The sequence below is a fragment of the Abrus precatorius genome, unplaced genomic scaffold (genome assembly GCF_003935025.1).
Source record: "Abrus precatorius isolate BTA unplaced genomic scaffold, Abrus_2018 Scaffold10, whole genome shotgun sequence".
Lineage (NCBI taxonomy): Eukaryota > Viridiplantae > Streptophyta > Magnoliopsida > Fabales > Fabaceae > Abrus > Abrus precatorius.
In genome coordinates, this window is record NW_020874292.1 from 35,030,188 (window position 1) to 35,296,226 (window position 266,039).

At 31.6% G+C, this 266,039-nt stretch overlaps 34 protein-coding genes and 3 pseudogenes across 48 annotated transcripts; 23 read left to right on the forward strand and 14 right to left on the reverse strand.

The window, feature by feature from the left end:
- Nucleotides 1–4,744: 4,744 nt before the first annotated feature.
- On the reverse strand, nt 4,745–6,120 carry LOC113852880 (probable E3 ubiquitin-protein ligase RHY1A). 3 transcript variants are annotated; one of them, XM_027483273.1, is made up of 3 exons: nt 5,846–6,120; nt 5,605–5,720; nt 4,745–5,231 (listed from the first exon to the last, which is right to left on the reverse strand). In XM_027483273.1, exons 1-3 carry the CDS (start codon nt 6,002–6,004, stop codon nt 4,946–4,948), a joined length of 561 nt encoding a protein of 186 aa, XP_027339074.1. In that variant the 5' UTR covers nt 6,005–6,120; the 3' UTR covers nt 4,745–4,945. The 3 variants fall into 3 exon arrangements, with proteins under 3 accessions (XP_027339074.1, XP_027339075.1, XP_027339076.1); XM_027483274.1 differs by having other exon boundaries at nt 4,881–5,222; XM_027483275.1 differs by having other exon boundaries at nt 4,947–5,226.
- A 4,642-nt stretch (nt 6,121–10,762) lies between these two features.
- On the forward strand, nt 10,763–18,657 carry LOC113853239. Of its 2 annotated transcripts, XM_027483756.1 has the most exons (11): nt 10,763–11,234; nt 11,335–14,611; nt 14,724–14,893; nt 15,413–15,481; nt 15,580–15,732; nt 15,831–15,994; nt 16,136–16,283; nt 16,605–16,727; nt 16,831–16,918; nt 17,003–17,262; nt 18,140–18,657. In XM_027483756.1, exons 2-10 carry the CDS (start codon nt 11,470–11,472, stop codon nt 17,218–17,220), a joined length of 4,275 nt encoding a protein of 1,424 aa, XP_027339557.1. In that variant the 5' UTR covers nt 10,763–11,234; nt 11,335–11,469; the 3' UTR covers nt 17,221–17,262; nt 18,140–18,657. The 2 variants fall into 2 exon arrangements, with proteins under 2 accessions (XP_027339557.1, XP_027339556.1); XM_027483755.1 differs by lacking the exon at nt 18,140–18,657 and having other exon boundaries at nt 14,715–14,893; nt 17,003–17,884.
- LOC113869728 lies at nt 18,086–18,546 on the forward strand. The gene has a single exon (XM_027506190.1). It carries the CDS (start codon nt 18,120–18,122, stop codon nt 18,540–18,542), a length of 423 nt encoding a protein of 140 aa, XP_027361991.1. The 5' UTR covers nt 18,086–18,119; the 3' UTR covers nt 18,543–18,546.
- Nucleotides 18,658–22,003: 3,346 nt separating the features above from the next.
- Nucleotides 22,004–26,344, reverse strand: LOC113870489 (homeobox protein knotted-1-like 13). 3 transcript variants are annotated; one of them, XM_027507087.1, is made up of 6 exons: nt 25,578–26,344; nt 24,099–24,219; nt 23,163–23,356; nt 22,917–23,048; nt 22,163–22,299; nt 22,004–22,065 (listed from the first exon to the last, which is right to left on the reverse strand). In XM_027507087.1, the coding sequence occupies exons 1-6, from the start codon at nt 26,076–26,078 to the stop codon at nt 22,026–22,028; spliced, it is 1,125 nt and encodes a 374-aa protein (XP_027362888.1). In that variant the 5' UTR covers nt 26,079–26,344; the 3' UTR covers nt 22,004–22,025. The 3 variants fall into 3 exon arrangements, with proteins under 3 accessions (XP_027362888.1, XP_027362880.1, XP_027362889.1); XM_027507079.1 differs by having other exon boundaries at nt 22,917–23,051; nt 25,578–26,333; XM_027507088.1 differs by having other exon boundaries at nt 22,004–22,062; nt 25,578–26,332.
- Nucleotides 26,345–31,609: 5,265 nt separating this feature from the next.
- On the forward strand, nt 31,610–33,898 carry LOC113852608 (peptidyl-prolyl cis-trans isomerase CYP28, chloroplastic). Of its 2 annotated transcripts, XM_027482922.1 has the most exons (3): nt 31,619–32,086; nt 32,192–32,323; nt 33,335–33,697. In XM_027482922.1, the coding sequence occupies exons 1-3, from the start codon at nt 31,660–31,662 to the stop codon at nt 33,541–33,543; spliced, it is 768 nt and encodes a 255-aa protein (XP_027338723.1). In that variant the 5' UTR covers nt 31,619–31,659; the 3' UTR covers nt 33,544–33,697. The 2 variants fall into 2 exon arrangements, with proteins under 2 accessions (XP_027338722.1, XP_027338723.1); XM_027482921.1 differs by having other exon boundaries at nt 31,610–32,323; nt 33,335–33,898.
- Nucleotides 33,899–43,493: 9,595 nt separating this feature from the next.
- On the forward strand, nt 43,494–50,610 carry LOC113849383 (pentatricopeptide repeat-containing protein At5g55840). The gene is made up of 5 exons (XM_027479270.1): nt 43,494–43,767; nt 43,858–47,234; nt 47,711–47,948; nt 48,432–48,713; nt 48,893–50,610. The coding sequence occupies exon 2, from the start codon at nt 43,879–43,881 to the stop codon at nt 47,137–47,139; it is 3,261 nt and encodes a 1,086-aa protein (XP_027335071.1). The 5' UTR covers nt 43,494–43,767; nt 43,858–43,878; the 3' UTR covers nt 47,140–47,234; nt 47,711–47,948; nt 48,432–48,713; nt 48,893–50,610.
- Nucleotides 50,127–51,862, reverse strand: LOC113849391 (50S ribosomal protein L18-like). Its single transcript, XM_027479282.1, has 2 exons — nt 51,712–51,862; nt 50,127–50,505 (listed from the first exon to the last, which is right to left on the reverse strand). Exon 2 carries the CDS (start codon nt 50,501–50,503, stop codon nt 50,159–50,161), a length of 345 nt encoding a protein of 114 aa, XP_027335083.1. The 5' UTR covers nt 50,504–50,505; nt 51,712–51,862; the 3' UTR covers nt 50,127–50,158.
- A 2,954-nt stretch (nt 51,863–54,816) lies between these two features.
- Nucleotides 54,817–57,277, forward strand: LOC113849439 (transmembrane 9 superfamily member 11-like). The gene is made up of 2 exons (XM_027479353.1): nt 54,817–54,972; nt 55,206–57,277. Exon 2 carries the CDS (start codon nt 55,239–55,241, stop codon nt 57,219–57,221), a length of 1,983 nt encoding a protein of 660 aa, XP_027335154.1. The 5' UTR covers nt 54,817–54,972; nt 55,206–55,238; the 3' UTR covers nt 57,222–57,277.
- A 1,761-nt stretch (nt 57,278–59,038) lies between these two features.
- Nucleotides 59,039–67,624, forward strand: LOC113862998 (adenylate kinase 5, chloroplastic). Of its 4 annotated transcripts, XM_027496356.1 has the most exons (19): nt 59,039–59,349; nt 59,426–59,527; nt 59,829–59,957; nt 60,060–60,194; nt 60,767–60,913; nt 61,618–61,692; nt 61,795–61,891; nt 63,057–63,100; nt 63,220–63,348; nt 63,712–63,747; nt 63,817–63,897; nt 64,025–64,163; nt 64,871–64,950; nt 65,108–65,173; nt 65,970–65,999; nt 66,081–66,190; nt 66,723–66,860; nt 66,955–66,984; nt 67,090–67,624. In XM_027496356.1, the coding sequence occupies exons 1-19, from the start codon at nt 59,161–59,163 to the stop codon at nt 67,112–67,114; spliced, it is 1,782 nt and encodes a 593-aa protein (XP_027352157.1). In that variant the 5' UTR covers nt 59,039–59,160; the 3' UTR covers nt 67,115–67,624. The 4 variants fall into 4 exon arrangements, 3 of the variants coding, with proteins under 3 accessions (XP_027352157.1, XP_027352165.1, XP_027352174.1); XM_027496364.1 differs by lacking the exon at nt 63,817–63,897 and having other exon boundaries at nt 61,618–61,695; nt 67,090–67,564; XR_003504512.1 differs by having other exon boundaries at nt 59,079–59,527; nt 63,210–63,348; nt 65,970–66,190.
- Nucleotides 67,625–70,671: 3,047 nt separating this feature from the next.
- LOC113846344 (sugar transport protein 7) lies at nt 70,672–74,836 on the forward strand. Of its 2 annotated transcripts, none has more exons than XM_027474483.1 (4): nt 70,672–71,238; nt 72,468–72,787; nt 73,145–73,771; nt 74,158–74,836. In XM_027474483.1, the coding sequence occupies exons 1-4, from the start codon at nt 71,094–71,096 to the stop codon at nt 74,569–74,571; spliced, it is 1,506 nt and encodes a 501-aa protein (XP_027330284.1). In that variant the 5' UTR covers nt 70,672–71,093; the 3' UTR covers nt 74,572–74,836. The 2 variants fall into 2 exon arrangements, with proteins under 2 accessions (XP_027330284.1, XP_027330292.1); XM_027474491.1 differs by having other exon boundaries at nt 70,870–71,238; nt 74,155–74,758.
- A 914-nt stretch (nt 74,837–75,750) lies between these two features.
- Nucleotides 75,751–76,768, reverse strand: LOC113852727. The gene has a single exon (XM_027483081.1). The coding sequence runs from the start codon at nt 76,700–76,702 to the stop codon at nt 76,265–76,267; it is 438 nt and encodes a 145-aa protein (XP_027338882.1). The 5' UTR covers nt 76,703–76,768; the 3' UTR covers nt 75,751–76,264.
- Nucleotides 76,769–82,906: 6,138 nt separating this feature from the next.
- Nucleotides 82,907–86,191, forward strand: LOC113852961 (auxin efflux carrier component 2-like). Its single transcript, XM_027483385.1, has 6 exons — nt 82,907–83,723; nt 84,161–84,428; nt 84,739–84,824; nt 85,075–85,232; nt 85,940–86,016; nt 86,125–86,191. The coding sequence occupies exons 1-6, from the start codon at nt 82,907–82,909 to the stop codon at nt 86,189–86,191; spliced, it is 1,473 nt and encodes a 490-aa protein (XP_027339186.1).
- A 5,305-nt stretch (nt 86,192–91,496) lies between these two features.
- Nucleotides 91,497–94,658, forward strand: LOC113849431 (annotated as a pseudogene).
- A 1,233-nt stretch (nt 94,659–95,891) lies between these two features.
- On the forward strand, nt 95,892–99,051 carry LOC113849422 (auxin efflux carrier component 2-like). The gene is made up of 6 exons (XM_027479331.1): nt 95,892–96,708; nt 97,321–97,591; nt 97,895–97,980; nt 98,213–98,370; nt 98,800–98,876; nt 98,985–99,051. Exons 1-6 carry the CDS (start codon nt 95,892–95,894, stop codon nt 99,049–99,051), a joined length of 1,476 nt encoding a protein of 491 aa, XP_027335132.1.
- A 1,456-nt stretch (nt 99,052–100,507) lies between these two features.
- Nucleotides 100,508–118,722, forward strand: LOC113852365 (protein ENHANCED DISEASE RESISTANCE 2-like). The gene is made up of 22 exons (XM_027482592.1): nt 100,508–100,696; nt 101,386–101,460; nt 101,644–101,697; nt 102,304–102,369; nt 102,639–102,697; nt 103,122–103,198; nt 103,473–103,589; nt 104,442–104,476; nt 105,860–105,960; nt 106,040–106,135; nt 107,333–107,397; nt 107,717–107,788; nt 109,606–109,776; nt 110,798–110,994; nt 111,134–111,164; nt 111,796–111,971; nt 113,246–113,347; nt 114,190–114,237; nt 116,560–116,703; nt 116,787–116,882; nt 117,658–117,759; nt 118,630–118,722. The coding sequence occupies exons 1-22, from the start codon at nt 100,508–100,510 to the stop codon at nt 118,720–118,722; spliced, it is 2,166 nt and encodes a 721-aa protein (XP_027338393.1).
- Nucleotides 118,723–124,731: 6,009 nt separating this feature from the next.
- On the forward strand, nt 124,732–128,357 carry LOC113852384 (leucine-rich repeat receptor-like protein kinase TDR). Its single transcript, XM_027482608.1, has 2 exons — nt 124,732–127,421; nt 127,617–128,357. Exons 1-2 carry the CDS (start codon nt 124,769–124,771, stop codon nt 127,940–127,942), a joined length of 2,979 nt encoding a protein of 992 aa, XP_027338409.1. The 5' UTR covers nt 124,732–124,768; the 3' UTR covers nt 127,943–128,357.
- Nucleotides 128,358–128,617: 260 nt separating this feature from the next.
- LOC113852366 lies at nt 128,618–129,466 on the reverse strand. Its single transcript, XM_027482593.1, has one exon. It carries the CDS (start codon nt 129,464–129,466, stop codon nt 128,618–128,620), a length of 849 nt encoding a protein of 282 aa, XP_027338394.1.
- A 1,234-nt stretch (nt 129,467–130,700) lies between these two features.
- Nucleotides 130,701–142,137, reverse strand: LOC113852367 (annotated as a pseudogene).
- LOC113850292 lies at nt 133,097–134,479 on the forward strand. The gene is made up of 2 exons (XM_027480771.1): nt 133,097–133,332; nt 133,662–134,479. Exons 1-2 carry the CDS (start codon nt 133,250–133,252, stop codon nt 134,119–134,121), a joined length of 543 nt encoding a protein of 180 aa, XP_027336572.1. The 5' UTR covers nt 133,097–133,249; the 3' UTR covers nt 134,122–134,479.
- Nucleotides 142,138–144,242: 2,105 nt separating the features above from the next.
- Nucleotides 144,243–144,804, reverse strand: LOC113852919 (60S ribosomal protein L39). The gene is made up of 2 exons (XM_027483319.1): nt 144,704–144,804; nt 144,243–144,614 (listed from the first exon to the last, which is right to left on the reverse strand). Exons 1-2 carry the CDS (start codon nt 144,704–144,706, stop codon nt 144,462–144,464), a joined length of 156 nt encoding a protein of 51 aa, XP_027339120.1. The 5' UTR covers nt 144,707–144,804; the 3' UTR covers nt 144,243–144,461.
- Nucleotides 144,805–146,085: 1,281 nt separating this feature from the next.
- Nucleotides 146,086–150,918, forward strand: LOC113852368 (DCN1-like protein 5). The gene is made up of 9 exons (XM_027482594.1): nt 146,086–146,143; nt 146,291–146,375; nt 148,218–148,292; nt 148,366–148,402; nt 149,120–149,203; nt 149,342–149,402; nt 149,510–149,616; nt 150,190–150,255; nt 150,826–150,918. The coding sequence occupies exons 1-9, from the start codon at nt 146,086–146,088 to the stop codon at nt 150,916–150,918; spliced, it is 666 nt and encodes a 221-aa protein (XP_027338395.1).
- Nucleotides 150,919–151,939: 1,021 nt separating this feature from the next.
- LOC113852823 (phosphatidylinositol-glycan biosynthesis class F protein) lies at nt 151,940–154,442 on the reverse strand. Its single transcript, XM_027483196.1, has 8 exons — nt 154,242–154,442; nt 154,092–154,157; nt 153,950–153,992; nt 153,760–153,814; nt 153,457–153,505; nt 152,932–152,999; nt 152,673–152,781; nt 151,940–152,086 (listed from the first exon to the last, which is right to left on the reverse strand). Exons 1-8 carry the CDS (start codon nt 154,440–154,442, stop codon nt 151,973–151,975), a joined length of 705 nt encoding a protein of 234 aa, XP_027338997.1. The 3' UTR covers nt 151,940–151,972.
- A 1,175-nt stretch (nt 154,443–155,617) lies between these two features.
- On the reverse strand, nt 155,618–158,353 carry LOC113852369 (NAD(P)H-dependent 6'-deoxychalcone synthase-like). The gene is made up of 4 exons (XM_027482595.1): nt 158,007–158,353; nt 157,550–157,793; nt 157,294–157,473; nt 155,618–155,821 (listed from the first exon to the last, which is right to left on the reverse strand). Exons 1-4 carry the CDS (start codon nt 158,327–158,329, stop codon nt 155,618–155,620), a joined length of 951 nt encoding a protein of 316 aa, XP_027338396.1. The 5' UTR covers nt 158,330–158,353.
- A 3,530-nt stretch (nt 158,354–161,883) lies between these two features.
- LOC113852723 (NAD(P)H-dependent 6'-deoxychalcone synthase-like) lies at nt 161,884–165,000 on the reverse strand. The gene is made up of 4 exons (XM_027483074.1): nt 164,610–165,000; nt 163,225–163,468; nt 162,777–162,956; nt 161,884–162,195 (listed from the first exon to the last, which is right to left on the reverse strand). Exons 1-4 carry the CDS (start codon nt 164,930–164,932, stop codon nt 161,992–161,994), a joined length of 951 nt encoding a protein of 316 aa, XP_027338875.1. The 5' UTR covers nt 164,933–165,000; the 3' UTR covers nt 161,884–161,991.
- Nucleotides 165,001–169,818: 4,818 nt separating this feature from the next.
- Nucleotides 169,819–171,715, forward strand: LOC113849585 (tetraspanin-7-like). 2 transcript variants are annotated; one of them, XM_027479599.1, is made up of 3 exons: nt 169,819–170,458; nt 170,588–170,761; nt 171,091–171,599. In XM_027479599.1, the coding sequence occupies exons 1-2, from the start codon at nt 169,952–169,954 to the stop codon at nt 170,750–170,752; spliced, it is 672 nt and encodes a 223-aa protein (XP_027335400.1). In that variant the 5' UTR covers nt 169,819–169,951; the 3' UTR covers nt 170,753–170,761; nt 171,091–171,599. The 2 variants fall into 2 exon arrangements, with proteins under 2 accessions (XP_027335400.1, XP_027335391.1); XM_027479590.1 differs by lacking the exon at nt 170,588–170,761 and having other exon boundaries at nt 171,091–171,715.
- Nucleotides 171,716–172,921: 1,206 nt separating this feature from the next.
- LOC113852370 (G-type lectin S-receptor-like serine/threonine-protein kinase At4g03230) lies at nt 172,922–177,205 on the reverse strand. Its single transcript, XM_027482596.1, has 7 exons — nt 176,116–177,205; nt 175,545–175,676; nt 175,260–175,429; nt 174,422–174,632; nt 173,578–173,815; nt 173,328–173,478; nt 172,922–173,218 (listed from the first exon to the last, which is right to left on the reverse strand). The coding sequence occupies exons 1-7, from the start codon at nt 177,203–177,205 to the stop codon at nt 172,922–172,924; spliced, it is 2,289 nt and encodes a 762-aa protein (XP_027338397.1).
- A 2,417-nt stretch (nt 177,206–179,622) lies between these two features.
- On the forward strand, nt 179,623–182,240 carry LOC113852769 (alpha/beta hydrolase domain-containing protein 17C-like). Its single transcript, XM_027483139.1, has 5 exons — nt 179,623–179,921; nt 180,624–180,660; nt 181,257–181,493; nt 181,587–181,634; nt 181,977–182,240. Exons 1-5 carry the CDS (start codon nt 179,623–179,625, stop codon nt 182,238–182,240), a joined length of 885 nt encoding a protein of 294 aa, XP_027338940.1.
- Nucleotides 182,241–187,548: 5,308 nt separating this feature from the next.
- Nucleotides 187,549–192,977, forward strand: LOC113873335 (two-component response regulator ARR12). The gene is made up of 7 exons (XM_027511412.1): nt 187,549–187,583; nt 187,682–187,951; nt 188,349–188,501; nt 188,779–189,180; nt 189,302–189,378; nt 189,882–191,117; nt 192,629–192,977. Exons 2-7 carry the CDS (start codon nt 187,804–187,806, stop codon nt 192,698–192,700), a joined length of 2,088 nt encoding a protein of 695 aa, XP_027367213.1. The 5' UTR covers nt 187,549–187,583; nt 187,682–187,803; the 3' UTR covers nt 192,701–192,977.
- Nucleotides 192,978–194,386: 1,409 nt separating this feature from the next.
- Nucleotides 194,387–198,953, reverse strand: LOC113864473 (calmodulin-binding protein 60 E-like). Of its 2 annotated transcripts, XM_027498232.1 has the most exons (8): nt 198,533–198,883; nt 197,861–197,936; nt 197,391–197,449; nt 196,677–197,170; nt 196,004–196,164; nt 195,691–195,894; nt 195,304–195,553; nt 194,446–195,228 (listed from the first exon to the last, which is right to left on the reverse strand). In XM_027498232.1, the coding sequence occupies exons 1-8, from the start codon at nt 198,649–198,651 to the stop codon at nt 194,825–194,827; spliced, it is 1,767 nt and encodes a 588-aa protein (XP_027354033.1). In that variant the 5' UTR covers nt 198,652–198,883; the 3' UTR covers nt 194,446–194,824. The 2 variants fall into 2 exon arrangements, with proteins under 2 accessions (XP_027354024.1, XP_027354033.1); XM_027498223.1 differs by having other exon boundaries at nt 194,387–195,553; nt 198,533–198,953.
- A 1,011-nt stretch (nt 198,954–199,964) lies between these two features.
- LOC113852461 lies at nt 199,965–201,707 on the reverse strand. Its single transcript, XM_027482741.1, has 3 exons — nt 201,344–201,707; nt 201,239–201,262; nt 199,965–200,533 (listed from the first exon to the last, which is right to left on the reverse strand). The coding sequence occupies exons 1-3, from the start codon at nt 201,555–201,557 to the stop codon at nt 200,232–200,234; spliced, it is 540 nt and encodes a 179-aa protein (XP_027338542.1). The 5' UTR covers nt 201,558–201,707; the 3' UTR covers nt 199,965–200,231.
- A 4,382-nt stretch (nt 201,708–206,089) lies between these two features.
- On the forward strand, nt 206,090–207,725 carry LOC113864442 (temperature-induced lipocalin-1-like). The gene is made up of 2 exons (XM_027498152.1): nt 206,090–206,609; nt 207,327–207,725. Exons 1-2 carry the CDS (start codon nt 206,238–206,240, stop codon nt 207,510–207,512), a joined length of 558 nt encoding a protein of 185 aa, XP_027353953.1. The 5' UTR covers nt 206,090–206,237; the 3' UTR covers nt 207,513–207,725.
- Nucleotides 207,726–208,798: 1,073 nt separating this feature from the next.
- LOC113864434 (VAMP-like protein YKT61) lies at nt 208,799–212,956 on the reverse strand. Of its 2 annotated transcripts, none has more exons than XM_027498138.1 (6): nt 212,637–212,956; nt 212,357–212,454; nt 211,015–211,119; nt 210,806–210,871; nt 210,179–210,265; nt 208,799–209,192 (listed from the first exon to the last, which is right to left on the reverse strand). In XM_027498138.1, exons 1-6 carry the CDS (start codon nt 212,833–212,835, stop codon nt 209,142–209,144), a joined length of 606 nt encoding a protein of 201 aa, XP_027353939.1. In that variant the 5' UTR covers nt 212,836–212,956; the 3' UTR covers nt 208,799–209,141. The 2 variants fall into 2 exon arrangements, with proteins under 2 accessions (XP_027353939.1, XP_027353929.1); XM_027498128.1 differs by having other exon boundaries at nt 209,001–209,192; nt 212,357–212,452; nt 212,566–212,937.
- A 3,086-nt stretch (nt 212,957–216,042) lies between these two features.
- Nucleotides 216,043–220,405, forward strand: LOC113852371 (glycerophosphodiester phosphodiesterase GDPDL7-like). Its single transcript, XM_027482597.1, has 10 exons — nt 216,043–216,060; nt 216,521–216,662; nt 216,758–217,039; nt 217,678–217,790; nt 217,966–218,464; nt 218,579–218,614; nt 218,713–218,994; nt 219,089–219,225; nt 219,313–219,796; nt 220,125–220,405. The coding sequence occupies exons 1-10, from the start codon at nt 216,043–216,045 to the stop codon at nt 220,403–220,405; spliced, it is 2,274 nt and encodes a 757-aa protein (XP_027338398.1).
- Nucleotides 220,406–221,949: 1,544 nt separating this feature from the next.
- LOC113852646 (FIP1[V]-like protein) lies at nt 221,950–234,328 on the forward strand. 2 transcript variants are annotated; one of them, XM_027482974.1, is made up of 9 exons: nt 221,950–222,933; nt 224,862–225,109; nt 225,959–226,085; nt 226,160–226,228; nt 226,336–226,482; nt 226,702–226,803; nt 226,906–227,252; nt 228,272–229,898; nt 233,047–234,328. In XM_027482974.1, exons 1-9 carry the CDS (start codon nt 222,094–222,096, stop codon nt 233,602–233,604), a joined length of 4,065 nt encoding a protein of 1,354 aa, XP_027338775.1. In that variant the 5' UTR covers nt 221,950–222,093; the 3' UTR covers nt 233,605–234,328. The 2 variants fall into 2 exon arrangements, with proteins under 2 accessions (XP_027338775.1, XP_027338776.1); XM_027482975.1 differs by lacking the exon at nt 233,047–234,328 and adding an exon at nt 231,837–232,131.
- A 1,858-nt stretch (nt 234,329–236,186) lies between these two features.
- Nucleotides 236,187–240,788, forward strand: LOC113852648. Its single transcript, XM_027482977.1, has 10 exons — nt 236,187–236,191; nt 236,437–236,645; nt 237,246–237,329; nt 237,665–237,699; nt 237,826–237,952; nt 239,507–239,595; nt 239,764–239,875; nt 239,989–240,119; nt 240,211–240,259; nt 240,509–240,788. Exons 2-10 carry the CDS (start codon nt 236,445–236,447, stop codon nt 240,584–240,586), a joined length of 906 nt encoding a protein of 301 aa, XP_027338778.1. The 5' UTR covers nt 236,187–236,191; nt 236,437–236,444; the 3' UTR covers nt 240,587–240,788.
- Nucleotides 240,789–245,157: 4,369 nt separating this feature from the next.
- Nucleotides 245,158–247,140, forward strand: LOC113852372 (annotated as a pseudogene).
- Nucleotides 247,141–250,700: 3,560 nt separating this feature from the next.
- On the forward strand, nt 250,701–254,186 carry LOC113852647 (transcription factor bHLH66-like). The gene is made up of 7 exons (XM_027482976.1): nt 250,701–251,396; nt 251,477–251,581; nt 251,673–251,834; nt 252,152–252,217; nt 252,760–252,825; nt 253,033–253,101; nt 253,697–254,186. Exons 1-7 carry the CDS (start codon nt 250,923–250,925, stop codon nt 254,135–254,137), a joined length of 1,383 nt encoding a protein of 460 aa, XP_027338777.1. The 5' UTR covers nt 250,701–250,922; the 3' UTR covers nt 254,138–254,186.
- Nucleotides 254,187–266,039: the final 11,853 nt, after the last annotated feature.

Below are 266,039 nucleotides of genomic sequence, written 5' to 3' on the forward strand. Positions count from 1 at the left end.
GCATTTCAATTTAAATCAAGTGATGCCAACAATAGAATTTATTAAATATATTCTATTCTATTCCACTCCATATTATCCTTTTTTATCAATTAAAGTACTAGGACATTTATTAGAGAGAGAAAAAAATGTATTTGTGAAAAAAAAAAGTATTTTTTTTAATAAAAAACTACAAGAAATATTTACATACTACTCTTAAATCGTTCATTGGTAGACCGATCCTTCATTTTATTAATGTAGTCCCTCTAGGTAACAGAATCTTAAACATTTGAACCAATGCCAATCGAACTACAACGTTGGCAAAACCAAAAGATTCTTCTTAGTTCTAATTAAACAACATATAAATGGCACCAAGAAAAGTTGTGACACTTACTAACCTGTAAGAACACGAGCTTATCATTGATAATAATGAGATGATCATGCTGTGGAGGGGGAGAAGCAAGAAGGGTGTCAAGCAAATGGGTCCTGAAAGCTGAAACCTCAGCTTCAGAAAGGATATCATCTTGGTGAAGACCCATCAAGTTCAACATCTGATGGAAAGAGTCTTGTTGCCATTTGAGGTTGTCGGATTGGAGCTTCCACAACTTGTGTTCTGCGGAGACAAGACATCGTTTTTTGAGGCCCAATGGAAGAATGGTCTTGCACAGAGAGGTGATTGAATCATGGAGAGTGGAGTAGTACGTTGTGGGTGCCTTCGAGTACACCATTTTCTAACAAAGAACCGAAATTTTGCCAACATATACTAAACGGTGTTTTGTGAAACTTGTAGATGAAACAAATTATGATTATGTGCATCTTTGGGAACAAGCCTTGATTTTGATTCTGCAATGCTGTATCTAACGGTCACATGATAATGCGGGAACTAGCCGTTGGGCCGTGCGGACTATACGTCGACGTTTTTGTGGCTAACATGGATTTTGATTTAACTAGTGAATTTCTTATATGTTGAATGAGTCTTATTAAATTAGAATTTTTCAGATAAAAAATATATTCCATGAATATTTTTAAATTTAACAAGATTAAATATTTTTTTACTATTAAAACCAAATATTCTATTATATTATTAGATAGGAGTAAATTAAAGAGATAAGATTTTTAAATTAAGAAAGAACTTGTGAAAATTTAAAATTTAATTAAAAATATTTTAAAATTTTACTAATAAGTGTGCCAAAATTTAGAATTTAAAAACTATATTCAAATTAATACTGCCCAAAATTATAATAATATTAAATTATAATTTATTTAAAAAATTAATTTGATACAGTATACCATTATTTTAAAATAAATTAAATCTAAAATTAAATAAAATATCAATATTTAAAAATAAAAAGTACCTAAAGTAAAAAAAAATATTAAATGCAGCAGAAACTACATAATATAATAAAAAAATAACTTTATAAACATAATGTTGTTTAAAATAAATTAAAAATACCTTCTTTTAAAAATGAGGACTTGAATTTAATCTATAAAAAAATTTATGTACCTAGATTGTGAGGCTTTTTTGTCCACATAGGGTTAATAGAGAAACAAATTCTCCTTATGAGGTTGTTTGATAAGAAATTTTCTGCTTGGGACAATTTGTAAGTGTCATAAAATATGCTGGGCAACACATTGTTAAGTGTCGGCAACCAAAATACCGACACTAATTGTAAATAATGTCACATGGCACAGGTGTCGGCTGGTTGTGGTCCGACACACGTGTGTCGATTATATTTTTGGTGACACTTGTGTGTCGGTTGAAAGAATGTCGACACTCACTCTACATCGGTTGTCTTGACGCCGACACATATCTCGTTCACTTTTTCACCCACTGAACAAAACAAAGACAAGCTTTTATCCAAAAGTCTTTATCCAATTAAAATGCATATATATAGGCAGACGAATGTATATCGGTTGTAAAATATTTTGAAGAAACTTCGTTAGAAGAAATTTCAGGTTAAAATGTTATTAATTTATTGTTTTAAATTTTTTAATTATTAGAAATAAGTTTGAATTAATAATTTTAATATTATTATGAATAAATAAAATTAAAAATATTTGTAGGAATTAATTAAATTATTTAATGTTAATATAATATTATTAAAAATATAAATGTAAATTTTTTTTATTTTAATTTTTTGTAATATTTTTTATTACTATTTATTTAGGTAAACTTTTGTAATAATTTTAGTTGTATTTTTTAATTTGATACACAGGATGACTGAAATTGTGGTTATTTTATACTGAAATGGAAGAGTGTACGAAGGAAATGAAGGTATCATATTTGAAGGGAATAAGAAAATGATTAAAATAGAACGTGGAATTACTTTTGAGATATTGAAAAAAAAAATACATACAAAATTAAGATTGTGCAATAATAATGTAATTTCTAGACTGATTTCACAAATTTTAGTTGATTCAAGGAATGAAAACTACACAATTTTATATGTATGTGATATGAAGACATTGACTGTACGATAAGTGCTCGTCAAGAATGACATCAAAGAAATGTAGTTAAGTTATATGTGGATATTACGGTTGGTGAAACTTCTCAGGTGAAACTTTGTTATGTTTAAATTTATCACTCCCAACTGTTAATGTTAATGACAATGAAGAAGAGTATGTAATTGGAGGAAGTAATGTATAATATTTATTTAAATTATATGATGTTTAAAATTTGAAATTTATTAATAAATATTTGTTGCTGCATCTACAGATGAAGAAGATGAGTACGATGATGACTATGAAGATGAAGGAGAAATTCCTTTAGATAGTTCTTTTAATACTGATTTGGAAGATGACTTCGATTCAATGATAAATATTTCAAATACTGAAAGAAATAACGATATACAAGGATAATCTACAGGTATAATTTTATATGATATAATAATTGTAAAATATTTGTAACTAACATTAGTTGAGTTTAATATAGATTCTATAACACCTTTTTAGAATATAAATTCACACTACACTATTATTAATTGGGAACATCCTGATCAAAAATTGAATTTTTCTAAGTTGCATTCGTGGCAATCATGGGTACAAGGAGATGCATTGTATGTTGGACAACTATTTGACTCTAAAGAGAAGGTAAAAATGGCAATAAAACATTATGCAATAAAGAAATATCAAACATTTTTTGTGGTTGAGTCAAAAGTATTAACTCATTTTGTCAAGTGTGTAAATCATACATTTCATTCTTTTTATTTCAATTTTATGTTGTTATAATTATTTTTATATTTTATTAACCTTATAATAATAATCACACATAATTCTTCCTCATATATTTATCTAATTTAATTCTTTTATATTTCTCAATTAATTTATATTTATATATTTTTTAATTTAATTATTTTTTTATTTTAACATAATAATATTTGTATAACAATAATAATATCATCATTATTTTTACTGTTAAATAAAGTTTTCTACATAAATAACAATAAAATTATAAATTTTAATTTAAATATTTTCCTATTTTCCTATTTTTCTATTTTTTACATACATAAAATTACAACTAAATAAATTATAATGTAAATTTTTACTAACCTTTGAGCTGAGAATCTGGACCAGCCTGGACCACACTGAAAGTCCCTTTCGTAGGATTGCAATCTTCCTGAAATGGGAACAAAAACGGATGCAAGAAATTATATTTTTTCAAAAAAAATTTCATAGTTCTATCTAATATACAAAACGATCTTTTATTCTTACCTTCCAAATTTTTAAAAATGGCAAAACCGCTTGCCCCTTCTTCCTCTGCATTTTTGTTTTGCCAAAATTTTTAAAATTTTTCACTTACACAATGAAGAAGATGAACAGCAGAAGCAGAAGCGGGAGAGATGGAGGGACGAACGGCGTGCCTCCTGCAAGATTGCCAGGTGGACCAATGGGCGTGTGCTAGTCCTGAACATGCCAACACTGGTGTCGTCAAACACAGTTCTGACACTAAAGTCGGATCTGAGACCTCTGACACAATAGAGAACCTCCACGTGTGTAGTTTGCAATCGTAGATCAGTGTTATAAAAATTCATCCGTTAAAATTTTTTAAAGTGTCGATTCTAAGTTTGACGACACTATTAATTTAAAAAAAAAATTCCTGTGTCAGCCATGTATCTTCCGATACTGTTTCCACCTGTCATTCTCCATCCTAGACACAAAATTTGTTTTGAAAGAGCCCATATAAAGAATTTGTTTCTCCATTAACCCTATGCGAGCAAAAAAGTCAGATTATGATGAGAATATCCCATCTAGATAATTTTTTTATAATAAAAATATTTCTCGATTGTCATAATAATTATTAAAATAAAATTTAACTCTCTTAATAAACTCTTTTTTATATACATATTTTAAATTTAACTTCATATTAATTTTCCAACTGAATAGATTTTATTAGTTATCTATGATGAAATTGAAATTTAAGTTTATGTGTGAAAATTTTATCAATTTCTTCTTAACTTATCTATAATTTATAACATTATAACCAAAGTTTTTATTTTACTATTAATGATATATGAAAGGAGAAATTTGATTTCAATATCTTTATTTAAAGAGGCTTAGTTTTCATTTTACTTTCGGCAATAGAAAAATAAATTTGGTGTTGAACTTTCAAGTTGTATTATAATATTTTAATAGTTAATTTATATAAATTGTCTTTACACTGTAACAGCATTTCTTATAATAACATTATTAATTACTTAAACTTACCTCTGATAATGAAGTTAACAATTTTTTTAATTTACGCAATATTACACGTAAAAAATCATATATAATAATTTTTTATTTAAATTTATATAATTCAATGTAATTTAATACATTATTATTGAATACAATAAATTTTAATTATTTTTTTGTATATATAATTTTTTGTCTTACAAGTCATAATTTCAAAATTCAAACTGCTGACTACTCAAGATGCAAAGTCACATAAGAAACTACTAGTCATGGTCAAAATTCTTCACTTCAATTGCACCTAGAGGGAAAGAATGGTGGTTCTGCAGCATGGACAATGAGAATTATTTTCTAACCATGGTTTCAAGCAATTAGAATGGAACCTATGGGCACAAGGGAGATTGATTAGTGTCTCTCCGACCCTGAATGATTCCAAGCACACTGCACAATCCTCTTGTTCTGAGGCTTTCCAGCTCCATTTGATCCAACTCAACTTCCTTGAACCTCTTTTCTTTGACCCATATACCTCTGTTTGCAATTCTGCTAAGCTTGTTCTTCCACCCTCCACACACCTCATGCTGTCTTGTCTGCTAATTCAACATAATTTAAACAACTAAGAATAAAAAAGATCTGACTGAATGCCCGCTTAGTTTAAAGCTGTATAAAATTAATTTTGAATCCTTAAACATGACTGAAAGATATTCATAAATTAATATGAATAATATATTTTTATTTCAAATCTGCAAAATTTATTTTGTGACTTCAAAATAATTTTAAATATTCCTGTTTTGATAGAACAATAGGAATAACAAGGATTGAACTTTAGTGGAGCCAAATCCTTAAACTTTGCACATGAATGATTTTATATTATATCTCCATAGCTTGCTCTATCAGATAATCAGATCTGCGTTGCAGGTATCAACCAAGAAAAATAAAACATTTATCTTGTTTGGATTATACCTTTGGTTTTCTGACATCCTTTGTGCTCTGAACTTGTCATCCAACCTCTGTTTGGCTTCTCTGGCAGCTCCTAGCATGTTCTCATCAGGGTGTGCCTGGTACAAATTGCTCCTTTGCTGTTTCGATTAAAATCCAGAAGGAAAATTAATGCATACCCATCAACACAAATGATGAATAAAATGCATAGAAAAGGGAATTCAGCAGTGAAAGAGAGAAAAACAGAATTGGGTAAGGTACAGACCAGTGAAGAAAAACGGGATTCATGGTTACTTGCATATAAACAGAAAGAAGAACGCCTTGTGGATGTATGAGAAGCTAAAGAAGGTAAATCCATGTATCCTCCACTCTGATGGAAGCGTCTCCTTCGAGCACATTCAACTCCTGGAAGCATTCCAGCCATTTATTATTTGTTTTTGTCTATGTACAACTATGAACTTGTATAAAATTGTCCCTTGGCTTGTAGATAAGCTATGGTTTTACTTTTGCTCCATATATCATTGTTTGTCTTGTCTCTGGTAGTGTAGTGCTTGGCTGACATATGATTGAACAGAGAAAATCAAGAGTGGAAGGGTGAATTAATTTGGAAAGCAACTTGTGTTGCTTTTGTCAAACCCAATTAAGAGGTATTAGCATATGACAAGTTATTTGAGGTCAAGTTTTCATTTTTACATTTTAACCAAGTATTTAATCTCTTGAAGATATTTTCTCTTCAATTTTTTTTTTAATGGCATCTCACTTTTTCTTTTCACTCAATGATAGAGTGTGGACAAACCATTTTCCTTACTTTACAGGATAAGTGGGAGACAAAATTCAGCCACTGGTTTGGCAGACTTTTCTTGCTTCATGCTTTGACTTGTATAGCATCAGTTACTGATCCGTGCAAGGTTGTCACAACAATGGCTGCATAAAGATTCACACAATCATTTAAAATAATATATTGCTGAACAGAGCAAACATGTGATTTGTTTTCTACCCATTCAAAGAAGTTTAACTTGGCTCAACCCCTCTTTGTACCTGCTATTATTTTTAACATTTTGGGTATGGTAAAGTGCTTTTTAGTTAATTTAACTATTTTATTAATTTTAGTCTTATTTAAATATTTTAAAATAGTATTTTTAATTAATGTATATGGAACAAAGCCACTTTGCATGACTCACCCACCCTTGCTTCTGACAATTCCCTTTCTCCCCATGCTTTTCTCGTTTATTTTTAGGAAGAAAAATATTTTTTTTATTATTTTAGTTTATAAATTTATGGTACATAAAAGATAAATTTATAAAAGAAATAGCAAAACAATTATAGAGTGGAACAGGTAAATTGGGCGAATAATGTGCTCCCATGAAGGGGTCCTCCACTTGATTTTGTCTATGAAAAGGAGAAAGAAACAACTCATTTTTGAATGGATTTCCCTTTTGGGGGTATTGCACAAAATCAGCTATCACTACCCCTTTTATTATCCAAAATAATATTTGAAAGGTTAAGGACAAAGTTTCCAATCATGTCACATGCTACTTCAGATTGGAAATTATATAAATATTAGAAAATAAAACAAAGCCAGTGAATCAATGATACCATGTCCAATATAAGCGTCCTATAAATAAATAAAATAACAAAATGAAATTTGACAAAAAAAAAAGCTAAATCATACATTTAATATAATTTCTATACTTATATATATATATATATATATATATATAAAATATTTTTAAAGTTTTATATATTGGAAATTTTAATTTTTATTCAGTCTTTATTACTAATTTAATTTACTAAAAAACTATGAATTATTACTTTTAGTTTGGATCAGAACGGTAAAAAAAATTAAAAAGTATTTATTAAATATAATAATTAAAAAACTACTAAAATATAAAGAGTAAAATTTTTATTTAAATCATTAAAATAATTTATAATTTTAAAATGTATGTTTAAATAATTAATAATAACATTTAAAAAAAATACTTTTTATACTTTTATAATTTTAACATAATAAACACATATTTTTTTGATAAAAATTTACTATTTTAAAATAATAATCTCAGCCAAGTTAAAAGAACCATAAATTAATAATCTTATACTTCAATAAAAGCATCATCTTTATTCCATCTGTTACAAGGGAAGTGCATCCACATTATCTAATCATATTTTACATTCTCATGCATACTTTAATAAAAGCATCATCCTTTTATTTCATCTATCATGTTATAAGGAAACGCATCCACCTAAAGTGACTTTTCCCAAAATCAAAAGGAAATCTTGTGGCAGATAAAATATGAGTTCAGATGTATTTCTTTAATTTTTATACAAAAGGGGACTGAATCTCAAAATATTTCACTTTTCAACTTATTATTACTAATTTTATTTTATTTTAAAATTGAAATTATTGCTGTCCCTTTTTATTATATATTTGAAAATTTCATCATTACTTTTTTTTTTATTATTATTTCAGTCCCACATGCATTCTTTTTATTTTATTCAAAATGTTTTTCTTCCACTTCTATGAATAAAAAACTTAATGATTTGGACTTTTAATTGCCGAGTTTATTTGCCACTGACATGGATTTCACTAACATATATCTTCACTACACACGAGAGATTTGTTTTCTTAAAAAATATTGAATAAGATGAAACAGGTTCTAGTCCCTTTCAATGAGTTACATTTGGATTTGAGCTTTTCTATCTATGTATCTGATAATAATATAACCTTGGTGGACATCAATATCATGAATGTGCATGATTGTTGATTAAGAGCTTGCTGTATTTTATCAAGATGATGATAAAATAATCCTTGGCATAATGCTTATTCTGTTTCAGATATTTTGGGCCTCGTTTTCAAGACCAAATTGTCCCTAAAATAAAAGTGTTAATGAGCCTCTTTATGGACTCAATTTGGTGGATTGCTAGGAAGCATCCTTGTATGATTTTTTCCTTTTAACTCTTACATTTCAAATAATATTAGTATGTTTGTGATACCTTAGAAAATCTTCTAACACCAAATGCTTTCAGAGAGTCTAAGTAACACTATAATTCTTAAATTTTGTTACCAAGCAAACTTGAGCAAATTTTTATATTTTTTATAAGAAAAACTAAAATAATTAACTACTCTTAATCTCAAGGATTAATGTTTAAAATTTAAAATTAAAAAATTAACTTAAATGAAGATACATACTTTAGAAAAAAACAAAAACTACTCCTCTAATAATAACTCCAAACCCTACTCTGCCTAGATTATAGAAGGAACTCCCATTCCTCCTTGATTTTCATCATGATTTCCTATCTTTTTTTGTGAGGCTGAGCTTAAGTCAAATTCATGTCAAAATGAATCTCATTAGTTATAGTTGTAACATCTAATATTATCGTGAACCAAGTTGCTACTACTGCAATTAGCATCTCTCTCCTCACCGTAATGCAGCAAAAAGAGAGTCTAACATCATTTTTAAAATTGTTAGCTATTCTTAACCTATATATTTTAATTAAATTTGCACTAATTTGATCAGGATATCATAATTAATAGATAAATAATGTTTTAACGTCTTTTTAGCCATTTCATATTTTATAGATTTTAGAATTTATTGTATCCATATTTATATATTTTTTCTATTATTATTTATGTTCAATACAACCCATTTTATTACTCATTTTGCAGAAGAGTAAATTGTAATACCGCGTAGGATGAACTAGGTGTTGTTTTTCACCAACTACAACAGATCTAGCTCTGTTGTCTCAATCATGGGTGCATAAATGGAAACATATGAATCTTCATGTGCCACTTCTTCCAAGTAGAAGACACAACCTTGGATATGTTTATGTGGAGCCCCTTCTTCAACCTTTTCTTGGTTTCACACACAGTGCCATAGTAATTGGTCTCTTCAAACAACCCAGAAAGATCCGATATTGTTGTCTTTTTGACCGACATGGGGGATTCTAATCATCTCTTATCCAATGACTATAGAATTTTAAGGTCCTTATCCAACATATGGCTATCAACCCTACCAAAAGGGTGTGCCATAACAAATAACCCTACGAACCTTGACTGCCGACTTCTGCTTTTGACTTGGATAGAAAAGGAAAATATTTTATTAACAATAAAATAGGATAATCATTTTAATTTCATTTACATAAAAAATTAAAAATTTAATTATATATATAATGTTGTATATAGTGATACTTCTTTTGAATATTTGAAAAATAAAATGAAAGAAGAATAGTTAATTTCCTTTTTGTTATAATTTCCAAAAAAGTTGTTTTTCTCCTTCATAATATATAAGATAACAAAAGAATGAAAATGAAAATAATAGGCTTAATTATGTTTTTTATTATATATGCAACTCAATTTATTTGGTTTCTTTAGGCAACATAAAGAATTTTCGTTCATATTTAGACCAAGTCACTTGGGAATCAATATAAAAAAGTAACTGAAAGTTGATATAATATAATAAGAAATTACTTTCATTTTCTCTTCAATTTTTGTGTTGTTTTTTTATTCAAAATTTACAATTAAATTGAATTAATTTATAAAAAATGGTGTAAAGTAACGTGTATAGGGCTCAAGCTTTGACTTGAAGATGGGGTTATTTATTTATTTATTGTATTGTCTAAGGAACGATGGAAAAGAATAAATGGGGACATGAAATTATGTATTCTTAGTAAAGTCATAGTCATATGTGGAATCTCCCATCTCCTATGGACAATTATAGTATTCATCCACGATTCAAAGTCTTGCCAAATCATCCACCAATTGTGAATATACACGCACAAAACAAAAGGAGAAAAAGCACTAGCATTTAGAAAAGTACCAAACCCCAACTTTTAATTTAATGATTAAATAGATAAAATTAATATTTATAAACAAATTAATGCAATAACTTTAATAAAAGTTATTATTATTTTTATTTTCTTATAGTTTTTTAATCTATTTTATTTAGTTAAGTTATTTGGTAAAAATTAATAATTAAAATATTTACTAAACAATGATAAAATATGTTTATTTTTTAAATAAGAATTTAACTTAATAATACTAATTTCACTAATAATATATAATATTGTTCATACAAAACTCTCATGAATTTATATTTGTTTATTAAAATATTTGGGGAAGAGAGAGAGAGAGAGAGTTGGTTGATGTGAGTAAAGATTTGGTGGGGAAAGATGAGGCCCCATTACCATACGTATGAAGATGCGAAAATGTGAGCATAAATAAATTGGAATGGTTTGGGTTTGCTTTGCTCTGCTTTCTCTGCCCACAAATTCAATACTCTGCTCTGCATGAAGCGGTCCACTCCACGACCACGTGCCGTCTCTCTTTCAATTTTGCTCTGTTCCTTCTTCGCTACTCTCTCTCACCCTTTCCCGGCAAAATTTCCAACTGCATGCACCCTACTCTCTACCACTCCTCATGTTTGTTTCAAACCGAACGGTTATTCGATTCCCCAAAAAATATAAACAAAAAGGAAGCAGAGACAGAGACAGAGACAGAGACAGAGTGTGTGAAGACTGCAATTACTAATTACAGAGAACAATCCTTCACAGACGCCATTTCTTTTGTCCTCTTTCGAATTCCAAACTCCGCCGACTTCAACAACGTTTTCCCCTTCCCTCTCTCTCTTATCACTCTCACACTGCACCGCCAACATTCGGTACTCTCTCTCTCTCTCTTTCTCGCTCTGAATTTGTTATATTTTCTACTTGTGTTTCTCAATTTGACTAGGGTTTTAAACTTTGGGCTTTGTTTTTCAGGACTGGGCATCGTTCACAATGCGTGAATCCATTGCTTCCCCAATCTATAAGTTTGGTCTTCGATTCGCGTTCTTCTTCGACTGATTTATCGTTTTCTTTGCGATTTCGAGTTTTCGATAGCTTTCGGTCGTGGCTATGGCGTTTGACCAAAACTCCATCCCCGGCGATGCTGTGCGGCCGCTGAACGTGGCGCGAAGTGTGGCCGAAGAGCCACTCCTTTTGCCGACGAGTACGACGGTTCCCGGCGCGGTGCCCCTTTTCTACCCTGCGTCTGTCTCTGATGCTGGCATGGTGGGAATAGGGTATGGAAATGTGGCTTCGGGTGCTGCTGCTGCCGCCACGTGGTGTGTTCGTCCCTCTATGCCTATTCTCCATTCCTCTGTGAGCCCTGCTGTTGGGTTCTCTCATGTTCCTAGTTTTACCAATAGGGTTGCTGGTGGCAATGCAGTTGATGTTTCAGGTAATTTTGTGGCTGCTTCTCATGGGTATCCTGTGAATTTAGGGGGCAACTGGGTTGCGGGTAATGGCTTGAGTAATAATAATATTAGTAGTAATAACGGTCTTCAGGGAAATAGCAGAGTAATTGGCAATGCTAGTGATAATGTTGTTGGTGTCGGGGCACTTGGGGTTGGTTCAAATCCCCCTGCTAGTCAGCGGGTTGATCAGGCAAGTGAGGAGGGTGGGGATGATTCAGTTTCCGGGCGAAAGATGAAGCTTTTGTGCAGTTACGGGGGGAAAATTTTGCCTAGGCCAAGCGATGGAATGCTGAGATATGTTGGAGGTCAAACGAGGATCATAAGTGTTAAGAGAGATGTGAGCTTCAACGATTTGGTGCAAAAGATGGTTGATACTTTTGGGCAACCTGTGGTTATCAAATATCAACTCCCAGATGAGGATCTTGATGCTCTGGTCTCGGTTTCCTGCCCCGACGATCTAGAAAACATGATGGAGGAGTATGAGAGATTAATTGAGAGGTCTCCTGATGGTTCGCCTAAACTAAGGGTTTTTCTATTCTCTTCTTTAGAACTTGATCCTTCTGGTGTGGTACAGTTTGTAAATTTACATGATGGTGGGCTGAAATATGTTGAAGCTGTGAATGGAATTTCGGATGGGATTGGTGGTAAACTCACAAGGAAAGCCAGTTATGCAAGTGCAACTTCTACCCAAAATTCTGATTTGAGCGGCATAGATGCTCTTGATAGCTCAAATGCTACTCAAGGAGATGTCAGTGTGGTACCTGTACCACAGTCTGGCGGTTTATCACCTGAGGGGAATGCAGCTGCTTCTCATGACACTACTGCAAATTTTGTGGTTTCTGAGCCAGGTGCATCAATTTACTCAGATGCTTCTGCAGTTTCATTGGGCATTCCTGTGACTAATTCTGTCCCAACTCACACTCCTCCTTTCCAGAATGATGTTGAGTTGGAAAAATCTCTACCTGTTACTTTTTCTCAGCAGCAATTTGGGGTGCTGCAGTCTGGATTGGAAATTCCATCACCTGCGCGTTTACAGCCTTTTGTTGATCCTCGTCATGAAGTTGTGAACCATGCAGATTACGTCCAGCTGCCTCCTCATATGGGATTTCCAAATGCCCACCTTTTAGGTAAGTCTGGCCCTATCTACTCCCAACAGCAGTTTCATGATACCACTTCTCGTTTAGGCTCCCTTCAGGTAATCCCTGCAGTGCAAATGACTATGACTCAGCCAACTTCTCATGCTGGTGTAAGTCCAAGTGTTATTCAACCACAACCATTCATGCAACCACAGCAAAACCTTTTGGATCAATATAATGATGAAAATACTTCAGGGCTAAGGATTTACCAGCTTCCTGCTGATCAAAGTTACAATGCATATCCGGTTCAAGTCCCTTTTGGAGGTCATTTTGGCTGGGTTAAGGTTCCTTCACCCGAGCATGTGATTTTTCCTGATGTGTTTGTGCCTCAACAATCAGCAATGATCCCTGAGAAAGTCCAAAGAGTGGAGGACTGTTATATGTGTCAGAAAAAGTTGCCTCATGCCCATTCGGATCCTGTGGTTCAAGAGCAGAGTAATAGCTGTGCTGGTCCAATTCCTGATTCAACTTCAAGTTTCCATAGTCTCCCTATGCAGGACAATTCAAGAGCTCAATCAACGAATGTGGTTTGGGTCACTGCACCAATGAAGGAAGGCAATGTTGAGCAAGCAGTTGGGACCAGACCCAGGGTCACTTCTAAATTGGATACTCCAGGTGGAATATCTTGTGTTGACACAGCTTCACTCTCTTTGGAGCCTGAAGGTGAGAGAATTTTTATACAAAAGCTGGACTGGTCTGATCATCCCACGAATGCAGTTATCCAGGAAGCAGTTGTAAGAACAGGTAAAAAACAGTCAACAAGTGATGGGCTGATGGGAACAGCTCTGCCGTCTTATCAAGATGATATCATCCGCCAACATATGGTGCCAGCTGAAAACTGGGCTAAAGAGGATGTGCTTGTAAATAAACCTGTTAATAATGATATACCTTTAGTTGGTGGCACATCTGTTGAAAGTTCTGAGTGTATGGTTCAACAATGTCCAACAGAATATACCAATGAAGCTAGCACAATGTCAAAAGCAGATGCTGTAGAGAATTGGATAGCACATGACCTACTCAAACCTATTGATGGAAGGATGGACAACCCAAAGATCGACAATCCTGAACTTTTTGTAAATAATGATAAATTTGATTACAACACTCAGCATGCTGTAGAGAAGAAAGGGGTGGTTCCAGAAAACAACCTTGACAAGTCACCATTGATCGTTGATGCAAATCAAATTAAGATGGTGAATGTGCTTCCTAGTTCTACAGTGGAAACTTCATATGGGAATAATTCCAGGCCGGTGGAATATAATGAGGTTGCACAACCCCCTGTTTGGGGCATTCCTGCATCAAATCCTCAATTAAAGAGTGGAAACCAGCACAAGGATGATGCAGTTTTACCTTCAGTTCCCCCATCTGTTAGGTTAGGAGATGTGCAGGATCCTTCAAACTCACTTTTTAGCAATCAGGATCTCTGGAATATACATGGGACCTACTTTCCACCTCCTAGACCTAAAAAAGTTGCATTGAAGAAAGAAACATATTCTTATAAGGATCAGCTTGGTGAGAATCCGGGAAACTGTGGGGAACAAAATTTAGAAGCTCAAATGGATAATGGCCACCAGACTTTCAAACAGCATTTAGAAGCTCAAATGGGTGATGGCATCTACCAGACATTCAAACAGAATTTAACTTTAGAAGAAGCTCAATCTTCCATGGGTATGCAAACTGTTAAAGCCTTAAATAAGTTATCTTTATTGATCATACATAACTTTGGAGCTTTTTAGCTCATATTCGTTGTGTTTTGCTTTCTTTATTGAACTCTTGTCAGAAGACCGACAACTTCAAGCTGTTGCTGAAGGTTTAGCTGCTTCTGTTCTGCGCTCAAGCACTTCTTCAAATCTTGATTTGCATGCCAGAAATGTGTCCCTTTGTGAGGACATCGACAATGGAGTTGTTCAAAATAGTATAATAGATATACAGCATAAAGATAAAGCTCAGGTGACTTTGTATGCTCATTCCTGATTATTTATATTATCTTTTCCATCTTGCCCATGGCTGGAATAGTTTACAAAGTATAATACTTTTCTGCCCTCTCCATTGGATTTATACATGGCAAAAAAGCCCATACGATGCCTAAGGGTATCTATCCCACCACAATGTTGATTGGGGTCCGATACCTGCTGCAACCCAATCTTGCCCCACCTTGATAATAAAATCATATGATAGTTAAATTATGAAGTTAAGCTTACATCTTTGTAGTAGCAATATGATATGATTTGTTCCTAAATTTCCTATTATCTTAAAATTATTTACATTCATTTTATGTATGTATCTATGTAAAATGTGCTTGATATATGAATATGACTTATTTAAGGAAAAAAATACGGTGTTACACAAAAAGTTGGATATTAATTTTTCATTCCTGTCAGGATAGGAAGCAGGTTGCAGCTATCCCTACTTGAGTGTGATTTTATAATTTTTATTACTATAATACAATTATTTTTTTTCCCTTCTTAGGATGTCAGAAGCAAGCTCCCAGAGAAGGCAAATTTTGGCTTTCCAGGATCGGATATTGGAGCATTGCAGGTTTAATGTTTTCTATAATTCTATTGTATGTTTCCTCTTTTATGCCTTCATATTGCCAGCTCACCTTGTCTAAAACCTTGCTGTGGGGATGTGGCCAGTTTATAAAAAATTGTGACCTTGAAGAGCAGACGGAATTGGGTTCTGGGACCTTTGGGACTGTATATCACGGAAAATGGAGGGGTACTGATGTTGCAATAAAACGGATTAATGATAGGTGTTTTGCTGGAAAGCCTTCAGAGCAAGAGCGCTTGGTCTGTCTCATTGTCAATGGTTCTGATTTCTATTCCCCCTTGTTTCTTTGCTATCCAACAAACTAGCTGACATTTTTCATGGTTTATATACTAAGCAGAAAGCTGATTTTTGGAATGAGGCAATCAAGCTTGCTGACTTGCATCATCCAAATGTAGTGGCATTCTATGGTGTTGTGCTTGATGGCCCTGGCGGTTTTGTGGCAACAGTAACAGAGTTTATGGTCAATGGCTCTCTAAGAAATGCCTTGCAGAAGAATGGGAGGTAGTGTGTTCATGTATTTGTATGTGTGCAGGTGTAGGTGCATGTTCACACACCCTTATGTTGGTTGCTTTCCATTACTCTGATCTTATATATCAATATTGCCTTAATGGTAAATGTTTGATACTTAAGTAATCATATCAGGAATCTTGACAAGCGCAAGCGTCTTCTGATTGCAATGGATGTGGCCTTCGGTATGGAGTATCTGCATGGAAAAAACATTGTCCACTTTGACTTGAAAAGTGACAACTTGCTTGTGAATCTCCGTGATCCACACCGACCAATATGCAAGGTTGAAATGTTTTATTCTGAAGTGGTCACCTTAGAAATCTGGTTCTTCTGTATTTGTTCGAATTAGACATGCATGACACTGTTATATATAAGCTGGTGAATAATTAGTGGACCAACTTCTATATACCCAGATTCACCTAATGACTTATATTTAGCTCCACCTCTGCAACATTAAGCCACATTTTTTACCAGAAATTTTGAACTGATTTTAGTATCTGTGATACTTATTTTCATTGTCCACACAACTCTACATTTAGCATAAAGCAGTTGAATATATATTGTTCTATATATCGGTTATTGACCCTTCTGATTTTCATTCCAGGTTGGTGACTTGGGTCTGTCCAAAGTGAAATGCCAGACTTTAATATCTGGTGGTGTGAGAGGAACCCTACCTTGGATGGCCCCAGAACTACTGAATGGGAGCAGTAGCCTTGTTTCAGAGAAGGTTTAGTTTATACTTTATTTATTTGAATCACTGACTTATTTTGATGCTTTCATATGTTGTCATTCTGTAAACTAGTTGTGTTCTCATAAAATTGATGTTTCAGGTTGATGTGTTTTCGTTTGGTATTGTCATGTGGGAACTCCTAACCGGAGAAGAGCCATATGCTGATTTGCACTATGGGGCCATCATAGGTAAATCAAAGTTTGAATCCGTAATAGCCTTTTATTCACTTGTTTTTGGTTATTGAGATGTTGGTTTTTTCAAAAATAATTCAGGTGGCATTGTAAACAACACTTTGCGGCCTCCAGTTCCAGAATCATGTGATCCTGAATGGAGACTGCTAATGGAGAGGTGCTGGTCATCAGAACCATCAGAAAGACCATCCTTCACTGTGATTGCCAACGAATTACGTTCCATGGCAGCCAAGATCTCTCCCAAAGGACAAAATCAACAGCAGCAACCTGCTTCATCAGAGAGTCAAGTACAGAAATGATTTCCAACAACTGCAGGATGCTCAATCCCTGATATGTCTCTGGTTTGTGTTTTTCATTCATTTGGCGAATCAATGCTTTGTTCAATTTCAATATATACCGTAGGGAAAGTTTGCAAGTGTCAGACAAGGTTAATAGGTGTCATACCTTTTAGCACTGCTACATATTCTTGTATTACATCCAAACCTCAGTGAACATTATGTGTCACTTTTAGTTAAACAGAAAAGGAAAAGAAAAAGCAAAGATGTTAATATTTTTAAATTTTTATTTTTTAATTTTTATAGTGCTTGTAAAAATTAATATTGTAAAGAAAGAGTTTAGCACTTACAGTAATGTTGTGGAGGGATTATTGACTGGGGATGTGTTACTGTACTAACCTAAGACTGTTTCTTTTGTTTATTACATACTGCTAACGGGTAACGGGTTCCCCACAAATAAATTTTTTTGCTACACATTACCATCCATCCTGATGTACGTGTGAGCCACCAACAGCTGAGGGTGACCCAGCGTACCGTTGGAGTCGGCGTGGGGCAACATGAAATTGAATCCATATATTATTATATCATTTTCACTTTTCATTTATTTTGCCTTTTCTTTTTCTAGTATTAAATTGTATTATTATATCTTGAGTGACGGACATGCCAATTGCCAGATACATCGCGTAAAACCGTCCTTGGCATTTCTAAATTCCATAGGCTACATACTTTTATTATTATTATTATTTAGTTGGAGATGTTTCAAGACAGTTGTAGCTTCGTTTTCTTTGACATTTCCTCCTCTTCTCTCTCTCTCTCTCTCTCTCTCTCTCTCTCTCTCTTAAACATCACCTATAAATATTATCTACTTGATTAAAATCCCCTCATGTCCAAACCTTCACAAACTTTCCTTTCTCTCTGAAAATATGGCTGCTTCGGAAGGAAGGCCATTGGTAGAGGCAGTGGAACACAAGGAAGATTTCAATGATCACCAAGGCCCCAGCGGATGTTATTATGGATGCTTTCGAGTTTTTGGGTTGAGATGGTGGCAAGGCAGTGAAGAAGGTAAAGGCCTGCTGGAGCAAAGAGGTGATTCCTGGGTGAGTTGCAAGTTGAGGAAGATGAAGGAGGTTTCAGAAGTGATTGCGGGTCCCAAGTGGAAGACGTTCATTCGAAAGTTAGGTGGGTATGGCAAGAAGCAGCAGAAGAATAGGTTTCAGTATGATGAACATAGCTATGCTCTCAACTTCAATAGTGGGGCTCAGAGTGAAGATGATGACATGCCTCCCAGTTTCTCAGCTAGATTTAGTGCTCCTTTTCCCTCTGGTCGTAGGCAAACTGAACTATGACTTTGGCGTGCTTGTTTTTAAAGAGATTTTATTGCTTAAATGTCTTCACTTGTTAGTATTTTTCATGGATGTAATCGTTAATTATTCATTTTGTAAAGATCATTCTTTTTTGTTCAAACTTGACCATCTCGTCTTTTCCTTTTCCACTTGCTAACTTCAACAACGAACGTTAAAAGAAACAGGACTTGTAGCTTGGTGACCCCCTTTTAATTACAGGCCAAACGTTAGCTAAAACAATTCTCTTTCTCAAAACAAATGAAAGATGGGGAAGGAGACGATTCATAAAAATTTATCATAAAACAAGGATGTGAATAGATGTAGTATTCAAGGAGGAAAGTATTCCCATCATAGACGTTGTAAACAAATCATTCTTTGATTTCTTTTCCTTCTCTCTGTGCCAACGGCCAAAGAATCTTTTTAGTTCATCATTCGCTTTTAATGTGCCTTTCAATTGGCCTTTACTCTCTCAAACAGCCAAACGAAATCTCAAAAGAAGGGAAACATCTTCAGAAGAATCTTACAAAGACAATTTTTACAATTTAAACTACTCTTTTCTCTAGTTACGTAGCTCTAAACAGTATATTAAATAGGTCCTACAAATTATTTTAAATTTTATTTGAGTTTTGTTAATCTCAGGATAAACTAGTAAAATTTTATTAAAAAGAGAAGTATTTATTGTGTTTTTATAAATTCAATACAATATTTTTTTTATTTGTGGGTACTTAAATTCTTAAGGCTAACAAAACTCATTTTATTTTCATCTACATTTATTTTTATTATAAAATAATGATTTTGAGACAATAAATCAGATTTTGTAGTAAATTATTGAAATTATTGTCACAATAAAAAATTAGTACAAATTTAATCGAATACAAAGGTGGTTGTATTTTATGGTTAAATGATAAATAAATAAATAATTGACAAAAATTGTGAGCAACCACTTTCGTCAAATTTTTGGTGAAAACTCTTTCGTACCATTTAGTATTATCCTAAAATATAACATGGTCTATTTTTTAATGCTTACAATACCCATTATTGGATGAACGTGCAAATGTTATGCTTTTATATCTTTTATTTTTCATCTGTTATAATAATTCTGCATCTCCATCAGAAGAGAGAGAGACATCTCTGTTAAAATAATTTTAAAGTAGTTAATGTTAAAACAAGTATAAAATGTTATATTGTAATACATGTATAAACACATAAACATTTAGTTAAAGCATCTGTAACTCCTTTAAATTTCTACATATAACATTTAAAATTTCTTAAATTCAAAAAATATTTCAAACTAATACATGTATTAAAATAAAATATTTGATAAAAACATAATCTCTACATTAAGGTTTTAAAAATTATTTTCATTTCACGTATCTTACGAATCATAATTTTAAGAATATATTAATGTAATGTGATTAGAATATTTTTTAAAAAATGCCGATCCTATTGTAAAAAAATATGTAAAATAATTTAAAAGCTCTAATATAAAAATTACAAAACATACATTCACTACTGTATTATAGTGTAGTTGGCGTTAGTATTTCACTTTGTAGAAAATATTAACCATACAACATTAAATAAAAATACAAAATAAAAATACTTTTTACTATAACAAAGTTTTATGCAATCAATATAAACAAATGAAATAATATACAATATATTAATTACAAAATGGAAAATTTATATTAAATAAAAATGAAGGAAAATAGATAAAAATAATAATTTTAGTTAAATGAACAATAGGTTGGGTAAATGAAATGACAATAGAAAAAGACAAAAATATAATTTGACTTGTATGAAATCTTCACCTTCTGTTTATAGTACAGATATGCGTAGGAAGAATCACAAAATGCAGTTAATAACTGAATTGCGGAAAACAATGCACGTACTCTCACATGTTACTCTTTTTTTAAAGTGTGTAAGTCAACTTATCAAGAGTGAGTTTTTGGTAAATCATGTTATAAAAAAATTAATTAATAAAGTACCTAATTTTTTCCACCTAATACATGACCCTTGATTTAAATTATTATCAAGATTATTTTTTATTATTTCAATGTTTACGTTGTTATTTTTGTTAATTGTTTTAAAATTTGATGAGCTAATTCATCAAATTAGTGAGCTGAGCTAAGATAACATTTTCTTATTGGCTTCAAAGATGAATTGAATTGAGTTGGCTTACTATTAAGTTTAACATGTTATAATCTAGTCCAATTAAGTCGAATTAACTTGTTTAACGAATCTAATTATTTTAAGCGTTGTGAGAAAGAATACCCAATTTTCTCTGTTGTTTAGTTTATAAATCATGAAATAAGTCTTAGTCTTTTGCCTTCAAAATAAAAATATATGTTCAATTTTTCTTTTTAATTCAACCATTTTTTACGGTTGCAAACGAAACTATTGATAGAAAAGTGTTAACAGTTGCAAATTTTAGTGCAATGTAAACCGAAAGGTTAAAAGAAGAAAGTACTTAAAAACCTTCAATTTCATCAAATTGAAATTGCGGGTTAATTAGAAAAGAAAAAGCAATTAGCATCTTAAGACTTCTTGGATATAGGTTGGGGACAGTGCTCTAATCCTCTAGTTACACAAATAATAGAAGATGTTTGTATGGGTGCTTTTGTGCTTTTATATACAAAACACACAACAAATGAAAGGGCTGCAAAATAATGTTTGAAATATATTTAAAAAATTATAATTAAAATTTAATGAAAAATTACAAATAATAACTTTAATGTAGACAAATTTATGACCTATCAACGTGAAACTAAATACACCGCGCTTGTGTTTGTTTTGGTGTTTAAATAACTCAAATGCACATGAATTTCAACACAACGATTGTAAATATTATGTGAGACCAAACGTACACTAACTGTAAATAAATTTGATGTCCAATGGATATTTTTATTTGTAAAATGCAAGATAAAGAAGATAGAGAAGAAAGACAAACACATCGATAAAGAGAGATTATATTTACTAGATTTGACAATTTTTAAATTGAAAAGTTGATTATAAATAAAAATACCAAAGTAACCGCACAAAAAATCCAATGAGACCAAACGATATAGTAGATTATAGGCACAAGAATTGTATTGCCACACAAAGAAACAAGATGTAGGAAACCTATGTGTGTAATGAATAAAACTGATCATCAATTTATAGCACATGCAAGTATTTTTCTTTTCTTTTCTTTCAAAAACTTTCAAGTTTAATACATTACAAATATATGTATCAGCACTCATTCATAGATACCCATTGAATCAAACAGAATGTGGCAGCAACAAAACAAAAGATCAGGTATCATCTCAGCAGCTTCTATAATTGAACCAAGCAAATATAGTGGTACCACAAATTACGCTTCAACATCCATATCCCACCATTTCACTGTAAGCTCTTGTCTTATGAATCCCACCATTGTTTCTTAAAATGAAGACTAACACTAATTTTATCTTTCTTTCTTTTTTTTCCCTGTTCAAAACAGGTGTCCATTCACATGAAGCTCTGGTTACTTGTTTCTCCTGCGCCACTACTATCCAAAAGTAACATTTAGCATTAACACAGTTCTACTGAATATTTCATGATTTGGAGCAATGCAAAAAACAGTGAATTAGCCTATATAAACTCACCTCTTTCGCTTGCTTTTGGAGCCACTAGAAGAAGAAGGATTCGTATGCCAATTCCTTTTTCTTTGATTTATGAACCAGTTATTTATCTGCTTTAATTGCAAGCCTGTTTCTTGCACCAACCTTGCCTTGTCTTCTTCCTGAAAGGACATTCACGTGTGTCAGCAATCATCGAAATGATAAATGCGCACAGCATCGTCCTTAACATATATATGTTGTCTCTTTTAATTTTAAGAATATATTTACATTAAATCTATATATACAATATTATATCTAAAATTAATTTTTAAACATTCAAATAAAATAATTATCTCCTCGTCATCATTGGCATTAAAATAAATAAATAAAATATTATTGAAAATAATAGTGATCTACATATATATAGTACATATAACATGACACATGCTCGTGCGTAAATATATAGAGAGAGCATGTATTTTGAAAAACTAAATATATTAAAAATCTCATACATAATATTTATTAACATACTTGCAACTATTTCTAACACAATTTTATAACTTTCATAATACATACAGGTATGCGTATTTAATATTTTTTTTTATAAAATATAAATTTGATTGTTATATAACATGATATTTTAATAAATGAGACACTTATAAATATGTAATTTAATAATTAATATTTATTTATATTTTAAAAGTATATTATATATTAAAATTAAAAATTAAAAAATATCATTAAATTTTCTAATTGTATAAATTCTAATAAGTTTAAAAACTGTAATGTGAAAACTTACTGTCGGATAGGGCCATTTGGAATGTGACTGCCACCAAGCTTTCAAAAGGGAAGTGGTGTCGCCTGGGAGCTTCCCCGCTCTCCTCTTTCGTAGAATTTCTTCTCTGATGTCAACAATCTTGTCCTTGTAACCCTGCTTCATCCATTGCAACAATCCTTACTTGCAAAGTTATGTCTTCAACTCATGCTTTGGATGATGGTAACTATAACTATATACATATATATATATATATATATATATATATACCTGTTTCAACTCATGCTTCAACTCCTGCCTCACACGCTCCATCAAAGATCTTTCACTTTCAGTGGGCACAAGAGGACCAAAGCTTAGACTATCAGCTCCATCCAAGCTTCCTTCGTATAAGTTCGCATTGCTCTCTGCCTGGTCTTCTTCGTCATCCGACATTGTTGCACCCGTTCCTTCGCCGGGAGATACACCTGTTCATCCAAACCCAAAGCTCAAAGACTATATATATATATATATTGTCTATGTTCCTCTCCATCAACTCGGTTGCATGTAGGAGAAAAACCCTTATATTAGTCTTTATGATATTGTCCTTTGTCCAGTTTATAATTCATATGATGCATAAATACCTTGAAAGATTAAAAATGAAAATGGTCATTTTTAATGCATTTTTAGGATACATGCATAAAAAATGAAAAATAAAAAATATCACGTAGAAAGTTAACTTTCAGTTGTTTAACCAATAAAACTGCGTTTAGATAATAAAGTAGAAAAATACACGTTTTAACGTACTTTTTCTCAAAAAAATGAAACGTAAAAACAAATGTGAACCTTTATTGGACTTGAAGTTATGTAATTATTCTCGTCATATAAATGATTTGAGTACCCTTATACCCTCTTTAATTTATTTCTTTATTCGCTTATAAGAAAAACAATTATCTTTAGTTACAATATGACGAGTTTTTAAACTTTTTCTTTCATTTTTGTTTACTTAACTCTTGTTTTGGATTTATTCACTCAACCTTGGTGCATGAAATAATAACATAAGATTTTACTCATCATTGTGAATTGCACTTATCTCCAACTTCTGTTGCCGTTTTTTCTTTTCCCCCTCCTTCAATTTTTTATTAAATGAGCGCTTAATAATTTTAATTTATAAGACACAGCAACGTGGAAGGTTTAAAGAGAACGATTTCTGTGAAAGTTGAAATATACCAGTCAAGCTTTGTAGAGATTGCTCTAGCTCCCAACAAGCCATAACAGCTTCCATGGCATGAACACGGACATGTTGTTGCAATTGTTCTTTAAAAGCGCAGAGCAGTAGAACATAATGAGTCTACAACAAAGCCAAGAGCAAAACTTATACATTAAGGAGCTTCAAGTAAAACTACAAAACTATAGGCAACAATAGGAAATAAAAATATCCAAATCAAAACATTCAGAAGAAAGGAAATGAAAGGTTATAATTTTAATGAACAGATAAACAGTGAGGTGCTAAGCTTCAAAAAACGATTATTTTATTTTTGTTTCTTCTTTAGCCGTGACTTAGTAATAGCCAATTAGTAGATCATAATGTCTCAGTCAATCCAAGTTAGCACATGCATTAATAAAATATTGAGAATTATTTAATGCTAAAATCTTCATCTGATATTTGCCTCTCCCCGATTATTGTGTGAAGTGATTATCATTTTTATGCATTAATAAATAGATGATACGCCAACTGCTATCCACTGAGCACAACTATTATAACGAATAAGGTCCCATTGCTTCATTATTGTAGTTGAGCAAACAAGTAACGTGTGCAAGGGGAAAGGGTCGACGAAAATTGGCGAGGAGCTTCTACAAGTTGTTGGTCTGTAAGAACATATTCTACAAGAATTCGATAGCACATAACCACCAAATTAAGTTTCCACCAAAAAGGAAAAAAAGTAACCAAGTGAAACATCGAACAAGCTGGAAGAAGATTATGACGACAATAAAGATTCTAGAAGAAAAACACTATTAAATTAATGGGAACGTAATTAATCATGCATCGTCAAATGACTTTACACTACACAAGGACAAATCAGAATCATTTACTCACACTAGTCGTACCGTCCAACATGTAAGAGAAAAATGTTACTTTTCCTCTCTCTCTCTCTCTCTCTCTCTCTCTCTCTCTCTCGTTTTTTTTCCACTTCGTGAATTCTGCACCTAGCACCTACAATCATCTAACTGTTCTACCTTAGTCGACAGACAGTGCCCTTTTCTTTTATTGTTTTCCAAAGTTCATACAACAAATTCCGGAAAATCAGGAAAGGAAGGGTCTAACCTTAGCAAAATAATAATTAAAAAATCATAAAAATAGAAAAGGAAAAAAGGAAAGAAACACAAAAGGAATCATCGTTTGCGATTTAACAAAAGCACCCAAAGCTAGAACAAACGACATTTGTCAAAGCCTAACAAATTAACACAATCCAAAAGTAGCCTAATAATAGTCCACAGTTTATAAAACCAAAAATCCGAAAACAAACACGCCCTTGAATCAAACCATTCAACTCCTAGAAAAGTGGATTGAAGTACTGAGACAAAAGTCACGAAGAATAGAATAGAATAGGGTTAACAATAATAGGATGATAAGGGTACATATAACTAAGCAAAATAATAATTATAGTAATAATAATACAAGGTTTTAATTTTAGAGAGAAAGCAAACCATGAATTGATCGAGCTCCTTGTCATCGACGACTCCATTTCCAAGGCCAGAGTACTTATCAACGACGCGCTGCGACTGTTGAAGCTGCGCGTCGATCCTCGGAAGCTGGTCAACGGGCGTTGCGATCCTCAAACACGAAACGTGAGCCGATAAGAGCTGATCGTAAAGTGGGTGTCCCAAAATGTCAGCTTTGTATTCCGCCAAAGCGTCTGGTTCCGAGTTACTTTCCGTCCGGTTCCGATCCAAGCTTTTCTCCGATCCCATCATGCTCCCCCGAACGTCGTCGTTTTGGTGCGCGGTCGAGTCGGGTTGCAAGTGGAGAAAATTCTGCTGCCGGAGCGTGGCGGCGTTACTGTTCAGCCACGTCGGCCCCGCGCCGCCGCCGCCGGAGGCGGCCGAGAGTGGAAGCAGCCTCTGCATGTCTCTGCTCTGACCTAACTGCTGCTCGTCCGTGAATGGCTGAAACGTGATTTCGTGCGGTAGATGGTCGTGGAAAGCCATTTTGGCTTAATGAATGAAGCGCTTTCGATGAGTTGATGCTGTTGTTTTGTTTCTTTGTATCTCTTGCGGGCTCCCACTACATTTAATTGGAGTTGGTGACGGAGATTGGAGAATGGGAGAAGGGAAAGGGGTGGAGTGGTAGTGGCGGTGGGAAGGAAGGAGGAAGAAGGGGTTTGGAAAAGCACTTTTCTGTGGGGGAAGACTTTTTGAAGGGTTGACACGAAGATCGAGGGAGTGTGAAAGGATTGAAGGGTGGGATTGGTGATAACGTGGAGGGATTTGTGGTGCCACCTTATTGGAGAGATTTTGGTGTAATAAGACAAAGATTGGTGAATGATGTTGGAGGCAGCTAATGACATTATTTGTTTAATTATGTGAATAAAATAATACTATTTGCGTTTTTAACTAATCATCTTGTAAATATATTAAGAATAAGATATGGTTCCGAAAGAGTACACACTCTGCCGACGTGTTGTCTTCATTTATTTAATTTGGAGATAGGCAAAGATATCTTTAAAAATAGGGGGAAAATCTGTTTCACTGTTTGAGGGGAAATTATAATTGAAAGATGAAGAGGACTTTTTCCTGGGGATGAATGGGTCCTAAGTCCTAAGTCCTAACCTAACCTAACCTAACCTAACCTTGTTTCGATGCTGCATTAAAAAAAGGGGAAGGGGTGAGAAAGGTGCTATAGCTATAGGTGATGGTTAGGGGTGGCAATAGTGGATGGTAGATGGAGCGTAAACAAGATAGGAGGGGGGAAAATATGAAGGTACAGCGAAGCAGAGTGGAGGCACCTTGCAACAGATAATTTAGAAGTGACAATTTACTTTATGAGTTACCCTGTGCCGTGCTTGGTCAAGAACTTTGATGGTTTCTTTAATCGAACTGTTAATAATGGCACAATGACTCTCTTCTTGAGGACCCAAAACGACGTATGAGGGGAGTGGCAGTGGCCTGGGCTGGGCACTACCCAACCCGAAAGCGACCTGAGCACCCACTGTCGACACGTGTCGCGAGGAGGTTTCATGGACCACAACATAGTACTGGAAGATTTAGGAGTGCGGGCCAAAGGTAAATGAATCAGGTTGGCAGAGCAGAGGTGGGGCTGCAATTAACGCAGCTAAGATAGGTAATAGGAATTAGAAATAGCCGAAGACGGAAGGGTGAGAGGTGCCGGCGGCTGAAGCATTGTTCTGACGGACACAACACAGATAGAGAGGGACAGCGACAGGGACAGAGACACAGGTCACGCGCAACTGTTTCGTGGTCCCTTTTAGGGTAAAACAAAAACTTCAAAATAGGATTGCAATTGTGGTCCTCACCCTCTCTTTGTGGGTTCCACTTAACTAAACCTTCACTTGCAATTTTGCATTTTTCCATTTCCGTTTCCATTTCTCATACTCGTAGTCTTCTGTACTCTCTGTTTGTACACTGCCTTTCTTCTATCGCCCCCACCTATTCGGATAAGCTCCGTCAAATGTTTGCCTAATTCAGGATTTGTTTCTTTCTTCTTTTATATTTATGGATTTCTTCTTCAAAATAGTTTTTTATATACCTTTCTTTCTTTCAATTTTTATATTACTATTTCATCGCATATTGTTTGTCTCTTTGTTCTGATCATTTCACCCTGTTCTGAGGTATGGAACGACCATACTTGTAATAGTTTAGGTCATGTATTGTTTTTACTCATTTGAGTTAATATTTTGAAAGAAGGGTATCATATAACTATTGCTTAACATAAGGGAGAGGGATTATAATTCATCATAAAATTAATTATAAACTAAAAGATGTTAAACAATTGAAGAATTACTTGTGAGCTTTTTCTTTGGAAATTAAAGTAGGTGTTTACTTATTTGAATGTGACTTGAAATTTTTTTTAATAGCATTCTCTCTGTCTCTCTCATGTCTGAAAAAGAAAACAAAATATAATAAAAAGAAAATGAGAAGTGTAAGTTAAAAGATTGCAAATGAAACAAGGAATTCAACGTTGCTACCAACCTACCTAGATTTGTAGGGAGTGAAATCCTATTGTGTAGGCACTGATCGGTCAGGACCATTCTTTTCTTCTATGCCACATGGATGCTTAGATTCGGTGCCTTTTTTAGTAGAATAATATAAAATTTAAATAATATTTATCATATTAATGTAGTTTAAAAATTAATATTTTCAATAGTTAAATTATCAACAAAATTAAAGGTAAAAAAATTATCACGCATGAAAATATAACGCCTGATATCTGTCAAGTGTGTAAAGGAAGTTGATAAGATGCCACAAATTTAGGTCATGACACGTAACAAAACTAGAAATGTAAAGCAGGGTGTGTGATAGCGTTACGATAAGAGAGTGAGACATGTGGCAGGTTAAGGAAGTCTTGTGACAAGCACCACAATTTTGGTGATATTTTAACACTTTCTTGATAAAATCTTCATAGTATTTTTACGGTATTTATAAATTTTTTGTGTTTCAATCCATTTATGAGTTAATATTCGATATTATTCCCTATATTTAGTATTGATTTAGATTTTGTGAGTTGATTTTCTTCTTTAAATGAGACTTTCACTCTCAATTTTGCTTAAAACTAATTAGTGAAAATTAAAATAATTTTGATTATCAAAATAACATATTTAAGATTATTTAAAATGGTTAGATTCCTGAAAAATTAGAACTTTTCTTTAGAGAATGACTCATGATATGCTTCTTATTAATGAAGAATAACAAGTTTTGCTATTTTTAATAGCAGTGATAGAAGTGGTTTGGATTTTGAATCTATAGTGCATGTTATGAAACTATTTTGTTGTTATTGAATTTTGATCTACCTTAATTCATATGGCAATTGTTGAGCTCTTTTTTTCCACTTAGTCTAAAGTAGGTGGTTGGTATTTGATAAAACTTTTTGACAAGTGCATCAAATGGTTAAAGTTATAAAGATTATTATCCACAGAAATAAGTGTTAAGTATCAAATCACAAGAATATTACTAGTTGGATCACCAAAAACAGGTATATATAATAGTACGAAATTAAACACAACAAAATTGTAAAACTGAAAGTAAAGGTGCTGGAATTACAATTAATAAATAGACAAAAATAAAATTTAATACAAAAAATAATTAACAGGACTGCAGAATGTAAATAATTCAAGTAGAAAAAATATGTTTTTGTAAAGATTAATAAATGGGTTGAGTTTAGAATCCCTTATCCCTTTTTCCTTGCTTAAAATATATTTGTAACTTAAAATATAGCCAATCTAATGGTCAGGTTGTCTAAATTATTCAACTCTAATCCCTTGGTAATTAGTTCTAAAATAACTTTTAATCTCCTAATCCCTTAGGTAAACAAAAAACGTTCAGCATTAAGGATAAAACTCATATGATCACATTATCATAAATTTCTATTCTTAGACAATTCATAATAAGCATTTTAACCCCAGTCCAAGAAAGCTCACAACTTTCCAGTAATGAACTCCTTTACATCAACCTCATTCACGTAGAACAGCGAGATACTAAGTTCAGAATTAAAAAGTTATATTAAAGTTTTCATCTTGAATCACATATAATGTTTAATTCATTGCAATGGGTAAATGTATAAGTTCATCTTTACCCAATCTCCAGGAGATTTAACAAGACATAATGAAAATGAAAAGAAATAAACTAAAATATATTGAAAAGATAAGAGTCATGTTCAGCAGATAAACTTACAACAAATGAAAATAAAAGAGTTACTGTTCTATTAGAAAAATTAGAGAAGATGGAAAGGAAATCAAAGTTTCCATGAGAATCCTTCTATCAAGATGTAAGAAAATTGCCCTAGTTACCCTATTCTACGTAAAACTGTATCAAAACCTAGAGAACTGTGCTCCAGAATGTTCTAAAAAAGGAAAGATAAAAGATGCTGTCTTTTCAGAATTTTTTTGCTTTTATATGCATCAGTCAATATTGTGTCCCGACAAATAAAAGTTCATGTCCCCACAAAGTGTGTCCTGCAGCACTTAACTTTCGTCCTTTAGCCCAATTGCCACTTTTTGTCTAATTTCCTTAAAAAATTTAATTACCAACATCAGAATATGAATGATTTATACAAATTTTTTAATACTTGCAACATTTTATTGAATTTTCTAATTAATTACATTAACTTATGATTTAAATTCAATGAAATATGCCAAAAATCTCTAATTTTCTAGATGATTTATAGACTCATCAGAATTTAATATTCAAAGTAAGGTTTTGAATGACTTTAATAAATTGAATGTGTTATTTGGAATTACTATTTACATCCTTATAAAAATTCATAAATTTTTAGTAGAAAAGCTAAAATAGATCCTCTCTAGTTGTCTAAAACAAGAGTTATGCTAACTATATGTTAATTATAATTTTTGTTCTACCGAAAATTATTCACTTAAATTTGTTAAACAAAAAGCTATCATATCTTGAATTCATCTTTTCAATAATAAACTAAAGTTGAATGTAGATGTTTTAGTTTACTTGCAAAAGATAAAGGTGTGGGTTTAGTTCGACATGCTTAAAATGAATTCAAAGTCAGATTTGTGAGTAATCTAAGTTCTTATTCTTCAATTTCAACAAAATTATGGGCTCTTTCGATGAGTTTTTACATAATTAAAAACCTTAAATTTGATAAGATTTATGTCAAAATAGACTCTTGATTGATTATTTAATTTATCTATACAAATTTAAAATAAATTAAAATTTATTTTGTAACATTAAAATTTTAATTTAGTCTTGTAAAATAATTAGTTACCATATGTTTTAAAAAACTAATAGAATTATTGATGGTTTGACAAATCTAGCTCACATGTAGTGTAAATGTTATAGATTTTTAAATAGTCCCCTTCTTCTTCTTCTTGTTATCATCTTAAGGAAGTATGCTTTTGAATTTTCAAAGATAATTTTTAGTTTTTTTATTGTTTTATTTGGATCATTAGCCCCCATTAAATAACTAATAAAATAAAATAAAATAAAATCAAACTTTTGTTTTTATTTGTAATGTTTATATAACATTTAATTCAAAATCATGAAAAATATTTACATTAAAATAATTTTAAAATTATAATAATAAATTTTCTATGCATTGTATAAATTTTATTAAATTAAAATATTTTTAAATAAAAATTAAAGATATATTCTATAACTATTTTAAGATTTAATAAGTTTTATAAATTTTTAAAAATATAAATAATTATATTATAATTATAAATATCATATCATATTAATAGGGATAAATTAATTTTTTAAATAAAAAATAAATTAATAAATAATATTGAACACAAAAAAGTTATATGTCATAATAAAAAATAAAATAACTTTTAAAAATCTCTTATTTAATATCATTTCTTTAAAATATTTTTTTTTGGAAGAACGACTTTTATATATAATATAAAAATAAATTATCAAACAGGAGCTTATTTTTTAAAAGAATAATTTTGTATTTGTATTTTTTAAAAAGAAATTATAAGACAATTATTTACATTATCCGTTTCCTATGTAAGGTAGACCCCACTCTTCCCCTGCAAGTTCTCCGCCGCACGACCAAACTGCAAAATGAAGAGAGTCACTCCACTCCTCGATGGCCCACTCTCTACCACCGCCACCCTCTCTCCCTCTCCCCACCCACTTCACGCGCCGCTCCCTCCTCCTCCTCTCCACCACCACCACCACAACCACCCTCTCCCGTCCCTCCCTCGCCGCCGCACCACCCTCTCCCAACACTACCATCACCGACCGCGTCTTCATGGACTTCAGCCTCTGCCCTAACTCCTTCGTTCCCAACCCAAACCGCACCCTCGGCGACACCTTCTCCCCCCTCTGCTCCGATTCCACCTTATTGGGCCGCGTCGTATTGGGCCTCTACGGCAACCTCGTCCCCCTCACCGTCTCCAACTTTAAGTCCCTGTGTTTGGGCCTGGGGCCCATCTCTTACAAGAACACCCTCGTCCACAAGATATTTCCCGGCCAGTACTTTCTCGCCGGCCGCCAGGGCCGCCCCGACAAGGGCGAAGTCCGGCCACCGCACGATTTGCCCCGCAACACCGAAACCGTTGACGCTAAAGCCTTTGTTCTCACACATTCGAAACCCGGCGTCGTTTCGCTCTCACTCTCCGAAAACGATGACGACGACGACATCAAGCTTGACCCTGGCTACCGCAACGTTGAGTTCTTGATCACCACTGGACCCGGCCCTTGCCCCCAGCTCGATTATAGGAACATTGTCTTCGGAACTGTACTCGAAGGTCAAAGTCAATAACTATAATTGTTATCATCGACTTTTATAAAAAGAAATTAATGAATAATTTCTATTAAATAACTCTTGCATTGGATGTTATGATATTTTATGATTTTCAATGAAAACTATTTGTGTTTGTGTTTGGATTTTGAACGGTTATGGATCCATGTTTTTACTTCACTACTGGTTGTAGCTTTTGCATCGTGATTTTTAACATGTTGTCAAACATGCACTAAATAAAAGTTTATTATTATTGTTAACTCATAATATTGGAATTCTGAATTGAGCAAACGGGAAATTGAAAATAGGACAATTTCGTAAATCTTGATAATTATTTTATCTTTTGCATATATGGAATTGAATCGTGCTCAATGGCATCAAATGTGTTTGATCTTTGTTTCAATGGTTCATGTTATTAGTCAGTATTTGGGATATGATCGGAAGCGCCAACAGTCATGGGCAAATATTAGTTCCACACTCTGGAGATTCTGCATTTGTTGTCGCGCATTGTTGGTGTTCACATTTAAGTTTGAGATTCTGTATCTATCTCCACGATAAATGAGTTCAAGAAATCTGAGATTCTGTTTGCATTTGTCGTGACATTGTAATTTTGCTGAACTAAGGACGCGTTCGAGTAAATAGTTTAATTAGGCACTTATTTTTATTAGTTCAAATATTCTTAGCAGAAATTCTTCTAAATACTCGTAACTTGCAGTGTTTGGTTGTGTATAGTGTATAATAGTATAAGCTTGGTAACTAAACCTGGTGGTAAATGGCTAATTGAATGATTATGTCTTTATTTTAAGAAACTGACTCTACCAGTAAAAGGTAATTTTAGAGTTAATGTTTTTTGGACTTCTATTCAGTCATGTTGTGCACCAACCTTTTTATCCGATGACGCAAAGGAGTTGTTCAAATATTGAAATATTTGATATGGTTGGGGACTAAGTTGTGTGAATCATAATTTTATCTTTGTTACCGATGGCAATGCTTAGCTCCTAATTGAATCTAATTGCAGGGTTGGATGTCATCACAGCAATAGCTTCCATTCCAACATACCAACCATCCGAACGGATTCGCCAGTTTAATAATTTGGCCAAATTTTTTGGAGATGAAAGGGCTCAAAATGCTCGTAACATATGGAACAGGCCTCTAACAACTGTTTATATTAGTGACTGTGGGGAGCTGCAAGTTACAAAGCCTTCCCTCACGCCTTCTCTGCCATAATTTGTTTCCATGTATATATTATCCCAGAGGATTACATATAACTGGTGGATGTAAAATCATACTCAAATTCTTTGAAAGGTTTCAGTTTAATTCATTCATTCCAAAGCTGTGGGGTACGTAATCTATTCAGGCACTGAAGATAAACATTGGTATGGAATGGTAGAGTCACTTGTAAGTTGGAAATAAACATTCTTATTCTGCAAAAATCTGTTTCTATCTGCTGCAAATAATTTCAAAGATTTTAGACATTTCTATTTGTAGAAATGTCAAAGTGGCCTTGTTTGTTTTACATATGAAAAATTAATTTTCATGTGTTCTAATGAAAAATCATGTCAGATGAAACATTGAAATTTGTCATGTACGCATCTCATTTATATTCAATAGTTTGAGGGTTTGTTTGTTCATAAACTGGCCTGGAATCGATTTTGTTGAAAACTAAAAATATTCACTACCGTTCAACATGCTTCGTAACTCATGCTTGATATCCTTTTGACCGTTTATTCGCTAATCTCAGTTACAAGAATGAGGAAACTAACATGCTACAATTTTCTCAACTTTGAAACAAACTAATTTTACTCAACGTAAACCGAATGGCCATGTAGTTTCCCACGGTTTTATGCTACAATTACATTGTACTTGAGTAATGGCACATGATTACATAATCTTTTGCAAAGAAAAGGAGGACACAAGTTAAGGAGGACACAAGTTGAGGATGTTTCAATTATGTATCCTCTGCTTCTAACTCTTCTGCAGGAAATTCCTCATCTATGATTTTATTGTATGAGCTGGGCTTGTTTTTACCTCATTTCCCATGGATTCTTCCCTCAGTAAAGGTTGAAGATTTTGAAACCTTTGTGGAGAGGGTGCAATTACTCCATGACTGTCTCTTTGTGAAGGCTATCATACTCTTCTGGGGGAAAGCACAACAACAACCATGCTTTAAATTGTGCAACTCACAGCAGCAATATTTGTGGTATGGTCTCCGCTCTATCTCCATGTTTTGCATTGATATGCTTACTTCAAAGACACTCCTAAGCATCATCTGTGCTGCTCCTATGGTCATTCTCTTCTCACAATTTTGCACCCTCTTACAAATACAAAGGTTTGCTAATGAGTGCAAAAGTGAGGAACAGTGTGAATAATGCTTATTCACACTGAATGTTTAATTGAATGCTATTCAACAACAACTTGCCTGGTTTGATTTCTGAGTGCTTTTATATAGCGGGGGGGGGGGGGGGGGGAGAGAGAGACAGGGGGAGCAACAAAAGAGAGAAAATAGTGTTATTCTCCATTGGAAAGCCCGGGAAATTTTGGCTCTGAGGAAGTATAAGACAAAGAAGTAAAGGAATTGAGGATGTCTAGCGATTCTACCAATGTAACAGGAGAGTAAGTTATAATACACTTCGTTATGTTCGCCTTTTCATTTGTCTTGTTTCCGTTAATTTCAGATCCTCGGACGTAGACATCTCACAGCATACCATTCGTTGTTAGTTTTTTGTTTCCTGTTGAGTTGGGTAGTAAGCTATGACAGCATTAGCCAAATTTAACTGTTTTAAATCACAAATTATGGAGCAAAATAATAAAAGTTACTCTGTTTGGTGAGCCAGATTGATCTAGATAGCGTCCGCCGCATCTTGTTAAGTTTCTCAAATTGCACAACTCCCATTTATTTTGCAAATTCTCGGATTGTTACAACACACTCTTAATCAAGTCTTCCAAGTTTTCTTTATATAGTTACATGTAGGCCAAGAATGCATTAAGCTCTATTATTTGATATAAATCTATGTACCGACCGACCTCTTATTTGATTATCATATATATGGTCACCACAATTAAGTCTAAAGCTTTGCATTAGTGCAAATTGCACATATAACCCCAAAAGAAATCCTAAAACCTGAAGATACCAAAAACAAGTAGAAGACAAAGCTGTAGAAACCAGCAACTATATCTCACAAATTCTATGCTACGCCTGTATTTGGATGATTTAGTCTCTGAACCATTGAAGGGGCAACGGCTCTCAATCCCCTAATTCTATCTCCTTTCCTACCCCAAAACCAGCTTCTTTAAAATTCAAGACGTCACTGTAACCCTTATACTCATCTTCACCATCAAATGATTCATTCCAAAATAAAACTTGGGTAAAAAAAGTTGAATTTTTACTCTTATATCCGCCGCGAAAGGGACGATCTCAAGTGTTCAAAAATTTGATTTCGCAAAAAAGCAAATTTATAGACAAATGTCAAAGTTAGTGAGCCATTCGATTTGGATCTAAACTATACAGTATGTAGTTGTTACTATAATTGCTGGCAATCTTCATCCGATTTAGTAAAACCTAGTGAAAAGAAATAGAAGAAAAATATTATTTTTAAAGAGTATTTATTCGTAATTAAAATATAAAAAAATTGTACAAAAAAATGTAAAAAATTAACTTAATATGCACTTAATCTATGTAGTTTTTTTTTTTATTATTTTAATGTGTCAAATTACGTAAAGAAACAAAACAATGACTGAATGTGCCACATGTAGAACAAAATCTGCTGCATTGAAACAAATCTCACTTAAATTCTATGAAAAAGCATTCGATAATTTCAAGGATCTTTAAATTCAATATCATAAGTTGAGTAAGTGACCAAACACTGTGCGTTGCCCAATTAGCCAGCAATGAAGTTTCATGAAAATTTCGACCTGCAGAAAACATTTGCTTACCCAGATTCAACAAAAAGATGGTGCGGTCCTGCAGTTGATGAATTCATATTTTGAATCAATTTGAATTCTTACACAGTGTTCTCTTAATAATAATTTTAATTATTAAATTACTTAAAGGCCTTTTTACTTTTTATACTTTCAAAATTTCAATGTGTTGAATTTTTCTTTTAATATTTTATCTTAAGTATTAAAAGGATAATTATCATGAGATGTTACAAAAGAAACAAAATCTTTTATTTTTATATTCTATCGAAATTAAAGTTACAAGTTCTTACTTATGCAACAAATTAATATTCTCCGGTTGATATTAAATTAAATTTATACAAACCAAGAAATTTACTTTACATAAAATATAATAAATTATTAAAATCAATTCTATTCTTATTTAAATTCATTTGAAAATGATATTTAACATTACCTCAATCAAGATTGTCCTGTGAAAAAACTTGCGCAAAGAAAATTACTTCCCTAATTTTTAATTAACAGATATACTTTAAAAAATATTTAATTAAGTTTGTAAGCCCCTCATAATTTTTTTATTTGTAATATTTTAAAACAAGTCTTTCGAAATATATATTTTTTACCAAATAATTTAGTTTGTAATTTTTTTTCTCATTTTATCTTTCTAACTATTATAAAGAAAATTTATTTCATTTCTCTAAATATCACAATTTTTTCATTTAATCTTTATAAATATCATGAAATTTTAGTTAATTTTTCTTAAACGGGTGATTAAATGAAAAAATTGTAATATTTTGAGAGAATAAATGAAAAATCTTATAATAAAAAAAATTATAAATCTTGAAGAAAAAGAGGGAGTGAATTAATTTTATAGTTCAATGAAAAACAATTAAAATAAAACTTTTTAGGGTCATATAAACATAAATAACCACTAAGGATCTACTAGTAGAAAATGTTCTAACTTAACATGTATTTTCAAGTTTGAGTTCCAACAAATGCATTGTAACTTATGATTTCAAATTTAAATTTCAACCTTTAAAAAATACAAATAATTCATGTTTAGATCAAATTTTCAGTTTACGAAGAATAACGAAATAAAATTAGTTATGATACTCAAATTAAACTACCTTTAAAAATCACAAGTCAAATTATATTAAATACCTTAAATAAATACGCAAACCAAATTACTTTAAACAAAATATTCAAATCAAATAAAGAAACAAAAACAAAATATTGGGGTAAATAAAGAAAAAAACTTAATTAAATCCAAAAATGGCATCAGTAAAAAGACAGTAAAATAACAGAAAGCTTTATTTGGGGGTGGTTCTGAAAAGTTGAATGAACAGAGAAACAATTACGGAAGCATAAGCAGAAGAAGAAGAAGAAGAAGAATATAACGACACGTCAAAAAAGCAAGCATGAGGAGTGCGCAGCGGATCTTGAAAGTGACCCACAAGACACGCCTCTAACAGCGCTTGAAACAAACAACAAACAAAACAAACGCGCTTCTCTCTCATCTCTCTCTCTCTCAATACCCCTATTTAACACCCTTTCCAAACCCTTATATAAAACGCTCACCACTGTTCTGTCAAAGCCTAAAACCATTTGGTCACAAAGGGGTGAGTGGTTTGCACGTCACGCAAAGCCGACTACAGCTAAGAATTAAATCACCATAATTCTTGGCATGGCCACCGGCGCCGCCGCAGACGGCCTTTTCCGACCTATCTACGAGGCTTGCATTTCCGGCTACGACAACGGCGTCGAGCGCCGGCCCTACCACCGCAACTGTAGTTGTGCGCTACACAGCCAGTCCAAGAAGAAAACCTGCACTCACAGGTTGCCACGCTGTAACAATGTGTCATATCCTATGAGGAGGGCGTGGAGTGATGGAAGTTTGGTGTTGGCTGCAGCAGCTTCTGCTCATTCCTCTCCCTCTTCTTCTCCTGCTGGCGCCAGACCTCAACTCGAGGAAGAGGGACATAATAATAAATTAGGGGTTTTATTTGAGTTTTGAAGGAGTCTGCCTCTTTTTTTTGATAAAACTCTCTTCTTTTCTTTTGTTTCCTCTTACTCTTTTTTATTTTTATTATTATTATTTCATAAATTTTGAATAATTTGAGGTCTTGGTTAACTTCTTATTTTTGGGGCAATGTCAAATTGATTTGTTTAGATTAGAGGTTGTCATGGGCTTGTGTTGTTGAATTTGGGGGGCCATGCTTTTTGGTTCCTTATCTGAGTTAGACAACCTCGTTTCTTGTAACGATGCTAATTGGATTTTAATTGTTTTGATCTTTTTGTCTGTATATCTGTTAGTTCTATTTTTCTTAATTTTCTCTGAATTTCACGATCAAATTAACTCTGGAAATCGTGATTCCGGAAGGAATTGTGTGATATTTTCTTTTCTGGGTTCTTAAAGAGATTGCTATATTATTTGAATGATAAAAAATAATTAGAATATCGCAAGATGATCGGTCATGAGTCCTATGACCATGTGATGGGATGTGGCCAGCACCTTTGTTAAATGCAGCCAACTTTGATATGATTTTTAATGAAAAGCGGCACTGGGAGTTGGCAACGCCAGTTACAGCTAATTAATTAATCTTTCCAGAACTTACAGTGATGCTTTTCAGAAAAACAACTCAAAAAAGGTGCTTCTTTTTCTCGGATTGCTGTCCTTGAATGATTTGAAGAATCTTCACCTGTCACACTACAACATGAGCCACATGGGACGGTCACATTTCATGGGACGGTCACATTTGAACTTGATGGCATATGCTTCCAAATAAGAAGGATGGATATTTGCATGATTGCAACAATATATTATTATAATCTAGCAAATATCTATCCGGTGAGATATTATTAATGAACTAAGATCTACTTTTGGTTATCTAGCAGAAGATGACACAACGAACCAACATTCTCCAAACTGGAAATTGTAGCAACTAAATGACTAGTGGGAATGCCTAATCATGGTAAGGTAGAAAAATAATCGCACCCCTAAGTGGGAGTATGAACATTTAATGGGCCCAAAACTTAGAGACAGAAGAAGCAAAGGAGTCAGATAAAGTGCCATGATCTAGACGGAAAAAAGTGCCTTGATAAAAACATCAGCTAACTATGCTGAGGAAGAAACTGGTAGTAAATTAAGTTTGGATTGAGTCTTCTCGTAAATCACATGAAGATTAATTTCAATATTTTTTTTATGAAAAGGAGGTGTGAGCAAGGTACACAGCCAATTGGTTATCACATTAAATTGAAACTGGATCCTAAAGAGAAAGCTGGAAGTTAGTAAGTATATATGGTAACCATTGAATTTTGCAAGTAAGGGAGGCTAAAGAATAAAATTATTTATTTCTTGGATTTTCAAGCAACAAGGGAAGAATCAAGCAAGACACAAAAACCTTTAACACACTCTATCTTATCAAGACAACAAGTCCAATTACTGTCAGCAAAGGCAGTAACCATGAGAGATGAGTTAACAAGGAAAAGAAGTTCCTTAGCAGGAGAGGATTTGAAGTACTTGAGAATCCTCCGTGCAACCTAATAGTGAATCCTCTATAGAATGAGAGACAAATTGGCTTAATTACTACTATAAAAAGAAGCAAATGTTAGATAGTATAAGTGAGGTAAAGCAATCTGCCAATCAACCCGCGATAAGATGGATTTGAGAACTGCTTTCCCTCAACACTGTTATTTTATAAAAGGTTCTATAGGTTTTTTAACTGGTTTGGAAGCTATTAAACCAATATCTGCAGGCAACTCTAAGGTATATTTCCCTTTATTCAAGAGCAGGGCAGAAGATGATGTAGAGATCACAAGACCCAAAAATTATTGCAAAGACTTAAGATCTTTGATTTTAAATTGCTGAAGAAGGAAGGACTTGACACAGTGAACCTATTTTATATTGTTACCTACTAGCACAATGTCACCTGCCTAGACTAAAAGTGTTGTAAAGGATGAACCCAATTGCTTGATAAAAGGGGAATGATCATCATAAGATTAAGTTTAGTTTAAGGTAAAAAGTGCTAAAGATTCACCTTTTCAACCTATCAATTCCCAATGATAGTATAACATTGATAGTCATTTCCTTAAACCTCTAGCCAAGGATTATGCAAGATAGTTATTTCAAGAGAACATTAAGATCAAACAGACTAGTTAACCCAATAACTGATGGGAAACCTAAGAGTTTTAAATTGATTCTCTTAAAGCCTAGATCCATTTTATCCAATAGTTCAATTGGTTAAGAGTATTATGATTGCTAACTCTCTCAAAACTTAGATTTTATGCATATGACTTCATCCGTTCATGTACAAAATAAAGTATAACAAGATATACGTGGTTAATTTTAAAAAGTAAACAATCGCTAAAAAATCATAAAATAACTATAAAATTGTCATCCTAGGATTTGCCATAAGGGTTTATTTGTACATGATATAATTTAAACCAAAAAAATCACCTTAAATCGAAACATTATTTCAGCTAAAGAGTAAAGAAAAGAACAAATTTCCTAGAGCACTAGAAGAGAAAAACTAAGAAAAGATAAAAGAAATGTTTTAATGTTTCTCCCTTTATCTAGTGTGTTTTGTACGAACTAATCAAGCCTTCCATTTATAGTCTGACTTGGTTAGGGCTGTGAAAAGGGGTTAGAACATCGTGTATGACCAAGCAAGCTTGGCACAAGCATGCAAGCATAAACATGGTTGTGCCAACATTTGGCACAAATATGTGGCCAATCTTCACTTTAAGCTCCTGCATGTTGGACACATATTATGAGACAATGAGAGTTTTATCATAGGAAAACTTAAGATGGATAAACTAATATACTATCTCACAACAAATTTTATAATAAGTTCTTATAACAACAGAATTCTCTTTATCCCTATCTATTACATACATCATCTAATCAATTTTCTTCTTTTCATTGTCTATGTTTCTATTACAACATATCTCGTACCTTACTTGCAAAAAACCAAATGAGGGAAGCTTGAAAATTTTATGATAAATCACTCAAAACACTATACCCCAAATGCACCAAAATAATTAGTGTAAAAGAAACTTCAATCTAAAAGTGATTGAATTTTAATCTACTTTCATATGTTAAATATAAATCTCCATTCTTAAATAAGAGTATTTTTAGAAATTATAATAAATAAAAATATTTTTAAAAACTGTTCTCTTCCTTATTATATCATGTAGTTTTTTTGCATTAAATATTTATTATTTTAATTTTTAATATGAATTTAATTTTGATGCAATTTTCAATATAAATATTTTTACATTATTAACTAATAAGAATACATTAAGGTAAAATTTGTTTATACTGTTAGTGTATTTAAATTATTTTTTATAATTTATTTTTTAATATAAAATATGTTATTTTTTAATTTTATTTTATTTAATATAGGAAATGATTATTAATAATAATAATAGATATTTATTTTAAAATTTAAAAGTCAGCATATAGTATATTTTAAAAATTTAAAAATAAACTTTCTGTCGAATGAAACTCTCTAGTTTATTCAAATTCAATGTTCTAGCTAACTCTTTGCTCCCTCAGACCCCACTACCCCACAGGGTCCCCTATGAATCATTCTCTCTGACTCTCTCCTGAACGCTATTCCAAATCTCTCTAATTCTTTTTTTTATCCCTAATCCACAAATTCTCATATCTTTGGTTGAATTCCCTTATAGCTCCTTTAGAATTCAATCGTTGAAGTTGAGCCCTAATGGTTGCTGCAATTTCTGGTGACTCAGTCGCTGCTTTTATCATCTGTGGTGACTGGTGGTGAGTACTTCATTGATTCTTACTCTGTAGTTTACAATCGTATTCACCGTTTCTTTTATGTATCTAAAATTCTGAAAGCAATGTTTTAGCTCCAAATGTGTAATATTTTTGGGTCTCTACTCTTTGCCAATTATTCTTGATAGTTATTGTAGTTGTGTGTTGACAGTGTTGTGAAAGTAAGGCGCAACCTAGTGTTACTTAATGTCCTCTTGATGTTGTTTGTATATTCTCAGCATGCTTTATGCTATAACCTGTAAAAGCCTGCAAAATATATTTATTCGAGAAAATCATTTGCTGTTCATTGGTTTTGTGTAACTTATTGCTAGGTGGGAATGATGGACTGGATTGTGCTTACACCATTTTAAGTATAATTAAAATCACTTGTATATGAATTACTTGCTCTGTTCTGTATATTTTTCTTTTTTATGTGTTTCGTATTTTCACTTTTAGCTTGGTTTAAATCCAAGGATGGACCTGTGCGATTAATTTTGGATGGCAGGTCCATCAACACCTTGTTAGATCCCAATTTTATTAGTTAGTTCTAGTTAGACTGTGTTCAGTTTCCTTGCTTAGGAGTGAAGGGATGAAATTGTTAACTAATTTAATTTTTTTTGCCATCACATTTCTATTTTGTTGACATGACTAATAACACAAATTTCCTACTATCCTGTTTTTTAAAATTACTCTTTTGTATCAAAATATTTCACCCCCAACATGGCAAACTAATCCAAATGGATAAGTAAAGAAAATCTCATTTCTTTTATGGTGAGGTAAATGATTTAGTAAGAAATGTAGATCAAATGGATGCTTGCCCATTGAATGTAAGTCTCAAGTTGTATATGGTATACGCACTACTTTCAGCGCATGCATGCTTACTGCAGTATTGGGCTTCGAATTACCATTAACTGGATTGTTTTTAATTAATTTTTAATGAAACAATCATGAATTTATTAGAAAAGCTGGATTTATGACTAGATTTTGCCCAAAAACTAGATTTATAACTGCATTATGACAAGAATTGGCTCAAAAACTGGATTTGACTAAAAATCAGACCAATTTTAAAGCCAGTTTGGTCAAAACTAGTTTTGAATCAAAATCACTTTAATCAAAACCAAACCAATTTTGAAAATAATGAATTGAGTTTGAAATTTAATCCATACAATTGATTTATATTTAACTTGGTTTTGTGCCAAACCTATCCATGCACCTCCTTACCTTTCTCCTTGGCCTCGCTAACATCACCCTTTAGTATTTCCATAACACCAGACTTATCATCAGAGAGTTCAAAAGTCCATGCATGATTGATGGCAGCGTACACCTCTGTCTGTATCACCCACAGTCAACCCCAATCTCTTCACCAAAAATCTCCACACCCGCATGCCCTGCTGCCTGTCCCTTGCTGTGAGCTTACTCCACCATAGATCGTCGACTGCAGCCTCAAACAGCATTTTCATGTAACAAGCAAAAATGGGTTTCCTAGGAGCGAGAAAGTGTGAAAGAGGGGAAATAGACCTTTTTTTTTCTTTTAATTTTATTTTAATTTAATATATTATAATAATATTTTAATGTGTTGATAGATAGCATCTCATTGTCATGCCTAACACGTCACTTTTATGTTTCCATGGAAATTTTGCTCTACCTATCAGTGCTCCAAACATGGTTTTGAAATGGCTTTATTCTCAGGAGACTCACAAATCCTTTTTCAGCTATCTACAATCCTTGTATATTAAAGAAGATAATCATCCTTCAGTAGTTTGCTATTGTTATTCAGGGTATGTCCCTATTTCTTCTACCTTCTTTCTCTTGCAACTCTTTCCCTCTCTAAACCAATTTTTTTTTCCCTCTTTGTTTCAGATTTTCAGTATAAAGTTTGGAATCATTTGATGGGTTTTGACATGGAGAAGAGTATATATACTTTTCTTACTGTGCACCGATGGGAGTCACTGAACTGTATGAAATATAGGTTGGCTTCCCTCAGGCCTGTCCATGGAAGGTTGGCTCTGAAATTTCTCAATTGGGTCATAAGGCAACCTAATTTAGAGCTCAATCACATCACTCATATAATCTGCACTACTACCCATATACTTGTTAGAGCTAGAATGTACAACTTTGCCAAAACAACCTTGAAGCATCTGGTACAACTGCCCATTGGTTTGAACTCTGTTTTTGGTGCTTTGATGGAGACATACCCCATTTGCAACTCAAACCCGGCTGTTTTTGACCTCCTGATTAGAGTTTGTTTGAGAGACAAGATGGTTGGAGATGCTGTGCAGACTTTCTACTTGATGGGCTTTCGGGGATTGAAGCCATCTGTATATACTTGTAACATGGTGTTAGGTTCCCTTGTGAAGGAGCAGAAAGTTGAGCTGTTTTGGTCTTTTTTCAAAGGAATGCTTGCTGAGAGGATTTGCCCTGATGTTGCTACATTCAACATATTGTTAAATGCTTTGTGCAAACAAGGGAGGTTTAAAAATGCTGGCTTCCTCTTGAGGAAAATGGAAGAAGGTGGTATTTTTCCAACTGCAGTCACTTACAATACTTTGCTTAATTGGTATTGCAAAAAAGGAAGGTATAAAGCAGCATTTGAGCTGATCGACTGCATGACATCTAAGGGTATTGCAGCAGATGTTTGTACATATAATGTGTTGATAGATAATTTGTGCAGGGAAAGAAGGAGTGCAAAAGCTTATTTATTATTGAAAAGGATGAGAAAGAATATAGTGTATCCTAATGAGATAACTTATAATACTCTTATTAATGGATTTGTTAAGGAGGGGAAGATTGGAGTTGCTACAAAAGTTTTTGATGAGATGTCATTGTTTAATTTGTTACCCAACAGTATCACTTACAATATTTTGGTTGTTGGGCACTGTAGCATGGGCCATATTGGGGAAGCATTGAGACTAATGGATGTAATGGTTTCACATGGTTTGAGACCTAATGAAGTGACATATGGAGCTCTTTTAAATGGGCTATCGAAGCATGCTGAATTTGGATTGATTCCCAGTATTCTTGAGAGAATGAGGATGGATGGGGTGAGAATTGGTCATATTAGTTATACAGCAATGATTGATGGATTATGTAAGAATGGCCAGCTTGAAGAAGCTGTGAAGTTGTTTGATGATATGTTAAAGAATTCTGTCAATCCTGATGTTGTTACATTTTCAGTGCTCATAAATGGATTTTTCAGGGTGGGGAAGATAAATAATGCAAAGGAGATTATGTGTAAAATGTACAAGACTGGGCTTGTGTCAAATAGAATTTTGTATTCAACGTTAATCTACAATTATTGCAAGATGGGCTACTTAAAAGAGGCATTAAATGCTTATGCAATTATGAATCATAGCGGTCACGTCACTGATCACTTTACATGTAATGTGTTGGTTGCCGCTTTTTGTAGATGTGGGAGACTTGAAGAGGCTGAGTATTTTATGGATCACATGAGCAGGATGGGTCTTGATCCTAACTCTGTTACTTTTGATTGCATTATAAATAGTTTTGGAAATTCTGGTGATGCATTAAAAGCATTTTCTATGTTTGATAAAATGAATAGCTTAGGCCATTTCCCAAGTCAATTCACGTATGGGGGTTTATTGAAAGGACTTTGCATTGGTGGACATATTAATGAAGCTCGAAAACTCTTGCATAGATTCCGATGCATTCCTAATGCTATCGATATTGTTATCTTCAACACAATACTTACTTGTACATGTAGATCAGGAAATTTATCCGATGCAGTTGCCCTTATTAATGAGATGATTGCCAATGATTTTATGCCTGACAATTTTACATATACTAACCTTATTGCGGGGCTATGCAAAAAAGGTAAAATAGTTGCTGCACTCCTTTTGTCAGGAAAGGCAATTGAAAAAGGATTATTATCCCCAAATCCTGCTGTGTACACTAGTTTAGTTGATGGTCTTCTTAAGGAAGGACATTCTAGAGCTGCTTTGTATATTTTTGAAGAAATGTTGAACAAAGGGGTGGACCCTGATACTATTGCATTCAATGTGTTTATGGATCGATACTCAAGGAAGGGGAAAATGTCTAAGGTTGATGATATCCTTTCAACCATGAGGTGTAGAAGTTTATGCTTCAATTTGGCTAGTTATAATATCCTGCTACATGGGTATTCAAAGAGGCATGCCATGGCAAGATGTTCTATGTTATATGAAGACATGATCAGACATGGTTTTGTGCCAGATAGGTTTTCATGTCACTCTCTTATTCTTGGATGTTGTAAATCTGAATCATTTGATGTTGCTATAAAATTTTTAAGATGGATAACACTGAAAGGTTTTGTAGCTGATTGTTTTACATTTAACATGCTCATTACCAAGTTTTGTGAAAGGAATGATATGAAAATGGCCTTTGATCTGGTAAAACAAATGAATCTGTTTGGGGTTATTCCTAATGTAGATACATACAATGTCCTTTTTAATGGACTCATTAGAACTTGGGCTTTTGATAAAGCCCATTGTGTTTTGCAAGCCGTGTTGGAAAGTGGTTCTGTTCCTACAAGTAAACAATATATCACTTTAATCAATGGCATGTGTAGAGTGGGAAACATTAAAGGAGCATTGAAACTGCAAGATGAGATGAAAACACTTGGTGTCAGCTCCCAGGATGTTGCTATGAGCGCCATTGTTAGAGGGCTTGCACATTCAAGGAAGATTGAAAATGCCGTATGGGTTCTTGATTTGATGATTGAGATGAAAATCATTCCAACTGTTGCCACTTTCACTACTTTAATGCACATCTATTGCAAAGAAGCTAATGTTGCAAAAGCTTTAGAATTGAGGCATGTAATGGAACATTGTCATGTAAAGCCTGATGTTGTTGCATACAATGTTCTTATATCTGGCCTTTGTGCTAATGGTGATATTGAAGCTGCTTTTAAACTTTATGAAGAGATGAAACAAAGAGATCTTTGGCCTAATACCTCTATATACTTAGTTCTTATTGATTCTTTCTGTGCTGGAAATTATCATCTTGAAAGTGAAATTCTTTTGAGTGACCTACAAGCTAGGGAACTGGTTCCTTTAAATTTATACAGAGGCACCAAAAGATTGAATGAGTTATTGATAATTTCTCGGAAAAAATTAATTCACTTGAGGAACAAAATGAGACGAAAGGTTGGTTGATCACATTGTGCTTTTTCTTCATCCAGAATGTGAGTTGGCAGATGAAGCTGAGCCAACAGTTCTATAACTCAGCCGAAAGTGATATTGCTGATATGGTTTGTATTACATTCCTCCAGTATCATTCTTTAGGTTTCTTGCACAGTATCTTGCACAGTTGCTCTTATTTTTTGGTATACTTTTGCATTCATCCCATCTGAACTTTTTATTTTTATCTCATCTAGTGAAATAAGACTTGGTAGTTTTGTTGTAATCAGTTGTACTTCATATGAACAAAATCCCTCTTCTCAGAATAAGGCTGCAGACAGTGTTAAGACATGTTGTTTCATTATGTAACAAACTTTTAGCGTTGCTCAGCTTCTTTTATTCCCTTCTGAACTAAATAACGTGGGATGATTAGTATGCTATATGATCTTGAAAATAGCTTTTTTTACACCAACAAACAAGCTGTATACAACTTTGCATTAATATATTTGTGATGATAATTATCAGCTGTGTCTTCATCATAACTGATATGTCTGTCGATTCTCATGGAATTTATATTGGCTGAAGTTTAAATCTGAAAATTTTGTAGGTCTGGATTTTGACTGGGTCAGTTCAATTTGCAGAGATTTGTTCCCTCTGTTATAAGCAGTGCAGTGTTCCTCTTGGCTAAAAGTTTTGGGAGACACCTACACCAGAAATCTTTGTATGCCATGGGCTTTTATTCAGTTCCAGTTAGTACTGGATGATACATTACCTTTATGGCTCAGATGCATATATGATATAACAATACCAATACTCCTCGTGGAAAAGCAATCCTTCATCTTAAGGTAAACATTCATATGTATCCTGTTATGAATTTCTAGGTTTCTATTCATGATTTTATTGTTGATGATTTTTAGTATTTACTGCAAGTATACTGTTCTAGAGTTCAATGGCAATGGTGTTGGATGTGGAGTACGCCTGTGAAATGGGCCATTCCATGTTACTATTATGCAGTTTTCATGTTTCATTAAAGTCAATAAGTCTGTGCTGATTATGAATTGCTGTACTTGGGTCTAAAGTTTGCATTCTAAAGACTTGCAATTTCCAGTTGATTATAAATTCTACACTAGCCACCCACAAGGACATGGGTGTTAATCTGAATCACATTAACTATCTACTTTTTTTTTGTTCTATGCTAACTTTTTTAACATTGATTGATCTTGGTTTTTGTTTTTTTTACTAATACAGATATTTATTGTTGTGTGGTTGTAGTTTCCTCCCCATGATCTAACAGTGGAGGCATTTTATTCTGCTCTTTTTGTTTATAGGATTGGCAAATACTGGGATGTACATTCCAATGGGACTTGAACTTTCTTCTGTGATTACCAGTGACTCTTCTGGTAGTTTTCATTGGTCTGTGCATTATACTTAACCTGAGCTGTTTGAAAGTATTCAAAATTGAAGAAGTATCACATACTCTACTTCCTGTTTTGGCCTTCAAAAGTTCCTTTTCATGCAGAAAGAACATTGATTTATAGAGAACCGAAGCTCCTAACTTGAGATTGGTGCAACCATACAAATCCTAATGTGTCTGCCTAGGGGTATTATTGGTAAGTTGCCTCCTTGTTTGTGACATTTTTTGAGAACTCATTCTAGAGTCTGGACGAAAAAGGGTACTTGGCTCTGTGGCTGTGAACTTTGCATAACTAGTCCTTTGCTTTGTCAAGAAGTGAAGAAACTGTCAAATATTTTATTAACATTTCAAATGCTTGTTTTTTACTATCATTAGGTGAAGGATTTAGGGAACTTTGGGATGCATGACTTGAGGTAGCAAGTGCAAAAAGGGTATAGTAGTAGACTTAGTAGCAAATGGTGGACCGGACTAGCGTAATAACTAATAAAGTATATTGGTATTGAGCATGAGTATCTTTTCCCACTTGTGCATTTCCATATGCAACTCAAAGTTACATATGCTTGTAGAATGTGCATATTAATTCCTGGAATTCTTTTATGGTAAGGCGTTGGTGCGACCACTTTTGGGCATAATTTGGCAAGAGCACAAATAGGAGATGGTAGATAAGGTTCTTCAAGATTTTTTCTCCAGGCTTCTGGTATAAAGTCTTCCTTCTGGCAGATATATTTGCATCCATTTGATTTATACCCAACATGGAAAACTTCCAAAGAGAACGTTTTCTTTATAAATAAGACGCCGAGGGACTTGTTTTATTTATAAAATACGAATTCTATTAATATAAACCTTTGTAACAGCGAAATGCCTTTCATTATTTTGCTCCATAATTTGTGATTTAAAACAGTTAAATTTGACTAATGCTGTAACAGCTTACTACCCAACACAACAGGAAACAAAAATCTAACAAGGAATGGTATGCGTGAGAAATATTTGCTGTTCTAATTTTTACGGTTACAAGAAATGCATGTCAGCCAAATTTTATTGCCTTGGGCATATATTTCCTGTCTCAAACAAACGGATCCGAGTGAAAATGAGGAGGTGCAATTCAACAAATAAAATCAAGTTATAATTGTTTTTTAAAACTTAACAAAATGACAATAAAAAAACTTTACAAAAAATAATGGATGACCTACTTGAGGAACCATTTCTAGCATTTACAAGCGAAGTGCAATTAAGTTGCTCCTTGTCTGTTGACAAGTTACTATTCAAGTTCCTTGACTAGCGTAGCTGTAGTACCGTGACACGCCCAACCTATATCCTAACCAGGCTACTGGCTTCAACAGAGTCTTTGCTTCAAAATGCTTACATCTTTCACGTAGGGACTCTTGGCAAAGTCTAATTTTATGATCCTTGGCAAAAAGATACTAAGCAACCATCATATTTCTCGCTAACATTGTTAAATTGGGACTTAGTGAAATATGTTGAATGAGCGAGTTCCTGTTATTATGATAGCTAAACGATAAAAGGAGCACCTCGGTTTAATTCGCATTCTTATTTTCTGCTGACATAGTACAAAATCTTCCACCCCTTTGCATTCCAACAAGAATGGTCTCCCTCAGGTACAAATAAACACACAATCACAACTCAAAGCAGCTTAACGCCAGCTTCCCTGAGAGAATCAACAACCGCTTTAACCTTACCATGATACTTCTGTTCTCTCTTCAAGTGAAGAGTAACAGCAGGTATGTCCTTAAACAAAAGGCGTTCCGCTAGTATCTTCCCAATCTTTGCAGCTGCCGCCACATCTCGTCTAGTTTCCAAGCTTGATCTCAAGGCTTTCTCTTGGGAGCTTGCGGAAGAGGCCACAGTAGCAGTTGGGGTATGAATCACCTGGGCACTCACATACTTATTGGTAAAATGCATCTTCAGAACATAAGGTTTGAGAAAACTTGTAATCCTGGAAGGCCTGACTGGAGGTGGGATAACCATGTCTGTTTTGAAAAATAATCTTTGTTAAAGTATATATTTAAATATTTTCACTTTTCTGTGTAATATTTTTGGCACATTACACATAACTCTAGAAACTATCAACTGTCTCAAAAATAAAAATAAAAATAATGAACTCTTCTGCATTCGAATATTGTATATATCAAACAAGGAAGCAATAGTTATCTACTAACCAGCAAAAGTGCAAAATTTGTAGATAGTCATCCAATCTTCGTACATACAAATCATGGTTCATTTCATATTTTGATTATCTAGTAAGTAGTAGTACAAATTCAAAACTCAGAATCATAAAATTTGAAGAGTACTACAGTTTGGGTTACATGGTATTAGTAATAATTGTGTGTTAGTGAATCATAAAATTCAGAACTCAGAATATCATGATATCATGCCATTCCAACTAATCTTTTGATGTGCCAATAGGACCATCTTAGTCTCTCGGGGACAAAAGTCATACAACGGGGAATCATTAACCCTTCTACATTCTACTTAATAAACAATTCTAAATTCCTAACTGAGTGCTAATTCTACTTCCTTCTCATTAACAACAGTAACAAACCCAATCTCAATGATACAATCTTCCAAATTTTCTTCAACAAACCCTTCTAAATTCTATCCTCTTCAACAAAAAAGAATGAGGAAAAAGATGGTTACAAACTATGAATTGCGAGAAAGGACAAACAGAGCTAGTTCTCCTAAATAAGATACCATCTGGCAGTATGAAAAATAACAACCCTAAACATAGAATGAAAACCCAATTCACGGTAAAAAACCTAAATATTATTTTCATGTGCTTTTTTATATTACAATAATATAATTAGACTGCTAAATAACCTCAATTTTGACTTTTATTATGACAGCTCCTGTGCACTGTTGAACCGAAATCCAAATTGAACATAAGTGTTGAGTGTGAACAACAACTATGCTGAATTGGCATTAACAAAGAACTAATTCAATTAATTGGCAATAAATGGTATATTACTAAGGACATAAAAAATTAAAGAAGCTGTTGCACGTAAGTTAAGTTCCAAAACTAAGGAAAACCAGCAAAGTGGAGGGTGTTGATTGAGCTTACGGATGAAGGCATAAAGAATGATGCAGCTATGATGAGAACTCTTTTCTTTTCATGATACAATACATTGCATAAACTCTTTGGAAAAAAAAAAACAGAGAGAATGTGGACGTTAAAGTACCTGAACAAGGTCACTATTCACTGAGCTCGATTGCCTTTGTCAATGGCCTATATAGACAGATCTGAGAAGGCAAAGACTTTAGCGAACGTAGATGCAGAGGGGAAGTGAGGGAGAGCGTAGATGATGCAAAGGGAAGGGAAGTGAGGTGCAAATTTAGGGTTTGAGTAATGCACATTCATCACCACATTAAGGCCTAAATTAGGAAAACCAAGGTTTAGGGTAGGGGTTCGGTTTGGTTCAGTTGAACTGAGAACCGAACTTAGGGATATAATGATTACCATTGCATTATATAAATTAATAATTGATTAAGTTTCTAGGGATTTTGAAAAATGCAGCGGTAGTTGATATTAGGGAATATAAATATGATATTTATGGCCTATGTTGAGATACTAAATAAGTCTATAACTACGACTAAAATAGGTTTTATAAATGTTAAAATAATCTTTATCTGATGAATTAGTTTTTGGAAGTTGTGTTAGGTTCAATACAAAATTTTTCTTATAATGAGAAAAAATTCATAAAACAAGTCAATCGAAGTACACTTAATAAGGTAATTGAAATAAATATAATTTTAAAATAAATTAAATTTTATTATTATTATCTTCATTCGTCTTAATTTGATCTTAATTTTTGAATTTTGACATATTACATCAATACAGAAATATATCTTAATTTTAATAATTTATTTTCATAATATTTACCTTAATTTTATTAATAGTCTTGTTTTTTAATATATTGTTATTTAATTTAATAAAATATGGAAAAATTTATCTTTTATTATTAAATTGTATATGTATTTATTTTAAAATATAACACCCCTGCATTACAAACTCTATTATCTAGATAAAATAATCTTAATGTTCACCCATGCAGAAGTTTGAATTAATATTATATTCATGTACGTTAGAACCGTCCAGGATAAGGCAACCATTTAATTACGTAATTAAATCTTTAATCAAGGTTAATTAAGGTGATTAAATATAGAATAATAATAAAATGACAATCAAAGTTTTGGTCCTTTTAAAACTTTTTATGTTTGAAATTAGTTATTAATATATATATATATATATATATATATATATTAAATCTAGTCCTAGTAAATTAAGTAAGTAAAATTTAGTCAATATAATAAATAATGTTAGATAGCTAAAATAATATATTCAATTATTTATCTTTATATACATTAAATGTGAGGTATAATTCTTAAAAGAGAGTCTTTATAGGAATAATATTAAATAATAATATTTTTTATGAGTATTTATCTCCATATGTCTTCTTTTATATTGGACATTTAATTTTTTAATTCAATTTGAATTCAAATTTTAAAATTTTAACTTTTGAAGTCTAATCTCTTTAATTTAGTCCTGTTTTATGTAATAGAATATTTAGTATTAATAGTAAATATATTTATATTTTAATATATAAATTTTATTAAATTTTAAAAAAGTTATATGATATATTATTTTTTATTAATTCTTTTACTTTAATACCCATAGAACACACCATATGTAACGAGTAATGTTGTATAAGTAAAAGAAAATTGTAGTCCCATTTTGTCAAATTTAGATAATTAAATTCAATGATAATTGTAAAATGAAATAAAATATAATGGACGACTCATTCATGTATTTAAGAGTCAACATGCTACTTTATTCTATAAAAAAATTTATGACCTTTCAATATTTTTTTTTTTAAATTAGCAATGAATTAGCAATGGTAATTAAACAAGTTGCATGGCTCTGTATTGTGTGTGATTCATCCAACCCAACAAACAATTTCTAGCTGGTCAATAAAATGAGTCAGATCTAAGGTAATTCTCCTTTATTGGTCTACAAGCAATATACCACTAACTATTGGTCAAATAACATAAGAGGGTGACACGTTTTTCCTATATTTTTTTTATATGTGAAATGTTTATATTAATAAATAATAGAATTAGTAGCTTAATTAAAAAAATATACAATACCTTCTCAAATTTATGTATTGTGTAATAAATGCATATATATTATTATTTTGATAGTTTTATATTAAATAAATAAAAATATTATGAATAATAATGATAATTAAAAATTAATTTTAATTAGTATAATTTATTAAATAAAAATAAATTTATCAAATAAATTTTTAATTAACCAAATAAAATGTTTTTTAACTAAAAAGTTTTTTCAGATACACTCATTGTCTCCGTGGTTTGGGATTTTCCCTCTCAGAGTCAGAGGCTAGTGGGTTAAGGTGGCCTTACCTGTATGCTGAAGTTACGGATTGCCAACTTTTTCAGTATATTTAGGAGTAAAATTTTAAATAAGATTTTTTTTAATCTTTTAAATAAAATATCATATAATATGTATAAATATAAATTAATGAAATATAAAATCTGTGTTAATTTATCAATTAATTTAAAAATATTAAATTTATGTTTATTTATCGTTTTGAAAAGCTTCACTTCAGAGCAAAACTTAACACCGATAAGTAGCAAAACATCCTGAATCAGTAACCTTAAACCAACCATATTCATAATTTCTGCTAAACAAGGACATACGCGTGATTGTTCATAAAGTCCTAAATAAAACTAAATTATCAGCATTTTTGGTTAAGTATCTGAACCGAGATTGCAAGTTTTTCTTAAATAATTTTGTGTGAGAAAAAAATTATCAATTTTCCCATAACAAAATTAACTTTGCTATTCAAACAGTTGAAATTTCATTACAATTATAAACTATTTATTATAACTGTTAATTAGCCATCAATTTTTTTCTTCCATTTAGGTGCACGAAATTCACTTATCATTCAATTAGCTTGCCAGAATGGTTAAAAAAAATCATAGAAACTAATCATGATTACTCAAATGAAATTTTGTTTACCATCAAAATGATTACTCAAAATGTATTTTTTCTTAAATCATAACACATGCAATCAAAACAGAGAGGTGTCGGTGTCGGTGGGTGTTGGATTACTCGTAAAGGTGGCTGACAACAGGATTTGGGAGTTTGTAATGCATATTGTTCACAATATAGCAAAAATAGGGGTATTCTCGTAATTTAACTGACTCTCCATCAGCGCAGTGACCAGCTCCCTAAGGAAAGTGAGACTGTACCCACCATGGATATAAATGTGCAATCGCAGGTATCAAAGTCTTCATTGCACCTTTTGCATTTCTTTCCCAATTCAATTCTTCGTCACTGCCTCTGCAGTGCTTGAAGAATATCCTTATTCATTTCTTGCTCTCAAACATAATTGCCACCCACATTTCCTTTGGATGAGGTCAGTTATGTAAATTTCAATTTTTTATTTTTTTTATCTTTCTTATTTGCTTCTTCATTTGTCAATATTCACATGCACATTTATCATATTTATCTGTGTTGTGTAGTACTACTATCTATCTAGCCTTTGCAATTTGCATCTCTCTCTAGACCCAAAAAAGCATGCACTAGTTAAGAGTTTGGTTTATCTTTTCTGCATTTTTATTCACTCATTGCCGTATCTGGGTCTGTCAGATCTGACACGAATCCCCTGTGAATCTTGCAAAGATGGAATCTTGTGAGCAATTTGGGTTGTGGGTGGTCTTGATTTTGTGCTTGACATTTCAAATTCAATCCGGTTATGGGTTCTACCTTCCGGGTAGTTATCCTCATAAGTATGGTGTGACGGATGAGTTGTGGGTGAAGGTGAATTCCCTCACTTCCATTGACACTGAAATGCCCTTTAGCTATTACAGCTTGCCCTTCTGCAACCCTGAGGGTGGTGTCAAGGACAGTGCTGAGAACCTTGGGGAACTCCTCATGGGGGACAGGATAGAGAATTCTCCTTACAGGTTTAGGATGTACACCAATGAGTCTGAGATTTTCTTGTGCCGGGTTGAATCTTTATCTGGTGATCAGTTCAAGCTCTTGAAGGAGAGGATTGATGAGATGTATCAGGTTAATTTGATACTTGATAATTTACCTGCCATTAGGTTCACACAGAAAGAGGGGTACTTTATGAGATGGACAGGGTACCCTGTTGGTATTAAGGTTCAGGATGGGTATTATCTGTTTAACCATCTCAAGTTCAATATTCTTGTCCACAAGTATGAGGAGACCAATGTGGCTCGTGTAATGGGCACCGGAGACGGTGCAGAGGTGATCCCAGTTGGCAAGGGAGGGTCTTCTGGTAAGCCTGGATACATGGTTGTTGGGTTTGAGGTGATTCCTTGTAGTATTATGCATAATGCTGATTCTGTGAAAAACTTGAAAATGTATGATAAATATCCGTCGGCTATCCAATGCGATCCGTCCACTGTGGCAATGCCTATTAAAGAGGGTCAGCCGGTTGTGTTCACCTATGAGGTTACATTTGAGGAGAGTAACATCAAATGGCCTTCTAGATGGGATGCTTACTTGAAGATGGAGGGAGCAAAAGTGCATTGGTTCTCCATCCTTAATTCGCTTATGGTGATCACTTTTCTTGCTGGTATTGTTCTTGTGATCTTCCTGAGGACTGTTAGGAGGGATCTGACCCGTTATGAGGAGCTTGATAAGGAGGCTCAAGCACAGATGAATGAAGAGTTATCTGGTTGGAAGCTTGTTGTGGGAGATGTTTTCCGTGCTCCATCGAATCCTGCTTTGTTGTGTGTGATGGTTGGGGATGGAGTTCAGATTCTTGGGATGTCTGTTGTGACAATATTGTTTGCTGCACTTGGATTCATGTCGCCAGCCTCTCGTGGAACACTGATCACAGGCATGCTTTTTTTCTACATGATACTTGGTATTGCTGCTGGTTATGTCTCAGTTCGGTTATGGAGGACAATTGGCTTTGGTGATCAGAAGGGCTGGGTTTCCATTGCATGGAAGGCCGCGTGTTTCTTTCCTGGCATTTCCTTTTTGATCCTCACAACCTTGAACTTCCTATTGTGGGGAAGCCACAGCACCGGAGCCATTCCATTTTCACTCTTTGTAATACTAATCTTGCTTTGGTTCTGCATTTCTGTGCCTCTTACCCTTGTTGGTGGTTACTTTGGATCTAAGGCACCTCTCATTGAGTATCCAGTTCGAACCAACCAAATTCCTCGTGAAATTCCCCAGCAGAGGTACCCATCATGGCTGTTAGTTCTGGGTGCTGGCACCCTTCCATTTGGTACCTTGTTCATTGAGCTCTTCTTCATCATGTCCAGCATTTGGATGGGCCGTGTTTACTATGTCTTTGGGTTTCTCTTCATCGTTTTGATCCTTCTTGTGATGGTTTGTGCTGAGGTATCTCTAGTTCTAACATACATGCACCTTTGTGTGGAGGATTGGAAATGGTGGTGGAAATCTTTCTTTGCCTCTGGTTCTGTTGCCATATACATCTTCTTATACTCCATAAACTATCTTGTGTTTGATCTCAAGAGTTTGAGTGGTCCTGTTTCTGCAACTCTATACTTGGGTTACTCACTCTTCATGGTTCTAGCAATCATGCTGTCTACAGGCACAATTGGGTTCCTCTCTTCATTTTGGTTCGTGTATTACTTGTTCTCTTCAGTCAAGTTGGATTGAAAGCATCAACGCACTCACAAATTAGCTCTACAGAGAACTGTTCTAATCAAGAGGACCCTCGAGAATGTTCATTTTATGTACTGTATTTCAGTTCATTTTGTTAGGAAACATAGTAAGTTTAGTACAATTATTTTATTCTGTTTTGCTTAACTCATTGTTAGATATAAAGTCATTAATCATTGCATGATGTAGTTAGTAATTGATACTGGGTTTCTTAGCATTCTGAAGCATCCACTGTTGTCGTTAGTTGATGTTTGGGAATGTAATTCATATCTTTATGCCTTGCCTGCAAAATTTTCAATGTCATTTTATTATTTTATTCATACGATTGGTTTGCGTTTTATACTCGACTACTCCTCACCATGGGCACCAATATGCTTAAGGCGCATAATTATGTACTAATTTGGTTATATAATGTTACATTATCTTTTCTTTTAGTCCATAGTCCATAATACTAATTTAAAACATAAAATTATGATCACAAGTATTCTGCTGCATTTAACACCTTGGTGAGATCTTTCTGCGCAAGGACTCAGGGTCCTTCAATGTTAACATTAAAACGTGACATTCTCATGTTATGTGAAGATCCAAATCTAGTTTTTTAATTTTATTGTTCTTTAATTCTATTTAAGTATTGTCTCCTTAATTTAAAGGTTTTATTAAGTTTCGTTATGCGTTGTAATAATAATAAAATTCAAACCTTTTGGGCATAAGAAATACAATTATGTAACAAAAAATATATATAATAGTAAATGTTTGAAGAGATATAACAAATATATTTCACAGATAAAACTTCTACTCAAATATTTATCAGATACAGACAAACATTTTGATTTTATCTTTCTATACTTTAAAAAAAAAGACAAGTTTCCATTTTTGTGCTTGCATGACAATTTGAGAGAAAGAGCATGATGTCTTGAGCAAGGGAAGTTTTTAGACTTAAAAAAGTAATTATAAAAAATATATACTAATTTCAATTTAAGGAGATGGATGAAGGATTAAATTTGTAACTTATCATTTGTAAAATCTATACATAAAAATTGTGATTCTTAATTTTTTATAGAAAGCATATTTAGAAGAGTTTTTAAATGAAAACGCTTTTAAGAGTATTTTAAACAAGAACGTTCTCAGAAATTTATTTATTTATTTATTATATCAATTTATTATTTTTTATATTTTAAATTTATTTAATATAATAGTTTTTTCATTATTAATAATTATAATATTTATTTTTAAAATTCATTAAATTTAAAGATAGTCATAAAATATAATTTTAACTAGTTTTTTAAAAATTTAATTTAATAATACCTGTGTAATACATAGAAAATTTACCAGTATCAATTATTATAAAATAAAAAAAATAACATTTATATTAGTTTTTAAAACTGCAGAATCGTCTATTTTATTTCTTATAACTTTTAAAAAAAATTCTATCCATTTTTAATTTGTAAAATGTTAATCATTTTATTCTAATTATTAATATAGTTATAAAAAAGATTAAAGTGAATATCATTTCATATATTTAAGAACTAATGGAAGTTTATTAAAATCTTAGAAACTACATTACTTAATCATGTAACTTTGAAGACTAATTTAAAAGTTTACTTAAGTAAAATACTTTAATTTCAGTTGATTACCATTTAATAAACTTGACAAGTAAAAGTAAAATTATACAATTAACTTTGGAATATCTGTAAATTGAATTTATTTTTATCATTTTCTCTAAATATTAATGTAATTGGATTGGAGGGGAAAACAAGTTGAAATCAAACAAAGTTGTAAAATAAGATAAATTTATTAGAAAAAGAAAATGATAATTGTTTTGAATGAAAGAAGCAGTGGCTTCAGTTACTTGATGTTGGCGATGGTGTCTGTGACTGTGAACCACTAAACTGAAGGCGAAATCTGAGTCTCTGAGACTCATTATCTCAAAACAACAATGTTAAACGCCACACCCTCCACCTTCCACCACTCCACCACTTTCATTTCCTCTCCTCTTCTATCATCATCTTCTTCTCCTTCTTCTTCTCATCACTCATGTCTACTTCTCCGCCATTTCTCCTTCCACTCCCAACCTCTTCGCTTAAGCAACCTCCGCTGCCACACGCCTTTTCCATTAAGACCCAAGGTTGTGTTGATTAATTAATTTAAATTCTATTTATTCAATGTTTTCTTATCCTTATGCACTTTTTGTTTTTGACAAGGCGCTGAAAGTGGATTGTTCCACCGGCGAGCCGTTGAAGGTCATGATATCAGGTGCACCTGCCTCAGGCAAAGGAACACAATGTGAATTGATTGTTCAAAAGGTTCGTTACCATCACATGCCATCACTTTTTAAATATTTTATAAAAGGAGAGTAACGATCTCTGCTATGCTTTTCTTTATATAATCTTAAGTATTAGTTAAAATTTATTGAAAACTATAAAATTAACTGTAGGATTTATTGAATTAAAGGTGAAATTCATGTATTTTTGTTGTGATTTTATATAGATTTTAACTTCTCTTTATGCATTTGATGTTATAAATAAATATACTTAAGAGTAACTAATACTTTCAATTATGCATTTTTTGATGCAATAAATAAATAATATATTTTCTTTAGTGCAGATTGGATTGGTGCACATATCAACTGGGGATCTGCTAAGAGCAGAAGTAGCAGCTGGGACGGAAATTGGAAACAAAGCAAAGGAGTTCATGAATGCTGGTGGTTTGGTTCCTGATGAAATTGTGACAGCTGTATGATGTTATCAAAATTTGCACGCTTTGGAGTTTGATTTTGTTCCCTTTTCGTGTGATGAAATGTGTGCTTTGTTTATTGTATATATATATTTTTTTTAGATGGTGGCAGCGCGATTGTCTCGCGAAGATGCAAAGCAAAAAGGGTGGCTTCTCGACGGGTACCCTCGGAGTTTGGGCCAAGCTCAGAGTCTAGAGAAAATGCAGATACGACCCGATGTGTATATCGTATTAGATGTATGTCAAAATAAAACTTTATTTCTAAAATTTATTTATTTATTTCCTCTTTCCGAAACCTCTTCTGCAAAATTTGTTATTTGTTTTTTTTTTCTTACTAAAAGTTTCGCACGGTTCCAACAAATGTGACCTACTAAATGAGGTACTCATATTTTGTTAAGTTGTGAATAAATAAACAAGTTTGTAGATTGTTTAGTCTTGAAGTATATTCTTAACTTCATCCAACAAATTGCTTTGGTATTTGCTGACAAATACTAACCCATGTATATGTTCAGGACATCAGTTGAGAAATCGAAAGTAGAACTTTTTTATTAATAAGTTTAACGACATACTTTCCTTATGGTTTATAATGCACGTCCAACATAATTTGTTATTTTTATTTATTGATTATTTAACTAGTAAGCAAGACACTTGTTTATATTAGATGTGATGTGAGGAAGTGAATTCAGATATTGACATAATTTACATTTACATGTTACTTAATGGCCTGGAGATATATGTAATATATAGATATTATTCAGAAACAAATAGTTTCATTTGCCTTGCTAAGTTATTAAATTTCAAATACTCAGGTTCCTGATGAAATTCTGATCGACAGATGTGTTGGTAGAAGGCTAGACCCAGTGACAGGGAAGATATATCATCTAAAATTTTTTCCACCGGAGACTGAAGAAATCAAAGCAAGGCTGGTAACTCGTCCTGATGACACCGAAGAGAAAGTATGGAAACTTACGCTCTCTTTTATATTTTTTAGGAAAATGTTATTTGGGACTTATTTTAAGCTACTAAATGTATTAAGTTTTTATTAGAAACAAAAACATTTCTTGTATTGAGAAAACAAGAAGGTAAATATTTTTTTTCCAGTAAAAATGTACTACTTCTACATGCATAAGATCAGTTTTAAGGACAGATGTTTGTTTTATTGGTCTTCATTATTGCATCAAAAGGATTCTGTCACTCATACATATGAACTGTTAAATGCATGCTGCATTTACATATAACTTGAGATTTCTCTTTTCTCTAACTATTGCTGCAACTTTGGGGGGGTTACCATTTCCTTTATTAAATTTCCTTCTCTAGTGACAGGCATTCAGGGTCCAAAGTTATACAAACAGTTGAATTATGGTTGATGCTAGAAAAGGGAGAAGTTCTAAAGGATCAGTGCATGTAGCTTTTAAATACAGTGAAACGTCTTTAGAAGCCTGCGATGTCATGATCTAAGCATCTTGATGTTTTTTAGATATCTTCTTCAGTTTATCTTTTGCTCCTTGTGCATGTTTGTGCTTCATTTCTACAATCTTACAGAAAAATACGATTTATTGAGCTTCTGTTGCATTGTTCTGAGATATCATTTTTCCTAGTAGCAATTAAGTGGACCAAGTATCCTTGTGAAGTACTTTATGTATACTCTGTTTCTTTTCAGGTCAAATCTCGCCTAAACATATATAAGCAAAATGCAGAAGCAGTATCTTCCTCTTACTCAAACATAACACATAAGGTCGTTGGAGATTATTAACATTCCTATATGTCTTATGTCCTGATGTGAACCAGTGTCCAGTGGGACATTCTCTCACTTTTAACATGTTTGTCATATACACAGATTGATGGCAACCATTCAAAAGAAGTAGTTTTCGAAGAAATTGAATCTTTACTATCACAATTGCATCAGGATAAAGTCAAATTGATGAAATCAGGAGGTAAGAAATTTCAAGAGCATGTGTCAAACTTCACCCAAGAGATGTTTGTAGGGAATTGTAAATTTAGAGTCTGTGGTTTGGGACAAGATTTTCTATTTCGTTTTATTTTCACAAATAATCATAAAAGTGTCTAACTATTTCCAAATATAAAACATTTTTCTTAAATCATACAAATCCTTATATTTTGAAGGCATGTCATTCATGAACTTACCAGGAAGTGTGTTCCAAATTCTCAATCTTGATATGGTATTTACTAAATAAATTTAAGGCTTAATAGCACATTTAGTTGTTTCACAATAGCTATGTAAAATTTTGGTTTTCTATTAACTTTTTGTTCCAATTTAACTCCCCATTTTATTAATTGTCTCTAACCTTTCTATAACTTTTCATTTTCCGAAAATCCTCTGAAAACTCATTTTCCATTCAAATATTTAGGGTTTTAGGACAAATTTGGGATAAGATACTTTGCAAATGGTTCAGAATCTGGAATTGGGTGAAAATTTAATGAAACTCAAATCAATTCTGTTAAAAGTGAGATGAAGATGAAGATTTTGAAGAAGGGGGAATTTTGCAATTTTTTCAATTTTGGGTCAAATAAGATGTTTTGATTGGGAGAGGAAGAAGGTTTAAATTAGTTTTAGGGCCTGATTGGATGACTTGCCACAAAGGTTAGATGAGAAAACACACCATACGATGTAATTTTTATCAATGCTAAAAGAATTTGCAGCGATCAAATGGTGTTACATGTGAAATACAAACAGACACTTAATTAGTTTAGTTTGAGTAGAAGATGAGGATTTGAAGTTTTTAGGTAGCCACCGGCAAAAGTTTTGCTTTTAACTGAAAAAATTGAAGGTTAAATTTGGGCAAAAATATTTTTGGGGGATTAAATTTGAGCTGAAACTTATTTGGGGAACACATTTGTGATTTAGTCATTGTAGAGATACTACAAGTGCAATTAAGCATAACTTTTGTGACTATGTGTGGCTAATAACTTCCTTGCTGTATTCAGCTTTTTGTTATCATATGAGAGCACACATTACTTTGTGAATGAGACGCTAATTGTATTTGGGCGTCTTGACATGGGGTTTGGTATGAAGTAGATATGAAGTAAGCACAGACATCATATTTTTTTATGATCATTTACTAACTTCTTTTAATTCAGATAAATCAATTATTGGTACAAAAGGACAGACATCTTTGAGCCAGGTAGATGGTTATATTTCGTAGAAGGGATTGGTTTCTTTATTTTGAATATTTTTCCTCCCTTAAGTGCTATGAAAGCCTCCTTCGTATATTGTTTCTTATTTTGTTTTAGCTTGTTACAGGGTAAGTGGAGAGGGATTCCTACTAGACTGAATAACATTCCCCATTCTCGAGAAATCAGGAAATATTTCTATGATGATGTGCTACAAGCTACACAGAGGGCTATCAATGATGGAAAAACTAGGTTGAAGGTATAACATGATTATCAGTTCAGTACAGTAGTCTGTAACCTTGTCAGTGCTTCCTATCATTTGAGTGACTAGATCTGTGCAATACCTTTGACCATTGCATTCTTACTCATTTGGGTCCTAAGAAGAATGTTCTACTTTGAAATGTAAAAAGATAAAACATAAGTAATAAGAATCAACATTCTTTTTGCATGCAGAATATTCTTAGAGAGAGTAATAGCATAACTGATTACTGAGGTGAGTGAAGGGGGGGTGGTCAGAAATAAAAATATTTAACTTTTTTCCTTGTATGTTGACTGGTATTATTTTTAATGCCTTTGGGGCCTGAGCTGATATCTGCTTTGTTTGTAATTCCAAATCAAACAGGTTGACATCAACATTCCTGAACTGAACCCTGAAATGGTATGGACATCCTTTTCATTTTATTTTCTCTAACTTTGTCTTGATTTGACAGCATATTGTTGTTTACAGGATGTTTATCGAATAGGTACCTTGATGGAACTTGTTCGAGCTCTTGCTCTTTCTTTTGCTGATGATGGAAAACGTGTTAAGGTGTCTTCTTTACTCCTTTCACTCCAACATAGACAGTTTCAATGTGTCGAGAATAAAACAGTACTATTATCTGTAAATGTTGGACATGTTTCTTTTTATTTAAACTATCTTCAATTTCATCTTGTAGGTTTGTGTACAAGGGTCAATGGGAGAAGGTGCTCTAGCTGGAATGCCATTGCAGCTTGCTGGAAGTCGAAAGATTTTAGAGTTCATGGATTGGGGTGATTATGGTGCTAAAGGGACCTTCATCAATATTGGTTCTATAGGTATATCAATGACCTGTGACAGCTTTTGATTTAATGCCACTTGTCTTGTTGCAAACCTTTGGGTATTGATGATTCCAGCTTAACTTCTACTGTTACTTCTCTCCATTTATATGCTTGGCCATCCATTTATCTATCGCTACTTCAAGATGTTTAACATTTTACTAATATATGTTGGAACAATGTGAATATCTCCTTCAGCTTCATTTTGGAATTCCTGCATGAATATAAACCCAGACAAAATAATATGGAAACTAGACAGAAAGATCCAAAAGAACACAATTTTATTGAAGAACAGAACAGACAAAGGAAAATACTAAATAGAATTCTCTCCAAGGGTTTTCCCTTTACTAAGGATCTCTCCTTTCACTTAATCTATCAAATTCACAGAATGCCTCCCCCAATCTGATTTCTCCCATTTATAACCAGTCTCTTCAAACTGATTAACTAACCAATGGACAAACTGACTGACATGATAGCTGTCATTATTCACTCTCATTATACATCCTAACCTGCACCCACCAAGTTAAAAAATTAAGTCGCCCATTATATATGTATGTCCTATAAAAGGAAAAAAAATAAATATTTATTGCTTCGTAACTTCATATTGGGAATATTTATTTAACTTTTCCCTTTGGCTAAACTTACATAATAATCCTTCTGGTTATGATATACTGGCATAGCATTAACTTGTGAATTTCCATTCCCAGGTGCTGCAGAGGTTGAGGAGCAAGATGACATGTATATCTTGGTGGCTCCTCAAAATGCTGTAGGGAATTGTATTATTGATGTAAGAGGATAGAGTGAGAGTTGTCAGACATATTTTAGAGATATCATCTCTTGAGGCCTTTTCTTTTACATTATTCTTGATGGATATTGACATGCTTTTTCCAACGTTACCAAGCTGTTCACCTTTCTCTTTAATACCCTTGAGGTTGTATATACAGGATCTAAGAGCCATGACCAATGCTGCTGAACACAGACCTGTTATCCTAATCAATCCTAGGCTCAAGGTTCAGTTTCTAGTTTCTATCTCATAGTTCAGATTTGTTTCACGAAACAATTGTATGATTTAGGCTTGCTTTTCAGATTACCATGATTTAGAGAAATGAAGATAATCCAAACATGATATACTCTGTACAGTGTCAACTTTATAACATGTGTGGTTGACCTAGCTTCGTTGTAACATGGATTTCATATAACCAGTTTATGCATAGAAACTAATTGCCTAATAGTCTATCCTTGTATCTTCAATTTCATGCTGAGAAATGGTTTTTCATGATTTCCACCTGCTTTTTGAATAACTGAATGGTTGTATAAAACTACTGGAAAGAATATTGGAAATCTCATGATTAGTGGCAATTTCAGGCCTTTCCATTTTACAATAGAATAGGTTCTTTTGGGTTATATCTTGAGTTTCAATTCTTAGATGTTAAGAATAATCTTACGTTATCAGACTGCTGTGGGGAACTCAGTTTAGCACCATGTCGGGCACAATTGGGTCTATATTAAATTTCAACATCTATTTTAGCAAAATTGAGTAAATTATGTCTTGCTACTTTTCTGCTAATCTGTTCAACACTATCACTGTTTTAAGTTGGTGAAACCATCAATTAGACTAACCTTAGTTAGGAAAGGAGATCTATAGAACATACACAGAGACTTAGTTTAGCGTAGAATATCTTTGATTGCATGGTCTTCCCTGGCACCATTTTACTCTCTATGCTGTAACCTGCAACCTCTTTTTAAACAATATTTTTACATTCAGTTATTTTAGTCTATAAAACTGACATGTTTCTATGAATTCAGGATTTACCTGGTTCTAGTGGTATTATGCAAGTGAGTACTAAACCAGCGAGTTGAAGCTTACAATTTATTCTAGAAAAATTCTGGTTATAACTTTGCCTTCTTAATCAATAGACAATGGGAAGGGACCAGAGACTCAAGTATGCAGCAACATTTGAAAGTTGCTACTTCTTTCGGCTTCTGTATTATGCAGGAACCCAGTATCCTATAATGGGAGCTATCAGGTTAGATGGCAACATATATATGCTACACTAAGATTTTTGTTAATCATATGGGCCATCGCTTGATTTAGATGAGAAATGAAGGTGTAGTGGACTGAGAAAGTTACATTGAACTGCCATGCTTGTCTTGGCTTGGTTCACAGAATGTAGCCTCTAAAACTACTATTGAGATTGTATAATCATTAAAAAAAGGCTTTTAGAGAACTATAGAAAAAATTAAAGACCGTAATATACATGTCCATAGAAACGAATCAAATTGATTCAAGTTTCTTCAGTCTGGCACTATTAGTAAACATAAATATATTCTCTTCCTTCTATGCAAGAGGTGGCTGGATGATTGAATTAACAACGCAGAACATAAAACATTTTTATTATGATTAAAATTTTTTCCCGGAGCTCCTTCCTTATTTGAAATAACCAATTTACATATGTAACTATCTGATATGCTCAAAATACATAGGCATGAATGATGGTTCTCTATCTTCTACCAGTATTAATCACGTATGGTACTACAAATTCACTTCTTGTGATTTAGGATGTCTTATCCATACCCATATGAGCTGTATAAGAGGGTAGATGAATCACCTGGAAAGGAGAAGTATGTTACTTTGTCTACATTTCCGCAGAGGCCTACTACAGATGAAATTAATGATGCCTTTCAAGGGAAACCCAGGTAACAGATGTCATTCTTATATAAACTTTCTTATGTAGCATTTAAGCTTGACAAAAAACAATTCCACTGAATTGTTTGTCAAACAATTTTGCAGTAATGAAACTAGAAAAGCCTCAGGAATTTGGTTAGTAGCTTCTATCCTTGGTCTACTATTAGTTTCATTCCCTTTATTGTAAGTTATGTCAAGCTAAACTTTTTTTGTATATTGATGTTTCTGCCCATTCTGCAGGGGCTTCTTGAGTGGTATACTTTGAGCATACTGGAAAGCAGCGAGAGAGTATCAAAGTCTTTGGTTTTCTATGTAAATATTATTGAAGAGCGATGATCATTAGCTGTATGATTGTAGGAAAGTGTCAAAGTCAGAGCTTGTACTACAACTAGCTGGTGGTGGAACAGCTTGTTTAGAATTATGAGCAAAAGACAGGGGGACTTAAAGGTTTTAAAAGATTTTTCAAATTATAAATGATTTTAAGCTTTTGGGCATCGGGTGGAACAGCTTTATTTATAAACAACTACATCAATAAATATAATGGGGGCTTAAAGAATTGGGAATTGTGTTGACCTTCTGAGTGTAGTTATGTAATCGGAAATCAGTTATTTTTCTTGAGGTTACGTAACTGGTGAGGCATATGTGCTAATAGTATTACTACTGGATAGTCAAATGCTCAATTTAATGCAAGTTGCTTATCAGATCGTATTTCTTGATGGCTTGGATGAGTTGTTTTGGCTTGCTTGTGAATCTTGGTAATAATAATATATTGAATTCCCTTTTACTGGACTAATAATATTCCATGGCTGACCTTGCACATATTGCAAATAAGAATTATGAAATTTTCTTTATAAATTCAAGACATGTAGCCCCTTCCATTTCTTTGGGAATTTATATCATCAACTTGTTTCAATGAGTTAATTAGAGAGGGAAAGAAAGGAAAGAGAGTCCCTATCCATAGCCTCAGAGGGTGGCAATTGGTCGTTTAACGTTTCTATCACGTAAATGGATTGAATAATACTGTTCCTACCATGCTCTGTAAGTAGTCTTTCAAATTTCAATACATCCATCAACTTGCCAAAGGCCCAGTTAGGCAAGGAGTACAGCTAGTGCCTTAATCAAGCTTCAAATCCACTATTAAAGCTTTAATTTGTGGTTTGAAACCAAACCATCTACGTCATCCTCAGCGTGCTTTGGTAGAAGGTCGCAGCAGGACTCAATATTCGCAAACCTGTATTTAAGTGATTAATTTTTTAGGTAAGTGCTTTGGCTTTTTTAGAAAATAGACAAATAAAAAAGAACGTGTTATAAGAAGTTTGTTACTAAGCATTTCTCTTATTACTTTCAAGAAAAAAATTGAAGTTTAATTTTTTAAGTGCTTTTTATGCTATTTTAAAAAAATTAAAATTAGAATTTTACTATATTAAATATCATCTTTTGTTATAATAAAAATTTAATTTTAATTAAAAATTAGTAAAAAACACTTAATAAACAACACAAATTTGTCTTTAATTTATTAGTAAGTTACCCTTGCAATGCATTGGCCTTTTATTTTAAATATAATATTAAAATAATTTAACAAACATATGATGATATTTTAGATATTAAAATACTTTAATATAATTTTATTTTATCAATATAAAATAAAATTAGTGTGTCTTGCACGAAAAGAAAAAAAAACCATATTTGTCGTCATTCAATATTTTAATTAAATTATTGTATATTCTTATAAACATTTTTCAGTGATTTAAATATTAAATATTGAATATTAGTTATTTATTTTATGCAATACAATTAAAATGATAATAATTAAATACATTAATGAAAAGATAGTAAAAGATTTAGTGGTATTTAAATTTTCTTTTGAATAAGTTTGCGAGCTAATTTTCAATTCATTTTTACTAACTATGATTTACTAATAAAGTTACATAATTATATTATTTATAATTAATGAAAAGTTATTAGATCAATAAAAGAGTAATAAGGGAGGTAAAATTTGCATTTCAATTTATAATTACTAATTTTTGTCTATTTGTATTTATCTAATCAAATCGTAAATTTCATAATATTACTAGTCAATAATTTTCTAATTTTGAAATCAGACAAAGAATAAGAAAAAGTGAGAAAATTGCTAACTTTGAGATTTTACTTACTATGATCTCTTTGCAACATGAGCTCTCCTCCTCCTGAGAGATGCACAAACACAATTTACACGCAAATATCAATAATGGTGCTCTTGATAGCAACATAGAGAGACTAGAAAATTTATCATTAGAACTCTCCTGTACAGTTCGTTAAACCTAATATTTTTGGTTGTGCAATATTTTTTTTAAGATTACTTATTTACAATTTGGTTTGCTTCTTGTCGAAATTAGATGAAGAAAAAATAAGCACCTAAACATAAAAAATTAGCTAGATGAATTATTATTATTATCTCATCTTGATCCTTAAACAAAACAAAATTTAAGAATAATTAATTTGTAAAGTTTAGTCAACCTATTCCTAGATGCATGAACTAATATAAAAAAGTTACTACGTCTAACGATAAAAGTTAAACGAAGCATAATATTGTAAACCAGCATAATTTTATTAATTAATACTTAAAATTTATTTAAGTAGCATTAAATATAATAAAATATTTATAAATTTTGTTGATTACTATTTTTAATGTAAAGTTGAAAAGTTTTTAGTATTTATATAATTTACATTTATTATCACTCTAATAACTATTTATCCATCAAATTAATTCTGTATAACATTTTTAATTTAATTTTTGCATCTTTTTGAAATGTGCTGCATTGGATGGATTCTTACTCGTATACTTTCTTCAGACATAAATAACGTTCGGAAGAGTCTTATTAATTTCATTTCTGAACATTAACAATTCAAATTAAATTATTTTAAATAATAAGATATAAAATTAAATATGTTTTTAACATCACATCTAATAAATTAATTTTTTATTTTTTACAAATTTTTACTTTTAGTTTTTATTATTGATTTAATTCACTAAATTAAAAATAATAATTTATAAAAATATAAAGACTAAAATATTTAACATGATTAAAACTAGCAACTCATTAAAATCAATTGAAGCAATAAAACACAGTGTCACACAATTGGTATCCTTATTGACAAAGTATGGTAGTTTATTTATTAGCTTTTGAAAAGTTCTATGGTTCACATACGAACAAATCAGATGACACCCGAAACTCTGAAATGGGATACCGATTTGCACCAAAGTCAGATATGATAGAAAAAATGTCATTAAAAGCTATTCAAACAAAATTAAGAACTTGCATCATCAAATTAAGAACCACGTCCACATGCCCTCCACTACACAAAATACATTATAAACATAAAATACCCATGCCATTTCTTATTTGTTATCATTTTTTTAATGTGTATTTGAAGACACTTGATTTTTATTCAAATTTTTAATAAATATTTACTAATTTTTATGATATATTACTACACACATATTAAAAATATTTTTTTATAATTTTATTAATTTAATTTTTAAATTGTAAAATTTTATTAGATATAAAATATTTATTATATCAGACAAAATTTTATTAAATTATTGTTAATTATTTAACCTCAAAAGCTGAGATAGTAAAATTTATTATTTTTCATTCAACGCTCTACATTTTGATGTAAAGGCAAAGTGTTGTTATTATTATTATTATCATTTCTTTCCTAAAAGTTACAAGAAACAAGAAAAGGCAACCAAGACCAAATCTACCATTTATGCGAACCTATCAAACAAAAATGGAAATTAACCAAACAAATAAATAACATACAATATTACGAAAACTAACGGCACCTAACCCAATGGTTATTCAGATATTTGTAGGAATACAGACACCACATTTCCGATTTCTCAAGATTTGCATTGGATTGTGATAAAATATCACCCATATATGTGAAAGAGTAATTGGGTAACACTGCAAAAGAAAAAAGGTCTAATACATTACATGTTCATGAATTATGGTCAATTCTTTGGAGCAATGGAAGGATAAAATATAGATGACATCGAAGTGTCCCACCCGTGCACATACTGCCAAGCATTAAATACGGTGTAATTTCGATCACAAGTAAACGTTTTCATAAAATCATTTTCTATCTTTGTTGAGAAAATGGGTTGGTATGATATGACTTGTATAAACTTTGAGCAACAAGAGAATGATGAAAAAATTCTCCTTTGGTGTGCCACTGCGCCTTGAGAAGGGAGAATTGAGGAAATGGCTGGAGGGTCTTTCACAGCTGATACTGTGACCAAGGAAAGGGCAGAACAATACAAAGGAAGAGTCACTGCTTACGTTATCATCGCTTGCATTGTTGCTGCCACAGGGGGGTCTCTCTTTGGCTATGATATTGGGATTTCAGGTTCTTCTATAATCCTTATTCTGAATTAGATGTTTCATGGTTTTCTGTTTCCCATGTTTAGGTTCTTTCATAAGCCATAATGAAAATTCAGATGCCTAGTGGTTATTTTCTATAAAGCTATTAAATTAAAAAAGCTCAAACATGAGAGTTGGTACCACATCTAACTTGCATGAGTTGGATATCTCATCAAAGATTCTGCTTTAGAAATTCAAGATTCAAAGTTGCATGCAGATCCATAACATTTTCCATTTGTTCTGCTTGCATTTTTAACATCCTTTTTCTGATTCTGGAACCTAATAATGACCTCAAGCAGCATAATTAAAAGCGGGTTCTCTTCAATCTTCCCAAATTCTCAAATTTCTTAGCTGCAGTGGTAGATAGAGTTAGACCCTAGATGAATTGCCCCGTCTTTCACTTTCCCAGTGAAGCAAACTCTATCTAACACTAAAATGGCTTGATAGTTGATATCGCCAAATTCTTGGCCCACAACTGAGATAGCAAATGCTGTGAATCAAGTTTTGGTGAGAGAACATTTAGAAACTTCTCCAATTAAATCTCAAAACGCTTTAACAGTATTTTGGAGTTCTCAGTTCTTAATCAGACTCTCTACTCGCTCCTTATTGTCAATCATTGAATAGGAACTAGATCCCACTTAATCTTATACTGCACAAAGCAAGTATGCTTCATGTTGCAAGGTTATGAACGTCTTGGAATCATTAACGAACTCATCATCTAAAATATTGAACTACCAAATTTGAGTTCAGAATCACAAAAGCAATTAAAAAAATTTAGTATCACATAAATACACAAACCAGTCAACAGGAGAAGCCATGTTGGTGTTGGACCGCTGTCTTATAATATGCAATATAAAGCCTCAACTGTGTAGTTAATTTTTTCAACATCCTTGAGAACTCATGTTGTAAAGAGCAGAGGAAGGGAAAATTGTCTCCTTATTGTCGGATAACATTTAAGATATATTCAGATTAGCTTAGAATATCTTTCTTCATCTGTGTCCTTATTTTAATAGGTTCTAATATTATTCTTAGTGGACTTGAGCTTGTATACCAACTACTAGTAAGTACTAATTGACAAGTAGCAATCTTAATAAGAAAATTAGCCTTATGGTTAACCAGTTAATCATCTCTCTTTTTCTTTTTCCTTGGAACCTAAACTTAAAATTCTCTAACACTAATGTTCAGAATTTCTCAAGCATGTTTTATGGTCAACAGGGGGGGTTACTTCAATGGATGATTTTCTTAAGGATTTCTTCCCCTCAGTATACAGACATAAGATGCATGCGCATGAAAACAACTACTGCAAGTATGACAATCAGGGCCTTGCTGCATTTACATCTTCGCTATACATTGCTGGTTTAATTGCATCCTTGATGGCATCTCCCGTTACAAGGAGGCATGGACGTAGGGCAAGTATCATAGGCGGTGGTATCAGCTTTCTTATTGGATCAGCTTTGAATGCTTCTGCTGTTAACCTGGCGATGCTGATCTTAGGCAGGGTTATGCTCGGTGTTGGCATTGGGTTTGGAAATCAGGTAGTAACACATTTCTTTAATCTATGATCAATCATCGTTGTGCAGAAACAAACTTTGTTTTCTTTTTAAAGTGTAAACAATTGGTAAAAGGAGAAATTTTTTTTTCTCTTTAAAGCCTATCTCTAAAGTGGACTATCCCCCCTCCCCCCCAAAAATAAATAAATTAATAAATAAGTATCAAAAGTCTTGAGAGGTGCAAGTGCTAACAATAATGATGGAAATTTAAACATGAATTAATAAAATTTACAGGAAAATAAAGGTGGTAATGTGATGGAAAACAGTCTATGTTTGAGTTAGAAGATAATTCAGTTATAGCTTACAAGTTGAAAAACTCTGCTCTTGGTGATTCTTTTGAAGGCTATTCCGCTTTATTTGTCCGAGATGGCTCCGACACACCTTCGAGGAGGCCTGAACATGATGTTTCAAGTAGCAACCACTTTTGGGATTTTCACAGCTAACATGGTCAATTATGGAACGCAGCGGATCAAGCCTTGGGGTTGGAGGCTGTCCCTAGGCTTGGCTGCAGTACCAGCTCTTTTGATGACAGTGGGAGGAATATTTCTTCCTGAGACTCCAAACAGCTTAATAGAACGAGGATCAAAAGAAAAAGGAAGGAAGCTGCTAGAAAAAATCAGAGGAACTACCGAGGTTGATGCAGAGTTTCAAGATATGGTTGATGCAAGTGAGTTGGCAAACTCAATACAGAACCCATTTCGTAACATAATTGAAAGAAGGAACAGGCCAGAGTTGGTGATGGCAATCTTCATGCCTACTTTCCAGATACTTACTGGCATAAATTCCATTCTCTTCTATGCTCCAGTGCTGTTTCAAAGCATGGGATTTGCAGGTGACGCATCGCTCTACTCTTCAGCGTTGACTGGTGGAGTTCTTGCCTTTTCCACATTCATATCCATTGCAACAGTAGATAGATTGGGCAGGAGAGTTCTTCTTATCAGTGGTGGAATACAAATGATCACATGCCAGGTAAGAGAAACTTTAATCATGTTTAAAATATCCATGAAATTGAGAAATAATGCTGGAGCCTAGAAGCCAGACCACAACACCACTCATTTTACATGATTCATAACTTCAGAACTCATTAGATGAAGATCTAAAGGGGTCATTTTGTTAACATATATCATAGTATGGGGTTCCTATAAAGGGTATGAAATAAAAGGTACAAATGATAACATTTAGATATAATTTGTCAGATTATATCTTGGGGAGGATACCTGTGTTCTAGGCTAACAAAAGCATCAGTACTGTGGCAAAGTGGTTTTTCTATTATAAATGTTTACAATCTGAGAGGAGATGCAGTTCACTATATTTTGCGAAGAAATTGATTTTACTTTCATTTTTCTTATGAGCAGATTATAGTGGCCATAATTTTGGGGATCAAGTTTGGAGAAAACCAAGAATTGTCCAAAGGCTTTTCAATATTGGTTGTTTTTGTGATTTGCCTATTTGTTTTGGCTTTTGGATGGTCATGGGGCCCACTTGGCTGGACAATCCCAAGTGAGATATTTCCGTTGGAAATCCGGTCAGCAGGGCAGAGCATCACAGTTGCTGTAAACCTTCTCTTCACTTTCATAATTGCCCAGGCCTTCCTTGCTCTTCTCTGTTCATTCAAGTTTGGAATCTTTCTCTTCTTTGCTGGTTGGATTACCATTATGACCATATTTGTTTATGTGTTCCTACCTGAAACCAAAGGGATTCCTATTGAAGAGATGACATTTATGTGGAGAAGGCACTGGTTCTGGAAAAGGATACTGCCTGATAACTGATGGTAGTATTAGTAGCTGAATTACTTGAATGATAAATGTTATCGATTTGCTTATGGAGCATTTTAGAAACTGAAGTAAAGCATGTAGACCACGAAAGTTTACCAATGTTAATGGTGTCATCAAGTAAACTATAAAATTATAATTTATTAAGAGAGCTAGTTGAGAACTACATTTGTGTATCTGTTAAAAATGACAATAGTGAAATAGTTACATTTGTGTATCATCTTGCACTCGAAAATCCTGGACGAAGAGTTCTTAATATATTCCATAATTAAATTTTTGAAAATAATAATTTACAAAAAATGCTCCTAGAATTCATTTTTAAAAGATATTTAGTATATTTCAAAATTAAATTCTTAGAAATGATGCCTAAAAAGAAAGTGATACGAAAAAGTAATTGTTCCAAATTGGAGATAATCATAGAAGTGAAGAACCTAAAAATGCCTTTAATGGCCCTGGTAACGATGCAACATGCGAAAAGGATTACGCGGTCATTCTTCAATATCAACGCAAAAGCAGTATGTGGTTTAATTAAGGAAATTCCGAAGCTCAAAGTGTTAGCATCCAGTTGCCCGAATTCATAATAGATCTCACATGCAAATTACAACAGAGTAAGAAATTACAAACGAGAAGCAAAATTTTCCTGCTACTGAGATCAGAAAAAGAGGAATTCGCAAATGAAGTGCGACTGGTATTCGTATCTTATTTTCCGGGTCACAAAAACTAAAGTTCCTTTATGCTTGGCGAATTTAGCATAACGGGTAGTAAAGTTCATTGGCAAAGGCCATGCAAAAATTTACCATATCCTCCAAGTGATTACATCATATATCCACCCGTTACTAAATAAAGATAGTGGAGCATTTAACATCATGAGAATATAAAAAGCATCCAATGTTTAGAAAACTTCTAATTGATATCATGAGGAGAAAGTTACAATCCACCCGTTTAAAAACCAAATCACGCACACTATACAATCAAGAAACTGAGTGCAAGCAGAGTAACTCGCTCGGTAAGCAACTAAAATCACCATCATTCGGTTTTCTTGTATTTGTTTAGAAATTGGCAAAAGTTTTAGATATTTTAGCACCCGCCCTTCACGATATGACCACTGAAAATGGTAAATCTAGCTCAAATGTCATACGACACATACAACCAATAGAGGGTATAGTACTTGCACAAATACTAGAAATTTTATTGCATCAATTTTCCGAACTGCTCCAGTATATGATTTGACAAAAACACCTAACACATTCACGAAGCCAAACCCAAGACAACAAACTTCTACGAAAATCTAAAGTAGGAACAGTCTAAATACACACACACACACACACTAGATAGAAACTCAAATTCTAGATTAACGTGGCATGCTGAATTTACAAGAGGGTAACATTTTCTTCTCTCAAACTGCTTCAACCCTTCATCAAATATCTAAAGGGACTAAATTTAAACGCTGATGACCCCTACAAGCTTTACCCTTTCGCCATCAAATATTTTCATCGTTTTTCCTCGTTCGCTCGTATCCAACGGTCATCCACAAGAGAAAAAATAGAGGAAGCTCGTCGAGACCCCGCGATCATATGAAAGTCGCCAACAACCACTCTTACGTGACATCTCACGTGCGATCCACCATCATCAACACCGAAATTGAACAACAGAACCAATCAACCGATCATCCTCACCATCATCATCGTCATCACGACGCCAAATCGAGGCGCAGCAAGCGCCTCAATCCGGTGGTAGCAGCGGCGCCGTTTCTCTTCCCGAGGAATCCGGGGACCGGAACGGAACTCGGATCCGGGCCCAAGCGATCCGTTGATCCCAACACCAAATCGAAACCTTCGTAGCTGGAATCAACACGGCCCGTGCCACCATCCTCGAGGCTGAGCTTCTCGCCTCTCTTGAGGATCTTGACTTGGCCCATGACGAGGTTGGCGCCAGGGCCTTTGACGACCATGCCGGACAAATGGCCGTCGTAGAGTCTCCGCCGGCGAGTCTGGTTATGGTTAGGGTTGGAATTAGGGATAGGGTTAGGGTTTGTCTGTGATCTGACGGAAGGTGCGGAGAGGGAGAAGGCATGGTGACGTAAGCGAGGCTGAAGACAATCGTGAGAGGAAAGCACAGAGGTTCCCATTTCTGCAAATAACAGAACGTAACGGAAACAAAGTTATTATTCCTTCAAAGGAAGAAAGAAAGGGAGAAACTTATTGGTGCGGTCAGAGGTTAGTGGTATATAAAGGGAAAGTTTCTATTGTCTTCTTCATCACGTGACTCATTTTTCTCTAGTTTGGCCATGTGCTGTGGCTGAGAGATAATATTTATTTGTATTTGTTCTTTGTGAATGTTAATATGCGATTTTGATTGCTTAACAATTTTTATTTTAAAAAATTTATTTATTTTATTATTTTTAATTTATATATACATAATAAGTGTTGCGATCCAAAACTTGATAATTGACCACTGTATAGACTAAACTAAATTAAATTAACCTTTTTAATTATATCTTTAATCAATTTTGGACCTATCAATTTAACTTTTTCTACTTTATTTTGTTAGTGATCTACGATGTTTATCATACACCTCAAGTGGTGTCATTTGTATATTAGATTGATAATTGTTATTTGTTATTATATTCAAGATAATTATTGACCTTAACTTTGTCCATGATCTAGAATATAAGCACAAAACATATCTTCTATTGTCATTTTAAATTGTCCATTTATTCAAGGATGAAAATTGGTAAAAAGATACAAATGAATGGCTTAAGCAACTTGGAAAGAATTTCAAAATTAGCATGAATTAAACTCATTAATATAAAATAATGCATTATTAATGGCACACCTATGTATAAAAATAATTTCATCTCAGTGAAGTTTGGGAGACTGAGTTGTAGAATATGTAATTTTTACATGTAGAAAATGTGCAAACATAATCAACTAATCTATACTAATCAAAGTGTCTAGGAGTGTATAGAGTGTTGCCTCCAGGTCCATACTATACGTTTTTAAAATTGGGATTTTGTGCTGGTATGCCTTGGCATGCAATATTTTGTCCCATAGTGTTGCCTGAATCCTTAAAGAATAATGTGTTGGCCTTTTTGAACTCATTCTTTGCATGCAATATTGGGTGCAATGCAATTAATGTGCTACTTTTCTAAAAAGCCATGTGTTATGAGTTGGTCATGTCATTGGATAATAAACCTTTTTTTAGGAACATGTTTGATTCCCCAATAATAATAATAATAAATGATCATGTAATAATCCGTTAAAAGTTTGAGTTTGATGTGAACATTAGAGTAATTTGAAGTCCTAATATTTCTTTAAAGAGGAATTTCATGATTTGAAGTTATTTGATTTTGTTAGAAACATTTTAGAATTGATTTAGAATGATTTTCACTTTTTTTTTAATCTCAAAGTTTAAGATTTGGAATTGAATAATTTGTTGTTGGAATGAAATAAGTAATTAGGAAGCATTTTTTTTTATGAAGGAATAATTTATTTAGCTAAAATAATTTGTTATTTAGAAAGTCAATAGCTACGTGTTCAAAAACTAAAATAAAATCCATTGATGGTTATAAATAGTTTATTATTATTTTGACAAGAAAACCTAACTAGTTTTAGATCAACAATGGATGAACAAAATAATCAATTATTTATTTTAAATAATTAATTTTTTGGATCCAACTAATTAATTACTACGATTGAATAATCAATTATTTTGTCTAAATATTTATGCTGTAAAATAATAAGAAAAGAAAGAAGAAAGAGACTATTTCATTCAAATTTTGGGACTGGCTGGTCTGACTCTGAGACATTCAATCTCATTTCCTAATACAATTTCTACATTAAATTATAAGATGGGTTATGGGTTTTTGTTCTATTCATCTAATAAAAAGAGGGTAAAGAAGTTGTTTATCAAAGCTTACACACCTGTGAAGATGCCATGTCTTGCATGTGTGTAGGATAATAAATGGTAATTAAATGGTATATTGTGATAGGAAATGAAAATTTGTTTAACGTTGGATGATGATAAATGATATGAACCAAAAAGGGCGAGATGAGATCACCTTCATGTTAAAAGGAAAATAAACAGAACACATTATGCATATTATATGAAGGAAACAAACATGTTTAAATAGTCTCAAGGACTACCCTCTTATATATATTTTACATTTTAAACATTAGTTTTTAAGGAAGAAAAAAAATTATCAATCATGACAAAATCACTAGGATGAATTTTTATATAACTTTTCTTTAAATTTTGAACACTCCATATTACTACAATGTAACTTATTTTTATGTGATGTTTTTTATCTTATTAATTTAATTCTCATAAAACAAAAACCATTAAAATGAATCTTTTAATTCTTTAAATCATAGAAGACTAATATGATATAAAAAAATATTGATTTTTTAAATGAAAAAGTTTAAAATTAAAAATCAAATAAAAAAGAATATTAACATATAGACATTTTTAAATTTTCATTTATAGAAGAATTTAGTAATAGTATATATTAATTTAATTCACTTTTACTAGAATAAATATATATTTCTGAAAATTTAAATTTTTAAAAATATATTTTGTCAAAATCATCATCAGGATTTCAAAAGAATAAAAATAAAAATCTGTAAAAACTTACCATGGTTAGAGTCTAAAGATATAAAGTAGTTTAATTTTAAAACAACAACAACAATAATATATATACATTATTGTAGAAATGAGAATAAGATTGTTACAAAAATTATGATTTAATTTTATAATTAAAACTAGAGACCAAATTTTATTCTAACATAAATATGTTACGTTATAAAATTATATTTAGTCAATATTGTAAATGAAATTATAGTACGTATTATAGATTTATAGTAATATATAAATTATAACATTTCCATAGTCTATAATATAATATTTATAAAAAATAATATATATTATAATAAAGTAGTGTTTTAGTTATCAAATTAATTATATTATATCGAAAACTTTAATTATTTCTATAAGTGAATATTTTATATTATTATTTTATTATTTTTTAAATATTATAATGATAAGGTAGTATTATAATAATTAAATCATGTATTTATATACGTAGATGAGTGTTGAAGAGTATAAATTCATATTAGAACTGAAGAGAGAAAGTGTGGAAATGAATACACAAAATAATAATTAATTATATAAATAAAATAATAATAATAAGATAAAATTTGAATTATATTGGTAATATTTTTAGATAATTAAAAACTTATATAATAAAAATAATTAGTTTAAAGTAGTTGAAATAAATATATTTACTAATGTTTTTTTTAAAAAAAAGCTACTTCATTTAACATTTTTAGTTGTCAGATACTAGTTAAAAGTTTTTTTTTTTTTTACCCTTTATATTTTTTTAATCTCTCTTTTACCCATTCAATTTTAAAAATATAACTTTTCTTTTGGTATTACATTTAATGCCGAAAGAATCGTCACTGCAGAAAATTTATTTAAAATTATAAGAAATAATTACTTTTTACGTAACAAAATATCAAATGTCATTTCTTTAAAACAAAAATCATCAAAATAAAAATAAATGAATATTTGTATTAATATAATACAATATTTATAAATAAGAATAAAATTAAAATCACCATCTTAAATTTTAAGATGATAAATACTTTTAAAATAAATTAAAATATAAATTATAGTTACTTAAAAATATAGAATTACCAAAATTTAAGTTTTGGTTCAATTATTAATTCAAATATTCTTTATCATTTTACATGTATTAATTAGTTTAACAACTAATTTTATCAAACCTTTTCTTAGTTTTTTATTTTTAAATTACCTCTAACCTTTTTACTTATCTAATATTTTTATCACAGAGAATTTATTATTTTAATTAATATATGTATCTGTTGATTGAGTCCATCGCGTTTACCCTGCATGCACCTCAATTGAGTATTAATTATCACTAAATGAATATAATATTTACTATTACTCAAATCACATCAAAATTAATAATGGTCAACACATTATATAGACATATATAACAGGACAAAACTAAAAAAATATTTATAATAATTTCATTTTACAATTTAGTAATTAATATTCACAGCCACATTAAATTAATAAAAAACAAATTTAGTAATAAATACGTTTACTTAGTATTAATTAATTATAAAAATTAATTATCATCAAAGTATAAAACAAAAGTAAAGTATGGCATAAAAAATTATCTAAAAACTATTAAAAAATATATAATAAGCTTATCTTTGAGATGATAATTGGTGAGTAATTTATGTAAATAAAGTAATTTTAATTTTTACATGCAAATATTTAGGAAAAGGTTTATTTAACGAAATATTAAGTATAGAAAAAGGTTTATTTATTTACCTCACCGCCTCATATTGTGGATGAACAAAAGCGGGTATGAAAGGGTACGATTGCCTAACGAGGCTCCTAATTAATAATTACAGATACATTATTTAATGGAAAATCCATACCTATGCTGCCCTCTATTTTTAAAGATCACACTATTTCTGTTCTTTATTTTTTTATTTTTTTATTAGAAAAATAAGATCATATATAACATAAGAACAAAAGGAAATAGATAACATTTAGACATAATATTCTATTTTTTTATGTTTTATTTTTGTTTAAATTTTAACGTCTATGCTTGTTATTATATATTAATTATCGATATGAAAGTTTTAGTTTTAATTGAAAAATAAACAAATACCTAATTTTTGTCTGAAAGGTGAAGTGTAAAAAATTAATTGCTCATTTAATTTTACCGTCAAAGTTCAAACCTTACCTCACCGCCACATTTCCTTGATCAGCAAGTGTGGCTTCATATCAATGTTGCCAAGTGAGGCTCATAATGAATAACATGTACAAAGTCCACACCTATGCATATCTACATAAGAATTATAAAATTAACTTTATTGTCTTATGATGTGATTTTGATAAAAATTTATGTTTGATATATAGATTAAATAATTTCAATATAATAGATATTATTATTTTTAATAAAAATTATTTTAAATTTCTTAACATGTGTCTAAAACTTGGCATATGTTTTAAAAAAACTGAATTAATTATATTTTTAAGTTTTTTTTTAAATAACGTGATAAATTGTTACTTTTTATGAAATTAAAAATTTAAATTTTATACTAAATTTTCATTTAAATTTCCTTTCTAATAAAATATTTTTAAATATAAATTATTTTATTTTAAATTTATTTGTAAGTAAAATAAATTCTATAAGATTTATTTAAACTCAAATTTATTCACGTTCACGTAAATATACACTAAATCTCTTAGTGCACTCCCTTTTCATTTTTCAAACATTTTCCATTTCATCTTATATGAGTCTCCTTTTATTTTAATTAATTTTTTGTATTATGTGAATATTATTAAGTACAGAAAATAAAAATCAAAGATACATTTTATGATTATTTTTAAATTTAATAAATTTTCTAAAAATAAATTTATTATTATTAATAATAAATATTCTATTATATTAAATAAGATTTTAAAATTAAATCACATAAATTGTAAAAATAAAATAAAATGAAAATAAATAAATAAATGTCAAATAAAGAAGATACACAGCGTAATAAAAAGACTAAAAACAGCACTTGAAATCACATAAACACACATATATACCTTTTAAGATAGGTAAGTTTACATATAGCTGTCATACTTACTACTTGATCCATAAAGGTTATATTCTATGATTTTAGCCTTTATATCAAACTTAGTTTTAATTTTTGATATAAAAAAATTATATTTTGACTCTAAGAAAAAAAAATTTACACCATTTATAAAAATTATAATAATATTTATATATTTTTCATTAAAGGATCAAAATACAGTATAAAAATGAAAATTAAAATAAAAAAATATTAAATAGAAGAACTAATTTGAACACCATTCTAATTTGGATAAACAATAAAGCATAATTAATAAATAATTTTTAATATATCGAAATATTTATTAGCTGCATTTACTCATACTCAACTGAACTAAATACCACAAGTTTAACTGATTTATATTTACCTTCTTTTACATTTATTATATATAATTTTTAACATTTATTACATAGTTTTCTCACTCTTCGTCTTATATTATACCATTTATTATATTATTTTTTTTCTCTTTTTTGATCTCTTTTTCATTCACTTAAAATGGGGTGTGGAGCTACATTTTCCAATACTTCTCAACATTCCCTTTGCCACCCTCTGATGAGAATTCCTCTCATTCACGTTACTTTCCCATTGAGATAAAACTCTACCAACCCTTGGCAATCTCTTAGGCTTCCCTTTCACTCTCATTGTCTTGTTGTCCCTCTGTTACCTTAACAATGATCACAGGCAAAGATATATACCATGTTGGGGCAGCTCTTGTTCCCCTATATTCACCAATGATATTGGCCTATTGTTCAGTGAAGTGGTGGAAGATCTTCACACCAGAACAGTGCGCTGGCATAAACCGCTTTGTGGCAGTGTTCGCAGTCCCTTTCCTTTCATTCCGTTTCATATCTTCCAATGACCCTCGCACTATGAACCTCCCATTCATAGCCGCAGACACTCTTCAAAAAGTTGTGATTTTGTGTTCACTTTTACTATGGAACGCCTTCACAAAGAGTGGTAGCATTGATTGGACCCTTACCCTCTTCTCACTTTCCACTATCCCAAACACACTCGTTGTTGGGGTCCCACTTTTAACATCTATGTATGGTGATTCATCAGCTAGCCTCATGGGTCAAATTGTGGTTTTGCAGTGTGTGATTTGGCTCCCTGTGATTATCTTTTTGTATGAATATAGAGGCGCTAAGCAACTCATTTCAGAGAAGTTCCCTGAGACTGCTGGGTCTATAACCTCATTCAAGGTTGACTCTGATGTTTCCTCTTTTAATGGTAAGGAACCGTTACAAGCTGATGCGGAAGTGAAAGAAAATGGAGAGCTTCATGTGGTTGTGAGGAGTCCTTCCTCCAACAAGTCTTTTTCGAATACTGTTACTGGGTTTCAGTCATCTAGAGAACCAATGCAAAGAGGTTCGTGTTTTGAAACATTGGGTAATCTCCAAAATGATGATGCTTTTCTAGTGGAGATCGTCTCCAAGATGAATAAGGAAAAGTTTTGCAGAAGCAAGAGCTGTAATGATATTACTAATGGAGGTTTGCTTCCTTCTTACAGTGTTTTTGAGTAATATATATATAATATAATTATGTTGCAGAAAGAAAGATACATCTGTTATATATTCATTTTAATTAGTAAACTTATAATAAATTAAGATAATCTTTTATTTAATAAAAATTGTCTCTTTTTCTATAACATGCATATTATATTACTTATTGACAATTTAAAATTGCTGCTTGGGGAAATTTTAATTTGACTTGAATGTGTTTCAAGAAAATTGCTGCTGGAATGCTACATGATTCATACATGCCCCACGTCATCCGTGTTTTTGGCTTCTGAAAGGGACATTCCCATTTTGTCACGTTAATGTTTTAATTTAATATAATCAATTGGTCCACCTTTTTTGCATTTAATTTTGTGAATATTCATTTATAGCCATTGCAGACAAATTCAAACAATCTCCTTTTGCACGCAGTTCAACACGAATTGATTTACACGAGTCCTGGTCTTAAAGCAATAGAAGACAAGGAGGTTGGGATTGTGGAAGGGGCCCAACAATATCCTTTAAGCGAGAGGAGGAAGGAGGTGATGAACATTGAAGGAGATGCAAACAAAAAGCAACAAATGCCTCCAACTATTGTCATGACAAAGCTCATTCTCACCCCCGTTTGCAGGAATCTCATGACAAATCCTAATACCTATGCCAGTGTTTTGGGCCTCGCATGGTCTTTCATAACATTTAGGTATTTTAACAGATACAAACGTTATTGACCAAGAAAAAAGTTAGGAATGTTTAACCACATATTCTCAGTCCACTCTTCACGGTATATTAATTAAAATCTGTTTAAAATTACATGAATCTCCCTCGTTAATACATTATTTTAAAAATATCTAATTACATAAAACATATTAAGGAGTATATTAATAGAATATATATGGTGCTATTATTTTTTAACGTGGAAAAAAATGAAAAAAAGCCAGACACATTAAAATTATATATATTTTTTGAGGTTCTATTTTCTTTCATCAATCATTGCTTGTGTTCATACGCAGGTGGAACATCAAAATGCCATTCATTATAAATGGCTCCATTACAGTAATGTCAAATACAGGGCTGGGAATGGCTATGTTCAGTTTGGGTACAATATTCAACATTATTTTTCTCTCCTTTCTGATAGTGTGAACAAATTTGGTTTTAATATGGGCACTGATTTCATTATTTTCAAATTTTATTTTGATACTTGTAACATAAATCTAAATTTTGTATAAATCTCTCCCTCTCTCTATCTGTCTATATACATAAACATTAATTTTTATTATTTGATATGTTTGTATTTATTTGTGCTTCGTTTGCTGTGTTGTTCTCTCTACACATGCTGACTTAAATAGGTCTATTCATGGCATTACAACCGAAGATCATAGCTTGTGGAAAATCATTGGCAGCACTAGCTATGGTAGCTAGGTTCTTGGTTGGTCCAGCAGTGATGGCTGCAACCTCTATACTCATTGGTATCCGAGGAGTTCTTTTACATGTTTCAATTGTTCAGGTAAAATAAAACTCATTAACTCTTAGAATATACTAATGGAATATGCTTCATTAATTCACACTATAGGATATTTATGTATTAATGTCAGCTCAGCTCCGCTAAAAAACAAAAATTGACTTTAATATAAGAATTAGCATATACTTAGCTTAGCAAAATATCACTATCTAAACTTTGAGAAGCATAGCGTTGGCAAAACCATGTAATTGTGATATATATATATATATATATATATATATATATATATATATATATATGTAGGCCAGATACGTGTAATTTTTGGATAAAACATCAAATTACATAAATACAAATTGCCCTATATTTTTCATCATAATTCAATATAAAATAATTTTTTTATCAATTTAATCATTGAATTATAATTATATTTTATTTGTGTTAAAAATTTGAAAAATAAAATAATTATAAAAATATAATAAAAAATTATTTTATATATTTTAAATGTATATATTACATTAATTTAAATATACATCAATGACCTATTAAATAATTTAAATTGATCTAGATTTTGCTAATATTATATGATAATTTATTTTAATAAATGACTCATTGTACGATAAAATTATCTAATAACAAAATTTAAAGACTTGAGAACAAGAGTAACTTGTATTGTTATAATTTAATTTCATAAACACGTATATGTATGTGTACATTCGAAACCTGTGTAACTATTTTTTTATTACCATTTGTAGGCTGCTCTTCCCCAAGCTATTGCAACCTTTGTATTTGCCAAAGAATACAATGTCCACGCAGATATGCTAAGCACTTCGTAAGTATACCTTTTTAAATTTATACCTGTTAAAAAAAATAGCATTTTATGCCTTTTGATTACAACAAATCAACATAAATTCTAAAAAAGATTTTACAAAATTTGCAGGGTTGCCTTCGGAACGGTGATTTCATTGTTTGCAACAATAATCTATTACGTGCTTCTTGAACTCTAAGTGAGCTGTTGTTTGGAGGCAAAGAAGAGAAAATAAATGTATGGCCGTTTATAGTGAAAGTTTGTCGGGACCTACGTGTTTAAAACAATCCATTTAAGATAGGGTATCATGTTTTATCGTACTTTTTGTTAAGAATAATCATGCAAAATGAGTGTTATATACTGACATTTCTATTGGATTTACCTTTTCTTTTATCAGTCATTGTAAGAGCCCTTGCTTACTCATAGTCATCTTTATCAATTTTCATGATATATATATTTTTATTACAATCGTAATACAATAATAGCAATCAAGTCTTACTTTATTAGAGTAAAATCAGCTATATAGATCATACTATCCTATTAAACTCAAAGCTCAACGCTCACCCATGGCTTCCTTTGCTATCTTTCTTCTTCAAACCTTCAATATAAAAATTATCTTAGTGAAGTTTGAATGATGAAAATTAGTTAACAGGAGAACAGTAGGCTCTCGCCACTATTTGAGGAATGAAACTTATCAATTATATTAATGATGAAAAAAGGTCCAAAGAGAAGTGTTAAAGGCTTTTTATATTTAAATCCTAAAAAGAGAGAAGAGAAGGGGTTTGCAAAGAAAAGAAGAGATGTAATAGAATTTTGAAAAGACAGAAGGGAAAGCAAAAACATTTTGAGGTGAGATTTCAAAACCTCTACAAAATCTACAAGAATTGATAACACACTCTCTAATAATCATCTATTGTTCTTGTTTTTTTAATATGTTCAGATTCATCACTTTGGCTTGTAATCCAAGCATAACTAAGTAATTTTTTTTTATTCTAGAGTTGGGAGCAAGCCAAATTAAAATTGATAGTAATGCAATCAATATTTTTATTATTATTTTATTAACAGTGATTTACTTCTTACTGATTTTAATGTTTGCAAATTTATTGTACCGTTTAGTTTCATGATTTTACATATTTAGAAAAAAAAATTAAAAGATAAATTTGGATTTTATAAATTTCAAGGTTAAACTTGTGATTTTAGATCAAGAAAATAAGCTAGATTTCTTGAGCAATCAGCAGATCACCATGGATCTTAACAGGTTTATAAGATATAATTACTGTGAAAGTAAAAGTTAGTCTAATTGAATATATTAATTATATTTTGAAAGAGAACAATAATTACTTTAAAGTAATTCACTTTCAAGATAAATCAAGTTGAAAGATCTATTTGAATTGTGCTTATTATTTTTTTAAATCAAGCCCAATCCAACCAAACTTGTGCTTAATTTTTTTTTTAATATAATTGATTGAGTCATTGGGTTTAATTGGCCCGAAACAAAAAAAGATTTTAAGACCTAACAAGTGTCCAACACAGACATGTGGATTATAATAAGGCCCTGAAGGTGAAAGGAACGACCAGGGACCATTGTGGGACACTTTAAATTCCATCTTTGTTATTTAAAAATAATTAATAATTTTTAAAATAGTTTAGAGGCCGTTTAATTTTTTAAATTAATATTTTATTTTATTTTTAATTACAAAATACGAATATTAATAAGTGTTTTTAGAACATCGACAAAGACATCAAAAATTAATTCCCTTTATAAAAAAATACTAATTATAAGTTTTGATATAATCTTACCGTTTTTTAATTCGACACTTTTTATTTATTAATTAATTATTTCAACCATGATTTAAAATTTTATTGACAAGGTTGAAAAACAAATAAATTTTTAATTTAATTCAAAAATAAAAATATATGAGTTTTGTAAAAATATTTACTACATAAAATTATAAATAGATAATAAAAATGTATCACTTTTAAATACTTTAAATCAATAAAAAATTACTGTTGTCAAAATCATAAAAAATTATTCTCTTTAGTTCTTTTTATTTATCTCCTTTCGTGATAAAAAATTATTTATATATCTAATAATTTAAAATTTAAAAATAATATTAATTGTTCTTTTAGTTGTGTCTTTAGCTTTATTGAACTTTAAATATTTTATTTTTTATTATAAATAAAAAATTAACAATTAAAAACTTATTAGAAAGTTTAAAATAATTTTAATATAAATAATGATATATTAAATATATTTTTTAATTTATGTATAATATTTTAAAATAAACAATAATGAAGCAAATATTATATGTTTTTAAAATTAGGTATACTTACACAAGTTTGGTATGAAAAAAATGTTGTATAGATAAATATTTATAATATTGCTATATCGGGCCTATTGGATTAAAGTAACATTTTTTTTTTAATTTGATAATAAATTAAATTTTTAATTAGTTTAGTATGGTGTAAGTAAAGTTTTGAGTTCAAATTTTTGTATATATAAAAAAATTTTAGTAATAGATTTACTTAATACATTCAAATATGTGACTCAAATCAGATTTAAATTAAATTGGATGAAAAAAATAAAAAATATAATTAAATTAATAATTTTGAAGAACAAAAATAACAAATAAAACTGTTTTGAAAATTAAAGGAATGTTTGGAAGGGAATTTTTGGACCAGAATAGAGGAGAGAATATATTTTTTAATTTTAAATTAAAAATTTATATATTATTTATGATAACAAATACATTATTAATATATTAATTATATCTTTTATTTTTAAAAAGTATTAATTTTAAATATATTTATTTAAAATATAAATTTTATCCCATTTTTTTTCCTTTCCTAGACTCTCTTCTCAAATAATCCTTAAAACTAACACGATAACAATTCAAAAATATTTATATTATTATCATCAAACTCTTCAATTAAATGTTAATACATGAATATTCATTTAAAATTTTACAATATATATTTAATAAAAATTATTACTATTGAAGTTTACCTGTCATCGCTTTAGCAGCGAAGTAAATAGTAAGAATATAATAAACTTACCTAAGTCCTAATTATAAATTTTAAATAATTACTACTTTTGTCTTTGAAAAATGATTTTTTAATTAATTTTATTTTCTAAAATAATAATAATTTATAATTTTAAAGTAAAATTAATTTTTTTTAATTTTATTTTTAAGATAATTATTATTTTAAAAGCTATTTTTATCTTTTCTTTTTATTTATTTATTATATAAACAAATTATCAAATAAATACAATAAATTTTAAAATATTTTTAATAAAAATAAAATAATTAAATATATTTCTTAATTTTTGTATAACAACATTAAACAACTGGATTTTAGTTACACTTTATAAATTTACTGAACAGTAATGTTTAATAATTAGTATATAAGTGAAAGGTCTCCAACTGATATGTGTCTAATCCAGCAGAGCAAACCAAAGGAGGTAAACGAATTAGCTGCGTCTCCTCAGTTTCAATCACTCTTTTATAAAAGGCCATTGAAATTTTATCTTTCTTTAGTTTCTCATTATTTTTTTATATTTTTTAGGAATTGTTTGGAAGTTAATTTTTGAATTGCATGCTAAATTATGAACATTGTTGATTAATTAATTTAAGGAATGCAGATGAGTGGCAGGGGCCAATTGATTGATTAGAAAGAGGAAAAGAAGTTGAAGTGATCATCAAAGACCCAAAGAAGCATTTGATGGTATTTCAAATTTCAGGTAAAGAGAATGGCTTATAAGCTATGAATAGATAATGGTTCTTGGTTGGTCCATATTCATTGGTAACTTAAAGTGGGAGATCCTGAGCTGCAAAGTTTATTTATAGTGATCAAATTCTAAAAATGCAAATCGTGTATGTTTCTTTTCAACAAGTGCTGCCCTTTACTTTTCCTTTTCTATTTCACTACATCTCAAACGTACGATTCTGCAGCAAAATTCTCTTTATTTAATATCTTTAATGTCATAAATAAAATCTAGAGTCATATTACATTGAAATTCATCATAATTTAGACTTCAATATCGAATTTAGTCTATATAATATTTCATTTGTTATAAATTTTTCAATACATTTTCTTAGGGCCAAATACTATTTTTTATTTGTGATGTCAATGTTTGAGATACTCCTTTGCTTATTTTTATTTGCCCAATTTAAAAGATAGTACTTATTAAACTAATAAATATAACATTTAGTGTTGTTTTTTTTTATTTATAAAGTATATAAAATATTTAAAAATTTTAAAATAAAAATTCTATTATATTTAACAAGATCAAGCATTAGAGATAACTTTTTTAAAATCCAAAAAATTTAAAAATTAAATGTGAAATAAAGAAGATACACAGCGTAATGAAAATTTTAAAAATCACTTTCTATTTTAAGTTAACTTCTAAAAATACTTTTATTTAAAAATGAAAACGCAACGATAACTTCAATAAATTTGTTTATTTCATTTATTGAAAAACAAGGTCATTAAGGACAGTTCTGTACAATATAGCAAGTTGCTTACCTCTATTATATGTGATATTTTATATAATTATTTTGAATCTCTTATATTTTTTTTAATATTCATGCATCTAAAACGATTCTATGAAATCACTAAAAAAGTCCACTTTAAATCATAAAACACATATATTCCTTTTAAGAAAGGTAAGTTTACTTATAGCAGTCATACTTCCTAGTTGATCCACAAAGGTTATATTATATGATTTCAGTCTTTAAATCTAACTTTTTCATTTTATTTTTATCGAAAAATTATATTTTGATTCTGATATAAAAAATCTACACATTGATTTCCATCACTTAGAAAAGTTATAACGATATTAATATATTTTTTATTTAAGGATAAAAAAAAAATATTATATAAAAGAAGTAAAATGTAAAATTTATATATATAAGGATCAAAATACAGTATAAATATGGGAATTAAAATAAATATTATATTAAAATATTCTAATTTTGATAAGCAATAAAAGGTAAATCATAAATAATTTCTAATCTAAAAATGAAAATATAAGAATTTTTCATATAAAAATTAAAATAAAACAAAACATTCTATCTAGATTTTTAACACAATTTCATTAGCAAATAAAAAATATGATATTAATCAGATAAACTAAGTAAACTTATAATTAAACCAGAAATAAATCTTACAAAATTTACTTTTGAGTAATTTACATTCACCTTCTATTACATTTATTATATAATTTTTAACATTTATTACACAGTTATTCTCTCTCTTCTTTTAATACTATATCATTTATTATATATATTTTTTCTCTTCTTAGATCTCTCTTTTTCATTCACCTAAGGTGGGGACTGAATCTTCATTTTCCAATACTTCTCAACATTCCCTTTGCCACCCTCTGATGAGAATTCCTCTCATTCACGTTACTTCCCATTGAGATAAAACTCTACCAACCCTTGGCAATCTCTTAGGCTTCCCTTTCACTCTCATTGTCTTGTTGTCCCTCTGTTACCTTAACAATGATCACAGGCAAAGATATATACCATGTTGGGGCAGCTCTTGTTCCCCTATATTCACCAATGATATTGGCCTATTGTTCAGTGAAGTGGTGGAAGATCTTCACACCAGAACAGTGCGCTGGCATAAACCGCTTTGTGGCAGTGTTCGCAGTCCCTTTCCTTTCATTCCGTTTCATATCTTCCAATGACCCTCGCACTATGAACCTCCCATTCATAGCCGCAGACACTCTTCAAAAAGTTGTGATTTTGTGTTCACTTTTACTATGGAACGCCTTCACAAAGAGTGGTAGCATTGATTGGACCCTTACCCTCTTCTCACTTTCCACTATCCCAAACACACTCGTTGTTGGGGTCCCACTTTTAACATCTATGTATGGTGATTCATCAGCTAGCCTCATGGGTCAAATTGTGGTTTTGCAGTGTGTGATTTGGCTCCCTGTGATTATCTTTTTGTATGAATATAGAGGCGCTAAGCAACTCGTTTCAGAGAAGTTCCCTGAGACTGCAGGGTCTATAACCTCATTCAAGGTTGACTCTGATGTTTCCTCTTTTAATGGTAAGGAACCGTTACAAGCTGATGCGGAAGTGAAAGAAAATGGAGAGCTTCATGTGGTTATGAGGAGTCCTTCCTCCAACAAGTCTTTTCCGAATACTGTTACTGGGCTTCAGTCATCCAGAGAACCAATGCAAAGAGGTTCGTGTTTTGAAACATTGGGTAATCTCCAAAATGATGATGCTTTTCTAGTGGAGATCGTGTCCAAGATGAATAAGGAAAAGTTTTGCAGAAGCAAGAGCTGTAATGATATCGCTAATGGAGGTTTGCTTTCGTCTTACAGTGTTGTTAAGTAATATAATATAATTTTGTTGCAGAAAGAAAGATACATCTGTTATATATATATTCATCTTAATTAGTAAAACTTATAATAAATTAAGATAATCTTTTATTTAATAAATATTGTCTCTTTTTCTATAACATGCATATTATATTACTTATTGAAATTTTAAAATTGCTGCTTTGGGAAATTTTAATTTGACTTGAATGTGAAAAATTGGTGCTGGAATGCTACTTGAATCATACATGCCCCCACGTCATACGTGTTTTTGGCTTCTGAAAGTGACTTTCCCATTTTCTCATGTTAATGTTTTAATTTAATTTAATTTTGTGAATATTCATTTATAGCCATTGCAGACAAATTCAAACAATCTCCTTTTGCACGCAGTTCAACATGAATTGATTTACACGAGTCCTGGTCTTAAAGCAATAGGAGACAAGGAGGTTGGGACTGTCGAAGGAACCTAACAATATCCCTTAAGCGAGGGGCGGAAGGAGGTGATGAACATTGAAGAAAGAGATGCAAACAAAAAGCAACAAATGCCTCCTACTATTGTCATGACAAAGCTCATTCTCACCACTGTTTGCAGGAATCTCATGACAAATCCTAGTACCTATGCCAGTGTTTTGGGCCTCGCATGGTCTTTTATAACATTTAGGTACTTTTAAAGATACAAACGTTGTTGACTAAGAAAAAAAGTTAGGAATGTTTAACCACATATTCTCAATCCACTCTTCACAATATATTAGTTAAAATCTGTTAAAAATTACATGAATCTCACTCATTAATACTTCATTTTAAAAAAAATCTAATTACCTAAAACATATTAAGGAGTATATTAAAATAATATGGTGCTATTATTTTTTAACGTGGAAAAAAAAATGAGAAAAAAGCCAGAGACATTAAAATTATATATATTTTTTGAGGTTCTATTTTCTTTCTTCAATCATTGCTTGTGTTCATACGCAGGTGGAACATCAAAATACCATCCATTATAAATGACTCCATTACAGTACTGTCAAATACCGGGCTGGGAATGTTTATGTTCAGTTTGGGTACTATCTTCAACATTTTTTTTTTCTCTCCTTTCTGATATAGTGTGAACAAATTTGGTTTTAATATGGGCACTGATTTCATTATTTTCAAATTTTATTTTGACACTTGTTGTAAATCAAATTTTTGTATAGATCTCTCCCTCTCTCTATCTGTCTATATACATATATAAACATTAACTTTTATTATTTGGTATGTTTGTATTTATGCTAGCTGTGCTTCGTTTGCTGTGTCGTTCTCTTTACATATGCTGACTTAAATAGGTCTATTCATGGCATTACAACCTAAGATCATAGATTGTGGAAAATCATTGGCAGCACTTGCTATGGTAGCTAGGTTCTTGGTTGGTCCAGCAGTGATGGCTACAACCTCCATACTCATTGGTATCCGAGGAGTTCTTTTACATGTTTCAATTGTTCAGGTAAAATAAAACTCATTAACTCTTAGAATATACTAATGGAATATGCTTCATTAATTCACACTATAGGATATTTATGTATTAACGTCAGCTGACGCTAAAAAAACTAAAAACTGACTTTAATATAAGAATTAGCATATAGTTAGCTTAGCAAAATATCACTATCTAAACTTTGAGAAGCATAGCGTTGGCAAAACCATGTAATTGTGAAATATATATACAAATTACATAAATACAAATTACCCTATATTTTACATCATAATCTAAAATAAATAATTTTTTTATCAATTTAATCATTGAATTGTAATTATAACTATATTTTATTTAGGTTAAAATTTTGAAAAATAAAATAATTATAATAATATAATAAAAATATTTTATATATTTTAAATATTTTATACCTATTAAAATTTTTTAAATTGATCTAAAATTTGCTAATATTATATGAAAAAATCCTTTAATAAATGACTCATTGTACGATAAAATTATCTAATAACAAAATTTAAAGACTTAAGAACAAGAGTAACTTGTATTGTTATAATTTAATTTCATAAACACGTATATGTATGTGTACCTGTGTAACTATTTTTTAATTACCATTTGTAGGCTGCTCTTCCCCAAGCTATTGCAACCTTTGTATTTGCCAAAGAATGCAATGTCCACGCAGATATGCTAAGCACTTCGTAAGTATACCTTTTTAAATTTATACCTGTTAAAAAAAATAGCATTTTATGCCTTTTGATTACAACACATCAACATAAATTCTAAAAAAGATTTTACAAAATTTGCAGGGTTGCCTTCGGAACGGTGATTTCATTGTTTGCAACAATAATCTCTTACGTGCTTCTTGAACTCTAAGTAAGCTGTTGTTTGGAGGCAAAGAAGAGAAAATAAATGTATGGCCGTTTATAGTAAAAGTTTGTCGGAACCTATGTGTTTAAACCAATCAATTTAAGATAGGGTATCATGTTTTATCGTACTCTTTGTTAAGAACAATCATGCAAAATGAGTGTTATATACTGACATTTCTATTGGATTTACCTTTTCTTTTATCAGTCACTGTAAGAGCCCTTGGTTAATTATAGTAACATATTTAAAATATTTTTTTAAGTTAAAAAATAAAAATGAATAAAAAAAGCTAAAGAGCAAAATAAAAATTACTTTTAATATAAAATCACTAATTTTTTTTAATTAATTAAAATAATTCTCTACAAAACTAGACAAGCAATAATAAAAAAGAAATAGATGAAAGAAACAATCGAGGAAATAACAAGCTACAGATTACAAGCACCTTGAAAGCATGTCATCCACGTAAATGAGTGTCACATGCCGCCTAAGATCATCCATTCTTAATTTGACCAATTAAAATTAAAGTAGAAAGATATTGGAGCATACAAAATCAGTTCAACGTGGATGCAATTCGTGGATCCTCAACTTGACAGTCCCAACCACACGATTGTAAATCAAACTTCTGTTTCTGTCGTTATGCTTGGCCTTTTCTCTTCTTCCTCGCTCCTCAAATTCTCTGTATACTCTCTCTCAAAGTATGATTACCACAAAACATCTATTTTCCACCTGTTGGTAAAACATTATTACCACAAAGGCAGTTTAATAAAATGTTAATTATATTTTGAAATAGAACAATAATTACTTTAAAGTAATTTACCTTCTAAATCAAGAATTGAAAGATCTATTTTAGTTAAGCTTGTAAATTTTAATTTTTGGTAAATTAATTTATACAAATTTCTTAAAATTTGAATTTATTTTATTTTAATTAAAAGTAATACTATTTTAATATAATTCACCTTTGCATTTATTATATAATTTTTAACATTTATTACGTATTTATTCTCTCTCTTCTTTTTATATTATATCATTTATTATATATATATTTTTCTCTTCTTAGATCTCTCTTTTTTCAGTCACTTAAAATGGGGTGTGAATCTTCATTTTCCAATACTTATCAACATTCCCTTTCCCACCCTCTGATGAGAATTCCTCTCATTCTGAGATAAAACCTACCAACCCTTGGCAATCTCTTAGGCTTCCCTTTCACTCTCATTGTCTTGTTGTCCCTCTCTTACCTTAACAATGATCACAGGCAAAGATATATACTACGTTGTGTCAGCTCTTGTGCCCCTATATTCACCAATGATTTTAGCCTATTGTTCAGTGAAGTGGTGGAAGATCTTCACACCAGAACAATGCGCTGGCATAAACCGCTTTGTGGCAGTGTTCGCAGTCCCTTTCCTTTCATTCCGTTTCATATCGTCCAATGACCCTCTCACTATGAACCTCCCATTCATAGCCGCAGACACTCTACAAAAAGTTGTGATTTTGTGTGCACTTTTACTATGGAACGCCTTCACAAAGAGTGGTAGCATTGATTGGACCCTCACTCTCTTCTCACTTTCCACTATCCCAAACACACTCGTTGTTGGGGTCCCACTTTTATCATCTATGTATGGTGGCTCAGTAGCTAGCCTCATGGGTCAAATTGTGGTTTTACAGTGCGTGGTTTGGCTCCCTGTGATTATCTTTTTGTATGAATATAGAGGCGCTAAGCAACTCATTTCAGAGAAGTTCCCTGAGACTGCAGGGTCTATAACCTCATTCAAGGTTGACTCTGATGTTTCATCTTTTAATGGCAAGGAACCGTTACAAGCTGATGTGGAAGTGAAAGAAAATGGAGAGCTTCATGTGGTTGTCAGGAGTGCTTCTTCCAACAATTATTTTTCAAATACTGTTACTGGGCTTCAGTCATGCAGAGAACCAATGCAAATATGTTCGTGTTTTGAAACATTAGGTAATCTCCAAAATGATGAAACTTTTCAAGTGGAGATCATGTCCAAGATGAATAAGGAAAAGTTTTGCAGGAGCAAGAGCTGTAATGATATTACTATTGGAGGTTTGCTTTCTTCTTACGGTGTTGTTGAGTAATATAATATAATTATGTTGCAGAAAGAAAGATACATCTGATATATATTCATTTTAATTAGTAAAATTTATAATAAATATAATATTTTATTTAATAAAAAATGTCTCTTTTTTTCTAACATGCATATATTATATTACTGATTTAAATTTTAAAATTGCTGCTAGGGGTGAGTTTAGTTGGACTTGAATGTGTTTCAAGAATTTTTATTTAATTATAATTTTTTTTCGTTTTAAGATATCTAAACAATAAAAACTAGAATATTTTATTTTATTATTTTCATATAAATCTTTAAAATTAGGGGGAAATAACACAATAATGATGATTTGTAATTAAAAAAAAAAACAAATGTCCATGAAATAAACTATAAAGTAAAAGTGATACGAGTAAATTCCATATGAAAAATTACATAGCTAAAAACTTTAAGTGATAAATATCAGGCTTCTGAAAGTGACCTTCCCATTTTTTCATGTTAATATTTTAATTTTAATCTAATGAATTGGTCCACCTTTTTTGTATTTAATTTTGTGAATATTCATTTATAGCCATTGAAGACAAATTCAAACAATCTCATTTTGCATGCAGTTCAACATGAATTGATTTACACGAGTCCTGGTCTTAAAGCAATCGGAGACAAGGAGGTTGGGATTGTAGAAGGAATCCAACAATATTATTTAAGCGAGGGGATGAAGGGGGTGATGAACATTGAAGAAATTGATGCAAACAAAAAGCAACAAATGCCTCCAACTATTGTCATGACAAAGCTCATTCTCACCACCGTTTGCAGGAATCTCATGACAAATCCTAATACCTATGCCAGTGTTTTGGGCCTCGCATGGTCTTTCATAACATTTAGGTATTTTTAAAGATACAAACGTTGTTGATCAAGAAAAAAAGTTAGGAATGTTTAACGACATTCTCAATCCACTCTTCACAGTATATTAGTTAAAATCTGTTAAAAATTACATGAATCTCACTCATTAATATTTTATTTTGAAAATATATAATTACATATAAAATATATTAAAGAGTATATTAATAAAATATGGTGCTAATATTTTTTAACGTGGAAAAAAAATGAAAAAAGCCAGACACATTCAAAGTATATTTTTTTGAGGTTCTATTTTCTTTCATCAATCCTTCTTGTGTTCATACGCAGGTGGAACATCGAAATGCCATCCGTTATAAATGGCTCCATTACAGTACTGTCAAATACCGGGCTGGGAATGGCTATGTTTAGTTTGGGTACTATCTTCAATATTTTTTTTTAACAAATTTGGTTTTAATATGGGCACTGATTTCATTATTTTCAAATTTTATTTTGACACTTGTAACATATATCAAAATTTTGTATAATTCTCTGCCTCTCTCTATCTGTCTATAAGCATAAACATTAATTTTTATTATTTGATATATTAGTATTTATGCTGTGCTTCGTTTGCTGTGTCGTTCTCTCTACACATGCTGACTTAAATAGGTCTATTCATGGCATTACAACCGAAGATCATAGCTTGTGGAAAATCATTGGCAGCACTAGCTATGGTAGCTAGGTTCTTGGTTGGTCCAGCAGTGATGGCTGCAACCTCCATACTCATTGGTATCCGAGGAGTTCTTTTACATGTTTCAATTGTTCAGGTAAAATAAAACTCATCATTGAGAAGCTTAGCGTTGGCAAAAGCATGTAATTGTGAATATATATATAAAGCCGGATATCAGTAATTTTTAGATAAAAAATCAGATTACATAAATATATTACACTATATTTTACCTCGTAATTCAATATAAGCTAAATTTTTTATCAATTTAATCATTGAATTATATTTATATTTTGTTTGATATACATAAATAACCTATTAAACAATTTTAAATTGATCTAAATTTTGCTAATATTATATGATAAAATCTTTTAATAAATGACTGATTGTTAGATAAAATTATCTGATAACAAATTTAATGACGTAAGAACAAGAGTAACTTGTATTGTTATAATTTAATTTCACAAATACGTATATGTATGTGTACATTCGAAGCCTGTGTAACTATTTTTCCTATTACCATTTGTAGGCTGCTCTTCCCCAAGCTATTGCAACCTTTGTATTTGCCAAAGAATACAATGTCCACGCAGATATACTAAGCACTTCGTAAGTATACATTTTTAAATTCTATACCTGTTTAAAAAATAGTATTTTATGCCTTGTAATTACAACACATCAACATAAATTCTAAAAAAGATTTTACATAATTTGCAGGGTTGTCTTCGGAACGGTGATTTCATTGTTTGCAACAATAATCTATTACGTGCTTCTTGAACTTTAAGTAAGCTGTTGTTTGGAGGTAAAGAAGAGAAAATAAATGTATGGCCGTTTATAGTAAAAGTTTGTGGGAACCTACGTGTTTAAACCAATCAATGTAAGATAGGGTATCATGTTTTATCGTACTATTTTTTAAGAACAATCATGCAAAATGAGTGTTATTCTGACACAGCAAGTTACTTATAATTTCTATTGGATTTACCTTTTATTTTATCAGTCATTGTAAGAGCCCTTCGTTATATATAGCCATTTTTTCTCTCTTGACAATATACTTTTCTATTACAGTCATAGTAATAAATTAATAATATCATTTCAACTTTTTTTTTTTCATTCTAGCTTTTATTCCTTTGCTATGGCCTGATGCCTTGACGGTATCAAAGCTCAACGCTCACCTATGGCTTCCTCTACTATCTTTGTTCTTCAAACTTTCAATATGAAAATCATCTTAGTTGAGTTCGAATGATGAAAATTAGTTAATAGGAAACAGTGCGCTCTTGCCACCATTTGAGGAACGGAACTTATCAAGCATATCAACAGAGATTCAATACCGCAGAAGAATTAGTTAGAATCACTAATTTATTTGGATTAAAGAATCTCGATGATGACTATGATTTGGTTGAATCTATTAGTTAGAATCACTATTAATGGTCATTAGAGAAATATTCTCCAAATAAAGCTCAAGGTAAATATAATGTTGATGGTTTTACTCTTATGCCTGCAAAAGTAGATGTTTTCTTTCTTAAAATTGATAAGCTATGTATGAACGCAATAGGCGCTACTAACTGTTCTTGTGAGATCTGTGGTGTTAGGTTTCTGCAATGAACGTCAACTTGGCAAACCAAGCCTTACAAGGGTTAGCATTAGAGGAAGTGGATGCCATCAACATTTATATTTCATATCTTTCCTGCATGTCCGAGGTAGTATTTACACGCATGGTAAATTTTATCAATATTACTTATATTTTTATAATTACAAATAAATTTTGATCAATAATTAAAAATAGTTAAAAAAAGTGTATATACCGGCAACTTTTTAATCCACATTTTGCATTATGAATATTGAAATTTAGTTCACAATAAAAAGACAAACAAAAAGGAAATGCTACTTATATAACAAAATTTGAGAAAAATAAAAATATAATCCTAAAATTTAAAATTGATAAAATGGAAAAAAATTATTACTAAATTAAAAGTAAACACGTCAACAAGAAAAAAAATGATAATAATAAAAAAGATGAACGGACAGGTGAACCTGGTGAGGGAAGAAGGAATGAGACCCACCCAGCTTAGACATTCTTCTACGTGTGCGCAAACGGGGAACGTATTATAAGGAGAATGAACAATGACCAAACATTGGGGAGAAATTAAGGCATAGAGGGTAGAGAATTGAGTGCATTGTGATCTAACCATTCAATTCAATTCAATTCAATTCAATTCTCTTTCATCTAGCGTAGGAGAATTATGGAAGCGTGTAGCGGAGGAGGAGGATCTGAACGCGGTGAAGAGAAAGGGTTATTCGAATACTTTGGTTGGGTTTATCACCTTGGCGTCAATTCCGTTGGCCGTGAATACTGTCACCTTCGATTCCTTTTCGTCAGGGGCAAGTGCGTCGCCATGTACAAGCGTGACCCTCACGAGAACCCTGACATTGTATCTTTCTTCTTTTCTCATGCATTATCTGAACATTTAACGCATTTTAAACCTTTTCATTGTAAAATCTACCGTAATCTCACTTGCACTGTGCGCGCGCACATACATTTATATTTACGCGAGTGCGCTGTACCTTTCTGGATTCAAATATTCAATAATGCTTGAGTAAATGTATGACCAAAATGTTTTTGTACCTTCGGAAAAGTTACCACGTGAAAATATGAAACGTAAATGAAAGATAAAAATAATATTTAAAATGTGTCAGTTTTTAATAATTTGAGATTAAATTATGAAACTGAATGTAAAAGTTGGTGTATGAAAAATGTTACTTGTATTCTTTTGTCTGAAAAGTTTTTGTCGATGTAAACTAGCCTCCGATGTTGTCAACCTGTTAACGAGTTTGCCCTACCGCTGTTTTCAACTCTATCGAGTTTACATTACAAGTTTATCCCTTTGGAATTGGAGGCCAATTTAAATAGACAAACTTTTGTGGATCAAAAACAATACAAAGTGACATTTTTCGAGGACTTAAGTGTAATGTTTTAATATTTTTATGGTTTCCCTTATTTTTAATTTTATTTTTAACGTGAGTTGTTATCGCTTATCGTTTTGCTTTTTTTCTTTTCTTCAGTACTTTTTTTATAACACTTAGATATACTGTGTTATATATATAACTTTCCTTTGTTCAGAAACCCATTAGGCAGGGAGTCATAGGTGCCGCACTAATGGTGGAGGAGTTAGGACAACGGAAGGTCCACCATGGGGTAAAACACTAATGTTTTTATCTTTGTATTTACCAAATTTAACTGAATTTGCATTGGATTTGATGATATATACTCTTCTAGGACAACTTATAAAAATAATTTTTTTTTGTGACTTTAAGATATAAATGCTTCATTTCGTTGTAAATTCAAGGGAAGCTAAATATGTTTTATTTCCTTCCCCAGGATCTTTATGTAATACGCTTCTATAATCGATTAGATGAGACCAGAAAGGGAGAAGTAAGTTATAGTTTTTGAATTGTTTCTTTTAATAACTGTTGATAGAGAAAGTTACTTGCCAATTTAGCTTGCTTTTTAACATGTTCAATAGTTTATAAAGATTTCGAGGTAGCTCTTAAAACTTGTTCTTATGCTCCATGAAGAAAAGCTTCATGCAAAAAATGTCTATTAAACTCACAAGGAAATATTACTGGACAACTATAAGACTAGCAAAGAATGTTAGGCACTGTAGTGACAATCAGAACCAAGAACTTGCAAGATTTAGGGTGACTTCTGGATAAGTCACCATTTTAGAGATGACACATATTTATCCAATAGTCAATAGCAATGACAACCTCGTTGGCAAAAAAATCTGCTTATCAAGTTTTTTCCTTGTTTGTTACCATGTTGTTGGGAGATGGCACCAAATGCTTCAATCTAGATTCCCGTAATGAAAACATATAAAAGAAGCTAGCAATTGAAAACTTATTTTTGAAATTGAACGAATCTATGTCTGTGTTGGAGAACTTATTTATTTGAAATGAAATGAACCCCTTCATGCCGTGGATACTATATATTTTTCATTTTAAGTACGGAAATGAGTTTTTTACTTAAATTTTCTTCAAGATTGCTTGTGCTACAGCCGAGGAAGCCCAGAGATGGATGGAAGCATTTGAGCATGCTAAGCAACAGGTATGAGAAAATAGTTGTAAGGTTGCTCTGATAATGTGAATGTTCAATATGTTACTAGTGTTAATAATTGTTACACAACCCAAGCCTGGTTGTTATGGAATGTTTAAAGAGCTGAGGGTTTGAATTAGAGATCATACTCATGGTAAAAGGTTTTCAAGAATATAGGTTTTCATTGTACGTATAGATCATATCGGAGAATTGGCATGTCATCGTAGTATATCCATATTGGTCCTAATATGCTTAATTGAATTTAATATACCCTCTTGCAGGCTGAATATGAGCTGTCAGAAGGAAGTAGTGCCAGAGACAGACTAAACCCGGAAATGGAGTACGTCTTCTTTTTTGTCTTCCAACTGACACCCACTTGAAGCAAATAATTGATAGATAAACATTTATTGAACAGTGTTGTCGGAGTCGCTGATTTGTAATGATTAGTGGTGTTTTTCTGTCATAACTCATACATATTAGCAGGAGATTCCGATGCTTTTGATAATCTCACCCCCAGTTGTGTTTCATTTTCTTTGTATATTTTTCCATAACTTTTTATTATAAACTGCAGGAATTATGAATTTTTAAAAGATTTTGAGGGAATATGCCTTACCGTTATATTACTGTTCATGCTTTTCTGAGTTAAGCTTAATGAATGATCTGTATAATTGTTGAATCATTATCAGATGCCTGCCTTTGAGGTCATCCTTTTATCAGATAACTTATCATAAATTGACATATCACTTCTTTTTCTGTTGTGGAAGGATCAATCTGGAAGGAAATCGACGAAGAGTGAGGCGGTATGCTTCTGGCTTAAGGAAGTTTATAAAAATTGGCCAAGGTAGATTGATTTGCATTAGAGTGAGGAAGCATTGTTTGATGTTTTAACATAATTTTATGTCCTATTTTAAAAAGACTATTAAATTATTCAGATGCACCAGAAATGTATGGAGAGATGCTTGTGCAAGTGTGATTCTAAATTAATATCATTTGTATTTTTCCAATGAATCCCATGTTTGTTTTCTAATTTCTGTGCTTGTTGGTAAGGTTGGTGCCCTTCTATATGTCTCTATTTATATACTAATTGACATTACTTTTGCTCTTTCATTCCGAAGGCCCAGAGACACTCTCACGTATATCATCAAAGATTTTTGGTAGTTCAGATGGGTTTGAAGGGGACACCGGAGATGCATTTGAAGTAAATCAATGGAAATGTGTTCGTACCATGGCTGGTACTTTCTTCTGCCATTACTTGCTCTATTTTGCAGCCAATGCAAGCCAATGTTTTTTGCTTCAACAGCCTTTTCCTAATATTTTTTGAAGATTACAAAATTTGAATTCAGTCTATCCAAAGGTTGTAATTGCTTTCTGATAGAAGATGTTTATTGTAGAGAAAAGAGAAGTAGAAAAATAAAACTAGGGAAGGAAAGGATAATAAATCCTTTAAAACAGAATGACAAAATACAATATAAACCACCAAAAAAAAAAAGTACATAGAAAGCCTTCCCAATCTTATTGTAAATCTGAGAGAGCAACACCTTTGAAGCAACCATGAGCAGAAAACCATGGAAGATCCCCCTTTTAAGAATACTAGAGTAGTGTCCCTCTCCAACCACACATGCCCAAAGACAGAAAATTATGCACAGCAAGAACCAAACTTTAACATCATAACCTTCTTGTATATTCCAGCAAACCCTCTATGATCAATCTCAAAAGTTGATATAGAGTATAGTGCTGCACTTATTTATCTATAACAATACCAAAAAGGGTATTCAATTTAAAATTCATGTATTCTATATATTATAAAAAAAAATCATTAATCAAAAGAAAAAGGACAAAAAAAAAAAGAAGAAGAGAAAAGTAAAAGAAACCGTGGAATGGAAGCAAATCATAAATTATATCTGTTTTGGATAAGGCAACTTGAATAGTGGTCTACATAGTTTTTCCTCTGTATATCTGTTTTTAGACTATTCAAGACATTTGATGATGCCTGCTTGTAATTCTCGCTTTTAGTGGTCATGATTAAAAAACCTATAGTTGGATCTATCCTTATCCTTTTAGATGCTTTTTGTTTGTGGTTTCAGGCATTAGAATTTTTGAGGATGTTTCTGATAACAAGGTATGTATGCACATTACTCATGGGTGATACTGATTCTCATCATATATCTTGAAAACTAATCAGCTATGAATTCATCTATGTTATTCTAACGAAATTTGTAAGAGTACAATACTTGCCTTTTGTTTTTATCATTTGTCAATACTTGTTTCTCTCTAGGTAAGTATTTTGCTTTAAAACCAGAATCTCAAGTTTGCTTTAACAGATGTTCTTTAAACATAGGATATATCTTCTTCTGCATGTGTATGAAAAACTGTTACTTATAATGATAACAGATTGCTAATTACCTGAATGATACATGAAGTGATTCATTGTAAGTTGAACAGACTTCATGACACAAAAAAAACTTGGTAAATTTTAGATATAAATATTATGATAAATGAACTTAAAGGAATGGGTTTCCAGTTCAGGAATTAAACTAGATGTGAAACTTTTCTCTAAGTAGTTTCTGCTTTAAGATTCAAGCGCTTGGTTAATTCATGAAAACTTCTATATTCCTCATTACTATTGGTTATTGAAGCCATTACTGATTGATCTAGGAAGAAACATCTCAAGTATTCAATCATATATAGACTCGGATTATATGAAATGAGATATTTATGTGGAATTACCGGAAAGTAGTGTTAATTGCATGCTAGCTCTTTAACTGCTAGGTTGTTACGGTTCATTGAATAAAATATTAACTTATGTATGTAATTATTAATTATTAAACAATGATAAAATATTGTTCATGTGAAAGTGAGATGTGGAAAAAATGGTGTGATTATATCCTTTATTTTATCAAGAAGATTTGTATGCAGTTAAAGATTTTAATTGGTCTATTTGGTTCCAATCATATTGTGTCTGACTCTTTTATACCCTAATGCAAAATTATAGTTCAAAAAGCTGGTCCTTTTATTTCCGCTATGGTTAACGATAAATTGTATTCTTTTCTTCCTATGATGAAGATCACAACTTATGATTGACTGAGTTTTAAAATTGTAGTATCTGTTCATATTTTTTATCATGAGTTTATTATTTCACCAAGTCAGTTTCACTTTTGCTTTTATTTATCTGTTGGTGAAAAGACACAGATGTTTTTTGTTTTCCTTCATATGGAAATTGAAGCATGAAGTGGCTTTCATTTGTTCATGATGTTAATTAGAAAGTATTGTTGATAAAACCATTGTTTGTGTATGCCTGTGTATCCAACCTTTACTTAATGATAATGAATCATCTAGTATTCATAGTGTTAAAATATATTTGCATGTGCTTGTTGTATACTTTTGTTGTCCTATTATTTTGTCTTTGACCTATATCACATAACAATTGAACAAGTACTTACTTTTGTTGTCTTAATTTTTTTTGTCTTTGAAACTGCTTTAATATTCTTTCTATGCTTTGTAGAATGGTAAGGGTGTCCTTGTTAAATCAGTTGGTGTTATTGATGCAAGTGCAGATAGTGTTTTTGAAGTGTTTTTAAACACTGAACGACAGAAAAGATATGAGTAAGTTTCCCATTAAAAGTACTTTAGAGTCTTCACAAAATATTGGGGAGCTTATTCTTTTGTATAATAACTTTTTCAGGTGGGATATGTTGATGGGTGACTTGGAGTTGGTAGAGTCTTATGATGGCCATTACGACATTGTTTATGGAACATACGATCCTAAGTATTTAACCCGGTAACCAATAAATGTTGTCATTTTTAAATTTTTAGGGCTCATTTATTGGCCAAGATAGGATAAGAATAGCTAGGAAAGGAGAACAGGAAAACAATGGGAAAGGATATGAGCATGGTAATCTCTTATCCCATCTAGTAATTAATGCATACTAAATAATTTAGTAAATAGTAGTATAAATTGCATACAATGATAAAATTACCGTTAGAGTACAAGAGTGAACAAGTTGTAGTAATAGTAAACAATTCCAGGTCCAGTTGCTCATACTAGTAAAACGAATAGTCGAACTGCTTCAACCAACATCAAGTGCACATAGACCATGTTGCTCGCACTGGTTGATTGCTACTGTATTCTTTACTTAGGTAGAAGCAAGATGCGTTTCTCCTAACTTGGTGAGATCTATTATTTTTAGGATCTTTTACTGTAAAATGACAAGGCTTTGTACATGAACGCAATTCAAGGGAAAAATATAAGAAACATATTAGAAAAACTTTCCCTTCTTTTCTCCTCCCTTATTAAAAACTAAGACAGTAGTTATGTAGTGTGGGGGGGGGGGGGAGAACAAAAATTGTATATCCTATCCTCCTTCTTTTGAACCAAATCCCCTCCTCCCATAGGATAATTTTAAATATATTGATGAATAAGATTGGATTAGCTAACAAGATAGATATATCCTATCCTATTAGCTCACCAAGAAATAACCTATAAACAAACTAAACTATCCTATCCTATCTTCCTATCTTGACCATCAAATGACCCCTAAAATTATTGCAACTGGATTGCTACTATAGTATTTCCATTTATAAAAAAATTTATGTATTCTTGTTAAAATAGTTCAGGACTTTCTCCTTTTTGTAAGCATGGATTGTTATAATTGATAGATATTTGCATGCTCTCTTAACTGGACTGAACCGATTTCAGCCTACATTTTGCAAAATTCTTTATATTAGAAATGCACTATTATTTTATGGGTTGTGTTTTGTTTTATTGTTTGTTCTATCCATGGGCTAACTATTTGTGACAATTTAGTTGCCTTGTAGTTATAATGTCATTGATTATCTGCCTTTTCTCCTGTTGCTTTATTAATTTATATTTGCATCAGTGAATAGGTAGCAAGTTTTACTCAAATTATTGTAACTTAATGCATGTTTTACTTTTAAAACTGTCTATTCATAAATTTCATATTAAAACCTAATCCAGGTGGCATTCGAAGCGGGATTTTATTTTCTCTAGGCAATGGTTTCGGGCACAAGATGGAACGCACAGTAAGAATAAGAATTTTCTATAATTTATTTTTGTTGAAATTTCAACAGGTGGATGCTTTTAAGTAATACTTGTCAAATTGAAATAACTCCCTAGAAGTGAAGTTTCTCTAATTAAGCATAGGGTTAGCATTCATTTTTCTTAATCTTATGCAAGCATCTTATCAATTCTTTGGTGCAGCAGTTTACTATTAATATGTTGTTGTTGTAGCCTTGATTGGCATAGATCATAAGAAGTGATTCTTGTGTCTGTTAATTTACTTTGAATTATGCTGTACTTTGACTTTGTTTAATTATGCTGACATATGTGTTTATGATTCAGCTATCTTGCAATTTCCTGCTATACATAAGAAAAAGCCTCCAAGATCAGGATATCGACGAACAAAAATTAATCGTAAGATGTATTCTTTGCATAAGTAATTTGTCTTCATTATTGGAGCATTAGCTTTGGGAATATTTTGTGTTGACTTTGTTTTGAATTATTTGCATCCTAAAAGCTTAAGTGGTTTGAGACCAAGCCAACTGTGTAGATCAACCCTCTGCCTCCGATCTCATGTTTTGTTGAAAGCAAATGAAAAGATGAGAAAAAGGTGATTCAAACCACAAGGAAATCTGTGTAATGACGACTTTATATGATCATATAATAGTGAAACATCACTACTGAGGCACTCAAACCACCTGGAAAACATTGTTTTCTCTCTTTATATGATCATATGAAGTTTGAATGATAAGGGATACTCTATACCGTAAAAAGAAAATACAAAAAAAGAACAAAAGAAAAAGATCAATGAAGAAAAAGCTACCCATTCTCCACATGTTTGTCATGAAAATTCCCAAACAGGACCACATGCTTTACACCTAATCTTTATTCCAAATTGTTTGCTTATCCAACAAAACCGCCGTAAAGATGTGAGAGTTATACTCCAATCTAATGCACCAAAGTTGAGCATAGATTGCAACATGTCATTAGTATCATTTCTATGAAGTATAGAAATTCTAATAAAATACTAGAACTTAGAGGGAGTAGTGCTGCTTTCTTATTTGAGCTCATTCAAGGGTTACAGTCAATTGTATGAATATAAAGTTTCTACGTTTTTTACCGATTATCCATTGTATGGTTTCGACCATAATGCATAGGATGCTAATAGAGCAACCCAAGCATATTTTAGTCAGTGGAAATCTATCTCACATGGCAGGTTGTATGCCAGTTTTTGGGAGGACCATTCAGTAGTACATCCCTCCTCTTATAATTAGGTTTTCCCGTGACTCTATTGCACAATTGATATAGTTCTCAAGACTCTACTTTTTCAAGGTATTTCTACATTTTATGTAACTTCAATGATAAGAATCCTTTGGGTTGGAGATTCTCTTGGCTCTCCTTGACTCCATTCATCTGTCCCCTAACCCAGATAACGGTATTGGTCTCTCGATACTTCTGGGTGTTTTCGTGCAAATCTTACTCTCAAATCTCAATTCCTCATTTGGTGAATATCATATCATTTCTTTTTTATTAGACTGTTTGGAAATCCTAAACTCCCTCTACAGTTTGCTCCTTCATTTGGAAAATAATGCTTAATTGATACCAATGACATGTTGCAAGTTTGTAAGGATCATAAGGCTATTTCCTCTTTTTATTGTTTCATTAGTTTTATACTGTTTGTTTTTCTTTAAGAGGGATATTTTATTTTATCTTTCTAACTCTTTGTCTAAATGAATTTCATTTTTATTAAAAAAAAACAAAAGAAATACTTTCAACAGCGAGGTATTAATAGATATTTATGGTTCTTATTCATACGCTAGTATACCATTCTACAGGTCCTGGTATTTGTAATCCTAATCAGAATTCTCTTGCACACTCTCTTTCATTTCAAGTATATTAAAATTTTGGGCAGTCTGAAATCTTTTGGAACTGTCTTTTGATACCTTGGTTTTCTTTTGAACTTTGTAGAATCCATTTAATTGCCCTTGTTCTTTCCCATTAATTGATATTCTTACTCCTTGAGATTTGTGGTGTGCTTGCTTTAATTCAATCAAAGGTTACATCAACAAGTGGTTTGCTTCTGGTTATGGTAGAAACTGCATAAAATCTTAATCTTCCTTTAAATTTATTACTTTCTGAAAACTGATGAAAAGTAACATAAAATATTACCATTGAGTTCTTTATGACTGTTAACCAATTTTAGCCTCATGTGTATTTTTTTGTGGCTGAAGCATCCACATGGGAGATCAGATATTTGAACACACCTATGGGATCAAATAGATCAAGATGTTTAGTGACCCAAACTTTAGAGATACACTCTGCATACTGGCATCGATGGAAGAACAGCCAATGCTCAAAATTTGAGAAGAGCATCCCTTATGCATTGTTGTGCCAAGTGGCAGGTCAAGTAATTGAACTTTTGTTTTCTTCTTGTACCTATCCAAACTCTCTACAAACATTGGCGATTCAGACTGTGAAAAGTATGAGATATAAACTACTCACATCTAATCATTTAATTTTTCACTCAGTTTTGGGGTATAAATTCTTTTTTCTTTTTTCATTAAATTTAAACTACTCACAAATACAGGAGAAATTCTTTGCCATAATATCACGAAAAAAAAAGGGGATAACTGAGGGGAATGTAGAAAAAGCTTTGAATATTATTTAGTATCCCAATTCAGAGAAAAATAATTTTGGGTAGATTCATATCTGATTACTTGATATCCGATACCATTTTATTGTTACCATCATATATTTGGAATCATACGATAGAATAATAAAGAACTGTTGGATACTCATTTTGAAAATTGGAATCAGTGATGATTGACTGGTTCTGTTTTCCTGGGGTTCCATTAGTTGGACCATCTGTAATCTAATTTATATACTTTCCTTAAAGGGATTGTTTGTATTTAAAAGCCTTCCAGTTTTTAGCTGTTGTGATAACTTCCTTTGTTAGGGAAAGGTCTCATTCCTTACCATTTTAGGATCCTAACTTACTGACAGTTTCATTATTTATTTCTGCCATTGAATTCATATTCCATTGTGGATTGAAAACCCAGATTTCTTCTTAATTCCAAATTTGGCATGGTATTAGAGCTCACTCTGAACTACATATTAGTCTGTTAAAAGCACTATTCCTCCATGACTGGTGGGCCAGGGAGCTCTAGCCAGCATGAAATCAAAATTGGTAGCTGGCATTTCGAACATCCCCAAATAACTATAAATAATCAAATCCTGATAAATAAAGAAGTAGGGGTTTAGGGAAAGAAAGAACAACCTTCAACATCTTTAAATCATCCTTTTCCATTTCAAAAACAAAATAGAAACTAAAAAAATTACATGATGTATACTATCAGGGTGATGTGTGGCCTTCATTCCCATATTGAACAGTGCCAGTTAATACCTGTTGTTAAATAATGGCAGGTCTAAAGGAATATATTGGAGCCAATCCGGCACTCCACCAACAATATGCCACCACTGTTGTTCATTCCAAAATCTCTGATGCTTCTATGTCCCCTGCTGCGTATATAGATGCAGAAGTGCAAGATGAGTTTTATGATGCAATCGCTGCTGAGTCGTCATCTGATGAAGAAAGTGATGAGGATAAGGAGCTAGATCAGGTTTACTTCAATCTTCTTATCAACTACAAGAAAATTTTCAAAAGAAATGAATGTTATTTGTGTGTGCCGGGTTTGAAAGAAACATTTAAGTACTTTTTCTGTTAAGTTCTATAATTTAATACCTTGTTCAATTTGTCAGGAGCAGAGAGTCAAACAAAAGCGAACTGCAGGTCAGCTTTTTCCTTTGTTTCTCATTATATTCAAGGGATAAAGGCCAAAAAGGAATTATAATAATCTTTGTTTAGTTCAATTTATTTATACCATCCAATTCCCAAATACATCAACTGCTTGATTCTAACTTCAAAATAAAAGTTGATTTCTTAATCTGATTCCTCCAAAATTGACAGTACGGGATCATATTCTTCAAAGAATAGAACAAAACCAAAAATGTAGGCAAGACATACAATAATTCTAGTCATTACATGCAATTGAATCCATATACATGTTGGAGTCACCTTCGTTTTTATAATGTGTTCTGTTTTTGGATTTCTTTTTTACTTGAGTCCTTCAAACAGATGTCTTATAATTTGTGCCTTTCAAATATAACTTATCGAAAAGGGGATCTTATGGTTTGTTATCTCTTTTATTTGGACCTTAATCATCTATTAAATGCGTAGTGGCCATATAATTCACTATTCCCTTGAGGAATAGAAAAAAAAATGCTAGATTAACAGAGATGCCAATTACAATTGACAAGGACAATTAAAATCACTTCAGCTTCTTAATTTCTCAATTCTCCTTTTACCTTCTTACCATTCTAAATTTCAGTCTAAACAAACTATTTGGTCATTCTGCCTTCAGCTCCAGAACTAACAAAAGAATTAGACCCTCAAGCAAGACCTATCTCAATTGATGCATGTGACTTGCATGGTTCTTTACGCAAAGGAGAGAATGAGAATGACACAGACTGTTGGACTTCTCCTAGTGGTGAAGGATTTATGATTAGAGGAAAGAACTACCTGAAAGATAATTCTAAGGTGAGTTAACCATTTAAATCCATTGATTTATGTGTTGGCATTGCAGGGCGTGATTAGAGTGGGATTTTCCTATCTGAACAAATAATAATGATAATGATAAAAACAGATTTGAAAACATTCCATACTAAGGTGTGCACCAGAGCAAGGCACAGGATGAATAAGAAAAATTGTCAATAAAATAAATTATAAAGTTATAACAGCTTTAGTATACTTTTTTTTTTTTAGAAATTGCAATAATTTGATATTAGAAGAATAATATAATAGTAATTTTTTTTTATTCAAAAGAATCTAAAAGAAGTTTATGGAATGACACCAAGAGGAAACAACTCTTAACACTTGAGTTTAAGTTTTCAACCAAAATATTAATAAAAGCATTACATATTTTTATCCTATCATAATTTGATCTATTATACCATGATTTTTGTTACTTATTCACTTTATGTCTGATAAAATTAACTAAGAATTAAGTTTGTTGAATTTGTTGTCACATGTTTTTCAACTGTAAAATGAACTATAAAGATGAAGAATTTATTGTAGTGAAAATTTTGAGTCATGATCATTATCTTTTTTAATATTTTAGAAAAATAATATAAAGAAATTATGCTAATATCGTATGATTTATACCTGTTGTATTTTTATTAATTCATTAAAAATTAAACAAGCTACTAATATTTTTACAATCATGGGATACTAGAATCTTCATCTGCCAGTGTTTTGAATCATTTCCCAACAATCCATCCTGTTTAGTTCGTACTCTTAGTGAGGATGGTTAGTTGGTCACAAAATCTCCCTTCTTAGTATGATTGTGTAGCTCCATTGGGCTTGGCCCCATTTATTATATAAAAGGTATGTAAAAATAATGTAAGAGTCATCATAATCAAATTTATATTATTATGCAAGTTAATGGTATTTTAATAAGCAAAGAATCAGTAAAAATTTTCTTATTTAGAATTTTAAGGCAAATTTGGGAAAAATGTCTTTAGGAGCTTATAAACCCTGGATTAAAAAAAGGTATTAGAAGGACAATGTATATGGTACAAAATTTTATTCATTTTTCTTTTTCTGAAATTTAAATATGACATTGGTAGTTCATATGCTTCAAGTTTGCCCCTTATTTTTTATCCAATAAACACTGGGGGATTTCAGGCATATTGGTAATTTCAATGCTCTTCAATTTTTCAAAGATCTAAATCTTTAAACTTTAGAACAAGTAACATGTTTACAAATATTCTTGTGTTCTGGCTGATGTCATGGACATGAAATTTCTCATGCAGGTAGTTGGAGGAGATCCTCTTCTCAAGCTCATTGCAGTTGATTGGTTAAAAGTTAATAAACCTGTAGACAAAATTGCACTGCACCAAAGAAATCTGGTTCAGGTAGAATTGATATTATAAGATTTTTTATCTTTAATATTCATATAGATTGTTATGTAATAGAGTTGGAAAAATATGCTCAATTTTGTTTTATATGTAGATTTAAGAAAATGACTTTCTCTAAACCATTAATTAAGTCAAGCTTTAAAATTTTTCATGTTCAACTGAAAAAGTTAGACTTTATGGAAATTAATTACTGCTTTAGTCTCTCTCTGATGCGTACCATCATCCAATCATTATTTGAATGGAGTTTTTTTGGCTTCCTCTTCAGTTTGCATTAAAGCATAGTTTGTATATAAGTTCTAGATGCTTAATTCTGATTTAGTTTCATGATTTTGCCAGTTATGTATAATGCCATATGTATGGTTGTGTCCCCTTTACGTTCTCTTCTACATTTCATTTCAATGTGGGTTGCCATGTGTTCCAAAATCCAGATCATCTATTTTTCAGTCATATCTTCACTTGTGAATTCTGTTCTGGGATAAATTCTGTTACGATATATTACATAACAATTACATGTATATATAGGAGTCTAATCCTAATATTTACATAATAGAATATCTAATAATAATTTCAATGAATAAACAGAAATAATGAAAATAAATCTATAAAATAAATAGTAATAATAAGGATATATTCTCAACACCTTCACTGCAAATTCTTAAAATTAGTGTTCTAGTGTGTTGTGCTTTTTAATCTTGTACATGCTGTAGGTTTGAAGCTCGTGGTCAAAATTATGTGTGTTACCTTAATATTCTGGAAATCATATGATGAAGATTTTGAGATTCTTAATGTTTTATATTAAAAGTCATTACACTGTGTAATCCTTCCCTTCTGAATTGCAGTCAGAAGCTGGGAAAAAGCTTCCATTTGTCCTTGTATTTAATTTACAGGTAAGGATATCTTTGTTATTATTTATCATATACATTATTTTACTACAAAAGTGAAGCTTAATTTTAATAAGCATGCTAGTATTACAAAAACCATCCTTTGGTATTTGGTTGGGCTCTTTAAGATGGAATTAAAGCATAGTTGACTGATAGGTATACATAACTCTATCTCTTAAGCAATAATTCTAATTAAGTGGTTATCCAGCTAGCCTCTGTTAGCAACAGCCCAATTAGGAACAAATTATGGAAGTACATGCTAAAACCTCTAAACTTAAGAAACTTCTAAGTAAAACTGTGTGATCTCCTGCAAGAGAATTCTCATATACATACTGTTTAATACAATCTGATATTCTGCCCCATAAATCAGCTAAATTTCCATATATACATTTATCCCGCAGCTAAGCATCTTAATTAAGAGAGGATAACAGTTTTACAAAATTACAACTGTATTGACACAGGCTTTTCTGGCTTTAAATGTGGCTATCCTATGCTAAGAATTTGCTGGTTTTAATGACTAGTTGTTTTGCCAATTATTTCTGCTTTTAATGGCCAGCACGTTTTCTCAATTATTCCATTGATATCCACCCTCAAATTGATGCTGCTAAGTCGATAAGCATCAATTTTCCTTCTATGAAATCATGGCACTGATGTGTCAATGATTTTGTGTAAAAAACATCTAGCAGATTTTATTTCAGCTACCCCATTTTGTTGGGGAGTTGAGGGGCATGACCGCTGAGTTACAATACCATTAGTTTGCCGGAATTCTTGACATTAGTTTGCCGGAATTCTTGAAATAAATTAGATGTGTATTCCCCTCCATTATTAGAGTATAATTTTAAAGAAAACTAGGTTTCGATATAAGCTTGTAAAAATTGAAAGCATAGAATACACCTTCAAAGCATAGGAAATAGACCCAAGTGAAACAACTATAAAACTATTATTTGTAATTAGTATGATTTATAGCTGGTGTCTCCTTCCATAAATCACTATGGATTATATCAAAAGGTTGTCCTACATCTGATTTATGTTTTGGGAAGAGGTGGGGACTCTTCTTTTACAAGAAAACCAGACTTTTGCAACTCATGAAGTAAATTTGAGTTTAGAAGTCCAAGACACTTATGCCACACATGGTAATCAATGTTAGAAAAATTACGATTAATATAAAAGAGATGAATAGATAGGGCGGAGCCGGCTGAAGGAAGGGCTTGCGCCCCTGCAATCTTTATAAAGCAAGAACCGAGAAACTTGACCTTGAGAAAGAAGCTCCTTAGCATAAGCACTAATTAAGAAACCTACCTTTTGACAACCTTACTAATAGAAAGGGGAAAGCTCCAGGATGCGAAGAAAGCTCGAAGAGCTTCCCTTATATATATTCTAGAAAGGTTTGTAGAAAGGGACTTCTTCTAATAAAGTAGGGGCTTCAAAGCTAGCTTGTAGTTTAGGGGTGCGCAGGTTTGGAACCCTATACAAGACAAGAGGCTAGCATGCAAATGGCTTTCTCTTATGGGGGCTCGCTTCAAAATTTTGGCAAGGAAAAATTTGAAGAAAAATATAAATCTCCAGTGAAAGAATAATTCATACAAAGAAGATAAAGAAGTACAGAAAACGAGATAAAAAAACACTGCTAAAGGAACCAAGAAGCAATATCAGCCTAGAGTTTTGATCAGTCATTATGAGTTTTCCTGATTGATAAAACCTCCCTCCATGCTGATTGGATATCCGCTTAACTCTTCACTATACTCCTGTAGTTACTATCCTCTCTCTCCTGACCCATTCACTGGAGCATGTTCGGCTGGAATACCTCCATTCTCATTTCTTCATGATCTCTGGACCTTCCCACTAACATTCCCAAGAAGCATATTCTTGATGATCTTTTGTTGAATGCTGGCTTTACAGCTTAATATGCTTCGTTTATTGGTTCCTTCAAATAATCTTTTTGCTTATAAATAGTATGAAAGATGGCAGACATGTTGTTGTTAGTCGCCTCTGACAGTGAATGAAGGTAGATTTACAAAATGTACAGTGTTAAATGCTCCCCGTTGTGACCAAGGAACGGATTTAGCTAATTTTCTTATTGAATATCATATGAAGCATAAACACAGTTTTAAATGTAGCTGAAATCACAAATATTGTACATTATGTTCATCTTTGTCTATAGTTAGTCAATCTGTGGTGTTGCCAACAATGTCATATTTCAATGGGCGAAGAGATCTTTGTCTGCATGAATGTGTATGTATGTATGTATAACCAGATGCAATGTGAAATTTGTTATATGTATATGGATCTGTTTATCAAGGCATATTTTTATTTCATCATAATTCTCAGGTTCCAGCTAAACCAAACTACAGCTTGGTTCTATATTACGCATCTGACAGACCTATAAATAAAGATTCTCTACTGGCTAAGTTTTTAGATGGAAATGACACATTTCGGGACTCCAGATTCAAATTAATTCCAAGCATAGTTGAGGTGTGTGATTCTCAAATGAAGAGTGATATGCCCTTTTTGATGCTTAAAAGCATTGAGCAGCTAATGATTTTCAATGGATACAGGGATATTGGATGGTCAAGCGAGCTGTTGGGACAAAAGCTTGCTTACTGGGGAAAGCTGTGACTTGTAAATACTATAGACAGGACAATTTTATGGAGGTATAGTTACAATAGCAAGTTAAGAAGTAAAAATTTAGTTTATGTTGTCTCTCAAATATTACAGAACAACTTTGAAGTTTCTGCCTTTATGTATAGTATTGCCTGTTCTGCAATGTTAACTTGAGTTTAGAATATTCTACTTTTCAATGGTATTCCCCAGCTCCTATTTGTCCATTAAATTCTGATGCAATTTTTTCTTGAAAATATTATGCTTCACATCTCTCCATATTTAATTTTTAAGTAATTTATTACATATAGTTTGAGAATTGTGTTGTTTGTCAGCAGTCCTTATTTTGGAATTAAGAAGGCACACATAGGTGCACACGAACAGCCCTCTCCTGTCCATTCCAAATTCCTAGACGTGTAAATTATACCGCAGTTGTAACACAACCGTTCACATTTTTACCCTTCCTACAAGCAAACTACCATGTTAATTTACCATCTACTCTTTACGCAACAGTGGTATCACACTACATTTTTAATCCCATCTTTGTTTTAGTTGTGGTTCAGTGCAACTGACATTACAATATTAACTTCGTAAATTTCAAGTCCCCATTCACATCAACTACAGGATCTTGTGGAACCTTAATTTTATTTTGAAATTGGTTTAATTTGCTGCTTGCCAATCATTAAAGATTCCCAATTCAGTCTTGTTGAAATTGTGAAACAATATGCTGAACATGGAATTGAACTTCAATATACCTGTAACTTTTCTGCAGATGTTGTAATTTGTCTGCTGGATTACACTTTGATTGCAGTTTCCTGTATTATGCAGATAGATGTAGATATTGGATCATCCTCTGTAGCTAGGAGTGTCATTGGCCTTGTTTTGGGATACGTCACAAGCCTAGTTGTTGACCTTGCAATTTTGATAGAGGTTTGTGCCTTTATGATCATAATATTTATGGACAAACTATGCTCTTTTTCCATGCTCCTTTGAAGTAGACTTCTGAATTGTGAAATTATGTGATTTATTTGGTATATTTTCTTGGGAGAGGGATGCTCATGTGTTCAAGGGTAAACGGATACATTTGTTATGGGAGAGGATTATTTTTACAGTGTGGCTTCTGTTTGGTGCCCTACTCATGGTCTTTCTAGGTAATTTGCAATGCTGATAATGCAGAGATTATGCAACCTTGTATATTTGAGCAAGTTTATCTGTTTCTTTCTTTCAGCTCTTGGATTTTGCAGGAATTCTTATACTATATTGTACTTATGCCTCCCTTATGCCTGCAAGTGTAATATTATTTTATCGGAAGTAATATATGTACATACATACCACAGGCTCACCATCCCTGATTTTAGATAAGATGCCATATAACAATAGGGAAATTTGCATGTTTCTGAGAGGGGAGATGGTGAGCTGATATGAATGTTTCTGAACTGAATCATTTACTCCTACCGAATAAGAATTTGCTTAAATTTCTTTCCAACTTATAGAAGTTTTCTTTATTAGTATTAAAGATAAACCATTCCTCTCAAACCAAAACATTAAATAACCAAAATAAAATATTTGAATTTTGTTGTGTCCATACTTTGTCTCAAGTTATTTTAGCTGAGAATCATGAAGTAAATGTCCTGCAAAATGTTGAATTGCCACGAACTCTTGGCGTGTTTGGTTTCTTGCATAAAGCTGTACACATCTATTGCCTTCCAATAGTGTGGGCTAGTAATAATAAATGAATTAACTCTTGGATTCATCAACCTTTTCACTTGATCCACATATTTACTGATGCCATATTTGCAGGCAAAAGAAGAGGCAGAGCTCCCAGAGTATATTCTTGGAACTGTCCGATTAAACCGCTTAAAACCTGAATCTGCGGTACCATTTGAGGTTTGAGGTGTTCTGCCAAAAGTATTAAATAGTCTGGTTCTACTTTTTCATTTGGCTCAAATGTTTTCACTCACACTGAGTACTCAAATCAGATTTGATAATCTGATTATTTTTCTGTAGAAACATGCAGCTCTTTTGCTTTTATTTTCTCCCCGTTGATTCCAACTTAATCAAGATGGGTCCCCTTTATAAGTTTACTGGCCCCTTGTTTTGATTCTGTTGCGTGTGTTGCTTCTTCTTCTCTCCCCTCGTCTATGACATTCCCACGGGAATGGATCTTCTCATGTTCAAATTTCAAAAGACAAGGCCATATGTAATTTTTGTATCAGTCTCTTTCTTGATAGACATTAAATAAGTTAAGACCTCGTAAAACTTACTAAGGAGAGATGTGAGAATGATTTACATTTGAGGATTGAGGTTGCCCTTTCCAATGGCAACGGCTATTTCTGTGGGGCTGACATGTAAACCCTCTGCTTTGTCTAAAACTATTTTATTCTTTACCAAAAATGAAAAGAAAAACAAAAAAACAGAAAATAAGTGCATTTAGTGTGTTTGGATAGTAACTATCAAAAAAGTAATTTTAAAAGAGAATGATGTTTGGATACTTTATTCAAAATTACTTTTGGAATATGTAATTACTAAAATGGCCTTTTATATCCATATAACTAAAAATAAATAAATTTGCCATAGTAGTTTTGTTATCATGTCTAGCATGAGTAAGTATTGTTACTAATTTTTTATGGAATATAGAATTAGAAGTCCCCAATACATGTGAAAAAGTACAAAAGAAAAATCAAGAAACAATGGCAACAATATGGTGTGAGCCTATCATAAAGAACATGGAGTAGAGCATGTGCACCCATACATAGGAAGTGTGCCTTGGAGCCCCAACTACCGGCGTATGTGTGTGACAACGTTGGTGGCGAGCCATGTCAAGTAGCAAAAACAAGGGTAAAACAGGGATCAAGCTAATACATTTAGAGTAAAACACGAATAAGGAACAACATATGTTAGCGTGGTTGGTTTTGCATAATTTCAGAGGTATTCTAATGCTATGCATTGTATACGCTATATGCACATTCTAATGATACGCAGGTATACACCAATAAAATGGTTAATTTTATGGATAAAATGGTTAATTTTATGGATATAATTGATTCACTAAAAAATTATATTGTTATATTAAATAGGGTAAATTATACTTTTTTTTCTCCTAATAAATTAATATTTATTACACTGAGCGGGCTTTTAGAGACAACTTTTCTCTTTAGGTATTTTTAGGGTTAGCTTTAGAATGCACATGATGAAATGAAAATTCAAAGTTGATTGTATAAATACATAAAGCATCATTTCATTTAGTAAAGTTCTAAAATAAAAACATTACTTTATGTTTAAAATTAAAAGCAATAATATTGGAAGTTGAAAATTGAAGAAACGTAGACTTAACTAGGGTTTTGCTCATCCAAAAATTTGTAACTTTTTTATTTGGTCCTTTATTTTTAATTTGAAAATGGGATTTGAGAATATGAAAGAAATGAAAATATTACATAAATTTCATGCCAACAACTAGATAAAAAATAAGTTTTAGTTGCTACTGTAGTAATGTAATATTCATATTCTTATGCTATTAATCAGTCATCACAAAAGTCACCTAATTGTCATTAAGGTTACTAGATGCTAAGCAGGTGGCTTGCTCAATAAGATTACCCACTTTATCAAGAAAACAAAAAGCCATTCAATCACGCAATTATCTTGTTAATAATTCCACCCTCTACGCTTTTCTCATGACTTGAGAGATTTGATTAATAAAAGGGGCACCAAATCAGATGCAAATTCATGAGACCCAACACTTTTGACCTTAGTGGGAATCTAGTCCAACTGAATCCACTTTTCTTCTTTCTTAAAAGGCGTGCAATTGTGCAAACCAAGGCCACACGGTCACTTATAATTATGGTTCTTTTTCCAAACGTTTTCCTTTGGGAATTTCCATGAAATTCCCTTCTTTTCCTTTTTATCTGTATTCTTCTCTCACTTTTTTACCCACTTATCGTGATCGTAACCGGTTTTGGGGTGCTTGGCGTGCCTCTTTTCTTTCATTCAAATTATCCACTCATGGCAATATTCACTTTTCAATTTTGATCCAACAAGGGAAAACTATTAAGGGGAAATTAACATCAAGTGAAAAGTTTTTTCTTTCTCGGAGAAAAGTAGGTGAAGCTGCAAAATTAGGTAGAAAGTAGAGTGCAAGTACCAAGCACCATGTGATATAGATCATCAGGGTTTTTCAAATGAAATCTGTAGCAGAATTTTAATAAAAAAAAATTCATCTTTTTTGTGATTATTGACCAGCTTGAAAGAGTTTACTTTTAATTTATTCTAATAAAGTTTATTACTAAATTTATTATATAAGTTGTATATTTTAATCCTTTAGAAATATGTGTTTATTGTGAATTTGTTTGCATCAATTTATGTTCAATTTAAAACCTTTTCATATTGTCTTTCAAAAAAGAGAAACATTTTTCGCTGTTCTATGTACTGCATTCTTGAGTTTGGCACGGACTTGTGAAGCTTTACATGGTACTGTTGTCAGGTTAATACCCTTTCACATGTTAACTTTAAACCTTGAGAATAAAAATAAATAATTAATAATAATAAAATTTTATTAAAAAGAAAAATATTTATTATATTTTTATAATTTCAAGACAATAATTATATATTTTTTTATAAAAAATTTTATTTGTAATATTTAAACTTAATCTTAAAGATTAAAGTTAACAAAACTCAAGAAATAATATCATCTCACGGTTAAGAAACAAAAATGATGCATTGATTATGTGTTAAACAGTGTAGGAAGAAAACAGTAGGAACAACAAAAAATCACTGAGCATCATATTTAAGGAAGACTTATATGTTGAAACTTATTAACTATAACAGTAGTAATGAGATTTGAAATTATGCAAATTATTTAGATCCTTTATCATTAACCTAATCCGTACGAATTTGCTACTAATTGAAATTGAAAGCATAGTTTAATGTTTGGTAAAAAGCTGACATGAGAAATGGTATTTCATGATATCATTTATTATTTATGAACGCATTCACGTCACATAAAATAATGATAGCAGTAGCATGCAAACGCAGTGAACAAAGTAAGTATTGGATATATATATTTCCCTAAGTCACGGGGCCTCTGTGAAAGGGCCCTGCCTCTCGTGAAAAGGCACCAATTAAGTTATGTTGCATACGTTTTCATTGCCATTATTCACAAATTCTTATGCACAGACTCAACTTTGTATTCACTCTGCTACTTGTCTTTGGTCATTTTTGTGAACGTCAAGGACAGGCATTCAAAAACCAATGAAAGAAAAGACAAGGTTTTGGTGTCCATTATACTCTAAAAGCAATGGTACTTTCATCAATTTTATTCTGAAAGTTCTCTCACAAATACTAAAGTAAACTCATTTAGATTACTTTAAAAAGTTACGAATAAATTTACCATAAAAATGTTTTAAATAAATTAAACTAACGTATCATCTAATGACTTGTAATTAACTTACCTTTTTAGGTTATGGAAAAATAAAACAAAGGGTGCTTTTGGTACATATAGAGAGATAATACAAGTAGAACAATGTTATACAACTACCTAAGCAATAACAGCAACTTTTGTTCAATCTGTCATTTAGCTGTCGATAAACAACAAAAGCAATGTTATATTGTATAGTAAATGATAAAATTATCCTTAAGGTTTATATGCCATCTAAGGTTATTTGATTGTATTTTGTTTATTCTTTTTTATCTATAACTAAAGTTATTTAATACAGTTTAATAAAATTAAATAATGTTTATATAAAATTTAATATTTTGTTAATCTCAACTTTTAAGATTAAAGATAAATTGCCAATAATTATAAAATTTTATTAGAGAATGAAACATTTATTATATTTTTATAACTTTAATATAATAACTTGAATAATTTTTTTATAATTTTTTTTTATTTATGGATGCTTAAACTCAGTAGTAAGAGTTGAAGTTAACAAAAGTCTAAAATTTATTATTTAATTTTTAATTTTGTCATTATATTATCTTATTTATTTTACTTTTCTTTAATGTATTAGTTTGTTAAAAAAGTAAGATTATAATAATTAAAAAGTGATAAATAAAAAAGAGAATTTTTTTTAAAATGGTGACGGATGGAAAAAAAAACTAACGAAGTACCAATTTAATAGTGCTCATTAATTATAATATTGACATGAAAAAGGATTAAGATGAAAAAAAGTTATCTTTCTGATGATAATGTTACGTGAAAGAGAAGTTGTCTATCGATTTATTTATATGTTTTGTAATTTGTGTGATATACTTTTTTTTATTTTTTTATTGATATCATATGAACATTTTCAACTTGTGATATACTATCCAACCTTCTCATTTTTTTTCTAGTCGCATGGACTCAAAGAACTACATAGAGAATTTACCAATGAAGTCTACATTGTAGCAAATCTTTTAGGATAATTAGAAAATGGTATGAATCACTGAATATGGAAAAAAGAAACCCCACTAAAATAATCTCACCAAATTGTAAAATATTTTCTGTTCAAATAAAGATTTCTAACATACCGATCCTATTCAAAAGGAATAAGTCACTTAGTGAAGTGTCACTCAATTTTCATGTAATGTCGCACAGATTGTTTTCCATGTTTTGAAAATGAATAACAATTGTTTTCCCTATTCATGCACTGAGAGAGTGAAGATACGAACAGGGTGAAATGCTTAATCAAACCAATGTTCACACATGTCAGAACTCAGAAGCGCAACAATTGGCCAATGCCCACAATATCATAATATGAGGGACAAAGGAAACTCCTTTACATCACAAGCCTTGTCTTTCTCTGCTCCTTTGATGCACCTGCTACTCTCTCGTTGATACGGATTAAAGCTCTACACTGTGTAATTTTGGAGATGTATTATTGGTACTCATGTATATATAATTTTCCTAAAAAAAAAATGCATTCCAGTTACACCTAAAGAGCAATATGTTGATCTTGAGATCCCTCTAATCAGGAAAACCTGGTTATATCTCTCAGGAAAATACGGTTTAGTTATTCGCTTAATCTTTTGAGAAAGGAATATATCTTTTTGCCGCCTCCAGCTCAAAGTACATGGGTAACCATTTTGTTTTAAGCTCGAAGTTCAATTTTTTACATTGACAGTGTATTAAGATTAAGTGACAGTGCAAAGTTAAAAAAATTTACAACTGTTAATGTATTTAAATTAAATTCATATATATATGTATAAGAAAAATAATAGTAATAATAATAATAAGGTCTAAGCTCTCTTGTCTTCCTCCTTATAACTGTCATCAACAAGAAAATTTGCAGCATTTTAACTTTATCCTGTTGAAAATTGGTTGTGAAAGGAAAGGGCGATTATAATATGAATTTACATGGCACTTATATCCAAGTTAATGACGAAAAACATAATCATATCTCATCCTTTTGAACCCATGCAAGATGCATCATACCACATAATTATTTAGCTAGCCAAAAAATGGGACTATAGATGTAATGCACTGGAGGCAGCTGTAATTGTAAGCTTATAGTCTAGAAAATTGCAATTTTCTACCCACATAAATGTCTTTTTCACACAAGAGTTACCCATGTTACTTGATTCAGAAATTTGGCTTTCCGTCCAACCGAAAAAGACCATGCAACGGGCCTATATGATCTCCATATATACAAAGACATGGATATGGACGAACTTGATCCATGTCCCCACTTGGCACAGAGTAAAGATAAAAGTATTTGAATTAGCCATGACGTTTCCTACCTATGGGATTCCCCCAAATGAAAAGTTAGAAAAAGATAATTTGAGATTTGAAGACTTTATTCCCTAATGGCAAACACCATCCACATAAATAAACAATCCAGGGTCCCCTCTTGCTCCCAAAAGTAACCCAATAATATATTCTTTTGAACCAACTAATCAATCAGAATAGTCATTCTCTTCATTCATATGTACAGTGTCATTTCCTTTCCCTATTCCCCATGCATCCCTAATGCAACAAAACAAAAAATATACACGACCTTATTTTATTCTGACACCATTGCCTTTGCTTGGGGTACTTACAATTGTCCCTCTTCCTTATGCTCTTCAAGTTCCAATGGAGATTTTCAAATGCTTGTACTTCAATCTTCTCGCCACCTTCATGTTATCAACAGTTTTAGCAATCGACCCTTACTCAGAGGCACTCTTGAGCTTAAAATCTGAAGTTGTAGATGCTGATAACAGTTTGCATGACTGGGTGGTGCCCTCTGGAGGGAAGTTAACTGGGAAATCCTATGCATGTTCTTGGTCAGGTATCAACTGTGACAATTACTCAACAAGTGTAACTTCCATAGACTTGTCCATGAAGAAACTGGCAGGTGTATTGTCAGGGAAGCAATTCAGCATCTTCACAAACCTTACTAGTCTCAACCTGAGCCACAATTTCTTCTCTGGGCACCTGCCAGCAGAGATTTTCAACCTCACAAGCCTCAGAAGCTTGGATATCAGCAGAAACAATTTTTCTGGACCCTTCCCAGGTGGAATTCCCAGCCTCAAAAATTTGGTTGTGCTTGATGCCTTTAGCAACAGCTTTTCAGGGCCATTACCTGCTGAATTTTCACAGTTAGCATATCTTAAAGTTCTTAATCTAGCTGGGAGCTACTTCAAAGGATCAATACCATCTGAATATGGTTCTTTCAAAAGCCTTGAGTTTCTTCATCTTGCAGGAAATTCTCTAACAGGAAGTATACCTCCAGAACTGGGAAACCTCAAAACAGTGACCCACATGGAGATAGGCTACAACTTATACCAGGGTTCTATTCCATCCCAGATAGGTAATATGAGTCAGCTTCAGTATCTTGACATAGCAGGAGCAAATCTATCAGGTCCAATACCAAAGCAACTCTCCAACCTCACCAGTTTGCAATCACTTTTTCTATTCAGAAACCAGCTCACAGGATCAGTACCAAGGGATCTCAGCAAAATCACACCTCTGGCAGATTTTGATCTCTCTGATAACTTCCTTTCAGGGTCCATTCCTGAAAGTTTTTCAGAGTTGAAGAACCTAAGACTGCTCAGTCTCATGTACAATGACATGAGTGGCACTGTTCCCGAAGGCATTGCACAGCTACCATCCTTGGAAACTCTCCTCATTTGGAGCAACCGCTTCTCTGGATCACTTCCACAGAGCTTAGGCAGAAACTCCAAACTCAAGTGGGTTGATGCTTCCACAAACAGTTTAGTTGGAAGCATTCCACCAGACATTTGTGTGAGTGGAGTACTATTTAAGCTAATTCTGTTTTCAAACAAATTCACAGGTGGTCTTTCATCAATTTCCAACTGTTCTTCTCTTGTTCGTCTTCGCCTAGAAGAGAATTCATTCTCAGGAGACATCCCTTTGAAATTCAGCCATCTTCCTGATATCTTATATGTTGATCTATCCAGGAACGACTTTGTTGGCGGGATTCCCTCGGATATTTCTCAAGCTACTCAACTGGAGTATTTCAATGTCTCTTATAATCAGCAATTAGGAGGCATCATACCTGCAAGAATTTGGTCTTCGCCCCAACTTCAAAATTTTTCAGCATCTTCTTGTGGTATTTTAGGAGATCTTCCCCCATTTGAGTCCTGCAAATCCATTTCAGTTATTGATCTAGATAGGAACCACATAACTGGAATCATCCCAAACAGTGTTTCCAAATGTCAATCTCTTGAGAAAATCAAGTTATCTAACAATAATCTGGCAGGTCATATACCTGATGAACTTGCTAGTATTCCAGTTCTTGGTGTACTGGACCTATCAAACAACAGGATCAATGGCCGCATACCTGCAAAGTTCGGTAGTTCTTCTAGTTTACAACTTCTCAATGTGTCGTTCAACAATATCTCTGGTTCAATACCTGCAGGAAAGTTATTCAAATTGATGGGTAGCAGTGCATTTGCTGGAAATTCAGAGCTATGTGGAGCACCACTGCAACCATGTCCTGATTCAGTTGGAATATTGGGTGGCAAAGGCACGTGGAATATTACACGTATTGTGCTACTCTCTGTAGGGTTGCTAATAGTCCTTCTTGGATTGGCTTTTGGAGTATTTTATTTCAGAAAGGGACTTAAAAGTCAATGGAAGATGGTCTCATTTGCTGGTCTCCCTCAATTCACAGCAAATGATGTTTTGACAAGCCTCAATTCCACAAAGCCTACAGAAGTTCCATCGCCATCACCTGTAGTTACAAAGGCTGTTCTTCCTACAGGAATAACGGTTTTGGTCAAGAAGATTGAATGGGAAGCGAGAAGCATTAAGGTTGTGTCAGAATTTATAATAAGACTAGGGAATGCAAGGCACAAGAATTTAATCAGATTGTTGGGATTTTGCCACAACCAGCATCTAGTCTATCTTTTGTACGATTACTTGCCCAATGGGAATTTGGCTGAGAAAATTGGAACCAAATGGGATTGGGCAGCAAAATTCAGAACAGTAATGGGAATTGCAAGGGGACTTTGCTTCCTTCACCATGACTGTTACCCAGCAATACCACATGGAGACTTGAGGTCCAGCAATGTTGTATTTGACGAAAATTTGGAACCCCATTTGGCAGAATTTGGGTTCAAACATTTGTTTAAGTTGAGCAAAGGCTCATCACCAACCACAACTAAGTGGGAGACAGGTATGACAAACAAATTTGTTCAACATACATTTGCATAATATATCACTATCCTTTTGGAATATGCTGTAATAAATATATAATATAAAATCATTAAGCTTTTGGAATAGTTGGTTCATGATATGGTATCCAAGTGGGTCAGATGCCTACAATGAACTTTATATCATGGACTGATTTGTGTTCATTTTTGGATGACAGAAAACAATGAAGCAACGAAGGAGGAACTATGCATGGATATCTACAAATTTGGGGAGATGATTTTGGAAATTTTAACTAGTGGAAGATTGACAAATGCAGCAACTGGCATACATAGCAAACCATGGGAGGTTCTTTTAAGAGAAATTTACAATGAGAATGAAACAAGTTCTGCCAGTTCATTGCAAGAGATTAAACTGGTTCTTGAGGTTGCTATGCTTTGCACCAGAAGCAGGTCATCCGATCGGCCATCCATGGAAGATGCTCTGAAGCTTTTGTCAGGGATAAAGCATCTAGATGATGGCAGAACTTCAAAAGAAGGGCCATAAAAATCTTCATATTTGTATCACCGGGTTGAAAGCCATTAGAAACATATAGTATAATTGCTTAGCTAACAAGTTTTCACGTGTGTAATTAAATGAGTTTGCAGCTTGTATAATAGATATTTCCATTGTTTCGGTGTGCCATAATATTCTGTCCGTCTCCCTCAATCTACCTCAAAATATTTTGTATCTGAGATGGGATTCATTTGAATTCATGATATTCATAGTGCACTTTCCTTCTATCAGATAAGTACAATCTTTTGATTCTTATTTCTTACTAATTACTATTACTTAGATATCATTATTTCAAGACTTAATTGCAAGGAGCCAGGTACCTTGATGCTGTTAGCTTTCCTTTTGTTTCCAAAATCTTTGGAGAAAATTATTAATCTAGAGGTCAATAACATTGTATGATCATTGTCTAAGTTACTGAAATAAGCCTTAATTATTGTTGTTGTTACATCCTTTGACAATGATTGCATCAAGAGGGTTCAACGAAGCTATCTAAAAAACCCCTAGCAGAGCATTGAAGAATTGAGCAAGCCAATGCTGCGGTTTGACTTGAAGTGAAGCAAACAAGGGGACCAAAGCATCACATAAATTAACACGCTACCATACATATATATGTCACAAGAAGAGAACTTTAATTAAGAAGCGAAATTCTGCATTTGAATGAACATTTTAATCTCTAAATCTTGGCAATGTGACATTAAGAACATCCACAACTCCATCAAAACTATCAAACTTGGAACTAACAACATCAACCTCCACTCCAAGCCTCTTTGCCCCAGCCGCAGTGACGGGCCCATGGGCCGCCACCACCAATCTGGGACACCTCTTCCTTAAGTCCCCAAAGCCCAGCCCAAATTCCCTCAGGCTCTTAAGCAACCCCTCCACCTCAGCGCTACTGGTGAACACCACCGCATCCAATCCTCGCTCCTCACTCGCACTCACAATCCCCTCAGCACACCTGGGCCCGGCCCACCTCGTCTCGTATGCCTCGACCCGAACCGGAGCCCATCCAACGGCCCGAAGCTCCCGGAGAAAATCGGGCACCACCGGCGGCTCCTCCAGTCCCACGACGAGCGGAACCGGACAAAGCACCCTCCGGCCGCCACCGGCCCCGAGCGCCGCCGCCAAGGCACTGGGCGTGGCGGTGGGCGGAACCAGAACCCTAACTCGCTCGGAATTACTGCAAATTTTGGAAATGAATTCATGGTGGAGAAGTTGGGAATCTTTGCCGAGGGCGGCGAGGGTGAAGATGGGACCAGAGGGGGGGAGCGGAGGTTGGGAGAGAGGGGTGGTGGCTTGGAGGAAGGCTTGGATTGCGGCTCGGGAGGTGAAGGCGATGGCGGAGAAGGGGTCGAGGGAGTGAGGGGAAAGGTAAGGGGTGAGAGTGAAAGGGGTGGGTTGAATGAGTAGTGTGGGGCACCATAGGGTGTTGTAGGCGTTGTGTGTGAGGAGTTTTGAGATTCTTGATGCGTAGTTGGATGGCGTTGTGAATGCTACGGTGGGGCTGTGCAGGTTCATCACTGTGATGCTCAACATGCTCCTCACTTCCACTTTTCACTTCTTCATTTTTTATTTGCACATTCACCTCCCACTCCCACCTACTGTTCTTACCATTTCTCTCTTTCTTCTCAAAAACATTATCAAGTTTATACTTTTCCTGGTCCTATTGGTTCAGAATAGGATAATGACACCTTAGAATTTCTTGTTCAAGGTCAAAGGGAGAATGTTCATCTTTATGAACCAATCTAGTCTTAAAAAGGATCTGTTATCCAAGTTGTCCATGCCTCGCATTTGTTAGTAGTAACATATGAGAATAGACCTCGATTCAAGCTTTTGTCTTTTTTATGTTAGTCTCTTATTAAATTATAATATATAAAATAGTTAGAGACTTAAAAATACATTGCATGTAATGATCTCATTTGGATCAACAAAGACGTTCTATCAAAGAAATTTACCTTCTTTTAAATAAAAAAATATATGTAAACTACGAAAGTCACTTTCATCATCAAATTTTAAATTCTTATGGAAGCTTGAAATACACGATAATACTAATATTGATAACATCTTCAATAATTATATAAACATGTTTCCAACACAAAATATGTCTTAGTTCGGCTAAATCAATGTTATGACCGTTCTTTGGATAAATGTTTTCACTAATTTTTATTTTTTTTTAATTTCACAGTTGGAAGAATAAAGATAAAAAGATTGATAAAAAAAAGTAAGAAAAAAAGAGAGGTAAAAATAGAGGAAGACAAAATAAACGATACATGTTAGGAATAAAAAAACAAGAAATATTAAAAAATCTAATTTTTTTAATGAAAAAATTATTAAGACCTTTTAAAAAGTGTACAAATTTAAAAAAAAAAATTATTTTTAAACACTACTTAATTAGGCTTCATAATTAAAATTAAAATGAAAATTTTGTTAAAATATTTAAACTTGACACCTTTTTGCCTTTTAGTAAAAAGATGTATGCGGTTTAGTCTTTGGGCGTTGCCTCCTGTTTCGAGGAAGAGGAAGAGGTTCGGTGGAGATGCAGAGCCTCAATCTATGGGCGAACCCTCATCCATGGACTTTTGTGGGGCGTTCAGCATCTCCCACTCTGAATGTTGTCTATGCTATTCCCCCAACTCCTTCTTCACTTCGCTACCATTGCTCTCTAACTCAACATCCTCTCAGGTGCTCTTTCATAACCACACGCACCCACATCCCTATCTCTTGTACTAATTAACACGCAATTCTTGTTGCCTTAGGTGCGCAGTGCTCGGTGCTGGATTCGCTGGCCTATCAGTTGTTTGGCATTTGTTGAAGGTTCGTGTTTTAATTCCATTCCTTTTTCTTTAACTACTATTAATATATGCCCCCTTCTTTATGGATGCTAACATAATGTATTAATATGTGCCTTCTTTATGGCATTTGTTGAAATTGTCTGTCAGCAACTGATTTTATTTCATTTTATCTTTTTTGGTGAAAATTAACGTTGCAGCAAAGTCCTAAGGACATGAATCTAAGAATTGATATATATGATGAAGTGGGCATTGGGGGTGGCGCTTCTGGAATATCTGGTGGTCTTCTTCACCCTTATTCCCCAAAAGGTATATAGCTGTGTTGAGTTATTTCATCTTTTCCTTTAAAATCTGCTGATGGATGAATGCCAATGTAGTTAAGCTTCTCTGGGAGGGTGCACAGTGTTGGAAAGAGAGCATAAAGCTTTTGAGAGTTGCTGAAGAAGCTAGTGTCTCCATGGACTGCAAAACTGGAGAATCTGCTGATGATATGAAAGCTTTTGCGGTTCACAGAAGGTTCTCTAGTTTGTTTTCCTTTCAGAAATGAAGATTGTCTCCCCCTTCCCCCACCCCTAACTCTTGCAAAAAAAATTATTCTCCTTTTGAACACTCATATATTCTGTGCTTTTTGCATTTTATGCTCTCCGTTGGAATCTTAGAGTTGCTTTACATTGCTGATGATCAGCTGACTTCAGGGGCATCTTAAGACCGGCAACGGATATGAAGAATATGATCAAGTTAACTGATGTAATCTCTGATTTAATAGGTTTCTGAAATATTGGTTATTAGACTTGGGTTCTGTACTGATATAGTCTCCCTTTATGTGATTAGAATGTCAAGACTTGTCTTCCTAGCTGCAGAGTAATAACACTCAATGATGAAGAGGCTCAAAGTCTCTTACCTGGTGTATGCCTACCATTCAACAAAGCTTTCTATATGCCTGAAGCTCTAAATATCCATTCTCAACAATATCTTCAGGTTTGGATGAGTAATGCAAAAGTTTTTCTATTGTTTAATGTCTACTTCTTTCTTTCTCCTAGTTTGCTTTCATTCATTTTGATAATTCTATTAGGCACTTTTCCAAGCATGTGAAAATTTGGTGAAAGAATCCTCCACTTTTAATTCAGGACAGAAACAGCTTAGTTTACACAAAGCATCTGTCGATAGACTTTCTGAGTTTGAAGGTATTATTGCATTGCCATACTTTTGGTCTTTTGTAATTTTATTCAATGTGTTGCCCTTCTATTGTCAACCCTCCAAAGTTTTCTAACGTCTGACTCCATTTGCTTTTTTCTTTAAATTAAATGAATGTAACAAATTAAATTTAGCAATTTTATTCAAGAAAATGAAGCTCAATAAAGAACGAGCAATCATAAATTATAAAAAACATGAATTTGTGCACTTTCCAAACAGTCTTTCTACTTCACCAAAGTCTAACTCTGAAGATTGATTATTATGGACTAACCAACTTAGATTATATTGGTAAATTAGTCAAACCATAAGGAAAAAGGCTTCTAACACAAAGGATGATTGTATTAATATTGGGCGAACTTTGAATATGTAAATGTTGAATCCTAAGATGACTGTAACACGAGAAAAGTAATGAAAGCTTTTATAGAGAGTAAGTTTAGGCAGTATAAAATTATTGCAATATTCACACACATACATAGAGGATGTATCATCACTATCATGTGAGAATGACTTCCTTATATAAATGAGAACAACTATTTTTAGTCCCATAGATTAAAATGAATGACTGAGATTAAAAGATCAACAGTCATGTGACTCTTTTTCTCGCCAAACATCCATCTTCTTCCACAGGCCCTTCCAGCCACACTCACATTGTGAAGCTGAACTCCATGCCTCAACTTGCTTGAGCCACTTCATCAATGAATTAGATTGGCAAACTACAGAGAAGAGGATCCGTCAGCATACCCTGCCTGATATTTGACATTTTTCAGTGGAGACAAAATGGGAATTGTAAATTCTTTAGCTGATGAGTACCTTTAGTTGAATATATAAGTGGCAGTTACAATTAGAGTGCTGCATCATATAACTAATATCAGTGTAGGATACTAGAAATAATATAAAAAAAATTGAATATTTAAAAAGTACTATTAACATTGTATTGAAAAATCTACAAAAGCGAATTTAGTATCGATACATTGTATTCAACTTCACACACACACACATATTTTGTGATAGGTTTTGTTTCTCTGTCATGTACCTACATCTGGCAGAGCTTTTCATTGTTCAAGACTATGGTTTAATATCCTTGATGTCTCATGTGTCACATACACTGGAAAAATGAAGGTTAAGGTTCTCACTTTTAAATGTTATTCACACAAACAGCTTTGAAATATTTTTGCTTGCTTTTTCTGTGATAGATTTAGTTTGTATGTCATGAGCATACTTCTGCAGAGCTTTTCATTGTTCAAGACTAAGATTTAATATCTTTCATGCCTCAGGGGAATATGATGCAGTCATTGTATGCCTAGGTGCCAAGGTGAACATGCTTCCTGAGATCTCTGGGAGGCTTCCTTTGAGAACCTGTAGGGGTGTAATTGTACACCTGGAATTGCCTGATGATACGAAGTAAAGTTTTAATGTTTTGCGTCGCATATGCATTCATCTTAAAAAACGTATATTTTGGTATAATGATGTCTCATGTTATGACTATTTAGCTGTATTTTGCTTCAAGAGCATTATTTTCTAGGAAAGAGCCTTCCATGGCATATGGCAGGTGGAGATAGAATTAGTTAATACATTGATTTATATACATGGAAGAGAGACTAACTAATCTAATTATCAACTTCACCAACGAACTACTTTCTAACTAAATCTAATTATCTTCAACAATATGCTATTGAATTGCTTCAATGTCATATTCCATGTATTTGATATTTTCTGCAATTGTCTTCCAGAGGTTATCCTGAAAATGGGCCGTCTATATTATCAGATGCATGGATTTCTGTTCAGGGCCCTCGCAGTCTGAATCTGGGCTCAACTTGGGAGTGGAAATCCATAAATTCATCACGAAATGTTTCAACTGATGAAGCTTCAGAAGCTCTTCTACAGCTTTTACCAAAGGCATCTTCCGTTTATCCGGGAATAAAGGATTGGGTTTTCAATGGAGCAAGAGCTGGTCTAAGGGCAATGCCTCCACTCACGCCGCTTGGATCACTTCCACTTTTGGGTTGTATCAACGATATCATAGGCGGAAATCATACTTGTAAGTATTGGTTATTTGGAGGACTAGGCTCAAGAGGATTGTTATACCATGGTTGGCTTGGTAATTTGATGGCACACGCTGTGCTTTCCTGTAATGAAGAAGTAATTTCATCCGAATTGACATCTTGGAAAGCGTCTAAACCCAAATTTTAGCGTTGTTTATACATTATAACATTGTTGAGTTTAGAAAATAATTTTTTTCCTGTGCTTTGAATCTTAGATAACTTTACTATGTGATGCGTAAGGAAAGTAACAAATTATTGGTTGTATATATATGTTGAATTTCACGCTGACATCAAACAGTCTAAGACAACTGGAGTGTTTGAAATCCTCCAATATGCAGGCAGTTGTCCAATTTCCACATCGATAAAGTGTAACGGATAGAATAAGTAGGAGAAATATGAATAAGACAAGCTTTGGTGAACATACGATAATTCAATAGATGGTAATAGAAATTATAAATAAATGATAAACTTTTCCTCTTTTTGAAAATTTTTTCCTTTTTAAGTTTAGAAAATGTGTCTTAATAGGTATAAGTTTCAAGCATTCATAATAGGTTGATTACATTAGTTTTACATGACAGATTATTTAACTTTACTTTTTTATTTTTCGTTAGGTCTGAACTTTACTAGCATGGTATTTATACTTGTTTCTTTGTCACGAGTTTTTTCTTTAAACACTTTAAAGATATGGTATAACTTTTTTTTCTTTTCGTTTATTTGATTTCTATATAACTCATGTATTTTGAAAGAATTGAGTAGTTCTTCAAGATTTATGGTTTAAAGAATCTTCATATTATTTTTTTCAATGATGTACTCATTTTGAAAAACTTTCAAACTATTGAGAATAGTCAAAAAAAAATTTTTTATCATCTCACGAATAGTTTCACCTTTGTTCATCTTGAATGAGTTATTTTACGAATCAATGTGTCAATTTTGATTTGTCTAACATTGCTTATTCCTTCACGAGTGGTCCTTGTCATTTATGTTTTAATCTTTGTTAGCAATATTATAATAATAATGCTTAAAATGTAACAAAACATTCGTACATAAACTAAAAATAAGTTTTTTTTAAAGTATAGGAATTAATTTATAAACAAATATTAATTATAGAGATTAAATAAATACTTTAAGCAGAAATTAAAAATATGGTAGACTTATCTATACAAAATTTAAAAGAAAGTACTAAATAAAAGAATTGTGAATGTTTGAAATATTTATGTCAAAGATCATCATGGTTTAAGATAATACATATTTATTAATATAGAATTTATTGATTTGATGAATACATAGATCAATAAAAAAAAAAAATTATTATAATTAATAAAATAATAAGAATAATTCACTTATGCTAGACTTTTTACTACGATTAAAAAAAATATCTGTCTTGAATAAATATATCTAATTTATAGATAAAATATCATAAAAAATTAATTAACGAGATTTTGAGTTGATACTTATGATAAATTAGTTACAAATTTATTTATATAATAAAATTAACTCTCTAAAATTTTAAATAATGATATAATTTTACATATCAAATATAGTAAAAATTTTATTTTTTATAAAAAATAATTTTTAAAGATTTGATAGAGGTTGATATATCATATAAAAAATATATTACATATAAATTAAGATATTTACATAATAAAAATTTGTAATAACAATGCTAATGTTGATATTTTATTATTCCTCTGAATATAAAATAAAAAGTAAAAATATAGAATTAAATAAAAAAAGTTATTCATCAAGAATAAAAAGTTATGAAAATAATATTGAGTTATAATACAATTGTTTACTCAATTAAGTTTAATGTATTGTGTTCTTTTAAAATTTTGACTGGTTAAAATATAAATTTTATTCATATGTTTAAAATGTATACAAATTAGTCTCTACACTTAAAAAAATTGTTTTATTCCTTTTATAAATATATTGTTATGTTTTTTATCCTTTTATTGTTAACTATAATATAATAACAAGGATCAAAACATAACAAAACATTTGATTAGGAATTAAAACATATTTTTTAAGTATAAAAAATAAATTGTAAATAATAATTAATTGTAAAAATTAAATGTATATTTTAGATACCTAACCTAGCTGATTCAGCACGTCTTTCGGCCTGCTCAGCAATTTCAGAATGTTAATGGTTACTACTTCTGTGGGATCCATGAGCTTGAAGACCATGCATCGTACGCTGAGGCGCTGCCCATTAGGCCTTCCTCTCTCCCTTGCCGTAGTCCTTCGTTGTTGTGAAAGCAGTCTACATCAACAGACATTATGATAATTGAGCAAAGACAGAACTTGGATTTAAAAAAAAAAACTTAGATCATGAATTTGTAGAATATCAATCATTTTCTTAATCTGTATACAATGTTTTAAACGTCAAAGAAAAAAACAAAATTGATATTGTTTAATTTGTGAACTTGAAGTTCATTTTCCCTAAAAGAAATGTCATAAATAAAAAAATATTTAGAAATGGGTAGTAATTAGATTGTTGTAAACCTTGTTTTGGAGTATATTGTCTCAAGCACAGGCAGTGAGTCCCAAGCGAATTAAAAATTTAAGGATGTCAAGAGGGATGTAAGTAATAATGCTGTAGATCCATATCACTCCTGCCCAACCCCATCCAACTCCATTGATTCTGGCAAAGTCCCAGTGTGCATACACAGCAATGATAGTGGCCACCTAAGTTGACCATTTGCAAGGTTAAACCCATTTGCTTTTTTACATTGAAGACAAATTTTCAAAGAAAAAATAAAATGTTTAATAGAAGAAAACTAACCAACTGTGCAGCAACAAAGGCTCCACAAAGCATGGTGCCAGGGCGTTCAATATATGACCAGCTTCTTGATCTGGTCACAAAGATGAGTGCTTGACTAATGATACTCACTTGAAGATAAAGAGCTGAGTTCAGCTGCTCCTCACTTTCTGCAATTGACCTGACACCAAAAGTTCTCTAGAAAAAGGAGAGAAAACACACTTTCATGTCATCATTCTATAATGGTTTCTGTTTTTAGTTGCATCAAATGGACAACTTATAAACAGTTCTTTAGGTGCTTTTAGTACTATTTACAGTAACTCACAATAGCATTAAATGTGCACATTTTACCAAATTAAAAACTCTAATTTTAATTGATAAACAACATTAAATGTGGACATTTAATCAAATAGAAACTCTAGTTTGTAAAGGAAACTAAAAACACCTAAAGAACTGCACCTAACTTTTGTTACTTAATTTGGGTTGTGTTACTTACAGAGAAGAAATCGGTGTCATGAATAGCATAGAAGAAGACTGCGGTCATGATAGCCATGTATGCTCCAAGAACAATTCCAGTTGCAAAGATTTCCTTGAGCTTCCATGAGTCAGGCACAGGAGATGGCTTCACCCTATCCTTGGAGATAGTCATGATGGTTCCATCATTCAAGATGGCAATGATTAGAACCATGAAAGGTGAGAAGTCAAACTTCCATATTAGAGCAACAAGCAAGAATCCGAATACAATACGGATTGTGATGGAAACAGCATAGATTGTGTAGTTCTTCATTCTTTGGAAGATGGCTCTGCTTGTCAACACAGCACTCACAATCACACTGAGTCCTGGCTCTGTCAAGACAATGTCTGAGGCACTCCTTGCTGCATCAGTTGCATCAGCCACTGCAATGCCAATGTCTGCTTTCTTCAGTGCTGGTGCATCATTCACACCATCTCCAGTCATTCCACAAATGTGCTTTCTATCCTGCAACCTCTTCACGATCTCATACTTGTGCTCTATACATGTAAAAATACTTATCAGTTTTTGTTTGTTAGACTTGTGTATTTCTCTTTCTGGAGTTTCACCTAAGTAACGTGTGTTGAACTTTAATGTCAATATTGTGTGGATTATGGACGTGGAATTCCATCTTTGATTGAAGAATACATCCAAAACCATCTATGCTATTGCATATAAGTTTTATTTTTATATATTTTTTTTTTGTTGTGATTAAAGTTTTTTATAAACAGTTGCAATATCAAGGTTTTAAGAATCTCTACTAGGGAATTTTATTAAATTGCAGGACAATATACAATAGCCACTATTGCAATCATAATATAAAATCATGGTTACTATGTTTAGCATAAAAAAAACTTAAGTAATTACCAGGGAAGACTCCAGCAAATCCATCAGCCTTCTCTATGAGTTCATCAATAGGGACTGATGCAATGGTTGCATCCTTGCTTTCACCAAGGAGAGAGGATGAAGGGTACATGTTGGTGCCCATTCCAAGCCTGCGTCCAGTTTCTTTCCCAATGGCCAATTGATCACCAGTGATCATTTTAACACTGACACCAAGTTCAAGAGCACGCCGAATAGTCTCAGCACTATCGTGCCTTGGAGGGTCAAAGAGAGGTAGCAAACCTAAGAATTCCCATGCTTCTCCTGCACTCTCCTTGCTCTTTTCTGACACAGTCTATCAACAAATATAATACACTTTAAACGTTAGAATTTTCCTTATTTTTATTCAGTTTAAATATAGTTTTAGTCTTGTGCTTTCAAGTTTTCGTAAATTTGTTATTTTGTTCCTTATATTTGTTTAACTTAAATGTTTTGATCCTTCTTATTGACATGATCATACAAAAAATTAATATATGACATTTGTTTGTTAATCATGTCACTATTTAGCATTCAATTGACACTAAATAAAAAAAATTAAAAACTCATAAAAAATACAAGAACTAAAATAAATTTAAGCAGATATTTCCGGTAATGACTTTGATTACTCACCTGGCGAGTAACACCCAAGGAACGCAAACCACGATCAGCAAATTCATCAATGACCTTGTGAGCCTTTTTCAAAACCTCTCCCTTGAGGCCACAAAGATCAATAATCTGATGTATATAAATGGATAATTAGATAACAGTATTTATTTAAAGTATAAATATTTCATTGGTAGTTATAATGTTGTGTATTTCACATATCTTAACAATATATAAAGCCTTACTTGCTCAGGAGCACCTTTGCTGCTTCTGTGCCAGTTACCATTGCTATCAATATAGGTAATAGCAGTGCGCTTATCCACAGGATTAAAAGGCAAGAAATGCACCTCGGTGAGTCCTGCTCTTGCCTGAGACATCATAATAGAAGCCAATTACAATGATAAGCCACTTAGTTTGCATACTTCAATATTTCATGTTGACAAAATCTTTGTTTTATAAAAAAAAAGTGTGAATCATGGTACCTCCTTAGGGTCACCCAGCATTCCAACAATTGATGCATCAATGGCATCCTGATTTTCAGTTCTCGAAGCCTTGGCCGCATACAAGACAAGGGTGTCCTTATCTATTCCAGTGGGGAACACCTGGTTTTGCAAGATGTCCATTGTTAAAACGAAGGAAGCTTTAATTTTGGTGCAATTACATCTTCGCACTCGTTTTTGTTTTCTAATCCAATACTAAGACACATAATAATATTGTTGTTATGTTACATAAAATCCATACCTTAATAATTGTTATGAAAAATTTATTTATTAGTGAAAATTTACTATCCTCTAACTTTCACACTGAATACACACGATAAAACATGTATTCAGTTTATATTAATTAATTTTATAATTATTGGTGATATATAAAGTTATTTGTGTTGATAAAATTATTTTTTGTATAATTTCAAATGATTAATTCTTACAATATAATACCCCACACGTGATTTTTAATTTAGACAATACAAGTAAGACTATATTTAACACTCCATCTAAGTTTTTTATACTTTTGATTAATTTATTATTGATAATTGTTTTTAATTGAATTAACTTTTAATATTCAAATTTCAACACTTTTTTATTTTTATTAAAAAACTATCCAGTAAAATAATTTAACATCAATTAAATATTTAAATTTATAAAAACTGGGTATTCTATATTTTATTGAATTTTGGGGAAATAAAATATTGTATGTCAGTGACAAACCTCAATCAAGTTTTTGTCGACAGTAAGCTTATTAAGGGTGAGGGTTCCAGTTTTGTCACTGCAAAGAACATCCATCCCAGCCATTTCTTCAATGGCTGTCATCCTCTTGGTGATGGCACCTTGCTCAGACAAGCGGTGAGACCCAATAGCCATTGTCACAGACAAAACAGTTGGCATGGCAATTGGGATACCTCCAATAAGAAGCACCAACAAATTATCAATTCCATCTCTATAAGACCTCCGTTGGATGGGGTACATCACAATTATCTCAATCACCATCCCCGCAGCAATTGAGCAGATACAGAAGTTACCAATGGATGTTAGCACCTAAAACATAACCCCAAAAATAATTGTCAAAAGTTGGATTCTTTTAGAGTGTATTTGTTATTACTCTTTAAGTTTTTATAGTCTATGCTTAAAAGTATCATACTTAGTTTAGGTAAACTTTTACGCAATATTTTATAAGAAAAAAAATCAGTATAACATATGCATAAAAAATGCCGATAATCATTTTCCATTAACTCAATTTGAAACTATAAAGATTAAAAATTTAGAAGCATCAAGTTTAAAGATATGATAGTATACTTTTTGGAAGTGGCCAACATTGTTGGTGCTGTCTACAAGGTGTGCAGCTTTACCAAAGAAGGTGTGGACACCAGTAGCAATGACAACAGCTTCAATCTCACCCTGTTTGCAAGTGGAACCAGAGAAAACTTCCTCACCAGGGTTCCTTGTGACTGGCAAGGACTCACCAGTGAGGGCAGATTGGTCAATTTTGAGAGGATCTCCTTCCAAGAGACGAGCATCAGCAGGGACAATATCTCCCAATTTTATGCTAATCACATCTCCTGGGACCAAAATTGATGCATCTTGCTCACTCCATTTTCCATCCCTCAACACCTACAACATTAGATAGTCTGAAAACTATGTAGTAGAGAAATTTTCCTCAACATGGCAAATTTTACATGACTGAAAAAATTAAATGTGCTGCTACCTTGGTTTTGGGTGCAAGACCAGCCATCAAAGCTGCTGCAGCGTTTCCTGCATTGTTTTCCTCAATGAAACTAATAGTTGAGTTGATAATAAGCAACACTACAATTCCAGTGAAATCTTGCCAATCCGGTGGCTTGCCCTGTCACATTTAGCAGCTTTTGTCAGAGACTAAAATATATCAGGCACAACAGAAGGACATAAATATAATTAAGATTCGAGACATACAATGTTTAAAATTAATAAAATTTGTTTTCAAATCTTAAATCAGAATAGAGGATTGATGTTTTAAAAATGAGCATGTCGTTGTAAATATATTAAAATGATACAGTATATTTAATTATTATGATATTCATATTATAATAATAAAATAAATTGTATCATTTTAATATTCAAAGTTTTGTAGTATTTATCCATGACATGATATGATTATTGTTTTAAGAATTTAATTTAAATACATTGCAGTGTAAATATTTTTTATATTGTCATTTTATTATAAATTGTGATAACAACAACAATCATTTATTTTTATAATAATTAATATAAAAATTATATCTATAATATATTTTAATTGATTAACAATATAATTTTTTTATATATATTTAAAGTATAATAAAACCGATCTCTTATTTTTTAAAAATGGATTGATCGGAGAACAACACAACAATCTCAAGAGACATTAGATGAGAGAATTGTAATTACCCCACCATTAGCCAATACAATGGCCATGACAGCTGCTGCCTCCATAACCCATGATAGTGGATTCCACATAAAACCTAAGAACTTAAGGAACTTGCATTCCTTTTTCTCCTCTAACTTGTTAGGGCCAAAAATCTTGAACCTTTTCTCTCCTTCGGCCGTTGTCAGACCCTCTTTGGTACATTTTAGCTTCTCGAAGACCTCTTCAACGGGAATGTTTTCCTACACATATACAATGAATTAACAGCATGCCATGGAAAGGGAAGAACAAGGCTAATATATTGTAAACTGAAACAAACAAGTGGTGGTATTTATTATTGTTATAATAGATGAAGAGTATAATAAGAGGTTAAATTACTAATTTTTTTCATTACTGTGCAAAATCTTAATCATCAAACGATATATAACGGAGTTTCCTCCATAATATTCTTACTCAATTCTAATAGGATTGTATTTAAAATACGAAGAGAAGAGTATTATACTTACAAGATCAATATTCTCCTTCGTGAGGCCATCAAAAGAGATTTCCGAAGCCATGATGAAGGAAAGAAGGGTTTAAAATATTCAGCTCTTTCCTTCTTTTTTATTTTTTTAAATTTTATTTATCTGTCTACTTTCAGACGCTCTCTAAGCTCCTACTACCTACCCATAGGCAGGTCGAAAGAAACTGAGAACGAAGAAACCAGACAGTAGAAAAGAGAGATAATTTAAATATATAATTACAAGCCACCCTAAGGTGTGGCAGCAACCATTGTCTTGGTTTCCCTTCCATTTTATAGTGATGGAGGAGACACAAATGAGAGAACCTGTGATTGCCCATGTAATGCTGTAATTGTTGACCACTTGCGTGTTTGTTCGTGTTCCTCGGCGTTTGTCTATTATGGGTTGCTTGCTTTTTGTGGCTTACCAAAGTCCTCTGTTGTCTTTGGAGTCTTAAAATTTACGTAGTATGAGTTTCACCGGGTTGTTCAATGAAACTCAAATATATATCTCTCTGGTCCAAATAAAGATGATGCAAACCCATTTGATTAAAATATGCAAATTCAGTCTTAACCTTTGTTTTCTCATGACCAAAAACAAAACTTTTGTTTTCATTTATATTCATTTGTCTCTACACGTGAGGCTCTCTTGCCTATTTTCAGTAGTAACTAGACCTAATGCGGGAAATCCTGAACAAAAAATCTTTTAGAATTAACTTTGTCATAATTTATTAAAACACAATAATAAAATATAGATGTGATTAAAAATAATTAATTAATATACAAAAGACAATAAAATTTTGACAAATAAAAAAATATACTTTTAATCCTTTTTACAAGAAATAGCAATAAATAATTTTTATCTTAATTATAAGAAATAAAGACTATTTTTTGATGCATTAACTGCTAGATTATCTTTACAACACTTATCTATTCTTCGTATAAGTAAATATATTCAGTAATTTAATAAATAAGTCACCAATTTGGCCTTTAATATTATGCATATTTTTTAAATATAATTTAATTTTATAATGTATAATTATTTTTTATTATTCTTGATAAATTAGGTATTTGTTTTTTTTTATAAAAATTAATTACAGGAAGTAAATGTTAACAGTTATGCAACAATGAAATAAAATGACAAATGAAAGTGAGATGGAAATACCAAAACCAATAAATAGAAGAACAGAACATAATAAGTTTTTACTATTAGTTAATAAGTCACCAATAAGTTTTTCTTTAAGCTTTTACTATTAATTAAATTACTTTGAGTTTGTTCAATATGCCTATAATAGGTTTGGTTAGTTACAATTAAATTGATTTCTATCAAAAAAGAAGTTATTTAAAATGCTTGGAGCAATTTGGTTTGCTTAGGTTTGATTGAATTAGGATTTTTAATGTTTTGTGAACAGCCAGTTAGTAGTTATGCAATGGTAGCTAGTTCTAACATTCTCCAGTGGAACACAGTACGCAGATACTCTTTGTTGTTGTTTTATACTTTTAACAGTTGATAGTGTTTGTGGCGATCGTGATTGTAGTTAATCGTAATCTAAACAATTCAAACTTAAAAGAGTATGAAAAATTGTGGTTGTAATTTTAGACTCGTCATCAGTTTTAATTAATTTTAAAAAATATTTTTTTAAAAATTATAAATTAGTCTAAAACAAAAAGTTGAGTCCTAAAATCGATTGTGCATGTTGGAAATGGTGGAGACTAAACTCCACGGCGTCCTTAATGGTTATTTAAAATTAATTATACGAATTAATTTAAACATACTAATTTATCCCATCAAAATAAATAATAAAAAGAATAAAGCAAGAAATTAAACCTTCACGCAGAGAGAATAAGAACAAATATAAGGAATTACATTAGAAATATTATAAATTCATGAACTAAATATTTTAAAACAATAATAAAACATCAGTTAATTATTTATAAATTAAATGCGATGGACAAGACTAGTGTTTTAATTTTAGAAAAATGAATTAATAGTTTTAAAATAGTCTTACTATCGTTTCCCATTGATTCTAAAATCATAAAGCATGCTTCATCAAGCGGCAACTGACCCTATTGCCAGCTTAAACTGAAGATGTAAACCAATCTATATACCGTAGGCACGCCAGTGTAGCAGTTAATCTCACAATTGCTAAGCACGCCATAATACAAGTCACAGTTTCATCATAGTTGAAGAATCTGATTCAGATATTGACCAATTCAAATGTGAAATAAAAAGAAGGCAACAAATAAAAACTAACATCACAGTTTCACAGCAATAGCGAAAAAAAGGTTATGGAAACGCTCTTGAAAGATCCCTCTTGAGTGAGCATGACCAAATCTACAACATTTCCAAATCTCTCTGAACATTCTAAAGAACCAAAAGGTTTAAAATCCGAGTTTAGTGCGGCGCCAGTGCCTGCGCTTGGCGTTGTACCTGATGGTGTTGTCGGTCCTCATTCGGATCCAGTAAGGAATGGGTCTGTTCTGCCTCATCTTCTTCGCCAGCTTCTTCTTTATCCTGAAGGTCTTGTGGGAAGGCTATACCAAATCAAAACAGAACGTGTCATAATAAACAACGATTCAAATAACCATTCACACTGTGTCAATGAACAGAGATTCTTTCTTACCATTTTCGCTGCTGATTCTCGAACAAAGCTCAGAGCAGGTTCAACAGCTTCTCAATCAAACCCTACTCAGCCGAAGTCACCAACTTCTGAATCTTTTACCAACACGCTCGTGGGATATTGGGCCTGAGGCCCATCAAACCATTGGGCTACATTTTGTCCATTATTAGTGATGCAAATTAATAAACAATTTTGGGGGTTGCTTTTCTGATATAATTTTGATCGTTGAAAACATAACTTCTTTTCTGATATAATTTTAATCTTTGCAAATATAAATTCTTTTCTGATAAATATTTCCATTATAAAGCTTAACATGAAAGATTATCAAAATTTAATTACACGTTCCTCGAAAAACATTAATATTAAATAAAAATATTGCGTTTTTTCCAATTTTAATTTTGTCTCGTTAATAATATTTTTTTAATGATATTAATAATATAATTTTTTAATATATATATATATATATATATATCAAAACATAGTTAAAATTCTAATCATATTTTAGTTAATAACCTTAAATTATTTAAGTTAAATTTTTTCTTGCTTTTATTATATCGGGTGCCTCACTAGTCAATGTTAATTTAACATATTTGTAAACCTGCGCTAAATATATTTGTCAAAAGATAATATATAGAAAAAATTGAATTTTAGAATTATAAAGAAATAAGACCTTTAGCAATGAATTTTTTTTCTTAATTTAAACAATAGTATTTTAAAAATTCTCATTGAGTTGTACAATTTTTCCTGACTATTTAACTTTATTATTTTAATAAAAATAAAGAATTATTATTTGATTTATATATTTAAAAATAATTTAATTGAAATTTAAATCTCAATATATTTTATCAAATAAAAAATCCTTAATTTTTAAACAAATCAAAATTTAAAATCATGATAATCTTAATCAATCTTACGTAATTTTAAATTTTGAAATACCATATATTGATTTTAAGAATTTGTTTCTACAATTTTTTCTCAATTTTAAAACTTTTTTTTTATAATTTGATAAAATATCTGATATCAATAATAAAAATAGTAAATGTTCACTTTAATTTACTTTTATTCACAAGAGTATTATCATTTAAATTTAAAATTAGGGGCCCAATAGTTTCCTTTCTGGGTGTAACAAACAAAGGGGTAAAAATGGCAGAGTGACATAAATAGCATTATTTTTCAAAAAGAAGAATTTAAAAGACAGTGACAGAGAAGAGTTTGGCGCTTCATACCGTTCCATGCCGCGGGATTTCCATTTGCTAAGATATAAATGAAGCAGCGATATTTCCATTTCCGAAGACACAAATACAAGAGAGAGTTTGGTGCTTTGCTATTTCCTCTTCGGTGACCATTTTCATCCCTTCATCCATCGAACCATTTTCCCTCCAAAGATGCCTCGCCGCAAAGAAACACCAACCAGATCAATCCTTCCTTCTCAGTCTCGTTCCGGTACTTCTTCTTCTTGTCGCCTTCCCGCCAAAACCATAAGAGATTTCGAAATTAGTACTAATTATTAATAAACTAAAATGTGTTGTTAATGCAAATATTCTGATTTTCTTTTTCATTCTTGCCATATATTTCTTCTTGTTTACTCAGCGTCAAAGAAAACAGCATCAAACCATGTGGATCCGATTGATCGCTTATTTCAATCATACGCAAATATGTCATCCGGCATGATTGAGTAAGTGACCATAACATGTTGCAATCATCTATGCTTTTGCTATTCATATATAGTTGCGTGTTTGGATTCATGTGGAAACCATAACCTCTATATATTTTACATGACTCTCAAGATAATTCCAAACCCACATTGAGGGATTATAGGGTTGAATTGTGGCAGGAAAGATAAGGCCTTCTTTGCTTTTAATATGATTCCGCAATTAATGCAGCACTGACTTATGAATATTTTTGCGTTTTATCTTATTTACTTGCCCATACGGAGAATAATACAATAGCTTAACGTATTGAACGAGGCTCAAAGCAAAATCAACAGGATATAATTTTTTATGACACCCAAAGAAAGTTATTTCAGACGTTCATAAGGTTTAATAATAATCATATTTCAATTATTTTTCTTTTTTTTTTTTTGGGTGATATTATGATGAGTATAATATTATATATAATTTTTATTAAGAATTATCCATTAATAAATTACGATTTCAAGATTTATTTTTACATTTTGTATAATTTAATAAACTTATAGTTTATCGAAAATGAACAAACCAAACACATTTTTACTATTTTCTATTTTTAAAAGCAGGAAATTAGGTGCCAAAGTAAACATGTTTTCTATTTTCAAAAATTATGAAAATGAAAACAATTTTAGGAAATTGAAAATAAAATATTAAAATAGAAAATATTTTCTTTGCCCAGCCTAATTAATTAAGTGCTTGGATTGTTGGAATAGGCATCACTGAGCAAATGCTCATGTATGCGTGTTTGATAAAGCAATTCTGTTAGGCGTCACGTTTACTTCTGGTAATGTCCATATAACATGGCTATCTATTTCTGCATATCAGGAATATCAATTTGGATGATGTTAAACGGGTGGTGTGTTTATAAGTGGATATCTGTTTGTTCTTTTTTTTTTCTCTCCTCTCTTGTGACATGATGGACAATAGTAAAAGAAAATTTTGTTTGTACTGCCTCTCTTATTATTTATAAAAATTAAATATCTAATTCTTCAAGATTAATAAAAAATAATTATAGAAAATTATACTGTATTTTAAAATAATCATATTGATGGAAGTATATATTAAATGAATAAATATATTCATTTAAGTAAGTAGTGAGTATTTCATTAACATAAATCTCATAATAAGTAAGGGTATTAAAAAAATAATAATTAATGTATATAAAAAAAAAATATTTTTTATAATTGGGAAAAAATATTTATAATTATTTTTTATATAAAGGATCCAAGGTAGTAAATTTTTATATGATATCTCATCTCTCTTCCCTTTCTTTGGCCGGGCTAACGATCAAATTGGCAATGTTCTTGAAAACTTTTATCAACTCAAGGATTGGCAATGTACTCGTAAGATATCAACAACAGACATCAATTTGCACTCTGTAAAATGGATGGCTTTTTTCATTTGTGGAAGAAATATGCTTCTTGCTTACAAGAAATACTTACACATTTAGTCAAAGTTGACATCTGTCCAGGATGTAGGTTCATAGTGTGTTCTTTTCTACAAATAAATAATTAATGAAGTGGATGCACCGTTGATGTTATTATCTACAAAATGGATTTTTTTTTCTTTTCTGAAAGAAGTAAAAAACTTCAGAAAACCATAAAGAGATGCATGTTGTGGTCCTGAACTTGCTTTTCCTTCATGTTTAGAGCTTGTTTTTGCCGCCATCCATCCTGTTAAAATAACAGATGTAGTCGCTCTCAACCTTTTGCAATGCACTCATGAAAATTGTCTTTTGATGTATCATGTATCATTACTGAAAATATAATGTTGATCCGAGTCATCTGACTCTTGATATATAATGTTTTATTACTCATTTGGTTGATCAGGCCAGCAGGGATTGAAGCTCTTTGTAAAGATTTGAATGTGCACTATGCAGATATCAGGATACTGATTTTCGCTTGGTATGTATCATATTGTGAATTTCGTTTTCTTTACCTCTATCTAACTTATTTTTAATCTTTGTGATCATATTAGGAAAATGAAAGCTGAAACTCAGGGTTTCATTTCTAAGGTAGGCAGAGCATAACTTTACTTTCATTCTTTTGTTAATAATTTCACTGCTGAATATTGAATTGCACAATACTTATTCATGCATTATTAATTCGTCATCATCAATTCACTGGACACACAAGTATATGAATGGCTTGACACTTTTGATTGAAAATGGTAGAATACCTCAGGATATATTGCGTATATTTAGAGTATTTTTTTTATTATCTTTGAAGATCATCTGTGTCCTTCTCTTCTTCTCACTGACTTTGGGACACCTCCTCCGCGGCAGCCTCATCAGTCATCGTAACGGTGCGCAAGGGTAGAGGAGCTAGTAGGGATGGTGGTCTTAGGACAAGACTGCGTGGCCGGCCTAGGCAAATGCAACTGTCAATTTTAGTACAATAGACCACGTCGGTCACATCTGAAAGGACCTCACCGTCCTTCATCACACAATTATTGAGCCACTGAAGCTCGTACAAATTAAAGAGCTCACTCAAGCATGGTCTTAATAATCATCAACATATCATTCTTTCCACTTAAATCTCGTCTCTCTGAATTACGTACATTATAAAACGTTTATTAACCCGTACGTACATTCCTGTCAACGTGCACTTTTGAAACACTATCATGTCATCCTTAGTTGAGACTTGAGACATTTTGAATTTTATTATCATAATTTATTTAGTTTTTGGATATCATAGTAATTAGTAACCAGTTTTTCTGTAACCATGAATAGGATGAGTGGCGACGAGGCCTTCAATGCCTAGGGGTTGACCCAGTCACAAAATTAGGAAGTAAAATAGCTGGTCTGAAGAAAGAGGTATTTAATTTTTTTTATAAATTAGTGAGTGGATTTATTTTCTTGAATTCTTACTGTGATTAACCATTAACTATTGATGTCCTTCAAGATGATTTTTGGTGCTTCTAAGTTCTGTTTTTTCTTTGTTTTCTTGGTTAGATAATGGCGCCGGAGTCCTTTGAGGATTTTTATTCTTATGCATTTCAATATAACCTAATTGGTAAGTGTGGTATTTATGGTTTTATATTTCAATTATAATTCATATTTGCATGTTATACTGCTGCCTTTCTGTTCTCGCTCATCTCTTTTAAATGTATGCTCTTTCAGATGATAAGCAACGGACTATAGACATTAATTCTGCTTGTGAGCTGTTAAATATTGTTTTGAGACCCGCATTCCCTATTTTAGTCGATTTATTAGTTGACTATCTAAAGGTGGGTAACTGCTTATATCTTGTTTTATAACTTTACTGAATCTATGCTACTGTAGATAATCTAAATGTCAATAAGTGTTTATATATATGTTTTTATTACATTTAATTTATGCTACTCTAGCCTTTTGTGTATCATCTTCTAAGAAGCATATAAAGGTTTGCGTTATTTGGAGATAAAGACTTCCAATGGTATCCCGTTCGCTTACTAAGAATGTCAAAAAATAAAAAATATTTATTGAAATTTGGGATAATTATGAATTTCATGGAACAATTAAAAATAAAAAATATTTATAGTTCTAATATATATATTGTTTAATTGTATTTAATTGTTATTTCACTCCAAACACTACTGACGTTCGTTTATCAATATAGTGATATAAAATATCATTGGAGGATTTCATGGAATTTCTCTAATGTGAAAACATGTGATAGTAAAGTTTCTCCTGATTACAACTGGTGTTTTGCATATCGGTCATGTTTAGGCGATAGATGTTGATAAAAAAAGCCTTCGATTTGATATTTATATTTTGTTTACGTAAATTATTTTCTCAGGGTTTAACTATTTATGTGGCAGATCCAGAAGGACTTTCGGGCTGTAAACAGAGATCAGTGGACTAGTTTCTATCATTTCTTTAAAAAGGTAATAATTTTGTCCTCCTCTTTGCCTTGCAAGTTATTTAAGCAAACGGTGAAAATGGTAGTTTAGTCCTCTGAAGGGAATACCTTGTCCACATTTCCCTTTTTGATATTTTTTTATGAGCACTACTGATTCTATGCGGCAGTAACACCTATTGAAGATAACTCAATGCCCATTGAGTCGGATCAGACTTTTCGATAGTGTTGTGAACTTAGTTTACTTGGTTCCTTCCCCTCCTACAATTAACATTTGGTTTGTTAAATAAACACAAGAAGTTCATCTTAGCTGTTTCCGTATGTGGCCTTAAATATACGCATTATAATGTTAGTATATAGTTATATGGAAATAACAACATTAAAGTGAGAATTGTAAAGTGAGTAAGGGAGGGGTTATTTATCGTTAATTTAAATTGAGTATGTTATAAACATAATCAACCATAAATAAATGATAAATAGCTTCTTATTTTGTCACTTTATACATCTCATTTTAGAGTGGTCAAATCTATAGTGATACACCTGCGTTAATTTTGAAAAGTTCCATGCAGAAAAATGTTTGATCTTTTGTTGCTGCCAGGTAAACTGTGTATACCTTCTGAGTTACGACTCCAGTCAAGGCTGGCCAGTGATCATCGACAATTTTGTTGAATGGTTAAGAAAGAAGGAATAAAGTTTAGTTTTCAAGTCCCTCAAGTAGAATCTCAGTTCAACTTTTATCTACCAACTCCAAGCCAGAATACCGTTTTGGGCGGATTTTGCAGTTGTATAGATTGTTATCGGTATAATGTTTCAGCATTCATTTTGCGAAAGATGTTATTGTGATTGGCCATTTAGTCCTATGTAAGAACTTCTATAGTGCAGAAGTTATCTCATGTTTTAGTGACCTGGAGATGTTGCTAGCAACTCCTTTATTTCCTTTTTTGGCTTGGTTTCTCATTCTTTCAACAGGTGAAAGGTGGGTGAATCGTGAACACCCCTTCACTCTGAGAATATTATAAATAGGTGATATAAATTCGTATATTTTTCTCCTTCTATCTCTATGATTTTAAACTTACTAATTAAGATTCATTGAAAAAAAAAGAGAAAATGTCTCTACATACATAACGATTTTGGTAATAACATTTTCATGCTTTTCTTTTCTGTTTACTAACACTCCTGGCTAGAATTCAACTCGGAATCTGAATGTGGGGAAAATAATAGTGTATTCCTGCACCTAATTTATCCGTTTTCAAGGCTTAAAATCAATCATGAATCTACAACGTAGTTCCTTTTACCAAGTATTATGTTCAAGGCCTTTATATGATTAGATAGGCTGCAAGTAATAGTTGAAAGGTTGGCCACCTACCTTGGTTTTCAAAATCTTTATTGTGCATGTCTTCATTTTCATGACTTGCGAAGTTACTTAATGATTAGTGCCCTTAATTTGGACCGGTTCAGCTCATTTAGATTGATGTATTGTACAATGATATTTTTTGCTTATAAATTTGGGGGCTTATGATGCTAGTCATTTTGTTCTGGCTTGAACCAACAAGACTCCGTTAGTGATTAAACTAAAAGTGTTGGTATAAATATACATCATCAGTGATTTTATCATACACACATCATCACAAAACCAAAATATAAGAGTCTAATTAATTTCCCTATGATTTTCCACAAAGTAAAACAAAATAAAAATTAGCTGTTAGTAGTGTAGCTTATCATTACCATGATCAGATACATCTTTTTCATTCTCTTTTGACATGTTGTGACCTACCACGAGCAAGAACAAAACCTAATGATGTTACCGATCCCACCACGTAACTGGCTATGGTTCCATAGCTCACAGAAATAGGCCATTCCTACAAATTAAGATGAAATATTATGACCTTAATTCTACAAAACAACATAAAGAATGGACTACATTTGAAATGCAATCAGACAAATAATCGATCAATTATATTTATACTGCTATAACAACTTTACAGCTTTTAGGTTTGGCGAAAAAAAGTTAATGTTTCAAAAATAAACAATGCCACACAGATGAATCTGGTATCTTAAACTGTAATTGTTCCACTTTCTACATTTATATATGGTCTATATTTGTTTTAGTAGTCTAGATTCTGGACCAAAAATTAAATGAGAATACAATTACAAAAAGAAAAATGCAATGTTCTCAAAGGGCTACACAGCTGCTGTCTATCACACTGCTGAAAACTTTTCCCTTGCTGAAACAAACCTCAAAAGCATGGTAAGAAGAGTGGTTCTGCTTTCAGAAACAATTGATCATAAACTCTTGAGAAGGAATATAATGAAACATGTGCACTGATTAGACAAGTAAAATAGGATTGATAAAAGCGACAAAAAAAAAAAAATAGTGACAAGTGTACAAAGGATTTTGAAATAACATAACTGGCAAGAAACAAAAGACTAGAAAAGAAGGATTACCTGCCACGGCCTTTCCCAGTCAAGTGGCATTGGCCAAGCCCCAAACCAGGCCCCAATAACTGCTCCATGAGCTGGTAAACAAATTAAGTACTCTACAGATCCATTTGGCCTAAAAGTAGGATACGGATAACAATAATGTAATTAAAACAAATTGGAGTGATCAACATATAGCATTGTATTCTCCAGAACCCCAATAAAAGAAGCTTTACATAACCAAACATGGAAGGGATCAATAAACTATTAGCTAGAAGGAACATACTTTGTCTGCGCAAATATACGTTGCCAGTCAGCCCATGACGAACCAAGAACACATGATGCTGGAACGGTCTGCAATAGCACAAGATATGTGTTTATAAATGTACACAAACATGGGCCTGCAGTTTTAAAAAAATGTCTTTCTCGACAAATGTTGTAAGCTTGTAATTGATTCAGGGAAAAGGAAGAGGATTGATAAGAAACCTCCGAAAATTAATTTCACAAATTAATAATATAGTAGTGGGAGATCTCAATAATTGAAAATCTTCTAAGAAATAAAGATATGTTGGAATTTTGAACTAATATTGCATGTCTGAAATTTCTAATGGTAAAATTCACTGACTATCAATGCAATTTTCAAACAATAAAAACGGAAAAGAATATCGAGACATCCTAGTACAGAATATCAAGTGTTTAAATTGATGCAGAGACAGAGTGTATGTGAGACGAGTCCCACTCAAAAACATCAAAATAATCTCAAAGAAGTTGTAACTGAAAACAAGAGAAAATCGACAAAATAGTCACTCACCGTGAACAATGACATCATAAGAGACCAATTAACAGTCTTGGGAAGATACCTGTCTCAAGTAAATTTGCATAGTCACGATATGCTCTAGTTATGATAGGATCTGATAACACAATGTATATAGTTTGTTATTTCGATATGCATCAAATGTAAAATTAGATAATACCCCATGCTACTCTTATCCTATCTTGTTCTTATCCAACACTCCCATCCTAGGCACCAAACGGACCTTTAATCCTTTTTCTCATACATTTAGAGTTGTAAAGAAAAAACACTGTACTGTATAAACAAACTTATTTCACATACTGAAAGGTAACAGGCGCCCCCAAAGCAATAGCTCCTAATGACATTAATAGTGCCCCTGCAGAGTAATCAGTAATAACAATTAATACTCCACGAAGCAGTTATTAGTAAAATTAAATTTTCACCGGCATTGTTAGTCACTACCATTGCAAGAAAAGAAGTAGCAGAAGAAAAAGCCGAAGTCTGAACTAACCTATAGGCACTCCTAGAATACCTCTTCCAACAGCTCGCAGGTACTGCATAGACGCGAAAACAGAACACGATAAAAACTTAGAATAAGCTAAAATAAAACATAGAATCGCTCGGTTTCTGAGAAATTAAGGAACACACAGTACCGTGCATCGCTGGGGATTCTGTCGATAGCGACTGAAAAGAAGAATCACAATCGGTAGTTCTGTAATCTAAAAGACGCCGGAGAATGAGAGAATGAGAAAGAAAAAGGGGAATTAAGGAACCGAAAAGGGGGTAATAAAAAAATACGGTACCCAAATGATGAATAGTGTGAGAGATGGATCAGTGACAAGGTCGATGGAGTAGACACTGTTTGCGAGCCAGAATGCTAAGGCCAAGCCAAACACGCACAATCCGTTCACTATAAATGCCTCTGAAAGTGAGATTTGGGGTGATGCCTCCATTGTTGAGGCTTTCGCCGTCGTCCTTTTCTCACTGCTTTTCCGGCGATCCATGGAAGAGATCACCGCAACTTCCAATTTCGAATAAAATTTAAGCAGCCAAACTACAGAAGATCTCGCGGTTACGAATGGGCTTGGCCCAATAACACTAACATAAGTGGGCTTATGTCTGGGCTAAGATAACCGTGTTTGGAGGCATGTTTGTCAACAAAATAAATGATAAATTTATATATCATTTAAAATAAATGACGTGAAAAAATTATTAATTTCGTTTCTTATATATTTGGATTTTACGTATATTATCTTTCTTTATATTGTCAATCGATGGTGCCATTTTTTGCTTTTTACTGTTTGCTAATCACAATCCAGGTTCATAATTTTTCATTTTTTTGAAGACCTAATCAGAGAACTGTGTTTCCTTATACAGTTTTCATTATTCTCATTTTATACCATTTTTCTATTTCATCATTTATGACCTACCAACTCCTTTATTTCTACCCCTTTCCTCCTCTTATTTCTTATTGCACATGAGTATGTAGAGATATATAGGCATTCAACCAATTACCCAGGGACTTGTAAATCGAAAAATGACGACACATGAATACTTATTTTATAATTTTTCATTAAATATGAGATGAATCTATTTAACAATTCATTAAAAAGTTCTTATAAAAATATCAATTTTATATAAAAATAAAATCAATAAGTACAAACTGATAGTAAAGCGAACAAAACAAAAATGAACAAGAACTTGCATTTTAAGGCATTATTCTAGCAAATGACAGTAAAAGTTCTGATATGGATTATGTGGTAACGGCAAGTGGGGACAAAAATAATATAACTGAACCAACGCATAGTAAACATGAGAGGCATAAAATATGGAAGTTATTGATCAATGTGTATCTTATATATAATAAGTAGTAACTGCATTGTAAGTGTGAAACTTGTATTATTTGAATTTCTCTTCTGTTCTCTATTTTTTTTCTCTATCTCTTGGCCAATATCATGTTTGACTTGGATTTCTTTATTTCTATCTTACTGCATTACTACTTGTAATTTTCAGTACATAAAATATATCTGAGAAACTTTTCTCTATTCAGTGGATTATTTACAATTTATGTTTTATAGTAATATAACAAGTTCTGACTCCACTTTAAAGTATAAAATTCAAATGGTTGCTAAAGCAAAAGCATTGGTATGTTGTATTGAATGGTATTCATAGCAGTGTGTTAATTTTCTCCATCCCAAAGGTCAGAAATGAATTTTGCTGGTCCATTCTTGCTCAAGTGATGTTGCTTGATCTGATCAATCTTTTCATAGTCATCTTTTGTAAGAGACCAATCAAATATTTCCAAATTTTGCTTCATTCTATCCTTGTTGTAGCTTTTAACTGCGACAGCTAAACCTTGCTCGTACAACCATCTAAGACATACCTGTTATACCATAAAGGACTAGCTTAGTATTCGTATACACAAACAATTTTAATGATAATTGATAAGAAACAGATACATTTTTCACTAAAATCAGTAAAACGAACTGTTAACTTTTTTAGTGATATTATGGTAAAAGTAAAATGTATTACCAAGATAATTATACCGTAATAATTCATTATATATTTCACTATAAACTATATTTGTAATGTAATATGCATATTCTTAATTCCACATAATAAGAAGGATCCACAACTCCTTCAGTAATTTCTTTCTACATATGATTAATCATGCATAAAAAATTATTTAAAATGTTATAAGATATTTGTCAACCTTATTTAAGTTTCTTTACTATTTTTCTAATCATTCAATCATATTTGTAGTATAATTAATTATTTCATAAAAAATGTAACATATATATTTTTAAGTATTTTATTTTTAAATAAGTATTTTTTAAATAGTTTATTAATAAAAAATGATTCATTCAATAGACATCTATTGAATTTAATAACTTTAGTAAATATTTTATTTTTAATATATATATATATAATTTTTTTATAAATATTTTTGAAATTAATTATATATAATTATGTTTTCCTACCTAAAAAAATTATTATATATTATACTTTCCCTATTTCTTTTTATCTGTCACTTTTAAAATAAAATTTTTTGTTATATTAATTATTTTTTACTCATTATATCTTTAACATTAAATAAATAAATAATAAGAGAGATAAAAGAGTATAACGAAAATTCATATAATAATTATAATAAAAATAGGAATATTAAATTTATTCTTTAGTTTTTAATTATACTAAAATCTTTAGAGATATTTTAATAATATATTTTTAAACACTCTTTCAATAAGGTTGTATTTAATAATAATTAAAAAATAAGTTTTGCTCTTAATTTAATGAGTTTTTTTTAATATTTTTTAATTTTTAATAAATTTTAATTAGTAATTGAAAGCGTGTTAAAAAAATCATGTTAAAAAATGAACACGTAGCACTTCTCAAATAATTATAAATTAAAAAATATATTTAATGAATATTATATTAAAAAATTGTTATGAAGTGAATTTTACTTAATATTTTATCAATACAAAAATTTACATATTTAATAAGTATATATTATATCTAATAAATATAATCTTAAAAATATATTTAAATTAAATTAATAATGTATTAAATGTTGCTATGCATTAAATTTTAATCACTTATATGCATTTACTTTAGTACTTAATACTGTGATAATAATTTTTAATATTTTATTAAAATAAAATATCATACATTTAATAAGCATTTATCACAGCTTTAAATGATATTAAACTTAATAAATATAGCCTTAAATGTTATTTTGTAATGAATTATATTATATATATTTTTCATTTTTCTAACTTTACTGAGCACCAATATGTGAATTAAAAACTCATTTCCATTTTGCTAAGAAGGGAAGATAAAGTTAAAATTTGTTACCTGAGCAACCGATTTGCCATGAGCCTCTGCAATTTCCTTAAGCCATTGGTTGTCCATAACATTATTGGAACCCCAAGGAGACCCCTTCGCTCCCAATGGAGAGTAAGCAGTTATGATTATACCTTTTGCTTGGCAATACCCTCTCAGCTTCTTTTGTTGCCATGTAGGATTCATCTCAACCTGTTTGATGGCACTCAATAATCAATTGTCTAAATTGAAGAATAGGATGATATTTAATATAAGCTTATGTGCTTACCTGATTGACAGAAGGAGGAATAGACGCAAAAGATAGCAGATTTTCAAGTTTTTTGCAAGTGAAATTGCTGACTCCAATACTTTTTGTAAGGCCTAGCTTTTGACATTCCTCCATTGCTGTCCAAACACCCTTTAAGTCAAATGATGTTAGGGCCTCCTCAGGATAAGGAAATTCCCAATTTCCAGGCTTCACAGTAATGGGCCAGTGGATCAAATATAGATCCAAATACTCTAATTTTAGAGACCTGCATTGTATTTTGACCCACATAGTTGAGTTGATTCAAAGAGTTTATTATTCCTACAACATTTTTTTATATATACATTTTTTATTTTCATCACATTAATCATTATATGTTATACTTTTCCATGCAAGAAATATTATATAAATAGCTTGAAAGAATGAACGTTATATGTATGTAGATATATACAATGTGAAAAATTGAGGAGGTTTTCCTTACTGAAGTGATTTCTGGAGAGCAGGAAGGACAAGATGAGGATAATTATCGGTGCACCAGAGCTTGGAAGTGATGAAGAGTTCATCTCTGGATCCTATGAGACCAAGTTGAAGTGCTTCAGATATGGCTTCTCCAAGGGCCTCCTCTGTCCCATAAATTGAAGCAGTATCAAAGTGTCTGTAACCAAGTTTGAGGGCCTCTAACACTGCCTCTTTGGTGGCATCACTGATGGGAGGCACTGAAGCAGTGCCAAGTCCAATCACTGGCATGTTTCCATGGTTGGAGGAGGATTGGAGCACCACATTAGGGACTTTTGATGAGGACATGTTTTGGTGTCACAGGCAACTTGGTTTAGATTGAGAGGAATGTCAGGTTGAGGACAAGCAACGTGCATCTCCTTATATAGACATTAAATTGGATTAAGTTTGAATAAATATATCAAGCTCACTGTATTTTCTATGTAAAAATAACCACTTGTCATTGTCACAAGAGTTTTGAAGAGTTGTCTTAGTATCAAATAAGAAAATACAACTGAAAAAAAGTTATCACCTATGATGAAAATGTACAAAACGTAAACGATTGCTTATAGTTTCAACCTATTTAAAGAAAAAACGTAGAGTATGCAAAGATTTAGAAAATTGCGACGTACAAACGAAAATAAGCAATGTTCGCTCTTCCGTACAAAATATCTTGAGCTTGTGGAGTTTCTTAAAAATTTGATAGAAAAAACAAGTGTAAAATTTATTAAAAAATAATTTAATAAAAAAATGTACGTGTTTAACAATGTTTTTTTAAAAATAAAATAAATTTAAATTGTGATATAGTTGAATTTTTTAAAGAGGAAAAGTTTTGTAGTTTTAAAAAGAGTGGTGTGATATACATATATTGAGACCAGATGGGGAGAGAGTAGGTAGACAGATAGATACGCTGATAACTTTATTTCCGTTGCGGCTAAATTTTTTAAATTACATTTTTTAAGAAAATATTTTCAGCAAATTCTCAGAAAAGAAAAAAGTTTTTAATGATATAAAATAAAATTATTATATGTATATATATAATCATGCACTTAATTTATATATAATTATTCACACACATTCTCATTTTATAACTATTTTATTTTAATTTTTTAAAATCTTTAAATAAGCATAAGTTTAATTAATAGTGTTAATATTTTTTTTAATTATCATAGAAAGTAAGAAAATATTTTAAAAAGAATCATTAATATTTAAAAAACAATATTAAAATCAAATATGATATTAAATTTTTTTGAGAATTATTAAATAACATTTTAAAGAAATTTTCAGATATATTAAACACATTTTTGACATTATCAAGAAATAAAACTCTTAGAAAAGATAATTCGTTTTAAATTCCATACACCAAACACTCCCTTACAGTGAGAATTTAATTCATATTCATGATTCATCCATGTTACTGAATCCAATTATATTTGGTAAAAAATTACTTTTAGTAGAATATTTATATGATTTAAATTATTCCCCTAGAGTATTGATTTAATTCTTTTTTTGTAAATAAATATTTTATGTTATTAACTTTTTTGTCCTTAATATTTTTCTTATCTAAATTACAAATACTTTTTACTTGAGAAAATTAATTTAGCACCATCCTTTATCGCTTAATTATAGTGCTTAGTGGTTAATTTTTGTTATTTTACATGTAATAAGATTATTAAAAATTATGAAATTGTAATATCATAAGTGAAAAAAATTAATGAAAGAAATAAAACTTATCAATAATGAGTTATTTTAAATGAGAACATTTTCATTACTTGATTATTTTTTATTATTTCATATAACTTTTCATGTATTAAATATTTATTTTATAATTTTATTTTATTTTATGTTTTATAATTTTAAAAATTTTATCTTGCAAATTTAATCTTACTTGATAGAGGTTATAGCAATTTCTCTTAAATTTTTCAATCTAATCAGGAGACAGTATACTTTGACATTATTTAATATTCTTTTATCTAAGAAATTCTTCCAGTCCAAATGAAAAGTAAAAAAAATTCTTGTTTAATTTATAATTAAAATATTTATAATTTTTTAAATATATAAATTTGTTAAATTTAAAAATAATCCCAAAATATTTTTTTAATTTTTTGTTTTAAAATATATTTTAATTTAATAATATTCATACCATGAGCAAGACTCCTTAAATCATATGAAAGTATTAAATCACCAGTCATTTATTATTTATAACAATCTTGATTAATGAAATTCACATAAAAAATATTTTTATCATCAAATAATCAGGTGAATATTTTCTTATTTTGGGCCTAATTAATTTAATGAAATTTTTTAAAAATTAATTAAATAAAACAATTTATAGCTCAAAGGATTCGTTATATGATTATTTTCTAACTTTAGAAAGAAGCAAAATATAAATTAAAAGCATATCAGATAAAAATATTCAAAATTAAAAAGGACATATTCATAGTCAATTCAAATAAATAAGAACAAAAAATAGCAGATCCAGCGTATTTGATTTTAATTTTTTAATAAAACTAATTTACAAGTGAGATCAACGTATTTACAATTGATAATTTAAAAACAAAACATGAAAGAGAACTAAATGATGAAAGTCATATATCAAATCAGATTTATTTATTTATTATTCCTTTTAAACACTATTAATTATATTTAATTGTTCTAAATTTCACATTTTAGTATGCTATATCAAATTACAAGCATAATTTTTAGATAAAATAAACTTTAAGATTATTATAAATTTAATCATTTTTATTTTAATGTTTTAATTTTGCAGACAAAAAATAAAATAAATAATGTGCTTTGCTTCAAAAATGTTATTTTTTTAATTTCTTCCTTATTTTTTAGGAGATGTACTAATTTTTGTCACGTCTTTTTTCTTGAGACTTTAGAATCATCTGAATTTACACACTTGACAATAGATTATATAGTTTGTCCATATTTTAAACTTGTATTATCATTAAAATTATCAAGGCCTATTAGACATTCTTAGTTCTAACATAAATTAAAGAGAACAAGATTTTTATTGACTTCTTCAAATGACTACAATGACTAAATTTGAAAGTATAAAATTCAAATTTTTTGATACTTCAAATTATGATATATCTAAGTAGATTAAATTTGAGGTGAGGTCTGGCCTGATTTTGAGGATAGTTTATAGGTGCGATCGCTTAGAGCCCAAATTTAAAACAGGGCTCAAAGTAAAAATCGTGTCCTACTTTTACTTGAAAAAAATTTCAGCTCTTATAGTTTGCAGTTGAAAAAAGTAGAAAAAACATAAAAAACTTTCTAATTCCTCGCATTTCACTTGCTATAAACGTTCGACTTATTGACTTTTAGAAACTTAAAACTTCATTTAATTATAAAATTTTACTATTCTTAACATTAAAGCTCATGGAGAATTTTAGTTTTCTCTAAAAAAATTAAACAGTTGTTGAGTTTGTCAAATCTTCAGATTGTTATCTAAATATTTTAATCACTTATAGAATTTATTTTACGGTCTCAGTGATTATATCATGAACTGAAAGAAGTTTTTTAGAGTTAAAGTTAATCAAAACCTACCTAAAGTTATCAATGTCATAAATACGTTGAATGATCTTATAATTTTATCAATCGATAAAGAATTTTTAAAAAAATATTAATGTTAATGTTATCATTAATAATTTTACATCTTAGAATATTTATAAAAACTATTTTTTTATGATTTTTTGTATTTTTGTAGTTAATTATAATACAAGAGTTGTTTAAATGAAAAATATTTTTTCTATAATTTTATTAGAAAAATTATAGCCACTTAAAAAAAGTATTATTTTAATAAAATTATTAATATATACTTTTATTTTATTTATTACATTTTATAATTTTTTTAAGGGACTCTAATTTTCCATTTTACCTGAGGTTTCAAAAAGGTCAATAACGATCCTGAGTGAGACCAAAACCTTTTGCAACGATGTTGTGAATAACATTCGTGGAGAGTGTTAATTTTCTCCATCCCAAAGATCAACAATGAATTTTGCTGGTCCATTCTTGATTGAACGATGTTGTTTGATCTTGTCAATCTTTTCGTAGTCATCTTTTGTAAGTGACCATGCAAATATTTCTAAATTTTGCTTCATTCTCTCTTTGTCGTAACTCTTAACTGCAATTGTTACCCCTAACTCATACAACCATCTTAGACATATCTGTTACACCAGAAGGAATTGCGTTAGTGAGGGCTCAACAATAGGAAGTAGATTGGTAGGTAGCATAAACAATTATTAATAATAATATACTATGTCTTGTTTATAATTTTATTAGTTAGCTATAAGCTATGTCTTGTTTAAAGTAGTGTTTAAATGTTTATCATTTATTGAAATTTTTAAATTTACAAATATCTCAAGAAAAATAAATAGCATTTTTTCCTTTTCACAAAATTACTTGATTACTTTGAATCTTAAAAGCAATTGCATTAAATCTCCATAGAAGATTTCTGCCTTTCTTTGTGGTTCTACTTCACTTGAAACGAAATGAGATGGGTCAAATCTAGAAAAGATACTTGGATAGATAGCTTCCACACGTTAGTCTTTCAAGAAATAATCTTTTTTAAAGATTTCTCGTTAAAAAATGTCTTTTTTCTGAGATAAATTAAACCAAATAAAATTACTTAGCTGCATCTACATGATCATTAGTGCATTTTGTTTTTAGTTTTAAATTTCCTAAGGATATTATTTTGCTTCACCAAATCACCAAAATGTGAACTAAATACACATTCAAAAAGTTTTACCTGAGCAACTGATTTGCCATGAGTCTCTGCAATTTCCTTAAGCAATTCGTTATCCATAACATTACTGGAACCCCAAGGGCACCCCTTTGCTCCCAAAGGAGAGTATGCAGTTATGATTATACCTTTTTCTTGGCAGTATTCTCTCAGCTTCTTTTGTTGCAATGTAGGATTCATCTCAACCTGTTTGATTGTTTTTCAGTAACCAATTACAATTATGGTCAAGTTTAATTGGTCTAGAGAGGAATTCTAATAATTAATTATCTAACACACTTTTTTTAATACACTTCTATCATTATTCATTAAAATTTATTTAAAACTATAAAAGTACGAGAGAAAAATATTAAATTAACAGTAAGAATCATATAATTTTTGTAATTTTTAAATAAACTTCAATAAAAAATAGAGAGTATGTTGCTAAATCATCTTTAATATCAGCTTACAGACTTACTTGATCGACAGACGGAGGAATAGTGGCAAATGAGAGCAGATTTTCAAGTTTTTTGCAAGTAAAATTGCTGACTCCAATACTTTTTGTAAGGCCAAGTTTTTGGCATTCCTCCATTGCTATCCATACGCCCTCTAAGTCAAATGATGTTAGAGCCTCTTCAAGATAAGGGAATTCCCATTTTCCAGGCTTCACAGCAATGGGCCAATGAATCAAATAAAGATCCAGATATTCTAATTTTAGTGACCTGCATTAGTTTTGACCCCACATATTAATATTTGTGTTGATCACTAAAATAAGATGTGTGCATTATAATTGTTTTTTGTTTCTTATAACTTTTATTTAATGAAAATTAAATTGTTAATATTAATATTTTAAGTCTATTATTATAATATTATGTTAATATTTGATATATTGACATATATATCAATTTTTTATACTAATTAGAGTTTTTATACTACTATATTTTTAGATTTTAGTGAACACTATTATTTTCATCAATTGAAAAACTATTCCCAAAACATAAAAATAAACAAAAAGTTTTTTAAAATCTAATTACTCTGAATAAACTCATGGTTAATAGCTCACACACGATGTCATATATGAACAAGAATAATGATTGCACATTAATTTATTTAAAAATAATAATAAAATGTTTCATATATGTTTAAAATCTAATAGAAAGCAAATATTATCTTCATATTTTTGTTTCTTTAAATAATAATTAAATAATTATTATCTACTTATGTATTATATACTACAGTCGAAAATGATCTCATAGGATTTAAGAACAGATATTGATAATGTTAACTAATAATAATAATAATAATAATAATAAACAGAACTAAGTTGGTTGCTCGCTTTCATACTTTCTAACACTACTTATAAATTGATATATGTAGTCTTAAAAATTGTTGTTTAATCTCATACTTGTAATAATAATTTTTAAACAGTAATGTTCTTTATCTTTCCTTTTGAATAACTTACATGTTTATTAAATTTAATATCTTTTCATTTGCAATAACTTGCAAGTTCATTAAATTATGCTTTAGATGATTTTCAGGATATAAATCGGTACTACAGGCTTGAAAAAATGACTAAAGTTGGTGAACTATAATATCCTAAAATTCATTAAAAATGAATAAATTAATAGTAGAGCTACTCAAAATTGTAAAGAGGGTAATAAAAAAGAAAAGTATAAAAATATGAAGAGTGAAAATAGAAGAGAAACAAAATAAATTATATACTTACGAGTTATAAGCTAGCACAAATAAGTGTTATTTGCCATTTAGTCAAACAAATTGATAAGTTGGTAAATAAGTTAAAAACTAACTTGATATTTAACAGTAAAACACACTCATATATGTATGCAGATAACTGGTCCTTACTGAAGTGTTTTGCGGAGAGCAGGAACAACAAGATTAGGATGATTATCAGAGCACCAGAGCTTGGAAGTGATGAAGAGTTCATCTCTTGATCCTATGAGGCCAAGTTGAAGTGCTTCAGATATGGCTTCTCCAAGGGGCTCCTCTGTCCCATAAATTGAAGCAGTGTCAAAGTGTGTGTAACCAAGTTTGATAGCCTCTAACACTGCCTCTTTGGTGGCATCGCTGGTGGAAGACACCGAAGCAGTGCCAAGTCCAATCACTGGCATGTTTCTATGGTTGGAGGAAGAGGATAGCACCACAAGAGGAACTTCTGATGCAGACATGTTTTGGTGTCACAAGGCACTATTGCAGGTGTGCTTGCATTGGGTAGTGGGATATTTGTAGTTGGTACAAGACAATAAACCATGCACCTCCTTTTATAGATATCAAATTAGTTTACATTATATAATAAACAATATTATTATGGTCAATGCTAATATATGCACGCACTAATTAATATTTTTTGTCAAAAAGATTAACATGTTTTTATGATTATTAGTATATAACTTATTTTTAATTCCATAATTAATCAGTACCCTTTTATAGAATGCCCTAATCATATTTGCATATGTCAAAGTTTAATAGAACTTTTTACAGTCAGATATTAAAGACACCACTTTTAGCATATCCTATTTTGTAAGGATTAGCCAATTCCACTAGTTCAGCCCAAATGATCTTTTTTTAAAAATAATATTTAAAATGATTTCTTTTCTTTGTGAAATGCTTTTTGTTACCTTTATATTTTAAATGTGAATTGTTATTCTCAAATGATAATATTTTTAGTATTTATTTTAAATTAGAGTGTTTTTAAATATTATTTTTTCATTCATTTTAAATACTGTACAATTTATTTTTTAAATTGAAAATGTTATTTTTTTTAATTTGGGTGTATTTAATATAATTAAATATTTATAATTAATGATTATAATATTTTTAATTTATTAAATTTAATATAATTATATAATATATATATATATATATTTAATCTTTATTTAAAAGGTTATTTTATTTTTATAATATGCAAATAGTACACGTAAAATTCACTAATATAATTTAATTAACGATGAGAAAAATGAACACCACAAACAACCTACGGTCATGACTCCGTTTGAAAATGACTAAAGATTTTATTTAATCGTCACGATGACGTTAATCACATTCTAAAATTGAATGATCATGTCAAACGAAGATATTTTGTGGTCATGTAAGGGATGGAAACAGGCCAGACCAGGCCAGACTTTACTCTAAACAGACCTCCTGTAACATAATTATTAGGCCTAAGCCTGACCTGTTACCTGTTAAAGACTTTATTTTAGGCCTGGACTGACCTGTTTAAGTGGCCTGACCTGACCTAAAGCCTGTTAACAAAGCTTGTTGAAAAAAAATTTAATATTAATAAAATTTATATTTATATTTATTTATTTATTTTTTAAAATTATATAAATAGTAAATATTTTAATTTTATTTTAGAAACATATTTTGTTTATTTAAAGACATCTTATATTCAACAAATAAAGTTATAGTAAATACATAAAATTGATAAAAAAAATAACATTCACACAGTTTGTTGAATCAATTAAAAGAAAATTATATGTTTTAAAAAAATAAATTTAAACTTACTGCAATTATATATATATATATATATATATATATATATATATATAATGACATTAATAATAACTATTAAATTAAAAAAATAATTACAAAAAATAACACTTATAAAATTTATTGAATCAGCTAAAAAAATTATTATATTATAAAAATTAAATAAATATCATCATTATAAAAATTGTAGATGATAAATACTTATATTATAAAATTCATAGATGAAGAAAAATAACATATGAGCATAGGAAGAATTATTAAAATTTATATTTAAATTAAAATAACTTATATTTCTAAATTTTTATCTTAATTAAAAAATATGTGATAAAACTTAATATAAAAATTTTAACTTAATGTACTATATATATAAAATAAAAACAATAATAACTATTAAATTAAAAAATAATTACAAAATATTTAATTTTATTTGTCTCATTAATTTTTTATTTTAAATTAACAAATAAATGTAAAATTAACTACACTATAATATTAATGTAATATAGAAAATATTACTGATACAATAAATTAAAACACATACTTATAAATTACATATAAATTGATAAATTGACTAATAATTTAATTAAAACATGTGCAAGTTATAAAAATATATATTATTATATAATTTATTTATAATTATATTATTTGTTACATAGTCTGATATTATATATATATATATATATATATATTATAATATGTTTTTTATTTTATTTTGTTATTATTTTTTAATAAATTTTTACTTTGAAATAAAATATAATTCATATTTAAGCAATCTTTATTTATTATAAATAAAAAGAATTATAACATAATATATTAATATAATAATTAAATTAATAATAATAAAATTAAGAGTATAAAAAATATATTAATATAATTTTATTATTTTATTTTTAAATTTTATTTCGTTTAATTTTGATTACGTCTTATTCATGTTCAAACACTTAACTATTTTTTAAATTGTTCAAATATAATAATAAATAAATAAAATTATAACATAATATATTAATTTAATAATAACAGAATTAATAATATAAAAATATATTATGAAATAACTTTATTATTTAAATATATTTTGATAGCTCTATTTTTAAATTATAATATATATATATATATATATATATTTATACAGGCCGACCTGTCAGGCTTAACAGGCTTTATAAACAGCTCAGGTCTGACTTGTTTACTTAAACAGACTTTGAAAAAGGCTTGCGCCTGATTTGTTTATTAAAAAGGTCAGGTGACTCAGGTCAGGCCACAGGCCCCTGTCAGGCGGCCTGACCTGTTTTCATCCCTATGTAAAATAAAGCTATTTACACACTAAATTTTTAATTATTTAACACACCTCTTAATAATAAATTTCAAAATAGGGAATCAAACCTTTTATTATCAACTAGCATTTTTCCGTATGAGTATTGTTAAATTAATTTTTTTAAATACATAATTAAAGATATATTATGTGATTATTTTTAAATTTAATATTTTATTAAAAATATAATATAATAATGATTAACAAAAAAAAAATTCTGTTATATTGAATAAGCAAAAAATTAAATATTGAAATATTAAAAATTAAATATTTAAATATTTAAATTAAAAAAATATTAAATAAAAATAAATACATAATGTAAAAATTACTTGTTATGATAAAAGAAAAATTATAAAAATAATCTTGTTTGGGATTCCTCTTAAAAATATTTTTGTTTAAAAATTCTCCTGACTATGTTATTCTATAATTAATATCACAATTTATATATCAAGGCGCCAATATTTATTTGTTCATTGTATATATAATATGATCGATTATAATACAAAAAGTCATTTCATTCAATTTTATAGATTATCTATTGTGTTATTTCATAAATTTAATTTTAAATATAGATTTTATATAATTGAATGACTTCTGAAAAAAAAAGTATAATTATATCTAGCCACTACAATAAAAAGTACGTTTTATAATTATAATTGATAAAAGTAACTCCTAATTTTTATAAAATCTATGAAAATAAAGCACTTATTATATATATTTAAAAAGTTAATTTTCTTAAAAGTTAAAACAAATAAGTCCTTAATCCATAACGAATTAAAATAAATTAATTTTTTGGTTTTTACTTTTTAAAAACATAAATATTTAAACTTTTAACATTATACATGCATACATGCGTATATATATCTGCCTAAAACTAACTTATAAGTTTCTTTCATCTTCATCCTTTATTTGATCTTTCATTTTCATCTTTTAGTTTGTTTTCTTCCATTTTAACCCATTCTCATCACTTTCTCTTTTATAAGAGAATAACATACTCCATTCTTTTTTCACTTTATCTGTTTATGATCGTTCCTGTAGTAAATAGGACACTATTTAATCTCAATAATAAAAGAAAGAATCTGAGAACTCTTTTCGAGTACCATCTCAGTTAAATTAAAAATAAATTAAAGAATAATTAAATTAATTAGGGTAAATAATTATATCATTATTTATTTAATTGGAGAGTCAAAATTAAGGGTGACTCACAAAAAGTCCATTAGCTTATAATACTGTATATAAAAAGAAGATAAAAAATACAGATAAATATAGTTGACTTTTAAATATTTAATAATATATATTACCTAAACTAATATCTGACTTTATTATTGGAGTATATTTTGCAAGTACACTCTCCTTATATTAGACAAAAGAAAAATTAACAGTATTGATAAGGATATCACTTTATTCCACGACATAAGAGTATCCTGAAGATCAATATATATTTATTAGGAACACCATTTATGTCCTAAGAAAAGAAGTTGATTTACTTGAAAGCGTCAGAGCTTAACGCTTTGATCGAGATCGAGGGTGAACTCAAAAGGAGGCTTAAAGCACTCATCCTACCACTTTTACCTCTTGGTTGAATTGGGTTCAATAGTCATGATTGTAAAATGTATTGTGCGAAGCCCGAAGTGAAGGGTACTTGTTCAAATGGGTTAAATGTTGTTGAGAAGTTGATGCAGTGATTGGACTTTGAAAAGTAATTAACACTTGGATTACCGGAGAATTTAAAAGAAAATTTCTCAGTTTGAACCGAGTAGTAGTTAATTAATAGAGTAACTATTTTTTTTATCACTTAGACTAATTTTTTGGAATTGACTTAGTTTTACATAAGTATAGAATTAAGAGACTAGAATAATTAGTTAAGTCGAATTTAAAAAATTAGTAAATAATCTCAAGTGGCTTATTTTTGTAATAATATACTTAGTTGGCCTTAGTAAACAAATTATAATTAAGAAATTTAATAAATTAAGCCCACTTAATTAAGTAAGGTAAGAAGTAGAAGTCTTAGAACTAGCTATAAACTTAGATTTTTAATTAACTTAAGCATTAAATAGCACTTAAGTGAGCTTAAGTATAATGAATGAATAAATGAAATCTAAAGATCTCACAATTCACGTAAACAATATAATAAAAAAACTATTCATAAATGCAAAAAACTATTAAATTAAAAATAAAAAAAATAAAACTTTTATAATTTTTGATAAAAGAAATAATTTAAAATGTGTTAAATACCGTTGCTAGTATTTTTGCACTATTCATAAATTTCTTGATAAAGTTTGGAGAAATCCTACTTCTGTTAATTTTATAGAGTGAGTTTAAAAGTTTAGCTAACGTCCGAAAAATGTATTATTAATTGCTGAGAGAGTGGATTTTGTTGGTGAGAAAGAAGAAAATGGTTCGAGTGAGCAACAATTTGATAGGGTTACTGAATTTTCTGACCCTTCTTCTGTCGATTCCGATTCTGATAACTGGCGTGTGGCTGAGTAAACAAGTCAACACCGACTGCGAAAGATGGCTCGAGAGACCCTTCATTGTGTTGGGCGTTTTCCTTTTGCTGGTGTCCCTCGCGGGTCTTGTGGGCGCGTGTTGCCGTGTCTCATGGCTCCTCTGGCTTTACCTTTTCGTTATGTTCCTTCTCATAATCGTTGTCTTTGCCTTCACCATCTTCACTTTTGTTGTGACCAATAAGGGTGCTGGTGAAGCCATTTCCAATAGAGGCTACAAGGAGTACAGGCTCGGTGATTACTCTAATTGGTTGCAGAAGAGAGTCAACAACAGCCACAACTGGAACAGGATTAGGAGCTGTCTTCAATCAGGAAAACTTTGCTCTCAGTTCCAAGCCCAATTCGCCAACGACACTGACCAACAATTCTATGCTGAAAACTTATCCGCACTTCAGGTTCTTTAAATGCTCATTCGCTTCGTTGAAATTATGTTTATTTCCTCTTTTCATCATAAAGTCTGCATTTTTATTTGACTTATTTTATTGGAAAATCGAATTCAACTAATATTTGAACACTAATTCAAGAACGAGAAGTTTTGCAAGGGAAAAAATGTACTTATTGCTCGGATCAAGCTTGTGGGCATGAGGGGTGTGCGTGTAATTTTATATTCCATCTTTTCCAGAATAGAATACTTTCCGATTCATTTCGTCAATTTTTTAAGGTGTCATGGATGCATGCTGGTGTTGTGAGGCTAAAAGGTGAATTGCTTTTTATTGCTTTTCAACTGCACTTGTGTTTCCAATTAGTTGTCTTCGGTTCCATGTGGTGCATGGGTACGGTTTTTTTTTTCTTTTTTATTCATGACTTGTATGGTTTTCATAAATATTCTTGAACCTTCTGAACTGAGATTACCACTAATTTGCTATGAATGTGAATAAATGTGTCAATAAACTGCAATTATAATCCCTTGAATTGATTATGAAGTATTAATAAATTTGCTTTGGCATATATGTTTGAACAATTGATTAAGCTGTTTGATTCTTAAATTGGCTACGAAGTTTTGAGGTTTTGTTGTGTTGTGGTGCAGTCTGGGTGTTGTAAGCCATCAAACGATTGCAATTTTGTGTACGAGGGTCCATCTAAGTGGAATAAAACGGAAGGTGTGAATTATTCCAATCCTGATTGTAATGCTTGGGATAATGACCCCAATGTTCTGTGCTTCAATTGCCAATCTTGCAAGGCTGGGTTATTGCAAAACCTTAAGACTGATTGGAAGAAGGTGGCTGTTGTCAACATCATATTCCTCGTCTGTCTCATTATTGTGTATTCTATTGGTTGCTGTGCATTCAGGAATAACAGGAGAGACAATTGGAAGTACTAGATTAGATGCAACATGTGCATCTGCATGTACATATATGTTGTAGTAAGTAGTCAAGCAATTTGGTTTCTCTTATGGATTCTATCTTTGTATGTTATTTGCATTGTAAATTGTCAATTCTAGATAATTTACAGTTATTTATTTGGTTGTTCCTTCGCCCCAACACCTTTGTATTTGCCCATTGCTGAATACTCCTCACCTCAACAACGTCTGTTGATTGTGTTTAGTGTGTTAGCCATGGCCACGTGCATGCATTAAGTATTGGAATTGTATCATAAGAAACGTTAACGATATTTCTTTTAAATGGTAAAAAGTAATTTTCCTTTTCTCTTATTTACAAAATCATTTTCCTTTTATCTTATCTGCTTGGGATAGGAGTGTGATGTCTGAAGATAAGGAAATCTATTAAGAAAATCATGAATGTCATCTCAATTTTGTGTAAAGGTTCAAAGAAGAGAGGGACTAAAAAGATGAAAAAAAATGAGAATTGAATATACTACAAGATAACACGTGTTTTGAAATAATGATAACTTAATGTCATGGTCTGCCACTTGTTTTCACCTTTCCGTCGTATAATCATGTCTATAATTTTGGCGTAGATATGAAAACATGGCTGAGGATAGAGATAGACTGTTATGAGATTTAGTTGTTCAAAATTGTTTGTGATGAAATGGGTCACGGGTTTTTACTTTATAATCAGCATCAACAGAAGGTGATTTGAGTGCGATACTGTTGTTGCAACTCAACGAGCCTTGTGTGGGAAACATGGCATCTTGGCCTTTAAACAACGTAAAATGAAGCACTGCTTTACTACTTTTAAGGGTCGTTGTCATGGCTTTGAGTGCGCCCATGCTTGCCTCCATCACAGCTATTCATGTCCCAACTCAACTACTACTTGTTTTGTGGTAGATGGAATCTTAAAAGTAAGACTTTTAAATGTGGCACTATTTTACTTTCTGATTTTTAATCATTGGAAATTATTTTTTACCACTCTTTTTAATTTTCAAATGATAAAATAAACTAATTGTATTAGTCTCGATACTTATTTTGAATTTCATAAAATAGTATTTAAAATAATTTATTTTTTAAATTTTATTTTCTTGAAATAATAATATTTTTTATTAAAAATTATTAATTTTAGTTGCATAAAATCAACCATTAATATTAAATAAATATTTTTAAAAATAAAAAGATAATTAAGAAGGTAATGAAAGAGCGGTTAATTGGTGAAAAAGATGTAGCCTTTTTCACTCGCCAGGAGTTTAAAGAAAATGACTCATTTTTTCAGAAAAATTAACGAAATATATAATATAAATAAATTAATATTTATTGGCATTTATTATACAAATACGAACATGAAAAAAAATTGAAATCTAAGGCAATAATCTCAGTAACCTTATGATTACCCGATCCGAATATATTAATATATTCAACGTTCGTGAATACGAACATTACCTTTTAAACGTTAAAGGAAGGACAATTATAGTCACAAAGAGAAAAAAACCGAAGGAAAGTTATTCGTGCTAACAATTTTACAATACTATCGAGCCACAGCTTCAGAGATTGATGCATCGTTGACTGAACATTTTTCTCGATGCATAATAAATTCATTCGGAGCTTTATTTGTTGAAAATGCAGGCCTTTTGGGAATTGTCTGAATATTGTCATTTTTCAACATTGAAGAAATTTCCTTCACAGAGGGTCTATCATTTGCATCTTCTTGCACGCATAATAGAGCTATTTGCATGCACTTTAATAGTTTACATGTTGAACTCATGTCATCAAGTGAAGGGTCCGTAAAATCCATGCCTTTCCCTTCTTTCCAAAGCTCATAAGCCTAAGAGAGAAAAACAAACTGTTGTGTATAAGAATTATTCATCATGGACTCTTCCAATAACCAAAAGCAACTCTACACTACTTTTACCAAAAGTATAGATTTTACTCACATACTCCATAAGGTTTAAATTTTCATGTTCACCATAAAGGCATGCCACCTTCCTACCACTTACAATTTGTAGAAGTAGAACCCCAAAGTTGTACACATCGGATTTAGTAGAATACAAGCCTTTCATAACATATTCAGGAGAAACATAACCACTGCATCAGATGAATAAAACCAACATGATGGATTACTAATTAGATGTATAGAGAAGAATGTAGAGGAAATTTCAAATCATGAAGCTTCAATAAACTTACTATGTTCCCACAATTTTGCTAGTGTTTGCTTCATGTTTGTCTTTTCTGAATATCCTTGCCATACCAAAGTCTGAGATTTTTGGTTTCATCTCACTGTCTAACAAAATATTGCTAGCTTTTATGTCTCTATGGATTATTGTCAATCTAGAATATTCTTGTAGATAAAGAAGCCCCTGAATAATTCCTTCAATGATATCTATGCGTTTTCCCCAATCCAGAAGGAACTTCCTCATAGGGTCTGTGTCAAAATCACTTAACTGTTAGCGGAAATTCCTTTGATTGTACCGAAATGGTTCAACAAACTACAATTGGGGAATTTCATATCATGGGTTCTAACTCAGTCTTTTGCTGTTCAATGGTTAATTGTGATCAATTTGATATTTTCATAGTCTTTTAATTATTGTATTTGAGGAGGATCCACTAAAAGTCATATAAAGTTTGTAATAGATGTAAAATTAACCATTTATGTGTCTTCATCTAACATATTAAACATTTGGATTATTGGTCCATGAAAATGGTAATTTTTCATATTTTAATAAGCCAAAAAAGGCTCTTGTGTAAAGGGTGCACATTAGATATGTAAAATAAAACCATTTAATATCCCTTTACCTAATGGCTTAAGCTTTTGGAATAGTAGGTTTATGGCAGTTTTGAGAAAAATAACAGCATAGATATCTTTAACTCGTTGCAGTGAGTATTGATGAGCAAAAGCTATTCCCACAAAAGGGTGAGAAAAAGTTCATTTTTATTTTATTAGAACCTTCATTAGGCATGGGGTGCATTGTAAGAAGAGTTCAACTTGTAATGCAAGAACTTAAAATTTAGAACTGTGAAAATTGCTGACCAAATAGGTAGAAGTCTAGGCTTTTGTTTGGCATGTATTCGTAGATCAACATTTGTTCTTCTCCGTCAATATAGTAACCCAACAGCCGAACATGATTCACATGTTGAAGTCTAGCAGTTAACATCACTTCAGTTTTGAATTCTTCAAATCCTTGTGTAGATGCTTTAGATAGCTTTTTCACAGCTATTTCTTGACCATCAGGTAGGATGCCCTGGACAAATAGGAACCTATGGTTAGTATCTTAATCTTGGACTGGATAAGGTAATTTTATAGAATGCATTCCATTTTCCTCCACTAATTCATAATTACCAATTTGAAATAGGGATTGCAAATAAATTTGCTATAAATTGGTTCTAGTAACCAACATGTGTTGGTCTAAGTCGAAAAGACTTTATCTTAATTGTTTATTGCTCGTCTTTATCTTAAAATTTATGTGCACAGAAAATTAATGCTGAAGGAAGTGAGTAGAAAAGCATCAGCAGCCCAATAAAAATGGAAGCCTAAAGTAAATTATAAAATATATATTTTTTAATTAATTAGTAAGAAGTCTTTTTTTTAAGGCATAAAAGGCTTATTTTTATTAGATAAAGAATTAATTTTATAAAAGAAAAGAATTTTAATAATTTAAAGAGTATATATTTTTAAAAAAATCACCTCTAATTATTACCCATCACTAATAAATAATTTTAAAAAAAAATTAATTATTACTAATATTTTTAAATATAATATAATAATTTTGAGGCCTTAAGACGGAGGAGCCTCCTTCTTGGGCCGTCCCTGATTGAAGCATAACAGTATCAGACACCATGAAAATGGGTTTGTTTACTTCATTTTGTACCTTGTAAACAGGACCATAGCCACCCTGGCCAAGCTTTTTTTCAATTGAAAATCCATCAGTAGCCAGCACAATATCAGAATAGCTGAAAACTTGTAAATCAGGAGCATTGCCGTGAAAAAGTTCTGAAGCGTCTTTATTCACATTAGATCTTGAATTTCTGGATGCATTAACTGTGGGCAGATTAAATAGCAGTTAAATAAACAAATATCATAGTATTCAACCATGACCATGAGCATCATCTATATTCAGCAATATCGGTTCAATAAATATACTTGAAGAAGATACCTGTTGGTTTGAAGAATCTCCTCCTTAGGTAGTAAATTAAGATGCCGAATAGGAGAATAGACAGAGAGGTTGTGATCAAAATTATCACTAATAATCGCCGACTATGGTGTCTATTTTGGTCAACCTGTTCAGCTGAGACAATACCCAGGATACAAATTATTAAGGTTAAATATTATGACACATAATTATGGAATTTAAATACCTCATTGGAGCATGCATTTTTCCTACTGTTTACTTAAAGCCAATTCCATAATTTATTTTCAATATTTCGATTTCTGTGACACCCACACAAGGCATGTACTGTTCTAAGTTTGCAATGTCTATGGATGACAATTTTCAATGGTGCTTTTATGGAATACTTGCTATCAATAACCTGCGTTAGACAAATAGCTATAATCTTAGTCAAAATAAGAACATTAGAACACTCTTTCTATGGCTTGAGCAAATGCTTACACAAAAGAATAATTACGGATCAGAACTAATTAAGTTCCTCAGCTCCGAAACAAGCATGAATTCTTTTGAGTTGGCACTAAGAGAAAACTATAGTCAACTCATGGGTTCAATGCTTTACCTGCAGCACTAGAAAGCACCCAATTGTCATCATAAGGAACTTGCCACACAGCGTAACCAAGCAACTTCTTTTCCTTGGCATAAGACACCTTAATTTTGATGACCTCAACATCATCAAAATCTATCCAAGTTGATCCAACGGAGAAGTAATTGACTACATAAGTAGCATTGTACAGGACTATAGCTCCATATCGTTGAATATAAGCCTTAATATCCTTATAGCTCATATCTCCCCCTTCTGTAATTGCTGGACCTGTTGCTGATGCACCTATTGAATTTTCCTTGGAGTTTCTAAGTTTCCAAGCATATCCATAGAAAGCAAACCCCAAAATCAACTTGTTAGCTGCTACTCCACTACCAATCCATTCCTTTATACCACTGTCTGTGTTTACATAACTTGAAGGGTCATACAAGGCTGCAAATGCAGCAGTAAAATTTGTCCGCTGGGGCATGTAGTAATCAAAGGCCATAACAGTTACCCAATTCAAGTTACTCTGAATAGACTCCACCGGGTAAGATGAAAAAGCCAAAACTGGTCTAAATTGAACAGATGCAGTTAAGATCAACTCAGTAGTAGAAGAGTTATTTTCTGCCTCAGATTTTGCTGCTGCTCTCCACTCTTCAAAAAGCCTTCCCATATTGCTCGTGTCAGAACTTGTCTCAACAGTAGCCCAAGACAGGTCCAAGCCTTGAAACCCATAAAGCATGGCTATTTTTATTGAAGATTGAATGAAAGATTTCCTTGAAGAAGAACTGCGTACCATTGATGATAAGACAGTGTAATTACCATTTCCACCACCAATGGAAAGAAGTGTAGTGATGGATGGGTTCTTTTGTTTGACAGTAGCTGTGAATGAAGAGAAGGATTGCTCATCATCTGGGGAGACAGAGAGCTCATATGAAGAAGAGTTCACTTCAGCAAAAGCACATATGAGGTGAGTATATAGAGCTGAGTTGATATCTGAAATGGGAAATCCACTCCCAGAATACCAATAACCAGCTTGTACCCAAGTTTGTGCTTCTAAAGGTTGAAACTTTTGGCAGAGAAAAACCTGGAATAGAACATGCGCAATGGCAATTTTGGAGACCATGGAGGAACAATATACGAGTGATCAAGTTTTCAGCTTGTTATCGTAAACACAGAAAAACAAGGCACATGTATGCCTTTTTAATTTCTATGAAAATTTTGAGATTCTTGGATTATGAACATGGATAAAGTAAAATTTATAAAAATAAAAATAATTTTTATTTATGAATTATTTTTTAAGGTTGAATTAATTTTAAGTTCAAATTTAAGATAATATTATATCTCATCATAAATTCAATATTAGGTGACCCATACTTAGAAAAGAAAAACTTGACTCTAATAACTATCTATCTCCTTATAATTAAGTTGATCTGATGAAATGTGTTCGAATAATTGCTAATTTAAGTATTTATTTAATAATTTTTTAAAATAATAATTTATGTGATAAATTTAATAACGAAATTTATTAAAAATAAGTTAAAATTGACTTCTTTTAGTAAGTTATATCAATTTTTATTTTTAAAATAAACTAAAAATATTTATAAAAGTCAGAAGCTATTTTTCATAATCTATTTATAAGCTCTTTCAGTGTAACCTACCTTGTCTTACCTCTGGTACCTTTTTTAATGTAATAATAAATAAAAAAATTCTATAATTTTCACGCTTAATATGTCTAATCTTTAACATAAAAAATTGTGTTAAAATATCATGTTAACTGTAAAGATATAGTTAAATACAACTTATAAAAAATAAAGTAATTCTCACTTGAGGACTTTTTCATGTTGAGTTAGATGTATTTACGAAAAATAATCGTAGAGACATTAAAAACATGAACGAAAGTAATTGATATTTTCCTTTTCTTTTCTCAAAAAAACATCATTACATGTTTAAGCTAATAAGTCAAGTCAAGTCTTTTTTTTTTTTTTGGTGGTGGGTTAACAAGTCACAAGTGGTAACTTTTTTTTCTAAAGAATGGATGCTGACATAAAATGAGTATATTGCTGAGACTTTTACAGTCTATGGTCTATACTACTGTACATGTATATGTCATCTAAGCAAACCAATAATAATAATAATAATGCAATTTGTTAATATATTTTAAAATAAATATAAGGAATCCTTGGCTCCGCTTGGATGCTGCTTAATGCTACATGATCTTTAGGAATGTTATTTTGTATGATTGCATGTTAATGACGTTATAAATTGTCTTAAAAGTAGTCCCAAATTATTACATATTATTTGTTTTACCCTTTCAGATTGAGGATTGGGATTCATGGATCATTCAGAATTTTGTTCTCTTTGCCTCTTTTTAGTAAGATTAGATGAAACCTATAGTTGTAGCTGATAAAAAGTTTATCTATTTTGTAATTGAAAGTTAGTGGAGGTACATTAACTTCCTCTGCAGTATAAAAAGACACCTTTACATGGTTTGTAGAAAATGGTCAATTGTGTATTGTATCTCCTGAAAGTTTATAAGCCTTTTCCTTTACAACAATACAATGCTACTAGATCCAGATTATTCAATTAGCAAGAAAATAATGCTACTCTCATGTTTAAAAGCATTAAATAGTCAAAACTATTACTTCTAAAAGATGGATATGCAAATGTACAATTATCCTTTTCATTGACGTCACCATTTGCAACATTCTTCAGCTTCTCAAAATCTTTTTATCGCTGCATCTATATTAAAAGAGTCGCTTACTCCCTTACCCCCTCCCCCTCCTGAGTTTGGAGTGACAAATTACAATTTACAAAACCTTCTTAAACAGAAAACTAAGGAAAATGCTTCATAACTTAATATGCAACATAAAAAATAAACCATAACAGCAACGAAAGGCTTCACAAAATTGCAGATTTAACCATTATTAGCAAATTAAAATATAACTAAATCTTAATTAATCGTTAATTAACATTAATTATAAGAAAATATGAGTGATTTAGTGAATGTCTAAAAAGGATTATTTTTAAAAATAACAACTTTTATTATAGTTTTTCTCAAAAATAAATAAATAAATAAATAATTATATCTTTAAAATAAACTAAATCAAACATGCATTCAAACATTACATAATACAGATAACTCAAATAAAGATTAATTATCATCAAGATACATTTAGGAAAACAAACAAAGCATTTTAGTATAAAACTTGTGCACATTAAAAATTATCATTTATTGTTTCCTTATTTTCTCTCTCAAGGTTAGAAGTTGGATCTGTTTTCTACCGCTCTTCACATTCCTTCTTTGGTTTCATCTCACCACACGCCACATGGAATTGGAACACACAAAACTATTTTCCATCATTGAAACCAATTGAACCCAGCACAACAACATCCTCCCTCTTCCACAAAATACAAAAACAAAAGTTCTAAAAACAAATTTGTTTTTCATACACACATAAAACACAACAAAAGAAAGGGATCATGGTATCCCAAGAAATCTGACCAAGCATTGTAAAGGTACAACAAAGTGTGTATTGTTAAATGGGCAATGCAACTGCAAGCGTGGCCGCAAAATTCGCGTTTTTCCCGCCAAACCCACCAACGTACGGAGTTTCGAGGAAGCAAGATGGGAAGGTGGTGATTTCGGGAGTGACCGTGGACAAGAACTTTGATGTTCATGTTCTTGAGACAAAGGGTGGGAACAATATCGTTGCCATGTTCTGGAAACACCCTTTTCCGAGGTTCACGTTTCTCTATTCGCATGGCAATGCCGCTGACTTGGGTCAGATGCAAGAACTTCTCCTTGAGCTCAGGGCTCATCTTCGTGTCAATATCATGAGGTGATGTTTCCTTAAATATATCATCATTGTTGTTGTTGCTGCTTTGTCAATGTTTCCATTTTTGGTTAATTTATGTATAGATTGTCATGTATGATTTTTTTATTTTTTTTTGTTCATGGTTCTGCAAAGTTTTTAGTGTTTTTAATTTCTTGTCTTCGTTTTAAAACCCGTCTTCCTGTGAACTTCTTTTCCTTATTGAATTCTGAGTTTGGTACCTGTGTTTTTTCTTTTCTTTTTGCAACTGAGTTAAATACAATTTAAAGAAGAAGAAAAATATTAAAAGTAAAGTAATTTTTTCTAATGAAAAATGAGAGTAGAGTTTTTATAATTTATTTAGAAGAACCTCTTCTTTTGAAAAAGATAAAAGCCCAATGGGCCGAACATTATAGAATCAGAAATTGAGCAATCATGGTGTTACGGTATACCTCCTCAATAACTAGCCACTGTATTATATTGAAGAAGGAATAAGGTTTTATTTTGAATATGATAAAATGGAACAGTTAATTTTTGTCAGATAAAGGAGGGGAAAGGTTGTCTTTTGGCTTGGATCAAGACTTTGTGAATTATATGTTTTCTTAACTTACATTTTGCTTTTCTTTTCTGGGTACATAATGTTTATTTTGTTCATAGATAGGTCATAAAATTTTGAGTTCAATAAGATTCCTTTTGAATTTTTTCTTGAAACTTTTTGTTACTATGCAGCTATGACTATTCAGGATATGGAGGGTCCACAGGTAAGGTAACACCTCAGATTCCTCTTGCCTTTTTTTGTTTTTTTGTCATTTTATAGAATTGATTCTAAGTTTGCATTTACTAATTCGAGTTTATTTCTTATTAAAAAAATAAAATAGTGATCTCAATTTTTTAATTACCATAAATTTTATCTTATGTATCTTTATCTTTCTAAACAAATTACATAAATACAAATCTCAAAATTTTCCATTCGTTTAATTCTAATTTATATTAATGCAATATTACAAATATTTTTCTGTCATTTAATACATCTTAATTAATTTTATCAACCATAATTTATAAAGTTATAAACTTTCAGTTATAAGATATAAATTTTCATCAACTATATAAGTTATATAATCTATAAGCTTCCAAATTAGTTTTATTATGTAAGCCCCAAATAAAATTTTTGAGAGCCTCAACTAAAATCAAAGAAATCTAGAGAAATGTAGAATGTTATGATGTTTGGGAGCGTGTATACCATGAAAGATGATATAAGGAAGCAGCATTATTGATTCCATTTGAATTCTATATCTTCCACAAAACTACTCCATCAATCTAACATGGATGTCTTATGCCTGATTATCTCTGGAACTACAATAGCCAAGTGAGTTCAACACATATTATGACATAGAGGCCGTGTATGATTGTTTGACGAGTGAGCATGGAATTAAGCCAGAAGATTTGATTTTGTACGGTCAATCAGTTGGTAGTGGGCCTACTATACACTTGGCTTGTAAGCTACAAAATTTGAGAGGTGTTGTTCTTCACAGTGCCATCCTTTCAGGGATAAGGGTCTTGTATCCTGTCAAGATGACATTTTGGTTTGACATATTCAAAGTAAGCTTTGTCCGAGTTTTCTTCATACTTCTTAACCTCTTCTTTATCTATGCCTGAGTTTTTATTAACAAAGGTTTCTTTTGTCAATTTCAGAATATAGACAAAATAAGACATGTTGACTGTCCAGTCTTAGTTATACATGTATGTATATCTTTCCCGCTATTTTTCTTATTAATTTTTGCATTTATGTTTCTTTCAATTTTTAAACTTGGTGAATAGTTTCTTTCTTTAGGCTTCTATCCAGAAGAGATTTTAGGTTTTGTTATAGTATACAAGGCAACTAGATCCAGCATAATTACCAGTCTCCACTATAGTTGTAACCAAAATTTTAGTAAGAAAATTATTTTTGTTAGGGTCCCGGCTTTGTATCACTGTTCATAAATTTAGTATACAGTCTTGATAAACACCTTATCTTTTGCTGGATAATGCACTTTCCACTGTTCTAATAGTAATTTTGTTTGTTTGCTTGTGTATTATGGGTAGGGAACTAATGATGACATTGTTAATTGGTCTCATGGAAAACGATTGTGGGAACTTTCCAAGGAAAAATACGACCCTTTGTGGATTAAGGGTGGGGGCCATTGCAACCTTGAGACATTCCCTGAGTACATTAAGCACTTGCGCACATTCCTAAATGCCATGGAGAAATTCATAATCACAGGAGAGACAAGCAAACAACTCACTCAAAATCCTAGTATAACTCATGAATCAAAACATAACAAATGTCTTAGATTTGGTAAAAGATAGTTGAATCTATTTGAGGTTTTGGACTCTCATATTGAAGGTTGATATACATTTACACAAGGACTATTGGTGCCATCACTAGTAGGTTCAAGATTTGTAAGCTAGTCTATTACTTGATGATATCTAGCAAAGTTGAGTTTATGTATAGGCACTGTAGGTTTGCCTCGGATTGAGGAGAGATAAATGATCCTTTTGATGTTAAAACCCCGTTAATAAATCCAAAATATGATGCTGAATTTAAAGCAATACAAGTATAGATTCTTCAATGTTCATTTCCCAAAAAATTTAGTTAGGGCATGAGAGGCAACCAATATGATTGAGTATGTGTTTATCTACAGTGTAGACAATTTGTGATGCCTTCACAGAGATCATTAATTATTCATTTTAAAGCAAACTATATCAATATATATAGATAGATATAGAGAGAGAGACCTGAGGGATATAATGCTTCCACATCTGCAATATTGACAATTCCACATTTGGCACATTATCTTCTTTTCATTAGTCTCCTCAATAAAATTTTCAATATTCTCGTTTATTGATTAAAAGTGTTTTTACCTTCTTATTATTTAGTAACTTATTTTTTATATTATATTTAGTAACTTTTAAATTGCGTCTTAGTGCATTTTTGTTCAAGATCGAGTAAATTTTAAAATAATTTATTAAATATGTATAAAAAAGTTATTTAATTAGTTTAAGATAACTTTTATTGTAGAATAGCCTACTCTAATAATTTTTAATATTTGTATTTTGCCAATTTTATTAATGAATCACGCTTTCAAAAAAAAAAAAAAGCAATTAATTACAGCAGGTGTCCTACTATATGTGTCTTTTTAATTAAAATATCGCTTTTATTAATAATTAGTAATGCATCTTGTGAATTTTACAGGTTTGTAAAATGATAGAGTATATAAAAAATAGATATTCTATTCAAATTTTTAGTTTAAGAATATTGTTCTTATAACAACTAAATAAGTTAATGTTTTAAAATAGATATTGTACATCTTATCATAAATAAGTAGACTTAGGAAGTTTTTATTTCATAAGAACAAGACTAGCAATAAATTATAAATTTTTTAGGAAAGATTCAATTAAAATATTTTGAGTTTCAACATGCCTAATAGAATATTCAACTTCAATTCCTATTAACATGCAGTAATCATAAAAATGCTTTGGAAGTAAACTCATTTGCATTGTTTAGAAAAACCGTTTTTAAAGGTCCACATGATAAATAAATTGGGCCACAATGTCTCCTTATATTCTTTGAAAAGAAAAACAAGAGGCTACATAATTTAGATGGAGAAAGTTTCATAATTAATATTTTCATTGAGCACAAGACGTACTTAAATAATTATTGAGTAAAGCAAAATTATGATCATTTAATGGGAATTCATAAGTTTCATAATTAAACTTTTTTTTTATTTTAATAGATATTTTTAGCAATATTTTTACTAATAAAAAGAAGATTGAGAGAAGATTAATGTTATTCAACAAAGTCTTATTGATAATTTTTTCTATTTTCTTTGGAGTTTGCAAAAAATGCTTTAAGGTTAGTATTAGAAAATCCTTAAGTAAGGGAATATTTTGCGGTTTAAACAATCGAAAAATTAAGTTAAGTTTGGAGACATGAACAATTAGAGTTTCCTTGTTTTTTATTTTTTAAAAAAATATTTTTTAAAAATAATATTAGTTTGTTAACAAGTTTAATTTTCATTATTTTAAAAAATTTTAAAAATTTAATTTAAAAAAATTAAAAATCAAAACAAGAACAACCAAACTTTTACTTTCTTTCATATCCAAGCAATTATTAGAAAGAAGAAGAATACAATTCATAAGTTTCATAGGTTAAAGGATGAAGTTGTTAAAATTTTTAAAAATCACTTTTGTTCTTTAGAGGACACCAATTTGGACTTCAGTCTTTGTTGCTTTCAATTTTAAACCTTACAAATCTCTTGATCCTTAGCTTTTGAGTTATCTTTTTAAAGACATTTTAAAATACCGTGGGATACATTGTTTTGAAATTCTATCTCTTACATTTTTTTTTAATTATAATAAACTTATTTTTAATGTTAAAGTTTTTTTCTCTATTAAAATATCATTATATATATATATATATATATATAATTCATGTACTTTTTATATTTACATTTTTTACATAATATTATAAATGTAAAATATATTTGTATCGAGATGTACATCATTTAATTTTTATTAGCATATTTTATTTTATTAATATTATAATTATATAAAGTTTTAAATTTTTACATCTTCCAATCTTTATAGTACATTATAATTTTTTATATTTATAGAATTTATTTTTTAATTATTAAATTATATGTATTCTTATTTTAAAATAAAATATTGGTCTCCCAAATTACTAAACTAATTATTATTATTTTTAAATTTTATATTTCCACACCAAAGGTACATATAAATACCTTCATGTTATCGTCTGTGAGATTAGATTTAATTTCTCTGTTTTCTTACGCATAGCTACAAGCAAACGTACAACATAAATGTATACCACACATCTATTTAGTTATAGCATAAGATACAGTTTTTAAAAGTACAATAAAGTATCATAAATCAATTTTCTTTAAATATAATATATAATTGTGATTCAATTTAGCTGTAAACAAGCTAATTACCATAATAGTACTAATCAAGTTAATTACAGTAACAATTCTAACAACGTTAATTATGGTAACAGTACTAATTACTACTTAAATATGTAAAGTTAACTCTATAGAACTACCATTAATTTACACACAGAAAAATATCTCTAAGATACTCCTTGAAAAAAATTATTATTATATACACACATGTTTATATATGACCAAAATATATAAAAAATAATAATTTTAGAAGTTAAGCATGAAGATATAATGACACAAGAAATAAAGATGACAAAAGTTTTTATATATCCATGAAAGAGATATGCTTTCTTTTTCTTCCAAATTTTTCCAATTGTAAATACTTTTTTTTTTCTAACTTTCTAGATAAAATTAAAAGAAAATCATCTTTCTAGTCCCCTCACATTTATTTTCTTTCAACAGAAGTGTAAAAGAAACAAATTTAAGCCGAGTCTGATATTCTGGTGGCCAAATAATATGAAAAGAATATGAGATCAAATTGATATTATATGAATAGAATAAAGAAAGCAATTAATGAATGAAACGTACTGTTCACTTTAGCTTTGATTAATCTCACAGAAATGATGGAGCATTGATTGGTGCACACATCCCTTGTAATCTTAGAGTAATGGATCTTGGTTCCATCTACCAGTTTAGTGGTGTGGTTGGTAAACGTCTTGCGATTGTTTGTTTGTCCTTTCGTTATCTTCTTGTATCTAGAAAGCATCATTTGTGCTGGGCTGAATGCTGCATGCTGAATGCTGAATGCTGAATGCTGATGCATCTAAAGCAAATTATTGGTTATCTTGTCCTTGCCCAAAAGGAAACAAGATTCAATACATATAACCAACCACGTTAAATATATATGTCCAAGACATGTGTTTGCTTTTTTGTTCTTCTCCAACAATTGTCTATGTGCATGCCCTCCTATCTATGTTCTTGTCACTTTCAATTCATATCAAACTTTTGTTTGCAAATTAAGCTATGTGTGCCAACCTTTATGTATATTTTAGAGGAGCTATTACTTTGTTATGATTCTAAACTTTTTAATTAATACAACTAGGTTTATGTTTCATCTTCTAATTTACAAAACTTTATGATGTAAAATAATCCCATGTTATGTTGACCAGAAGCATCTTGTGACTTTGAGTAATGCGATGTGTACGTACCTTGTAGTCTAAACAACATTTCTTAAGATGGATTAATTCATGGGTTCAAGACTAATTACACCTAATCAATTAAGTTGTTGTACAAGAATATCACGCTATTAATTAAAATATTTCGGTTTGAAAATTTTTATTAAGGACATGTGGTTTGAGATGGTGTTGAGTGTGGCCCAGCTGACATATTGTTTAAACAGTAAACAAATAAAATATTAAAACATGTCAATGAGTGTCTTTAAAAAAGATTAAAATAGTTTTAAGTCTCCTAATAATATTTTTATTTTTTAAATGAAAAGTATTCAATACTTTATTTTAATTATTTGTATTATCTTAATTAATTTCCTTAAAACACTCTCAACACGAAAGATAAGGGAGAAAATTAAGATTCAAGAACTCGCGGTAAACTGGTAGCTGCTCGCTCATTAAGTCTGTGATCAACATTTTGAAAATGGGAATATTGCAAAACAACCAACAAGGTATGAATTTAACTTTTACTTTAATAGGTAATTTGAAAATTAGGAATTATTAATAATAAATAAGCGTAAACACGCATTGATCATCATTATTGAGATATGTTTAACAAATTCTTAAAGAGCATATGCCAAAGGAATAAATTTGTGATTAAGAACTTTCCATCTGTGGGGGTCTAGCCACTAACTTGCACTTCAAGAGACAACACCGAGCCAACACCCCATCTTAGCTGACAAACAGCATTAAGTAGTTGAATGATGAAAACTTTGCCTTCTAATCATATTAAACTTACAAAATATAAAAAATGGTTATCTAAAATTACGGCATTAAAAATTATATTTAAAGGAAAATATTCTCCTGAAAAGTTTTTGACCATATTCCTGTATAGAGAACTCTAATGGTATATACATTTAACAGGAAACAATAACATACTATCAAATTAGCCAGATTCTTTTTAGAAATTTCCTTAAATTCTTCTCAGGATACTTTCCTGAGTTGACTATATTGTATAATTATAGTATTTGTGCATACAATTTAAGAAAATTTAAACTCCATAAAACCTCAATAAACACCAAAAAACCTAGTAACATATATATAAAATTTTGAATAAAAGGACACATTCATCGTAGGCATGATTGAAATCATTTGCCAAAATCATGTCAACTGTTTTTGGTTGAGTGGGGCATAGGGATTGTGGGGGTGCCATTTGCATTGATCGGTTGGGCACATGAGCATTACCATATCAATCCCCAAAAGGGTCTAATTAGGGACATGTTCCACTGGCATTGGCGTGTAGAGGAGAGAGAAATTACAGAATGTGGTGTATAAAAAACTATAGAGGGTGGAAGCAAGCTGCATTATTGTATTGTATTTTGCATCAGCGATTAACAAATAATTAAAGTCAAAGGCTTTTTTTTTCCTGTTCCTTTGGTAGAAAAAGGGAAGGACAAATAACAGAGAAGAGAGATATAGAGAGAGAGAGAGAGAGAGAGAGAGAGAGAGAGAACTTTCACTAAAATACTAAAAGATTTCTGTTTTGTTTTGTTGGCTACAAATCCATCGCTGTCAAATTTGTACAGGTTTCGTAACCTTCTTCCAGTTCTACATTTTTTTCTCTCTCTCTCCTGAGTCTCTCCTTTTCTCTCTTAGTCATATCCTTTTGTTGTTGGTGAAATAGAGGCCTTGAGGACAAAGTTCCCGTTTCCAAAATTGAAGCTTTTTGCTCTGTGAGGTTTGATCTCTGCACCAAAACTTGGTGTTCTCATCTGGGTGTGTTTGGTTCTGCTCTGCTGGCTCAATATGGCTGTGGAGAACCAAAGGGGTCATTTGGGGGATGAAGATGGGGGCAGTGACCGTTTTCCTGTGGGTATGCGTGTTCTTGCTGTGGATGACGACCCAACTTGCCTTATTGTGTTGGAGAACCTGCTTCGCAAATGCCAGTATCAGGGTTAGTTACTCTATGGGTTTTGGTTCAGTAAAAATTCATATATGTAACAATTGTACTGACATAGAGCCATGTTGGTAGCTTTGAGTTGTATAAATTTAGTCTTGTGTTTAATTAGACCTGTAAATCCCAGTTAATTTATATTTTTGGATGCATTCTGAATGGATATTGTGTTTGGTGGCTTGTATACAATACCTTCAAATTCCAATTCAAAATTTGTTTCTTGATGGTATGTGAAATTTCTTACTTTTCCTAAAGTTGAAGGCTTTGGTCTAAATATATATATGTGTGTTTGTGTTGTGATTTTTTCGGTCTTACATTATTTTAGAGCTATTAAACAATATGTGTGGGCTTTGGTTATGGGGTGAATTTAATATCTGATTTGTGCTTGTTGTTGCAGTTACCACAACTAATCAGGCAGTTGAGGCGCTGAAAATGTTGAGGGAAAACAGAAATAAGTTTGACCTCGTTATTAGTGATGTGAGTATGCCTGACATGGATGGATTTAAGCTCCTTGAATTGGTGGGACTTGAAATGGACCTACCTGTCATCAGTAAGTTCATACACTTTTTGTCTTGACATGCATTTGACTTGAGCTTTACCTATCCATATTCTCAGGTTTTTGTTATGTAACTTATGAAGATTATCCTAATTATTATTCAACTTGTTTACACAATGTTCTTTTTTGTTTTAACTAAAATTAGTAGTTGATTTATCCTTAAAAGAATTAATTATTGTACAAAAACTGAACTTGAGAGAAGTTTGTTTGTCTCAGAATAATGGGTTGAACTGATTGACTGACCTAAACTATTGTTTTTACATTGTTCTAGTGTTGTCATCACACAGTGATACAAAGCTGGTGATGCAGGGTGTTACACATGGGGCATGTGACTATTTGCTGAAACCTGTTCGAATTGAAGAGCTGAAGAACATATGGCAACATGTGATCCGAAGAAAGAATTTTGATTCCAGGGATCAGAATAAAGCTTCCAATGAGGAAAGGGCACTTACTACTGCTGGGGAAGGTAGTCAAGGCCTCAAATCAGATAACAGTGCTGACCAGAATAAAAAGCTTGGTAAAAAACGGAAGGACCAAAGTGAAGAAGATGAAGAAGATGGTGAAGGGAATGGAGATGAGGAGGATCCCTCAACACCGAAGAAACCTCGTGTAGTTTGGTCTGTTGAGCTGCATAGAAAATTTGTTGCTGCTGTTAATCAACTGGGCCTAGAGAGTGAGTTTCTGATGACACAAACTTAATGTTCCTAATTTTTTTGACTTCAGTACATTACATTTCATATCTCAACATGAGCACTATGATTCCTAATACCAGGTTTATTCACCTGTTATTGCAGAGGCTGTTCCTAAGAAAATACTTGACCTGATGAATGTCGATGGGCTTACAAGGGAAAACGTTGCAAGCCATCTACAAGTATAAATTCTTGGTTTTATAGTTTTCATAATTGTTCTATTCTGTCTTTTACAAATCATTGAATGAAAACCTTTTTAGTAAGATGATTCTTTAAATTTTATTTAACGGATATATGATGAAAAGAAAGTTTGTCCAATGAATTAAAAGCTCTTCAAAGTGGTTATCAATATCAACTATCAAAGGGGTAAAAACTTCACATCCATTTGGAGAATGTGCCTAGTATAATATTTTAGATGTCTTGTAATAGTTTGTTTGAATAAAATAGGATAGTTCATATTCAAAAAATGGCTTGTTAATAATGAAATGCTTAAGACTTCAGACACAAGTTTTCAAGTCCCACTGAGCATAGGTTGGTTACTGGATCTACTTTGAGTCTCTGACTATCTTTTGTTTATTTAAGCAGAGATGTGCTGCTTTTCTAGGGGATGGCTGTTCCTTTTACTTGACAAAGTATACTTTACTTTATTGTGGCATATTAAGCTTGCTGTCATTATGTATTGCAGAAATATAGACTCTATCTGAAAAAGGCAACCCAGCAAGCTAGCATGGTTGCTGCATTAGGTAGTGGTGATTCTTATCTACGTATGAGTTCATTAGATGGATATGGAGATTTTTGCACTTCACCTGGATCAGGAAGGATCTCAAGCTCCACATTACCATCATATGCATCCAGTGGAATTTTTGGTAGGCTGAATTCACCATCTGGCTTGAGCATGAGAGGAATTAGTTCTTCTTCACTAATCCGGCCTGTTCAGTCACAAAACATTAATAGCTCCTTAAACACACTTGGAAACATTCAGCCTTCCATGTTTCCAGCAAATCAAAGCTCAAGTTTATTACCAGGTATTCCAACATCAATTGAGCTTGACCAATCTAAGCAAGGCAACTGTACAACAGGAATATCACAGTTAAATCATGTTGACTCAAGTGGATTTGCAGTTGCCTCTGGCTTCCCAGACAGCAGAGCCACTGTTAATGGTGCAAACAATCACATGATGTTACAAGGAAATCCACCACAAACTCATAACCCAGGACCATTTAGAACTCAGCCTTCTGTTAGAGCGCCTTCCTTGAGTACAGAGTCTTTTGACATCAGCATGTGTGGTTCTTCTAATCTGTTGGATTATAATCGGTGTAATGAAAATTGGCAGAGTGCAGCCCAGTTATCTAAATATCCTGCCAATTCTTTACCACTGTGTGAGGCTTTCAGTAATGAGCAATTGCCTCGCACTAGCATAAATGTTTCCAACTCAAGTACTCATATTGGTAACAATCCAGTTGATTTTTCTTCCAGAAATCCAATTCCTGTTCCTTTGGAGGATGCCAGAAATGAGCTGCAATGCCAAGAAGGCTTGATCGGGAATATTGTACACCCTTCGAGTTACACACCACAACAAAGGTGGGAAGAACAACATAAACTGGATTACAACCAGAATATTACTCGTCCCTTCAATCCTGTAAAATCTCATGTTTCTTCCAGCGGAGTGTCAAGTTCTATGGGGCATAGTTTAAACCAACATAATACAATTTGTGGCAACAGAGTTGATGCATCTTTCGTTGGTCAACTAAATGGGGCTTCCCCATCAATTGCCCGGTGCACTGAGGTTGAGAAATTCTCGTCAGACATTCGACTTAAGTCAAATGATGCCTACATTTTGGAGCAAATGAAGTCCCAAGATGGATTTATGCCGAATGCTTTTGGGACCTTGGATGACATAATGGGTGCAATGGTCAAAAGGGTATGATATAATAGCCTACTTTTGCTGGTTCCATTCTTAAAAAAAACAAACAAACATGTTTCTTCACCCCTCCCCATCTACCCCTTTTCTTTTAAATGGTTCTGTGGTTGCAACGGTATCATGAAACTATTGAATTGCGTTGGATCTGTTGCATAAATTTACATTTAGATACTTATAATGTAAGCACAACCGTCTTTGAATTTGCTGTTGCTTTTAGGTGTTTGTGTAGGTTTTGTTTCTCATTGTTCTAAACAGTCATCAACCTAATTTATTATCAGAAATATACCTTGCAGAAATTATGCAAGATTAGTTCTATATATTTTTTATATCCATAACGTGTGATATTCATTAGCCTATGAAAACAAATGGTACATAATTGGCAAGTTTCTCTTTTATATGCTGATGCCATTTCTTAGTTTCTTTTAACACATGAAGTTTCGCGATGATTTTTTTAACAACCAAAGAAGATTTTAGATTTAGTCATATGTCATCTCTTCTACGTTTTTCAACACCATTTATTAGAAAAAAAGGAATTTTAACTGTGCAACTCGTTTCTGAATATTATGTTATTGCTACTATTGGAATAAATTGGTGATGCAAATCCTGGAAAGTGAAGGTAAAAATGACAATTCAGTAAACAGTACACGAGAAGTTAAGTAATTGATCAATATATCGAATGTTACCAAATATAGACACAGATTTTGCAGTCATAATTGCTGCATTATTTTATAAAGCGGTTTTGTGGATTACTCCCCTGAATTTGTTTAAATTAAAATAACACCCTCTCGTTTCACAAGTTAAGGAGAATTTGTCTATGTTATAAAAATAGAAAATGGACTAATCAAACAACACCTTAATTGTCTTTATGTTCACTTGTATGGGAGGGGCTGTGCAACAGGTTTTTCAAGATCTTATAAATGGATTGATAAAAAAATTCATACTGTGTTATTTTAATGTTATCAAGTGTTTTTAGATTCAATTTGGATTAGTTTCTAGCTTATGCGGGATTTTCAATTATACAACATTAGTTTTAAATTTATTTGGTACTTATGAAGAAGTTGTGAGTAAAGTTAAGAGGTTGAGATGCATGAGTTAATTTTAAGTTACATAGAAAGTTTGATTCATATGATTTCTTTGATATATTTTGTTTTCTTCTCTTGTAAATGTTCTGTTGTTGAAACGTATATATCAACTGGCTTATGTATTTAATTATGAAAACAATGTTTGAATCATGAACTGAAAGCTTCTCTAATGTCAGAATCATAAACTGATTTGACGAGGTAGTGATAAGACTTTTTGTTTTACTAGAGTAGTTTTTAACTAGAGATATCCTTTGAATTCTTTCTGAAATTTATCTCCCAAATAATTTATAGGGGTGTGTATGTATAGAGTCAAAAAATAACTCGTGTGGTTTCTTATAGTTCGCTTTTAGTTTTGGTCTTTAATGACAGAAAATACTTTGGTTGTTTTTTCCGTTATTTCATGAAAGGCTCTTTATGATGATGATACAGGAGCAAAATGAGTTGACACTGATGGATGGAGAAATGGGATTTGATGCTTACCCTGTTGGATCATGTAGCTGATCTCTTCTTATTCAGAAAGAAAGAATCAACTAGTATTCTGATTGTGAAACTTACTCCTACCTCTGGAGCTGATTTGATTGTGTAGTTTCTTTGATGTACTTATTTTTATGTTCTGCTACTAAATTTATTCTCTTATGCCAACATTTTGTTGTTTCCCTTATGAACTTCTTGTCAGCCAACTGATCCGTTTCATCTCTTCTTCATTCTTGTAGTGTATCCACATAAAAAATTTCTGCCTTTTTTTCTATATAAAATAATTGTAAGAATGTGTATTTCTTAGTTCTTAGTGGTCTTTCTTACTTTCTTAAGGGAAAAAATTTAAATTTTATTTTATTGATACTTCATATAAAAATGGGAAAAGTTAAAAATGGAAAGGAAATATTCTGTGACTGTTGACTATATCAATAGCATGAAAGTGATTTTCCGACTTTTGAGGTAAAGTTCTTTTTGTGGCATATTTTTTTATAGTTACTTTTGGAAGTTACTTTTTCATTAATTTACTAGAAAAGTCTTTAACTTTTTTTTCTGAGTTACCTTTTTATTTACAAGAATACTTTATGACTTAACCCCAGTATGATATTTGTGAATTACATCTACCAAAAATGAAGTTAGGGCAATTATCTATTGTGATATTTTCAATGAGGAATTAGTAAGGTACTATCAGCTGAACATGAAGGATATTCCATCCTTCCCTCGAAGTGTGCTGGGTTATGAGGTAAATGATCTTATATTATTAAAATTATTTTATATATTTCTTTTCCTGGTTTGCCAATTAATTTCTCCTTTCAATATTTCACCACAGAAAAACAAGACCCACGATTTTTTTTTCATATTTATCTACTCCTTCCCTTAAAATGATGACGCTTAACATATGTATTGGTTATTTTCTCCTTATTTACAAGTTTTTGTGCATAAAAATAAGAGAAAACTGTACAAAAGCTGAAAATTTTCTCCTAGACCCAAGATGGATAAAAATACCATCAACCTTGGACATTATTCTGCATGGCAAGGTGATTAAAGTGGGTCACTCTCATGGTTTGTTTGAACGAGAGAAAAGCAAATAAGAAAGTTTAAACTTATTTTTCCAAAAATAAAAAATCAATTTTAGTTACCGCGTGTTTCAACGGAGATCCAAACAAACCTGTATTTTCCTATGTTTAGTTTTAAGATGAATAAAGAGAAATTTTGACTTTTAAAAATGATAAAAAATTAAAATTTCTTCTCACTTTTTTTTTCAATTTAAGTTTCAACTTTTTTTCTCTCCCTTCATTTTCTCTCCTCTCAAACAGAGATAGGGTAACATATGATGATGCATATGCAGAACTTAGCTGAAGATTGACTACTATCAAAGGAAATTCCAACTGAGTTATCTTTATACTGAATAGTAGCAAAATCATAAATATTGGTCCACTGAAACAAAAATTAGAAGACGAGCTAAATTGCAAATCATGCATTGGAGACAAAAATAAATAAATAAAATCTGTTAGATTGTCTATTATTCAATGAATCACAAGAACAAACATTAGCGGAATACAATGGCTTGAAATTTTGCAGCACATATAATAGGAGATACCGTTCAACTCATTTTGCTAGAAAACAATGAGAATGTGTATCCGTCAAAAGAAAATTTTATATTCTCATTTATTAGGTAGAGATGTATCACATTTCAGTCTAATGAAATATAAACATAAATTGTCTAATTTTCTTCATTAAAATTTATTTTATTACATATGGTAAGTGCTCAGAAATATTTCATGATACAGTATCATAAAATAATAAAAACAAGAAACATTACATACAAACTTTTGATCAGTAAATGAAACAGTAAGAAATGAAAATAAAAAAATAATTAAATTACACAATAATAAGGGGGAAAATGCCACAGTAAGAGAGCCTGTTACAAGACAGTGCTGCCAAATATTTAATCTCAGCCTGTCCTAGGTTGCAGTTTTGAATTTGTAGACACATTATGCATTAGTTCCAACTTCAACCCACTGTTGAAAACTTGAAATGCTATATATCTTCTACATTGTCTCAAAGTCTTGTATGCATTGCATTAGATTTTTTTAGTTTTAGTCCAAACACCTTGAATGAGTTGAAAATGTCCACTTCAAAGCATTTAACTCAATTCAACTCAGTGAGCTGTGCTCTCTTTTGTGCAGCTCTTTTTCTGATAAATATGCCCCACCTTAAAGCAGCTTTGAGCTTAAGCCACCCAACAACAGCTTTCCCTGAAGACTTCCCATGATGCTCACCAAATGAATGATACATTTGAGGCTCATACTGAAGGCTATAAGCATAACAACTTTCACTAGAATGACCAAGATTAGTTGACATGCTAACTCCTGCATTAATTGTCTTAAGTAACCTCTGCATATCATCACTCTCCAACATTTCTGAACTCCTAAGCCGGAGTTCTTCTGCGACAATGTCTTCTAATCCTTGTTCATTTCTTGGCCGGGACCAATCGCCACCAAAATAAGGACCTTCAATTTCAGGATTTTCACTTGACATGTAATTCATGCTGCCTGGCAATGCTAATTGAGAGTTATTTAAGGATGTCCCTACCATCTGACTATCGCATCTTCCAAATGGATAATCACTCAAACCAGGACCAGATGCATAGTTATTTGTTATTTGCAAATGTTGATTTGGTTCTGAGGAAACATATGACATCCTGTTCTTTGCAGAGGTATACTGCTGCTCCTGGAAACTGTTGTGATATATTGTATGAGAAGCTACAGATCTTGATCCCTTTTTTGAATTACTAAGAGAATTCAAAACTTTTCCATCATATTCTACAACTTGGTCCCAATTTTCATATGCTTTCTTCACCAAGGAATCCACAGACATCTGTAATTCAAATTCTCAATAAATGAGCTAATGTAGTTACTAGTCACATAAACACACATGTTGATCACATATCAAAGCTAAGCATGATATCAAATTGATCAAGGAATTCCATTTTTCAATTAGTGTTAAAAATTGACCTTTTGATTTGGAGTAAGTGATTCCAAAGAGAAGAATTGGCCATCAGCAATAAGGCCTCTCAGCTCGTATATATTGTTGAACACAATGCCAGCGCTGTTGGTTCCATCAGTGTAGTAAACAAAGAGCTTGCCACCCAAGACACATGTCTTGGCATGCTCCACAGTATTCTCCCACATTCTGTTGGACATTCCACTACCAAGTATCTGTATTCAAGGTGTTAAAAAAGGAAGTTTGCAAAAGCGAGTATTTGGAAAAACTGGATTTGGTAAGAATGATATGAATTATTTTGAGCAAATAGCAGTGAATTCTTACACTTCTTAACTTCTGTGGCTCACGAACAAGAATACGTAAGAAATCTTCTACAGTTGCTATTTTTGCTTGAATCAATTTTTTGTGAAGTGCCCCATCCTTCGCTATCCGATCCAATCTCCAAACTTCATCATGCAAAGCAGGTGGATAGTGTTTCTTGTATACTGCAAATAATAAAAAACAAATTGTTTAGAGAAACTTCATCAAACAAGATTTGCCACAAGCCTGAATGTTGAAAACATTGTTTCCTTAATAGACTCAATTCAAGCAGAACATGAAGCTAATATGTAGAAGATTATATTCATCTATCAAATTAACCACTTAATTAGATTATTTAAATTACTTTTTAAGGGCAAAATTACTTAAATTATTAATCCCACAAAGAATTCATTAGGAATACTTTTCTAGCTGTAAGAAAATTTATGTAAATGTGAAGATTTTCCAAGACAATTAATACAAATGTCAAGGAAGTTAATACAAGTGTCAATAACCAACTTACATAAAAACTTAAGTTAGGTGAAGGAAAAAGATTAGTTTTATATCTCTTTTCTTTTAACAAGTTTTGGAGTCTATGCCTTGCAATTATAATTTGAGTGATCCCATTTCTCCTAATCTGGACAAAACACAATTATTCTATCAAAAACAAAAACGAAGTCTTAACTATCAGAGAACTCACATTCTCCTCTATGATCTTTAACAGCAAAGGCATCAGTCTTTCCCTCACGAATACGAGTCCCTTCACAATATCCAGGAGCAACCTTAACCCCAAGCCTGAATTTTCTGCTTCTGATCCAGCTTGAATTGTCAGTGAAAGTAAGATCACCTAAGGTTCCTACCCCTTCCTTTAGGCTAACCTGCAAGTCTCCAGTTAGAAGAGGCCTTTTCCCCTCACGTTCCTTTACTTCATGGCTTTCAAAGTGCTCTTTTGTCCAATCATCATCAACTTCCTCATTAAAGTCACCTTCAAGTACTACCACATTCAATTTCGCAACTGATTCTGGTCCAACTTGAACAACATTGCCTGTATTTGGATCCAGCAAGACAACATGAATTGCTGCTCCTTGCTCTCCATCAACCTTTCCCCCTGTGAACAAGTGTGGTGGCATTCTTGTTCTGAAATGAAGCTGCAGATTCTTTGCCCCTGGTCCTTCTATTCTTGGAGGTGATGATCTGACACAGGTAAATAACATGTAATTGATGAAATCATTGCAAACAATTATTTTTTTATAGAATCTTCATAATTTTATCAATTTTCACCAACCAATTTACATCTTATTGATAAGAACTGCACATTCTCAAATATAACATTCATTCAATTTATTATCAGTCATCATTGTTGTACCGAACAAGCATTTATAACTCAAAATTCTAATTTGAAAGGGAAACACACCTTTCGACCAGTTTAGCATGGCCCAATTTTGCCAAAGCACGCTCCACTTCTTCACTGACCTATAGTTCATGGAATTTGAAGGATTAACAGAATACCTATAATACATTGTAGATCTTGATTAATAGGTTCTTCGATGATTCAGTTACACATAGCTACATTTAATGAAAGCAATAAACATAAAATTGTACTATCAAACTCTAACAAAAGCATTAATAAGGTTATGAACAAACAATTTACATTTGGGTTCACGACAAAGAATAGTTTATTTTACTTCTTGTTTTGGAAGGCCTAACATCTCATATTATCTTTTTGTTTTCTTTTTCTAACCCATAATTTCAAAAAACAGACTGTCATCAAATGTTTATACAAAGTACTTTGATGCACTTCTTTTGTGAAGTGTTCAAGCAGAGGGTCAACAATTATACAGAGAAGTGATTAACCATTCTACAAAGAAATTAAAAATAACTCACAATTTTTCTGAGAAGAGGTTCCAAAGATGAGCAAAGTCTCTGCAAACTATCCACCTTTAAGGCTTCCACAATTACACTGTACACATTTCGAGTAATAAATTGGAGTTGAGTGTCACTAAATTTGCATTAAAATACACAAAAAGAACTAAACTAACACATTCAAATTGAAGACAACTAACACCAAGAAATAGGTTTTGGGAGCTCAAAAGTTGAAAACACTTTAAATGCATATATCCAAAGCCACCTTCACTTCTATAGAAATTCCAATAAATGAGATTCGTTGTAAAATCCAACTTAGATTAATATTCATCAAGCATTAAATTGCAATTTTTCCATTGCACTAGTGAGTTTCACAATTAAGAGCCCACAAAAGACTAATCTTACACCTGGTATGATGTTATCAAAGATCTAGCAGAAAGTCAAACATCAATCCCAAGCACATCATGCAATAATCATCTTAACAATATCACCCCAAAACGGAAATTAATCCAAACAAGTAACAAGATTGTCAGAAACCAAAATAAAAAATAAAAACTTCATACACGTTAGCTTTGAATTTGCACTGTAACAAGATTAGAATGCTAGTAGAATTTGCACAGAACCCAAACTCCACGTTAGTTTTGAAGTAAATAACTAATAACTAAATTAAAACACGATTCTGTATTGCAATACCTGGCTAAACCAGGTAGTTTTGGCTTCTTTGACTGAGTTAGATGGTGTTGTGCATCCTCAACCTCCTCAACTAGCTCATACCCTCTTTTCTCCACTCTATTGTTCTTGGAACTTTCCATTTCTAGAAACTTATCCAATCCCAATGATATCTGTTGATACTTTCTATGTTTAGAAATTTGGTCTTAGTGATCCGTAGAACAGTTTGGTAAAATTCTTGGAACTAAACTTTAAACCTGAGTTCGTAAACACATAGGCAGAGAAGGTTGTCTCTTTAGTTTGACAACTGAGGATCTAAGATTAGGACCAAAAAAATGGACACTGTAGATTAGATCTACATGAATATACAAGTAGTTTTTGTTAAATAAAAAAATAAAAGAGGTTCCTTCTATTAGAATATATAATTGATATTATTGAAGTTCACAGCTGGATTGGATGTGTGCATGAACGTTGGAAAATGGAAATTGAAACCGCGTTTTTTGGTGTCTCATTTGTCTTTGACTTTCTTATTGGGGGTGTTGGTGATAAGACAGAATTAGCCCTGTATAAGTAACCCAATTACATTTGTCTATGAGCGTAGCCTATACTAATGTTTTGGTGCCACGAAAATGTGACACAGTACACATTTAAGAGATGAGAAACGGTCAGTGCCATTCACTGGTTCAGGACAACAAGGACCATAAACTTTACAGCAACATTTGGATTAGGTCTTCTCTACTCTATTGCATATTAACTTTTGTTTTATTTTGGGATTTCAATTTAATTTTCTTACGTAGAAAAGCTTGACAAAAAGTTTAGTGAGGGGCAACCGACACCATTTGATCGAGATCACAATATTAAATGAGATCATATGTGCTTCACCTGCTAAGAATCTTTGTTTAAGTTTGCCCATGTGCGTGTTCATGATTCTGGAGAATCACTTGACATCATCAGTAATCGTCCTTGACTAAAGATTTTATATTGATGATATCTTCAGCTAGACATCCAAAAATATAGTAGAAAACCAACTGTTAAGTGTTTTGTCAAGGCCTTTTATCTTTTAAAGTTATTTATGGTGCTTGTTACCTACATTCTTAAGAGTTTTAATACAATGATGACAGACAAGCAGAGCCAACGATTATTTCATGTACTGGATTTCTTTAAATGGAGATAACAACGAAATCAAATAATTGTTAACAGTTAGAGCATGTTTGATTTTTATTTTGAAAAATAATTTTCTGTTTTTAAGAATAAAATATACTACAATTTACAAAAAACTATTTTTAAAATAGAAATTGATCTTAATTTCCAAATTGCAAACTATAAGGCATCTCTCAGAAGGTTAAATCTGCGAAATCTAATCTCCATGAACTTGGTACTGTAAGTAATGGTTAAAAAAAAAAAGGCTAGAAGTGCACTTCGAAATAGAACAAAATAGCTAAATAATTATGGTGTATAATATAATCAAATCCAAGAACATATTTTAAGAATTTCAAGCGCCCAGGGGAGTGTGTCGTGGTAATACACTAATAGTGCACGCTTATGCATTGGTACCATCTCTGAGGTGAAAATTGTTTGATACAAGCATATAGGTTACAAACACAGTAGCATATCAATTTTAAACTAAATTGGTTGACAACTCAAGCATTTTGCATTTTGCTTGCATGCTTGTACAAAATCATGATCAAGATTATAACCATAAAGAATATAAATAATAAGCAAGTTATTCTCCTTCCCAACCCATTTGACGTGCTCGCCGCTCCCACACAATAGTCATCTTTTTCTCCTTGATGAGTATGGCCTCAGCTCGCTCTCTTGCCTGCTCACATGTTTCAGTTGCATAAATGCATTTGTCTGCCTCTCTCTGATACTGAGATGCCACTCTTTTTGCTTCAGCCAAAGTTATGTTCATGTGCCGAGTGGTTGCTTCAGTAACAGACTCTTGCAACTTAAGCTCCTCCGTGAGAAGGTCCACAAACTGCTTCTCCATCTCCTCCTTTAGTTCTGGGTCATTTCCTCCACAATCTGTTGATCAGCACAATTGATGTCATCCATATGCACTATACAGTCATCAGCAGCAAAATTAGGTAGAAAGTTTGCAAATGACAATTTGAAAAACTTGATTAATGGCTGGGACAATCTTATATTCATCATGATACCAATTAAACAAACTAAAAAATAAGAGATCATGCAGATTTAGATTTCCTCATTGTCAAACAACTTATGCTTCTCTAAATTTAGAGAAGCTTCTAGTTTTTTAGAAGCTCTCTAAATTAACTTCGCTAAAATTTGAGGAAATAATTTGGTTTTAACTTATTTTATTAATTTTTTATACTAATTTTTTTTTCTTGTAAAGATTTCTCTAAAAGTTTACCCAATCGGGGCTTTAGTCACTGTATTTTGTTTTCAAAACACTTACCATACTTACATATGTTTTGAAAATGGTCACTACTGTCAATTTAATCCATACTAGACATAGATACTAAAGGAGCACCAACTGAATCAAATGAAAGGAGGAGCAAATGGACTTTTTTAAGATAAAGGGTAAAATCCAAAGCACGATGGAAATTAGTTTCAACAAATTCATATGGATGAAAAAAAAAAAGCTAATCTAACCAACATGTCCCTAATCATCTAAACAAAATAGCGACACCTGAAGTCCAGCCAAAAGGTAAAATCACATAGAATAATAATAAGAGGCATAAATGAAAATGAAAATGAAAATGAAACCTGAGACAGAGAGATTGGCCAAGCCTGCGGAAGAAAGAGAGAAACGAATGAGTATAGAAATAAAACACAGTAATAAAATGATAAACAGAGGGCAGCGATGAGTACCAGGAGCAAGGTGGAAGAGGGACAAAGGAGGGGGGCAATGGCAGAGGCATGGAGGGCAAGAGAGTTTGGAATTGGAATGGGAATTGGGGAAAGTGATCGAATTCTTGAATCGCCAGTAGAGGGCTGGCCCACACACTACCAACGCTGATATCACTGCAAATACCACTAAACACCATCTCCACCATCCTCCTGAATCAGATCTCCCTCGTGACATCTCTCTCTCACACACAGATCTGCGTTGTTATTCTTCGCTTCTACCCAACCCCTTTTTACTATGTGATGTGGTTCGTTAGTGCGTTTTTCCCTATTTCAAGTTCACTGTCTTAGATTTCTGTGTTTGTGGGATAAGACCCACTTTAGTTAACAAACCATTCTCTTAGTGTTACTTAAATAATTTCTTTTTTAAAAATACTTTTGATAATTTTATTTTAAAAGATTGAAGCAATTTTGTTCGATTGCTCGAGATGATATCTTATTTGCTATTAATTACTTTTTTATGTTTAGACTTTTGGATCAGAAAGAAAAATGGATTTCCAAAATAAATTATTGGTCCCAAATGGAATTTTTAGAAACAAAAACATATTTTTATTTTCTAAAAAAACTTAACATATTTTAACTTGTCGATGTGATAATTTTAAATAAAACATAATGCATAGAAAACTTAACATGGAGGATGGAGTTGGTGAAATTTTGTAAAGTATTTTACTTGTAGTTTTTCCTCATTTTATCCATTTTGAAATATCATTTTATTTTATTGTATTTTGTATCAACCCTTAATGTAATTAAAAATGATTTCATTTGTTATTTGTGAGAACTTTTAACCTGTGAATTATGATCATATTCTAAAAGAAAATTACTTGGTAAAATGGGAAAAATATATGTTGTGGTCTTTGACAAGGTCTCCTCATGAGTAATGGTGGAATATAAGTTAGCTAACATTAGAGTTGTTCACATACATGGTCTTCTCTTATAGATTATGTGTTGGGCCTATCACTTGAGACCAACCTATTAGACCTTTTACTAAGCCTACTACACAAATGTTAGATAATTGAAATGGTTATGGCTTACCCAGTTATATTAGGGGTTGGTTTTGCAAGAATAAAAAATAAAAATTATACTCGATTAATAATTTTTGTATTTTTTTAAAATGCATCTTACTATACTTTAAATTATTAGCTTTTTATTTTTCTAAATTTTAGAATAATCTTCTTTCTCACACTTTATTCTTCCTCTCGGGTTTCCACTATTTCAAGCTTCATCAAACTATTATTGCTCTCTTAGTACATCTCTTGATGTCAATGTATTATAGAAATAATTAACAAAAATTTATTCATTATAATTATTAAATTTATCAAAGAGTAAAATAATAATAATAAAAAAAATTACATAAAAAAATTCAAAACTCTCTTCATTAACTTTATAATACAACTAATTAGCAGTTTGTGCAATGTCTGAATTTTTATTAAAAAATCATAAATTTTTTGTTTAAAAAATAAATAATTAAGTGTATGTGTATAAAATTTTAATATTATATAAACATGTACATTTTTAATTATCAATTAGATATGTTTTTCTTTGTATAATTATATATTCCTCATATTATGACATATTATATGAATTTTATGTTAAATAAAAATAATTTTAGTTTAGTTATTCACACAAAATAAACTTTTAATTTATATTTTTATTTTATTTATTAATCAATTTCTTATTAACATTAATTATAATGAAAAATACAAATCACCATGAAAATAATATTTTGTAACTAAACTAATCTTTATTATTACTTTTAAAAATAAAAATGTCATGGTCTTGTGTTTTTATATTTTATTTTTTAATACCAATAAAATGATCAATAATAAATTAATTTTAAAATTTATTATTATCTATATAGTACCCACATCAATCATCGAATCTTGAAAAATTTTAATGATAGAGCTGGTAAATCATGAAGAACATTAATGTTAACAAAATCACATTTCCATCTTTGCAATGACACTAAACTTGACAGCACTTCTTCTCTTTACCCAAAATGAATGGTATGGAAAAATAATCTAGATAAAGTTGTGATGCAAAGAGTGCAAGCTAAAAATGACCTTCATTTGATCATCATCTCTAAATATTTTGTAGCTTATATTCTCATATATAACTGGAAAATCGCCATCTTGATTATTGCATCTTGAATGAGCCTTTCACTGCAAAAATATCTCACTTGTTTGACATACAAATGTTAAAAGATGTAAAAGTTATGTAAGAATAAGAGCATTGATGAAATGGGATGAAACTAAAAAGATGAACTTTTATAAAATTATAAAATTATGACCATCTTTTTATTATTATAAACTCACATTATCTTTAAATTACCACATAATCAAAATGGAAGGACCATCGGTGAGTATAGCAAACTCTCAATGCATATGAATAAGTCGCTGCAATTTCTTGAATGTTTTCCACTTGTTCAACACCAAAAAGGATCAAAGCAAGGTGAATCAACAATTAATGGAAAATCATATTTACATAATCAACAATTAGTGTGTAAAAAAGAATGCTTACAAAAAACAAAATTGAAGGCCAAAAATCATAATTTGAGAAATTATGGAACTCTTATTGTAGAAACAAAACGAAAGCACATATTCATTAGTAATTAAGTGAATAAAATAAACATGTAAAAACTGATACTAATTAAAATATACACTTCAATTAGATACTAAAGGTGAAACAGTAAAGATGTAAAGAAAAGAAAAAAAGAATTGCAGGCAATTATGGAATCTTAGATTTTTGCCATTAAAATTTCTATCAATAGCTGAAAATATTGCAAATAGTTTACTGGCATTGGAATCTCCAACTGGGAGGAGGAAAGTAAAGGAAATTATCTAGATAAACTTGGACAAATTAGCTCTCTTTTAATTCCTGCTATATTTTTATTTAAACAATTTTTCATTCATGAAATCAGTGATTATATTTTATTCACATAATCATGATGAAATAATTAATATATACTTAAATTTAAAATATTTTATTTCTATTTCTATTTATTTTTAGTGTATTTTCTATTCAAATTAATATGGGTAATAAATAAATTAAATATATAATTTAATAATGAAAATAATTTATATTATGATTTTCTGATAAATCTATATTATTAATTATTCTATTAATGACTAATGAAAGAATTATTAAATTAATCAAAGAGCGAAACAAAAATAATAAAATTTGCACATTAAAAGCGCTCTTCATTAACTTTATATTATAATTATTAATATTAATTATCTATAACTAAATGACAATATTCTTTTTTTTATATAATATCAATGCATTCTACTTAAATTGTTATTGTCTAGTGTTTGAATTTTTTTTTAATTTAAAACTCTTGGATAAATTAAATGCAAATTGTGAGAGTTGGCTTTTACGTTCAAACTTGTTATATATATATATATTTTATTTCAATTTATCACTTATAACACGATATTATAATAATTTAAATTTTAATAAAAAAACTAATTAAAAATATGAATAAGCATATGTGAGCTCTATATTAATTGCTGAGTTATGGAAAGAAAAATAGTAAAAAAAAATTAGGGTTTGTTTCTGTTTTAATTTTTAAAAATTATATTTTAAAACAAATTTAAAAAACTGTTTTCAAAAAGAAAATGAAAATAAAATTTATGTTAACAAACAAATTTTATTTATTTTTTAGATAAAAAATATTTTTACTCTCTTTTCTTCTGATTTTTGTTCTTGAAAAACAGGGTTTGTCTTCCTATTATGTCTCAGCTGTGTCTTGAGCTCCAAACATACAATTGAAATGGACACAACCCATACGCTTTTTCTTGCCTGTTAAGCTTTAGACCTTCAGGCCTCTAGAATAGACTAATTTTGGCATTTTTCAAACAAACCAAATATTATATAGAAATAATATGATTTGAGAAAACTAAAAATGGTATTTTCATGAAGGAGACATAAATTTTCATTTACAAAGTTTTCTTTTCTTTTCTCTTTGGTTTCTTGTTAGAGAAGTTAAATGAAGACATATAATTCCATTGTTAAGAATATGAATAAAAAAAATACATATTTAGTCAATAGTTATTATTTTAGAAATGTGAAAATTGTACTTAAACAAAAAAGAAGGAAAAAAAATATAATTAATTTTCAAGATAACTGATATTTTCATATATAATTAGTTTATAATAACGATGTATTAAAATTAATTAAACTCGTTAATTAGAACATACCTACCTACAGTATCAGTAAAAATCATTAACTTGAAAGCTATATTTTTTCCATACTTGTATTAATATGAGGAAAATTACTTGAAAGGTAGAACGCAACTTGACCTTGACATTACTCATACTAGAAACTCCCATCCTATTCATATGGTGTACGTGGTCCAAACTCCACCACACCACTTTGCTCCATTATTCTGAAAAATCTTAATCCAGTGCATAGCTACAATCAACATAGAAATTTATTTTTATATCATTTATTTATTTATTTTCTAAATTATGTGTATTCTCTTATTCTGAGATTAAAGATAATCTTATCTCAGTTGATAAGACTAATGTCAGTAGCAAAATTTTTATTGTAGATAACATAATTCATTATCTGAGCATTTAAGTAGCAAAATTAATGAATAACATATTTTGAAAATTAATTAAACATAATTATAGAAAAACATAAAATAATAAATTTAATCATTAATGAAAATTATTAATTTCAGCAATATCTTTACACACTAATTGAAGAATTGCCAAACAAGCCTTTTTTGTCTTGTATATAAATCCACTTTGGAAACCTTATCAAACCCATAATTCAAAAGCACCAACAAAGTAACCCTCCAAATCATTGCTAGCTTCTTTCTGTTCTTTGTTGTGTAATATACTCTTTGAAACCAGCAATGGCAAAAAAAGAGATGGAAGTTGTGAAGGGTTTGGACTTGGAAAGGTACATGGGGCGGTGGTATGAGATAGCTTCTTTCCCATCATTTTTTCAGCCAAAGGATGGTGTGAACACAAGAGCCACATACAAACTGAATAGTGATGGAACTGTGCATGTGCTGAACGAGACCTGGAGTAATGGCAAAAGAAGTTCCATAGAGGGAACTGCTTATAAGGCCAACCCCAACTCTGATGAGGCAAAGTTGAAGGTCAAGTTCTATCTTCCTCCCTTCTTGCCCATCATTCCTGTTGTTGGTAATTACTGGGTTTTGTTCGTTGATGATCAATATCAGTTTGCTTTGATTGGAGAACCCACCAGAAAATACCTTTGGGTAAGTCAATTTACCTAGCTTCTACTTTTTCATGTTGTCATTGTTGTGTTATCTTCTTCACTCTAAGTTTCATGTTGAGTAAATTAAAGAAAAAAATCGTGTATTTTCTCATAAATTTTTATAAGTCTCAATACTTTTTAATCAACACTAATATTTTTATACTTATTTTATATTCATCGTCTTCTCTCTCTTTTTTATCATATCGGTTATTATTATTAATTTTTTATCCCTCGTTTTATTCATTTTACACTCAAAATTTGGTTACCGACTATTTTTGTTCTTTCTTAATTTTATGGAATTTATTTGTTTGTTTATTATTTAAATAAATAAATAACCTTTTGTAAATTGAAAATTAATAAAAATAAAATAAAATTTTAAAGATTAAATTATCTAATTTATATATAATATGTAAGAATTTATTGGGGTTTTGTTGGACTTTTCATTTGAAAGGGTATAAGAATATTACCATGGAACTATTTAATATTAACCGTATCAATTTTGTGGATCATCGATATTATTACATATATTTAGACACACAAGTTTTACTAGAGTGATTCACACAATTGATATTCTTCAGATTATGGCTTTAAATAGCGAAATGGGACTCCAGTAAAATTTTTTAATAATTCTTCATAATTGCATCACATTCACAATTAAAAGTAGAGCTGTATCTTATTTATGAGATGTTGGATAACTTTGGTCAATTTTCAATGCTAGATATTATGTAGGAAGACCCATCTGGAAGATGAAATCTACAACCAGTTAGTTGAGAAGGCGAAGGAAGAAGGATATGATGTGAGTAAACTCCACAAGACTCCTCAGAGCGATCCTCCACCACCAGGGGAAGAAGGCCCCCAAGACACAAAGGGGTTTTGGTGGTTCAAATCCCTGTTTGGGAAATAGGTTATGAGTATTTCATTACATATTGTGAATAGAGAAATTAAGCATCTTCAGTTGAACAACTTTTAAGTTTGAATCCCTTCAAGGCACGTAGGCCTGTTATGTGTGTGCTGTTGCTTCATACACTCATGTTTCGCTACTCTTTCGCTTGACAATTAAAACTTTTGTAATTCGTAAAAATAATAATAAAAATAAAGTTGGCGTGAGAATGTTTTGATAATATTATTAGTTACAAGGTTCAACGTTTTAATTATTCTTTTCATTAGAATTAAATGAGAATATGTCATTACCTTTTAATTATCATTAGTTATTATTTTTTGTCACCTTGACCACCTTTCACAATTGTCTTTATTATTTCCACCTTATACATGCTATTATTATTATCACTGCTATCATATATCTATTATTACCACTCTTCCATGTTATTATTTGGTAACTTTAACCGTATCTACTTTTATCATCATCGTTATGAATAATTTGCATATTTTAAATTTAAATTTTACAGATAAAAAACTACATAAAAAAATAAAATTAAAGAGTGAATAATCACCTAGTCCATCAAATTATAAACATCATTCACTTTAATCTCCACCTTTATCTAAAACTCATTCAATCCAATCATTTCCTTTTTCCTTTTTTCATTTTTCTGTATTAAAAGAACTAAACCGAGTTTATTTTTATAGTCAATGACAAAAATAATTTTTTTGTGTATTTAGAAAATAAATAATTTAAAACAAAATAAAGCATCCACTCAAAAAAAATAAAAAAACTCCAAACAAGCCAAGAAATTTTTTAAAAAAATTCATGAGAATGCAAAAATAGAAAATCTTCGTTATACAAAAAAAAAAACAGCAAGAAAGGAAATAAAAATTGATATTAACATTGGGATTAGGTAGTATCAGAACATTCATTAACGGAAAGAAAAAAAAGACTCTTAAGAAGAACATTTTACCACATATTTGTACCAAAAACAAATTATTCTCTGCTCTCTTGATTCTTTTGTTGGCTAAAGGGGTTGAAACAAACCATATGGAATCTCCAGGAGATGCTTCGTGTCACATGCAATAGCACCTCACCTCCCAGCCATTTTAATTTTAACATTATTAAAGTTAAAAGTAAATTTTATCCATTTTTTGGGGTATTTAGTTACTATCAAGGGGACAACATTGCTAGCCCGCCGTATGGTGTGACTAACTGCTAAATGCAAGCTCGAGTTACCTCTAGTATATTGTTGTTTGGATAGGATAGAAAAGTAGTAAGCAAGAACCGCTCCAAGACCACAAAAATAGATAACACCATTGCAATGGCAATGATAGAATGTGGACACATGACAACATCCAACTACAGATCAACAAGGAATGACTTTACCAAGACAATAATTTATGCATACTATATAAATCATCACAGTAAAAATCACAAACAAGGTAAATGAGAATTTTAATTTGTCAACACGGCAAGATCTTTAGCCAATATTTAATTCCCGTCTGCAATACATATATCGGGGAAATCACATAATTTCACCAAACAAACAATGGAGTGATATAGACATATGAAGCTATTTCTCCTATCCAACAGCCTCCATGTCGGAAAAGGATTCTAGTGAGCTCACTGGATACTGTTGGTCTTGAAAGCTTACAATACAGTACAACACTGATTGGTTTTCTTTGCCTGTTTGTAGAACATCTGTTTCAAACGCCAGCATCAGGTTCTCGTGTCAGTAAACTAAAGGGGAATAAATTTCCAATCATGGTTAACTGAAAGTATTCTCTTTCAAAGATGCACATAAACATGGTATCAAAACAAGTCATACTCCTTCAGAGAAATAATAGAATTATTAATTTGCAACCAGAAAACTGATTACTGATAAATAATTAAATATCAAAATAAATAATGAAAAAGAAAAAATTGAAATCATTAAAAGGAAAAATATTGGACCCGACCTTATAAGTATTCTATAGAGTATAGACAAACCAAAGGCAAGATACAGATGCTTAGCACCAATAGAATTCCAATTTTTGTTCAGTATTTAATAGTGGCAAAAACACGGTATGTGACTGTGATGTAATTATACATAAAAGCATGTGAAGAAGCAAAATTTCAATCTAAGATACCTCTCTTCACTTAGTTAGGATATGATAAGTAGATAAGACCGTTGAATATTGTATCATTGTATGGGTCAATATCCATTACCCTCCCGAAGATCCTGTTCTTCCTTTTAATAAACACAACATATATACTACTTGATAATCAAGACACAGACAGCAGTTTAAGATAAAAATTGTCGTGAGCAACATTTATAAGACCATAACCTCACAAAGGAATATGTTATAGCAGCTTAGATGAAAGCACATTCTAATGTACCTGTCTCAAAAAGACAATAGCACAGATGTCTACTGTAAAATTTATACGAGATCCCAAATTTGTATGCTAAAATTTTATCACACATGGTTGATCAAGCATTGCTAAACCTTTTTCTATAATGAAAAACATTAATCACAAGAGTAAGGAAAACATCCATCAAGCATGCTTGATGATGACATAATCACATAGACCAACGCTTTAGTAACAGAAAATAAGAGTCACACAAATAATAGATGTCTAGATATATGCATTCATTCATGTACTAATCCCTAACACAAAGTTGTAAAACAGGATCTTTTATAGTGTACCTGTGATGCTGCACTCAGATCAGAACTCTTCTCAACTAAACTGTCCAGCCTCTCCCCTCGTGCAAGCACACTATCAATAGTCTTATGCTGTCATAAACAGAAAAACATCATAAGGTGAAAGAAAATAATAAAGTCAGTCATTGACAAGCATTCCATCGCATGTGTGTGTGTGTGTGTCACTTTGTGTAGGAGGAAATGAACGAAACCCCTCAACCCACAGAGTAGCTAAATCTAGACTACCAAATTAAATTTAATATAACCAAATGAATGTAAATAAGAAACGTGAACATATTTGTAAAAATTTTAAAAACGAATACCAACCAAATTATTGATGGCATCACATAAAATCTAGGATATCACACCATGATGCTAAGAAAGGATAAATTTACAATAGAACATTACATTTGGCTTCATTAAAGCGATGCTTAACTTGCATGTCACTGGCATTGTCATCTAAAGCTAAATGTATTTGGGAACCAATGCCAAATTCTCAAACAAACAAATAATTAGTTTGGAAAATTACCAAGCACATCACTGTCAAGTTTAAAATTGAATCACTACATGACAAAATGTCTTAAAGGGAAGTAAATTTAGAAGATCTACAGTTTTGAAAATTAATGCTCTTACAAGGATAATTTTTGTTTCATCCAACTCTCTCTGGATTTTCAACAACTTGTCAGCCTCTGCAGGATCCTGAAGATTTGACAGGAAAAAATAAAAAGGGGTTCAGACCGAGTCCAAAGTAATTCTGTAAAAAAAGGCTAGCAGAAAGGAAAAACAACTTTAACACAAGTTAGAATATTAGCTAATACAACAAAGAAGAGGTATTTTCATGCCTGGAATTTTGTCAGCGCTTCATTCAAATAGGGCCATGGTTGAGTACCATCTTCCTGAACACTTCGCCATGACTCACCAAAACTTTTTTGATATTCATCTAGCACCTGCAAGACATTGTATTTAATTACCATTCTAAGAAAACAATACAATAACGAGCATCGGAGTCAGTCCATCCGATATAACAGCTATTCTAATCTGACATTTAATTACTGTCATTTTTTTCAATTACTTCAAGTTTTGTGAGTCCAAAAGGCAAATACTTTGTGACTTGCTCACTTAACACAATGCTTAACCCTTTTGTCTGCCAACACACATATGGAAACTTACTGGGAATTCTCATTAAAACAAGACATTTGAGCATTATGGAGGATAAATAGCTTTAAGAAGCTAATCATTTAGTTATGGTGCAGACTGAAGATCACCGTGGAGCATAGACAGTCTCTCTCTCTCTCTCTCTCTCTCTCTCTATCTCACACACACACAGAGACAAAAATGACAAAAATGTTCAGAAATGGATCAATTTTATTCTGCTGAAACTGAATCATAAAAGGTCCAATCGGGCATGTCTCACATGAGGGCCAAGGTGCACAGAAAAAACAGCATAAATAATAATAGAGTTTCATTGACCTGAGTTTAAGCATCAAAAAGTGGTAAAATTTAATTGAGAAAGAATATTTATTATATTAAAGATGAAAAAGTATAATAAATATTTATTTTTTCAATAAAATCTTACCATTATTAGTTGCTTAAACACAAAGGACTGAGGTTAACATTTTCCATAAATATTATGTGAACTTAAACAGCAAACTGAACCATTCTTGTCAATCCAATTGCTATCGTGATTTGTGACGTCAACAGATTTGGAATTAATACAAAATATTCATAATGGTAAAAGATATAATTAAAACCTTAGACCTAGACCCAAATAAATTAAAATTAAAAAGGCTATCATAATTGATTTGACAGCTAAATCACAGAATCCCTTACACTAACTACAATATCATCCTCAGCAATACCAGAGGCATAGTGATCATGCAACCTAGTAAACAATTTTTCAGTGAACGGAAAAATTGGCCAACAACATATAGTCCAGAATGACTCAAACAGCTAATAAGAAATGCCTCTAACTGGTGGTTTCATCGACATTTAATTTAACCGACCAAAAAATCAAAATTTGTCAGATGTTAAAGTAATATATCATCTCGCAAAATAAGGAAAAACATCGATGCAATAACTAAAAGTGAGATAAAGAGTTGCGATTTACGACCTCATAACAAAGGAAGCAGTAACAAGCAGTAAATACAACAACGATGAACCGAAACGCAGTGCTCAAACTCTCACCTGATTAAGAAGAGAAAAGGCACTTCGAATCGGGTAGTGATCATCCATAAACCCCACCGCGCAAAGGCCATTTCTGTTGTAAGCATGCACCTTGTACTCTGCAAAATACGAAACAATGAATCGCGTTTCCAGATTTCGAACAACTAATTACGATTTCTATTATTCCAAGGGGAAAAAGAGAGAGATAAAAGTAACAAATTCATAAAAACGAGAAAGCGAATCGGGATCAACGAAAACGACAACATAATAACTGAAAACGCAGGGTTGATTCGGCAAGGACCTTCGTGCTGAACGGATTGACGCTGGCCCTGAGGGGTGCGTTTGGCGACGGTGCGACCGACGAAGACGATGAACTCCTTAACGCTTGAGCGCTGGAAGTAACCGAAGTGGCTAACGTCGGAAGCGATGGCGAGAATAACGGGTGAGGGATCGGAACCCTCACCCGTGCATTTTAGAACCAACAGCGATGTGATCTTCATCCCTTTCTCTTTCTCTCTCTAAATTCTCTCTCTTCCAAACCAACCTTCGCTTCCTCTTTTTCTTCTTCTTTTCTATTCGCTCGCTCCCAGTCGGCAAGGTAAAACTAATAAGGAAGCGTGCAACGCCAAAACAAAATCTAAGTTAATTAAATTAGCAAAATGTTAACGTGTAACCATAAATAATAATAATAATAAATATATTTATTAAATTTATCATGAGCGGCACGTAAATTTAAATTTTATCGTGTTTATCGGAGAAAATCACAAATTATAAATTAAAAAAATTATATTTTATTTATTGGACCAACGATAGTTACAAATTATGAGTTAAAAATTAATCTTAAAAATTTTAAAATATCTCGCAATCTTTAAATTTAAACAAAAATTAACAATTTTTATATTTATTTATTTTATCATGTTTTTGTTCTGCCTTCATAAAAGAAATTGAGGTGTTAAAATACTATTTTTCTAAATTAACAGTGGGATCAGATCCGCGTTAGAATAAGGCTATCTTTAGATCCATAAGAAAATAAACGAGAACGATGCTTTTATGACGTTTGTTAAGGAATTAAAATATGTTATTAATATATTTGTTATTGTAGTTTTAAATGTGGTTTTTTATCAAAGTTTTAAATGTGATTTATTTTTTAATAATTTTTTTATTTATTAATTTTATAATTAAAGTTTTCAGGACATCTATTAGTAAGATAAATTAAAAATTATATATTTTAGTAAAAATGAAAATTAGTAAAATAAAATATTTAAATTAAAAATATAATATCAATGTTATCTATCACCTACATAGATTATATTACTTAAAATTGACTTCAAAACAACTCTAATAGTACTCATTAAAATTTCTTATTATGGATCTTATCATAAGTTTTATTTTCTTCATTTTCACAATTTAAACACATCTTCTTCAAAGTTACTCTTATATTTTTACCTATTAATATTTATTTTCATTTCGAGACAAAGTTATTCAATTGTTTATATTTAAATCTTGAGAAGATAAAAAATATAAAATTTTTAGTATATTAAAAAAGTAACAAATTTATTTTAATCAAGTGTTTTAAACAATACAAATATAGGAAATTTTATTTGTCGTCTTACAAATCAATAAAATACTATTTATTTTATACTTATTATAATAGCTAATAAAAATTAAGCTTTTCGAGTTTAAAATTTTAATAAATCAATAAATTTTAGCCAATTTTTATTTTATCATATTTTTATCCATTAAAACGGAACCTTAGATTTAGATATAAAATTTTACTATTTAATCAAATTTATTTTAGTGGAGTCTAAATTTTACTAAGTTGAAAAGTAATTAAGTACTCAAAGATGTTTGTAAGAGTCAACAAATAAAACCATGATTGTACGTGTTGAGTTGGTCTTAACAATTACGTTTCTTAAAAAATTAAGATATTCAATTTTAAATTATAAAATTTATATTTACTCATTATATTTTCTTATATGCAATAGCATCAATTGAATTTTGAGTTTAAAAGAATTATAATTTGAAACAACAGTAATCAAATGCATGCTAGATTAAAGTAAATTAGAAAATAATATTTTAAGGTGGATAATTTTCAAATACAATAATATGTATTAGTATATATATTATTCATTCAATATTATGTTTTATTTATCTGTAAATTTTAATTTGTTAACTTTTAATCTTTCTTGCAAGTTTTAATGATATTTTTTGTGTCTATTTCATTGATAATAGATTAGAATTATGTATATATTAATAGTAGTGTGTGAGTGTATAAGATAATAATGTAAATAAAAAACTTGTGTCAAAATATAGAATGAAATGAATTTTTTTTAAACTATGATGGAGATTTAATTATTTTATTGAATGAAAAAAAAAAGGGGGTCATAAGAAAACGCCAATTAAAATTGAAATGGTTTTTTTCTTTGGAAAAATTTTGAAACGAATCTCATGTAAAAGTTAAACGAATTGCCAAATAAATTCATAGTTAATTTAGATAACTCATTTGAAAAAAAATAATTTTGTTGTCAAAATTTCGTTCAAAACTTTGAAGTGAAAAAGTTATTAAGGTATAGTAAAGACAAAAAACTAAAAATAAAAATTAAAAATATGTTTGTGTTCTAAAAAATCTACCTAATTAATACACACTCTCATATATAATGTGAAAAAATGTATCTAAAAATTATTACAAACATGTAACACAAAAAAAGTAAATGTAATTATTAATCTTTAGGAATAAATATTATTCTTATAATTTATATGTAATACTATAAATGTATTTATACTATTTTATTTTAATCATTTAATAAGCATTTTTAAAAAATATTTTATTACAAATTTCAATTCTATAAAAACTTTTAACATAAATATGGATGAAATGTTTGTGAAAAATGTTAACACCAACCCTAAGGATTGATTTTAAGCAACCAAAAATAGTATTTTTTATTAAAAATTAATTATCTATTATACTAAAAACATTATAGTGTAATAAATATTTTATTTTTAATAAAATTATTATTTTTGAATGATAAAATGAACTTTTAAGGGCTGGGTTAACAAAATAAAATATTTATTTATCAAATAAAAACCTGTTATCATAAATATTAAAATTAAAAATAGGAATGGTATGAGTAATTGAATTAATAAAGAAGTTAAAGTATTGGAATCACTAACCCTACTTGGCTTTTACGATGCAATTTTATTTTATTTTGGTCCAAAATAGTGTCATAGATGTAAGAGTGATTCTTATGAGATTACAGAATATCTTGCTTTAGAGTGATGCTTTTATCACACTCTCTTTCTCAGTAAGTTATATTATGTACGTTTTAACAAGAAAGTAACGTGTTTTCAATATTTATTTATACGACTTGTTATTAAAATGCAAAATCAGTTGCAAAAAGCTTCAGTTTTGAAAAATTAATGACGTATAACAGAAATTGCACAATAAACAAAATCATATTCCTAAAATGACATTGTGAATTGATTTTCTATTTTGAGAGGAAATGTTGACCAGCTATTCATGCGGGAAAATGTGTGGAAGTAAATAGTAAAAACCCAATCTCTGGTAATTAATCCCACTGATCAATTACAATTAGTTTGCTTCACTCTCTCTCTATACTCTTTCTTTGCCTTTTCCATTACATTCCCTTGAGGGTTTTCTCAGAAGCTTCACAGGCAATGTCTCTTTCATCTGTCTAATAGATATGAATATGGCTCTGGATTTTTGGGTACGCACGTATATGATATTTGATCACTGTTTTATTATTTTCTAGTGGGGTATTGAATTTTACAATAAATCGAAACAAATATTTGGGAACTATTGGATTAATCAGTAGTGAAAAAGTAATTGAGGAAAATGCAAAATTGAAGGTTGAAGGTTAATTTGATATACACTCCTCATTGGTTTTTAAAACAATTAGGCTCTATTTGTTTTAACTTTACAGCAAAAGTTACAATCTTCTTAAGATAAAAAATCATGTTGAGATATTAGTATATTTTTAAAGTAAGATTTCTTCAATTATTTGATTCCATTTGACCTAACATACAAGCGAGACCTTAACCATTTTACTGAAGGCTTTCTGCTATACATCAAAATATTATGATTAGCTACAGAGGAAATGTGATTTGTGTTCTTTGTATTTTTGTTCGTTATTATTCTTATTAACTATGAGTTTGAAACTATTGTAGGAAAAAAAAAAGATGATCAAAACCTTGTTTCTCGTTTTCTTGTTCTTCCATGTAACATCATCCCAAAAACTTGGGCGTCGAAATTTACCCTTAACTCCGCAAATTCCTGCCCCTGCACCCAAAAAATGGTCCACCTTAAGCGGTTGGTAAAAATGAGATATGTTTCTATAAAGTTGTCTATTCTCTTTGTTATGACAATTAATGTTCTCTATGATTATCGTTTGTCATTATTTGTAGGCAACGAGCCACTTGTAATAGCTCGTGGTGGGTTCACGGGTCTATTCCCTGAAGGCAGCACCGAAGCAATTGCCATATCTAAGGATATTAGCATATTTCTATGCAATGTTCAATTCACAAAAGATAGTGGTGCCTATTGTGTGACAGGAATTAAGCTTGACAATACAACAAATATAGCAATGTTTGATCCAAAAGAGAAAACTTACAATATTTATGGGCAAGAAGTGCGAGGACACTTTGCAGTAGATTACACTGGTTCTCAAATTGATCAAAATGTGTCGAGTATGTCTTGGACAAAACTATATTTTCTTCAAGATCGAAAATTTAGATCAAGTTCCTTTCATGACAAGATCTCTGGTTAAATAATGACAAGATCAATTTAGAATTTGAAAAGACACATTAGCATATAATCATTTAATTAGAAAAGTTTATTAAAAGGATATATCAAATTTAATTTCTGATTGCATGTTTGTTGTTGTAAACTTTTCTATACTAAGTACATGACTACAAACTATAGAGCTTGTTGGCTCTCTTGGTAGTGGCTGATGTTAATAGCATATTAATCATGTCACACGAGCTTAGTTTGCTCCTAATGTAGTCAATTAATTGCTTGCAAAAGCAAATTTGGTCAAGACTTTTATATCAAAACCATTTTTATTTAAGATCTGCATAACTAAATATATGAATTAGAATGAGATGTAACCAATTATGAGCGACTAGAGAAAATAAAAAACACATTATACATGCAATTCATTACTCATGTTTCATTGCTAAAATTCTTACAATTGAAAATTTGTGAAATTCATATCTAAGCTAGGCTTGCTTACTTCACACAGAATTATGAATATAAGATGGATAAAATTGATAATGCCCATGTTGAAGAATTAGAAGTTTAAGGTTTGCTCTTCATTTTGTTACAGTGAATCAGGCCATTTTTTCTCGACCCAGTTTTTATGATGGCATGTATCCAGTACTTAATGTTGATGGTATACTAGGTGGTAAATCTCCACCCAGGTTTTGGTTGAATGTTCAGGTTCTCTTCCTCTCTATTCTTCTTCTTCTTCTTCTTCTTCTTTCTCTCATATTATTCGTAAGAAAAACTGAATATATAATAGATATATGTTGTGAAAATTGAAAACCTTAAGCTTTATGGGGTTATTCTTTCTTTATCAATCTTGTATATGTTGTAACTGTGTGGTCTGTTGCAGTACGAAGAATTCTATAACCAACACGGAGTAAAGTTGGATGATATTGTTCTAGAAATATTGAGACTTTATCAAGTAGACTTTGTGTCATCTCCAGAGATTGGTTTTTTAAGGAGAATAAATGGGAAAGTACCAAAGAAAGCAACGAAGGTCATCTTTCAACTTCTTAATACTAATGATGCTGAACCAACAACCAAGGAACTATATGGCACCATTGTGAAAGATCTTGCTACAATCAAGTCATTTGCATCAGGTATAATGGTTCCAAAGGAATACATATGGCCAATTAAACCAAACAAGTACTTAGGGCCTCCAACAACACTAGTACCTGATTCCCACAAACAAGGTCTAGAAGTGTATGCTTCTGGTTTTGCTAATGATTTCTTTTCTAGTTATAATTATAACTATGATCCTACAGTAGAGTACTTGCAATTTATAGAGAAAGGGGATTCTGTTGATGGTTTTGTTACTGATTTTGCTCCAACGGCATCAAATGCCATAGGTGAGTTTACAATCTTGAACTTTTCTTTCATTATTATTTTCTAATGGATTTCTCATTTTTTTTTAAAAGCATGCTTTGCTCAAACTAGTTCTCATGAATTTCTCATTTTTCCAGCATGCTTTGCTCGTAATAACACCCTACCAAAAAGAGGTACTACTGTAATTCTTGCAGTATTCTCAGTCATAGAACCATAGACAAGACATGTAAAAGCATAACAATAAGATAAGCTCATTAATTTGCTTTTGCAGGGAAAGCTTTGATCATAAGCAACGATGGAGCAAGTGGTGTTTATGCGAGTTCCACTGATCTAGCATATCAACAAGCAATAGAGGATGGGGTTGACATTATTGATTGCTCAGTTCAAATGACAAAGGATGGAATTGCATTATGCTCAAGTACTGCAGACCTAATGACAGATACAACTGCAATGACTAAATTCACGTCTCGAACTTCCAAAGTTCCTGAAGTTCAACCAAATAATGGGATATTCTCCTTTGACCTCACATGGAATGAGATTCAATCCTTGCAACGTAAATATTTCTAAGGGACATCAAAACCGTACATAAAGATCTATTAGTCTAAGATTTGAACAGAGAACTTATGGTATGAAGTTTCTTGTTTCAGCCCAAATTGTTAGCCCTCTTGGCAATGACTTCCAGAGAAACCCAGCAAACAAAACTAGTGGTAAACTTATAACCTTCTCTCAGTTTTTAGAGTTAGCTAAGGCAAAGGCAGTTACTGGAATTTTGGTTAATATTAAGGTGAGCAACATTCATTAATCCCTTCTCCTTTAATATTTGACTTTCAAATTTTTCTATTGTGGCTAATTCTCTTTATTTGTCTTATAGAATGCTGCTTACCTTGCATCAAAAAAAGGTCTCGACATTGTTGGTGTTGTAAGCACTGCCTTAAGTAATGCCACCTTTGACAAGCAATCCACACAACTAGTCATGATCCAATCTGATGATAGTTCAGTGTTATCTAAGTATAAGGACATCCCATCTTATAAAAGGGTATTGTTAATTGAAAATAAAATAGGTGACACGCCTAAGCAAACTGTGGATGAAATCAAGAAGTATGCAGAAGTAGTCAATCTTCCAAAATCATCTGTTATCAAAGCATCTGGTTCCTTGTTAACAGGAATGACAAATATTGTTAAAGAGTTGAAAGATGCAAACCTTACAGTATTTGTCCGTACTCTTAGAAATGAGTACATGTCATTGGCTTTTGATTACTGGTCAGACCCTAATGTGGAGATAGCTACATACATCCATTCTGCCAAGGTTGATGGAATAGTGACTGATTTTCCAGCCACTTCTAGTAGATATATGAGTAAGTAATTCAATCTTAGCTTAAATATATTTTAGGCCCCACGTTTTTGTGATATTTTAATTTCAGTTCCTAAAAAAATAATCGAGGCCATATTACATAGTTGTAAGGGTGCCAAATTCTTGAATTTAGAGAAGTTAAAGACTAAAAAAGAAAATTAAGATTAAAACTAAAATCTTACAGAAGGCTAAAAACATATTTAAGTGTTCAAATCTCTTATGTTTTCTTAATTAGTCCAAGCAAACATGATTTCACTCAAATTATCTAAGTAACAGATCTTTCATCAAGAAAAAAAAGTTGATATGGTTGGTTGCCTTAATCTAATACACAGGAAGCCCATGTAGTGATACCCACAACGTGCCAACCATCTTACCAGCTCAACCTGGTGACCTACAAAGCACGATTGAGCCTGAGTTACTACCACCAGCAGAAGCACCACTTCCACCCCTAGAGGTTGCAAATGTTGTTGATCCACCACTTCCTGCAGTGGTTAATGTGGATAGAACTAATCCTGCTAAAGCACCTACCCGTCCACCACCTCCTTCAAATGCCTGGGCAAATTTTTTTAGTTTAAGTCTCTCCTTAGTGACAATCTTTTTGTACTTCCTATGATAGTTGTTGGCCATTGATGTAAAATACTAGCTTAGCATTGACTTCTAACTCTTCACTTATCTTTCATCTTCTTTTGTGACGATATCTTAATTTGTATATATTATATAGAATGGATTTGACAATAACTAGTGCACAAAAGTATTCTAATGAACTGAATTTTGAAGAATAACCTATAGAGAATTTGAATGTCTTTCTTTTTTTAAAAAATAACATTTTATAAATTTTTTCAACTTTTTTTATTTAAAATTTTGAAAAATTTAAATTGGACACAAATTAGTTTAACTAAGTGAAGTTTAATGAAAAAATATTTCTATCTTTATCTTAATGTGAGTGATTTAAAATGTTATTATAACAGTTTCAAAATTATTATAAATGATATGCATAGAGCAATTACAACTTGAATCCCTATAAATACTATATACATATTATAATTGTTTATATTAATCAACATAAAAATTGTTCTCAAAACCTAGCTTAAATTCTCTGTGACTGTGAGCTCCTCACTTAAACTTCTCCTAAGTTATGGCAAATGGAGTTGTTGTCCTTATCTTTTGCATCGCCTTTCCTATCGCACCAATCTTATCTATTTGTTTTGTAACAATGCTTAAGTTTAATTAGTTAGACTTATATTATTTTTAAAATAAAATTTTAAATAACAAATCTCTCTTTATCTTTCCATTATATTATTCATCTTATTCTTATCACTTTTCTCCTATTTAAATTAAGTTGTAAAAATATTGTGCAAATTTGTCATATAATTATCATTTCTCAATTAGTTAAGTTATGAACCAACAAACTTTTGAGAGATAATAACTTTTTTTTTTATATATTCAAGTGACACTTAATAAAAACATTTTAAATAATACATCTGAGCATTTTATTTAACAACAAAATACTTAAACAGTAAAGTTTTAAAAGGTAAGATATTACAAAATCACTTTAAGGTTTTTTTAATTATATTTAAAAAATTTAAAAAGTAATTTCATATTACTAATTTTTAATAATTTTTAATGTGTCCAAAAATATATGTTAAGAAATAAAAATAAAAAATGCTCATTACAGACGTTAAAAAATTTAAATATATAAGTTACTTAATAATACATAAAATTAAATCATAAATTATAAGTATCAATTAATTTAATTTCTAAAACTATCTTATGTTTTATTTAATAATTTAAGAATTAATGTGGCCATTATTTTTAATATCAGGTATCAAAATAATAATCTCTTTAAAAATTTAAAAATAAAAATGATATTTTTGTAATTTTAAAAATAAAATAAATTTAAAATTTAATACACTGACATGTATATTAACTGAGATTAGTTGTTTCAGGCGATGAAGACTTGTGATTCAAATAAAAAAACGTTTTACTACTATTTTTAAAATTTTAAAAATATTTGAATTATTAATAACACCCACTTTATGATACTAAAAAAGTAAATTAAATAGCTAGAATTTTAAAAATGTAATTTAATATAACATATATAAATTGGGGGAGATTAATTTGATGCAGTAAATGAAGGTATTAAAGGGAGTAGATGATGGAGAAGTGAAATGGGGGTTTAACCTAAGAGAGGAGAAAAAGGAGAAGTGATTTAAAGACAGAGGAAAGAGGAGCTGAGGGCATCGAACAAAGCAAGCCTTGGCAGAGTAAACACTTTGCCAAACGTCAAAACCCTCGAAACCAATGGAAGACGAAGACGAGTTCGGAGATTTATACACAGACGTTCTTCGACCCTTCGCTCTTTCCTCATCCTCTGCGCCGCAACCCCACCACTCTTCCCCTGCACCCGCCTCTTTCGATCTCAACACCCCTCAGATCCCCTGCGATGCACCCCACTCTAATTCCCCTGCACCCAATCGCCTCCCTTCTCCTCAACCCCGTCAACCAACCCTCTCCGCCGCCGCGCCGATCGACAGCCACAACGATGCGCCTGCCCAGCCGCCAGCCCACGGAGAAGAGGAATCAGCCGACGGTGTTAAAATTCTCGATGCAGAATTCGCGGATAGGGCTTTGCAGGATTCAAAAGTCGGTGCCGGCAGCCAAGTCGGCGCTGAGGGCGTTGATCCGATGGACAGAGATGTGAAATTCGATATTGAAGATGAAGACGGTGGCGATGTTGGCTCGGAGCCGGTTATTCCGGGGTTATCCGGTGGTGGCGGCGAGGTGCTGCGGAGGGTGGAGGAGGAAGGCGGTGAGGGAGATGATTGGGACAGCGACAGTGAGGATGATTTGAAGATAGTGTTGAATGATAACAACCACATGGCTATGGAACGGGGTGGGATGGGGGATGATGATGTGGGTGTGGATGATGATGATGATGAAGATGGAGGGCTTGTAATTGTGGCTGGTGGTGATCCGAATCAGGGTGCGGAGGAGCAAGAGTGGGGTGAGAATGCAACCCTAGCTTCTGATGGCGAGAGGAAGGATGCCGCTGAATTGGCCAAGACGGGCGCCGCTGGTGCGGCGCCGCCTAAGATTGGGTATAGCAATCATGGGTATCATCCGTTTCATTCCCAGTTTAAGGTCAGTGTCTTGTGTTGATTGAAAGAGCATTACTTGTATTAGGTGATTTTAAAGTGTTAATTGAAGTGCAAAATTGTGTATGTTTGTCCTTGTAATTGTACACCTTGATATAGGAGATGAGATCAATGAATGAACTTTGATGATTTGACTCACCATTGCTTTATGTTTCCTTTGTACACCTTTGTTCTGAAAAGCTGAAAAAGATGAATGGCTATGACAAATAGCAACCAGTCTGATGTTGATAATGGTGCGGTAATGAAATCTGGAAAGATGTGTGTTGACATTTGTGTCGATTCCTTGTGGGATGTTAGTGATACTATTTGGCTTGTCTAATCAACTTTTGCCTGGGAGATGATTTTACAGTGTCTTCTGTGATTAAAAATTTTAGCAGGGTTTACACGCATGGAGAGCGTAACCGAGTTTGGTAGTGAACTGAACTCGTAAGTTTGGTAGTGAACGCATGTGTTTAGCAGATTTTATACGAGTTTAACCAAGTTCACCAGCTTTTGAGTGTACATGCGATTTAACTCGATTTGGGCACCCAAGATCCTACACGATTTTACTAGTTTAAAATGCAATTTTAAATTTTAACAGCCATGGCTGATACTCCTAAAGATTTGTCTGTGCTTGTTACTTGGTTAAATCTAAATCATTTTTCAAATTTTATTTGAGTCTCTTTACAAATGAATGATCATTCTAAGAATGGTGTGGAGCAGCTTTGCCAGATCAATATTATTTTATATCACATCGATTAATTTTTTGACTTTGTGATTGTGTGGATTTGACACTTCTTGATACCTCTTAACTGTTTTCTTTGGGAGGAGCTGTGGAAATTGAATATGGGATTTTGACAAATTTATGGTGTTACTTGTGAATTTTACATATAATTTGTGACCCACAAACTCCGTGAAAGAGGGTAAAAAGAGAACAAGAAAATGCCTCCTTCAGCTTTTGATATCATTTAAACAATTTTATTGAATTGTTGAAAAGCAAAGACAAACCAATTTTAGTGATGCGTAAAGATGCCTTTTATGTTATACCCAATAAGTTTGTTGGCCAGACTTCTGGACCTCATCTCCCTGCTTTGAAGCAGCAGCTATACACAGACACACATGTAAACAAAGATGGAGAGAGAGAGATAAGTAGTTTTTGTGAAGCACTGTAAATTTGTTTTTGTGCTTATACATGGAAATTGCATTAATAATCATTTATACGTATCTTCCCTGTATTTTGTACTATTTGTTTTAAACTGAGCAGCTAGGCAATAGAAAATTGCTTAAACTAATGGATGTTTTATGTGCCAGTCAAGAATGTTATTCTTGATTGTGAAATTATTCATTGCCTACTTTCCAGTGGTTATGGCTTCTTGGCAACCTTTAGTTATATTTAATCTAAGCAAGGTTTAATTCTGCCAAAAGTTTTGTTCCCTCTTCCCCCAGGTTTATTGTTTAACCTGACTACCTACTATTCTGGCAAGTTTTGTTAACAACGGAATGCTTGTATGCATTTCTTTCATCTTTAGATCTTGAACAAAGATTGACTTCTGTCTTCATCTAGTCTTTGTATATTAGTAATCAGATAACCTAATTTTTGCTGAATGCTATGATTTTAGTAAATCAGTAATTAAAAAGTTAAGGGGAGGGGAGGCTACCCCAATTCAAAGTCTAGGGCATGTCACAAGCCTTGTTGATGGCTTTACTGTGGTTTTTTCAAATTGCTCATCAAGGGGGATTGCTTACAGCTTGAATTGAATCTGGACCTTTCAAATGAAGTTCTTTGATCCTAGCAAGTGGGAACATTTAGACGTTTGAATCATTCATGTATTGCTGATTCATGATAGTTCTTGGTTTGTTTATATATTAATATGATAAATTGTGGTTCGTTGAAATGGAAAAGATCTAATAATTTGTTTTCTTATGGTTGCATAGTATATTAGGCCTGGTGCAGCACCAATGCCTGGAGCTACTACTTCTGCTCCAGGAGGGCCTCCTGGTCAGATTCGTCCACTTGCTAACTTAGCCGGTCGTGGCAGAGGGGACTGGAGACCACCTGGAATAAAAGGGGCTGCTGCTATGCAAAAAGGTTTTCATGCAGGTCCTGGAGTACCTGGTTGGGGCAACAGTGGTGCGGGGAGGGGTTTTGGTGGTGGATTGGAATTTACACTTCCTTCTCACAAGTAATTTTAAATTTTAATGAACTGAATTTTATTTTGTCTTTAGTTGTAGTGGACTCTAGGTTTGAAGTGACTTAGATTAGCTTATTTTGGGAAAATAAGTGCTTGTTTTTTGGCAACTTACTGAGAAAGCTGTTTCTTCAAGGAAAAAAAAAGATTATTTCAAATTATATAAGCTTTCCCAAACACATCACAGAAGGCGTTTTTTAGTGGTCAAGTAGAACTGCAACTTAGGAGAGAAGTGTCTCTAATCCTAAACACATGAATAATAAGTCGAAAGCGGCTAGCTCCAGGACTTATGTTTCTTCTTTTGTCTTATGATCTATGCATGCTAGACAAGATTTATCATTTTGTTAATTGCTTGAGTGAATAGCACTTGGCATTCTATTAAATATGTACTCAAAAGAATAAATACATCTTACATTTCCAAGAGCAATATTAAAGAATTATACTATTTCCTATAACCCTAATCTTGTCAATGATGCATTAGCTACCATAATTCCCAATGACACATTAATCACCATCTCTTTTTCCAACAACCTGTAATTTTATTTTGTGGTTTATCATCTTGATGGTAGATGAATATAGTTGCTCACTCCTACATTTTAATGATGTATCAGTGTGATTTCTTTCAAATGAAAATGTTCTCTGTCTTGATGAATAAGTTTTGATATATTGAGTCTAGCATTACATGCACCGAACTATTTTTGTGTTAGAATCTTACAATAAAAGTACATCTCTGATGCAGGATATTTTTGCTTCCATTATTTGGATGCTTTTATCCAAATATAACTAATCCTCATTTATGCCTCACCCATCCAGTGCTTATATAAACCTGCCAATTATTTTCAGGACTATATTTGATGTTGATATTGAGAGTTTTGAGGAGAAACCATGGAAATATCCAAATGTTGATACATCAGAATTTTTCAACTTTGGTTTGAATGAGGACAGCTGGAAAGATTATTGCAAACAACTGGTAAAATTATTAACATACTTTGAATATTCTCCAGAAATTTGTGTAGACTGAAATCTATGTATTTGACTTTTTAGGAGCAACTACGCCTGGAATCTACAATGCAAAGCAAGATCCGTGTTTATGAGAGTGGTCGAACAGAGCAGGTAGGGGTGCTTTTGCATTTTAAATTTAGTTCTTTATCAATTTCCCTGTGTTCATGTAGTGATATTTTTCTTTTATTAAGTTAATCATGAAGTTTATTTCATTCCAGGAGTATGATCCAGATTTGCCCCCTGAATTAGCTGCAGCTACTGGCATACATGATGTTCCTGTTGAAAACACAAATTCTTTAAAATCAGATATTGGTCACAGTGATGTTATCAAAGGTTCTGGGACTGGACGTGTGCGACCCCCACTAGTATGTATTTTTCTACTTATTTTTTGATGAATAATTTATTGAAAATATACTTCTGTTATTGGTTTTATAGTCATTTCTCTCATATAAAGCCCATATTGAAAATATACTTATCATCAAGTGACATGCTTCTGGTCTATACCATAATATGTTTGTGGTTGATATTTTGCCCTTTGTTCTCTAATTCAGTATCTAGGCTCTAATAAATTTATTTCCTACCAGCCAACTGGTAGAGCAATACAGGTGGAAGGTGGCTGTGGTGAACGACTTCCTTCCATTGATACCCGTCCTCCTCGAATTCGTGATTCAGATGCAATTATTGAGGTATTTGGTGATTTTGTCATATAAAGCTCTCATGGGATAATCCTTTTTCCTGCACAGGCAGTGTACACATTACTAAATATTTTTGTAAATTTTTGTGAACAGATTGCTTTACAGGATACGGAAGATGATTCCTCTGCAGGAATTGTTGTCCAAGATCCACCAGAGGGTGGAGAACCCCATAGAGCAGATTTTAGAGAAGACCATGTACCTGGAGATGAAATTCCAAGGTTGGAGCCTGAGTATTTTGATGGTTTTCGACAGGATTATAATGGTCGAAAGAAAGAGCTTGGTGGAAGAAGAGTGCCATTAATGAATTCTAGTCCTGCTAACATACCCAATGGAGATGAACATTTGTTCTTCCCACAGGAAGAGCCAATTGAGTACTCTGGTTCGAGGGGCCAAAACCCTAGATCGTATGCTGTCAATGTTAGCTCCTCTCGTGATGAAAGGTACTTTATAGTTTATATTCCATAAGAAAATAATTTAAAAATGTCAGCTGTTATCTGTATGCGTTTGTTTTCACTGCTATTTTACTTTGTTCTTCATAGTAATTTCATTCAATGGGCATCCATAAATCAGCAAATGCTCACTAAATTCAACACTCTGAAATATATCCCACTGTAAGGTCTTTATCAAGAAATTAAGTTTGTATGCTGCAACCACCATGAACTAGAGGACTTTAAATATCAGGGTTTATTGGTGCTAAGGGTTGTTGTAATTGGTATGGGATTTTCTAAAAACCAGGACAACATGATTATGTCTGAGTCTGATGATGACAATAGGTTAAAGTGATGTTGCCTTAAATTAATTTACTGTCATAAAATGTTTGAAAATTTTGAATCATAATGAAACAAATTCAGCATTTCTTTTCTTGGAAAAAAAGAAGGCTGAATCTAATAAAGATTATGCAACTACCCAAATGCTATAAGTAAAGCAGATTTTTTGTTTCAAGAATATATTAAAGAAAAGAAAAATATCATCCCTCTTGTCAGATACATTTTCTTTCTTTATGGAATTTTTATAATGTGTACACCCTTTGGTGTACTTATCAAAATTCTTATTTATTAAGAACATAGTTGATTACTCTCTAGTCCTTTTTATAAGAACTTTTCAAAGATTTTTGTTGGTCTTTAATATACGACACTTTACAAAGATTTAGGAGCATTTATTATTTGTTCACTTATTTGTCCTTCATTATTGAACATTTCTAACTTATTAATAGTGAATATAATACTGGAGTTTGACTTTAACTAGGGGTAAACTTGGAGTGTTGTTATTAATTTTTTAAAAACCAAAGTATTAATTACTTCCAACAACTTTTCTCAATATGTTGATTTTGTTGAAAGGTTCATATAAAAAGAACTGGAGTATTTTCATTGCATTATTTGGTACACTGGTGTGTGGACCTATAGGCTCTAATTTTTCATGTGCATTTTATGACTATAATATTTTCTTTTTGTATTTACAGGCAGATGCAAAGAGGGCGTGGTCAGTCTCCTCCTATTTCTCCTATTCGAGAATTGATAGCTGATAACAATCAAAAAGAAGAGTCAGTTGAAAGCATGGAAGGTAGACACAGTACACATTTGTCATCCCCTGTCATTAAGGATATGAGGGAGTCCAGTGTAGAGGAAAAGGAAACAGAGGTTGAGGACACTGGGACAGCTGATGGAAGTTCCAGATTGGAAAAGGAGGAAACATCAGACAAAGCAAATACCCTTGACGATGAGGAGGCAAAGCGGCAGAAATTACCATCTCAAGTTGAGCAACCTTTGCTTGATGAAGTTAATGATTGGGAGGATTCAAAAGCTGCAAGAAGCAGTGATAACAGCAAAGCAAGGTCAGCAAGCAGCAGGGATAACCAGAAGCGGCGGGAGGGTTTTGAGGAGGAAGTAATTCAGGATCCACGATCAGTACATCTGGGTAGCATCAGACAGCACCCTGATGAAATTGAGCAGGGATTTTATAGAAGAGAGCATGATATAAAGCAAGAACCTGAAAGAAATCGCATGATACTTAAAGGCAGAGAGAGATCTTACCCATACAAGGATCGGCATCCTAGCTCAGCCCCTCAGTTGCACACAAATACAGATGGATTTGATGGGCAAAAGGATAGGGATAATTCTGACATGGATTGGGTGCGAAGAGATGATGATCTCTATAGCAGAAGGGTTAGAAATGATGAGCCTAGAAAGAGGGATAGGGCTAAGGTTCGAGAAAATGAGAGAAATGACAAAGAAGACAGCCTTCATTCTAGAAAACAGGTGGATAATGGTAGTTACAGGGCTTCTTATGATAAGGATGTTGGGCCTAGAGACTCAAGACACAGGGAAAGAGATGAAAGCTTGAGGATAAGGTATGAAAGCGCGGAGGATTATCATAGCAAGAGGAGGAAGGATGAGGAATATCTTAGGAGGGAGCACATTGACAAAGAAGAAATTCTGCATGGCTACAGGGAAAATGCTAGTCGGCGCAGACGAGAAAGAGATGAAGTATTGGATCCACGAAAGAGGGATGACCTGCAAAGAACTAGAGATAACCCTGATGACCAATATGCTGCTAGGCAGAAAGAGGAGGCCTGGGTCCTGAGGGAGAGGGGTGATAGGCAGAGAGATAGGGAGGAGTGGCATCGGATGAAACAGTCCCATGAAGAACTCCTACCCAAGCGTGAAAGAGAAGAAGGACGCAGTTCTGTAAGAAGTGGACGAGGAGCTGAAGAAAAAGCATGGGTTGGCCATGTTAGGGCTAAAGATGAACATAAACTTTCTGAGAAGGAATACCAATCAAGAGAAGCAATGCGACACAATGACCAATTGAAGAGGAGGGATCGAATACAGGATGAAAGTCTACATCATAAGGGGTGTGATGATGCTTATGCCCGTGGAAATCAATATGCTACTGAGGAAAGGCGATCTAGGCAGGAAAGATCAAGTAGTCGTAGTGATCGTGTTGCTAATGCTTCTGATAACCAAAAAGTTGAGAGAAAGCATAGAGAGGGCTCAAGGAAAAGCAAAGAACGTGATGTTAGTGATCTTAATAGTTTAGGGCTGTCCAAGAGAAGTCAAGAAAATCAAAGTGGTCCAATCAATGAGAAGGTATGCTTTACACTTGCATGTAAAATGTGAACTCTACCGGGGGAGTAAAATAATCATTTTACATGAAATTAAGTCCTCTCTCTCTCTATATATATATATATGTGTGTGTGTGTGTGTGACTCTGGAATCATGCATGGCTAGAATTATACTGTGTTTACAATTTAGTGTCTGATAAGATTTGAAGTGTGGGTTCAAGCCACATAATGTATGCCAAGGGCACACTTGATCATGAATAACTAGCTTTTGCATTTTCATTGTTCCTCCTTCCCAACTTCTTATGTTGGAAGGAAGTAAAAATTATAAGATGTGCCCTTTTGAGGCATGATTTTCTCCTTTTTAACTTGTTAGGATTGTCAACTTTAAAGACAACTTCTGGAAAGTAGTTTGGTGGTCTTTAAGCAAAGTGTATGATGAGGCTAAATAAATCCAGCGACTCTTAATAGGAATGTTAAAATACTGCATTATGGGGAGCAGCTCTTTAAGTATCTTGACAGTTTATGACAAGCTTTAAACTTAAGATTGTTACATGTTATTCTGTTTATCTGTGAGCTATGGAGATTGTTGTTGTGACACTGCTTGATTGCTCTAGAAATATCATTTGAGTGACGGGTGATTAGAAGAAACGTTCTTGTTATGCTATATCCTATATTGTTGTCTGGATGTCGCAGCATAATATTTTTATCACTAACAAGCTTATTTCATCTTACTTTTTTTTTAAACTATGAGTAACTTGACCTGATAAAAGAGGAGGATTATGTTAGCCAATTGGCAATTGACAAAAAACTTTGTTGAACCTTTTTACTGGGATTAACAATTCAATTGAGTTAATTCTAAGTAGTTACTTGCAATTAATGTGCTAATTTAGGAGATACTATAAAGTGATCTTGCTCAAAATTGATATTGAAAATGAGTTTTGATAAGAATTCTATGATATCATTTGATCTATGTAGCTAACTTCACTTTGAAAGATAAGATAAGATAAGGCATGTCAGCAGTTAGATCGAAGGCTCACCTTTAAATTTACTTAATGATTAATTGTATTCACCTTTGTATTAAAATTGTTTGTAACTAGGATGTCAGAAATGAGATTCTATTTACAATACAAAATTATATTCTTATATGTATATAAAAATATTATAATATTAATGTTTTCAAACAAATCACAAACTAAAATGCAATTGACCTCCAATTGAAAATCCATAATAAAGTTACATTTCAGATTATAGTTGCAATTTATAATAATATAGAAGATGTAAAATGTTTTCTATTAAGATGTCTCATTAGTCAAGAATTTGGTCGTAATATTTCTTATAGGACTTAGGCAATTCTCTCCTTTTTCCTTGAGCTAGCTTTTGGATTGAGTTGGGTACTTGGGTCCACTCCATTGTTAATAAAGTTTATTCAATCTTCCCCTCTCTTATCTTCCTTCATCCAAACACAACCTCTCTTGACTTCTCTCTCACCTTACATCCCCAATCCAAACAAACCTTTAAGGTTGAGTTTGGTCTAGTCTATGTCTAATACTAACCAATGAGACAACAAAACCTCAAAACATACCCAAGACTTTGTGGGTTCTCAAGGGTGAAGATTGTTATCATTTGTTCTTTCATCCTCAGGTTGGATGTTTTATAAGAAACAAATTATGGATGCTTAATTCAGTCTAGCATATGTTGGGGGGGGGGGGTTAAAATAAAGGAAGGATACCAAGGCAGAGTCATAGCACCACCAACCCCGTCTGAATTTCATGAACTCATCTGACAAATCTAAAGTGATCTCTCCAAACCATTTTTGTCTGTATAATTGGGATTGACCCTCCCAGAATACTGTAAAATTGTGCAATCCTGTGATGAAGATCATGATCTTAACAACCCTGGTTCACAAGGTTCTGGTTGCAACTTTGTTCACTAAGAAAAAATAATTATTGTTTCTTATTCACAGGAATCTGTATCATTGACAACTCTATTTTAACAACACTTTGCACTAGTCTTCTCCCATCCGCTGAACAAAAAAGTGATTGTGGACTGCTCTTCAATTCATTGTTGTAAAACTTGGCTCGGACTGGTTACTTTACTGGTCTGAGTAATGTTATGGACCGGAAATGCATGAGACTCAGTTGGGACCATTATGACTTGGTTGGTTTTCATGGAAACCGGTAACTCAGCCAATTGTTTGTGAACCAGACAAGTCATGTATGTTTTATAGAGAAACAAGGCCCTTGTTCAAAATATGTTGAACCTGAAATAAAAAATGAAAAAAAAAAGAGTTTGAATATAGCAAACCACAGAAAGCACTGTGAGAGTTCTGCCGCTGTGATAGTTAGAAAGCACTGCCATGAGTTGGTGGTTGAGCTAAGAGATCCACAGTTTGTGAGATTGGTGATCTACACTGTAAGACCTCCATATTTTTCATTGCTATGGAAAAAGCTCCAGAATGATATAGGTAAAGAAATATTGAAGAAAGTGGAGATGACTTGTGAGAAAAAAATATCAGTAATAGCGGAGAGAAAACTAAAATAATGAATGATGTCTTGAGTCCTCCAAATGCTCTTTACTTCTGAAACTATTTGAAATACGAGTGAAATCTGAAATGTGCCTTTTCTAATTTTTTCAAATATTAAACTTTAAAAAGTGCTGCTGTGGTTAAGAGCTTCATATAATTTTAATATTCAAATTTGAATGCTGAAAAAGTTGTGGAGAAAAGGTAAAAAAGTGTCTTGGAACTTGAATGGAAATAGCATGTGCGGTTTTTTCTCTTTTCCTTGATTCCCAAAACAAAATGATGAAGATATTTTTATTAGTTTTAAAGAATCAGTTTTTGTAATGTGTGTGCCCAAAGGCACATGTCAAGAAACATTGAATATATCTTATTAAATACTTTATATTACCATAACAGGTATGTATTAAAAGTTATTTTAATGATTTTGCAATAATAAATGTTTTCCTTTTCAATTAAAACTTTCTATTCTTGACTTCTTCATATGTTCGCTTGGTAGGAAAACCATTGAAGAATTTACACACACACACAACCTGTTCAACCATTGACTCACTACTTAAACTGAGTTCACTCTACATGAAAGCTGTTGCTGATGTTGGAAATTTATTAGATATTTGGTGTTGTTTTCTATAATTGTTAGTTTCTACATGTGAAGGGCTTGAAAGGATCTGGTGACGAAGAACGTGCTGAGCATGAAATTCCAGGGCATCGCCTGTCCAGGAAACAGCGTGAGGACATTTCCTCAGATGATGAACAGCAAGATTCTCGCAGAGGACGTTCTAAATTGGAACGCTGGACAAGCCATAAGGAAAGAGATTTCAGTATCAGCAAGTCCTCTACTTCCTTGAAGTTTAAAGACATTGATAAGGATAACAATGAAGGATCTTCTGAAGCTGGGAAGGCTGTGGATGAACCCAATAAAACTGTTGATGTTGATAATCAGCATCTCTTGTCGACTGAAGCAAGGGATTCTGCAGATATGGAGAGTAGGGATGTGGATACAAAAGAATTTGGGGATCGACACCTTGACACAGTTGAGAGGTTGAAGAAGCGCAGCGAGCGGTTCAAGCTCCCAATGCCAAGTGAAAAAGATGCCCTGGCCATCAAGAAGTTAGAAAGTGAACCACTGCCTTCTGCCAAAAGTGAAAATCCAGTGGATTCAGAAGTCAAACAAGAGCGGCCTGCCCGGAAAAGAAGGTGGATAACTAACTGAGTAGGCCATCATTATTTTGCTGAGTCTATCAAGTTTGGCCATGGGAAAATTTCAGCTCAACCTGAATTTTTAAATTTTAGAACCCTGGCAAGCCAGCCATGCTTAGTACCTATAAAATGTTGAAAATGGCATCTATAGGGTTTGATACAATTTGTACTTCAGTTATATCATCTTGTAACCATACTACCTATACATTTATTGTACACTGTATATACAAGTAAAATGTAAAACATGAACTGGTCACTACAGGTGGCACATATTTTGAGTGTCAAAATATGGCTCTTACCTGGATGATCTAGGTTATGAGGATTATTGGTGAATGTGACCAAGGCTGTATGCAGTGACATCAGAAACCATTGGCATGGCTGGTGAGGCATTCAGCCTGATACTGGTGCCTTCCACGTGAGGCCTAGCAGGTCAAAGTTTTTGGAAAACAAGAAACATCTTGGCAAAGGGCTATCCAAAGAAATGCATGCTGCCTGCTTCTACAACGTGTGTTTTTTTCAATCGAATTATAGATGCCTTGGGTTATTTTCTTTGTTGTAGATTGTTAGCAAGCACTGATTACTCAGTTTTCCTTAACATCTTTTCCTTTTCTTCGCGGGAATCATGAAACTTAAGCAATGAGCCTTTGTTGTATCTAGAGATCAACATGACATGTAGTTACAGGTTAGGAATTTCAACAAGTGATGAAAGAAAATAGAAGCATAATTTATTGCCTTTTCCAAATCTTTTAATCTCCAGTTTGCAATATATAATTCTTGGCGTGACATTAACAAACAAATTGAGAAGGACAGGTGAACTAATTTTGTTTGATAAAGAGTGTTTGACGATGTGTACTTTTGTTTTTCTTGAAAAGAAAGGGCTTTAGAAAACTTCCAGTCGTGTTTAGCTGTTGCAATGAAAAATGTGTTACAATCTTCGATTACTAATAACAAAAGAAAAACGTTTTCTCAATTAGGAAAAATTTAGCTAATAAAATTTTTTTAGAGCTCCATGCAATCCAACGAAGCAGGTAAAAATATGCACTGCAGGTTCCATAATATTATAGAAATGTGTTTCATTTGCAATATATGATCTTCCTGCAACACCTTTTAACAACAAAACTCTGTTGTCTCAAATTTTGCATTCCAAGTATCCCGGGCTGCTTGGTTTCAAGTAATGTTTTATGTTTTCAAAGATGTTTATACAGTAAACACTGAATATATATATATATATATATATATATATATATATATATATATATATATGATAGATAGACAGACACACACACTATTTTCTATACAAAATTTAGAAAACAAGAAACATAATAAAAATAAAGTGGCAACTTTATAATTAAAAGTGAAAACAGAAAATAAAAATAGAAAATGTTCTTAGAAATCAAACATGCCTTTTGTTTTCTCTTTTTTTGTCCAAAACAATATAAAATACATTGTCAAACACTTCCTTCTCTATGCTTATCATTAAGATTGTACCTTAATAAATGATTTCTACAATATGACAAATATCAAAACATACCTCTTTTGGTCAATTATGAGAATGTCCATAGTTTATAAGAGTGGATGGATCTCCACAATCTAAAAGATCACGTAGCTACATTTCATTTACCCTAGAAAATTTACAAATTGTACCACACTTGTTCACCATCTAACCTAGGAGGAGACGTAGACTTCGCAATTCTAATTCTGTAAAAAATGTATCTATATTTCTACTGAAATCATGATAACGAGAGATTTTGAATTCATTATGTTTTGATGATGAATCTATACTTGAAGCATGTGAGATTATTATGTGATTTTTTTTAATGCTGATAGGGAAGGTTATGAGATTATTTCCTTATTAATTAGTTTCTTGTGACCTTGTTTGTGTGATCATCACGTAGTCCTCCAGTTGTAATAGAATGGTCATACCTACAACTCCCATTGTAAATTAATAAATATTAAATTTTTTTATTAAAAATTAATAAAAAAAAAAGTTGGTTTATATAGATTCTTATCGTGTATCCTAAAAAATACATTAATATTATAAATGTCAATCATTAGCCGCTAAAATTACATTATTTCACTTCTTATTAATTTGTTAAGAGGGATATTTTTTTTATTTATCTATTCATATAAAAATGTAAAACAATATTGATTACTACTATTTTACTAATAATTTAAAGGTCAAGGATACGTCCTTTAATAAATCCGAAAGTTTACAATTAACTTTAACTCTTATGATTTAGGTTTAAATAACTAATAATAATAAAAATTTATCAAAAAAGTATTAATTAAACTTTTTATTTTTAATGTAATAAATATTTTTAAAAAAAATTACTGGTTTTTAATGTTTAAAATTAATTCTAAAAATTAAAGTTAACAAATTTCTATATATATTTTCTCTAAACATATAATTAAAAACTGAAGGTTAAAGTGATTTAGCAATTTTCATTTTAAAATGACGACAAGTTGAAAGAGAGTAATTGGAGGGAGTAATAGACACAGATCAGAGAAGCTGATAAACACGCGCAATGGGATCAACTTCAACATCAACGCGGGTTTTTTATTGCAATACAACAAGAAAAACAACCGAACCTTATCCCCAGGTGAGTTTGAGCACATGAATTATTCCATTATATATATATATATATATATATATATATATATATTAAAAATATTGTTAATAATAAATCTATATTAATTACTTTCTGAGATTTTTGTGGATCCGTCTCAACCTTATTAAATGATACACAGTTGTATATTTGGTGGGAAACTTTTGGCGTGTAATATGAGATCTGACATGAGTCAGTGAAGTGTTTCTAACATCTTACTTGGTGTGTTATTGGGGAAGTGTTGGAAATGGAGAAAGCATCTTGGGCGTGCACTGTTATAACTCAGTTGTGTCTCTGCTTTGCACTCTACATAGCTCTAAACTTGGGTCAACCTCAGACTTTGGTCAACACAAATGCAAGTGACCATGGTGAACCTCCTCATCTTTACTTCATCAGTGTCAAAGGGGGCTTCAGACCCCTTTCCCAACAATTCCATCTTCTCAAGCAGGTGCATTTTCCCCTCTCTCTTCTTCATCAACTCAACACTATTACTATATATGTATGTGTGTGTATAGATAGATATGTATTTGCTTTCTGTTTTTCTTTCTTTCGTTTTTCATGTTCAAATTCGTTGTCTTGATGCTTTGAAGTACCTCGTTACCTACATTTTTTTTTTTTCAAATGTTAATATCAACCCTTTATGTTTGAATATTAAAAATAGTATTTTTTGTAAAATTGTTTATTATGTTTTTAAAGAGTTGAATTTTAGTTTATTTTAAGTGTAAAGATTTTTCCCTCAAAACCAGTTAGAAATTATCTTAGGCATGAGTTTTGAAGTAATTATTACAAAAATTTGTAAGTACATAGGTAATCTATGATTGGATTATACAGTAAAGTGTATTTGAATTAAAATATTTTCAAAATTGCAATGTAATAAATATGTTTTCAAATAAAATCGTATTATTTTTAAATGTTTAAGATAATAACTGATACTCACAAACTGTTTAAAGATTATCGTATTATTTCTTGTACTGGTTCGATGCTTTGAATAGTTCTGAATTTTGCTCTCTTTTTTCTTACTTCTCTCGCTTTTTCAATGTTGATGAAGATGGAAAAGGTGGCAAGAACTTACAAGGCAAGTTTTGTTGTGAGCAGCAGTGAACTTGGAGAACATGATCCACTTATGCAGAATGTATGTTTTTGTTTTATTTATAGTTTTGGTGACCTTTGTAGCTATTTACTGTTGAATTTTACTGAAATGATAGTAGTGGTAGAAATAGAATTCTTATGTTGAAACAAAGGAATTTCAGGGGTTTTTGCTCCTACAATTGCGGATCAGAATAGCCACTGTAATTGCAGCCACACTTCTCTGAAATTTTAGTAGCGGTAATGCAATACCGTGACTGCAAAACCATTTTCTTTTCTCTCATATAAATTTGTGCTGTTGGTTATGTTTGATTTTGCTTTTATTACAATGGCATATTGTTCATTGTTTACAATTATGATAAAGGGTATGTTGTTTTACAGGCTAGTCAATATTTTCCATCATTGGGACTTCCCTGGTATGCATCCTTTGATCTGTTTGTTATCTGTAGTGGTACATTTGAATTACCTTGTGTTGTTTGAAGCAATCACTATACTTTGTCATCTCATCTTAATGGAATGGTTCTGAAAAGACTAGTTTGCAGGTACACCACGTATACTACTACAGTTTCAAAACCCAAAGGACAAGAAGTGGGGTGCTTTGCAAAGAAGATCAAGATATCTGATGAGAAAACCTTAGATGTTATTGGTGTGGATACTGAATTACTGCAAGTATGTGTTTGTTTGTTCAATAAAAATGCTTTAATATTTGCTAAACATCACTCACCACCAGTTCACTAATACTACTCAATTTATTATCTTCCCATTTATCTGTGGCTCTGTGCTGGCAAGATAAGATTTTGATAAATGTTTTTCTGCATCATTCAAGTTTGTATTTCATATGCACATTTGTAAAAGCATGCTAATTCTTTTCCCCTTTTTTACTTTTCTGTTACATCAAGTAGTATGAAAAATATTTGAAATTAATATCCTAGATTAAACTCTAAGTTGTTAGTTTTAAAACAGTTTTGTATCACTAGGAGTATAAACATATCAATGACAGCGGACAAAAAAGAACAGGGGGAGTGGGTTATCTGAGAATTATTGTTTTGTTTTTTTTCCACCGTCCTAGATTTTGTTTGATCCACCGTAAGTTGGTGCTCTGTTTTTGACAGGATGAAAATGTTCAAATTGACTTTTAAATTCATGCAGCATATCTTGCGTGATATATAAATCATCATATTCTTTACATGTCAGTGTTGCTCCTATGACAATGCTATTCTATAAAATCATTTTGATCCTCATCCTCCTAAAGAAATGAGGTCTTACATATCTGAACTCAATGGCTGTTAATGTTGCAAGAGACACTAATTATTTAGTTATATATATTATTGCTGAATGAACTACTATTTTACTTTGAGAACGAGATGATATTGAGATAGGAGAATATGAATAGATTGTTACAAAATAGGAAATTGAAGTTGTAAGGGGTATTCTAGAGAGTAAAATGTTTAGAGTGGATAACAATTAATGGAAGAATCACCAGTTTAGATTTCTGTAATACAGAAACTAAAACAGTAAAGGGGTTTATGAGGATTTATTCTCTTAATTCTTTCTTTAGCTCATCATCCACTTCTCAAGTGTTCACAGCACTGCAATTCTCAGGGACCTGAACCCCTTTCTGAGTAATGTTAATTAATAGGGCATCAATAAAGGCTGTCTTACATGTTTCATTTTCTTAGATTTTTTTGTTTTGTATTCCCTCTCTCCCTTGGTATAGGCTTTGAGAATGTCTTATCCTCTTGCATCTGTATCTCTCCTTTTTTCCTTAAGAAATTATTTGTTTATTGAAAAAAAAAAAAACGGATGGAAAAACTCATTAAATATATTAGGATCCTGTTGCAAGATATGAGATTTGAGTCACACTTTGGAAATATGGGATTCTATCTAATGTGAGGCTTATTCAATGCAGTGTGAATTGAGGTTTATAAGAAGGTTCTACTGAAAAGATCAGTGTACTTGTTGAGTATTCAATAAGTGATTGCTTTCTTTCTCCTGTGGCCTCTTAAGAAATATATATTTCTAATCTCATCTTATGGATTTCGTACCTTCTTCATTTCAATCTATCTTCGTTATTTTTATTGTTAATCTGGCATCTCAAACATGACTCCAACTCATTTATTTTCACTCCCTATTCCTTTAATTGGTTTTAGAATTTAGCCTAATATCAGTTAGCTGTATTTGCTTTGTCTTTGCGTTAATTTATTTTCTTTTCTGGTACTGAAGGATTCTATCTTGAGGGGATCAATAAGTGGCAACAGAAACAATCAATTGGATTGGCTGATAAGAACATTGGAAGAAAACAGTAGCAACTGGTATGTATGGGCATCATGCCCATCAAACTTTTCTTTTCCAGTCTGAAATTTTCAAAATCTAATGGGATTATGTTACAAAATGTAACAATTTCTCAACAACCTGTACTATTTCAAATTCATTTGTGATTATTAAAATCTTTTGATTAACTCTCTCGTTTGTAACTTCAGGCGCATTGTTGTTGGATACCAACCATTGGTCATTTGTGGAGAGAATAAGAAACAATTGAAGAAAAAGCAAGTTTTTGATTATTTGCACCGTATATTTCTAAATCTTTCAGTTGTAAGCACAAAGCAGTTACTACTTCTCCTATAGGGAAAATTTTCAGACTGAAGTATTGCCATGATCGCTAAACTGACTCTGATATGACATTCATTATTGTATTTTCTCCTCAGAATGTGTATCTGAGTGGGCAAGATTGCACTAGTCACGCTCTTGAGGGTAGCGTTGCTTACATTGGAAATCCTAGTTCGATTGAAATAGATTCCTATTCAGTTTTCCTAAATGGAAATTCTGTCTTTAGAAGGTAAGTGTATTCACTTTCAGTCCCAGTTTTTGCGCTTTACACAATTTCTGTTACCAAGCTTATGAAACCTTTGATGCTTTCATCCTTCTAGAGAATTGGCTAATGGATTCCTTCTTCACCGAGTCAACTCGATGCAAATTGTGAGTGGCAAACTGTGAAATTATGATTAATGTGTTTTCTGAAAATGCTAAAAGATTTGGATTTTTTTTGCTTCATTGGTCTTAATTATTCAGAATTGTTTTTGACATAGCTCTTTACTCCTATTTAGTACATTAGAGTGAATGTTGCACAAAAGTTGAGTCACGTTATGCATAACTGGTTAAACTCACAAAGGTCTAAATGACTGCATAGTCGTGTCAAAGCACTAATAATGCATCTCTCCATGGCAGGTAACTTACTATATAAATTTTGCTGGTGAAGTTGCTTACAAAACTGTGCTCCAACAGAAGGGTAAAGAGACCATGTAAATATTTCCAGCTGAAGAACCATAATATTACTTAGTGGTGTTTGTTGGACTAATTTGTGGTGAATTACATGAGTAAACAGTGCTCGGACATGCACTTATTCTTTCTAGCCTTGGCACTGTTGTGCTGCCCCATGTCTCTGTGTCCTATTTCATCAGAAGTTTTCCCTGGTTTGCTTCCCAAACAAGAACGAATTATTTTCACTTCAAAGCCATTTTTTTAAATAACTGTTCATTTTTTTGAGAAGCATTGTAATGTTTGATAACTATAGTTTGATATTCTTTTTCTGCATTCGTATTCATGCGCTCTTGTTTTGGTATTATCTTGAAGAACTTAACTATCAAAGATCAAACTGGCAAGTTAATTAAGGACAAAATAACTAACCAAGCTATTAAGAAAACTTACAAAAATCTTCCAAATTTAATCAAAACTAAACATGCTATTAACCATGCTAAAGTGTAACTTTTATGCACATGGTGGATTGAATATATCTCTAGACAAAAAAGATTGCCATTGTTATTTTAAAAATATTATAACTAAATTTAATATAACAATCACATTTATTAACAGTTTAATATTCATTCATGAACAAAATAATTTCAATTTGACACATTTTACTGCATGCACAAGAAAATAATAATAATAAACTTGGGTCTTTTCCTCATAATATAATCCAATTTGAGGTACTTCTAGGTAAAAACAAGGAGCCTCCGAGGCCATAATTGTAAAACTGCAGAAAGATATTCTCGTTGTTAAATGACTTAAAAACCACTCATCCTTTTACCCACTATGCAATACTGTGGAGGGTAGAAATGTCATAAAGGCAAAAGACCAACTTCAGCCGCTATATAGATTGAAAGGAGAAGTTAGGGTTAATGAAACTACACGCACCTTCCATTGCGGCTGCTCCCTCTGGCAAAAAGCTTTTGGCCTGCCCATTCAATATTCACCAAAATATCTTATCCTCTCAGAAATCTGTTTGTTTGTTTGTCCAACGTTGTTGTGGTGTTGCTTTGATCCATGCCGTGACACGCTACTTCTACTCGTTTTAAGACAAAGTTTGGTAGAGATATTTGGAATGAAAGAAGAATAAGTTTTAATAACTTAAAATCTTATTTTTCTTTCATTCCAAACATCATCTAACAAACATGGTTTTAATCAATCATTTTGGAGGTGATCGCTGCTACATCTTCAGATTTTAATTTGGGTATATGCATGCTGCTAAAATGTTTTTTCTACATGATTTCTGTTTAGTAGATTACTGCTTTAAATTAAGTTATCATCAAATGCCTTTTGTAGTTCTTTGATTTTTTTCTTCGGAAAACACGTCAAGCGTTTTGGATCTATACAAATAAGATCTTGAAAATCAAGTAGGTGTTTGTTCTAATTTTTTATTAGAATTTGACGAAACTAATTTTATCGAAAAAACTATCGAGTCTTTATTTTTGAGTTTCAAATTGTGACAATTTTGTTTTCAAAGGAAATGTTAAGTTCGTTGGCTGCGTTAACAATCAAAGATCCCGAAAGCAGAAGCAAGTTTTGAAACAAAGCAGAGAATTAGAAGCTAGTTATTGTGTCTTTGCAATGATACCTATACTTCTTTTACTGGAAGAAAATGAATAAAGAGGTCTGAAAATGTAGTAACAATATAGGGAAAACGATGCATTTGAATGTAAGAAAGAAAGGAAAGGAGGAAAAAAATATTAAAAAGTTCGATCAGCAAAATTATATAAATAAATTAATAAATTGTATAAACTATTTTTTGTAATAATAATAAAGTATCTAATTTTATTAAAAATTAATTTTTAATATGATATTTTTATAACAATAAATTAATATTTGTTCTTTATGTTATATTAAAAATTATTTAAAATAAAAAAAATAACTTCACGGTTTAATCTTCATTTTAAGCAAAGTTTATTAGGTGATATTTTACCATATTATTTATTATTTAATTCTTGTTTTGCAATTACATAATGTATCTTTTATTTATTTTTCTTCAATTTCGCCCTTTTAATCAAATAAATTGTTTTACTAAGAATGATAAATCGGAATAATTCGCTCCATCATGCCTATGTCTAAGGTGGGTTAGCAGGCTAAGCTGCAAGAAATCATAATAAAACAACAAATAAGAAAATAGTGAAAAATTATAAACTCACCTAAGTACGAAAATTTTAATGGAAAACAATTAATTCAATTTAAAAGTAACACAACAATGATAAAAAAAAAAAAAACAAGTCGAACACAAGTAAATTATTCATTATTTTACACCAAAATTTTAAAATGTAAAGATAAAACATTACATTTTCAAAATTGTACTTGAAAATACTACAGTAATATATTTAAATTAAAAAAGTTATCTTCATGAATAAAGAGATAGAGAAGAAGACTCAAACGGAACTTAAGGTTTTTAAGTGTATGAATGTGATGGGAGTTGATCATGAAAAGTGTAGAGAGAAAGAAATAGAAGAGATGGAACTAAAATTGAAGATGATGAAAGAATAAAATGCTGATATAAAGTTAGAAGAAGCTCAACATGAACTTATTAGAGTATTATTTTATTTCAAATTTTTATTTTAATCCTTTGTTGAAATAATGAGTGGTTTTAGTTTCTGACTTTCTAAATTTTATATGGTTTTGTAAAAAAATTATTTATTTTAGTCTCTTTTTTTTGTTTAATTTTTACTTTTTGCATCAGAAAGGATTAAAACAATTGATGTTTTACAAAGTTAAGAATCAGAGTAAAAAATTTAAGAAGTCTCTGCTGACGTTTATAATTTATAGGATCAGAATGATTTGCAGTAAAAAAATGTTTTCTTAATGATTTGCAATCATCTTTGACTGGATAGATACATAAAGTATTTAAGTACTTCTTTATGACAATTAATTTGATCCTTGCAATAACTAATTGAAGGCCGTTGCTTCACAATTCAGGAGTTGCCAAAGCTCTTGAAAGGGTCCATTAATATTGGTGTCAAGAAACTTGGGCCTATCCATCCTAAGTCATTTCAAAAGGTGTGTAACAATAGGTATAAAGATAGAAGAAAAGCATCATGGAGTATGCCAAACTACATGCGAAGTGGCAAAACAAAGTTCTGGATTCAAACATGGCAACCTTTTAAGGTTGTTAAAGTTGAAGGAAGGAAAAACAAGCATATTTTAGATCTTGGTTCATTCCCTTTTCTCTGTATAAATTTAAATAGCTTAGACATAGGTTGCTCAAATATATTGTAGCTTAAATATCGGCTAAAATTTCTAAAAGTATAAAAAACATTAAGAACAAAAAAATCGGTAAAACTTATATAATTTTTATGATTTTAAATAAACTTTAATTAATAACTAAAAATTTATTAAAAAGAGTGTTGTCACTTACATTTCTCTACACTACAAATGCACACTAACTTAAAAATTGTATTTTTGTCTATACCATAGGTATCCTCAATTGAAGGAAATCTTATTCGGGCAGAACAAAATAAATAAAGAGTGTTTTTATTTTTTAATTTTTTTTCTTTTTGTTCTAAGGAAGAGTTTAATTTTAATCTTAGCACCCTAAATATGGGCCACCACTACTATGATGATTTGAAGACCAAAACATGGGATGGGCTTAAGGACTATGAATGGCAGTCCATGCTGTTTGATTTCAACACAAAACAATGTCTATGTGGTCTACTTACAAGGTCTTCATCTAAATGGACAGAATGCAATTATTCGAAATTGGTCCACAGCCAAATCTACTGAAGAATTGAGCCATTCTGATTGTTGATTAAGGTACAGAGGAGTGTTAAATATCACACTACATTCAATATTCTCTTTTAACACACTTTTTATAATTGATCAGTTTTTTAAAAAGTCAAAGTAATTTAAAAAAATAATAAATTTATAATAAAAAGTACTTTATTTAAAAAAATTAACTAATTACAGAGAGTAGATTGAAAAGTATGCTACTAACATTTTAATGTCAAACCACTATTGTGGTCCTTTACTAGAACTAGTGAACCTTAGCTACAATGGAGGCTATATTGCTTTGCAGGTTGCACTTTCAAACATTGGTTTGGGTATCAATATGAAGTACAGGCAATCCCATTTCCCAACAATTCATCCTTCTTTTCTTGTCTGGTTGTGCTTCGACTTAATTAAACCATACCTTGGGATGGGATGCAATTATTCTTTTTCTTGCATAATTATGCCACAATATCAAGTATATGTTCGCTAGTTTTCATCATTGATAAAACTTACCAATACTCTTCTTAAAATTAAAATTTCTTCTTAATGTTTCAAACTGACATTTAATATTAATATTTAATGTACAAATTATCAATTTCTTTCGGTCACATTGTTAAACTTATATTTTTTCGTTGTATTTCTCTCATATATTATAAGGAAAATTATATAATTTGAAGTACAAATATATTTTATTCTTGCATTATATAAACGATGTTTCTTATGGTCACTCACAAAGCCATACATAACCCATAAAACGAAATCATATACTACTCCCAAGTCCTAACCTTCACTTCTGTAATCCATAACTCATTTATATATCCTTTGGTATAAAGGGTAGATTTTGCATTAACATGGCCGGAACTGGATTGTTTGCTGAAACTTTGGATGGAGATGTGTACGAGTACTACTCTGATGGAGAATGGAAAAGTGTTCATCAGGGAAGAGTGTTTCTATCGTCAACCCAACTACCAGAAAGACACAATACAAAGTTCAAGGTAGTTACCCTTTTCTTTCAATTGCATATAAAGCCCTTCATTCCAGCTTCAGTTTTTAAGTAACAAATGATAAGTGTGTCTAATAAGGTCTAAGATGATATTGACACAGCTTGTACACAAGAAGAAGTTAACATAGTAATGGATTCAGCAAAAAGTGCACAAAAGTCATGGGCAAAGACCCCTCTCTGGAAGCGTGCTGAACTTCTTCACAAAGCAGCTGCTATTCCCAAAGAACACAAAGATCAAATTGCAGAGTGCTTGGTGAAGGAAATAGCAAAGCCTGCCAAAGATACAGTTAATGAGGTACATATTGTGTTATTAATTATGGGTTATGACAAAGTATTAGTTTGTCCAAGTTACTCCATACGATAAATAAAAAGTTGATAAAATTTTGAATATAATGTTTTAATTTTATTAGTCTACTTAACATGATGTTATTTAACTTATGAGGTAATTTATAGAAATCCAAAAATATGGTCTTTTAGGATTTAAATTTTGAATAATGAAAATAAATAGTTTTAAAGTTTTTTTACTTTCCACGAAGGTTATAAGGTCTGGGGATCTGCTTTCTTACTGTGCTGAAGAAGGGGTAAGGATTCTGGGAGAGGGAAAGTTCTTGGTATCAGATAGCTTTCCTGGGAATGATAGGACAAAATATTGCCTCACTTCCAAGGTCAATTTTCAGAACCTCTTTTTTTGGTACGAGACTTCATAATTCATATAGCTAAATGGTTTGTCACACTGCATTCCTACAAATCCTTACTTTTAAATATGAATAGAAAATATCATTGGTATGGAAGAAATGCTGCAACATAAATACCCCCCAAAAAAAAATTGTCAACAACACAATCTGCATTCCTACAAATCCTTACTTTTAAACGCTCAGCAGGTAATATTGTTTTCCACGACCACAATGCTATGACATAGCAAAGGGACAATATATACTTCTATACTTCTATATGTAATAACCACTTAATTTATTGTTTTTTTTTTCTTTTGTCAATAAAAGTGGTCAAAGATGCACCGCAATTAAGGTTGTCCTAGTGATGGAATCGGTTACTGATGCATTGGTTGAGAAAGTGAAGGCTAGGATGGCACTACTTAGTGTTGGACCACCAGAGGATAACTCTAACATCACCCCAGTTGTTTCAGAATCATCAGCCAATTCATTGAAGGCCTGGTCATGGATGCTAAACAAAAAGGAGCAACATTCTGCCAAGAGTATAGAAGAGAAGGGAATCTCATTTTGCCTTTGCTGCTTGATAATGTTAGGCCAGATATGAGAATTGCATGGGAGGAGCCATTTGGACCAGTTTTGCCTGTTATGAGGATCAGTTCTATTGAAGAAGGGATCCACCATTGTAATGCTAGCAATTTTGGACTTAAGGTAGAATTTTAGAACTCCCTCATGTGAAACATTGTCATTTTTAACTTTTTAAATAATAATGACATCATATAGTAAGTTCATTTCATTTTCATTTTCATATTGCTAGTATGCTATAATTTGCATCAATACAACACACTTGTGCAGGGTTGTGTCTTCACAAAGGACATCAACAAAGCAATATTGATCAGTGATGCAATGGAGACTGGCACAGTTCAAATAAATTCTGCTCCAGCTCGTGCACCAGATCATTTTCCCTTTCAGGTGAGCTCACCAAACAAACTAATTTCTTTTTTTAAATTTTGGTAAGCCAAAAAAATGACAGTACCATAAATAAAGGCTGAACTTACAGGGCATAAAAGACAGTGGAATTGGATCTCAAGGGATCACCAATAGCATAAACATGATGACCACGGTCAAAACCACAGTGATCCCCTTCTTATACTATGGGCTAATATAGTAATATATATGTGTTATGTGCTGAAGATATTCATATTTTATTCAATGAATCATAGATAGCTTACAATCAGCATAACAGAAAGATAAATAATGACTGTGATAGATCAACCACATGGCTATTTATGTCTCATTGTTGAGTAAATGGTCCTGTAACTCCCGTTTCAGTTAAATGTATGTCGAATTAATCAAACAAAGAAAAAATATTATCGCTTCTGTTTTCTTTCTATCCCTTCAAAAAGGACTCACCTTTTTATATCCCTTCTTTGGTAAACATAACAGTTGTGGCACAACTGATTTGAAATCCTCGTTTGGATTGCAAATACTAACATGCCTTTTCTGGAAAACGTTAGTCTCAGGGAACCGCACGTTCTGAGTGACGTTGTCTTTCAAACAATCAATATTCAACAAGGTAGCAAACTCAAATTAAAAAAACAAAAAGACATTTCTTTTCTTAATTATTGGAATATTTCTATTTTCGTACAAATTTTTATCTTAGCTTTATTGGTCGTGAATCTTGGGGGACCCGGTAAGGTTATAATTTTCCACTCTGGAAAATTATCTTGGTGCAAGTGATCTTTGGGAGGTTGTTGGGGAGGATTATGGAGTTTGATCCATTACCAGAAATTTCTATACTTGCTTATATCAACAACATAAGGAAATAAAAGAACAGATATTAAAGGCACAGCTGTGTTTATTTTCTACTGTCATTCCAGCATTCTAGCAATCTTCACCAGAACCATGACTCTAAAGTAAGCAAAATCTATATGCAATTTTCTAAAGTGGAAGGAGTAAAAGGAAATGAGAAATTCAAAGGAATGCAAGTGCTGAATTTATTCAAGGAGTTTGAGATGTAGAGAATGAAAGAGTCAAACAATCAAGGAATATTTTTATAGATTTCTAAGCACCGCTAACACGGTGAGGTTACTCTCTAAGTTTCTTGATGCAAGGATAGTTCAAAAGATTTTCGTGACTATTCTTAAAAGGTTTGAATCCACTATTTCCACTCTGGAAAACTTCAAAGATCTGTCAAATATTACTTTGTTATATACTTTGCAAGCAAAAGAACAGAGACTAATAAGGAAAGAGGGCCCAGGTGAAGGTGCTTTACAAGCCAAATCGAAGTTCAATTCTTTTTACAAAGGGAGTCAAGAGAAGGCTTGGGATTGCAACTTTGAGCAAGGGGAGACTTCAAATAAACTAGTTGATTATTTGTACTATTTGATTAGTTTAAGAATAACAAATTCAATAATAAAAAATACGTTACTAAAATAACAAAATGATTAAATTTCTTCATCTATGCAATTTCTTTTCTCTCTAGACAAATAAACAGAAACAAAAATAGAATATTAAAAATTTAAATGTTACTGAATGCAGAATGCACTATATTTATTAGAACAACTTTTCCAATGTAACAAATAGAAAACTTTTACTGCAAGTTGTAGTATTTAATGTATTAAATTTTGTAATACAATATAATTTCTAATAAAAAGTTACTATATATATATATATTATATGAGTTTTTATAGTATATTCTTAAGTACATATCAAGAAAAGTGTTATTAAAAATGTCATATTCTTGAGGAGCTTTGCAGTTATACTTTGTGGCTTCATTAATTCGAATCAGAGTCAGTCAAATTCCAAGGCGAATAAGCAATAATGTGAATATATTATAAGGTAGCTTGGTAGTTTCCCCTAGACAAGAATAATAATGAGATACAGTTAAGAGGGAGAGAATATACTGGCATGTACCCCATTGAATTGGTTAACCGTAGTTTCATATAAAGAATAGCAAACAAAATTATTTAAAAACTTGAATATGACTTTTGTAGGATTCCATGTTATATGAAATGTGATCTAAATATTTTGATACAAAGAACTTGGCATGCTGAACAACTAAGACCCACTTCACAAATAAGATACGATAGCGACAACAATGGCTAAATCAATTCCACCATGCTAACTCTTAGATCTCCAATGTGATATGGCTGAATCATTTCATAAACCAACTAGTATCACATCTTCTCTAATCTGGTCCCAGTTTCAAACAACACAATATCACATACATTTCTATTCAACTCACTAAAATATGAAATCGTATCAAGTTACTTACCTTAAGTTGGGACATTGTAATATAATATAATATAAAAAAGCTAATCAGTATCTTTAGTATACTGATCAAGAAATTGTAATGATTTTTTTATTACGAATTTCTATTTACTAATTACAAATTACGATTGTTCTTAAAATGTTAATTAACAAGACTGATAATATAGTTATAGGTTGAATGAAAACCAACTCAAATCTTGGATATGTTTTCTATTGTCCTTTGATTTGATTCATTTTTACGTGGTGATGTGTTTTGTAATGACACTTGTATGGTTACGAAAGAGTATGATCAGCAAGATTGATCCAAATGAAATTTAAAATTCAAGCTCACTCTCTTAGGAAAGCCAATTTTCTTAAATACTTTAAATTAAGTATTAATTGGGTATCATTATCATGACTGAAATTGTGGGGTTTTGTTAACTTTGAACTTACCACAGGTCCATACATGGAGCGTTTGCTCCAGAAAAGTAGTGGTTTGATTCGATGGTCCCCTCTAGCAAATAGCAATGTCAGTAAGGATCAACAGTTGGAATATCTCGTACTTAGAGGAGATTCCAAAACTCAAATCTTAGTCATCTATATATCATTTATTTTGTTCGTATTAACGAATTAAATTTAAGCATCTTCTCTTTTTTTTTTTTTTTCTAATCAACGGAGTCAAAGACCCAAATAAACAAGAACTAGTTCATAATTATAAGACACCAAGTGCCACTAGCAATTTAAGCATCCTATTTGATTCAATTTCTTTGCACCGTTATATTTCATGACTACTGTACATTAATACTACATTCTCAGTATTATACTTCTAATTTTAATGCTATAGATTGGGAAAATGTTAAAGATTAAAGAGAGTTTAAATTATAAACAAAGTAATAAGAACACGTGTAACTCATTTTTAAATTGCCAAACCAGCAGAAGTTAATGATGTTTTTTTTTTCTGAGTCGGTTAGTTGCGCAGTGGTTATCCGATTCAGAAATTGAAATTGTTGAACTGAAAACTCAAAACTTGACATTGAATTAGCCGAAAATGAGGGTACAGTTATGCAAATTTTATCTCAAAGGGCATATATATAGTTATAATAGTTATTATGGCGGCAAAATAGACAAGAAAGTGGACTAGATTGTCAAACTCATGAACTAGCAAGAATTCAACTTTGTGATTAATTAACACAGTAAATAGTTATTTGTATTTTACTTGTCAATTATTATAACACTACTTGCTCATACGCAACATTGGTCATTATTTTCTCCACAAATATTATTGACTAGATTCAAGCGCCTATTTGGACTCTTTTCTTTTCCACCTTAAAAGAAAAAAAGAAAAAAAGTGACTGATTTTTAACCTTACTTCTGAAGAGGAGTCTGGTATAATTGGATAAAGAAAAGAAAAGAGAAAATTTGCAATAACCCCAATTATCTTTTTCTTATAAAATATTTAGGGACTAGTCATATCATAGTGATACTCATGACTCAGCTTCTGCTATATAAAAGTATGCACCCTAAACATAAAAAAGGGAATACGATAGACACTACGCAGAAACATAACTCGGTTCCGATCCTCAAGGGCGAAACCAGCCCTTAAACCCCCCAAAAACGCAATGCTATTGACATTTCAATTCACAACTTGGTAACTCTCTCACTAACCCTTGTCCCTGTCTCTCTCACAAAAATTATGCAGCCTTGTAGCAGAGAAATGCAAGGAATCAACTCTCTCATAAACGCTTCCCAAATCTCTCTCCAAGACCTTCACAACGCAAATCAGATCCAAAACACACACATGAACCAACTCAATCACTTCGACCCAACTTCCCACGATGACTTCCTCGAGCAAATGCTATCTTCTTGCTCATGGCCTGAGCTCAACCCAAACAAGCCCCTGTGGGACCCTAACAACACCCTCCATGACATCAAACACCATGACCTCTCCGAGGAAACGACACCGTCCAGCGCTGAAAATGTCGCTTTTCCCTACGACGAACACAACACCTTGGCCTCCAAGTTCCGCAACCACCAGATCAGCCCCTCCGTGCCAACAACCAAGGCCGCGGCACTCATGCTTCAGCAACACCTCCTCATGCCCCAGATGCCACTTTCGCTGCCCCGAAACGACGTCGTTGACGCCTCCTCCTTCAAGCCTCCCACTCCCGTACAACACCGTTTCACACACCATAACCGTGAATTCTTTTCTCTTTTTCTATTTTTTAATGATAACCTCTTTTTTGTTAGGGTGGCGAGGCTTCAGTTCAAGCTCTCTACAACAGTTTCGCCGGATCTCTCCATGCTACTACCGGTCAAGCCTCGAACCAGACTCAGCATTTTCAACATCCCCAAGTTTGTACTTTTATTTCTTTTTTTAAGATAACTATTATTTAGTTTCACGCTCTTATATTGATTTGTTTATTTATTTTGATTTGCGTGACAGGGAACTTCGAACCCGATGCAGGGGCAGAATTTTGCAGGTGCAGGGGGTGCAACGAACCAAGCTCCGGCGAGTGGGGCCGCCGCTGGCGCCCCGGCTCAGCCGAGGCAGAGGGTTCGAGCCAGGAGAGGTCAGGCCACTGACCCACACAGCATCGCTGAAAGGGTACTGTTTTTCTTTTCTGACTTCGATTCAATTCTTCGCTTCATTTAATGCCATGTTTAGATGTATACACAAAATGGAGCCAGTAGAACAATATCCCTTTCAAAACGTGCAAAGAGCGAAAGTCAAATTTTCATTCAACTACCCATGACATAGAAAATAATAAGGTTAATGGTTAGGGTTTACTATAAATTATAAGTCTTGGAAAAAAGGCCATTATAATAGGACAGAATGGATTTATTTTCTATTAGGTTCCCTGACAGTTGAACAGAAGCGTTTCTTATGGTGAAGTTGGTTGGGAATTATTTTGTTTGTGGCAGTTACGAAGGGAGAGAATCGCAGAGAGAATGAAGGCTCTGCAGGAACTGGTTCCCAATGCCAACAAGGTAAAGGCCCGTTTTTTTTTTTTTTTTGGCAATATCAATCCTCAATTATAACATTTTCTTTTATTAATTATGCTATTAATATTAGTTTAATAAAACAAACCGAAAGTGTAGCAAAAGTCACGATGGTAGTGTAGGGGGAAATGGGTGATCCGAACGAAATATAGTAGTTGTTACTCGTTAACGTCGTTTTCTTTTATGTACGAAGTTGTTTGTTCCATGTATTTCCATGTTAGTGTAACATGGAAAGGATGGTTGGTAACGTCGCGCTCGGGGGGGTTTGTCTTGCCCTCTCATCATACCGTTCCGTGCGTACTTCAAATACTAAGCTGGATAGCACACAGCGTTTGGTCCCAAAACCAACAATCATCACTGGTCACGGTAGGGACCAAAGTGTTGTTGCAGTTCTGACTTCTGAGAAATATTGAGCTAGGGATAATTTAGTCATAACGTAATGATATTGTTATGTAAAAAAAATAAAAATATGAAATAAAAAAATGGGTCAATTCCTAATTGAAATATTCGTTTGGTTTGTGGAATGACAGACAGACAAGGCATCCATGTTGGATGAGATCATCGATTACGTGAAGTTTCTGCAGCTCCAAGTCAAGGTGCGCTTCCCGCGTTTTACTCCTGTACCAGTCTTTTTTAATCTCATTTTATTCTTCATCCACATCAAGTAACACCATATTTTAATCATGCCAAGTTGCTTATTTAATGAAAGGTTCTAAGTATGGGCTTCTGGTTATTAAATTTCACTGACCACTGCCTTTAAAATAAGAAAAAAGAATTGAATTGTGTTGCTGCTTGGGTTACAGGTTCTGAGCATGAGCAGATTGGGCGGTGCAGCTGCTGTTGCTCCCCTTGTTGCTGATATGTCCTCTGAGGTTATTGCTATACAAATGCTTTCGTTTACTAAGATATTATGACCATTGAGTAAAATAATATTTTTTGCATTTTTAATGAAATGAATATTTTTATCTTTTTGTTTACATTAATGTTCTAATTGTTACGCTATAAGAAACCCTGAATTTCATTTATTTACATTTTTCTTTCAAAAAATTTGGTCCATTTTTACATCGTTCCCCACTTTCCTCATCTTTAAGAATGATTAGCATTATGAACGAAACTTTGAAAAAAAGAATTGAAGGAAAACATGGGAGGGTTTCCATAAGAAGAAATAAAATGGATGAAGAAAATGTGGAGCACACTGGGCAGCATGCATCAACATGTCGGACAGATGAGTCTTTCCCCCATCCCCACCAACCCACCCAAACATTTCACTTGGCTTTGGCTTATTTCAATTCTCAATCACCACAAAACGACAATCCAAAAGCAGCACGCGTGCCCACTTTCTCAGATTCCCCTCTCACGCACACACCTTTTTTTTTTTTTTTTCCTTTCTCTCTCTACGTTTCACTTTCCGTTTTCCTCTCATCCAAAAACCAACGGTCACGTGACGGGTTAAATTTGTATTTGCAGGGAGGCGGTGACTGCATCCAAGCCAATGGCAACAGTAACGGCGGTGGGGTCCTGAACCGGAACTCCAACAACAACAACAACACCCAAACGACAGCGTCAACCTCAAACGACAGCCTGACCATGACGGAGCAGCAGGTAGCGAAACTGATGGAAGAGGATATGGGCTCAGCCATGCAGTACCTCCAAGGCAAGGGCCTCTGCCTCATGCCAATTTCCCTCGCCACTGCCATCTCCACTGCCACGTGTCACAGCAGGAACCCCTTGATGAACGGCAACAACCAGATTCCCAACAATAACGGCGGTGGCAACCACGCAAACCCCGCCGTCCCTTCTAACGGCGAAGGGCCGTCCTCTCCGAGCATGTCGGTGCTGACGGTGCAGTCGGCCGTAGTGGGTAACGAGGGCCCGGTGAAGGACGCTGCCTCCGTTTCGAAGCCGTGATGACGGCGTTTAAGTGACTTTTGGTGTGAAATAGACAAAGCAGACAACAGAGGACAGAAGATGACGTGTGTTTTTCTAAAAAGAGCCGTTAAAGTCTACGAAAATAAGGCGTCAGGGATACGGAGGGGGTGGAGTCGACGACGCCGTATTTACGTAGACTTTCTTTGGCTCGCCCATTGCTATTCCTAACTTTCAACCCACCAATCACATCTCCTCTCTCTTTATCATATATCGCTTTCCCCCTTTTCTTCATTTTTTTTTTCTTTCCTTTTTTCATTTCCCTTCTAAATAACAAGTTGCTCTGTCTCTGTCTTTGTACTCCCTTCCGTTTTCTTTAATATGCTTTTTCATTATTACTCTCTCTATTTTAGCTTTTGTTTTTGAGTTTGAGATGAACTTCCTCTCATTACATTACATTACATATCATTAATCCAAGTAAGTATATTCCTTAACATACGCACACGTATGTCAGTAATTAATAATAATGGGCAAATAATTAGGGACAGGAAAAGGATGAGCAGCTTTAGTTAGTACTTCTTTGATCCCATAGTATTCTTTTTAACTGCTTTTTCCCTACACTATTTTTTTATCATCAAAATGCACCTTTCCCATGGGTTAGATAGATAGATATGTTACGTTTATGTCAACGGGGGTTATTAAGCCTTTACGTTATTTAATTGCAAAAAGTTCTTAGCTGAATGCTAACTGATTAAGTTTCATTGTTTATTTATTACTGATATTGCTACGCCGTTAGCTGTAAAGCTCATCATACCCTCCCACCATTCCATATTTCTCCGTTTTGCCTTCTTACTTTCATGTTTCCATAACTAATGGAAGCCATTCAAAAGTGACAGGAATCTGTGCATTAATTACAGTTTACAAAATAAACAACATTAAAAAAACTAACTTCTTAGGGGTGACAACCTCAATCAAACTTTGGGACAGTGGAGACAATAATAATCCTGCGACGACCTCCTTCTTTGCTACATGAATTTCTCCACTAACCACCGCTTGAGGCTAAAATCAAATATTGCATTCACACCTCCATTCTACACACAACTAACTGTTGGAATATTATATCCATTTTTCATCTAAGTAGATAAAAAAAAAAAAAACTCATTTTCACCAAATTCCTCACCTTCTTATGTGTTAATCATAATGCCATATTCTTAACGTACTTCAAAAAATCAATTAAGTTATGACGTTTTTTTTTTCTTATTTTTTGAATCAATTAATTAAGGATATGCCCAACAATATTTACATCATTAAATGATACAACACAACAATTGATCATAATCACCAGAGCATAAAGCATTCTTGGTCTAATCTTCTGGGCTAATAATATAAAAAACTCAAAACTATGACACATAATCCAATACTATAGAGAGGTGGAACCCCTTTTTTTAATCAACAATAGTAAAGAGATTTAGCTTTCCCTTGCAACTCTAGATGCATCATGACATTGCATTGTTCATCATTGTCAACAGGAAGTTGGATACGACCTCCCGATGTATAAAAAAAATTGAAAATGGACACATACATCAATAAACTCAATATTAAAATAATATTGGAAAAAAAAAAATGAAGTTATCATAAATGAGCATTCAAAAGAACCATCTCAATAGACTGCAAGTTACCTCCATCACCGTATAGGGTGATATTCCACTTACAAACAACACTTGATTTTTTTAGCCAAAATTTAGTAGTAAGATATCAAATGTCTTATCAAAAGTAGGGGTAATCTTTAGTGTGTCCACGAAAACACCGTTCAGTAATATAACCAACGTTGTTAATTTTCGTATTATCACATCAACAGGAATTGAACAAGAGGCCATATTAGAGCTAACCTTGTGTTTGCTATGACACTAACATATAAGCTGTATGAGTAACAGTCTTGAAAGAGACATATTTTGTGTATCATTTAAGAGAAAAATTGTGAAGAACATAAAGAATAAAGCTTTACTCATCAATTATGTGAACAAAAATGTTATCAAATGTATAGTTGAAGAGTCATCTTCTCAGACTCGTATCCTCTACATTCATAATTCCTGTTTCATCATCCAATGGTTCACTTTTTCCTCTTACATTTTATTAATCTTTTAACATTTTTAAAACATCTTTTTTCCTCCATTTCACCACCCTCTCATTTAATAACTATTGTGAAAAAGACAAAACACCAAAATTTTAGTAAATCAAATTTTAAGTATATTAACTATATAAAAGGAATTACATTTTATATTATGCAATCAAAGAATAACCTATAATGACAACTTATCCCATCATTTCACTAACCTTTCATTTAACAACCAGTAATATAGTAAGATAAAACACACAAAATTTAGTAAACCAATTTTCAATACCAAATAAATGAAACAATTAATAATATTTCAAAATATAAAAAGAGAAATTCAATTATATTATATTAAATATTAAAAAGGTTACATGTTATTCTATGTAATTAAAGAGTCACTAATTAAACCTGTATAAATATATTAATGGTTTTTCTAAGGTGTGCTGAAAGACAATGACACGTGTTAAGAAATTAATAGTAGTTTTCATTTAAAAGTATAGTATTTAATATTATTAATATATTGAATCCTGTAATATTTTATGATTTTCAATAAAATAAAAACTTATATCAGTATTCCATCAACCTTTCATTAATCAAATCATTCTTCTAATTAAATATAAAACAAATTTAAAAATTATTTCATGCATTATATTATCACTGTTACAAAATTGATAAAACAAAAACAAAATTAATAGTTCGAGGCCTCTGAGGTAAAACTACTTTAAACAATATATAATATACAGATAAACAAATATTGTTCACAGCATGGGTTTTTTGTTGCTAATGACCTAAAGTTTAACTATTAAATATTTTTATTTAATTTTGTCACTGTTGAATTAAGCGATTAAAAAAGTTGATAATATTATTAATGTCTGAGTCAAGTGTGTTGACTTCAGTAAGAAAATTTTAATTCTAACTTTTACTCTAACACGCGGACAATATTTTAAATTAGTAATTTAAATAAACTTTTGATCTCGTAAAAGTTTTTGTAGTTTGAAATTAGTTTATAAAATAATTATGTTAAGATTTAGTTCTTAACAAGGTAAGTAAGCAAAAAATTAGTCTATATTATTAACTTTTGTTTATTAAGTCTTAAATTCAAATAAATTTTTAATTCCTATTAAAGTTTTTGAGTTTAAAAATATTCTAAAATATATTCTTAACATATTAAGTAAGAAAAATTTAGTCTTTATTATTAACTTTTATTTATTAAGTGTTGAATTGATTATTAAACTTTTATTTCAATATTCTCACATCACTGAATCATTACCATGATTAGCACCATCATTATCTTATATAGTAACCGCTATACTATTATCAACTGAATACTATCACGTTTTCTTCATTTACTTTTTCTTTATGAATTTATCTTAGGCACAACTCACTTGAAGACAATCATAATAAAAAGTTCTCCCATCAGCATACTTTATTTGGCATCTTTGTGTGTAATTCATATTATTTGTAACAATTATATATTGATAAGAATATAGATTTCAAAGTATTTAACACGTGAAAACGCTAAATTAATTTTTTTTATTCAATTTAACACTTAATTAAAGATAGGAACTAATTTTTTTTATTTGTTTAATTTGTTAGGAATTAAATTTAAAAAATGACTTAGGGACTAATTTTAAATAAAATAAATTTTATAAAAACAAAATTTATTTAAGTTTTTATTTTAAATTCTATGTGTTTTGACTAGGATAAAAAATTGTCATATGTTCAACATTCCGACACTCAACTCAATGTTTAATCCATGAAAGTTATTACATATGTTAATTTTTAACTTATTTAATTTATTAAAGATTAAATACTAACAAATATTTTTACAAACCAAATCTTTGCCTAACAACTTATATAAAATTAAAATTTGATTTAAGGCTAATTTTAACCTTTTTTAATCTGTATCCTGAAAACATTAATAAAATAAGACTAATTTAATAGTAATTAAAATTAAAATAATTTACTGTTTTCTTACTTTTTATTTTTATAAATTTCTTAATTATCAATAAAAAAACTATATATATTGTATATTTTTAAAATAATAAATACATAATTTTGATTTAACTTTTGCTGTATAAAATAATTAAAAATTACTAAGAAATATTAAAAGAAAATATAACAAAGCTTTGAAAAGGAAGCTAAGAGAATTATTGAAGGCTTTACATGTGTGGGTGCTTTGGACTTTAGGTGTTCCCCTCTGTCTCTAGAGTTCCCAGTATTTATGTCTTGTTTGTCATCTCAGGTTTAATTTCCAGCACAGGTAGGGTCAAAGCAACCAATTTTCATAGAAGGGCCCTCATTCACCGCTTTCTACCATCTTCCTAATTCGTACAAGTTGAAAATCATCATCAAAACAAACCCAATTGCTGTAGCTGGCTCAAAGAAAGTCAAAAAGAAAACCAAAGAGAAGATAGCTGGAGACATGAAAAACAAGACCTAGAAGATATTTGATCGGTTGAAGGTTAAGAAAATGCTGGTTCACACTCAAGGGTATGCAGAAAGCAAGAGAAGAACAGTAAGAAAGAAAATAACCCTAACCGAATTCATCTATTGAATGAATAGATGAAAACGCGGACATACCTGACATTGGTGCAAAAACACGGTACTTTTCCAAAACAAAGTAGCTGAGTGCAAACCACAGTATTTTGTCAAAACTGTGCGGTTCAGATCTGACTCCGCAGACTCAGAAAGAAAGATTATGCATTTGTGGTTTTCATGTTTTGCGTTGATCAAAAGGCAAGCGAGAAACACACAAGAGATGTTGACAGAAGAGAGTGAGCACATGCTGCTAGTGATTGTATGAGGGCATACATTTGTGGGTGCGTGCTCACTTTTCTTTCTGTCGGCTTCTCATTGTTGCTGTGTGTTTCTCTCTCTTTTCTTCTTCACTTCCTATAACTTCTCTTACATATCTCTAATTCTGACCCTTCCTTCATCATTGCATACTGTTATCTTTCTAATATTCACTCTTTCTAATGTTTTATTTTTATTTTTTACTTTGTGCAAACTCGATCAGCTTAATATATAGTTAGCTCTTGCTATTCTCTTCCTGGTAGTCCCTTGGAGTCGTTGAAGAGTTACATTGCATAAAGAAATGAAAAATAGCTACATAGAAGCATCCCTATGATAAATGGTAGTAGTCCCTTGAAATGACACATCAAATAGGATTTGACCACCCTTCGTTATGTGTGTAATTTTATGTTCCAATGCTTCATGATAAATGGATGAATTGAAGAAGATGCAGGTGGTGGTTGTTTCGACTTTCGAGTTGGAGTTTTGGACCTTTTGGTGGTAAGCGTGCACAAAACAAACAACTCTTTAACCCTTTTTTTATTAAGGTTTCACATGCCAGCATCGGTTGTTATTATCTGTCCCCCTAGTTTTTTATTTTTTAAAATTTTTATAAATTACCTTATTTTACATGGTATAATGTTTTCTTTAGCAACTGCGACCGTACTTTCCTTCGTCGAGTAGAACAGAAAACGCAAACGGGAATCCTCAAGGTACGCATCGACACTGTTCATTTGTCAACGGAAAACATGCGTTGAATTCTCAATAACCCTTATTTTTCTTCTTCCATTTTTGTCCTTATGAGTTCTGATCTCATCGGCCATGCATAGCTAGATAGGAATGCGTGGTCCTGATTCTCCTTACTCTATCTCGCAGTCTTCTTGTCCTCAATCTGGCTCGGATTTTGGGTTTGATCCATTTCAGTTTTTAATTTGTTACCCCTCTCAGAGAAACCCGTAGCCAAAGAATAAAGAACAGTAATTGGTTTTAATTTGATTTCAAGTTGAATTTGAAGACTCAGAATCATACGATACAAGTTTAAATCACATATATATTCTGGATGTACGAAAACAAAATCATCATATCTTCAGTCTCCCAGATTGGGTTTTTTTAGGTTTAGGGAGAGAGAGAAGATACTATTCATTTTTTTGTCCTTTCCCTTGATATAAATGGTTAGAGATTTTTCTAATCACCAGACTCTCAGAGATAGTTTATTAATTCCTCTCCACTTAGTTTATGTTACTTTATTTTTCTTAATTTTTTTATACAGAAATTGGTATGATTTTGGAATGTGGGATATAGCGAGGAAAAACAAGCGTAGATAATTTATTTTATAAATGGAGGAATAATAATTGTTAAAATAATTTGATTCTTCTGCTGATACTGGGGAAGAGATAAAGTTATTATATTCATGGAAACAATGATTCATTAAAATGTCTCCAGAACTAATTGGATACCATTTAAAAAAAAAATACAGCAATTCTGACGATGAAGCACGGAACTGTGTATATAAGAAATTCCAGCACTTTTTAATCATTCAGGTATCTAATTTTGAATGGAGTGATTTTTATTTCAATGGGATGATCTATTTCATCAATAATGCAGCCTGTACTTTGAGTCTGAATGTTGGTGTTAAATAACTAAGTTGAATATATTAGGTTCAATATGAAGTGATGTAGTATCTCAGAATTCTAGCTTGTGTATATACGATAACTTATGTCCTACTATGTACATACCATTCAAATCTCTTTTTTGTTTGACTTTCCCTGAATCTCAAAATCCTCTATGGTGTAATATCTAATCAATATCTTTGGCTCTATCAAATGTGTTTGTTCTATATTTTCAAATATTTGGGATTAGTAAATTTCTAGAGGCTCTAGAGGCTTCCGTATTTTTTAATGAACCATTTCATGAGGTAATTGTCTAGATTCCTTTTGCAATATGATTAATATTTCAGTTAAGTCTTTAATGTCTTAGATCAATATAGAATTCAAGAAGTTATCTAATTTAATACTTTTGTTTCATTTTTAATGTATTGATCTTATCTGATAACCCATTAAAAGGATGTTAAAATCTTGAACACTGATTATTTCACATCATTTTTTTTATACACTTACCTTTACACAATTGAAAAAAGTTATGAGAAACAAGCAATTTTGCATTTTTTTTTTCTAATGTTATACAGAAGTATATTTATGCAAGTCCAACCCTATGATAGAGGATTTGTTTATTTATTATTCATTTGGGATATATGTGGAAACCTTACTATTGATGCATTAAGTAATGAGAAGTTCTCCATACTAGTCACAGTACTCTCCAAAATGTTTTGTCTGTTTCGTGCATCTCTTATATCATGTTTGTTTTCTAAGAACTAGATAGAAATTGAATAATTTGCTTTGGTTTGAGATGGTGGAGGATTTCTTCAACTTTTTTAAACCTAAGCGAAAATTGAAAGTCGAGTATTTTTTTTGTTTACCTGCATATGTGGCATTCTTTAATCAAAAGTGCTGGCTTTGATAAGCTAGTGTGGCCCTTAGGATTGTCGAGCTAAACATCTGACTCATAGCACCTACCTATAATGGGTTTGTTAATGTTTTATATCATTTATTGTAGTACTGTAGTTTCAAGAAACCAAAGAAAATTAATAAAGCTTCACCTATGCATAAAGCTATGAATTTTAGCTTAATGGTGTGTGTTTGATGCTACAAATGAGACTAAACTAAAGTCACATTTCCTATCTCCAAAGTGATGAGGGAGAGATTGTTGGCTTTACTTAGTCAACATCTCATAACTATTGGCATGCTAAGGAACTTTGGATTTTCCAGAAGAGGAATATAAATTTGTGGGTCAGTAAAATATATACGTAATACATGTAATATTAAGAAAAAAAAAATTAATCGTGGGGGCAATTGCCCCAAAAAACCTTATGAGTTGGTTTGTCCTGTCATCTACTGTAACCTAATTTCGGAACACTGCTCCGAGCATTTTGGGTCACAAACAATCCTCCTTTGAGAACCAATGTTCCAAAACATGGTAAGGAGGAGAGAATACCAAACCATGTAACACTTTTAGTAGTTTAGGTTGGCTTTTAGAAATTGTCTTAAGCATGCACAATATCTGGTGCATGTATTATATTGAATTTAATTTTCCTTTTTCAAATATATACACTATTTCTTCTGAGTGCTGACAGGATCATTCCGATCAATATATGAAGAGTCTAGGATACATTTTAAATATATTTCTTAGAGGCTGTACTAGAGGATACTCGTGCTTAACAAAGTATATAATCTATGGTCCATATCAAGCAAGAAATTGAACTATAAACAAATTGGTAGACTTGGCAAATACATGCTCAAAGGTCTAATTAAAACTCAGGATTTCAAGAGTGAATATATTTATTGTGGATAGTTGAGTTGATGTGAATGCTTTAATACTGCTATTATCTTGGATATTATATTTCTATGTTCATTTTATAATTTGAGTTTATTTATTTTTCAATTACCTTTGGCCTAATGTTTTACCTTTTGACATCGAGGTTTGACAACCAAAATATTTTTAGTATATTACTTTATTATCTTTTATTTGTCGTTGATTACCATTGTGCAGATGTGAGAAAATGAACTGAATAAATTAATGCAATTATTATATATTTATACTCATTGTACAGCTCTAAATGCTACATTTGTAGTTTAGTACAGCCATAGCTATTGAATTTGAACTAATCATTTACACAACTAGGTTAAGTTAATGAATTATTTCAACCAGTTAGTCATTAGGCAAATCACACAAAAGGTAAATATATAAAGTTTAACAATATAAAAATAATAACCTAAAAATTATGGCATAATGCATTGTAAGTTCAAAACTTAATTTTACAAGAACAATATACAACCAATCATCTTCAATCAATAACTAGTGAAAGATGTATATAAGGAATAATACAATAAATAATATAATTTTGAGTGGCTTTGCACTTAATATAAATTAATCAATACAATAGATGTGTAGTCTGAATGGTGTGGCAATATGCAAGTTTAGTAACTGAGCAGAGGGACTATGATGTGAAGCTAGTTACTTTGAAAGCCTTACACCTAGTAAAGTATGGGGTTGTTTGGATAAGAAGTTTTATTAAGTGTTTATATATATATATCTTCTTATACTAGTGTAAGTTTAAAAATTCTTACACCCAATCTGAGCTTTTTATTTAACTTAAATCTAACGAGTTATAATTTATTACTCTACTGACCGTTAGATTTAAATTAAATGAAAGACTCAGAAGAATTTTTAGACTTATACTAGAATTAGAAGATTCTTTCCATATATATATATATAGACACACACACAAAGTCTTTTATAAGTGATAACTTATGTCATAAATTTAACAATAAAGTTTATTGGAATAAGCTAAAATTAGTTTATTTTGATAAGTTAACCATGAAGTATATTGAAATATGTTTAAAATAATTTTTGAGAGTTATGTTATTTTTCATAAGTTTTTCCAAACATGTTCTAAAAAAGCTTATTAAAATAACATTAAAAAAGAGATTATGAAAGTCCTAAATTATTTCTATAAACTTTTATAAACTCTCCCTATAAACACAAGAAAAGCACTTTAAATATAAAAGAAGCTTCTTCTACACGAAAGCATCTTGTGCTCTTGAAATGGTATAGAGAGCATGGAGCCATTTGGCCTAATAGCTAAACTAAATTGACAATTCAAAACTAGCTGAATCATCAATTTTTCTTAACTTGAATGGTTTCAATCAATTTGTATGCATATCCAATCTAAATGGAACCTCAAAAATTAACCACAACTCTATCTGGATGGTTCATTCTGACTTTAATACATATGAATTTAAATTATATGCACCTAGTATTTACATTCTCATGACTCCTTAAATTGACTTATACATAGCCTGTACCTCAATTTATTGAAAATGGAAATGTTTTTAGGACCGCTAAAAGGTTTGGTGAATGGGACTGTATGTAATTCTCTCCTGAAATTGTTTATTGGGGGAGAAGTTAATGCAATCATATTATCACAAAATTCTAGCAGCAGCATACTCCAAATTTCTAATTCTTTAGGCGGTTGATTGAGCATATAAGCTTGCAAGTGGTAAGGACCGTGACTCAATATTTTGCCTCTACTTTGTGACTGCATTTCAGCTTCTGCTCTTTTAATAAAGTAGGTTTCATCTAGTTAGTAAACAGGCATTTTCCTAAAAGGAAGTGTTCTGGTGGGAGAATTTGTGCAATCTACTTCAATGTGGCCAAAGACTTTAGTATGACTTGCATCGTTATATGATATACTTAAAAGATTTTTTACAACATATTTAAAATTTCAAATTAACATTATAATGACTATTGCATACAAGATTATGGGTTGAAAATAGTTTCTAAATGCCAAATAAGATATCCAGTCTAGTTATTAAGTCGCTTAGCCTTCACACAAATCTCTATCATCTTTTGAGTGAAAACTTACTGAATAATTTCACAATGTATGTTGTATTGTGGGAGTCACTGTTATTTTTGTTGTCCAAACAAGTCTATTTACAGAGAATATAGTTGTACATTAGATTTATAATATCATATATACATCCAAAAATACTTGCAAGAATGTGAGGATAAAAAACCTATTTAAGCCAATAATATTATATCATGTCCTTTTTTTCTTTGCACGAAATAGCTAGGAGCTAATGTCATGATTTATTAATTAGCCACGTATAAACTTGAAACATCTGTAAGTAATAAATGTGAAGCATATTGGGCAGGACATGTCTATTAGATTAATAAAATTTAAAGTGTGTTAGGATAAATATCTTAATTAAGTACTGGGTTCAAAAAGTTTATGAGAGCTTCTATAATAAATTTTTGTGAAACATATTAAAATAAGTTAAAAAAAGGTTTATTTTGATAAGTTCTATTGTAAATCTTATTAAAATGAGGTAAAAGTATCTTGGGGGAAAGTCATAAGCCTAAACAAACTCTAAAAGTTCTTCAAAGACTCTATTAATGGATGGGGTGTTTCACTTTTCCTTTTTTAAGTTAATTTAAGTTTCTATTTCTAGAAAAAATTTCTTGTTAAGGAATTAAAAATGTAGTGGATAACATTGCTGCACCCCTTCAAATGTGAAGGCAAAATTCTTGGAAGAAAATAGATGTAATAAATAAAATGAAATAGAATATATAACATTATATTTTTTGTTTTGTCAACAACGATTGTTGGTGCTGTAAATCACCACGTAAACCTGTGGGCTTTTGGGCTTAGTTGTCCCATATTTTGGTCTCATTTTGTTATTGGTTGGGCTTATTTTGCCAAAAAAATTCCGGTAAGTGCACTATTTGCAACGCATCCAGAAAAGATAAAACACATAAATAAATAAATAATAAAACAATAAATCATGTGTGATTCGTATTTTATCACAAATGTAAAAGGAAAAAATTGCACTGCTAACAGCACGCTTTGTATTCTTAAATAATTAATGAAATATATTAGAGGATATAGTTCAAATAATTTATCAAGTCTCACCTGAATTTTTCTAATAATAAAAAAAGTGTTACAATAGTGTCTTGTGATATTTCAAGAAAAAATATATCAAATAATCAACCTCCATATTCTATCCTAAACGCTGCATTTTCTTTATCATTTGCTAGTAAAACAAACTCAAGCAAAACACTCACCAGCACCCTTTCGATAAATAAATCAGTGGATACCCAACACTAATTAATTATAAAGCATTATTTCCATGATAAATCTTGTCGTTTCTTGTAAACATAGTTAGTATTATTGTGAAAATTAGGTAAGATATCCCTAATCAAGCTCATATAAACATCAAGAATAAAGGAATTAGCTGAATCTCCCAACAAATGCATGGCCTACAATTCCTTACAATAGCTATAACCAAATGCATAGCCTTCTGCAAGATTTTCAATACCCCAAAACGTAGTTATATACATTGCATAACAATTAGGATTAAATTTTTTGAAATTATTACTGACACTGACTAGCTTAAAGAATCTTCAACTCAGCCGATCCAA

What these genes read in the sequence shown, in the direction of transcription:
- LOC113862998 (XM_027496356.1), top strand. Translation starts at nt 59,161, where the DNA reads ATGTTAAACGCCACACCCTCCACCTTCCACCACTCCACCACTTTCATT. An exon ending in CAAATTGATGAAATCAGGAG is followed by an intron (nt 61,892 to 63,056) that starts GTAAGAAATTTC and finishes CTTTTAATTCAG; the next exon opens with ATAAATCAATTATTGGTACA. An exon ending in GTTCTAGTGGTATTATGCAA is followed by an intron (nt 66,000 to 66,080) that starts GTGAGTACTAAA and finishes CTTAATCAATAG; the next exon opens with ACAATGGGAAGGGACCAGAG.
- LOC113852368 (XM_027482594.1), top strand. Translation starts at nt 146,086, where the DNA reads ATGCCTCGCCGCAAAGAAACACCAACCAGATCAATCCTTCCTTCTCAG. An exon ending in AGGATACTGATTTTCGCTTG is followed by an intron (nt 148,293 to 148,365) that starts GTATGTATCATA and finishes TGATCATATTAG; the next exon opens with GAAAATGAAAGCTGAAACTC. An exon ending in ATTTCAATATAACCTAATTG is followed by an intron (nt 149,403 to 149,509) that starts GTAAGTGTGGTA and finishes ATGCTCTTTCAG; the next exon opens with ATGATAAGCAACGGACTATA.
- LOC113864473 (XM_027498223.1), bottom strand. Translation starts at nt 198,651, where the DNA reads ATGGAAAGTTCCAAGAACAATAGAGTGGAGAAAAGAGGGTATGAGCTA. An exon ending in AACCTCTTCTCAGAAAAATT is followed by an intron (nt 197,450 to 197,860) that starts GTGAGTTATTTT and finishes CATGAACTATAG; the next exon opens with GTCAGTGAAGAAGTGGAGCG. An exon ending in AGCCACAGAAGTTAAGAAGT is followed by an intron (nt 195,895 to 196,003) that starts GTAAGAATTCAC and finishes CCTTGAATACAG; the next exon opens with ATACTTGGTAGTGGAATGTC.
- LOC113864442 (XM_027498152.1), top strand. Translation starts at nt 206,238, where the DNA reads ATGGCAAAAAAAGAGATGGAAGTTGTGAAGGGTTTGGACTTGGAAAGG. An exon ending in CCACCAGAAAATACCTTTGG is followed by an intron (nt 206,610 to 207,326) that starts GTAAGTCAATTT and finishes TTTCAATGCTAG; the next exon opens with ATATTATGTAGGAAGACCCA.
- LOC113852880 (XM_027483273.1), bottom strand. Translation starts at nt 6,004, where the DNA reads ATGGCTGGAATGCTTCCAGGAGTTGAATGTGCTCGAAGGAGACGCTTC. An exon ending in AATCCCGTTTTTCTTCACTG is followed by an intron (nt 5,721 to 5,845) that starts GTCTGTACCTTA and finishes TAATCGAAACAG; the next exon opens with CAAAGGAGCAATTTGTACCA. An exon ending in AGGATGTCAGAAAACCAAAG is followed by an intron (nt 5,232 to 5,604) that starts GTATAATCCAAA and finishes TTGAATTAGCAG; the next exon opens with ACAAGACAGCATGAGGTGTG.
- LOC113852646 (XM_027482974.1), top strand. Translation starts at nt 222,094, where the DNA reads ATGGAAGACGAAGACGAGTTCGGAGATTTATACACAGACGTTCTTCGA. An exon ending in CGTTTCATTCCCAGTTTAAG is followed by an intron (nt 222,934 to 224,861) that starts GTCAGTGTCTTG and finishes ATGGTTGCATAG; the next exon opens with TATATTAGGCCTGGTGCAGC. An exon ending in ATTCAGATGCAATTATTGAG is followed by an intron (nt 226,804 to 226,905) that starts GTATTTGGTGAT and finishes TTTTGTGAACAG; the next exon opens with ATTGCTTTACAGGATACGGA.
- LOC113852727 (XM_027483081.1), bottom strand. Translation starts at nt 76,702, where the DNA reads ATGGGAACCTCTGTGCTTTCCTCTCACGATTGTCTTCAGCCTCGCTTA.
- LOC113852961 (XM_027483385.1), top strand. Translation starts at nt 82,907, where the DNA reads ATGATCACAGGCAAAGATATATACCATGTTGGGGCAGCTCTTGTTCCC. An exon ending in TGGTCTTTCATAACATTTAG is followed by an intron (nt 84,429 to 84,738) that starts GTATTTTAACAG and finishes GTTCATACGCAG; the next exon opens with GTGGAACATCAAAATGCCAT. An exon ending in TACATGTTTCAATTGTTCAG is followed by an intron (nt 85,233 to 85,939) that starts GTAAAATAAAAC and finishes TACCATTTGTAG; the next exon opens with GCTGCTCTTCCCCAAGCTAT.
- LOC113852647 (XM_027482976.1), top strand. Translation starts at nt 250,923, where the DNA reads ATGCAGCCTTGTAGCAGAGAAATGCAAGGAATCAACTCTCTCATAAAC. An exon ending in AGCATTTTCAACATCCCCAA is followed by an intron (nt 251,582 to 251,672) that starts GTTTGTACTTTT and finishes TTTGCGTGACAG; the next exon opens with GGAACTTCGAACCCGATGCA. An exon ending in TTGCTGATATGTCCTCTGAG is followed by an intron (nt 253,102 to 253,696) that starts GTTATTGCTATA and finishes TTGTATTTGCAG; the next exon opens with GGAGGCGGTGACTGCATCCA.
- LOC113850292 (XM_027480771.1), top strand. Translation starts at nt 133,250, where the DNA reads ATGCTTCCTGAGATCTCTGGGAGGCTTCCTTTGAGAACCTGTAGGGGT. An exon ending in GAATTGCCTGATGATACGAA is followed by an intron (nt 133,333 to 133,661) that starts GTAAAGTTTTAA and finishes ATTGTCTTCCAG; the next exon opens with AGGTTATCCTGAAAATGGGC.
- LOC113852384 (XM_027482608.1), top strand. Translation starts at nt 124,769, where the DNA reads ATGCAACAAAACAAAAAATATACACGACCTTATTTTATTCTGACACCA. An exon ending in CACAACTAAGTGGGAGACAG is followed by an intron (nt 127,422 to 127,616) that starts GTATGACAAACA and finishes TTTGGATGACAG; the next exon opens with AAAACAATGAAGCAACGAAG.
- LOC113852369 (XM_027482595.1), bottom strand. Translation starts at nt 158,329, where the DNA reads ATGTCCTCATCAAAAGTCCCTAATGTGGTGCTCCAATCCTCCTCCAAC. An exon ending in TTCCTCCTTCTGTCAATCAG is followed by an intron (nt 157,474 to 157,549) that starts GTAAGCACATAA and finishes GCCATCAAACAG; the next exon opens with GTTGAGATGAATCCTACATG. An exon ending in ATGGCAAATCGGTTGCTCAG is followed by an intron (nt 155,822 to 157,293) that starts GTAACAAATTTT and finishes ATGGTATAACAG; the next exon opens with GTATGTCTTAGATGGTTGTA.
- LOC113849422 (XM_027479331.1), top strand. Translation starts at nt 95,892, where the DNA reads ATGATCACAGGCAAAGATATATACTACGTTGTGTCAGCTCTTGTGCCC. An exon ending in TAATGATATTACTATTGGAG is followed by an intron (nt 96,709 to 97,320) that starts GTTTGCTTTCTT and finishes TTTTGCATGCAG; the next exon opens with TTCAACATGAATTGATTTAC. An exon ending in TACATGTTTCAATTGTTCAG is followed by an intron (nt 98,371 to 98,799) that starts GTAAAATAAAAC and finishes TACCATTTGTAG; the next exon opens with GCTGCTCTTCCCCAAGCTAT.
- LOC113852648 (XM_027482977.1), top strand. Translation starts at nt 236,445, where the DNA reads ATGGAGAAAGCATCTTGGGCGTGCACTGTTATAACTCAGTTGTGTCTC. An exon ending in TATTTCTAAATCTTTCAGTT is followed by an intron (nt 239,876 to 239,988) that starts GTAAGCACAAAG and finishes TTTTCTCCTCAG; the next exon opens with AATGTGTATCTGAGTGGGCA. An exon ending in GAGTCAACTCGATGCAAATT is followed by an intron (nt 240,260 to 240,508) that starts GTGAGTGGCAAA and finishes TCTCCATGGCAG; the next exon opens with GTAACTTACTATATAAATTT.
- LOC113852365 (XM_027482592.1), top strand. Translation starts at nt 100,508, where the DNA reads ATGGAAGCGTGTAGCGGAGGAGGAGGATCTGAACGCGGTGAAGAGAAA. An exon ending in ATGTGTTCGTACCATGGCTG is followed by an intron (nt 103,590 to 104,441) that starts GTACTTTCTTCT and finishes TTGTGGTTTCAG; the next exon opens with GCATTAGAATTTTTGAGGAT. An exon ending in ACCTTGCAATTTTGATAGAG is followed by an intron (nt 117,760 to 118,629) that starts GTTTGTGCCTTT and finishes CCATATTTGCAG; the next exon opens with GCAAAAGAAGAGGCAGAGCT.
- LOC113869728 (XM_027506190.1), top strand. Translation starts at nt 18,120, where the DNA reads ATGGCTGCTTCGGAAGGAAGGCCATTGGTAGAGGCAGTGGAACACAAG.
- LOC113849585 (XM_027479590.1), top strand. Translation starts at nt 169,952, where the DNA reads ATGGTTCGAGTGAGCAACAATTTGATAGGGTTACTGAATTTTCTGACC. An exon ending in AAAACTTATCCGCACTTCAG is followed by an intron (nt 170,459 to 171,090) that starts GTTCTTTAAATG and finishes GTTGTGGTGCAG; the next exon opens with TCTGGGTGTTGTAAGCCATC.
- LOC113852461 (XM_027482741.1), bottom strand. Translation starts at nt 201,557, where the DNA reads ATGTCACGAGGGAGATCTGATTCAGGAGGATGGTGGAGATGGTGTTTA. An exon ending in CCTCTTCCACCTTGCTCCTG is followed by an intron (nt 201,263 to 201,343) that starts GTACTCATCGCT and finishes TTTCTTCCGCAG; the next exon opens with GCTTGGCCAATCTCTCTGTC. An exon ending in GGCCAATCTCTCTGTCTCAG is followed by an intron (nt 200,534 to 201,238) that starts GTTTCATTTTCA and finishes GCTGATCAACAG; the next exon opens with ATTGTGGAGGAAATGACCCA.
- LOC113849383 (XM_027479270.1), top strand. Translation starts at nt 43,879, where the DNA reads ATGGGTTTTGACATGGAGAAGAGTATATATACTTTTCTTACTGTGCAC.
- LOC113846344 (XM_027474491.1), top strand. Translation starts at nt 71,094, where the DNA reads ATGGCTGGAGGGTCTTTCACAGCTGATACTGTGACCAAGGAAAGGGCA. An exon ending in CTATGATATTGGGATTTCAG is followed by an intron (nt 71,239 to 72,467) that starts GTTCTTCTATAA and finishes TATGGTCAACAG; the next exon opens with GGGGGGTTACTTCAATGGAT. An exon ending in GCATTGGGTTTGGAAATCAG is followed by an intron (nt 72,788 to 73,144) that starts GTAGTAACACAT and finishes ATTCTTTTGAAG; the next exon opens with GCTATTCCGCTTTATTTGTC.
- LOC113864434 (XM_027498128.1), bottom strand. Translation starts at nt 212,835, where the DNA reads ATGAAGATCACATCGCTGTTGGTTCTAAAATGCACGGGTGAGGGTTCC. An exon ending in AAGCGCTGACAAAATTCCAG is followed by an intron (nt 210,872 to 211,014) that starts GCATGAAAATAC and finishes TCAAATCTTCAG; the next exon opens with GATCCTGCAGAGGCTGACAA. An exon ending in ATGAAACAAAAATTATCCTT is followed by an intron (nt 210,266 to 210,805) that starts GTAAGAGCATTA and finishes TGTTTATGACAG; the next exon opens with CATAAGACTATTGATAGTGT.
- LOC113849439 (XM_027479353.1), top strand. Translation starts at nt 55,239, where the DNA reads ATGGAATCTTGTGAGCAATTTGGGTTGTGGGTGGTCTTGATTTTGTGC.
- LOC113849391 (XM_027479282.1), bottom strand. Translation starts at nt 50,503, where the DNA reads ATGGTTATCCCACCTCCAGTCAGGCCTTCCAGGATTACAAGTTTTCTC.
- LOC113852371 (XM_027482597.1), top strand. An exon ending in AAAATGGTCCACCTTAAGCG is followed by an intron (nt 216,663 to 216,757) that starts GTTGGTAAAAAT and finishes CATTATTTGTAG; the next exon opens with GCAACGAGCCACTTGTAATA. An exon ending in AATTGATCAAAATGTGTCGA is followed by an intron (nt 217,040 to 217,677) that starts GTATGTCTTGGA and finishes ATTTTGTTACAG; the next exon opens with TGAATCAGGCCATTTTTTCT.
- LOC113852723 (XM_027483074.1), bottom strand. Translation starts at nt 164,932, where the DNA reads ATGTCTGCATCAGAAGTTCCTCTTGTGGTGCTATCCTCTTCCTCCAAC. An exon ending in GCTCTCCGCAAAACACTTCA is followed by an intron (nt 163,469 to 164,609) that starts GTAAGGACCAGT and finishes AAACTAATGCAG; the next exon opens with GTCACTAAAATTAGAATATC. An exon ending in TTCCTCCGTCTGTCGATCAA is followed by an intron (nt 162,957 to 163,224) that starts GTAAGTCTGTAA and finishes ACAATCAAACAG; the next exon opens with GTTGAGATGAATCCTACATT.
- LOC113852769 (XM_027483139.1), top strand. Translation starts at nt 179,623, where the DNA reads ATGGGCAATGCAACTGCAAGCGTGGCCGCAAAATTCGCGTTTTTCCCG. An exon ending in ATGGAGGGTCCACAGGTAAG is followed by an intron (nt 180,661 to 181,256) that starts GTAACACCTCAG and finishes GAACTACAATAG; the next exon opens with CCAAGTGAGTTCAACACATA. An exon ending in TTTGGTTTGACATATTCAAA is followed by an intron (nt 181,494 to 181,586) that starts GTAAGCTTTGTC and finishes TGTCAATTTCAG; the next exon opens with AATATAGACAAAATAAGACA.
- LOC113853239 (XM_027483755.1), top strand. Translation starts at nt 11,470, where the DNA reads ATGGCGTTTGACCAAAACTCCATCCCCGGCGATGCTGTGCGGCCGCTG. An exon ending in AGCATAAAGATAAAGCTCAG is followed by an intron (nt 14,894 to 15,412) that starts GTGACTTTGTAT and finishes TTCCCTTCTTAG; the next exon opens with GATGTCAGAAGCAAGCTCCC. An exon ending in GCCTTGCAGAAGAATGGGAG is followed by an intron (nt 15,995 to 16,135) that starts GTAGTGTGTTCA and finishes TAATCATATCAG; the next exon opens with GAATCTTGACAAGCGCAAGC.
- LOC113873335 (XM_027511412.1), top strand. Translation starts at nt 187,804, where the DNA reads ATGGCTGTGGAGAACCAAAGGGGTCATTTGGGGGATGAAGATGGGGGC. An exon ending in TAATCAACTGGGCCTAGAGA is followed by an intron (nt 189,181 to 189,301) that starts GTGAGTTTCTGA and finishes CTGTTATTGCAG; the next exon opens with AGGCTGTTCCTAAGAAAATA. An exon ending in ACGTTGCAAGCCATCTACAA is followed by an intron (nt 189,379 to 189,881) that starts GTATAAATTCTT and finishes TATGTATTGCAG; the next exon opens with AAATATAGACTCTATCTGAA.
- LOC113852608 (XM_027482921.1), top strand. Translation starts at nt 31,660, where the DNA reads ATGGCCCACTCTCTACCACCGCCACCCTCTCTCCCTCTCCCCACCCAC. An exon ending in CTTCGGAACTGTACTCGAAG is followed by an intron (nt 32,324 to 33,334) that starts GTCAAAGTCAAT and finishes ATCTAATTGCAG; the next exon opens with GGTTGGATGTCATCACAGCA.
- LOC113870489 (XM_027507079.1), bottom strand. Translation starts at nt 26,078, where the DNA reads ATGGCTTTCCACGACCATCTACCGCACGAAATCACGTTTCAGCCATTC. An exon ending in AGGAGCTCGATCAATTCATG is followed by an intron (nt 24,220 to 25,577) that starts GTTTGCTTTCTC and finishes GCTTTGTTGTAG; the next exon opens with ACTCATTATGTTCTACTGCT. An exon ending in CCAAATGGCCCTATCCGACA is followed by an intron (nt 22,300 to 22,916) that starts GTAAGTTTTCAC and finishes ATGTCCTTTCAG; the next exon opens with GAAGAAGACAAGGCAAGGTT.
- LOC113852823 (XM_027483196.1), bottom strand. Translation starts at nt 154,442, where the DNA reads ATGGATCGCCGGAAAAGCAGTGAGAAAAGGACGACGGCGAAAGCCTCA. An exon ending in AGAATCCCCAGCGATGCACG is followed by an intron (nt 153,993 to 154,091) that starts GTACTGTGTGTT and finishes GCGTCTATGCAG; the next exon opens with TACCTGCGAGCTGTTGGAAG. An exon ending in TTATGATGTCATTGTTCACG is followed by an intron (nt 153,000 to 153,456) that starts GTGAGTGACTAT and finishes GTGCTATTGCAG; the next exon opens with ACCGTTCCAGCATCATGTGT.
- LOC113852370 (XM_027482596.1), bottom strand. Translation starts at nt 177,205, where the DNA reads ATGGTCTCCAAAATTGCCATTGCGCATGTTCTATTCCAGGTTTTTCTC. An exon ending in CCTAGACTTCTACCTATTTG is followed by an intron (nt 173,816 to 174,421) that starts GTCAGCAATTTT and finishes ATTTTGACACAG; the next exon opens with ACCCTATGAGGAAGTTCCTT. An exon ending in AGCAAAATTGTGGGAACATA is followed by an intron (nt 173,479 to 173,577) that starts GTAAGTTTATTG and finishes CATCTGATGCAG; the next exon opens with TGGTTATGTTTCTCCTGAAT.
- LOC113852366 (XM_027482593.1), bottom strand. Translation starts at nt 129,466, where the DNA reads ATGAACCTGCACAGCCCCACCGTAGCATTCACAACGCCATCCAACTAC.